Source organism: Juglans microcarpa x Juglans regia, chromosome 6D (genome assembly GCF_004785595.1).
Source record: "Juglans microcarpa x Juglans regia isolate MS1-56 chromosome 6D, Jm3101_v1.0, whole genome shotgun sequence".
Lineage (NCBI taxonomy): Eukaryota > Viridiplantae > Streptophyta > Magnoliopsida > Fagales > Juglandaceae > Juglans > Juglans microcarpa x Juglans regia.
This window is the reverse complement of record NC_054604.1, coordinates 37,057,416-37,316,758: the sequence shown is the minus strand read 5'-3', so window position 1 is coordinate 37,316,758 and position 259,343 is coordinate 37,057,416. Positions and strand designations below refer to the sequence as shown.

Below are 259,343 nucleotides of genomic sequence, written 5' to 3'. Positions count from 1 at the left end.
AAAAGGAGTTCATATCAGTTTAGGCCAAAATATCTGTTTACATGGTAGGAATATTTTGGATTATAGGCATACATATGGGAATTACCAAAACAACTGTAATAAGGAGTTAAAGCAATACAAAGAGTCTGAGAAACCCAAAGGAGAAAATTGCAATCACGAGTTGGCCCATATTTTAAGAAGGTGCCAACACTCTAGATAACAGTCCAGTTAGTGATATGGTTGGCTTTTGGCCTTTGGGAAATCGTACAAGGTGGTTGTAGTTACCAACTCCAACTCCTCACGTTTCTTGATTTTGGTATCAACCTCTACCACATGTTTAGGCCTTAAATTTCAAGTGGTCAATGAGTTTGGATTCAACCTTTTACATATGAAACTTGCACCAAATGCCATTTCTTTGTTAAGTGGCACTTAAATTTAGTAGTCTTTCTTCAACCAAAAGGCAATAGAAACTATCAAAAAGTAACTTTTAACTTAAGTTGCAGCTCAAATCAGGAGAGAAAAACAACCAAAATGAGAAACAGAGTGAAAAGACTGGCCTCCCCTCCCCTCCCCCAACAATAATAATAATAATAAATAAATCAGAAATTTAAATCTTGACTTTATTTTTTCTTTTTAGAGACAATCACACAAAAAAATGTTCTCCCTAATCAGCCGTTGCATACTAACAAAAGTAAACAAACAAACAAAATATCAACTTCAGAACATTTAAGAAACGTTAAAATTGAAGGTGACTCTATTTCTTTTTTCTTTTTTTAATTATTTTTATTTCTAAAATTATTTCGTTATCCAACAAGGCTTTTAAAAGTGTCTTATATTTAGAGATAGAGAGTTCAAAACCTTTTAATGAATATATTAGTATATGAAAATTCGTGAAAAAAAATTTTGAAATGTATTTATGGAAAGCAACATGATTAAAATTTGTATTTTTCGTATTTGTAAAAGTAGTAAGGTCCGGTTGGTATAAAACTGATAAGAGGATTTTTCTTTTAGTTTTTTTTTTTAAATGCTGGATCTATAAATTTAGAGTACTGTCCTCTTCTTTAAAAAAAATGATGGGTGATTAGATGAAAATGTATTTTATCATTATAACATGTTTGTAAATAAGAAGACGAGATTTTTTTTTTTCTTTTTACTGAAAAACATAGTTTATTGTGTTTTTTTGAATTAATGCTTTGTGTTAGTGAAGGAATAATTAATTAATTCCCTTTCATATACAGACTTTAAAATAGTCCAAGAGAATGTTAAAAGACAAAAAAATATATGTTTCTTTGCATTCCATGCGAACAATGTCATCTGCAAATGCCTGTGTTTAATTATGGTTACATCTCACAAGGCTTTATTAAAAAAAACCTGAATAATATAAATAGTTTTTTATTCTTTTTTCTTGTGAAAAAAAATATCATCAACTCCTGTCATCCATCTTGGCTGGCTCCTCCAAATATTCTTACACCAGAGGATTTTGCCACTCTCTCTCTCTCTCTCTCTCTGTCTCTCTCTCTATTTATAAATTGTGAAGCCCCATCTTCAGCTACAAATTCTATTACTTTTGATTTAATTAAGGGAAGTGGAATAACTAACAAAAAGATAAAAAAGACACACAGAGAGAGAAATATAGAGGATGAGCTAATCCTCTGTTTCCATTTCCATTATTCCTCTTCTTAGATCTTAGTTTTCTCTCATTTCCTCGTCAGATGGTAAAATTCTCTCTTTGGTTCTTTCTTTCCACCTTCTCCTCGATCTCTCGTGGAAAATTGAATCTTTGTTTTAATCTGGCTCTTTGATCCACCGAAATTTTTGTCATTCTGTGCTTAATTCTAGTTTGTTGGGTCATTAGGAATTCTTGGTTGTGTTCTGATTGCTGTGCACTAGGATCCGATGCTACCAAATCGATTGTGATAATACCCAATTCGTGTTTTGATCGGAGCACCAACCCGGATATCTGAATTTCCATTCAAGGTATGGATTTTGTTGATTGATTGTTGTTTCCGCATTTTGGTCATGTTGTTTCGATCTTGTTGACAAACACTCAATCTTTTCGGTTGTGTCAAATTGTAAGATTTTTACCCATTTACGTAATTTTATGATTTGAGACTCGTTCTGATGCCGAACGTTATTGGTTGTTTGTGAATTATGACCCTTTTTGGTGGATTGTCTAAATAGAATTCATTTAGGTGATTTTTTTAGTTGTTTAATTATTTAAGTAGCGATAAACGAGGCAATTGGCGATGGTTGTTTGTAGAACAGATGGAATCAGATCTTGGAAAGCTCTTCATTGGTGGTATTTCTTGGGACACAGATGAAGAACGTCTTAAAGACTATTTTAGGATATACGGGGAGGTGGTTGAGGCCGTGATCATGAGAGATCGTGCCACCGGGCGTGCTCGTGGCTTTGGTTTCGTAGTCTTTGCGGATCCTGTTGTTGCAGAAAGAGTCATCATGGATAAGCACGTGATTGATGGTCGCACGGTGAGTGGTTTATTTGCAAATGCATACGTTTTGCATCATGGGTTTAATTGGCATTCTGTTAAATTTCTTTTTTGATACTAGAGAATGTTTACTCCTGTATTTATAGGACCAATCCCAATTAGGTTTTGAATCCGCATTTTTCATACTGAGTTACAGGTTGGATTCATTTGTTCTCTCTCTCTCTCTCTCTCTCTCTCTCTCTCTCTCTCTCTCTCCATATCAAAGAGTTTGATATTTTCTGTAGCTTTGAGTTATCATGATCTGAATTGGATACACTTCCCACCCTCCTGCCCCGGTCTGTGAAAACGAAAATGACATGCAATTATTAATTTAGTTACTGGTTCTCTCAATTCTCAGGTTGAAGCAAAGAAGGCTGTTCCCAAGGATGATCAGCACATTTTAAATAGAAACACTGGTAGTTTTCATGGTTCTCCAGGTCCTGGACGTACGAAAAAGATTTTTGTTGGAGGTTTAGCATCTACTGTCACAGAGAGCGACTTTAAGAGATACTTTGATCAGTTTGGTACAATTACTGATGTTGTAGTTATGTATGATCACAACACCCAAAGGCCAAGAGGCTTTGGCTTCATCACCTATGATTCTGAGGATGCAGTGGATAGAGTGCTGCATAAGCAATTTCATGAACTGAATGGTAAGATGGTTGAGGTCAAGAGGGCGGTCCCCAAAGAGCAATCCCCAGGGTCCAGCCGAAGCCCTCTTATGGGATATAACCATGGTTTGAATAGGGCCAATAGTTTCCTTAACAGTTATTATAATGTGAGCCCAGTTGGAGGTTACGGAGTCAGGATGGATGGTAGGCTTAATCAAGTTGCTAGTAGTCGAAGTGGGTTTTCCCCATTTGGTACAACTGGTTATGGAATGGGTTTGAATTTGGAGCCAGGGCTGAGCCCAAGCTATGGTGGCAATTCCAACTTTGGTAATAGTCTTGGATATGCACGGATGTTGAGTCCTTATTATAGTGGCAATTCAAACAGGTATAGTACTCCTATTGGGTATAGTGGGGGTAATGGAAGAAATGATTCTCTTTTAAACTCAACCACTCGGAATGTCTGGGGAAATCGGGGTCTTAACAATGCTGCAAACCCTTCCAGCTCTGGTACTTACGTGGGCTCCGGAAGTGGGGCTTTTGGCGTTTTTGGGAATAGCAGTGCAAACTGGGGCCCTTCCCTCGTTTCCACCCATGGTGGAGGGAGTCCTCCTAGTTATACTAGTGGGAGTATTGGTTATGGCAGTGGAGATAACAGCTTTGGGTTGGGAGGGGGAACGTATGGAAGAAACAGTGGCTCGGGTGTAGCACAATCATCAACATTCACTACACCAACTGGAGTCTATGAGGGATCATATGGTGATTTGTATGGTAGTGGCTCAGTTTATGGTGATTCAACTTGGCGGTCTGCTACTCCTGAGCTAGATGGTTCTGGCTCATTTGGTTATGGGCTTGGCAATATATCTTCAGATGTCACCGCCCAAAGTTCTGAGGGTTATATTGGAAGTTACAATGTTACAAGTAGACAACCAAATAGAGGTAACACTTTTGCTTCATTAAATGACCTATGGTCAACTTCTCTGCTCTTAGTTTGGTTTATAATCAAAAGCACATTGAAAGAGAAGTAGATAACCTATAAATTGACTTTCAAGTTAAACTTTATGACTTCAGAAGAAAAGCTTTTATTGCTGGAAGTTTCACAATGCCTACTGGGCTAACTTACCTTATGCTCATGTGTATTTTCCTCCAATCAGACTAATCCAACTTGTAATAATAATTACTGAAAGGACTCTGACAGCATACTTCGACTCATTGTGCATGCTGTGCTCATATCCTGGCATATAAAGTAGCTCTTAATAGTTTCTGCAAGCTTTGTCTAGAATCCAGATAGATATCTAACCTTAATTCCCCATAATGCCCATTTTACCGCTGAAAATCCAATTCCATAAAACCAAAACTTGACTCTGATGCAAATATTAGAAGCAATCCACTATTTTAGTTGAGATTTTCTCTTATACTTATTGCGTACAGTCACCTCTCTCTCTCTCTCTCTCTAATGTTATATAGAAACTTAGAAGCTAATGCTTTGCATGACTTAGCATTGAGAGCCCTTTGTCTAGAATCCAGATAGATATCTAACCTTAATTCCTCATAATGCCCATTTTACCGCTGAAAATCCAATTCGATAAAACCAAAACTTGACTCTGATGCAAATATTAGAAGTAATCCACTATTTTAGTTGAGATTTTTTCTTACACTTAATTACATACAGTCACCTCTCTCTCTCTCTCTACTGTTATATAGGAACTTAAAAGCTAATGCTTTGCATGACTTAGCATTGAGAGCCCTTTGTCTAGAAAGTGGACTCCTTTTGTTTCTCTCCCTTTAACAGTATGCTCATGCTACATTTGTGAATGGTACATTCCCGCATGCTGCACACATTTACTGATCTTGGGCCATTTAATGCCCAGTTCTTTTTTTGTTAATAAGTTATGGAACTGAATACTCTGACTTATTCAAAACTATACACAAAGTTTAGCTTCCACAGACTATCTGATGGTTTGACGGTTGGCACTTACGTTTTGATCTCTATTTTTTCTTCAATACAAATGTAGTTGTTATATTAACAGCTAATGATATTGTATCCCTTGCTTCAGGAATTGCCACATAGGAGATTTGTTATTTGGACAGTGCATTGTAATGGTAGGTGAAGAGAATATGGTCAAACAGGTGAAGGATTGTGAATTTCATACGTCCCCCTTTTTAAGATAATTTAGCTTACAAGGAAGTTGATCGTATAAAGCTAACGAGAATCCTTGATTTGAGTATAATTCAGAGAGAAAGCAGTTGCAAGGTATTTTGTGTAAGGTTTGGGATTTCTTTCTTCTTTCTTCAGAACTTAGGTTCCTTTCATGGAATTTGGTTGAGGTGTAAAATCAGATTGCGGGATATATACTCTGGAAAATTGGTTCCAATTAATGTATCGTGCATCTCTGATGAGGCACGCCAGCGGTATTGTGTTAAGAAAAAATAGAGTATTGATTTTTATTTTTTTTTTCCTTTTTAACTGGTGTAATGCCTGGCAAAGTTGCTGGCTCTTGTCATATGTCTTCCTTTGTTGGGATTTGTTTCTCTCAGTTTGTACGTGAGGTTCAGTTTGATTTACTAGTGTGTGACATTAGAGGGATGCCTTCTAGGATCCCATCAAATAAGTTACTGAAAATTTCGATTCATTTTTTAATTGGACATTTACACAGAAGTTTATACCCGAAATGCCAATGAAATGAATGCTTGATTTCACTCATGTTTCTTGTGGTGAGAATCCTGATCACCCTACCTCACAATGAAATGCTTAAAATCTTTTACTTCTCAGTTTTTTTTCTTCATCAAAATCCCAAAACTATTTAGGCACGCCACTGCATCCTGGAATAGTCAATTTAATTGCATGTGCGCAATAACCTGACATGGTTTGAACACTTGGATCCTGGATTAGATTCGTTTTATAGCTTTTGTAGCTGTGCCTTTTCTGTTTGTGATCTTCTGAGGCGACTTTGTGTGGTCTTACTGACTGTTATCCTTACTTTCAAAGATTAGGATTTAGGATAGGCTTGGCTTTGCTTGGGCTCTGTTACAGATCTAGGGTTCTTCACGATGACTAACAAACGAACTGAACTGGGAAGATCGAAGACTTGATCCTAGAGGCTTGGAGTTACTTGAGTTGAGTTACTTGTGTCGTGGTTCATGGGCCTTGGGGCTGAGAGTAGCTTAGTCTGGGTTTATTGTATGCCCAATTTGGAGGCTCTCGGATTCCTCGAATTATCAGAATCTTCACGTTACGACCTAGTTTGGGTACTGAGAATATGTATTCTCATAGTACTCACTATTATTCATTATTTTATTATTACTTTTTACATATTTTTTATTATTATTCACTACTATTCAATATTTTATCATTAATTTTTTATTATTTTTTCACCACTATTCACAGAATAACTGAGAATACTTCATTACCCAAATGCAACCATTACATTTCATTGAAATATAACTCGTGATTCCAGTGGGATCTTATCACGCTTTTGCATCACTTTCATCTGGATTTTCTTTCTTAAATGCTTCGAAATAGATGCAACTCTAGTGCTCTCTCTCTCTCTCTCTCACACACACACACACAAACGTCAAAGAGGATTAGACTAATGTACAACGCCATGCATGCCATATTTGTTTTGAAATTTAGGGCATTTCGAAGCACATTTGGATCAACAAACAGGCTTCTGAAATCCAGGGGCCCTACTTTTGACAATGTTGAAAAGCATGCTTGAACTTGATGGATTCCAGATCGCTTATACAATTATCTATCTATTCTATTTTGAATTTTCACCATCAATAACCCAAATAACAAACTTAACAAGATAATAAAGTTGCAAGACTTTTGTTATCTTCTGCAACATAATCTCTGAAAGTGTTATATTCTTTTCTTCATGTGTGGATTTACTATTGAGGGTTTGATCATGGGGACCCATAAAGTTTTATAAAGACATAGACAGGGGTCCCATTGCACGCCAAACAGAGCCAGGAGCCTTGGATACCATTTTCTAGTTGCTGCCAGGAAATTAGAACCTTGTGGGAACATATGATTAATTTAGCTGATATCCTAGGACTTGTTTGGCAGTTTCGCAAGAATAAGTTCATTCTGATTTACGTTTGAATAGAAGTCTGATTTTTTTTCCACCTATGATTTATGTTTAATGTAATTCTATCATTTCGTCTTCTGGGCATCTGTGAGCATTTCATAGTATGCAAAATTGTTTCAAAGTTGGGTTCATAATGTGTGTAAAACAATATCAGGATCGTTACTCCAAACATGTCTTTAACAGTATGTTTGAGATCCCTTGAAGAGAGGTTAATTTGTCCAGCACAGTTTCCCTTTCTGCTTTTTATCTGATTCTCTGTTCTTTGCAATGGGAAAGGAAGATTAAAGAAAGCGTAGGATCCCCTAACATTACAAAAGGTCAATAAAGTAGACATCCCTATTTCTAGCCCCTGGCCTCCAGATTCATCCACTTATATAACCTTGGCTCATTTTGGCATATTTGGATTCATCTCATCTTATATATAATTATTACAATTTTTTTTTTAAATTTTCACGCAAAATATAATAAACAATTCAACTTTTTTAAATCTCAAAACAATAATAATATTAAAAAATAATATTCTAATAATATTTTATTTAATTTTCATCTAAATTCATCTCATCCCTACTCGCTATCCAAACTTCTAAGTGCAGACACGAGCAACACATTCACTGATGATCAATTCTCAGATGAGCAATCAGCGAGTAATCATGTGGTTCAGATACAGCTGATCATCAAATACTAATGCATTATCATGCACACATAATAACTGCAAAACATCGATGGGAAATATTGTGTGAAAAAATCATACCTTTGGAAGAAGGTTTTCGGCAGCTAAAAAGCTTTTTGGTGGCTTTGGTAGAAGGTCGCTCCAAGGAATACCCTTTTTTCTTTTTGTGGGAGAGTCTGGAAAGGAATACTTCAGAAAAAAGCTGAGAATATCACATAAAACAGCATCAGTGCGTGAGTGGCTCGATCAATTCCTTCTCTCGCGGACAACATTGTTAATACCCAACATTCAAAGCCCTTGAATATATTGATGATGAAAGGCTCTTAGAGTGCTACCAAAGGAAACCGATTTCTCTTACCTTGAACAGAGTTCTCACTGTAACCATGGCATCAAATCAGAACCTCAGAGATCTCCAGTGGGTTCTGCATGCAATCAAATCCGAAAGCCTCAACCTACACAACATCTCCTTCTACCTCTCTCAACCAACTTCAGGTTGTTACCAAGAAACAGAAAACTCTATGAATATAAACATCTCCAAGGACAGCCTTCCACACTTCTCCAACCTCCTCACAGTATTAGGAACAGCCAAAAACATCCAATCAACTCTGATAAACTTGGAGTTCCACCGAGTTGAATGGGAGTTACAGCAAGTGCTAAATGTTGGCGTGTTGCTTGAGAATAGCTCGAGCATTAAGCAAGTTGCTTTTCGAAGAAACAGATTCCGAACAGAATGTTTATCGCAGTTCTCTGAGATCCTTCAGAGAAATAAAGTGATCAAGGAGATCATGTTTTCTGAATCAGGTATCGGCCATGCTGGAGCTGGGATTCTTGCTTCAGCACTCAAGGTAAATGACGGTTTGGAAGAATTGCAGATATGGGAAGACTCAATCGGTTCGAAAGGAGCAGAGGAGCTCTCAAAGATGATCGAAGCAAACTCAACACTGAAGCTGTTAACAATATTCGACTCAAAATCCATTACAGCAACCCCACTTATTTCAGCAGTTTTAGCGAGGAACAGGGCCATGGAAGTTCATGTTTGGAATGGACAAAATGGAGAAAAAAGTTCGAAGGTCGTCGAGTTTTCACCTGAAAACAGCACACTTCGTATATACCGTCTCGACGTTTCAGGTGCTTGCAGGGTTGCTTGTGCACTTGGGTGGAACTCAACGGTCAAGTCACTTGACATGACTGGAGTCCGGCTAAAATCACGGTGGGCTAAGGAGTTTCGATGGGTTTTGGAACAGAACAATAGTCTTAAAGAGGTAAGCTTGTCAAAGACTTGCCTCAAAGACAAGGGAGTCGTATATGTTGCGGCTGGACTATTCAAGAACCGGAGTTTGGAAAGCTTATATCTAGATGGAAACTGGTTCAGCGGAATTGGTGTGGAACATCTACTCTGCCCTTTGAGCAGGTTTTCCGCACTCCAATTCCAAGCCAACATTACTCTGAAGTCTGTAACTTTCGGAGGAGGGAGAACGAAAATGGGAAGGGACGGGCTTGCGGCCATTTTGCAGATGCTTACAACCAATGAAAGTGTGACCCGGCTAGGAATATACGATGATGAGAGTTTGAGACCGGATGATATTGTCAAAATCATCAAAAGCTTGGAGAGGAATGCCACTTTGAGACACTTGTCTTTGCAAGGCTGCAAAGGGGTTCGAGGAGAGTTGGTGCTTCAGACAATTGTGGAGACATTACACGTAAATCCTTGGATTGAAGTCATTGATCTCTCAAGAACACCGCTACAGAATTCAGGGAAGACTGATGGAATTTATCAAAGACTGGGTCAGAATGGGAAGACTGAACCAGAAATGGATTTGCTAAAGGACATGCCATTTACAGTGCCCAAGAGCTGTAGAGTTTTCTTCTGTGGGCAAGAATATGCAGGTAAGGTTGTGAACTATTTAGGAGGACTGGTCTGAGTTGGTTAATGAGCTGAATTTAACACCCCCCCCCCCCCCCCCCCCCCCCCCCCCCCCCCGGTATTCTCTTCTAGAACTCAAGAAACAAAAATGAAATAATCAATCTTTTGGATTTTTTGTATTTCAGGTAAGACCACGCTATGCCATTCCATATCACAGAATTTCTCTTCAAAAGTGCCCTACATGGACCAAGTTAGAACTCTAGTCAACCCAGTTGAACAAGCTATTAGAACAAATGGAATGAAGATAAAAACTCTCAAAGATGAAGACACAAAGATTTCAGTATGGAACCTTGCAGGTCAGCATGAATTCTATTCTCTCCATGATCTCATGTTTCCAGGGCATGGGAGTGCATCGTTCTTCTTGGTCATATCCAGTTTATATAGGAAGCCCAACAACAGAGAACCAAAGACTGCAGCTGAAATAGAAGAGGACCTCCAGTATTGGCTCAGGTTCATAGTTTCGAACTCGAGAAGAGCAGTCCAACAATGCATGCTACCAAATGTGACTGTAGTCCTGACACACTATGATAAAATCAATCAAGCGTCACAAAACTTGCAGGCAACTGTAAATTCAATTCAGGGTCTGCGAGACAAGTTCCAGGGGTTTGTGGACTTCTATCCAACTGTATTCACAGTTGATGCAAGGTCATCTGCATCGGTCAGTAAACTCGCGCATCACCTTCGGAAGACCAGCAAGACAATTCTCCAGAGAGTTCCTCAAGTTTATCAACTCTGCAATGATCTGATTCAGATCTTATCAGACTGGAGATCAGAGAACTACAATAAGCCAGCAATGAAGTGGAAAGAGTTTGACGAACTTTGCCAAATTAAGGTTCCACCATTAAGAATCTCAAGACATGAAAACAAAACGAAGGTTGAAATGAGGAGGAGGACTATTGCTACTTGTCTTCATCATATGGGAGAGGTCATTTATTTTGATGATCCTGGGTTTTTAGTCTTGGATTGTGAGTGGTTCTGTGGTGAAGTGCTTGGCCAGCTGATAAGATTAGATGTTAGAAGGCAAAGCTCCATGGAGAATAATGGATTCATCAGCAGGAAAGAATTGGAGAAGATTCTGAGAGGAAATTTGCAGAGCCAGATTCCGGGAATGGGTTCAAAGGTGTTTGAGAACTTGGATACCAGTGACCTTGTGAGGATGATGCTGAAACTAGAACTCTGTTATGAACAAGATCCATCAGATCCAAATTCTCTGCTATTGATCCCCTCGATTCTTGAAGAGGGGAGAGGAAAGCCACAGAGATGGCAGTTAAGCGCACCTGACTGCCTTTATGCAGGACGGCATCTTGAGTGTGACGATTCAAGCCACATGTTTCTTACACCAGGATTCTTTCCTCGTTTACAGGCAACAATTCCTATCCTCAGTCCTCACCTCCACCCCTTCTTTTTTTCTTTTTCCTCTACGTTTTAAAGTTCTTCCTTAAACAGTCTGTTTAATTTCTTACAGTTACTGATTATGCTTGACAAAATTGATTATGAGCTTTAGTCTTTAGAGTAGAGCATACAAATCAATAGACAGATTTCCAGAGAAATCCAGAAACTCCCTTTTTCTTTTTTTTCTTTTTTATGGGAAATGACTTCTTGTAGTCCACTTCGATGTCTCATTAGGGTAAGTATATCTGGAGAATATAAGACGGTAGGCTAAAGAAGGATAACTTCTGTCGGCTCTATTTTATAATCTAACTTAGATTATTTGGAAACCCAGGTGCATCTGCATAACAGAATCGTGGGTTTAAGGAACCAACAGGGAGCAACATACAGTCTTGAGAAGTACCTCATCTCAATAAGTATCAACGGAATCTACATCAGAATAGAGCTTGGAGGACAGTTGGGTCACTACATTGATGTCCTCGCATGCTCAACCAACAACCTGACAGAGACGCTTCGACTCGTCCAGCAGCTCATAATTCCGGCAATCCAAAGCCTATGCCATGGGATAATTTTGACTGAGAATGTCATGCGGCCAGAATGTGTGCGAAATCTGACACCCCCCAGATACAGGAAAACTCAATTTGTTTCTTTGCAACAATTGAAACAAGCACTGCTTTCCGTTCCTGCTGACAGCATGTATGATTATCAACATACCTGGAGTTCAGTCTCAGACTCCGGCCGGCCTATCCTCGGAGCTGGTTTTGATTTGGCTAGAGAGCTACTATCAGATGATGACTTTCGGGAAGTACTGCATCGAAGATATCATGACCTATATGACCTTGCCGTGGAATTGCAAGTCCCACCAGAGAACAACCAAGATGGACCAGATCACCCATTATCTACAAGTGATGAAACAGACAAAGTTGAAGCAACTTTTGGCGGTATTGCCAAGGGAGTAGAAGCCGTTTTGCAGAGACTGAAGATTATTGAACAAGAAATCAGAGATTTGAAGCAGGAGATCCAAGGATTGAGATATTATGAACACAGACTCCTCATTCAGCTTCATCATAAAATGAACTACCTAGTGAACTACAATGTCCAACTGGAAGAGAGGAAAGTACCCAATATGTTCTATTTTGTCAGAACAGAAAACTACTCGAGGAGATTGGTCACAAACATGATTTCTGGGATGACTGCACTCCGGCTTCACATGCTATGCGAGTTCCGACGAGAAATGCATGTTGTTGAAGATCAGATGGGCTGTGAACTGATGCAAGTCGATAACAGGGCTGTAAAATCTTTGGCTCCATACATGAAGAAGTTCATGAAACTGTTAACGTTTGCTCTTAAGATAGGAGCCCATCTAGCAGCTGGGATGGGAGAAATGATACCGGATTTGAGCAGGGAAGTTGCCCACCTGGCTGACTCTTCCCTAATTTATGGGGCAGCAGGAGCAGTTGCGGCTGGGGCTGCAGGGACTGCCGCTATGGGGCGGGTGCAGGGGAGTAGGAACAGAGGCAGGGCCATAGAAGAAGATCAAAGAACCGCGCAGCAATGGGTCGTGGATTTTTTAAGGGAGAGGAGGTGCTCAACTGGAAAGGACATTGCAGAGAATTTTGGATTATACAGAGTGAGATACAGGGACGATGGCCAGATTGCTTGGGTCTGTAGGAGACATATGAGCATCAGAGCAAATGAAATAATGGAAGTTCCCATCTGAAATTTCGTAGAATCTTTGGAATGACAAATGAAATGGCTTAGTTTCTTCTTTATTATCTATGCAATTCTTTCTATGAAGTATTCCAGACTGTAGAAGTGTTTCAATGAATTTTAACGCTCATGGTTCTTTGTTTGTTCCTTTGGATTTTCACCTTCACAAGTTTCTCAGGCAGCACTAAAAGATGATGTGATTTTCTGTCGCTAGATGAACCTATTTACATTTTTTTTTTTTCAAATATTAATAGAGATGATCGAAATCGAACTCCCGATACAAGTTGTGGGTCAAAGTCTCAAAGATGGTATTACGGATAAAGATATGTAAAGTCAGAGGATCAGGAATCTAATTCATGCTATATGGTCGAAAGCAAAATCTTGGATGCCTTGGCCTAATAGACTTTTAGCTTTGAATCACCGTGTGAATGTGGGACCAAAGCATTGCCTATGGTCAGATGGAATTTGATTCCATAATAATTGGCAATTGACGAAAAGAGTAGCTGGAAAAATGAGAAACAAAATAGAGTAGTTCATAACTTCATATATAATAGCAGTTGCGATAGAACAAAGCTTGTAGCAGGTACAAAAGTGTCATGATTTCCTGTCATCTACAAACATCTCAACATACAAAGGAGAACATCACACTAAATCACATTATTAAACTTCACAACTAGCATTAGTCCTCATTCTAAATCTAAAGTCACTTGTCTGTCTTCCTCCAAACCAGTGAAACAAAAGCTCAGAAGAAAGCCCTACTCCCATAAAACACACGGGAACCGGAATTCTTTGATGCCTGTAATTTCTGCTCAGAGCTTGAATTTCCTGAATTGGTTGTTCCACTGTCAATGTCCAGAGGCAGCTTCATCTTTGCCAACGACTCAGTAAACTGCTGCATGCTTTTCATGTACATGTCTACTATATCCTGCTGCACCACATTCTGTTCCGGCTCAATGTTGACTGTAACAACAGGCTTGGTAGGTGAATCGCTTGGCCCCCCACCTGAGGAATCGCTCTCACCATCTTTAGCGTCCACAATATTCTCTTTTGGGGCTGAAACACGTTCCAGATTTGGAGATTTTAATGTTTCTAGAGCATCAGAAGACTCCAAGCTTGCAAGGTTTGAAGGAGAAGAAATTCCATTAGTTGACACACTGCTAAGAGGAGAATCGACCTTGGAATGTTGGATGGATTCACTTGTACCAGTTGAGAAGCTTTCCACGACATGAGCACCCCCTTCCGAACTAAGATTTTCAGCATCAGAAGCAGCCAAGCTCTCGGAGCTCTGAGAGTCCAAACTGGGACATGGTAACCCAATATACTCGGATACCATCAACTGGTCTTCATTCACAATCTTAGGATCAGGGAACTCGATCTTATCTAAATCATTGGGTAGCGACTCAGATATTTCTGTGTCCTGAACAGTTCCATTTGTGGCCAAAGCAGTTGGCATTGCCATCACTTCTGGCGAAGCCCCACTATAGGAGAGAGACAACTGAACAAACCCTGCTGGGGAATGGAACAGATCAGTTGAAGATAGAGAGAACTCTTTCTCCAACTTCCCATTCTTGACGAGGACTTCAGATAATGGCACAAAAGCAAATCCCAGTAACTGATCCTCAAGATAATTCCTCACCCTGCTCAACATCCATATCTCACATTTGAGCGAGGAAACAATCGTTCGAACGTTGAGACGGACATTATCGTTGAAAACCGGATTCCTTCCACCACCATTAATGATTTTGGTGGAGACTGTGTTTTCAGGATCGCTAGTCAGGCAAAGCTTGGCATAAACATCTTGCTTGTGGTATATGCAGATGTTATGGATGTCCCTAGCCTGGTGTACATAAACCTCAAGAACACCCATGAAGTCCTCTATGTTACACACAGAAGCATCCTTGCTGTTAACCTCATATCCCTTTGACAAGGAACCAGATTTCCGTAGGAAGAAGTCGGATTTCTGCTTCTCAGGCTCGGCTAAATGGGAGTTCTTGAATGGTGACACAACAGATTGTGGGGAGTCCATGATACCACCAAGAAGAGCAACCTGACACAGCACAAAAGGATCTATTTTTAGAAACTAAATGATTTAAAATTAGAGCCTCAAATTAGAAAATTTTCTGCTCACCCAATCAGACCCAGAGACACAAAGCAAACGAAATAGAAGACAACTTTTGATATTCTCTGAACTCAAAAAAAAAAAAAAAAAAAAAAAAAAAAAGGAACCAATCGGCAAATTCTTTTTAACAAAAAAAAACCAAATCTGGAACTCTTGACCTGTCAGAAACCTAGACCTCAGATCCAAGACATAAGCCAATTTGTTAACATCCCAGATGCTTAAATTGAAGCCCCAGACTCCAGCCTAAGCTGAAAAAAGAGCAAAATTAGCAACCCCAGAATTCAAATTCCTAAAACAAGATCTTTCACGTGAACCGGCAAACCTAGCCTGGAAGGAACACAAAATTCTCAAAGGCCAGAAGCCAAAGCCCCACGAAATGGGGCGTTCGAGACGAACAACTTCAGAGTCTAGACCCAACTCTTAAATTAGACAAAAGCCAGTTCCGAGAGACAAACCCAAAACCTTGGCTGAGCCGGAATTCAACACTATAATCTCAAAGTCTACAAAACAAAGAACCCCCAGAAGCGAACATTTTACATCAACTACTCGAAAACTAAAACCTACAAGACAAAAGCTAAGCTTAAACTGAAACGAGCCAACTTACCTAAACCCCTCAAAAGACTTTCCAGTGAGTTGCTCTAAAACCCAGACTCCCGAACTTAAGAACAGGTCAGACACATACAGCGATTCCCAGATAAGTACAGATTCCAATAAAGCGACCAACTTTTCCCTCACAGAAACACTACAGCCGGAATCCAAGGGAGTGAAACAAGGAAAGCAAAAAGAAAAGCACGGTGACCCAGATCGTGTCACAGAATTCTAAAAACAAACCCACTTGAAATCCCTCCTTCAGACCTCTCAACAGCGAAAGAAATACAAGAAAGAAACAACATGAAACAATAAAATAAGAAAGGCACGATAACAAAAAAATCCGAGGACTGTGTACGTCTTTTCCTACCTTTGCCTCCAAAGTCAAACCGATTTGTCTAGAATCCGATGCTCTGATCCAAGATCCGTTAGCGAATTAGTTCGTCAATCGAGGTGGCTTTGAAGAACTAAAATCCGCGAACTGCTTGTAAACGGAGGAATATCAAGAAACGGAATAAAAACTACCTAGCACACTGCTCAAAGCTTTGTCGGAAGGCAGCGTATTAATATGTCTATTGAATTATTGTATACCAGTATTTATGGGACATACATGTTTGTGCATGTTTTTTTTTTTTTAATATAATTTTTATATTCTGTGCATTATTTAAAAATAAGTCATTTTATATTTTTACTTTTATATTTACTTAAAAATATGTAGTAAGCGCTGTTTTTTTTTTTTTTTTTTTTTTTTGCTAAAATCAACGTTTTTTTCCCTCTCACTTTATTTTGATGTCAACATTTCATTATTTTTTTAATCCAACTTAGTAATAATGTATGTAATGTCAAAAAATAAATATATAGATAATTTGTGCGAAAAATATTTATTAATTACATTTTTGGATTTGGGTTGCAGCAATGCCGCCCCACGCGTCGGCGTCGGCGTCGGCCAGACCAATCAGACAACATGTTAGTGCGCTTTTTAGGTGGGACTTGAAACACATTGATGCAAGTTTGTCATATTCTCATCACCTTATCTTTCACCCTGGTAAATTCCGGCAATGGTGTATTTTTAAAATAAATAAATAAAAATAAAATATATATATCTTTTTAAAATAATTATTTTCTTTCTAGCAATTTTAGTTAAGATTCTAATTTTACGGTAGCAGTAAAGATCGTGTGTGTGTAGTAGCTTGAAGGAGTCAATTTTTAGATGGGTTGTGAAGACTATTCTTCAACTCTCCTCCTGAAAATAAGAGATTATCTTATCCAAGGGATCCATCCAGCTAGCCAACAAAGCTCTCAAGAGGGTATTTGGGGCTCATTTACTGTTACTGTGATATGGCAGTAGTACTATTGTACTGGTATTTGAATTTTCAAGATATCTGAAGATCCGAGACAATGTTCCAGCCCAGGTCTTTATTTTGACAATGACTTTGCACTGAAGAGTGAAGAGAAAACACAAGGTTCGCTGCAAACTTGGTACACAAAGTCTAAATACTTGACATATTTTAGCAATTTTTTATCTTTTATTTTTAAAGCTGTGTTTTTGTGTTTAAATTTGAATATAAATTGGAGATGCTAGATCTAGAAGAGACCTCCCTAAGAGTATTAGTATTAGCATCATCAAAAATCTAGCTAAATACAAAATTTGATAAATTTCATCAAAATAGGACTATATTGGATTAGTCAAATAGATAAATATAAAACTTTGAGCTACAATAAATGTAAAGGTTTCTTCAAATTTAAAGATCTATTATTCATTCATCAAATTTATTTTTTATTCACTTTTAATCTCTTAAGGTCTTTTTTATTCTCGTTTAATCTCCAACCGTCTTGTAATAATAATGTAATAATCAAATTAAATTATTAATCAACATATGATTAGTGTGATTGTAAAATATGAAAAAAAATAAAAATATTTTTATTAAAAAAATAATATTATATTATTATTTTGATGAATTCAATGGTTAATTCAATATAGAGTTATGGTTAGGGAAGTATTGAATTTATAGAAATCATGTATTTTTTATCAAATTTTAAAGATAACTTTGATGAAACTAATAACAATGCTCTAAGTGTGAACTTGCTGACTTCCCACTCCTTCGCCAATGTTCTAAAGAGTATTGGTGTGCCTACACCCACCGTTTTGCTGGTAGCTTTCGTTAGTTTATTTAATTTTTTTTTATATTACTTTTTAATACTTATAAATATTTAAAAAAATTTAAAATATTATTAAACAATACTTTCTACCTTTTTTTTTTCCTTTTTCTTTTTAATAGTCCATTATTTCTAATTATAATGGGGGCCTATTGCATGCTCCACCCATTGTCTTGCACTGTATTATTCAAATCCATGTCACTGTTCCAAAACAAAAATAGAAATGAAGTCTAATTATGGTGGGGTACTCCTTTTGCTTTTAAAAGATAGAAGTTTAAAATGACAAGAGGGAGGGTCACTCACACACCATTTCAATCATCTTTTCACATGTTTGAAATCGTACAATAATCCTCTTACCCAAAACTCAAAAGGGGTCTCTTTCCCTTTTCTCAAGGTGATGGAGGAGAGGCTCATGGCTTTTCCCAACATGATTGTTGATACAGAGATAGAGATAGAGATATAGATAGAGATGACAGCTTTATACTGCCTTTATACCATACCACCTTCAGTTCTATGTCATATTACACACATTCAGAGTATCTGGAGCCGTAATTAGCGTACACTTTTTAAGACTTCTGTTCTGTCTTGTATCAACAATCCAGCATGAAATGATAAAAAAAAGAACAAAGAATGTGAAAAAAAAAAGATATGTACACACTACCAAACTCTCCACTCAGGTACCTTTGAGTCTACAAAACTATGATGTGGTCCTTTAAATTTGTTTTTGGAAGATTGGGATTGTGGAAATTTAAAAACAGGGTATTTAATTTTTTTTCTTTTTCCATTTCATAGAGTATCAAACAATGACTTCTTACAATTTAGTAGCTTTATTATTATTTTCTAGAAATTATACTTAGAGCTCCATACCCTAATTATGCATATCAATGAGCATGTAGCACTTTGTAGAGCTTAGATAAAAAAAAAAATGTGGCACTTTGTAGAGATATTATAATAGTTTAAGAGTAATGTTAGATACCGTTATAGAATGTATAAATTTTGCACACTCTCTTTAAAAAAAATTAGAGTTTAGTATTAAAAAATTGATTTTTTTTATAAATCTTTGATTTATCTAATTATTTTAAAAGAAGTCATATTAATTGTATTTAATATTACTTGTAGTTTAATGGTTTAAGGAGACCGCTGTTGATTGGCATAGATTCAAGTCGTCTTGAAGGCTACTAGACATCAACGTGCTTTGAAATTGCGGCAATGGCCGAACCTTTTTGAGTCATTATTGGGTGTTATTTATAGGGTGCCTTTGACTTTTTAGGTTGTAAAGCCCATACCTTGTTAAATGCTGATCACCTAATCCAACATTCCCACGAGAAGCTAGTTGCTCCAAGATTAAACAAGTCATGCCAATATACAACTTGAGAAATAATTACATAAAAATAATTATATAAAAATAATTACACATACTAATTTGATTTGATATAGTTCATCAGATTGTAAAGTTATTTTTATTGTATAATATATTTAACAGATCACATAAATTTACGTCAGTTTGTTAGATTCATTTTATATATTTCTTTGTGGCCGTAAAAGTCCTAATACAACATTCCTCTATTACCTCTTTCACAATGCTAAGCTACCCATTTTGTGCATTTTGATTTAAAATACTCATTTCTCTCCACACCATAAGTGGTTCAAATGTCACTAATTAAAATTATAAACCCTTAACCACGACCAAAAAAAATAATGAAAACACCATTGGTGGTTATGGTCCATGCATGTGTTTTTGAGTTAAAAAGAGAGGAGGAGGAGGTGGAAGGGGAGTTATTTTCTAATCGTGATCTTTTCATTGTTCATTCATGTCAAAGTCAATTTATGTTACATTAAGGGATGATAAAAAGATAATCGAAACTAATATATTTTTTGAATGAGAAAAAAAAAACTTATTGTATTTGATTTATTTTGCATTGATTTAAAAACATTTTTTATATGGCATATATAAATAGTTTTTTTTTCTCAACAAGTAAAATATTCATTAATAAACTAGCAGATTACAGGATACTAATGGGGTGGGAGTCTCCTGCAGTCATTTCAAAGCCAACAAATATATCACAAAAAAAGAAAAGAAAAAATACATATGGAGTCAAAAGTTTGGCTTCCACCCATTTCTCACTAGGGGAGACCGATTGAAACGGTTTTAATATAGTCTGATAAACAGACTATAAAACTACGGCTATAAGTCGCAATGAAGGGTTGTGAGCTACATCTTGTTAATCTGGACTTGCTGGAAGAGACTTTCACGCCCACTTTCACTTGATCATTGGTTAGGGAAAACGAGAACATAGAGTATCAACTAGAAACATTGTCTAATTGCCAGCGAAGGGCCGCCACTAACTGTGGCGGCCTGTGCAAGACACGTGCCACACTTGGAATGGAATGGTAAGTCGAATATGGAAGATCCGATACCTATGATCCCGACAATGCTGCACGTGGCAGCAAGAAGCTCTCCAAGGCGCGGTGACATGTGAATCTCGCGTGTGGCTTATAGTTGCGTGTGAAACGTACACGCTACACTATTGGAAGGATTTCTTCCGTCTTCTGGTAGATTGGCGTCTGGAGAGGTTGATGGTGGGGTATGTGTCGGTCCTAGGTCGTCAAAAAGCAGCAAATCGACATATTTTGATGCTAATGGGTTAAAACTAAAAGGCAAAACGGGAAGAAATAAAGCTAAACGGAAGTTGGCAAGGAGAGGAAGTGGGTGGAGCCGAAGCTCCAACCCCCTCCCCCCGGTAAATGGAGAAGGCTCCTGAGTGAGGCGATGATAAGAGCTTTTAGCTGGGGAGAGAGCTTTTGGGTTTGCATATATAAATAGCTTATTTATGTATAATATTTATATTAAGAAATAAAAACCTCTTCGATCTAAAAAATGTGGACAACGGAGATAAAATAAGTAAATGAGCCATATTCATAAAGCTCACTGCATAAAGGACAAATATCCAATCCACATGCTGGAATAACTCACCATTAATTAGATGTTTGCAAGTTCACTACCTTTTTTCTATGAATAATTGCAACTTCACTGCTTGACAAGCATCCAATGCCAATAACTCATGAGAATCTCAATAAAAGACAAGAAATCAGGGTGCACGATACAAAAATAAATAAAGTTTCTCTTATATATGAATGAACTCTCAATTTCTTATTCGTCTTTATAAATGTTTTATTATCTTAATCATTGGAATATCTCCTAATCTTCAAGGATCGACAATTCAAATATACCTTTTGGTATAGATTAATTTTAGATAAAGTTTTAAGTTGTGTAAATTTCGTGTACACATTTAAAAAAAAAATAGGTCTATTATAATAAAAATTAATTTTTTTAATATGAATTTCATATTTCTTTAACTTTTTTGTAATGAAGTCCACAAGACTTGTACACTAAATTTCATTTAAAAAAAAAAAAAAAAAAAGAAGATAATGCTTAGTTGCCTGAATCATGTGCCCGCAAGTGCACCGATCAGTGCATCTGTGTTTTTTTTAACATTTGTGCGTCTGGTTTTTTTTTTAAATATTTAAAAAACACACAAATGCTTTTAAAAAAAATCACACAAATACACTGATTAGTACATTTGGGGACATAATTTTCGGTCGCCCTTGCAGCGTCCAAGAAAAAACCAACGCTTGCCCAAAATTTCACTAGTTGATTGTCTAAACTATTGTCAAACTTGATCAATAAAAGAGTAATTCGTTTCAATTTGATTAGGAAAAATCACTATAAATTGATGTAAAAAATAGTTATTCTCTTGGGGGCATTTTTCCAAGTTAGTTAGATCTCCCATTCTTTAGCTTTTCTCTAATGCATAAAAAAAAAAATGATACTTACAGTTTTAAGACGTATAAGTTCCCGCATACGTCTTTTTGAAAAAAGAAATGAACAAGATTTGCACAATCTATGATTACATCTAATATTACTCAATGACATAATACCTAGGTTTGATGTACCTATTTATTAAAGAGCTCTTCTATTTGCAAATTGGTATGTAGAACGCACCTTCCATATTACTTACATAACAAGATTTGAGTTGTAAAATTTAAATTTTAAAATTTATCTTCCAAATTAAATTATGCTATGCGTTATTCATACCAACTTGTTAATAAAATGTTACTTCATCAAATCACCGTGAAAATAAAATGAAGAAAGAAAATTCTATACATTACACTTATATCCTCTACTTTCATCTCACTATGATGTGGTATCATTGTTAAGTTTGAGTAAAAATTTGAAAATCCAACTCCGACAAAATAGAGTCGGAGTCGAATTTTTTTTAAAATTTTTTAGTCGGAATTGGAGATGTCGCTGGACCAACTCTGACTCCAAGCCAACTCTAACTTTATGCTTTGACTCTGATATTGTACATATGTTATAAAAATATGTATTTATTTATATATTTATCACATATACTAGTATATTTATATAGTTATATAACTATAACTTATATAGTTATAGTTATATTCATATCTCCTCAGCTGCCCAAGCTAAAAGTGTTGCTTTTCTTAGAGCTATGGATCTTTGCACAGAGCTTGGCTTCAACCAAGTTTGTTTTGAAGGAGATGCTGAGGCAATAAGGTGAAAACAACTCGTGGATTGGCCAAATGATAAAGGATATTCAACTGTTAATGAGAAGGAATCAAGCTTGGAGTCTGAGGTTTGTTCAAAGAACAGTAAACAGAGTTGTTCATATGGCAGCCAAAATTCAAATTAGCAATTAGGGATAGCTGTGAAAAGGCTTGGCTCAAGGATGGCCCTCCCGAGGTCTTGAATGTAGCAATGGGAGAGGTAGCCTTGTGTGATGTATTGTTACATGTTTAATGAATTAGTTTCTCCTTTCAAAAAAAAAAAAAATCAATAATATATTACTATGAGCTAATTATTATAATATAATATACTTATACTATAATGTAAATAAACTAATAATAGTTTAGATTATGTAAACATCATAGTATAATAGTATTTCTATCATACATAATTAAGTGTAGAAATAATTTAGACACTAATATTGAAACAAGTCTAGTATAATAAGTTAATAACACAAATACTAATTTACTAAAATATAATAATATATAATTAGACACTAGAAAGTCTAGTATATGATTAAGTTATAAATAAGTTAGACGTTAGTATAATAACGTGTAATACTAATGTATAATAATATGTAATTAGACACTATAGTATAAGTCTTGTATATAAATAAATTAAACACCAGTATAAAAATAACTAATAAGTCTAGTATAATAAGTTAATAATACATAATACTAATTTACTAAACTATAATAACATGTAATTAGACACTAAAAAAAAGTCTAGTGTAGAAATAAGTTCTAAATAAGTTAAGATATTAGTATAATATAATAACATGCAATTAAACACTATAATATAAGTCTAGTATAGAAATAAGTTATACTATAGAAATAAGTCTAATATAATAAGTTCATAACACATAATATTATAGTATAATAACATGTGATTAAACACTAGAAATAATATGTAATACTATAGTATGATCAAATATAATTAGACACTATAATATAAGTATAATATAAATTAGCAGTAAATAATTTAGTTTTAGAGAAAATATATTTGTAACCATAAATTGTGCAACCATCGCGTAATCGTTTTGAAAAAAGTGAATAAAAAATAGAACCCATATGAAAAAATTATTTTTTTAATAATAGACTATACTCTTTTTCAAAGCGATTACGCGACGTTTCGACAAATTGGAGTTGGAGTCAGAGTCGGGTTGGAGCCTACACAAGTCGGAGTTGGAGTCAAAGTTCAAATCACAAATTCGGAGTCTACTTTAGGGGAATTTGACTCCAATAATATTGGTACTCATCCTTAGTCACTGCCCATCAATTTTTTTTATTTATTATTTAAAAATATAAAGGATTATATGAAGGAGATAAAAGTTAGAGGTGTGCAATTGGATCCGAATTCGGATTCTAAAATTCCGGCAGTTATCTACTCAGATTAATCTGGAAATAATCCAGGTGGATAACCGAATTCAATCCGGTTTTTTTTTTCTTTTTTGGCTATAAATTCGGATATATGGATTGTAACCGGATTTATTAATACTTAAAAAAATTGTTTAAAATTTTAAAAATATTTTTATAGCACTTTTTTAAAAAAAAAAAATTATGATATCATGTTTAAATTGTCCAGATTTTTTTTTAAAAAATAATTTAAACACTTTTTAAAAGTTTTATTTTAAAATAAAATAAATAACAAAATAAATAAAAAATAAAAAATAAATAATATTGTTGTTACATCACAATGCAAAATATTTTTTAGAAACAGTTGAGAGACTTGAGAAAAAAGAAGAGGACTTGAGAGTAGTATGAGAGACTTGAGAAAAAATTTATGTTTCGTAAGTAAGATTTTTTTTTTTTTTAAAAGGACCTGGGTATGGATAACCTGGTCATAAAATTGAATCCGTAATCAGATCCGCGTTTCTCTCAACTGCCCAGGTGTAATCAGGGCAAATAATCGTTTGAATTCATTCTGGGTTTCAGACTGGATCGAAAAAAAATCTGACCTAGTTGTACACCCTTAATAAAAGTGTCGTATTTTATATAGTGAAATGAAAGTAAAACAGATGTAATTGTTCAAATGAAAGAATGAAACACGAAGGAATTGCTCAAATGAAAGAATGAAAGACGAAGGAAGATTTACCATGGACCAACATGAATTAGGAATATGAATAGGTTATGGTCCACGCCAATGAATTTAAATAAAGCTTACGTCATCTCAACCTCACAGGAAGTTTGCTACTTCTGGTGAACCCCTCCCCCCCGCGCCCAACAAAACACGCACAAAAAGCATTATTTTAGTCCAACGGCTAGGTTGTTTGAATCTTTTGGATTGACGAATTTGTCCCTGCCCTCTCTAACGCCTACTTTTAATTTAATTTTTGATGTTGACGTTGATCGGGAGCGCCTGCTGTGTGATCCGTTACTTATTGCTTCTTATTAAAATAGAATAGAGGTGGGTCCATAGCTATCATATGGAGTCTCGAGAGTCAAAGTAGGGGTATCTCAGTAATTGCATCAATTCAAAACAAGTTTTGATTTCAAATCTGTATTAGAAAAAAGAAAAATTCGAATATCACAACGGTCAAATCGCCATCTTCTGCTCCTTTACCACAAACAACCGTTCTTGTCCTTCCCTTGCAACCAAGCGACTAACGCCCGAATTCAAATCTTCTACTCTCTCCCTCTCTCTCACGCTCGCTCGCTCCTAGAAGCATGAAGCCCAATCAAAGCTCAGAAACCTCGGAGACTCGGTTCTTAGGGACCATATCGGCCTCGTCGATCCGAAACCTCCTTCCCAGATCCATCTCCAAGCACAAGTCCTACTCGTCAAACTCTAGACTCTCCAAATCCGACGCCGAGAATACTCCACCGAACGATCCAAATATCCGGACCGGTGATTCCCGATCCTTGCATTCGGCGACCGAATCTTTACCGTCCAAAATATTGAATTCGCGGCACCCGATCACTAGTGCAGCAGTGGCACCACTGGATCCGCAGGTAAAGATAGTGTTTTTTATATCATATTCTTTGGTTCACTATAAAAAATACTACAGTTTTTGAAGCCAGTTAAGTAAACCCTGTAGATTTACTCTTGAGAATGTTGAACTTTTAGGATGAGATTGGAGGATTGGACGGTCAGTGTGAAGTATTGGCACCTCCGGATCCACCAGTAAAGGTATCTCATCTGATAGTCCTGAAATTTCGTTTTTGTTTTCTTTTTTATAACTTCATGTTAGCGTTCGGGATGATAATTTTAATTTGAATTTTTTTATAGGTTGTGGTGAGAATTAGACCTGATAATGAAGGGCATCGGACGGTTAAGAAGGTCTCTTCGGACACATTGTTTGTTGGAGATCGGAAATTTACATTCGATTCGGTTATTGATTCGAATGCGAATCAGGTATGCAGCTTGATCCGGAGTTTATATTTCTCTATTTTTATTCAAGTTGAGCAATGATTTGGTTCTTTTAAAGAAATTTAATCTGAATCCTCGTTTATTTGTCATTTTATACCCAGTTAAACATAAAACCTGCACCTAATTGAATATTTTAGAAACAGTAGAGTTTATGTGAAATTTTCAGCCGAGTTGACTTGTGAGACATTAGAAAGTGCTAGAAAACTTTCATTTACGTGATTCCTTTTCTGATTACCAGGAAGATGTATTCCAGTTAGTTGGAGTCCCTTTGGTGAGAAATGCTTTAGCTGGTTACAATACTTCCATTTTGTCATATGGACAGGTAATTATGGATTGTATTTCATAAATAACATTTCCTTAGAGCAAACTGACTTGCATGGTTAATGGATTTATTCGATTCCATGAAGAAGAGAAGAGAGAGAAAAAAGTGTTTATTTGACAGTGTATCTAGCAATAAAGTCACCTTGTTGAATTTTCACCAGACTGGAAGTGGAAAAACATACACAATGTGGGGTCCGCCAAGCTCCATGGTTGAGGATCCTTCAGCAAGTAGTCACCGGGGCATTGTTCCTCGCATCTTCCAAATGTTGTTCTCCGAGATTCACAGGGTATGTTTTGTTCCTAAATTTTATTGCAAGCGGACATTAGCAATGTCGATGTGTTTCATGACTGTTTGACTCTAATTGTTGTATCTACAGGAGCAAGAGAACTCTGAAGGGAAGCAGACAAATTATCAGTGCCGTTGCTCTTTTCTTGAGGTATTTGCTTTGTTTGAAAATCTCGAGTGATAACTCTTCTTCTTAATTAGATATTTTTGTTTAATTGATTTATTATCACAGATATACAATGAAAGAATTGGGGATCTACTTGACCCAATGCAGCGAAACCTTGAGGTGAAGATTTGTGGTCCTTTTATATTTGTAGTTATATCATCATTATGCACTTAATAATAATGATGAGTTTGGTAAAAAAAATATTCCAGATAAAGGATGATGCGAAAAATGGATTGCATATCGAGACCTTGACCGAGGAATATGTGACTAGCTATGAGGATGTGATACAACTCCTGATCAAGGTATGCACGCATCATTTTAAGTTCTCTTGTATCAACTTTATTCCCAAAGTTTGGATTTTTAAATTTTTTTCATGCGATGAGTTTATTGGCATATTTCTGCACTTTACAACGATTTTCCTTTGGTGTATTGTTTGGTTAACTTGTGCGTATATGATGTAGGGCCTTTCAAGTAGAAAAGTTGGAGCAACTAGCTCAAATTCTAAGAGCTCGAGGTCCCATATTGTTTTTACTTTCGTCATCGAGTCATGGTGCAAGGTAACATTGGATATTTCTCTCAACTATCAGTTTGTTATTTTATTCTGCGAAAGAGGTTGTTTGGTTGTGATAGACATGTTCATGGGATGTCATTTCCCTCGGACAGAAGGTTTCATTGTAGTCTCGGAATTTAATGGAACCATAGATTCATTTGTTGACCATTGTTGCTCTTATTAGGTACTACGATCCATTTTTTTCAATCACTTCAATGTGTTATTTTATCAATTAATGATGTAGGGAACCTCGTCCAAGTGTTTTAATAATTCAAAAACGAGCAGAATCAGCCTTGTTGATCTTGCCGGACTTGATAGAAATAAAGTTGATGATGCGGGTAGACAAGGTGCAAGGGAAGGCAAACATTTAAAGAAATCCTTATCACAACTTGGGTATGATACATCAACCTCGTAAAATTTTGTTTCTCGAGATATCTTTTTTATAGATTATTGCTTAGATGATGGGTTTGATTCTACCCCTGCAGTTGGTCTATGGTCTTTTTCATATTTTTCCAAAATTGTTGTGTGACACTGGATAACACCTTACCTTTTTAGCCATGCTAAAGATATCTTTACAATAAAACAATGCAATACTCAGGGCCGGGGTAAGGCCCCACCCTATACAAGGCCCCCAAAATTAGTAGTGGGATGTTTTTAATTTATTTTATATAGAAAAAAAAATATAAAAACCATTTTATTGAAGAAAACTTTAAATAATAACTTTTATATTTTTTAATGCGTGCTAGGCCACGTGATACTATGTTTTATAATTAATACAATGAATAACTTATAATTTTAAATCAATTGTCCTGAAAGTTTGCTAAATTGAGGCACAAAATTTGCAATTGCAATACTTGGTTCGAGTTGCTAGAATTTGTCAGTTAGTTTTCTATTGCAGGCCTAAATATTGGTCATGGTTGGATTTAAAAACAGTGTTTCATAATCACTGTTCTCTTATTGGTGCAGGCACTTGGTGAATATTCTTGCAAAAGGATCTCAGTCTGGAAAATCTGAGGATGTGCCATACAGAGGTTCCTGTTTAACACATTTGCTGCAAGAATCATTCGGTGGCAATGCCAAACTCACAGTTATCTGCGCCATACACCCAGAAAACAAGTAGATGACTTGAACTACTAATAATTTTTTTTAAAGAACCTAAGTAACAATTATGAACAGTTTGCTGTTTCACACACATCATCATTAGACCAGGTCATTTTCATAAGAGAGGGATTTTAGAACAAATTTTCAAAACTATTTTGAAACAAAGCTTGAGATTTCAGACTTTCTTTCTGAAATAAAGGTTCTGCTTTTTTCATTGCAGAAATAGTAGTGATACACTGAGAACGCTCAGGTTCGGACAGAGAGTGAAATTCATTAGAAATGAGCCGGTAGTAAATGAAATAACAGAGGATGATGTTAATGGTCTGAGTGATAAAATTCGTCAGCTGAAGGTATTAAATTTTCCTGCAGAAGTTTAAATTAAAATCTTACTTTGAAGTTGATAAATTTACTTTTTATTTTCTGTTTTTTGTTTTCAGGAAGAACTTATTAGAGCTAAGTCTAATGCATGTGTACCAGTAGGGACTCGAAATGGATATTTTCAAGGACGAAATGTACGTGAAAGCTTGAATCAATTGAGAGTAAGCCTTAACCGCTCTTTGATTCTAGCCCCTATGGAAAATGATTCTGATGAAGAGATAAAAGCTGATGAAGATGATGTAAGAGAAATTCGTCAGCATCTAGATAAGCTGCATGGTTCTGAAGAGAGTATTAGAGACACATCTGTTAATGGGGATTCCATTGAATTTTATTCTATGGATGAAACTTGTGAGACAGACATGCTGGGTGCAGAAAGTAAAATTGAAGAAATCGGTATGGAAAAGCCTTGGAGTGAGCTTCCTCAAAAGGCTGATGATGCTTTAGAAGATAATTTTGTAAGTGCTTGTAACACTTTAACAGCTGTTGATCTTGCATCCATAAGGAGCATTTCAATTAGCTCATGTTGTCAGTCCCCAGTCCTCCAAGACCCAACGTTGTCTGAATCTCCGAGAATTAGAAATGCAAGGAAAAGCATGAATATGGCAAGTCTAGCAAGTCAGAACAGTGTGCCAGAAAGTTCAAAGTTAAACTTGGATGTATTAAGACAGTCACTTAAACAGGTTGAGCACATCCGATCTTCTTTGCAGTCAAGCAAGACATGTACAGGCCCCACCGACACCTTGGCTGCTAGCCTACAAAGAGGCTTACAGATCATTGACTATCACCAGCGGAACTCAGCAGTAAACAAATCTTCAGTTTCCTTCTCATTTGAGCACTTGGCATTGAAACCTTGTCCAGAAGTTGACAAGGCACTACCAGATGGGAAACCATCTTCTTCTTTCATTTGCGCATCTTGCCGACAGAAAATATTTGAGAAGAGTTCTAATGAGGTCCAGGATAGCTTGAAGACATGGATTGCAGCAGTTGATGAGGCAGAGAGTCCTACCCAACTGACAGAAGAAGTGCCAAAAGTATGGCGAAACTTAATTTCTGCCTAGTGTGCTATAATGTAATCCATTCTTCTTTGTTAAATCAGTTTGCTGCTTCTACTGTTTCAGGATGCAGGTAATGTAATGATAAAATTTGTCAAGCGAGAAGTTCTTGAAAATGTTTGTTTGGAGCAAGCTGCCAAAATAGAGCAGTTGAATGAACTGGTAATAAGAATTTTCTGTCCTCCATAAAGCCTGGAATATTTATATTGTGGAATTTATTATTGACGGTCCGAGTTTCTACAGGTAGAGCAATACAAACTTGAGAAGGAAAAAGTGCATGATCAAGAAAGCAATACACTTTGTCTCAAGGCTGCAGAGAGCAAAATGGTACCATTTAAGGATGCCATAAACAATGATTATCATGTACTGAAGGAGGACGAGGTTAGTTTTGTTATGTTTTCTATCGAACCTTGAAATTCAAATGTTGGAAAATCCGTTCCCAATTGTTCCCGTGTGGTGGTTTGTGCAGCTTCTGATGTGCAAAACTGTCGAGAATGAAAAATGTGAAGTAAAGGAAGTCATTGGAACTGGGTTTGGGAACAGATGTTTTGATCTGAATGAGAAGGAAGCACTTCTCGAGGAAATTGAGAGGTTAAAAGGCAGGCTACAGTCATATTCTGAGGCATCTCTTAACAGGTCTACAGAAAAACTGAGATCCTCTTTGTTGTCCCGATCGATTCAACTACGAAAAAGTGTTGTAGATCATCTAGATAGTGGTAAGGAAGAAGAAGAAGAACTAGAGAAGGAAAGACAGAGATGGACAGAAATGGAGAGTGAGTGGATTTCTTTAACTGATGAACTGAGAATTGACCTTGAATCACACCGGCGACGTGCAGAGAAGGTGGAGATGGAGCTGAGCGTAGAGAAGAGGTGCACTGAAGAGTTGGATGATGCACTTCACAGAGCGGTCGTTGGGCATGCTAGAATGGTCGAACACTATGCTGATCTACAAGAAAAGTATAACGACTTGACTGCTAAGCATCGTGCAATCATGGAAGGGATAGCAGAGGTGAAGAGGGCAGCTGCAAAGGCAGGAAAGAATGGTCATGGATCTCGTTTTTCCAAATCCCTTGCTGCAGAGCTTTCTGCATTGAGGGTGGAGAGGGAGAGGGAAAGAGAAATGTTGAAAAAGGAGAACAAGAGTCTTAGAATCCAACTAAGGGACACTGCAGAAGCTGTTCATGCTGCTGGAGAACTTCTTGTTAGGCTGAGAGAAGCTGAACAAGCAGCATCAATTGCAGAGGTAGCTTATCCATCACTTACGCGTGTGATATTTCTTGATGTCGTATTGGCCTGTGTATAACCGAGTTTCCATTAGGGGCCAACTCTCTTAGTAGGGTTGTTGTTGGTGGGGGGGGGGGGGGGGGGGGGGGGGGGGGGGGGGGGGGGTGGTGGGCGGTGGGGTTAAGAGTTTGAAGTTTTCTGATCAGTTATTCATTCTTATTATCTTCACGTCAATGCAGGAGAACTTTACAAAGGTTCAAGAAGACAACGAAAATTTAAAGAAGCAAATGGAGAAGCTCAAAAGAAAACACAAGATGGAGATGATCACCATGAAGCAGTATCTTGCAGAGAGCAAATTGCCAGAATCTGCATTGCAACCGCTATATCGAGAGGATTCTGACGTTGCACACAGCAACACACTCCCATATCCAGATGATGATCAGGCATGGAGAGCAGAATTTGGTGCAATATATCAAGAGCATTACTAATTCTCCATACAAAGTTAAAATCAGCTACTAAGAGAGTTGGAGGTGATTGGCATTTGTTGTGTGTTGGGTTTGCATCAGGCGACCCTACTCGGGTCCAAGCATTGTACAGATCATGCAACTCTTATTTGTTGGTTTAAAACCTTTTTGTATGTTTGGTGTGATTATGTTGAGAGGAATTTATTCTTTTTGTGACTCTTTCTGGAAAATCATGAATTATTCTTTAAAGATAGATGTGGGACTGAGCACTTTGTGGGTAAACCTTAGCAAGCTAAAAGAAATGAGCTTTTGCAGGATCCTTCATTACAAAAGATTATTAGGGCTCGTTTGAAATTGTCTTTACAAGCCTTTTTATTTGATGTTTTTCAAGTGCATTGCTCCTTCAGGTATGGAGTCTTTGAAAGAACAATGAATCTCCAACTAAATCAACTTGTTTTATACTTCCAAACCCCAAAACACAGTTTTTTTTTTTGACTTTCTATTTCTGTTGTTAGAGTAAATTTTAATTTTTTGGTATTTTGGAGACTCTTTGAAAGAACAATGAATCTCCAACCAAATCAACTTGTTTTATACTTCCAAACCCCAAAGCACAGTTTTTTTTTTTTTTTTACTTTCTATTTCTGTTGTTAGAGTAAATTTTAATTTTTTGGTATTTTTGTATCCAAAAGTCGCCTGGGATGAGACTGATGATGAGAGTGATGAGAGTTCCAGAGAGCCAAGCCCACCTTATTAAAAGATGTCAAGTCGAGAAAGTTTCGCCACCGGAAGTTTCAGCTTTAGCCTTTACAAGTATTTTGCATCACGCACGCACCATCATTCGCCTTAACAAGTGCAATAAAGTAGCCTTTACAGTTCAGGTTTGTCGAGTCTAGTGTCTATCACGACGTCGTTCCGATTCTCGGAAGATTATCTAAAAGAGACGACGTCGTTCCAAAGATATCTAAAGGAGACCCCGAGAAGTAAGATTCGATATTCGACTGCTAATAAAAAGGGTAGGTAGCGAGCGATACAGAGAGATAGATAGGGTGGCGACGATGGATTCTCCGAAGAATCAGTCTGATACCGAGCTCGAGACCAATCCAAACCCTAACTCTAATAACTCACCAGACGCGTTGGTACCCGCTCCTAATGGTCCCGCTGTCTGCCTCCTTAGGTTCGCCGGCGATTCCATCGGCGGAGCGTTCATGGGCTCCATCTTCGGATATGGTCCTCTCTCTCCATCTGTCTCTCTCTGCTATATATATGTTCATGCGTGTGTAATTGCGTAATTTTTTTTGTGTTTGTAGTTAATTTTTAATTGATAAAATTGGGAGGGTTTGTGTGTGATTGTGGATTTGTTGATTAATTTATTTGGGTAACTGGATATGCTTTGGTTGCGTTTGAAGGGGTGTTTATTTCATTTTGAATTTTTATTTGTGCTTTCTCTTAGGTCTGTTATACTCGATTATGCATTTATTTTAACAAGTAATTATGCATTTTCACACATGCCCGAGTTGTTAAACTGTGGCATTCGTTTTAGTTTTAGGTTCGTTAACATGACGAGTGAAGATATGTAATTTGGCTATTAAATTAATTATGTCATGGGTTCCACTTCCTTGAACCATCATTCCCATCCTACAAACTCTGGTTTTTATCTTTCATAGAGAAATCTCATATCTAGTATCTACGATTAAACAATATCCATATTGCATTATATCTAATGGATTCATTGGTTTGGTTCAGGCCGGAGAAGTAATTTCATGTAATTGTTCTCAAAGTGACTGCGATGGTACTTCTAATTAGATTTGAATCATTCTTATACACATACATACATACATACATACATACATATATATATATATATATATAAGTAGATTTGAATATTCTCAATGAGACCAGAAGAAGCCATCCCATTTTGTAGAGTCTAGGTGGAGAAGGTCTTAAGTGACTGATATAAGCAGAGTCAATAGTGCTCGTGACTCTTCACAAACTAAAGCCACATTGATTTTTTATTAATGGCCCACTCTGTTGATGCTACGGGGGAGAGAAATGTACAGGCTGTGTATCCTGTGAAGATAAGTTAATATGATTGAGCTCAAGTTCTTGATGTGGATCTTGAGGAAGGATTCCTCTATAGGATATCTGAAAACCTTATTGTCAATACTAATATAAAAAAAAAAAAAAAAACCTTATTGTCAATACTTATAAAAAAAAAAACCTTATTGTCAACTGAGCCTTGGTCATAACAAAATATGTCAATTAGAATTTTTTTAAAAAAAAATTCTTAACTGAAGTGAAGGATATGTTATGTTCTAGGTGCGGGATTGGTCAAGAAGAAAGGCTTTAAAGGATCCTTTGCAGAGGCAGGATCTTCCGCCAAAGTATGAAAATCCCAGAATTTTCCTCTAGTTTGATTAAATAATCAGAACCTTTGTTTGGACGCTTTTCTAATGATTTGTTATGGCTTGCAATGTATATTCCCCTTGATTTCAGAGCTATTAATTCTTCTTTTTCCTGTCCCTGTCCTTCCTCTTCAGACGTTTGCAGTTTTGTCTGGAGTACATAGTTTGGTTGTCTGCATTTTGAAGAGGCTGCGTGGAAAAGATGATGGTATAGTATCATAGAACTTGTACTTTCACATTTATACATTTTCTTGTCGTTTAATCATGCATTCTTTCTCTGCAGTTATTAATGCTGGAGTAGCAGGATGTTGCACTGGTCTTGCTTTAAGTTTTCCAGGTATCCTACATTTTGATCCATTAGGTTAAAAATAAGACGTGAATCATACTGGACTTTTTTGAAGCATAATTGGCCGTGTTTCATGTGGTATAGACATACAAGTTGGAATGTCTTAGCCGAAGGTTCAATAATCACTGTTAGTGCGTGTGAAAATGTAGAATTCCTACAGGTACAACTCTATGTTCCTTGGGCCTTATTTTCACTCTATATGATTTTGCAGGTGCTCCCCAAGCTCTTCTTCAAAGCTGCGTCACTTTTGGGGCATTCTCATTTATCCTTGAAGGGCTTAACAAGCAGCAGCCAGCACTTGCACATCCATTTTCGTTAAAAGAGAAAAGTGAGCACTATGGCGCATGTCCACCTTTGGTTCTTCCCCTTCAACTTCAGCTCCCTCTTCCAGACGAACTGAAAGGGGCCTTCTCCGCATTTTGCAAGTCCTTGAAGAACCGCAATAGGAGCGCTTTTCCCACAGCTCCCTAAGAAATTTTGGAATGGTTTTTGTTCCTTTGATCTTTTGCTGATCTCTAGCCGTCCAGTTCTTGCCTTTTGTTGGAAAGACATGGTAATGATGTACACTGTAGATTTTTAGTTGTTGCCGTAAATTGAATTATAAACTGTTGGTTGGCTCATCAGACATGGTTCTCGATTTGGTGGTTCATGACTACAGTTATAGTCTACCACAGGTCTGACGCATGAAAACCAAAACCAAAACAGAAAGAAAAGACAATTTCTTGAGAGGGATTTTTTTCTTTACATAGTAAGTTTTGTACAGATCTGGTTTGAATATAATGGCTAAAGTACACCTCTGATTGAGGGAGAAAAGCCAATATGATGCAAAAGTGCAATCGAAGAAGAAAAAAAGGAGTATCTAGATGTGATGTAATGATGCCCTTCGATTGAGGGAGAAAACTCATAAAAAGAGCCATAAACACTACGCGAGTGTCCCACGAGTAGGGCTGAGCAAAAATTCGACAATCAGACTCTGAATCTGACTTCGCACCGGCTCGACTTTGTCAAGTCGTCGGAGTCGGAGTCGGAGTTATTGATGAACCGACTTCGGCTCCGATCCAACTCCGACCCTTCAACTCAGCCTCCGCCTCCAACGTGCCCTCCGACTCCGCTTCCGCCTCCGATTTTACATATTTTATAAAAAGATGTGTTTTTCTATATATTAATTATTTAAATTTTATACAACTATATCTTATATAGTTAGTTAAACTCAATAATATACTAGTTAAATAATATATTTATACTATAATATATAGACTAAATTGACTAATAATAGTTTAGTATATGACTATATGTAAATATCATACTATTACAAATTTACAATATTACTACCAGATAACACTAAATTACTAATGTATAAATATAATAGCATGTAATACTAATGTATATATAATATACTATAAACACTAAGATGCATAATAACATCAACATGCAATATTGTAATACTAATGGTAAATACTAATCTATAAATTTATAATAACATATAATGCTAATGTATAATAACTAAAGTATTGTTCATATAAATTACTAATAGTATTAATTACTATATATAAATTAGTAAACCACTTTAAGCCTATATATAAATTACTATATAAATCACTATAGTATTAATTACTAATACTATATTACTATATGATACTATTAACTATAGTGATATACTAGTATTAGACATTAGTGTACTAATACAATCAGTGATATAGTTAGTATAATATTTATACTAATACTATAATATAGTTATACTAAATTAAAATCACTATAGCAAATAATAATATATAATTATGCTAATCACTATAACTAATACTAATACTAATATAGACTATAGTTATAACTTATAGTATTATAACTATACTAAATCACTATAACTTATACTAATATAGTTATACTAAAATTTAAATCACTATAACTAATACTAATATAGTTATAGTAATTACTATAGGGTACTATTAATTATAGTGATATACTAGTATTAGTATACTAATACTATTAGTGATATAGTTAGTATAATATTTATACTAATACTATTATATAGTTATACTAAATTAAAATCACTATAGCAAAAGTTTAATCAAAAGTTAGTATGTTACTTGTTTTATTTAGTTGTATTTTTTGTTATAATAAAAAATTTAATTAGTTTAGATTGCAATGTTGAGAAAATTGAAATTTGAAAGCCCACAAATTTTTATTTTTTAAGAAAGTGGGTCAAATATGAAGTTAAAAAAGATAAAAATAAAAAATAAAAAAATCCGACTCCGCTCCGACAAGTCGGAGTCGGAGTCGGAGCGAATTCTGTATGTATTGGAATCGGAGTCAGAGGTCGGATTCAACTTCCGACAAAGTCAGAATCGGAGTCAGAGGTTGAGCCCTCAGAGTCCGAAACAGTCGGTGCTCAGCCCTACCCACGAGCTTCTTCTGTAGGATTGACTCGAAAGTTCAACGGCGAACTTTAAAATTATTTCCTTCTTTTGGTCGCAGTTAATTAATTGATTTTCCAGGATTATCCCCATCTGCAACAGTTGGACCCGACAATGGGCCACATTGACCATGAAAGAATGATGCCGTATTCAAATATGGCCCAGAGTTGAATATCAGAGTAATCACAAACATAATTAATTAGTAGGGGAGTCCAGAGCAAACCTGATATATAGTTTCTGCTTGCATCCCAACTTTAATGGCCGAATAGACTTAAATTTTGAGCAACAAACTAATCAAAATCCGACACCGAGGCAACTTCCTATGCATCCACGTGGAAAAATCTAAAGATCTCAAAGTTCTTTCCTTTTAAACTCTATAAATACCATATTCCCATCCTCGAGTAAACTCACTCCATCAATTCAAGTTATTGAATCTTAGACGCATTGTTTGGCTGGTGAGAAAACTTATTAATAATGGCTTCCAAAACTCGCACGGTTGACGGTAATATTCAAGTTTCTTTCTTTCTTTCTTTTCTTTTTTTTTTTTTTTTTTTTTTTTTTTTTTTTTTTTTTTTGTGTGTTTTATATCTATCACTTAGTGATTTGTTTTCTTGTTCACTCGATGATCGTGAACTATGTCTTTGTAGACATGCGCCTTAAAAGTGGACATCAACTATTCCGGATGGCATAAGACTATGTTGAAAGTATTGAAGAAAATCATAGGTATATTTCTCAATGCATGATTTGCGACACTTTCTTTTTGGGTTTTTTCTTTTCTTTTGCATGATAGGGTCTGGTAATCATTTTCTTCTTCGACGAAACTTCTGCTAGGAGTTACATACCATACGACATAGACGTGAATGAAGGGATGGCATATGTTTCTGGAAAAGTAGATCCACACACGATTTTGAAGAAGCTAGTGTAAGGTGGAAAACATGCTGAACTCTGCTGGGTTGAGATTGGAGATCCTTATAGGACAAGTGACTCTTATGGTCTTGATTATCTAAGAGATCACTCTCACTGGACTGGTTACCAAGAAGACTGATCCTATTGGGATGGTTATGGATAGTCATATAGTTCCTACCTCCCCTATCAGCCTTGGACCCGCCATCACTATCTGCCACATGCATCCTACTCATATTACTATTGATCATAGATTAACATTATCTAGGGTTTGGAATGTGTCATGATGAAATATTTTAGGGTTCTTCATGACATGTGATTTCATTCTGTTATTGATGCGTAGTATCCATGATTTTTACTATATCAGATACTATATATATATATATATATATATGAGATTCAAAGTTGTAATATTTTCCCACTTTATTTGCTTTGTTTTAGGACGGATCCGTTGTTTAAGGCTGTTGAAGGAGATGATGTTATTTCTCCTTTGGGACAATTTAAGAAATTTTGTTATATTCATAGTTTTAATCAATCTTGTACATGTTCGCACGTGTTTCTGTTTTTATGAAAGATGCTTACTAGTTGCTGTTAAATGAACTATAAAATGAATTTGGCACGTGAAATCTTTACCCTTTTTTTACTTCTTTTTGTATCATAAGTTGGCTGATAAATGCAGTGCCAGTTATATGCTCCCAGCAATCAAGATGATGCTGGTTTTACTAAGCTGCAGACTCGAAAGGTACTCAATTCAATCAAAGCAAATTAACTATATGCTAGTGTTAGCACCTACACTTAAAGACATTAACAATTTGTGCTGGAGCTGTTAAGGTTGTTGAATGATTTTTGAACTAAAATAGATGGAAGGGAACCTTGTTATCGTTCTTACAAAAAGGAGCTTACTTAAATCTGGGGAAAAAAATGGAGGTTATAGAATACTGGTAAACAGAACCAACTTTTCTATGGAAAAAGGTGCCCGGTATCCCATAAGAGGAATAATATAAGATGGTCCAAGGACAATCTGTGACAACCTTCTGGATTCTGGTATGGTTGAATCGTTGAAGGGTGCACATAAAAGGTCTGGTATTAACAATAGCATATTCTGCAGAGATCGTCGGTGTCTTACGTTTGAGTTGCACAAAATTAGATTTAGACTATTGATATAACTTATATAAATTCAATGTCAATTAGATCTACTTGAGTTTGAAGTAGGTGCCTTCCTTTCGCCAACCCGGGGAGGACATGAAAGAGATTTTGGGACTAAGCCAACCCCAACCCCAAACCCCAAACCCCAAAATAGAAACAATAAAGAAGTATACCATTGGGCTACTACTTGCAGGTCTTTTATATGGAGGAGGATTGAAAATCAGTAATTGCTTGCAATTGAATGGAAACTTTTGATTGATCTTCTGTTACTGATGCATATAGCAAGAATTGTGGCAAAATCCATATCTTGGAGAAGCATAAATCAAACTCTAATTTTAGTCGGTTCGGGAGGCAGGCACCACAACTCCAAGCCAAATGCACCATTAACGCAATTGCCTAATTTAGCCAAAACCATCTAAAATTCAAAGAAGCTGATCATTAAAAAAAGAAAAAGGAAAAGGAAAATACACACACACAATTCACAAGATTCTCTTTGGACAAGTGATCCAGAAATGGAAATCCACATTTATATATATTCTTATGCTTAGATGCAATCTTTATATTGTCCTAATCCCGTGAGGCAAAACAGGAAGGATGTACCAAACCAAAAACAAAAGTCTATAATATCGCCATATAACTGATACGTTTTCTCATTTATTTAACAGTTCAAAACGGAAAATCTGAGATTTCCTCAATCGATAGTTGACAATTATATAGAAAACTATCACGGTTCGTTGAGCTAATAAAATCTTCTTTTAATCCAAAAAAAGACAATACAAAGTTTGTCCACCAACAAGAAACCTCTGATCATATCAAGATTTTATATCGAAGAACAAGACACATGCATATGTTTTATTTTAGCGGTCTCAGCAGGAATTTGATTCAATATATGGTGAGTGCATGCACCATGAAACTCATCTGAATGGTTTTAGTGTTTTTGCGTTTTGTTTTGTCTTCCTGTTACTGATCGAAGTTTTGGGTAGCATCCAAAGGTTTTTTTTTTTTTTTTTCCATGTATGTTATACTGTTATGTCAGTACTGAATATGACTTCAAATGCCGATATAATCAAATTGATATATTGGGGAACTGTTTAATTTGTGCTGTTTTTAATTACCATCAGGAGTGTCCTAAAACATCGATGCCCAACAAGGGTTGGCATATATATCGGGCAATATAGAGTTCCCAGCTATGCTTCTGAAGATGCTGGCAAAAACAGGAAAGTATGCAGAACTGTATTGGGTGGGTTCCATGCATCAGAATAGGAACAACCCACTTGTACGTACAAGGAGAAGTTTTTCACATTGAATTTGGCAATAGTAAATATGCAAGACTGAGCTATATATGGCCATGGAAACTATAATCAATATGGGATATTACTTAAGGCAATAACCAAATACATGGAAGAGTGGGTTACTATATATGGGGATGATCCTCATAGCTCATATCCTGATGAACAAAACCCACGGCGCTGCTCTGAGATGGTGTCTCAGTCCTGATCTCCGATTGCACCACCGCTTGTAGACGGCTGTTCACAAGCACTGCCGATGGCTAATAATGACAGTATTTTGTAACAAAACAGGTTTAATCTTTCCAACACATTTGGAATATATAATTTGGATTTGAAGCTGATCATAGTGTTCTTGTAAGAACTATAAAAAACTTGAGCGAAAGATAGATAGACATATACATGAAGTGAGTCATATGATATTTATATACATGTACTCTAAGGATCTAAATTCGAATAATTTCAATATTTCCCACAACTATTCAATATCACCATAAAATAAGAAATTAAATTATAGACAAGGGAAGGATGTAAGGCTCTACTTTAACAAGACTAATAATATATTGTAGAGCCTAGGTTTTTAATGTATGAATTTTTAAACATATCGAAATAATAATAATAATAATAATAATACATATGAAACAAACGAGCATTATTAGATACAAGTTGTTTGACTCACTAAATTGCGTACTGATGCTGACATGACTTTTTTTATTGAAAATAAAAATAAAAGAAAAATTTTGAGAGAATAAAGTTCTCCATCTCACAAAAATCATTTTCATTTCAATTCGCATTATTTCATTAAATATGTCTTATATATCAGCATTGATATGCGGTTTGATACACGAACTCACTTGTAAAAAGATTTTTCCAAAAAAAATTTCTCCGATTAAGTTGGTCCAAAAGTAACCGAGCATGAGCATCCTCGGAAGTTGGATAGGCCTGAAATGCTAAGCCCAGCATTCTCTTGCAGGCCTAATTTTCTAAGCACAATTACTGTACACATACGTGCGCGATGAAATCCAACGCCCTATAGTTTATCTGACTCTTTTGCCCTCCAATACCATGTAAATGTCGTGGATACTTTGGTAATTACGAAACTAGGGTTTAGAGTGAGTTAACCCTAACTCGCCTCCCTTTAAATTCTTCTTTTCCGTCTCTGACCTCAGTTGCTCTGCAGAGATTTGTGGACTTGTGGCTGACAGACACCGTAGAACAGCCACTCGGCCAAAATGGGTATCTCTTAGTTTTCTCTGATGCTTTTTAATACATCTTGAAGTTTTTATTTTTGGCTACTGTTTTATGAGGATGATGATTTGGAGTGATTATTTGGATTTATAGGTATTTCTCGTGATTCCATGCACAAGAGACGTGCCACTGGAGGCAAGAAGAAGGCTTGGAGGAAGAAGCGCAAGTAATTCTGAAAATCCATTTAGTTCCCTTAGCTGAGAAATTTAGAAGGAAAAGTGAATTGGGATTTTAATATCCTTTGGTTCATCCCATATTTGTTTGCAAAAAGAGCTTAATTTCATCATTGCAGTTGAATAATCTTGTTCTGTATATGTATGTTAGTATCATGTGTTCGTTTGGCAGTATAACTTTAGCGAAAACATTTTTTTCGCTTTAAGCACTTTTTATATGGCTCTTTAGCTTTCATTTTTTGGTATGATTCACGGCAGGCTTAAATTGGATAGTGAGTAAAACTAAAACCCCTAAAATCCACGTCTTATTAGTTTGTAATTTTCTGCTCTGGCTGATGGATTTGTTTTGTACTTGAATGAAGTGAAGCCCGATCTACCTGTATGCCACAATTTCTTGAAACTGTGATATATTACTTTGCCTGATTAATGGATCTGCCTAATTTCCTATTTGACGTGCTCAATAGCACTGTTTATCTTACTTTTGAATGAATATAACCTATTTCCCACAATTACCGAAACCTCAATCTGTGCTGCTTTGGTTTGTTGATTTCTTAATGGTTTCATTGTATTCTTGGGTTGAAACGTAAACCCATAAATTCCTGACTTCTAATAAGTCCATTTGTTTTTTGTTTTCATATTTATTTGGGTTCATCTTATTTTTTGCATTTTGCAGGAAGATAACACCCCTATTTGAAATCTTTTCAACTTTAAATAAATTAACGGTTATCTTATCCTCCTGGGAAATGGGCTTATCTTGTTTCTTTTTTCAAGGTATGAGCTCGGAAGGCAACCTGCAAACACAAAGCTTTCAAGCAACAAGACAGTTAGGAGGATTAGAGTTCGAGGTGGGAATGTGAAGTGGCGTGCTCTGAGGCTTGACACTGGAAACTACTCATGGGGGAGTGAGGCTGTGACCCGGAAAACCCGTCTTCTTGATGTGGTCTACAATGCATCCAACAATGAGCTGGTTCGTACTCAGACTCTGGTAAAAAGTGCTATTGTTCAGGTTGATGCAGCGCCATTCAAGCAGTGGTATCTTCAGCATTATGGAGTTGACATTGGTCGCAAGAAGAAAACTTTGGCTTCCACCAAGAAAGAAAGCGAGGTAGGGCAGTATTTTTCTTCTGTGTGGTTCTTGTGTATCCCAATACAGATATTGGTACAAGTATTTATTACCTTTTTCATATTATTTGGCACATATATTAACACAATTTTCAGCGATTGGTTTTAGTTATTTTGGGGAAGACGTTATTTCTGATGGATATTTTACATCTTTGGTGATAGTAATTTTGTCTTGTTGAATTACTATCTTTTGGTTCATCGATTGGTATCCTATAGAAGTTTGTAATTGGCTAGGCTTGATGCATTGGTTATATTTTGGTCAATCTCTGGGTGCGAAATGGCTGCCAAAGATGCAAAATCCATGCACAGTTGCTATGTATTTATGTTTAGTGTTATCTTTTCCTTTTCCTTTTTTTTTTTTTGGAACAAAATTTTGAATTGTCTGAGTGAATTAAGGCAGTGGTGTGTTTTCTTTTACATTGGTCCACTCCAATGCTTTATAGGAGGGTGATGCTCCTGCTGCTGCTGCTGCTCCTGCTACTGAGGAGGCGAAGAAAAGCAACCATGTCCAGAGAAAGCTGGAGAAGCGGCAGCAGAATCGTAAGCTTGATGCACACATTGAAGAGCAATTTGGTAGTGGTCGTTTGTTGGCTTGTATCTCATCAAGACCTGGTCAGTGTGGCCGTGCTGATGGGTATGTGACTTTCCTACACTTGTGTTTTTTGAGTTACCAGATGTATTGAAGGTGTATTTTGAGGTTTCTACTTGTGCCTGGTAATTTTCAATTGTCCTTAAATGTACAATGTTTATATACGACACCTTTCCCTATGCTGTGTTATCTCTGAGATGTTAGAAAACCCCATGTTTTCTATGTCCCAAAATGCCCACCCCCCCCCCCCCCCCCCCCCCCCCCAAAATGAAATTCTATGTATAGAAAAAAATAAGTATAATTTCTCATGAAAACTTGCAAAAAAAGTATTATCTCTAATGTTGGTAACTTGGTATGGGTTTTATTGTGTGATATCTTTTGTTGTATGAAATCTGATCAGAGCTTTTCATATGCCTCGTAAATTTTCAGAGATGTATTCATTTATCTACCATTAGACTTAGATATGAAATGGTTTTAGATGAAAGATGAAAGTTGAAAAAAATATTGTTAAAATATTATTTTTTAATGTTATTATTATTTTGAGATTTGAAAAAATTGAATTAGTATTATAAAAGTTAAATTGTTTATTATATTTTTTGTGGGAATTTGGGAAAGTGGTAATGATAAGATAAGATGAAACACTTTCTAAATCTAAACTTGGCTTTACTGTTAAATTATGTATTCATTATCTACTCATTTTTGTGAGACTTACTGTTAAATGAAATGAATTTGTCGCAGATACATCTTGGAAGGTAAAGAGCTTGAGTTCTACATGAAGAAGATCCAGAGAAAGAAGGGCAAGGGAGCTGGAGCTGCCTAAAGTTTTGTTACCTGAACGTCATCCTTCATATCACATAGGGCGTTGAACTTAAGCTTAGATGAAACATTTTGGGAGAAAGCTATTTCTTGTGTTACATTTGACTTTCTAATTGGAATATTATGGGTGTCTTCTACTGTCATTGATGAACTGAATATCATTGTTAGCGTTGAGTTTATTATTTACTACCAACATCAGACGTACATCCAAATTATGCTACAAGAGATCGACCACAGAATTTGGATTAGTAATTGGCAGAAAGATGGATAGGATTTCTGAATAAGATGAAAGATAATTTTAAGCTTGTTTGGGGCCTCAAAGGAGAGACAAAATTCTCATATCTGATTTCATCTCATCTTCTTTTCAAACATAATTAAAAAATAATTTTTAAACAAATCATTATAATTTTTTTAAACTTTTAAATAAAAAATATTTTCAATATTTTCAAATTTCTAAATAAAAATTATATTCTTATAATATTTTAATTATATAATATTTTTTATTTAATTTTTTCTCTCTCATTTTTCAAAATTTAAAAAATACTAAACTCAAAGTCTCAAACTATCTCGCAAAATTTTTATCTCCAAAACCAGCCCACAAGCTTTTCTACCTGTTGCCTGCATATTCTTATGCGAGTGCTGTCACTTTTCTGCCAAAATAAAAAGAAATGAGATCCCTTTTTTGTGTTTTTTTTCCCTGAAAAAGAAGAAAAAAGAAAAGAGATCTAATCATCAAAGAGTGTACTTGAAACTGGATATTTTATTCGAGCTTTATAAATCGATGAAATAATATTCAAATCGTGGAAGTTTAGCATTCCAATCTTCTATGACGTGCATTAAGATGAGAATACACCATAATCCAACGAGTTTTTGAATCTATGCTTGCAATCCAGTGAAAGCCAAATTCATTGCCTTGCTTCTACAGCCATTACAACCTTGGTACCCTAACGGCATTTGCGCCAATGAAATTTCAAAACAACGAGTCTTCACTTGCCTCAGTACACAAAGGGCAGGGATGGAGAATAATACTTTCTCGAGTGTATATAAGCCCAGAGCCATTAAGAGCAGACTCTTCATTTACCGTACTTCTTTCTTAATCTTTCTCTCACGAAATCATTGCGAGCCTGAATTCGAGCTTGTTGAGGAGCGACGTTGACATAAGAGAGATGCAAACCTACGAGAAAAAGAGCAGCACCGGAGACGAAACATCCCACGGTCATCGCCAATTTCTTGGGTGTTGAAGGAAAGCAAAACACCATTTGCTTAACTGCGTACATCCAAAAGGTAAAGGAGAAAGATTTCATCAAAGATAATTAACAAACACCACCACCATATTTCATCGGAATTTGAATAATGCCCTCCATAATTTCAAGCTTCCTGAAAAACTCAAAAAATAAGTCTGATCCAATACATGCATAAACGATATCCTTTCCACGAGTTACTCGAGTAAAGCCTTAGCTACTGAATACTATATTCGTCTCCGAAACTACAATAAACAATATGGATTCATTTGCATTACCAATACTACGAGCATGTACGCATTAATCAAGAAAGCTCAGAAGCTCACAAGTGCCCGTATATAGTTCAACCGGTTGACTCTAAGAAAACCCATATCAATGAAACACTGTATATAAGGAAAAGAAAAAGAAAAGAAACTTCTAAGAAGCTTTTCGTCAAACATGTCGAGTGCAATTTTTTTAAGAAAACCTCGAATAACTCAGTCGAATTACGAATCATAAATTGATCAGTTTAAGCTAGAAATGGAGTCAAAAGTTGTACCTTTTGAGTTGGGAACAGATGGGTGCGTGAGTGGGGGTTCACGGAAAGACTGTAGGCCGAGGGCGTCTTGAGTCGTCAATGAAGGAAAGCGAATAAAGAGATCTGGCTTCCGGAGACACGCTTCAAAATTCCAAGATGCTAAACAGAGGGAGGATGACAGTATGGCTAAACGATTTTGCACCACTGTAGGGTGTTGGGAAAGGATGTCTTCTCAACTTCACTGACCATTTGCAAATTGCGATCTTCAGAACCGCGTCTCGTTTCTCTCCTTCCATTAAATTGCATTTTTTTAATAAATTAATATATATATATATATATATATATATATATGCGCATATATTAGGAAACGGTCTGAATGCGTTAAGCACCAGATATAATAATTTAAATAAAAAAATAAAAAAATCTGTAAATTATTTGTTTAAAAAAAGAAAATACAAGGTTAAAAAAAGATAAAAATTAAAATTAAAAAAAAAAATCTAAACTTCAGTAAAATATAAGTATTGGTCTGCATTCATATTGAATTATCTATTTACTCTCTATATAATAATAAAATATTATTAATTTAATAATTTTTTTATTTTTATTTTTATCACATTTTCTAATTCTACTAATTAAAATATTAATAATAATTATATTCTAATCAAATTAATAATATTCAATATTAATATTAATAATAATTATATTCTATTAAGGATTTTTTGATAAAACATGATCTTTTATTAAATTCTACAAGAGAGTTATATGTCAAATGGTCAAGAGTCTTAATGATCTTTTAGTAAAACAAGACTTAACGAACTTAACGGAAAAATAAGAAAAATTAACAGAAAAAAAAACAAAAATTACTATTCACAATTAGATAGTTATTTATTGTAATGGAGTAGATATATAAAATATTAGCCAGCAGTTTTTCTAACATGATGCTTACTATTTTTTAATTTGTTGATTAAGACATTATTTTTTTATTCTTAATAACTTGACAACCTTTTGTAAATTTTTAATAAGGGAGTTCCGATTATGTCCTATTTGGATTTCAAGATCCTCTCATTTTAATATCTAAATACTATCATTAAAGATACATTTTAATTTCAAATTTTTAACTTTTTAACTTTTTTATCTAATTATTATCTATTTATTATAACTTTTCCAAACTTCTAAACAAAACACATAAAACAATTCAACTTTTTTAAATCTCAAAACAAAAATTATATTTTAACAATATTTTAACTTTATAATATTTTTATTTAATTTTTTTTTCTTTCATTTTTCAAAACTTCATAAAACATCTTAACGCAGATTATTTTATTACTATTTATAAATTATTTTATTATTATTTACAGATCATCTCATCTCATCCATCCAAACGAGACCTTAATGTCCTCTACTCCAATCAGATGAATTTAATAATAATATTTACATAATTATTTTACAAACAATCAAGTCAATTAGATTTATCAAGTTTTACGCAAATGTTTACTACGTGTATTCATGGTCGTCCGAACATCTGCAACTTGGGGCCGAAGTTGTAGAGCATGTGTTGTGTTGGCTGGTTACCACAACCAACTTGGGGCCCCACCTTGGTTGACGCTAGACCCCACTCGATGAGACCATAAAACCCATGTTCGCTTTAAACCAACATACACTACAGAATCACAACTAACTACTTCACAAATGAATCCTCGGATGGCTTCACAACTTGTTCAGCCAATGAATTTGAGGTATATATATGCAATGTCATCGTGTCTGCAATTAAACTTTCCATCATGATGATTCTTGATAGTTGATCAGCACGTCTCAACCAATTTATGCAATCCTTACAAGCAAAGAAACAAAATGAAATAAAATTTCTCATACAGAATAGAAGGATGGGTGCCTAACTCCATCACAATTGCTTGCAGGCCAATATTTCCATTGATCGTGAGGTAATGGCAGAGTTAATATGAGATATATGCTAAGATTGTTATACAACTCGATGCAGCAAGTTTATAGTTGACAGAAACATGATGGTCACTAAAGTCTGAAATCAAATAGAACAGTGACTGCTCTCCTTGATTCCTCCTCGCATGGATAATCTGCCACCTTCTTCTTCATGACTATGGAAACTATACTTCCCCTAAAATAAGTCTGGAAAATATTTAATCTCAATAAAAACGAGGTGAGTCCAATACCATATGCAGTACTGTAGAGAACAGAACCTATTTTGCTAAAACAAGTATATTGAAGATTCATCTCAATTTAAAACCAAGTGAGTGTATATAGATATTTCAAAGAATTTTGACTGAAATTAGATAGTGCACAAGTCTATTGTACAAGAAAAAACTCGTCTAAGTGAGAAAGAATCAGTATACAGGCAAAATTATGACTCCCATTAGCCACTTCCCCAATGGCGCTGGCAGGGAGAAAACAATTATGGATGCAAAGAGACAACATACCGGACCTGCAGTGTACAATCCATCCACCTATAAATTACAACTGTCCGCTGAATTGGAAGAAAAAAGTCCCAAATCCTTAATTTTAGGCCGAGGCTCTTATCTCTTCATGGTGATGGCATAAGCAGCCTCTTTTGAGTTGACCGCAGATAGCCTGTAACCATCTTAACTATCTCTTCAGTTTAAGAGTCCAATCGAAACTTGTAACAGTAGTAGAAGCAAGTAAAGCTCATACTCCACGAAAGGGTAATTGGATCTAATGATGACATACAAACAGACACTGAAAGCAGCGACTAATCTCTATCACTTCCACTTCCACATAACAAGATTAAGCTAATGCTTTTTAGCATCCAAGGCTCCTCAGTATGCCACTAAGTTTGTCAATAACTATTTCCGGTTTGGCATATGATCCATCAAGATTAATTGCATGATACTCCAACCCTTTCCACTTGGCTATCAATGCAAAATGCGGTCGTCGATACTGGCTGCTAATAATCTCCAGAACCACAGTTTTTGGCATTGCAGATACTAAATGAGTCAGACCTGCACCGTGTGCACCAATAATTACCGAAGCATCTTGAATGGCTCGGACTTGCTCCTTCATAGGCATGTGTGCAAACAATCCATTGACAAGGTTTATTTTGCACGAGTCATTATTATATGCCCATGTTTTCAACGAATCAAACACTTGTTCTTCATTGCTAAGCCTTGATTCAACTTTACCACCATGTCGAGGATGAGCTAAATAATCTTCCCGTCGAACAAAGAGGACATTAAGACCAGAGACTGGCTTTTCAACACGGTGTCTATGTACAGGAAACCCAAAAGCAGCTCTGATTATTTCCCCAAATTCAGATAATCGAGCAGTTTTCCGGTCATCAGGATTTTGCCATAGGTCGTGTGCAGATGCTCCATGACAATTTATTTCTTCAGTCAGCCCCTTAAATAAAGCAGTCTCATATCCCAAAGGTGAGAGAATAGCATGGCGAAAGCAAACAGGACCACTAAAATTCTTCGCATATCGAAGGCTAGAAAACAATGCTTTCCATGTTTCTTCCAAAGATGTCTGAAATATTTCCACCAAAGGAAGATAGATCAGGATATGTGGATAACTAAACATGGAATAGCACTCATCAAGAAATGCGTAAAAACGATAGAGATAAAGTCAATGCAAACTATTCATACAGGCAAACATGCACACACAAAAGACAACCCTAGGAACTAGAGACAGGGATGAAGATAATAAGCTATCATGCTTCCAATAAATTAGTGGAAGAACATTCATGTTTAAGAGGGTAACTAAAAAAAACTGAAGCTCCTCTTTCCTCCATAGGAAACCCTCATTACTTCCCCCTGCTAGAAAAACCACCACTTTAAGAAAGGTTGAGCGTTGGAATAACATTCACTGGTACATAATGGAGTACCTTGTCCCAATATGTCTCAGAACCCCACTTTTATTTCTCCTTCAGTAATCTGTATATTATAAAAACTCATTGCTTGTGACACGCCACAAAAGGTGGATTGTTAACATTCTGAGAATATGCATATGAGAAGTCTGTAGAGTTGGATCCAAGTTCTATTTTCATCTTCCTAAATTGACATCATATAAAACCTACCATCCAACACAAGATTTCTGCACTAAAATATATGGGTAAAGTCCATAATTTTTATTGTTTAAGAACCTCCTTCATGTTAACTGTCCAAAATCCTGCAAGATTCCTATAGTACGACCCTAAACTTAATGTCCAGTATTTCTCTTCCTGTCATTCTCCGTTCCATCCCTTAATCAACATCGAATAACATGATGATAAGAGTATTCACAGCAGCATTATCAAGAGTTCTTAAACAACAAACGTGCAACCGGCAGCCTACAGAATAAACAAACTATGCCAAATCAAGCATACATACCATACAGTGGCCGTCCACGAAAACCAATCGAGGTCGATTGGGCAATCCTGTAACTCTTGAAGAGACATATGCGCTGTACCAGTCTGTGACAGTGTGGAAAAGGTTCGCATACTCAAAGCGCGTCACCAGCAGCGTAGGCTCCTCAATCCACTGCAGGTAAAAACCTTCCATATAAAAAACATAAAGAGCAGAAAATAAAATAATAATTTTGATTATAGACAATGTGTGGTTGTAAACAAGGATCGGTTTTTTAGCAATTTCTATTGAACACTAATATTGGCATTAAACCCACCACTTTCAACACCAGAACATCCAAATCCCATCGAAGTTTTCACAATCAACGCCTACGCAGAACAAGAAAAATAATAAAAAGAGAGAAGAAGACTGACATATCACAACCTACCAAACCTGCACGCCCACTTAAAAATGGAAACTTCATGAGTAAACCACCCAAAACAATTACTAAATTTCCGGATTTAATCAACTTCCAGATCCATAGATAGAAAGTAAGAAACCAATGAAGTGAATAAGAAGTCAAGAAGTAATCAAATCTAATATTGGTACTCGAAATCCAACAAACAAAACACCAAACTAAACGTCTAACCTCTTGGCACTCGAACTCGCTCGCCGCGACGACACGAACAGACCCGATCAGAGCCCGCATGGTATGAATCAGGATCTCCCCTGCGGCACGTAACGATCGAGGAACTCGTCGTCGACGAGTCTCCGTGGCGGACCCTCAAACCCAACTCCTCCGTCGACCTCGAAAGCACCGTTTTGGAATTTGGGAAGCTCGTCCTCCTCACGCCTCCCGATCACCTGGTCTAACATCTCCCCTCCCTTGGAGACCCCGACCCTCGCTGGGACCATCCGAAGACTCCCTCCCTCGCACACAGAGCTGCGAAGGGTCTCGCTGTACCAGCAGCGGAACCATCCGCGGGGATCCGCCGCTGGGGAGATGAGATCGAGGCGGAGAGAGAAGCCGTTGCCGAAGTAGGCCTCGCAGGAGCCAGTGTTAGTGGGTGGGTGGGACCAGGGAAGGTAGGAGGGTAAGATGGGCCAAGACTTGAGCTTGTTGCGGAACCGGAGACGGTTAATACGAGGATTATGGTAGTTATGGCGGAGGTTGGAGATGGAGGAGGCAGAGGATTTGGAGTGGGAAGCGAAGTAAACGCAGAGTGAAATGGAGTTGAGAGCGAAGAGGAAGAGAACGATCCTCAGGAGCCAGACGTTCCTCTTGCTCGCCATTTTCGCTTTCTGTGTTTTCTGCTTGTTTTCCTATTGCATATATTTGAATGTTGAAAAATTCTACGCAGTAATTCACCGCATATCTTTTTATTTTTTTTAATATATGTGATATAGAATTACTGACTAAAAATTCTCTTTAATATTCCTCTAAAAAAAAAACACTCTTTAATATTATATAATACGAGGTATTTTTATTAGAGTAGTGAGATATATATAACATTTTCACAATATATTTCATAATAATGTTATAAATTAAGGGTATTTTTGTAAAATAATATTATTTTTATAAAATATTTTATAAAAATACCTTCCTTTAAAACATAATTGTGTAAAGTATTATGAAAAATATTGTGTAAATCATTTTCCTTTTTATTATCCTGTAATGTATGGTATAACGTGACTCTTTATTATCAAAAGAAAGTTTTATAATTATAAAGAGATCTCGTAACTCTTAATATGATACGTCTTTTTGTGTTTAATCTCCTGTTCAAGTGTTAGAAGCAGACACAAAGGTGGCTAAATTAATTGATAATGAGAGAAAGGAATGGAAGGTGGAACTCATTGCTAGGATCTTTAGTAAGGTTGAGGTTGTATGATTTGTGCTATCCCTATTAGCTGTCTTGGGGCAAATGATAGGATATTTTGGGTCTTCTCTAAGAAGGGTAATTTTTCTGTGATGAGTGTTTATTATGCCAAGTTGCAATAGAAAAGTGAGAGGAAATGGAGTACATCTATCGAGAGAAAGGATGCAGACCAGTGGAAGAATGTCTGGGCTTTGGAAGTGCCGGGAGGCTATAAGCACTTTGTTTGGAATGTTTTAAATAATGCCTTTCATACGAGGTCTAATTTGTTCAAAAGAAAGGTTTCTGAGGACTCTTGGTGTCCTATCTGTAGAAGGGAGGAAGAGGATGTGCAATATGCCCTATGGTGCTGCCCTGGGGTTGCTAATGTTTGGTCTGATGATGGGGGTCCCGTGAAGAAGTGGTTGAACCAGATCATTGATTTCTCTAACCTGTGGATGGAATTGAGTAATAGGCTCTCACCTAGATGCTTGGCAAGAATTGTTGCTATTATGAGGGGCATTTGGAGGAGGAGGAATGCCTTTGTGTTTGAAGATAAGTTTACTAGTCCTAGTTAGGTGGTGAAAACTGTTGTGGCAGGTTTAGAAGAGTTCCAGGAGGCTAATGTAAAAGTGAATGGAAGGGTATCTAAGGGAGCAGATGGGAGGGAAGGGAGAAGATGGTAAAAACCTTTAAGGGCTATATGTAAGCTTAACTTTGATGCTACAGATGATTTGATAAATATGAGGATTGGTATAGGCATTTTGGTTAGAGATTGTCATGGTAATGTTTTAGTTGTTGTTTGTTTGAGGAAGGATGATGTGGTCTCTCCTTTTATTGCTGAATGTCTTGCATTGAAGATATCTATTGAGTTTTGCTTAGAGATGGGATTCTGGTCTATCATGATGGAAGGGGATGCAAAGGGGATGATTGAGGCAGTGCTCTCGGAGGAGTTGGATGAATCTGTACATGGTCAGTTGATCGATGATACAAATAGGCTACTAGACAAGGACTACATTGGTCTTTGGGTTTTATACATAGGAAAGGAAATATAGTTACACATAATCTTGCAAAAATTTCACTACATATAGAAAGTGAACTCTGCTGGATAGAGAAAGCACCACAGAAAGTTTTACAATATATTTTAGATGATAAAAGTTGTAATGATTCAAGTTTATAAGTGAGATGAGGTACTTGATTCAAAAAAAAAAAAACTCTTAATATGATACATTAGATCTATTTTATAATAATAATAATAAATTTACAATCTAACGATCTAACATATCACATTAAATTATGTCAATTTATAGATTTATTTTTGTGAAATTTATTTATGCCTAAAGCATTTCTCTTATAAAAAATTCACTAAAATATATAAAATAGTTATTCTATTCAGTAGTCTTATACCACACACTAACATTGATTTTTATTTTTTTATTTTTTTCCCTCAACAAGTGTGATGTAGGACTACATAATAGAATTTTTCTACCTATAAATACATAATACGACGTGCAATCATATTGATTATGAGTGCTAGATTTACAAAAAAAAAAAAAAAAATTATTAAAAACAAAAATTAGAAATAAATGTACATAAATATAATACGTAAAATCTACTTACAATTAAAAAAAAAATTATAATTTAATATATTCAAAATGATAAAATGGTAGTCCATGTACTTGGTGACACATCAAACATGTAACAAATATTGATTTGACTAAATTGTAATTTTATATTTTGATCGATGACACGCCAATTGGTGGTATCTGCATCTTTAGCATTACTTCATCATTTATGTTTATTTAAAAACAATTGTTTTGACAATATTAGGTCCTAAATAAATCCTAGTTATTGATGAATAAATAATCACCTATTCACTTTTATGCATATTCAGTGGCATATATATTTACAAGAGTACGAAAAATTGGTAAAAAAAGTGTTATTGTATATTAATATCAATCAATCAATCAATAAAAATATTACTATTATTTCCGTGATATGTATTGAAGTTGACTGGTAAAGCATATGTTTCCATCCCTTAACGAAATGTTCATCATGATTTAATCACTCCTATATATAATTATAAGGACAGCGTACCGGCCATTATTTTTGTGCTGTTTTTTTTTTTTTTTTTTTTTTTTTTTTTATGATCATAATGATTATGTTTCTTTTTTTTTTTGGAAAAGATCCAATGAACCTGTGAAACAGAGAAGCTGTGACGGAAAGATAGAAAGAAAATGATCACCTTATATTAATAAATGTTGGAAAACTTGGCTGAATCGTAAGATAAATACATAGATACATACATGAGAGGTAATTTATATATCAAGACTAAGGGATCTTTCTGAACTCCAATGCCTTGCTTTCTCAAATCCATTGATGCAGTTCTCAAAGTCCTCAATGGTTTGGTCAATCTCTTCTTGGTTATTCATTACAAAGGGTCCAAACTGCAACACAGGCTCACCCAACGGTTCACCCCCAACTAAGATGAACCTGAGGGGTTTGGAGGACTTGTTCCATGCCTCCAAGCCATCCCCATCGCCCAGAAGCAGAAGGTGGTGGGCCGAGACAGGCGAAGATTTTAGACTGTCAAAGATGCCTTCGCCTTCTAAGATATATACAAATGCATTCCATGATATTGGTATTGGTTGTTGAAGATGAGCTCCTGGTTTGAGAGTGAAGTCCAAGTACATTGTTGGGGTCCTTGTGTAGATTGGTGACTTAGTTCCCAAGGCCTCTCCAGCTATGACTCTAACTTTGATTCCATCTTTGACAGCTTCTGAAACGTTTTTGCTCTGTATTTCTTGATACCTTGGTTCAATCCTGTGAGAAACAAGATCAGCACAAGACAGATGAGGTTTTGGACTTTTGGATACCTCCACATTCCCAAAAGACAATTCAATTAGGATACTACTGTACATATTGCATGATTTGCATACTGCACTTGTGTTACATTTGTTTACCAGAAAACATGTAAAGGTACTTAGGCATTTGAAAGCCGTGAAATTAAGTACCTTTAGTAATTAAAAAAGGATCATTAAAGCCAAAGTACTACTGTTGTACTTGTATGACAGAAGTTCAAAAGTAGTACTAGTGGGCACTAGCATCTATCATGCAGAAGATAGCTTATTCACCACGGGATATGAGTATAAACTTTGAAAGGCAGAATTTATGGTTGGTATGCACACGCGCATGCAATATATTGCATTCAAAAGCACCTTTAGAAAAGGTTCCATGGACCATAATGACAAATTAATGATCATAGTAGTAGATGACAAATGCATATTCCCATTACAACAAGTTTGAATATTCTTCTGGTTTATGATTACCATATAGTGACATCAAATATATGTCACGTACAGCCAATTTAATATTTAATTTGTGTAGAATTTACATACATTTTATGCTTGGAGGAGAGGTTGATCCACAACTGTAACCCCTTTTGAGTTCCCTGGGGAGCAGGCATTTCTGAGTGAACAATCCCTCTTCCTGCAGTCATCCATTGTAAGTCACCGACTCCTATGGTACCCTTATGTCCATCAAAATCTTCATGTGTGACAGATCCCTGTTCATTCAAACAATTGCATGCAACTGAGGCAACTGCTTCTCACGTCTAAACTAAAAGTTCAAATTAAGGATACTTTTCTATTTAAAAATAAAAATAAAAATGAAACAAGACAGTAGTCATATATATTACGCATGCATGAGGACATTCCCAGGCATTTTAGCACCTTTCCTGGCAAATACCTGGTGCCAAGAAAGGTAGTCATGTCAACCTTGGAGAGTTGTTAAATAGTGTGTGCCTTGTGTCTCATTGGCTGACGTCCCAATAGAGACATATTGCCAGGCTGCTGACAAATAACAACACCTTGGGAATTCCTCAGATCAGAGAAACTTCCTCTCAAGTCTCACCTAATAATTTGAACTTCCAGTCTTATTAAATTAAACGTTTTTCATTCACCTTTTTTTTTTCTTTTTTTTCTTTTTTTTTTAAAAAGAAGAAGAGCTGGAACGATTAATGCACATACCTGCAGCATATAGGTCACAGTCTCAAATCCTGCCAGGAGGAAATAGAAGAATTAATAACTACATCCATCCATAGTTAATCTCAACAGGTAGCGTTAATTCACCAAGGGAGACAAAAGGGAAATATCCATACCTCTATGGGGATGATCAGGAAATCCAGCAGGAGCAGTAACTGCAATATTTAACAACAAAATATAAGCAAAATGATATTACATGCATAAAGAAAGACCCATCACATTCATGCAGAAAGAGAGAAAAACAGATCACAGATACCCACCAGAGAATTCATCCAGAAGAAGAAAAGGATCAAAGTATTTCAACTCAAACCTGAGGAAAGAAAAAAACCATAAGACCCATTGGTCAGAAGACTCGGAACACGTTAAACTGCTCAAAGATTGAAAACAACACTATTTGGATGATCACCCTCGTAGTCTTACCTTCCTATGCTCCTTCTAACGATAGCGCCAGCTCCTTCATGTTGTGGTCTGGCCAAAAACTTCCTCTCCACAAGACGTGGTTCTTTGAGAACTCTACAACTTTCAGTACTGGTGGTCATTTTTCTATATGTATCAGCTTACAGATATAGACCGCTTTAAAGTTCAAATGTGAGCAAGAACCTAAGACCTTTGAAGCTATATAAAGGGTGGGAGGGAGAGAGAGAGAGAGATTATTTGGAAGGTCAAATGGAAACGTTGGCGGCCAAATAAGACCCACGCGGCATGGGAGATGGGAGCTTGCCTGCTTCAGCAAAAGGGCATGCGGGACCTATTTATTTCTGTGCATAGCGTCAGCATCGCGTTGTGATGATGTACCATGTTGCGTAAGTGCCACCTGTAAATTCATCATCCATGACTTTCTGCTCTGGGACAGGCATGATATAGTGTGAATTAATGCTACGTGATGGAATGCGCAAGCTCTGTTGGTTTGAAAAAGAAATGAATCTATTATCAAAAAAATTAATTTTTTTTTTATATAATTTCACATTTATTTATTTTTTTAAATAATTTGTATCAATATGATGAAAGAGAAATGAATAGATAAATTTTATACAAGTTTTTATAAAAAAATAGACTATACTTTAAAAAGGTATAAAAATAATATTTTTTATTAATGAGATCTAACTAATTTATCTCAACATGAAAAAATATATTTTTATCCTATTTTTATTTTTATTTTTAAAAGTTCAGCAACAAAATAATAATTATTTATTTTTCTTTCTTTCTAGATTAGAGATGAAAAAAAAACATATGATTCATATTGGGACAAATGTCTAATGTCAATCATCAATCATCCATCACCAACAGTTCTATTTAGCAATAAAAAAGTTGGAATGCTATATATATGAGTGACGATGCTATGTATAGTGAACCGTGATTTAAGAGCACAGATTCCTAGTCATTTCTCGGAAAATCAAAACAAACACTGATTAATTTGTTCGACCAAAATGAAAAATAGCCAACTTAAAACCAAGGAAAATTAATGGTCACTTTGACATTCATTTCCTTAAGTTATGGGTCTATAGCTTTCAAGAAAATGCATCAAATGCTAATTCCTTTTGAATCACATGTACACACGTTAACTAAATTCGTAGGAGACCATAAAAATGAGATTTGAATCTTCCTCTATATTTCCAAAGGAAAGTCTTGTAGGGTTGTTGGTAAGAGGTGGTAATATCTTGATTGTTTTTAATTAAAAAATAGTAAACTCAAAATTACAAATTTAGCTAATCTTGGTTATAAACATCGGAAGAGAAATGTTTTAACAACAAAATGCTAGTTATTTCAGTCCGAGCATGCAGTCTTTTAATAGAGATTTCATAAAATTAAATTTACAAATTAGTATGATTTGACGTAGTATGTTAGATTGTAACTCTATTTTTGTTATAAAATAAGTATTATATAAAATTATATTAATTTATAGATTAATTTTTATTAGATCTCTTTATTATTATAACGAAAATTATTTTTATACTATATTATTTGGGAGGTCACTTAGGTCGGGTACGAGACTTGGCTATGCATCTTCTTCTACCCTCTTGATGACACCGTTAATACAAAAGCATGACGTGAGAACAGCCGTTTAAGCAAGTCAAACAAAAGTTTGGTCGACTTTATCTGTAATACAATAAATAGGTAAGATTTTCTAAATCCATGATGATTTAGGGATTACGAATGATGATGTTTGCAACTTTTGCCTCTTCGATCCTAATGAAAACGATCGATCCCTCTAATTCTTTTGAATTTTAATTGCACTTTTTTTGTTTGTTCTATTATGAATTATCCTTTCGAAAATGCTTGCCTTATTAATTGGGAATTAGCAACTTTTATGTGGTAATGTTTCACGCCATACATACATAGAATTATATTTTATATATAAAAAAATGACATTTATAGTCTTACGATATATAAACTGTAAGTTTGCTGCACTCTTAACCTTTTAAAAAGGTGAATAAATTTAAAAATCATATGAAAATATTTTTTTTTAATTAATAAAGTGTGCAAATTATCTTGCACCCTTTTAAAAAGGTGGATAAATTTAGAAATGATATGAAAATATTAATTTTTTTTTAACAAATAAAGTGTGCAAATTATCTTGCACGCTATAAAACTGTATATAAAGTTACTCTTACCCAAGAATAAAGATAAAAGAAAGACAACTGTCTCAAATCTGTACGTCTAAGTGTTGAGATTATATATTAAATTAGAATTTGGGAATTGCTAGGTAGGCCTAGGATTTGAAGCACAAGGAAGTTGCTTGCTGCAAAGCCGGAGTAGTGCTAGATGCAAGAGGGAGGGCGTTGAATACCATAAGCAACACCGTTGGCATAAAAACATGAGGAAGTGGCTGGTCCACCACTGTAAAACAGATTAACGTCTCTGAGCACAATCTTCTGGCAAGGTTTACTTCTGCTGCATTTTAAAGTTACTGCCATCTTTGTGCTCGAAGTGCCTCTAATGTTTCTGTACTTCACATCTTGAATCTGAACTTGGGAATCACCCTCCTGTTCGTAAGGAAAACCAAAAAAAAAAAGGAAAAAAAAGAAAAGGATCGCCCAAGATGTTTAATTAATCAAACTGTGCATAAAGGACAGATATATGTAGCATATATGCATTGAAATGGCAAAGAGAGAAGTACCTTCTGACAATTCCCAGCTTGGCAGTATTGTTGGTCAATGATGATGGGGTTGTTGACATGCTCCATGATAATGTTCTCAAAGGTCAGACCGAAAACACTGCTTGCATAAGGAAGAGCCCATGTTTTGATCCTCAAGCCATTGGCAGTGCCAATGAAGGTGCAGTCTCTCACCTTCACTCCACGAACATCTTCTTCATTAGGCGACCTCCCGAGGCTCCCAACGCTGATTCCATGGCCGGGACCACATATAACGTTTGTAATGTTTATGTACATAGAGCCAGGGCCCAGGGAATCGCAGTCATCTCCGGTTGCTACTCGAGCATTCGGTATGTCGATGTTTCTCGACGAACCAATGTGGATTCCATCGGTGTTGGGGCTGTTTGCCGGAGCTATTAGATTGACGTGTCGTAAGTTCAGACCGTCACAGCCGAAAATGTTTATATGGACACCCTTGCTATTGATTAAAGTTAGTCCGGTAATCCATGAATTGGTGAGGAAATCGAATCTCAACGACTGAAAAAACACAAGGAAAACGAACAATTAATGAAACAAAGTTTCATAGATTCAAAGAACCCATAATCATGGGAGAGACCATTTTCCAACATGATAGGAGGGTTAAATGGAGATCATAAAGCAAGAACTTACAGGGGGAAGAGGCTTGCAGTTTGGTCTTTTGCTGCAAGAATTGTAGGGCCAAGCAGAGGAACCTCGGCCATCCAACGACCCACCTCCGCCGATTACGAGCCTGTCCATGTATTGGAAGCTGATCCAATGGTCGACATTAAGAGAAGATGCTATGTCAGTAGGAGCCAGTAGGGTCCCCACGACAAGAGACTCTACGTGGCCCTTGCATGGGCCTTTGAACACTGTTGGGCCCAGCATATATCTTCCATGTGGGATCGAAACCACATTGATTCCTTCCATTTGACAAGCTCTGTTAAATACATCTTGAAAAACCTACAAAGGTAAAACACACATTGTCAAAAAAAGAAAAGAAAATATCGTGTAATATCTTACTGTACTTGTTGAAATGATATTAATTCATGTAAAACTTGTTGAGCAAAATATCACCTTGCTGTTATCGGTTTTTCCATCGGCAATGGCACCGTATTTCACTGCATTAAAAACCATTTTTCCTGCTCCAACTTCAGCAATGCATGCTAGCAAGAAGATTATGCAGACAGCTGTGAAAAACTGCATATAAACTCATGTTTTGATCTACAGCTACTAGTTGACTGCATGTGTTGCTGAAATTGTTCTGAGTTCTGGGGTTCTTATAGTCAGCTTTCGTTGATATAAAAGGAATGCAAAAGAAGTAGAACCCTGTGATTATGGCCCTCATATGTAGTTAATACACTTGATTTACTGGATAGAATGAGAATATTTTGTTCTGACCAAAATTCCTTCTTTTAAGTAGCTGATTGAGGTAAAAAATTCAATTTCAAGAAATTTAAGAGTCGAAACTTAAGCCACACTAACCATATATATTGTGACTGACTCGATTAAGCAATCCCAAATTCTGCAGCCAAAAAAGGTAGGGGAGGAGAAGAAAAGGATTTGTCTCATTTCCTAATTTCAACAGCTCACTTACCAAACAAACAAGGACAAGCATTTTCAGTAACTGTAGATCGAACGAGAAATGTGTCAAAACTCTAATAGAAGTTCTCAAGGAGCTGCAACATGCAAGCATACGTAGTGTTAAAAGAATGCTTGGATATCTAAAATCGACCAATTCAATTTTATATATGATCTTTTTAAAATATTGTTCATTGACTACAACTTTTACCACAACAACTGAGTTGACAGTCGTAACTTGTTTATATGGGATCTATTTTGTAGCAACTCTAGGCTCTGCCGCTGACCTAGGTTTGAGAAGTGAGAATACTTTATAAGTGTTAAGAATGTTTATGAATAGTAATGAAAAAGTAATAATAAAATATTAAATAATAGTAAAAAGTAAGTGAAAAATAATGAATAATATAAAAAATAAATAAAATATAATAATAAAGTAAAAAATAGTAATGAGAGTATTTGAGAGTAGTTGAGATACTCTTGATTGTAAAGAATTGTAAACCTATCCCACTCGAAGCTCTCAAGTTCGGACAAAAGCTCGAGAAAACCTTGAACATGCACTCATTTTAGAATAATTATGCTTATCATCCATATACCATACACTTACTTTTATTTTTTATCTTTTTATTTTTTTCCCGTAACAAATATGTAGTCAAGAGATGATGAGTAGAAAAATTTAATTATTTTAGCAGGAAAAATAAAAAAAACATGTACAACATAGGCAGCTGGATAGAAAGACTCCTCATTTTAACGTTACGTGTCATGCGGTGTAAGGTGTTTGAGACGATGTATTTTTGTTACTGTTTCTGTCACAAATAAGCGACGTGCCATGTCGCTATTAATTCAATTACATGTTCATACAAACGAGCCGAAACAGATTGAGCTGCATACTGTGTTCACACTTCAGACATCATGGCTGATCAATAAACATTCATACTCATCTCATGCACAATGCACACCAAAGAATAATCTATGATGGCTACATCTTAAACAAAACAGATATGCAAATTGCAGACTACAATAATTCCATCATCACACGTACCCCTCAAGAATCTGTCATTAAATTACAAGGGAAAAGAATGAACATGCCTACAAGTTCCAAAAAAAAAAAAAAGGATGGGAGAGGATGAAAGAATTCACTGCTCTTCGGGAAAATTTGGTATTGGCCTTGTTAACGTTCCATGCAGCAAAGAGCTCCCGGTAACACAACGAAATGAGAAATACAAGAGCACAAAAATAATGTGCGAACGTGTTACATCTTTCAGGATAGAAAAAGAGCAGCAAGAAGCATTGCTAGGTATGTCAGGAAGAAGCATGAAGCTAGCTTGGGTTGCCCATTCAGCGGAGTTGGAGCTACTGCTGAAGTTCCACCACCTGGGCTGGTACTTGGGCCTTGCGGAGAAACAGAGGGCAGAGGTGGCTCCACCACATCTTCAGTTGTCAGGACAGGGTTTGGAGCCTCTGCTGGTGGCATGTAGGATTCAGTAATGACTTGCATGAGACCACCAGGTGGAACAGGTGACATGTAAGACGGTGTCTTGTTGCCCAAACCTAAGCATCGATTTCCTGCATTACACAGAAGCAACATTGTATCAGCAACTAGAGGCAAACTTGAATAGCTCTATTCGACCAAGCCAAAAACAAAAAAGTTTTATATAGCACAGCCAACTTGATTCTTAAAGGTGCCTGGAATAAATAGAGGCAAGGTGTGCAATATGTCTTAGCTGCAATACTGCATTAATATTGACATCCGCCAACAGTTCCCCATAAAAAGTCTCAAGACACTGGGCCAAACCCAACCCAATGGGTATGCCCATCAGAGGGCCAACCTAGGGGGCTGGCTCTCCTCAAGCTATCAGCAGCAGGTACTTCGAGTGGTATTTATAGCCAGGTAGTGGTGAAATGGATGTAAAGTGCTCACCCTAGAGAGTTACTTAAACAATTTTCCTTACAGCAACATCACCATTCAAAACCCAGAAGCTCAAGCTATCTCCCCATCACTCTCTGTAAATCATTGTGAAATCCTTGTCCGTAGTAGCAAATACACCACAAGTATAGGAGTATACTGTCTTGTCATATTTCAGCAGGAGATTGTGCATCCCATAGGTGGAAGTGAAGGCAGGCTCAACTTCATAAAACAGCCATCCACAGGTCATCGTGAGGTTTGGTTTGTATGAGCAAGGGAACGAACCCCAAAACCTGACCCCACTTCCACATGTATATGCTAATATACACCAACAAATAAACACAGTACACATTCTAATTTGCATACCAATGAGACCATCTATATCAAGTATACAGTTGCCAGTATGACCCAGCTTATCACTCAAAATTTCCCCAACTTGATAATGATATAGAGCATTTGGTATACAGATGTGTCAAAACAAGAAGAAATAAAGATTTTCAATATAAGTATTTCTGCATCATCTAAATAAAGAACTTCAATATAAGTATCCACTTACTTTTGTATCTAGCAGCTGTCCTAGGGAAGTCGGTGATGACACCATCAACTTTGGCAGCCATGACATATGTGTTGATCTCCACATTTGCATCCGAGTAGAAGTCATATGCTTGGGACACAAATTCATTGCTGAATGTTTCTACATAGACAGGGAGCCCAAATGATTGCAGCTTTGATATGGTATCAGTAATACTAGTGATGAACGCCTGATTTTCAGGAAACACAGAGTCCTTGCTGACAACCACAGAATGGGCGAACGTCTTTATTTTCTTAACAGTTGAGTCGAGGGCATCACGAATATTCTCGTCAACCTTATACACACACTCATAATTTTTTTTGTTCTTGAATTTCATTAGAACAGAACTATTAGCAGACTGAATCATAACTTTTGGGATGCCTGATTATCATAACCAGCTTTGCTCAAGGCATCAGTGACTGCATCGGTTACACTTAATCCCTGGCCTGCAAGATAGGCCGCATGCTGAAAGGAAATGAACAAAACGAAAATGGCATCATCAACAGGAATAGTCAGGTCAAGTCAAGGTGGGAAGAAATCTCAATTTCTCAATTGGTGCCACACAAATTGCACATCCAAACATCTTTGAACAGTATGAAACACGATACTTTCTGCACCACAGTCAATATAATTTTCTTTTTTGTTCAAAACAGATGAGGATGTACCACCACAGTGGAATAGACATCAACAATGTGAGTCCACAGGAATGTTTTTAAGCTACCCACTCTTATTTGCAAAGCTTCCCCGGAGCCCATGCTCAAGTTGTGGAAGGTGAACCAATTTCTGAATTATGTTATGCTTAAAATTTCACATTTTGATTTGAGGGGTCTGATCGGAAAGATTTTGAGAAGGAAATCATGAGGCAGGTAATATTAATATAGACCCAACGCAGATGCCAACCATGGCAATTCACATGCTTTTCGCAACTTTATTTTATTTTTTGATAAGTACACTTTTTACAACTTTATATAGACATCCATAAACATATTGGTACCACTCATCTCTCCTCCCACCTCAACCACCTTCTACAAAACAAAGAAAACACAACTTTCACCATGAAAAAAGTTCTAACTTCTTGGGGTTTCCTCAAACTCGTGATTTTTCATCATGCAGGGTTTGACCCTCCCAATTAGTATCTGGCGAACCCTTTGGTGAAACCCTCAGCCAATAACTGCCTGGTTTGTGTAGGACGGGAAATGTACGTGCCTGGGATTACTAAGGTGCTCGAAGAGTTTTGAATACCTTCTTAGTAAACAAAAGGTCGGATGCTGCAATAGGCATGAGACTCTCTCATATAAATTACTAATCATGGATTTCTGGTTTGAAATCTCCCTTAGCTTTAGGTTTTTTCTCTTTTAAATTTCTAAGTAACTATAGGGAGGTAGAGTAAATAATCACCTCTATGCTGATCAAGACACCAGTAAGGGAGCTCGCATTCTTTGCCAAGTGCAAAAACTCGGACAATGTTAGAAACTTCCCAGCATTTTTGTACTTTGGATTCCGGAACAACCTATAAGTGGAGTAAGGGTTTGCTATTGCCGCTGCAGGATTATTAGAAAATAATTAAACACAAGCACTGAAGTAACGTTCAGGACAAAGTACACAACAGAATATGAGTCAAATAACATAACCAAAAGGCAGCAGAAGATACAGAAACAGGGAAAGCGAATGCAAAATGGCAAAAGGGGGCCCTCTCCACACATAAGGATTTAGGGTGTCTCAACTTAGGCCTTATTTGTTTTCCTACTCAGTCCACAATGCTACATGGCCTCCCAAAAGGTTAAGAAATAGATTCACTTTCACAAGGTAAAACAATTTTGATTGGATGAAGTCAAAACTGTCATAGTCTTGTATATATATATATATATATATTTTTTATAAGTGAGTTCTGAAAGAGTTTTAAGTGGCTAGTTTGGAAATGCTGGCTAATTACACCTCACCACAAGTTGCATGTCAGTATGATTACCTAAAATCACTAATAACATCGATATAACAGTAAGCCACCATTTAATTCAGAATGTGTTATAAGGCTGTCAAATTTCCAGCAGCTACAATTTAGGTAGTAGAAAGGGAGGATACTTATCCCCTGGGTTAACAATAACTGCAAAACAAAATTTTGAAGTATAACATTTTCCAAAGCACAAAAGCTTTCAATGAGGTGAACCAAATTTGACTTACGTGTCAATCCTTGAATCTGACTCCATGTCATGTTAAAGGTAAATATTCCAGTCCCAGCCTTAATTTCTGGAATAGAAATTGTAAGGTTGCTATATATTGTTTGGGCAACCGTTGTGCTATCTATCAGATTTATCGAGCTTAAGCAGAATGGTGTTCCGTCCTTAGCCAATTGAACAGGGCAATCAAGGACATCTACTTTGTCTTCAATAGCTCTCTTATATGCTAAGTCTGTGCAACCAGGAAAATCTCCACTTGCTCCATTTTTGGAGATAACCAAAGGCTTTGCTGGATAGTAAACAAGGCGAAGGAACAAGGTTAACATTATCAGTCAGTTATGAGCAGGAACAAAAAGTCAAAGCTTTTATCAGAAGCAATATGAAAGAGTGATAACCTTGTGCTGAAGCATTATTGCCTAGATGAGCAAAGCAATCTGCAGTATGAGAAGAGAAATCAGCATCTTGAAGGAAATAATGATTGAAATAAATGGCCAATAATTCAATTATAAAAAACTAATGTTTGTGTCTGAGATTCAGAAAAGAACAAAAACACTGTTTGCATCAGAGTTATCCATATATTTCCGTTATGTGATTCAATGCTTCTGTTTTCAACTATACAATTGCAGCACATAGGATGGAGAAATATATGCAAGTACTCAGAGAACAAATCCATTTGACTACTATAATAACTTGATAAGGTGCTTCGCATTAAAGGTAGCTCTAGGTTTGAGAATGAAATTTAAAAGTTTCCTTAAAATCAGAGCGATTTGGTGAACTATATTGCATAATGATTTCTAGCCCCAACCACAACCCCGTCAATGGTCTGCCAAAGGCGGGTTTGTGGAAGTTTTTGAAGCTTTGCTAATGGATGGGGGCTTCATTAACTTCTCATGAAAACATAGGATGACTCGTGGATGCATCTGTAGTAAGCTACCAATTTTAAATGCAATGAAAGGAACTCAATCAAGGCGATCTGAAAATGCACACTAATATCACATGATTGCACCAAAGAATGGTCAAACATTTCACATTGGAGGTGCTTCAAGGTCAAGATACAAGCCAAGGAAAAATCAAACAAGGGGTCAAGGTAGCCAAACCCACAAGGAATTAAGACTTATTTGATTTGATCATTTCAAAAAACTAAATCTTTCATAGGGGTTCAGATAGCCAAATCAAGTTTCATTCAGGAAGTTCCAAAATCAAAACTAAAAGAAAACCTGATAATGAACCTATACTTTATGATGAAAACTATTCTTACAAAGTGAATAAAATAATTTACCTCTTGCTGCCGATGAAGTAAGCGGGAAGTCGGTCAGCAGACCATCAACGGAAAAGTCACCATAGTCAATGAAAGACAAGTGCTCAGATAATGGATCATAACTGTAATTGAAGCTAAATGGAACGTCATTTGCAAAATCTGATGCAAACACTTCTAGCCCTGCCTTATGAGCATCTACGGCAACAGTGGTATGAGGTTGTAAATAAAGACTTGCATCTACAGGCCATATGTAACCTTTGGGAATGAGAATTCCAGATGCAAATGTCTTGATAAACGTAAGATTCTTTAACAGAGAACCATATGTCTGGTTGGTTGAAGGCTCAGTCTCATCCTGTCCTAGAAACCTGAAGACCAGTTTTGTCGTTCCAGGATTAAATCGCTTCATTATACTTGTTAGGAAACCCACCTCCGGTGATGAAATATAACCAATTATCACACTTCTCGACACCGAAAGTACAAAGCTTCTCATACTTAAATTGTGTTGCGTGAAGAATGCATCATGCTGAAAAAGTGTTAGAATAACAGGGTTACTCAAAATGATAGCTGAGAAGCCATATCCTACGTGATTGGAGAAATAGTCATACAACAAAGGCAAAGAAAAATTTGATGTAAGACAGTTGATAGTCTTTATTTTACCTGAATGTTCAACCATAAGCCTGGTGGCTTCATTGTGGCCAAGTTTTGAACGGTGAGAATTTGGAAGCCAGAGCCATCAAACTTATTAGTTCGAGAATAGACTCCTTGATTTACTGGTATTAAACAGAGAAATTTGCATCAACTGCTAATGCAAAAGAGCATATTAAATAAGCAACAGCACAGTCTGATAGCAACTGTAACAGTATTTTGAAAGAGGGGAAGCATAACTACATTACTCTATAGACATTGGAAAACAATATTTGAATCCTAATCATCCATATTCATCTCATACTCGCTTACGTGCATAAGAATTTACTTGAACAATAGGCATCCAACTATATGTAATAAAAAAAAATAAAAAAGGATGGTTCAGTAGACCTCCAAGTAGCCTATACGAGAGAGAAGTAAAGAAAAAGTTGCTAAGGACTACTACTCAGACTTACAGATGACATTGGTTGCTAGCTCACTAAAGGTGAAATCCACCGAAAACCATCCTTTGGTAGAAGCCCCATTAACAAGGTAGGTCTTACTCCTGCTGCTGTAAACAGTCGAAATGTCAGTTGCATTCTCCAACTTTATGTCGGGCACACAGATCCCAGCTCCATCCTTTGTCAATTGCACATCACACCATAAGAACACATCGGATACACTAATTTGCAGCGCCAGATCATAGGCAACAGAACTAGAATCAGGAAATAGCCCTGAAAACCCACCGCGTGCAATGACTAAAGGCGGATTACCTACAAAATAATCGAATCATATCAATTAGCTCATGCAACAGGTAGCCAAAAATAATCACGAACGTTTCATGTGTGATAGAATCCCATGTCAAGTAGAAACAACAAGAGTGAGTGGTTACAATAATATTATTGGTCCTAGCCAAGGTTGGCTTAATTTAAGATTTCAGGTAGTGTCCCATTTTGTGCCACACATATAGCGGTGGAAATGTTTAAGGGAACATCTCTCCAAAAGTACTTGCCAAATGTAATCTCCGCATCATTTTTACCTTTCAGTTCCCGAAAATTATAAAGTTTGTCAATTTCTACTGTCATATATGACATAATAGAACCACAAAAGCAAGCCAAGAAGACTGCCGCTTACACGATGAGATTCTTTTAATTGAAGAAAATAAAAAGAAAAACTTGGGGATAAATCAAGCTATTCAGATCAATTTTTCGAGATTACAAGTCTTCATGTCTCTTCGTTTCACTCAATACATCTCGTCAGCTGAGTTTCCGATTTTCATTGCACGAAAAAAAAAAAAAAAAAAAAATCTCTACACGAAGCATTAAGATTCATTTGGCTGTTGAGATTAAAAGAAAAAAAAAAACATATTCGAAAAATAGAAGAACGAGACCAGATTTTGTTAGTAGGAAATGCTCCTTACTTAAGAAGCTCAACAGCCGAACAGGATAAAAATTCTTCTTTACCCAGCTTAATCAACTAAGCTCGGTGACAACCCCCCCCCCCCCCCCCAAAAAAAAAAAAAAACCAAAGGGATACAAAATCTAGTTTTCCTTTACTTCGGTTTCTCGTCAACCAGACAGAAAATAATCGAGCAGAAAAATCACATTAATTTTAAAAAGGAAGGGGAGAGAGGGGGTGGGAGCTTGAGGCAAAACACAAACCGCTAAGTGTAGGCCAGATACTTGTCTTGTTAGATCCCTGAGCAGAGACCAGAGCTACTACTACCGAGTGAAGCAGAAGAAGAAAGAAGGTTCGACCGCGTGAGTTAGACATTGCCGGAAAAACTCGCCGGCAAATCGTAGAAGCTCGGTAACTTCCGGCGATCGGATTTTCTCGGAAAATGTGGGCGATTTGCTCAGCTGACAGAGAGAGAGAGAGAGAGAGGGTGAGCTTGTGCTCTGAAGCTTTTCAGGCTGGCGATTCTGGATTTACATTTTTATATATATATATATATAAAAGTATATATTTTTGTGAAGCCTAAAATTGCCTTTATACTATAATGTTTTAATTTTCGACGACGCGTATTCAAGTTGCTTCGGAAAAGGCTGCTCCAAGTCGGCTTGCGAAGCCGAGCGGTTTCTGTTGTGATCTGAACGCGAGAGAGTGCGAGTCTGACTCTGAGGTATACAGTCACCATACAGCCTTATCTTGTCCCAAACACGACTTAACAACCGTGTTCGCGTTGAAAATCGAAATCATTGTAACTTTTGAAATCATATTGCTAAATAATGTGCACGTAATTACTGAATACAATTCTTTTATAAATAATAAAGAGTAATAGGGCATGTTTGGATACAACAAGCATTTTATTTTATTTTATTATTATAATTTTTTAAATTTTTATATAAAATATAATAAATTATTCAACTTTTTAAAATTTTAAAATAATAACAATATTAAAAAATAATATTTTATTTAATTTTTAACTTTTTTTTCAACTCATCTCATATCAATTTACTATTCAAACTGCATTTTAATCTGAATTTGGATAGAAATATGATTTCATTTTATCTTATCTCATCTCAATATCTAGGCACAACAAACACTTTTCAATTTTAATAATTCTTACAATTTTCTCAAATTTTAAAATGAAATTCAAAAGAAAAAACATATGTTTTAAATTTTAAAATAAAAATAATATTAAAAATAATATATTAACAACATTTTAATTTTATTATATTTTTATTTAATTTTTCTCTTTTATTTTCAAAATTTTATAAAATATTTTAATTTGAATCATTTTTAATTTATCTTATTTTAGGTGTAACTGGGATTCGAAATTGAATTGAGATGGATTGTGAATAGTAGTGAGATTTGTGAGTTAAAGTTGTTAAATAGTAATGAATAGTAGTGAAATGAATTGAGATGAATTGTGAATACAAACGAGACCTTAACTTAAATATCTCACTATTATTCATAAATTATATTTATTTTTTATTTAAACTAATTTTAATCAAAAGAAAATGATTTCTCTACAAAAATAATTAGAAAAATGATTTAATCATTAAAAAAAATTATAAAAGTAAATTCAAAATTAATATGATGTGATTTGTTAAAATATAAAATTATTTTGTTATAAAAAAATATAATGTACGTCTATTTATAAATTTAATATTAAAAAGTTTCTTTATTATCCTAGACTCCTTGCAATTCTCAAAAAACTTCTCACGATGTAACGTGCCCTGATTTTATTCTTACGTGGACAAATGATCAAGTCAACAGTTGCACTTGCATCCTGGCGCTCCAGCCTTCAACCGAAGCCGGCCACTATTTTTCGGGATACAGCTAAATGGAACACAGCTAGAGCGGGCCCCACAACATGGCCATCTCCAATCTGGCAAGTGTAAACGTGGTACGCAATGATTGGGCCTACCAACACATGATGCAAGCAAAACGCGCAAAAGAGTCTTGGTCTATGATAATAACAGGATTACTATACTTCTATCACCATTTTATTATTTATTTAAAAATTTTATTTTTATTATTATTACTTTTAAATATTTTTTAAATATTTTTAACTTTTTTAAAACATATATATAATTCCATTATCAAACCTACCATTATCCATACAATACATATCAAGAAAATACATGCATGCGCTTCAGACATAATAACCAAAAAGTACTTTACAAATTAGCATAAAGTTCTTTTATTATCAGATAAATTTATAAAAAATATGTATTTTTTTAAAAAAATAATATTTACAATTAGAAGATGTATAAATACAATATTTTTATTTAAAAAAGATTGAAATTTATTATTCAAAAATGATCTTTTTTATATAAATATTATATTTATTTATTTAAAAAAATACATGCCGCTTATATAATTTATTATTATATCTAACATTATTTTTTAATCAGTTTTTTTATTAGATGTGTTTATCGCAATTTTTTTTATTAATATTACCCACCTGTCATTAAAAAAAAGTGATACCGTAAAAATACAACACCAAGTCACCAACTCATTCACAATTGATTAATAAAATGATATTATTTTTAAATTAAACACATCAGATTAAAGTAAAAATAAATGATAACAAAATATTATTTTACTCAATAATTGTAAGAAAGTGACGTAGGATCTGTTTCTTTGAAGTCTTGGGACCCACCACTGTTGTAAACGTTACAGACTACAGTCACGACAGTGAAAGTTTTGGGCCATATATTGTGAAACGTCGGCGTCGGCGACTGTTCTATCGTTGAGGTAAAAAAAAAAAAAAAACAAATTGGAAATTTCAAATTAAAAGACTTGGGAGTTGAGTCAATGCGTAAAATACAAGTAAACGAGTCGTTTTTAATGTGATTTTTTTTTTTTTTGTTTTCTGTCCTTTGGAACCCTTCGATAATCTCTGTATCACCGATTACACACTTCCTATTATTCAATTTCTTTGCAATAATATTCCTATCTAAATTAATTATTAATTATTTTAATTAATTTTAAAAAATTATACAATAGTAATATTTAAAAATAAACTAAAGGTAAAAATGTCATTATATTTTTTGAGTTTAATCACATTTTGGTAGAACTAAAATTCCAGACATTATATTTTTTAAAAATAATAGTTATAGTAATAAGTGCGCAAATGTTTTTAAAAAAATTAATAAATACAAGACCTATATGAAAAATAATAATTTTTTACTAGTAGATGTCACTCTTTTTTAAAATGACTGTATATAATGCTACTCATCATCTCAATTCTCACCATCCCATGATGTGATATTAAAAGATTATAAGTTATTTATTATATTTTATTTATGAATCTATTATTTAAGATGATGAGAAAATAAATAATGGATATATTTTTTTCTTTTTTAAAATGTAAACCTAAATAAGCAATAAAGCAAATACAAGTTAATAAGTTAAAATGAGCGGAGCAAGGCGGAAAGACGGGGTGAGCAACTTTTGCGGTCAAGTGGGTGGGAGAAGGGTCCTGAAGAAAAAAAAAAAAGTATATACCTTTTGACGCAAATTAAATGCAAAGGTCATTAGGATTGGATACCCTCTTTCCCCTCCAAACCACTACTTTCGTTGAGCCTTTTTAAGAGTCTTTTTCTATTATTGTTAAACTGACTCAGCTTTCATTCCTGAAAAAATGAAAAGGTCTTCGGCTACCAACATTTTACCCCAAAGCCAAAGGTTTCATAAAGTGTGATGCGAATCATTCACACTGATTCTCTCACTTCTTTTCCAAAATCATCACTATGCCCTTCCAACAACTTACTTTATAAAAAATTTATATTTTTAAATGCTTGTATAATATAATTTGATTTAAAATTTAAATATTACAAATCAAATCTTATTATTTAACCGATGTGAATATTGCGCTTTACACACCAACATGAAAATATTATAATTTTATGAACTCGATCAAAGATTCAAATGCCAAATCTACCATTTCAAGCCAAATGTAAGTCACAAAATCTCAAACGCGTGGCATTGCATGTAAGTTTGAATTAATTTAAACAACTTGCACATAAAAAAAGAAATGATACACAACCACTAGACTTTGTGATCACTACTATTTTAAGTTATAAAGACTTGTTTGCATGATCCCTCTACCTACTCAAATATTAAACATTTTTTATTTTTTATTTTTTATTTTTTAAAAAGAAAATAAATGTGTAAAACCCAGAACCCCGTAGACAGAAAATAGAAAGAACAGTATCTGATTGACGACCGATTCAACGAAGACATTGTCGTCCTCAGATTACTCCTGCTGGGGAGGTTCTTAAGATGTGACGAAATCTGGAGACGTTTTGTCATTTACCACGAGACGGTATTAGTGGGGAAGGAAGCTTCTGTGGCAGAGAAGCCCATCTGGCAGCACGTGGGAGGACCACGATGAAAGAGAAGAGGACGAGGACTCTGATTGGTCCGTCACCTAAAACAGTTTACAGAAGTAGGTCTTCCATAATAAAAAGTAAGAGCTCACGTTGGAGGTGGGCGCCTTTGATGTTTAACTCAATTCAATTGGATGGAGCTAGCGCGTTCAAATCCGCGGCGAAGGCTTGGTCAGACTCGAAGGAAAATGGCATTTGGTTTGGGATAATTATAGGTTACTGCTTCCTATTACTAATTTATTATTATTATTTTTATTTAATAATTAAAGAAATAATTATTAATGAAATTGTATATATTTTTTAATTTTTTCTTAATGATTAATAAAGTTAAAAAAAATACTTAAAAAAAAATTACAAAAAAATTTAAAATTTCAAATACACTATAGAATAATAAATAAGTGGTAGAAGGATAGTAAACCTATCATTATCTTTTAGTTTTGGGTGACATCTTACATCTCTATTACTACGTTTTACTATTAAATTATTTTTTACTATTTAAATTTAGATTAAAAATTTCAAAACATTACTTTCTTATATAATCTAGAAGAAAATAAATTTAAACAACCAACGTAATTATGTAAATTAATTAAAAACAATTTTAATTTTTTTCTAACTTACTAAATTTAATTAAAAACAATTTTAATTTTATAAAAATTGACTTACTAAATTTAATTAATTTACATAATTACGTTAGTTAATTGAATTTATTTTCTTTTAACTTATGCAAGAAAGTCATATTCTAAAATTTTTAATCCACATTCAAATAGTAAAATGAAAGAAAAATAGTAAACAGTAATAAATGAGGTATAAGAGTATATTTTATTTTCTCACTTGAAATTGAAAGAGATTTTGATCCTATTTTTCTCTATTGAAACATAAATAAAACAGCTTATGTGGTCATTTCTAAAGGAATGTTTGTTTATTGTGCAAAAGGAAACAAGAAGTCCCCCATCCTCTCGTCCTATGTTATTTTAAATGCTCATTTACGAAAGTATGGCATTTGTTACAATAAAATAAGTACAAGGAAACAATGATCATATATATTCTTTTATATGCAACCGACATTTTTGTTTTTGATATATGGTGAGGTTGGATTCGATCCTTAATTCTCTTAGTGATAAATCAATGTATTGTCAATTATTCCAAAAGGCCTTGGCTAATCGACTTATTTTTTAGTAGTGGGAATTTGGGTCACTTGGGCGTTCATCCTCTAAAGAGTTTATACTTTCTATTCCATGCTGCATATTAAAGGAAAAAAAATAAAACATAAAAAGAAGAAATAGTTGATAGCACATCTGATGGTCCAGCCTCGGAAGAGTTGATACTGCATGCGCATTCAGAAATTTGAGGGCAAGTTCCATAAAAATAAATTAAAAAAAAAAATTTTGAAGGCAAGAGTTCAGTGTTCCCTCAATTTTATTGATAATTCTCATTTTTAACGGAGAAAAATCGTGTTTACAACCAGATACCTGTAGATTACAAATAAGCATAAAGATCAAAATTCAGATATCAAAAATCAAAAGACCCAACCACAAACTACAAATCAAATAGAAAGAATAACTCTAAGAAACCAATATGCAAGAAAAGGAACAAATCACACGTAAGAAAATAACAAAAAAACAAGAAGCAAAAACCAAGTAACTTACTTTGACAATTTCAAATAAGGAACATATCAAAGCATCTTCATTGGCTTGGTCAAAGTTGAATGATGGTTAAAATTTAGATAATCTGTGTAAAAAAATACATTGAATTAGGCATCTCTTAAACAATTTGGATTTCAGCTACAGTGCTTCACCAAATATAACTAACTACAATTGTTTCATCAAATATTAAAATATTAATTTCTCACTCCATGCAAACAAATTAAATTAATTAGAATCTAATTAACATTTAACATTTAGAATATAACTATTATTAACATTTAATAATACTTTTTTTTAATATTAATTTAATTAGAATATAATTATTATTAACATTTAATTGATAGAACTACAAAATGTGATAAAAATAAAAATAAATAATTAATTATTAAAATAATAATATTTTATTATTATATAGAGAGTAAATAGATAATCCAATGTGAGGATTGAATTTAAATAGAATAGGCAAATGTAAATCCATGTGATATTAGTTAAAATTTAAATATGCATTTGGTCAATCCAATGAGAATGTTCTCACACGCTGACATCTTTATTTACGTTAACATACACCACACACCATCATATTTGGATATGAATATTCGAAATAAAAAATTTTACTCATTATCCTCACACCACACTTCATGTGTGTGAATTCCTGAATTTTAACGTACTCAGCAGTTTATTTTTCCCCATATTTTCTACTTCCTGGGATTTTGAATCTGAAACACTAACAGAAAACCTTGTGTGAAGGCCATCTACAAATTTAGCTACATATAAATATGGTTTAAACTAGTCATTGTATGACTCGTTATCTTAGACACCGAAGCGCTTAAAGAGACTGCCAGGCTTAACAGGCTGCATGTATGAAGGTGTGTCTTTGCCCAAACCTAAGCACCGATTCCCTGCATTGCATTGAAGCACCAATGTATCATAAATTATCACAGTGGTTGGAATGGAATTGTATCAGACATGTCAGAAAGAAATATTAGAAAGATATCTCCATAAAAATGATCATAAGCCTAGCAATCGTGGTAATGCAACACTTAGCTTTGGCCATCAACAAAAATCATTTAAATATATGGAGAATCTAATATATATATATATATATATATATAAGTATCTGCTTACTTTTGTATCTGGCGGCTGTCTTAGGGAAGTCGGTGATGGCACCATCAACTTTGGTCCCCATGACAAATGTGTTGATCTCCACAGTTGCATCTGAGAAGAAGTCCCATGCTTGAGACACAAACTCATTGCTGAATGTCTCTACATAAACAGGGAGATTAACGGACTGTAGCCTCGACACAATATCAGTAGCATGAGTGAGGAATGCTTGAATCTCAGGAATGACAGATTCCTTGCTGACAACTACAGAATCGGCAAATGTCTTTATGTTCTCAATGGTTGAGTTGGGTGCATCAATAATATTATCATCTGCCTTGTAAACAAGCTCATAATTGTTCTTGTTCGCGAATCTCGTTAGGACTGAGCTATTACTGGACTGAATCATAACTTTTAAGGATGCCTGGGTATCATAACCAGCTTTGCTCAAGGCATCGATGACTGCATCGGTTATATTTAATCCCTGCTTCTTTCCAAGGTAGTCTGCATGCTGAAAGAAACAAAACAGAATAATTAAAGCATATAATCAATTAGAGATAGTAAAGTCAGGATGTGCAGAAAAAATGGTACTTTTCTGGCATTCTGCACTAATCTCATGACCAAAAGGAGGAAAGGCCAGGGACCAATTACTGAAGTACATAAATACTTTCGATTATAAGGGACTGATCAACAAGATGTTGAGAAAAAAGGGAAGTGGGAGGTAATATGGACCTAAACCAAATGCCAAACATGACAAACTTATTGACTTGCAAAATTTTCAAAGAAACACAAGTTCCCCCAAGAAGAAAGTTCAAAACCCTAAGGTACTTCCTCAAACGCATGATTTCTCATCATGGTGCCATGGGTTTCACTCAACCAACTAGCATCCAGCCAACTCTTCAGCGACATCCCCAGCTGATAAATGTCTGGTTTGTGTAAGACTGAGGGACTGTACGTGCTTTGGGATTAGTAAGGAGCTCACAGAGTATTGGATAACTCCTTAGTAAACAAAGAATGCTGCCATAGGGGTCGCACTCTCTCTTGATGGGTTACTAGTCAAGGATTTCTGGTTTAAAATCTCCTCCCTTAAAATCTTCAGTTTTTGTTGTTGTTGTTTAAATAGCAACTAACAGACCGTAGGCAGAGCAAATACTAACCTCTATGCTGATCAGGACACCAGTAAGAGAGTTCGTGTTCTTTGACAATGCCAAAAACTCAGACAATGTTAGAAACTTTCCAGCATTTTTGAACTTTGGATTCCGGAACAATTTAAAATTGGAGTAGGGGCTCGCTATTGCCGCTGCAGGAATTTATGAAAAAAACAAGTAAATACAGCGATTGAAGTAGGAATTTAGGACTAGCATGCTAATGATATTCACAAGAACACAACAGAATGTGATTCTATCTAACATTGCCACAATGCAGCAGAAGAGATCTTATAGAGAAAACAGATGAATAATGGAATGAAGGGGCTAGGATTTAGGTTGTCTCAATTGAGGGCCTTATAACTAGTGTTCCTTCTCCGAGGTCTATACAAAAGTTTTCCAAAATGTGACCTGGCATCCCGAAAGGCTAAGATTTTGATTGCCACATTCAACACTTGTAAAAAACAGTACTAACATGTACTTTCTCACTCTTCTTCAAAACTCTCCTATTTCCTATTAAATTGTATGTGCATTGGTAGTTCTGAACAAGTTTAAGGAGTAATTCTACATAAAATCATGAAGTGCGTAAACGCTTTGAAAAAAAGTAGGGTTCACTATTAAAAAATTAATTTTTTTCATGTGGATCCTATGTTTTATTCATTTTTTTCAAAACGATCACGCGAGGAATATAGATGAAAAATAAAGTCACAGTATTTTCAGCAGTTACATGCAAAACTTTTGCTAGTTACAATTTTAGGCAGATAAAAAGGAAGGATATTGATCTCTCGGTCTCAACAAAAACTGGTAAACAAATTTATTAACGTTTTCAAAGCACAAAAGGTTTCAGTGAGGAGAACGAAATTTGACTTACGTTTCAATTCTTGAATCTGACTCCATGTTAGGCTAAAAGTAAATATTCCACTCCCATCCTGAATCTCTGGAATAGAAGTTGTAAAGTTGCTATAACTTGATTCGGCAACTGTTGTGCTATCTAGGAGATTTATTGAGCTTAAGCAAAATGGTGTCCCATCCTTTGCCATTTGAACAGGGCAGTCAAGTACATCTACACCATCTGTAATAGCTTGTGTATATGCTAAGTCTGTACAACCAGGGTAATCTCCACTTGCTCCACATTTGGAGATAACCAAAGGCTTCTCTGGATAATTAGCAAGGGGAAAGAATAAGGTTAACAATGATATTCTGAAAAATAATGTTGGTATAGAGAGATCCCGGGAGACAAAATTAAAAATCACTTGTTAGCAGAACAAAATCAAAGCTTTTATTAGAAGCAATACATAACAATGATATACCTTGTGGTGAAGCACCTTTGCCAAGATGAGCAAAGCAATCTGCAGTACGAGAAGGGAAATCATCATCTTGAAGAAAGGATTACTTTAATAAGCTGCCGATAATGTAATGATAATCACAACGAAAGGTATTTTAGTGCTTCTGTTCTTAAAAAAATCACAAATGCAGCATATGTGACAGAGAACATGTACCACTGCACTTCTATAATAACCTGATAGGGTACTTTGCATCATAGGTTGCCCCACGTCCATGAATGAAATGGCAAAGTTTCCAAAAATCAGAGTAACGTTTAGTAAACAGTTTTCTACAATGATTTATCTTTAACTTCTGATGATGATGTAGGATAACTAATGAATACATGGTAGAAAGCTCGAAAGAGATCCAGTTTAGAACAAAATGAGAGAGTCGTTCAAGGTGATTTAGAAATGTGCACTGATATCAAAGGACTTTCACTAAAGAAGTGTCATTCATTTCACATTGAAGAAGGTGCTTCAAGGTCAAGATATAGCCAAGGAAAACTGCATCAAGGGATCCTGGTAGCCAAATTCTACAATTTGAAAATGGAAAATCTTAATTGATTTGATCGTTCAATTGATCCGTCAAGGAGTTCCAGTAGCCAATAGTTTATAATTGGTAATGCAAGATATGTAGGTGAATACTATTCTTATTTACCTATAGCAGCCGATGGAGTAATTGGAAAGTCGGTTAGCATGCCATCCACGGAGAAGTCACCATTGTCAATGAAAGACAAGTGCTCAGATACAGGATCATAACTGTAATTGAAGCTAAATGGAACGTCATTTGCAAAATCTGATGCGAAAACTTCTAGTCCTCCCTTGTGAGCATCCACGACAACAGTGGTATGAGGTTGTAAGTAAAGAGTTGCATCTACAGGCCATATGTAAGATTTGGGAACAAGAATTCCGGAGGCAAATGACTTGATAAATGCAAGATTCTTTAACAAAGAACCATACGTCTGGTTCGTTGAAGGCTCAAGCTCATCTTGTCCTAGAAACCGGAAGACCAGTTTTGTCGTTTTAGGATTGATTTGTGTCCTGATACTTCTTAGGAAAGCCGCCTCTGGTGATGAAATAAAACTAACTGCCACACTTCTCGACACAGAAAGTACAAAGGCTCTCATACTCAAGTTGTGCTGCGTGAAGAATGCATCATACTGCGAAAGGGCAAATGGTCAAAATTATAGCTTAGAAGCCACATTCTACATGATTAGAGTAATATCTGTCCGACCAAAAAAAAAACAAAAGGGGGGGTTGTCCAATATAAGACAGAGTCATCTTCAATTTACCTGAATGTTCAACCATAAGCCTGGTGGCTTCACTGTGGTAGCCAAATCTTGAACAGTGAAGATTCGGATGTCATTGCCATCAAATTTATTGGTTCTAGAATAGACTCCTTGAGCGACTATGACATCCCAACATATGCAAAGAAAAATGTAATTGGTTCATATATAAGACACCCAACCCAAGTGCGGAAACGTGAAGAAGAAAATGTTTAGGATAGTTCAAGACTTACGCAAGACATTATTTGCTAACTCGTTGAAGGTGAAATCCACAGAAAACCATCCTCGGGTAGGGACTCCATTAACAAAGTAAACGTTATTCCTGTCTTTGAAACTTCCAGTCGCAATGTCAGTAGCATTATCCAGCTTGATGTCCGGAATACAAATCCCGACTCCATCCTTTGTCAACTGCACATCGCACCATAAGAGCACATTGGGTACGCTAACTTGCAGTGCCAGATTATAGGCAAGTGAACTAGAATCAGGAAATAGCCCTGAAAACCCACCGCGTGCAATGACTAAAGGCGGATTGCCTACAAATTGATCCAATCATTAAAAGTAAGTTAATTCAAAGAACACTTAGCTTTATTCATGCTTTTCTAGTGATGATATGTCATTTCAAGTTGAGACAACAAGAGTGAGTTGGCATAGAAAGAGGAGGTAGCTTTTGAGGCAAAAACACAAACCGCTAAGTGTAGGCCAGGGACTGGTCTTCTTAGGTCCCTGAGCAGAGACCGGAGCCACTACCACCGAGTGAACCAGAGTGAGAAAGAGGGCCGCACGACCAAGTAAGTTACACATTGCCGGAAAAGCTCGCCGGAAATCCATAGAAACTTAGTAACTTCCCGCTATCGGGCTTCGTGTGATTTGCTTAGCGGGGAGAGGGAGAGATTTAACCAAGAAACGCGCGTAACCATCACGTTAAATGTTGGACCACTGGGACCCCCACGAAAGTCCAAAACTTTACAGCCTCACCGGAACGACAAAATTTTGGGGCATAAAACACATGCATTCGAGTTGACCATTTCGCCGATCGAACAAAGCAACAAAGCTGTAGTAACATGGCAAACTGTTGGGAGGAAGATGGGGCAAAGGACAAGTTGGTAAAGTTGACAAAGACTCCCGGACGTTAGTGGTGACTAGGAGCCTAGGACACCCACATTCACTACAGAGGCTGTGACCGAGTCTCTGTAGTGACCGAGTCAACGTGAGAAGGCGCCGATGATCTCGGCACCAATCATCATTTAGCCAATGAGTAAGAAAATTGAGATAAAAGATTAAAGTTTATATAAAATATTCTTTTAAATATTTTTTTATTTTAAAATTTTAAAAAATTAAATTCTTTATTTTATTTTGTATAAAACTTAAAAAAATTATAATATTTATATGAGATGAAATAAAATTAATTATGAAAATAAGTCACGCCTTACTCTTTTTTGACTAATCACGTTAAAATATAAATATGTTTTATGTTTAATGAAAAATTTTACTTATATGTTTAAATAAAATGATAGAAACGATAAATCACATATTAGTGTATGATGTTAGAATGATAAATAACATTTCTCTATCAAAATTAGTAGTGTTTAATAATTTAGTTGTGTCAAATATCTTCTATAGTATTTGTGGTATAATTTAATTTTAAAACTAAAATTTAAAGATTATAAATAAAATCCTACCATTTAAATTATAATGTGGATTATGTGCTGAATAAAACAATTCAATAATTCAACATGAATTTAAAAAAACATGTTTTAAACTATGATTTTGGGGGACAATTTTTTCAGATTTTTAAGACTATATATATATATATTGATTTATTAGATTTTGAAGGAATTTTTTTTTGTTTTTTAATTTTAATTTTTTTCAGATAATTTTCTTTCAAATTGTTATATATAGAAGATTCTTTTTTCGTATTTGTGAGGGTTAAAAATATATATATTCTCTCATTTGGAGTCAAAGTAGGAGTTCTTTAATTATATTATATATGTGATTATTTCTGGGTCAAGTGCATAATTGGATTTCACACCATTATTTTATTTCTCCTAAAATTTATAATTTTATCATTTTCACCCCTGATCAGATTTTTTCTTTTAAAAAAAATTAATTCCTTCGTCAGACTTTCATTAGAAAATCTAATGAAAATCTGTCTTGACATGCATACTCTATGACTATAAAATAATAATTTTTTTTTTTATCTTTTTTTAATGATGAGTATACGATCTTTATGTTCCATATTTATGTATTATCTTTCAAATTTTAATGTTCTAAATTGTTTACAAGGAACGACGTCGTACAGGGGGAAATCATGAGTTATTATTATAAGAACGCATTTACGTACGGATCTTTCTAAAATATTGAACAATATTAATTTTGATACGTCCAGATCAGAGACAATTAAGTAATAGTCTATCGATGATCAACAATTAATACAAAAGAATAAAATAATTAATAATTGGCTGCATATTCGATACATTATATTGAGTTAATTCGGATCTACAATATCATGCGCATGCTCATGATTTGGAGGGCAGGAGGACCAGCTCATGAATATATGGTACGTACTTAAAGGAGGAACTTGATCATAGTTTCTTCAACCCAGCCATCAATTACCATATCTGGATGATCTGTAAAGCAAATTTGCAAACCAAAAATTAAAAGATCAGCAGGAACTTACAGGTTTTCTTCAACTTATAACCAGCATATTTGGATCAGGAAATCAGCAGATTTTCTACTTTTTCCTTCTTGATCAATATTTTCTACCTCAAGTTTTAACTCGAGTTCATGTCCTTAATTAATTAGGTTATAGCATCTGATCATAGACGTCAGCAGATTCAGTCCTATGTGCCAGGCCTATGCCTAAGAAATTATATTATAAAACTCACATAAAAAAAAAAAATTAACTTTTTAACGATGGATGATATACTTTTATATATAGTACTAGTTAGCTAGAGTGTCGTTGCATGAGAAAATTACCTGGTCATCGATCACCAATTGCATGCTACCCTTTATTATAACACTCCATCATCTTAATTCAGAAATAACCACCGAATTCATACAAACTTCCAGGCGTAACAGGCTCCATGTACGAAGGTGTCTTTTTCCCCGCACGTACGCACCGATTTCCTGCATTTCATTGAACCACCAATGTATCAAATAGATATCATGATATGGAGCGTTTGGTATTCAACTGTATCAAGTAAACATAGCAATGCTAAGCTTAATTTTGGTGTTAGGGAAAAAAAAAAAAAAAAAGGGCCGAAATGATCTAGTTCATGATATGTTAGAATATAAAGATATAGTTCTTGAAACAAGTACTGATGATGATCATTTGATATGGTATTAAATAAAGGTTCTAAACTTGAAATCTGACTATGTTTATCTCTTTTCATCAATTTAATTTTTTTTTTTTTTGATAAATATGGATTTAAGTTTCAACATTACATTATGGATCACATGAATATAGGTTGAATATGAGTAAATCCACTTACTTTTGTATCTGGCAGCTGTCTTAGGGAAATCGGTGATGATACCATCAACTTTTGCCACCTGGACAAATGTATTGATCTCCACAGTTGCATCTGAGAGGAAGTCCCATGATTGAGTCACAAACTCATTGCTGAATGTCTCTACATAAACAAGGAGCTTCTCTGCATGAAGCTTGGGCACAATATTGGTAGTATTAGTGATAAATGCTTGAAGTTCAGGGAAGATGAAGTCCTTGCTGACAACCACAGAATCGGCAAATGTCTTTATGTTCTTAATGGTTGAGTCGGCGTTGGGGCCATCAACAATATCCCCATCAGCCTTGTATACAAGCTCGTAATTATTGCTCTTGCCCTTGAATTTCATTAGAACTGAGCTATTACTGGACTGGATCATAACTTTTAAGGATGTCTGTTTATCAAAACCAGCTTTGACCAAGGCTTCGTTGACTGCATCGGCTACTCTCACTCCCTGTGCATTCTGAAAGGAACAGATGAACAGAATCAAACGGGGATGATCAAGAAAAATATTCAAATCAGGAGGCATGAGAAGAAACACACCTCTGATAAATTGCAAATCATGTATTTCAGCAACAAAAAGACAGTAAGCAGCAGAGCAAATACTCACCTCTATGTTGATCAGGACACCAGTAAGAGATTTCGCGTTCTTTGACAAGGCCAAGAAATCGGACAATGTTACAAACTTTCCAGCATTTTGGAACTTGGGGTTCCGGTACATTCTATACTTGGTGGAGGGGTTTGCTATTGCCGCTGCCGGAATTTATGCAAAATACAAGTATATAAGTAGATAATAACGGAAATCCTCATTTAATGCAGAGAATTAATTAAAACCGAAGTAAAGTTCAATCACGCTTATCTCAGAGTCTCGAAAAACGCTTTTAAACAAATTTAAGAGGATGAATTTTTCCAAAGCATGAAAGTTTTCAGTGAATGTTTTCTTCGTTTGCTGTCTGGTTGGGAAGGAGGGGTTGTGGTTTAAAGGGTATCACTGCACAGAGTGAGTATGTAAAGGAGAACCCAATTCGACTTACGTGTCAAGGTTTGAATCTGATTCCATGCCAGGTTAAAGGAAAATATTCCACCCACAGCCTTTGAATCAACTATTGCGCTTTGTGTCAAATTTTCTGAGCTCAGGCAAAATAGTGTCCCATCCTTGGCCAGTTGAACTGGGCAGTCAATTACTTCTGCGCCACCCGCAATAGCTTTCTTATATGCCAAGTCTGTGCAACCTGGGTAATCTCCACTTGCTCCATATTTAGAGATAACCAATGGTTTCGCTGCATAATGAGCAAGGTGAAGGAGTGTCAACAATGAATATATGTCGAGAATAATGTTGTATATAAGCATTTGCGACTGTGGTGTATATATATATATATATATATATATATATATATATATATTATATATATATATATATACCTTGTGATGAAGCTTTTCTGCCGAGATGAGCAAAGCAAGCTGCAGTACGAGAAGAGAAAAATTCAGGATTGTGACGAAAATACTTAAGAGTAAATACCTAGTAGAAGAAAAAAGACTTACCTATAGCCTCTGATGGAGTAATTGGGAAATCGCTCAGCACTCCATCAACAGAGAAGTCAGCATTGTTAACGAAAGACAAGTACTCAGATATGGGATCATGACTGTAATTGTAGCTTAAGGGAACGTCATTTACAAAATCCGAGGCGAAAACTTCAAGCCCTGCTTTATGAGCATCCGCGACAACAGAGGTATGAGGTTGTAAATAAAGAGTTGCATCTACAGGCCATATGTAAGATTTGGGAACAAGGATTCCGGAGGCAAATGTCTTGACAAAATTAAGATTCTTCAACAGAGAGCCATATGTCTGCCTCGTTGAAGGCTCAATCTCATCTCGTCCTAGAAACCGGAAGACCAGTTTTGTCGTTGTAGGTTGAAATCCCGACGCAATACGTTTTAGGAAAGCCACCTCTGGTGATGAAATGTAATCAATTTTCACTCTTCTCGAAACAGAGAGCACAAATCTTGTCATACTCAATTTGTGTTGCGTGAAGAATGCATCGTACTGCAAATTAAAGTGTTCGGTGTTGGAGCAAAAGGGTTAGTCAGAATGCATGATAGCTGAGAAGCCAAGCCAAATCCAACATTATCAGAGGAAAATTAAAACAACAAACGATCAAGGAGACCAATTCAATGTTAAGGCGCACAGACACAGCAAAGTTCATAATCTTTCATTTATTACCTGAATGTTCAACCATATGCCTGGTGGTTTTAGTTTTTTAGCCAAATGATCAACCGTGATAATTGCGAAGCCATGGTTATCAAACCGGTTAGTACGAGAATAGACTCCTTGCGTTACTGATAATTAGAAACAGAGAAATTCGCATCAGCTAGCGGTGAAAAATCTCATATAAAAAAAGAAGAAACCTTGACTGACAGCAACTATAAACAGATCGAGTACGTCGACGGTAACAAAAAAAAAAAAAAAATGTAAAGAAAATAAGGTTTGCGAGCGAAAAATCAGACATACTGGAGACATTATTTGCTAGCTCCTTGTAGGTGAAATCCAGAGAAAACCATCCTCGGGTAGGGACCTTATTAACTTGGTAAACCCTACTTCTGTTTTTGTAAATAGTAGCAATGTCAGTAGCATTCTCCAACTTGACACTCGGCGAACAAATCCCAGCTCCATCCTTTGTTAATTGCACGTCACACCATAAGTGGACATTGGGTAGACTAACTGCCTGTGCCAGATCATAGGCAATTGAACTAGAATCTGGAAACAGCCCTGAAAACCCTCCTCGTGCAATCACTAGAGGCGGTTTACCTACAAAATATTAATTCCAGTCATTGTATGTATCAGTTTATTAGCATGCGATATTGTAAACCATGTAAGACTCAAGTAGAAACAACATAAATGAATGAATTACAACATTGTTGTGTAGGAATATATGTTTGTGACGTCGTCGTACGTGTAATGTTTCACAAAGATATCGAAGGTACGTACGTACGTAAATCCGGCGTAAGAACAATATTCACACTGCGATTTTCATTTTTCAAGAAAGCAGAAAACTACTTTTTCGTTTTGTTCCAACGTTATATTTTTCTCGGCAGTACAGGTACTAGCTAGAGGCTTGGAGGCAAAACACAAACCCGAAAGCGTAGGCCAGCGAGCAGTCTTGCTAGGTTCCTGAGCAGATACCAGAGTCAATACCGCGGAGCACTGAAGCAGGAGAAGAAAGAACGCCCAACCGCGTGGGTTGCACGTTGCTGGAAAAGCTTGCTGGCAAACCATTGAAGCTGAGAACGTACGTAACTTCCGACGATAAGGTTTTCTCTCGGGAGATTTGTGAGATTTTCTTATCTTTGTAAAACACACACACACATATATATAGAGAGAAAGAGAGAGAGAGGGAGAGAGGTAGAGCGCTCGATTTGCAAGCGAACGGGAGGTGAGGGGATCGCTTACCGCGCAATTCCTACTGCATGTTTGACGCGAGTCGTTCCAAGTTGGCATGCATGCAAATCTAGCTCTAAATACTCTAAATTCAGCAGATCGGTTGGCATGGGAAAAAGGTCTTTTAATCGTATTGGTGAAAAGGGATAACAGTTCGGATAATTAGAAGCTATAATTAGTATTTGGACATGAGTGATCATAACTAATGATGGCATAATTAACGAATTAGAGAAGCACATGATCAGTACGTACGAGGAAATCGTTGGTGAATTGTATTCTTATCGGCTAGCTAGGTTGCAGCTTGCCTCGCAATATTAAGACTGTGTTTGTTTGAATGTTGAAATCATCTTCGATGTTTCGAGATGGTTTGTAAATAATAATATTTTATAAATTCTATTGAGATATGTTTAAATGTAAATAAGTTGAGATAAATTTAATTTTTTTTATAAAAAATTGAAAAAATAATAGATTTCGTTAATAATTTATTTAAGATAAATTAAAATGAGTTTATCTTCTAAATATAACTGAATGATATGGCAAGCCAAGTCATGAATTAATGAATTTGTCCCGGGGGAATGATATTGGTGATAAACGGCCAAATCAAGCCCTGACCCCACATTTTTTCCACCAATAATCTTGCTAATTTTTTTGAACACCGAGTTTCGCCATGTACGTTCTTTTTATTAAAAAAGAAAATTAATTTAGTTATTATTATTAACATTAATGTTGCCATTGATTGATCTCCAAAATGAGTCAAAACGACATTAGAATCCAAAGTTAGTCAAAACGACATCAGAATTGGAGTACGCACTAGCTACACGGGCCGATGATAAATGAGGCCGACTGGTAGGTAGTCATGTAGTAATCCCCATTGAACAAGGCCCAACCCATATCCTATTATTTATCGCATGGAGTAAGACCAAAATGACCTTTAGGAAGATGGACGTTTTTTTTAAAAAAAAAAAAAAATAATGAAGATAAATGAATATGCTTGTTATTTTTTTTTTTTTAAATAAGTACGTCAAAGTTTGTGCATCTAACATTATTATATATATATATATATATATATATATATATATATATATATCAACATGGGGTATTTTAGAAAAAGCTCGAAGGCCAACATGGGGGTATCAACATGGGGTATTCTCCATTTCAACTCCAAAATTAGTATTTTTTTCTCTTGAGTTATTCATATAAATTACTTGTTTTTTTTTTTTATGTAACATTTCTCTTCACTTTTAGAGATGATTCTTATTCCTATTTGAACAATATTTTAAGCAATAATTTTATTTTATTATGAATTCAATTTGTGGGCAATAATTGAGATTTTGACTTTTCGAACAAAATTCTCATAATCTCAATATTTTTTTAGCTATTAGAGGCAGGTTGGTGAAGTTGAGAATCAATTTTCGAATTTTATCAATAAATAAATTTTATATTTGTATTACGTATTTTCTCTCTCAATCATTAATTTTGGATTAACTAGCCGCCATGATATTTCTTATTACATCCGTCGTAGATATTACGCGGAAGCTGCTCATAAATGAAGGCATTGCAAATGCAGTAGCAAATTTAGACATCGTCATGTATTTCCGCCTGTCGTTTCTGGGAAACTAGGCGGAAGCTGCCCCAAAACGCATGAATGACGCGTCATATATACGTCGAATCATGACAGACGTTTGGTATTCGTCTTTGACTCTTTATCCGTTCGGTTTGAGAGTAAACGCAATTGGTCGGTGGGGGCAATCAAACGCAATCGTCTGCCACACAGATTATTGCCAACTCTCAACTGTATAAGAAGAAAAGCCGCCGGGAAATCTAGAAGACAACAGCAGTCGAGTCAAACCCGAGGAAGACGTTACAGGAGTAAAAATAAAAGTTGTCGTCTTTCATTTTCAAAAGCTCGGTAACAGAAGCCAAGGTCCTTTGGACGTGAGTTCGTCTAGGTACAGGTGAGAAAGGGTTTGTTGATTTGGGATTGGGTAGGACGCACCGCTTTGGGATCAGGGTGTTTTTGAGATAAATGAAACTCACCGTTTCATTTTCTACGTGGCTTAGGACACGTCAGGCGTGCGCAATGAGTCCTTTCATTTTCAATTAGAATTATTCAAAGTGAGTTGTTGCCTTTCATTTTCAAAAGCTCGGAGGTAACGTATCGAATCTCCTCCCCATGTAAAAAAAAAATAACAACTCCAGAACAGAAAGATCGATGAAGCAGATCTGAGATCCATAAACGTCCATTACCTTCAAGATACCAAATATATAGAAATTGAGCTTTGAAACCCGAATTTCATAAACGTCCCCACCTTTCTACTTCTCCCTTCTCGCCACCACCCATGGGTCAGCACGAAGACAAGGGCCCAACCAACGCTGCGGGGAGAGGCTTGAAGCGAAAGCTGGAGCCTGAATAAGAAGACCGGAAGGAGGATGCCAAGGTTGTCGCTCTCGAAGCCCGCGAGCATCGCCAACCTAACAACCTTCATTCCGTTATGGAACTTCCCGGAGAAGGTACCGTTTCCGCCATGCTTACCCATTTAGTAGACAATTCTTTATTTTCTACTATCCATTGTACTCGGGCTCTTTCTTAAATAACTGTGAGATAAATGGATCTATAATTTCATGCAGTTCTACGTTTTCCACCGACAGCATATAATGTTGTAAGATACTCGTATTTTATTAATCTTTTCCTAGAACTAGTCTTATCATCTATTGCAACTGGATGACTCTGCAAAAAGGCTACCCAAAATTGATATTCAGGGATGAAGGTCAAGTTCTTGAGTAACAGATACCGGGTGATATTTTTTGTGTCTATCTCTCCCATGCTAACTTTTCAAAATCGAACAAGAACTTGAGCTAATATTTTTCCAAGACAATTCGTTTGGTAATTGTTTTTGCCAATTATTTCTTCTTCTGTTTTTCCAATTCCTATATTTTTTTTTCGATTTTTTTGGTTTTTCCTTTTCTTTTAAAGAAGAAAACGTTGGTGTTTTTCTTTTTATCTTTTAGCTTTTAATTGGTTTATTTTTACCTTTATTTGTTTTTTTCAAATTTCTATAGGCTAGACCGTTTTCTGGGGTCCAATATTATTTTAGAACTGAGTTGATTTCACGCAGTTGTACACTGTTATATATTAACTCGCACACTTTGTCTACTCTTTGTCAGTCCATTCAAATCCAGCCATAACAAGCACCTCCTTTTCCATGGCTTCTCAAACTCTTCCTTCACCTTGCCCAAGTGTTTGCAATTATGACGTCTTTCTAAGTTTTAGAGGTGAAGACACTCGCAAGAATTTCACTGATCACTTGTACTCCGCCTTAATGCGAGTTGGAATTCATACATTTCGAGATGAAGGAGAGCTCCCCAGGGGGGAGAACATCTCTACTGAACTGCACAACGCGATTCATGGATCAAAGATTTCCATTGTGGTTTTCTCAAAAGGCTATGCTTATTCTAAGTGGTGCCTTAATGAGCTTGTCGAGATTATGCACTGTGCAGAAATTAGAGGCCAAAATCTTCTTCCTATATTTTATCATGTGGACCCCTCGGATATCCGAAAACAAACTGGAACTTTTGCAGATGCATTTGCTAGGCATGAAGAGCAATTTCAAAATGATATGGAACAGGTGAAGGGGTGGCGAGCAGCACTTAGAGAAGCTTCTTCTCGTTCCGGCTGGGATATTAAGGAAGTGGCAAATGGGTATTATGCTTCTTTCTCATGGTTTTTTCCTTGCATTTTCTTAGGGTATATATATGTTTAAATGCAATGGTATATGTTTGGACACTTAGAATATTTTAGAAGTTTGTGAACGATAGTAAAATGGTTTGAATGAAGATGCTTTACTAGGTTTTGAAAAAGATCAGAAAAAGAAAATGAGGGAGAAAATTTAAATAAAAATATTACAAAGTTAATTTTTTAATATAATTTTTATTTTAAAGTTCATAAAAGTTGTATTGGTTTTTGTATTTGAATAATGATAGATTAAAAAAAAAGTTAAAATTCGTAATTGAAATGTGTTTTGTGTTTGAGCGATGTTCGGAAATAAAATTATGATAAGTTTTAAGGATTCTGATAATTCTTAGTGTCTCCAAATAAGCTCTTAGTTTCTTGAGTTTCAAACTTTAGTCTAGAATTTATAAAATTGAAAGAACAAAAAATGGATTGACAAAACAAATTGCTTTTGGCTGAATTAGTATTTCATCATGATCATCTGCTGCGTGGCCCCTCCTTATGATCAGTACCGATAATATATATATATTATATAATATAATATATATATATATATATATATATATATATTCCACTTAAGAGAGATCTTGTAATCCTAGGATGGCCTTTTAGATAGAATATCGCACACTTGAGATGGATGATATTGTAACCATACTTGTTCTGATGATTTTATCCACGAAGGTAGCGAGACATATTTTATGTCATGTCACATGGGTACTTTTTTTATTGCTCTGGTCCTACATTAAATGATGTGTTTACACATTGACTCGTAAATGTATAGTAGTACTCTTTTTATAAATGAAAAATTCTACTCATCATTCCTACATCATATAATTCTTTTATTTATTTATCTTTTTATTTTTTTCCTTAGTAATTGTGTGATGTAGGGATGATGAGTAGAAGAACTCAATTTTTTTTTATATATATTTTTATCTTGGGAAATGTAATGATCAGATATGAATCAAGACTCATAGACCAAATTGTGAAAGAAGTTTCAAGTAAATTGAAGCCAACAGAGTATTTGGATGTTGCCCGTCACCCAGTAGGAGTCAATTCACGTGTCGAAGAGATGAAAGCTTTATTAAATCTTGAAACAAGTGACGTTCGCATTGTTGGCATCCATGGGATGGGCGGGATTGGTAAAACCACGATAGCAAAAGCTGTCTATAACCAAATACATGATACATTTGAGGGAAGCAGTTGTCTTTTCAATATCAAAGAAACGTCTGAACAGTTCAATGGCTTGGTTGGTTTACAAAAACAACTTCTTTGTGATATCTTGAAAATGAAGAAATTTAAAATTGACAGTGTTGATAGAGGGATCAGATTGATCGAAGAAAGAATTCAAGGCAGAAGAGTTCTTGTTGTTTTTGATGACGTGGATGATTGGGAACAAATATATGCCTTTGTTGGACGACGCAAATGGTTTGGTCCAGGAAGTAGAGTCATTATAACAACTAGAAATGAACATTTGCTGACACAAGCACAAGTGAATGGACAGTATGAGGTTAGAGAATATGAGGTTAGAAAATTGGATACGTCTGAATCTCTTCAACTTTTCAGCTGGCATGCCTTTGGAGTGGCCCATCCAAAGGAAGATTACCTGAACCTTTCGGATAGTGCTGTGAATTATGCTGGAGGACTTCCATTAGCTCTTGAGGTTCTGGGTTGCTTTCTATCAGGAAGAAGTGTCATTGAATGGGAAAGTGAATTGGAAATATTACAAAAAACGCCTCACAACAAGATTCAGAAAATACTTAAAAGAAGCTTTGATTCCCTAGATCATAATCGAAAGATCATATTCCTCGATATTGCATGTTTCTTTGTCGGTTCAGACAAAGAATATGTCATTACAATACTTGATGGTTGTGGCTTCTCCTCCATAAGCGGTATAAACATTCTTGTTCGAAGGGCCCTGTTGAGAATTGACGATCAACATAATAAGTTGGGAATGCATGATTTGATTCGAGATATGGGAAGAGAAATTGTTCGTGAAGAATCACACAAATATCCAGAAAAGCGTAGTAGATTGTGGTTTCACAAGGAAGTGTTGAGTGTATTGCACAAACATACGGTGAGAGACATGATTTGCATTTATATAAAATAACATGTGCATACGCATAGATGTATAATATGTTGTTTTGTGGGTAGCATAAGTGTTCGTCACTTTTCCAAACATAAATTAGGTATGTACAAGATTATTTATTATTACTTCAGTAGCATATATATAAATATATATATATATATATATATATATTTATTATTTATTATTACTTCAGTAGCATATATATAACTTAGGTCTACTACTGGTTCTGATAATGCCTAAATTAGTTTTAGCCTTTTATTCTCAGAAAAGAGTATCTTGGCCTACACCAATTAAGAGGCCCATTCTAATTTTGTAAAAAGAACTAAATTTATATCTTGCCAGCAGGGATCGGAAGCAGTGGAGGGTCTCACCCTAAATCCATTTGATGAGCTTAGAGATGAAGAACGTTCGATGACCGAAGCATCTGTTGGAAAGGGTCACTTCCTAAATTCACCAGAGCTTAAAGTAGAAAACTTGAAACCCGAAGCATTCGAAGCGAATGGTTTCATCTTACATTTGCCTGGGCTTGATGTAGAACATTTGAAAACAGAAGCATTTGCCAATATGCAGAATTTGAGACTGCTACAAATCAATGCTGTACATCTCACAGGAAGCTTCGAATATCTTTCCAAAGAGCTAAGATGGCTTTGTTGGCATTTCTGCCCTCTGAAATTTCTACCTCAAAATTTTCATCTAGAGAACCTTGTTGTTCTTGAAATGCAGTACAACAATCTCACCCAAATCTGGAAAGGGAACAGGGTATACTGCATTTTACTATACCTCTATTTCTTTCTTTATGTTGAGTGAATGACTAACGATAATTTATTTATTTATTTATTTTTTTACAGATACTCAACAATTTAAAAGTTCTTAATCTCAGCTATTCCAGAACTCTCATAAAATCGCCAGACTTCTTACACGTCCCACATCTGGAGATACTATTACTTGACAAATGCATAGAGTTGGTTGAACTACATGAGTCTATTAAACATCTGAAAGGGCTGGTCAGACTGAGTTTAAAAGACTGCAAGAAAGTTAGAAATCTTCCAGAAAGCATTTCTAACTTAAAATCTCTTGAAATTCTTAACTTGTCTGGCTGCTCACAACTTGACAAGTTGCCAGAGGAATTGGGGAATTTGGCGACTTTAAAAAAGTTGCTTGCAGACGGAACTGCTATCAAGCAATTACCATCCTCCTTTAGTCTTATGAAGAATCTCAAAGAAATATCATTATTTGGACATGAAGGAACTTCTTTAGAATCTTGGTTGTCATGTTTCTCAACGTGGATTTCATCACCAAAATGCTTGAACCCCATGAATTTGGTACGAGCTTCAGTTTTTCGATTTTGTTCTTGGGGAAAACTAGTTCTCAATGACTGCAAGTTGTCTAAAGCTGCGAATGCCATTGATCTCGGAGGTTTATCTTCACTCCAAGAATTGGATCTATCACGAAACAACTTTTTTAGCCTACCTCAAGGCATCGGTCGCCTCTCTAAATTACAAATTTTGCGTTTGAAGCATTGTGAGTCTCTTCACTCAATTTCAGAACTCCCTGCAAATTTACGGATCCTGTTTGCAAATGATTGCTCATCAATGGATAGGCTCTCACTTTCACCGAGTTCACAATTATTTGGTCTTTCCCTCAATAACTGTAGCAAACTGCTTGAGATTCAGGGCTTGAATTTGGAACAAATTTTATTCATTGAAATGATTGGGTGCTACAATCTATCATCCGATTTTACGACTAGTCTTCTCCAGGTTCTCTCTCTCTCTCTCTCTCTCTCTCTCTCTCTCTCTCTCTCTCTCTCTTCTCTCTCTCTGTGTCTCTCAAAATGATGCGAACATTTTCTTGAAACAGTTTCCGTCAACCCAGAGTGCTGCTCAAAGACTATTTTGCGTCCCTGGCAGTGAGGTTCCAAATTGGTTTAGCCATCAAAGAATTGGATCTTCGATTTCCTTTCGTGTACCTTCACTTTCAGAAGGTGAGATTCGCAGCCTACTTATTTGCGCTGTTTGTACATACCTGCAAATAGGGAATACGCCAGATCTGGACGTGATAATCCATAATAAAACCAGAGGCTTCCAGCATGCTCTTGTGCGAATACCGGTTGAACATTGTGCAGAAATTTCACATAATTTATTCTTATTCGAAGCCCCTGTTATAAGAAATAAGTTGAAGACGGTAGATTGGCCAGAAAAGGAAATGGAAATGGTTAGTGGAGAGGAAATCGAGGTGTCTTTCAGTAATTGGGGCTGGATCGGCGCTGAGGTGAGAAAGTGTGGTGTTCATCTTCTGCTGGAGAAGCCAAATGTAATCGATAACAATGGAAGTATGGTGCAATATCTCAGATATGATACTGCTAAAGATGATGAAATGTCTGATGCAGCAGATGATAATGACTAATGAGGTCTCTTTCCCTTAGGAAGTTGAGAACTGATGCCTACAAAGATCGTTCATCGGTGAAATGAGGGCTTATTCCTCTTATGAAAGGTGGGAAATGGTGGCCGGAAGAATGGATAAAAACATATTGCCTGACTGATCATTTCCTTTTATGGTCTGTTATCATTCATTCAAGCTCTTAAAAGAGAATCATGTTCACATACTCTTCCTAGTTATGTTGATTTGTGATATTATATTTAGGCTTGATTTGGATAATAAAAGTCATCATCTTATCTCAATATCTAAACATAAATATTTTTAATTTTTAATTTTTCATCTAATTATTATCTAATCATTATAAAATTTTTAAACTTGTAAATAAAATATAAAAAATAATTCAATCTTTCCAATTAAAAATAAAAATTATGTTAAAAAATTATATTTTAATAATATTTTTATTCGAATTTTAGCACTGCCTCGACTTCAAAATACGGGATGAACAGTTTGCAGCAATTTCCGGTCTTTACTAATCTCTGAACGTGATCAAAGGAGGGTCTTGTAAATAAGATTTAAATCTCATCCCAACCGTGCTTGGGGTTGACAGAAAGGTGAAATGAAAAGTGCGATTATTAGTTGGCAACCTTGACGGAAATTAACATATAATCAGCGATCGATGCCAAGACTATCAAGAGGTATAAAAATGGGTCATAAATTCTAATGATTCCTCAATAGGACACCTCAACACCAATATACTATTTTTATTTCTATTTCGTTTGGATGTTAAGAATATTTTAAATTATTTATAAATAATAATAATAAATTGTATGTAAATAATTATAAATTATTTATAAATGAGAAAATAATCTAAAAAAAATATGAGAAGGGCTTCATGATTTTATCAAAAAATAAAAATAAAGAAGGGCTTCATGATAAAGATTTGGCATATGAGCAGCACATTCGAGAATGGAAAGTGGAAACTCCAAGGTCCATTGGCCTTTGTTTTCAAAATTTGTCATGATGCGGCAGCTTCCCTAAAGCCTTTGTTTGGATGGTAAATTTAAATAAGATGAGATAAAAGTTGAATAAAATATTATTAGAATATTATTATTTAAATTTATTATTATTTTAATATTTAAAAAAATTGAATTGTTTATTATATTTTATGTGAGAATTTAAAAAAATTATAATAATGAGATGAGATGAAATATTTTTATTATCTAAATGAGACCTAATAACTATAACTCAACCATTTCTAACTAATCTCAACTTAAATATCTTATTACTATTAACAAATCATGAATAAAATATTTGTCAAAATTATCAGTCAATAGTTCAATAATGATGAAACAAACTAATAATGCAAAGCCGACTATGACATTAATAGCTCTTCAGTACACAACTTCTACATACCATCGTCTGAGAGACAGTACAACTCTTTTCAAGATAGAGTTTAAAAATTTCATACTCTGTCTAAGAGGGAGTTGAAGACAAATTCTATAGATAAAAGTCTAAGAAACTGTGTATTTATTGTTTTTATTTCTCTAAAACAAAAGACATAGCAGAAATTAAAGCCCGCGCAGCCTTTAGATATGAAACGGAATTAAGCAGAGAATGTTAGACTTCGCAATATTGGTGAGAAATTAATTAATGCCTCCAAAAGCTTGAAGCTCCCCCGCTTCGCTTCAAATGGGCTGCCTTTGTACGTATTTTTGCTCATAAAGCCCAAACCAAACTCATGTGGTGCAGAGACCGGGCTTGATCAGTTTATATATTTTAACCATGGAGAAATGAGTTTACCTAAATCTTTGTTCTAGTATTGTTCTCGTATTTCCACTAAATAAAAAGGATTCTGAAATTACAAAGGGACGTTTGGATAGTAAATTGAGTTAAGATGAGATGTGAGATAAAAATTTAATAAAATATTAATAGAATATTATTTTTTAATATTATTTTTATTTTAAAATTAAAAAATTAAATTATTTATTATATTTTGTGTGAGAAAATTATAATAATTATACGAAATTAGATGAGTTGAGAGACTCTCAATCCAAACAATTATTTAGGCTGTGTTTAGTTGTTAGACCCAATTCAACTTATATCAAACCAAACTAATCATTGCTGAGATTCATTACTTTTTTAATTTCTCATAAAAAAGTTAAACTCATCTTAATCTATTTCATATATTTCAATTTAAAAAGTTAAATTCATCCTAATCTAAAAAGTTAAACCCATTTTAATGAGATTTATAAAATATTACTATTCACAACTCAATTCTTCCTAACATCTTAACGCAACTATGGGGTCTTCTACTTTGTTGGTGATAATATCAAATTAAAATTCTTAATTTCATTTTATTTACTATTGGGTTTCATAATTATCGAATAAATAATTTGATATTATCTTGATAAAAGTAATAAATTAACAGTTGAAAAAAAAAATATAGTCTTCAAAATACCCACCTTCTTTCTCTCTTACCCATTTCTCTTCTATTTTATTTTATTTTACATATTTATTTTGAGTCTTACCATCGGTATCGAGAGTTTAGACCGACAAGTAAATGTACTTTTTTATTTTATTTTTATTTCAATTATTTTTTATAATTTTTAAACATTTTAAAAAAATAAAAAATATAAATTCATTAATAATTACGTTTGTCGGTAAGCATTCTCGTTCAAATAGCTTTTTCCATATATTTTCTTTCTATATAGTTGTTATTTTTATGTCGGCAGTGACTCAGTGACTATAGTGAAACCGTGTGCCACTTGACTTGAAAAACGAAGTCAATTGTTTGCTTTACGTCTGTTGTTAATGGTTTTTGGGTTAGATTTTTTTGAGCTCCGAAATTAATAAAGAAGAATTAAAATGAGATAAAAGTTAAATAAAATATTGTTAAAATATTTTTTTAATATTTTTTTTATTTTAAGATTCTAAAAAAGTTAAATTATTTATTATATTTTATATGAGAATTTAAAAAAATTATAATAATTATATGAAATGAGTTGAAAGACTTTCTCAATTCAAGCACAACCTAACTCAATCCAAACAATCTCTTAGGCTATGTTTGGCTATTAGACCCAACTCAACTCATTTTAACTCATTTCAAATCAATCATTGATGATATTTATTACTTTTTCAATATCTTATAAAAAAATTTAAATTCATCGATCCTTAACTTATTTCATATATTTCAATCTAAAAAGTTAAATTCATTTCAACTTAAAAAAATTAAACTCATCTAAATGAAATCCACAAAATATCACTATTCACAACTCAATTTAACTTATCTCAATATCTAAATGCAACTCTCGCGTCTTAATTTCATTTTATTTATTATTGAGTTTCATAATTATCAAATAAATAATTTGATATTGATTAGAAAAAAAAATTGATATTATCTTAATTGGATAAAAGTAATAAATTCAACAATTGAAAAAAAAATAGTCTTTAAAAGTCTCTCTTCTTTCTCTCTTACCCACCTTCTTTCTCCCTTACCAATTTCTCTTCAATTTTATTTTATTTTACATATTTATTTTGAGTCCTATTACCGGTATCGATAATTTGGATTGACAAATATAAATGTATTATTTTTTTTTATTTTAACTATTTTTTATATATTTTTAAAGATTTTTAAAAAATAAAAATATAAATTCATTAATAATCATTTCTTTAATCATTATAAAAAAATTAAAAAAAAAAAAAAAAAAAAAAACAATCACTTTGGTCGGTGAGGTTCTCGTTCAAAATTCAAATAGCTTTTTCCATTTATTCTCTATTCTATGTACTTGTTTTTTTTATATTTTTTAATAAAGGCGTGCAGTGCTGTGTAGTGACTCAGTGACTGTAGTGGACCCATTTGTCACTGTGCCACTTGACTTGAAAAACGAAGTCAATTGTTTGCTCTACCTCTGTTGTTTCTGGGAAGGTACGCGGTAGCTGCCAGAAAACTCATAAATCACCCCCCCATATATTCGTTGGATCATGACGTTTGGGTCCTTGGGATGTCAATAAGAGTCTTTCTCCGTTCGGTTTTGAGAGTAAACGCAATTGGTCGGGTGAGGCAATCAAACTCAATCGTCCGCCACAGATTATCGCCAACTCTGATCTGTGAATATCTTACGCAGCCGCTGGTCAATCATACATAACAACTTGCTCACTGATCAGCCTGTCACAGATACAGACATATGGATTTGAAGTTTTTTGCTTCCTAAGAAGAAAAGCCTCCAGGAAATCTAGCAGACAAAGACAGTCGAGTCGAAACCCAAGTAAGACGTTACAGGACTCAAAACAAAGGTGCTGTCTTTCATTTTCAAAAGTTCGGTAACTTGGAAAGAACGATGGAGAAGCAGATCAGAGACCCATAACCCATTCCATTAAATTCGAGATACCAAATTATATATAGAACGTCCTCACCTTTCTTCTCACTTCTCACCACCACCCATGGGTCAGCACGAAGACAATGGCCGAACCACCGCTGCGAGGAGAGGCTTGAAGCGAAAGCTGGAGCCTGAATTCGAAGACCGGAAGGAGGATGCAAAAGTTCTCGCTCTCGAAGCCCGCGTGCATCGCAACGTTAACATCCGCCATTCCGTTGTGGAACTACCCGGAGAAGGTACCGTTCTCTCCCAACTTACTTTTTGAGAGTATTTTCGATGCTTTTTTGAACTGATACGTACACAAATTAAATTATATAAAAGTAAATTTATAAATAGATGTAATTTTAAATAATTTGTTATATTTATTTTATAATAAAAATAATTTTATAATCTTCCGCATCAATTTATGAATTTATTTTTATATAATTTATTTATAATTATAGTATTTTTTATTTTATTTTGTTGAATATTTATTTTAAATAACAATTTTTACAATACTTTCGTACATTAGCTCATTTTTTTAAATTATTTAAATATTTTTTCCTTATTTCTTTATTCATTTTAAATAACTCTTTATTCATTTTATATAACTCTGTTTATTATCAAAATATTATGAGATCTTTCAATATTTCATAGGGTTCCTTTTAAAAAAAAAAAATGAGATTCATCGTTTTTTTTAATATGAGATTCAAATTTATTCATCTTTTTAAAGAAAGTACGCATGGCTACACATGATATTTTAAAATTATAAATATCATTTCTTTTTTCATAATATCTCTATTTCCAAAATTAAATCAATAGTCCAATAAAAAATTAAAAAGAAAATAAAGATGGAAAAACTCATTCATCTTTTTTCTTTCAACTTTTTATCATTTTATCATGTTTTGAAAAAAAAATTAATATGATTTTTTTCTTCTTATTAAAATAAAATGTTCTAACAATATCATAACTTTTTTATGTTGTCTAAATAAATGTGTAAATATGAGAAATATAAAGAAAGATTAGGAAAAAGAAAGAAATAATAAAAAAGTTTACATAGATGAATGATGTATGTTAAATGTCGAGAAGCACTTGATTAGCTTATATATATTTTACATTGATTTTACATACTCCCCTGAAAGTTTTATTTTGACATATTATTCTCTATTTTACAATTTTTTGTAAAATTATAAAATATATTTTATTTTTTGTAAAGTTTTATTTTTTGTAAAATAGAGAAGCCATTGAGAGGGCTTTTACCCATTTAGTAGACAATTTTCATGTATTTTTTATCGATGAATGCTATGCATCAACTATTATTTACTCTTATAATCTATATCTATAATTTTTTTTATAGGATATTGAGGTGCTTTTCCTAAGATGTTAGATTTTTTATAATGAGATGTGAGGTGATAAATAATAGATAATGAGAATAATTATTTTCTTTTCTACTACTCATTGTACTCGGGGCACTTTCTTAAAAAACGTCTGTGCGGTAAATGGATCTATTTCATGCAGTTCTACATTCTCCACCAACATGTAATTTTGTAAGATACACGTAATATTTTATGCACTTTTCCTAGAAACTAGTACTCTTATCATATTTGTTTATAAAATAAAAAAAAAATGTACTCTTATCATATTTTGCGACTCGATGACTCTATATACGTTTGAGCGGTGCTACATTACCGCTAGTTGTAAAAATAAATTTTATTTTATTATTTTATTTATATTTTTTAATGTATTTAAATATTTTTAAAAAATAAAAAAATACAGTAATACATTTAAAATCACTTTCTTCATTATTCAGTAAAAAAAAAAAAAAATTCCAAGCGGTCAAACCGAGCGGTGTGTTTGAGGCGGCATAGTAGACTTTTTCTATATGTACAGGCTGGTGTGAGGAGTGAGATGAGATGAAAATTTTGTGAATAGTAGTAAGATAATTTGTGAATAGTAGTGAGATAGTTTGAATTGAATATTTTTTAGATTTTGAAAAATGAGAGAAAAAAGTTGAATAAAAAATATTATAAAATTAAAATATTGTAAGAATATAGTTTTATAATATTATTTTTGTTTGGGATTTGAAAAATTGGATTTTTTTTATTTTTTTATTTGAAAAATTTGTAATGATTAGTTTAAAAATTTTGTATTTGAATTATATTTGGGAATAAGATGAGATGAGATAAAATGTGATGAGATCAGTGTTTCAAATACTGTACTGTACCGGCCTGTACGGCTAAAATATGTTGTACCGGCCACTGGTCTAGTACAGGTATTGCATATATTTTGACTTGTACCGGTCTATATTTTGATCTGTACCGGCCTGTATTTCGGTCCGTACTTATCGATATTTTGGCCTTTAATTTTTATTTTTATTTTTTCATTTTTTTAAACTACAATCTTATTTTTTGACTCTTAATTTAGACTAGATTATTTATAATTTATATATATGTATTTATATATAATTTAGTCATATATAGATTAGTATTTTAGAATATAATTTTTATATATAATTTATTTATTTATTAATTATTTCGAAATAATATATAAAATGATATCAATATTGAAATATTTTATTTTAATATTTTGACTTGATACGATATCCGGTACGATATTGAAAATATTGGATGAGATGTCTCATCCTATGCCCCGTACCTGCCACCTTCGAGTTCTTAAGTAATAGACACTTCACGAGATATTTCATGTGCTTATCTCTCCCGCACATCTCTCCCGCACAAGCTTTTCAAAATCGAACAAGAGCTCGAGCTAATATTTTTCCAAGACAATTCGTTTGGTAATTGTTTTTGCCAAGTATTTTTTTTTCGCAATTCCTATGTTTTTTCTATTTTTTGACTTTTCTTTTAAAGGATTTTTTTTTCCCTTTTGATTTTTAAGCTTTTAATTGGTTTGTTTTTACCTTTATTTGTTTTCTCAAATTTCTAAAGGGTAGACAGTTTTTTGGGGTCCAATATATATATAATTATGGTCTGAATTAACGGATGATCGAGGTAGGTAAGTGGCCAAAAACCAGCTCTGTTGACTTTAAATTTTAGACATACATGAAGAGAATTATAGAAGAGTTTGGGGATGGCCATGGATGTGTTGGCTTATTCGTATACTCTTCTTTCTCTAGGGTTAAGAACAGAAACGCATGATACAATTCTCATCTGATCGAGCTCCAAAGACACGCATGAAGCCAGATGCCATGCACTGTAAATTATCATTTGCCATGCTATAATACTTAAAAAAAAAATGCCAAATTCCATATTTACTCATGAGCTTTTTATTTCAAAATAATTTTTGACAAGAATATAACCAGCTTTATGTCCCAAGACTATGGTGTCTTGATCAGCCATAACCTTAGCAGTTAGCATAGGCGCATGCAATTATTCTTTGGGCGTAGGGGATGCCATGCTTCACACATTTATTGAGACGTGTACTGGAATTTCTCATTTGTTGTCGTGTTGTCAATGATACAGCATATTATATGTATTAAAATGCATCCCACGTAATGTGGAAATATGAATAGGATTTTTTTATCACCTATCTCATGATAGTTTGGACACCTGAAAACTTTTCTTACAGAATCCTCAAGTCCTTTTTTTAGTCTTAAGAAAATTGAAGAGGAAATAGATCAGTGTATCATTTATGAAAAAGAATTGGGACTTGCGGGATGTTCAGATGTTTGCAAGTTATTATTTTAGAACTGAGTACATCATGAGTAGATCTTTCTTCTTTTATCCATGTACTTATGAAAAAGAATGTTGATTTCACGCATTTTCCTGGCGCACACTCTTATATATTAACTCGCACACTTTGTCTATTCTTTGTCAGTCCATTCAAATCCAGCCATAACAAGCACCTCCTTTTCCATGGCTTCTCAAACTCTTCCTTCACCCTGCCCAAGTGTTTGCAATTATGACGTCTTTCTAAGTTTTAGAGGTGAAGACACTCGCAAGAATTTCACTGATCACTTGTACTCCGCCTTAATGCGAGTTTGAATACATACATTTCGAGATGAAGGAGAGCTCCGCAGTGGGGAGGACATCTCTACCGAGCTGCACAACGCGATTCATGGATCAAAGATTTCCATTGTGGTTTTCTCAAAAGGCTATGCTTATTCTAAGTGGTGCCTGAATGAACTTGTTGAGATTATGCACTGTGCAAAAATTAGAGGCCAAACTCTTCTTCCTATATTTTATCATGTGGTCCCCTCGGATATCCGAAATCAAACTGGAACTTTTGCAGATGCATTTGCTAGGCATGACGAGCTATTTCAGAATGATATGGAAAGGGTGAAGCGGTGGAGAGCAGCACCTAGAGAAGCTGCTTCTCGAAAAGGCTGGGATATCGAGCAAGTGGAAAATGGGTATTATGCTTCTTTCTCATGTTTTTTTCCTTGCTTTTTCTCAGTTTTTCTCAGTATGTTTAAATGCAAGGTATATGTTTGGTCACTTAGAATATTTTAGAATTTTGTGAATGATACTGAAATGGTTTGAATTAAGATGCTTTACTAGGTTTTGAAAAAGATCAGAAAAAGAAAATGAGGGAGAAAATTTGAATAAAAATATTATAAAGTTAAAAAATTATTTAAATGTAATTTTATTTTGAAGTTCATAAAAGTTGTATTAGTTTTTGTATTTGAATAATGATTAGGTAATAATTAGATAAAAAAAGTTGAAAAAGAAATGTGTTTTGTGTTTGAGCGATATTCGGAAATAAAATTATGATAAGTTTTGACAATTCTGATGATTCTTAGTGTGTCGAAACAAGCCCTTAGTTTCTTTATTTTCAAACTTTAGTCTAAAATTTATAAAATTGAAAGAACAAAAAATGGATGGACAAAACAAATTGCTTTTGGCTGAATTAGTACTTCATCATCATGATCATCTGCTGCATGACCCCTCCTTATGATCACCGATAATATATATATATATATATATGCCACTTAGAGAGATCTTGTAATCCTAGGATGGCCTTTTAGATAGAATTAATATCGCGCGCACACTTGAGAATCTGAGATGGATGATATTGTAACCATACTTGTTGTGATGATTTTATCCACGAAGGTAGCGAGACATGTTTTATGTCATGTCACATGGGTACTCTTTTTATTTGTACTTTTTTAATTGCTCTGGTTCTATAATAAATTATGTATTTACACGTTGACTCGTAAATATATAGCACTACTCTTTTTATAAATGAGAAATTCTGCTTGTCATTCTTATACTATATATTTATTTTTATTTTTATCTTTTTTATTTTTTTTCCTTACTAAGTGTCACGTGGTCATGTAAGGATGATGAGTAGGAGAACTCAATTTTTTTTATATATATATATATTTATCTTGTGAAATATAATGATCAGGTATGAATCAACATTCATAGACAAAATTGTGGACGAAGTTTCAAGTAAATTGAAGCCAGCTGAGTATTTGGATGTTGCCAAACACCCAGTAGGAGTCAATTCACGCGTTGAAGAGATGAAAGCTTTATTACATCTTGAAACAAGTGACGTTCGCATTGTTGGCATCTATGGGATGGGCGGGATTGGTAAAACCACAATAGCAAAAGCTGTCTATAACCAAATACGTGATACATTTGAGGGAAGCAGTTGTCTTTTCAATATCAAAGAAAAGTCTGAACGGTTCAATGGCTTGGTTGATTTACAAAAACAACTTCTTTGTGAAATCTTGAAAATGAAGAAATTTAAGATTTACAGTGTTGATAGAGGGATCAAATTGATTGAAGAAAGAATTAAAGGCAAAAGAGTTCTTGTTGTTTTTGATGACGTGGATGACTGGGAACAAATATATGCCTTTGTTGGAAAATTCAAATGTTTTGGTCCAGGAAGCAGAGTCATTATAACAACTAGAAATGAGCAGTTGCTGAAACAGGCACAGGTGAATGAAAAGTATGAGGTTAGAATATTGGATAAATTTGAATCTCTTCAACTTTTCAGCTGGCATGCCTTTAGAATGGCCCATCCAATAAAAGATTACCTTGACCTTTCGGATAGTGCTGTGAATTATGCTGGAGGACTTCCATTAGCTCTTGAGGTTCTGGGTTGTTTTCTATTTGGAAGAAGTGTCATTGATTGGAAACGTGAATTGGAAATATTACAAAAAACCCCTCACAACAAGATTCAGAAAATACTTCAAAGAAGCTTTGATTCCCTAGATCGTTATAGAAAGATCATATTCCTTGATATTGCATGTTTCTTTGTCGGTGCAGAGAAAGAATATGTCAGTACAATACTTGATGCTTGTGGCTTCTCGTCCATAAGCGGGATGAACATTCTTGTTCAAAGGGCCCTCTTGAGAATTGACAATCGACATAAATTGGGGATGCATGATTTGATTCGAGATATGGGAAGAGAAATTGTTCGTGAAGAATCACACCAATATCCAGGAAAGCGTAGTCGATTGTGGTTTCACAAGGACGTCTTGAGTGTATTGCACAAACATACGGTGAGAGACATTATTTGCATTTATATAAAATAACACGTACATATGTAAAAGATTTTGCCAAACATATGTGTTCGTCATTGTGCCAAACATAACTTAGGTAAGTAAAAGATTTTGTCTTTTTACCAATCATTTATTATTATCAGTTAAGCATTAATTTATTATTATCATTTAGTTAAGTATCGAACTTAACTAAATTTAGATCTTGCCAGGGATCGGAAGCAGTGGAGGGTCTCATCTTAAGTTTACCCGAGCATCTGAAAACGGAAGCATTTGTAAATATGCAGAATTTGAGACTGCTACAAATCAATCATGTACATCTCACAGGAAGCTTCGAATATCTTTCCAATGAGCTAAGATGGCTTTGCTGGCGTTTCTGCCCTCTGGAATTTCTTCCTCAAAATTTTCATCCGGACAACCTTGTTGTTCTTGACATGCAGTACAGCAATCTCAAACAAATCTGGAAAGAGAACAGGGTATAATTAATTTTACTATACCTTTATTTCTTTCTTTATGTCAAGTGTGTGACTAACGATATATACATATATATTTTCTTTTACAGATACTCAACAATTTAAAAGTTCTTAATCTCAGCTATTCCAGAACTCTCATAAAATCGCCAGACTTCTTACAACTCCCACATCTGGAGATACTATTAGTTGAAGAATGCAAAAACTTGGTTGAACTACATGAGTCTATTAAACATCTGAAATGGCTGGTCAGACTGAGTTTAAAAGACTGCAAGAAAGTTAGAAATCTTCCAGAAAGTATTTCTAACTTACAATCTCTTGAAATTCTTAACTTGTCTGGCTGCATACAACTTGACAAGTTGCCAGAGAAATTGGGGAATTTGGCGACTTTAAAAAAGTTGCTTGCAGACAGAACTGCTATCAAGCAATTACCATCCTCCTTTAGTCTTTTGAAGAATCTCAAAGCCATATCATTATTTGGACGTGAAGGAACTTCTTTAGAATCTTGGTTGTCTTGCTTCTCATCGTTGATTTCATCACCAAAATGCTTGAACCCCATGAATTTGGTACGAGCTTCAGTTGTTGGATTTTGTTCTTTGGGAAAACTAGTTCTCAATAACTGCAACTTGTCAGAAGCCGAGAATCGCATTGATCTCGGAGGTTTATCTTCACTCCAAGAACTGTATCTATCACGAAACAAATTTTGTAGGCTACCTCAAGGCATCGGTCGCCTCTCTAAATTACAAATTTTGCGTTTGGAATATTGTGCGTCTCTTCACTCAATTTCAGAACTCCCTGCAAATTTACAGATTCTGTTTGCAAATGGTTGCTTATCAATGGAAAGGCTCTCACTTCCACCGAGTTCACAATTAGTCGGTCTTTCCCTCAATCACTGCAGCAAACTGCTTGAGATTCAGGGCTTGAATTTGGAACCAATTTCATTCATTGAAATGATTGGGTGCCACAATCTACTATCCAATTTTAGGAAAAATCTTCTCCAGGTTCTCTCTCTCTCTCTCTCTCTCTCTCCCCCCCCCCCCCCCCCCCCCCCCCCCCCCCCCCCCCCCCCCCCCCCCCCCCCCCCCCCCCCCCCCCCCCCCCCCCCCCCCCCCCCTCTCTCTCCAATGATGTGAATATTTTCTTGAAACAGTATCCGTCAACCCAGAGTGCTGCTCAAAGACTATTTTGCGTCCCTGGCAGTAAGGTTCCAGATTGGTTTAGCCATCAAACAATTGGATCTTCCATTTCCTTTCGTGTACCTTCACTTTCAGAAGGTGAGATTCGCATGCTACTTATCTGCGCTGTTTGTACATTTCAGAAAAAAGCAAATACGTCATATCTATACGTGATGATCCATAATAAAACCAGAAACTACCGGCATGTTCTTGTTCGAATATGGTTTGACCATTTTGCAAACACTTCACATAATCTATTATTCTTATTCCAAGCACATGTTATAAGAAATAAGTTGAAGACGGTAGATTTTCCAGAACAAGAAATGGAAATGGTTAGTGGAGAGGAAATCGAGGTGTCTTTCAGTCATTTGAGCTTGCACAACATTGAGGTGAGCAAGTGTGGCGTTCATCTTCTGCTGGAGGAGCCAAATGTAATAGATAACTATAGAAGTACGGTCCAATATCTCAGCTATGATACTGCTAAAGATGATGAAATGTCTGCTGCAGCAGATGATAATGAGATCTCTTTCCCTTCTGAAGGTGAGGACTAATGCCTACAAAGACAATTCATCGGTAAACTGAGGGCTTAATCCTTTTATGAAAGGTGGAAAATGGTGGCTGGAAGAATGGATAAAGATATTGCTTGACTGATCATTTCCTTTTATGGTGTGTTAATTATATATTTATTCAATTCACGTCACTCTTAAAGAGAATCATGTTCACATACTCTTCCTCCTTGTACATTATCAGGTGCTAAGTTACGTTGATTTGTGATATTATATTTAGGCCCGGTTTGTATAATGAAAGCCTTCCATCCATCTATTCCATTTCGTTTCATCTCATTTTATTTTATTTCATCTCAATATTCAAACACCACAAACACAAAACACTTTTCAAATATAAATCTTAAACTTTTTCATCTAATTTCTCTAAAAAAAAAAAAAACTTTTTCATTCAATCATTATCAAATTAGTACAAGTTTTTCAAACTTCCAAACAAAACACAAAAAACAATTCAACATTTTTAAATCTCAAAATAAAAATTATATTAAAAAACTTATTATAATAATATTTTTATTCAACTTTTTTCTCTTATTTTTCAAAACTTCATAAAATATTTTAATTCAAATCATTTCTAACTCATCTTATCTAAATTCAAATATCTCACTAATATTCGAAATCATCTTAATTTTTATCATCTCAACTCACTATTCAAACAAACTCTAAAAGTCCTTGCGTTTAATCTATTCTCTTGTTTACCCCTTGAGAGCTAGTGTACCTGGGATATTTTTTTGAGAAATACTTTGGCCATAAAAGAATTTTATAGAAGTAAATCTACAGACGGATATGATTTAAATAGAATCACATGAAAACTATGTTATTTGTAAGGTTTTTTTTTTTTTTTTTTTAATTTTAAATCTCTTTATCACTATAGTAATTGTTTATTTTGAGAAATTCGCTCGAAAGAGAGTTTTTTCACGTTGTTGAGACGATCGCTTCCTGCTGACGGATATTTCTTTTACCTTTTATTGACGAGCAGTCATATTGCTAACTTCTCGTGTGTTCACTCTTTACGAGCATATTACTGCAAATACCGTTAGGTTTGTAATAATATTATGCCATTCTGTATCTACCTGAGTTAACAATGTTGTTCTCAAATGAACAGCACTGACAACCTTATTGGGTTGACTTGTGACAGCATGTGTTCTAATTAAAACGTTAGATCATGTTTGACAATTAAAAAAAATTTCTCATTTTTGTTCAACTTTTTTAAATAAACATGAGTTAAAACCCAAAATAATTTTCATCCATCCAACATAGTTATCAGCTAATCATAGCATCTCCCATCACTTTTATAAAAAGCTCAAAAATCAAATCACTTTTTACAAGAACCACTTTCACGAACACTAAAACCATACGTCTCAACATTTTTTCTCTCTTTCCAAACAGATTTATAATCTGCCTAGTCATTTTCAAGTGATCATCTCCAGCTTCTCACTGTTTTCTCTCGTGGGTTTCTGGCGCATGATTTTACTAATAGTGAAGAATCCCGATCGGGCATGTATCTAAGCATTATTTGAGATAGTGGTGACTTAAAAAATCATACTTCATGATGCCAAGTACTTGTTTTAATGTCTCCCAACTGCTGGCATATGCATTCGCGACAGTGTCATTTATAGCAGAAACGTTCATCTTTATGTGGGAATGGGAACATTGAAACGTGGAGGGTGACGAGATTAAAGTTGATAGTTATCTCATCCTATGACTCGGTTCAGTCATATTACAGTAATTTATTTATCCAGCTCATCAAATCATCCCATTTACTTGACTTGATAATGCTACTAGATCCACCACCTGGCCTGGAAGCTGCGGCTCTGGCTGAAACAGAGGGCAAAGGTGGCTCTGCCACGTCAGCAATTGTCAGGACAGGATATGGAGCCTCAGCTGTTGGCATATAGGCTTGACTAATGATTTGCATGAGTTGGCGAGGCTGAACAGAGGTCATGTAAGAAGGTGTTTCATTGCCCAAACCTAAGCAGCGATTCCCTGAATTCCATTGAAACCATTATATCAGCAACAAGGGGCAAACTTGAATAGCTCTACAGGATCAAGCGGAATATCAAAACAAGCTTCATATATATAAATGCTTATGCTGTAATCTATATTTATACATCTATATGATTTTCAAAGCATAATATATATATATATATATAAAGTTAATTTTGTGATTGACTAAAGACTAGCTATATTTCTGCATCATTTAAAATAAAGAGTTTCAATATAAGTAAATCCACTTACTTTTGTATCTGGCAGCTGTCTTAGGGAAGTCAGTGATCACACCATCAACGTTTGCCCCCATGACAAATGAGTTGATCTCCATGTTTGCATCTGAGAAGAAGTCCCATGCTTGAGACACAAACTCATTGCTGAAGGTTTCTACATACACCGGGAGCCTAAATGATTGTAGCTTTGACACAGTATCAGTAGCACCAGTGAGGAATGCCTGTCTTTCAGGAAAGACAGACATCTTGCTGACAACCACAGAATCAGCAAACGTCTTTATGTTCTTAATGGTTGAGTTGAGAGCATTACGAATATTCTTGTCAACCTTGTACACCCGCTCATAATTTTTTTGGTCCTTGATTTTCATTAGAACTGAGCTATCACTGGACTGAATCATAACTTTCAAGCATGTCTGGTTATCATAACCAGCTTTGCTCAAGGCATCGATGACTGCATCAGTTACACTCAATCTTTGCTCCTCTGCAAGGTAGGCCGCATGCTGAAGGAACAGAACAGAATAAAATGGCGTTATCAACAGAAATAATCAAGTCGTGTTGAGGAAAATCTTTCATTTTTCAATTGATGCTGCACATAATGCGCATCCAAACATCCTCAGTGTTGAGAAGTCCTACAGGACTTAGGAACAAACTCATCCTGGTCTTTATAAAGAGTTACCCCACTCCTCCTATTAGGCCTTTTATGGGGAGAAATGAGTGTTTCTATATGGTATCAGAGTCAGGTTAACCTATGACTGATAATAGGCTCCTGCGACCTACCCACGATGATGGTACAGGAAATACCGGCCCACACGTGAGGGGGCATTTAGAGAAGTTCCACACGGCTTAGGAACAAACTCATCATGGCCTTTTATCAAAACTTGGCTCTGATACCATATAAAATCACCACTTGTCCCAAAAGTTTAAGCTGAAGAAAGAGCTAGATTTTATTATTTTATATCTTAACACTCAGAACATTATAAAACACAATAATTTCAGCATTGGCGTCATGGCGCAATATATAAACTATATAGGTTTCTTTTTGTTGCAAAACAAATGAGGATTTGGTTACATAGCCAGATAAGACCATCAACAATTTGAGTCCACATGAATATCCCTCTCTCTGATAAATTACTAGCCATGGATTTATGGTGTGAAATCTCCTCGTAACATAATTTTTTGTAACATTCTTAGTAATTTAAAGAATGTAGGAAAAGCAAATACTTACTTCTATGCTGATCAAGACACCAGTAAGAGAGCTTGCATTCTTTGACATGGCCAAAAATTCAGACAATTTAAGAAACTTTCCAGCCTTTCTGAACTTTGGATTCCGGAACAATCTATAATTGTTGTAAGGGTTTGCTATTGCCGCTGCAGGAATTTGCAAATAAGGTATATACAGGGATTGAATTACGCATTCAGAACTAGCTTGCGAATAATATTTACAAAAATACAACAGAATGTGATTCAAATAACATAACTAAAATGCAGCAGAAGACCAGCGAAAGCATGTGAATAATCATGAGAAGGGGCCCTCACAACTCAAGGGCTTAAAGTCTGCAGAAGCTAAAACCTAAATCTCATAAAAATCATGCCTTAGTAGTTGTCATTTTCAAGTTGTAAAAAAACAATAGTTACATGTAATTTTTTATTCTTCTTCCAAACTCCCATATTTCCTACATACATTTGCAAGCATTGGTCATTCTAAAGGAGTTTAAGTGGTTGGTTCATCGTGTTGGATAATTACACCTCTCCCCATAGTTTTCTTTTTTTCTCTTCCCATAGTTATGCATGTGTGATTAGCAACAATCACAAGAAATCTCTATGACAGTAGTCCTCCATGTAATGCAGACAGAAGTGATCTAAATAAAGTAATAGGATTTTCATCAGTCATTAGTAGACCCCATATATTATAAGTGTAATAGAAGGTAATAAGTTTCCACCAGTCACAGTTTAGGTCTAAAAAGGACGTTGATCCTCCAGACTTAACAAAAGCTGTTTTTGTGAAGTAAAACATTTTCCACAAGACGTGAAAGGTTCCAGTGAACTTTTTCTTTGATTGGTGTTTTTTCCTCTGTTCCGGGGAGGGAGAATGGGAGGTGAGGTTAAAGAGTATTACACCACAGAGTAAGTAAAGGAGAACCAAAGTTGACTTACGTGTTAAGGTTTGAATCTGACTCCATGTCAGGCTGAAGGTAAATATTCCACTGCCAGTCTTAATCTTTGGGATACTTGTTAAAAGGTTCATGAAACTTGATTGAGCAACTAGTGTACTATCAATCAGATTTATTGAGCTTAAGCAAAATGGTGTCCCATCCTTCGACAATTGAACAGGGCAGTCAAGTACATCTACGCCATCTGCAATAGCTTGCATAAATGCCAAGTCTGTACAACCAGGGTAATCTCCACTTGCTCCACATTTAGAGATAACCAAAGGCTTTGCTGGAGAATGAGCATTGTGAAGGAAAAAGGTTACCAATGATATTATGAAAATTATGTTGGCATAGAAACATTCATTTAGACAACAATATCAATCAGCTATGAGCAGAAAAACTTTTATCAAAAGCAATATGCAGCAGAATTTACCTTGCGCTGAAGCATTTTTGCCTTGATGAGCAAAGCAATCTACAGTATGGGAAGAGAAATCAGCAACATGAACAAAATATTTGCTGAAATAAGCAGTCAATAATTCAATTATAAAACAGACTAATAATGCCATACAAGGTCAAGATACAGAGTCAGGTAAAACTCAACCAAGGAAAGCCAAGTTGTCATCCCAAGTGGGGCTAATATTTGGGATACTCCCATCTTTGATCTCTTGGTTCTTGTGGCTTAGAAGGTGTAAAGCACACATGGAGAAGTTTGCTGTATGTTTTTAAGATTAAATCTGTTCTACCAGATGTATAGTCAAAAGTTTCCAAGGCTGGTGTACTAGGCTGGATACTATTATAATTCAGCAACTGGGACTAGTTACTGTTCCTGTGAAGGGTCCGAAGTTGCAGATGTTGAGTTGGCACACACCAAATCCAGGTTGGTATAAACTAAATGTGGATGGAAGTAGTTATGGTCATCCTGGTGAATGTGGTTGTGGTGGTGTTATACGAAATTCAGAAGTACGATTTGTGGCTTTTGCTTCTTCTTATGGTTTTGGAACTACTAAATTGGCTGAGGTTCAGGCAGTCATGGATGGACTTCAGTTGCATAACATAGAGATTGAACTGGATTCTTTGATAGTAGTTAATTGGTCGAGGGGCAAGGGCCTCATTCACTGGTCATTGATTGGCTTTTTGGAAGAATTTTATTTGTACCGTTAAAAGTTAACAGAGTCCAACCAAATTGCAGATTTTCTTTCTAAGCAGGGTGCAAATGTCGAGTCCAAAACTTTTCTGGCCTCCAATGAGTTTCCATGGGAGCTTAAATGGAAATTAGTACTTGATAGAGCTGGTTTGCCGTACTTGAGATGTAAATAAACTGTGTTGATTTGTTTGTTTCTGTAATTTTCTTTGTTGTTTGATTGAATGTTGAACAGTATATATATTGTGGTAGGTAGTCTGGTAGAGGTTCTTTTTTCCACTTTGTGGATCCCCCAAAATGAGGTTTATATCTACAATATTCCTCCGCAACAAATGAGGGCTTTTTAATAAATTTACGGGATATCGGCCTCTTCGAAAAAAATGCTCCTAGTAGCTGAATCCAATAAGTTCAAAGTTTAAGCTTATTCATTTGATCATTACAAATCTTACAGATCTGTCAAGGAATCCAGATAGCCAAATCAAGTTTTATTCAGAAATTACAGAAATCAAAACGGCTAGGAAAGCTCAATAACAAACCATTACTTCAAAATTTGTAAATATGCATGATATTTAGGTGACCCCTATTCCTATCATGTGGAAGGAAATAATTTACCTCTAGCTTGCGATGGAGTAATTGGGAAGTCGGTCAGCATGCCATCAACAGAGAAGTCACCATTGTCAATGAAAGACAACGACTCAGATACTGGATCATAACTGTAATTGAAGCTAAAAGGAACATCATTTGCAAAATCAGATGCAAAAACTTCTAGCCCTGCCTTATGAGCATCCACGACAACAGAGGTATGAGGTTGCAAATAAAGACTGCCATCTACAGGCCATATGTAAGCCTTGGGAACAAGAATTCCAGAGGCAAATGTCTTGATAAACGTAAGATTCTTTAACAGAGAACCATACGTCTGGTTAGTTGAAGGCTCAAGCTCATCTTGTCCTAGAAACCTGAAGACCAGTTTTGTGGTTCTTGGATTTAATCGTGTCGTAATACTTCTTAGGAAACCCACCTCTGGTGATGAAATATAGCCTACTACCACACTTCTCGACACAGAAAGAACAAAGCTTCGCATGCTCAAATTGTGTTGCTTGAAGAATGCATCATACTGCAAAAAATGATAGAACAGAAGGGTTAGTGAAAATGATAGCTGAGAAGCCAGATCCTACATGATTAGAGAAGCATCTGTACAACATAAGAGGAGATAATTTTAATGTAAGACAGTTTATAATCAACTATTTACCTGAATGTTCAACCATATGCCTGGTTGTGGTTTTGTTGTTTTAGCCAAATCTTGAACGGTGAGAATTTGCAAGCTATTTCCATCAAACTTATTAGTTCGAGAATAGACTCCTTGTGTTACTGCTTAGAGACAGAAATTTGCATCAATTTCTAATGCAAAATGTTAGGATAAGCAACCACAGGGCCTGATAGCCTTACTTCCATAAGAATAGCTTTTAAACAAATATGACATCTAACCATATGTAAAGAAAAATGTTGGATGACTAGACATCCAAGTAACCGTTATGAAATACAAGGAAAAAAAATGTTTAAGACAACTCGGCCTTACGGGAGACATTTGCTAGCTCATTGAGGGTGAAATCCACAGAAAACCATCCTCGGGTTGGAACTCCATTGAAAAGGTAAACCTTATTCTTGTTTCTGAGAACTTCCGCAATGTTCGTGGCATTTTCCAGCCTGGTATCCGGCACACAAATCCCGGCTCCATCCTTTGTCAATTGCACATCACACCATAAGAGTACATCGGGTACACTAACTTGAAGTGCCAGGGCATAGGCAATTGAACTAGAATCAGGAAATAGCCCTGAAAACCCACCGCGTGCAATGACCAAAGGCGGATTACCTACATATTAATCCGATCATATCGGTTAGCTAACAGAACATGAGTTTCTCGTGTGATGGAATCCCATGTCAAGTATAAACAACAAGACAGAGTGGTTACTGTAACATACTAACAATGTTGAGGCTAAACTGATTGGGTTAGCATTTTCCATCGATGGCTCTAGCAGCTATTCAGTACAAAATTTTCAATATTAGAAAAAATTTCGCTACAATTAGTTAACTCTTTTGCTGAGTGAACAAGTTTTCAATTTTCACTGCACCCAGCAAAAAAAAACCAAGGCTAAATGAAGATTCAAAATGGTTCTCTATCTTCATTTAGTTCTCTGATCAGCAATCAAACAGACATAAATTTGCTGAGTTTGAGAGACGGAAAAAAGAGTCAAGCTACTGTAGATTAGCTTCCATCTTCCAATGAAGATTCAAAAGATCTCTCAGCAATATTAAACAGACATAATTTTTTTTTGTTTGAAAGACGGAAAAAAAAGTCAAGCAACTGGAGATCAGTTTTTCATCTTCCCAAAGTTAAAACAACGCCAATTATATAGGTACAAATTACACACACATAAATCCTTCTTTTCCTTCCCTTCATTTTATTGACAATCAGACAGAAAATAACGGAGCAGAAAGAGAGATTGAGCAACACACAGACCGCTAAGTGTAGGCCAGAGAGTGGTCTTGTTAGATCCCTGAGCAGAGACCAGAGTCATGACCACCAACGAGTGAAGCAGAAGAAGAAGAAGAAAGAACGTGCGACCAAGTGAATTACGCATGGCCGGCAAGTAATCGAAGTAAATAAATTCCGGCGATCAGGTTTTGCTGGAGAATTCGTGAGATAGAGCTTCTAAGCTTTTAGAGAGAAAGAGAGGCAACCGGGTTTGGTTGACGAAGATCAGTCTGATGATTAAATAATCTTCCATTTGGGTCAACTGTAGAGTCAATGCGTAAAAAACAAACAGGTAAAAATGCTTGTTTGACGAAGACTCATCATGATGTGATGTAAGAGCGAATAATATGGCCTTTAGGTTGCCCATTACAGCTAATCGACGACTACACCGGGAAAGTGGGAAAACTCATGATCAGCATGGGAATTGCATGCATCAGCCGCCTCCGCTAGCTTTTATTTTCCTACTTTTACAAATTCAACTTGGATGCATGCGAACTGGAGTACTCGCAGTACCCCCTCCACACAATTAACATGCAAAATACGAACAATCCTCATCTCGTTGGACGTTTAACTGCGCCCCAATTCATTAGTATCATAGAACATGGATCAGGAACGCTTGTGGCCGGCGAGATCATTACTATGTATGTAACTTAGTCAATATGATATATATAAGTTCTAAACGTACAAATTGATATCTTAAAAAAAAAAAAAAAAAAAAAAAAAAAAAAAACAAGAAAGTTCATTTTTTTCGTGGAGTTTTTTTTTTATAAAAAATTTTTGCGAGATTTGTGCATTTAGGACTTTGACTTAATATTACTCATTATATAAAAAACTCTGAATATATATGGTTTTGATCTCTCGTCATGCCTTAGTTTCATTGGCACAAGTATGAAGCCTCATTCTTTTTTCTTATTTTCCCATCTAAATTCAAGGAAGATGCAGTGATACATCAACAGCAGAGTCAGGGTCAGATGTTGATGATCCTTGCTCTCAAGTAGTACGAAAGAGCTCCAAATTACCTGATTTGGCTCCAGTTCCTGAAGAAGTGAGTTGTAAAACATGTAGCTCATATTGATTGTGATGGTTATAATTTGTACGTGGGAGAATGTATTGTGTTTGTTTTCTAGTATTGATATGCAGGTTAAGGCTGCAGATCCAATTGCCTAGTATAATTGTGGCGAGTAATGATACTCACACAATACTCTTCACGATATTTTTCATAACATATCATTGTAAAGTAAGGTAGAATGAAGAATTTTTTAAATTAACGTTACTTTTATAAGATATTCTATAATAATATATTCATTTTAAAATATGATTGTGAAATATATTACTAAAAGTATCGTGCGTTTATCTTATATGTGTATTTATCTATTATTTTATATGTGCTGAAATATTTCTGATGTGTGATTAAAAAAGAAAAAAAATCCTTTTTACTCCCGCCACGTGTTATTTTCCCATGCAGCCTTTCACACGTGTCAACACCAACTACAAAGTATATATTCACGAGGCGCCGTTTCCCGGGCAAATTCTCTCTCTCTCTCCACTTCGAACTGCTGCAGAGCTAGCGGAAACGGCAACGATGGTGGTGTCTGAATATGTAAGAAACCTCGGGAGCGACCATGAACAGGTGGTTCCAGTAACGGTGTTCGTGGCTGTTCTTTGTTTGTGCTTAGTCATCGGTCACTTGCTCGAAGAAAACCGCTGCGTTAACGAGTCTATAATTGCCATTTTTATTGTAACCTCTCTCTCTCTCTCTCTCTCTCTCTCTCTCTCTCTCTCATGTGTGTGTATGATGTTTACTTGATTCTTTAATTTAGCATATATATAAATATATAATAGTGGCAGTAAAGGATTTGTTTTTTTCAAGGAAAGTGTGGCTGTAGAGAATGTTTTGTTCTTTTAGGTGTGTGGATAACTTGATATAGCTTTTCTATGAAAGATTGCTTAAGCTTGTTTACTTTAGTCCTGTAATCAGTAATGTCCGTAAATGTTCTTTTTGAATGACCAGGGATGCATAGCCGGAACTATAATCTTACTTCTGAGCAAGGGGAAGAGCTCTCACATCCTTACATTCAACGAAGAATTGTTCTTCATATATCTCCTTCCACCAATCATTTTCAATGCTGGGTAAGGACGTCTTTATAAACCAGATTCTTGAATTGGTCATATATTGAATTACTCTACGGATACTAACATGTATCTGCTGTGCAATTCTCTGCTTTGTATACCTACTACAGATTCCAGGTGAAGAAAAAACAGTTCTTCCAAAATTTCCTAACCATCATGTCGTTTGGGGTGATTGGCGTTTTTATTGCAGCAATAATTATTACAGCTGGTAACTTTTAAATCAATTTCTTGTTCTTCTTTTCTTTTTCTTGAGCGTATTTTCCATGAGTTCACTTCTAAATTGGTACATGACGTTATTGTTGGCGTAGGCAGCTGGTGGCTGTTTCCTAAGCTGGGCTTTGTTGGTCTGACCGCACGAGACTATGTTGGTGAGATTCTTCCCTTCATGACCTTTTTCATATATAAGACACTTGGAAGATCTATTTAGGCATTTAGTTGTTTCTAGTTCACAACCATTATTTGCGAATGAATTTTGGTTGTTTTGATTCAGCTGTAGGTACTATATTTTCATCAACTGATACAGTGTGTACACTGCAGGTTGGTTGGGTTTGTAATTATTCACTTTCTTTTAATTGCGGTGAGCTGCTTTGAATCTTGGATGTTCTATGTACATATACATATATATATATATATATATATATCTACATGTAGGTTCTCCATCAAGACGAAACTCCTTTGCTGTACAGCCTAGTTTTTGGGGAAGGAGTTGTGAATGATGCGACGACAGTTGTTCTCTTCAATGCAGTTCAGAAGCTTGATATTTCAAGAATTGATAGTAGGACGGCACTTCACGTTATTGGAGATTTCTTTTACCTTTTCTTGGCAAGTACTGCTCTTGGAATCATGGTAAGCATTGATAGTTAACATTTTATGCAGCTTATGATCTCTATGACTTATGGGGTTAGTAACAATATTATGCCATGTCATATTGTGCAGCTAATTATGCTCTCCTTTGCCGTACACATAGAATACATTCTACATTCTGTGTCTACCTGTGACTTATTAATGTCCCTGTCAATTGAATAAAGTGACAACCTTTTTCTGTTGAATTTCGCCTTCAAAACTTAAGCAGCCGGCCTTTACATGGCACCTGAAGATATGCTCTTATCTTCAAACTCATTTCTGGCTTATTGCATATCTGAATATTTCCTGCCTGCCAATCATGCTCATCCAACATCCAAAACACACTATCTGGAACTACGTTGTGTAAACTTTTTTAAATAGTCTTTGGTGGTGTAGTTGTTGCACGATACTAGATACTGCGTTCTTAATTTTCTCTGTATCAATGAATATGCCAGTAATAAGTTGTGCATATATCGGTAGGAAAATCATGCCTCACAATTTCATTGCAGGCTGGACTTGTGACATCGTATGTTCTTAAGACCTTAACTTTTGGAAGGTAAGCTCTTTTTTGAATAAAAGGTGCAGATTAATTTCTGTGATATGAAGGTCAGATTTCATACCTTATTTATATCTGGAGAGTAACAAGGTGTGACACCGTTATGAATCTGCCCTTCTATGTGCTTTCAGACATTCCAGTGTTCGTGAAATTGCTTTGATGATTTTAATGGCATATCTCTCCTACATTTTGGCAGAGGTAATGATGTGCGCAGATGTCCATTCACTTTATGCGTAATTATAACAATACTTGATACGAAGTGCTAGATTTTTTATTCTCACATCCAATCTCAAATATATATATATATATATATATTGGACTATATCATTGAAGTAGATGTCTCTTTCCAACATGTAAGTAATTTGCGATTAACATCTGAGAAATTGAAGTAACTAGGAGCCAAACCCTCTTTATGGAGATTTCTTTTTTTATTTAACTCCTTGAGGATAGAGAAAAGAGAGTGAGATGAAGGAAACCACAAATCTATATCGTGCACTTGATGATCTTGAGCTGCTTTAAGATGTACACACCGAACCTTTTTTAAAACTACTGTTTTTGTAGCATCAAATTGTAAGCCAATATTTTGTATACTACAGTTTGTTTGTGCAAGTGCATAGTTTGGATACTGCTGTTTGTTTGTGCAGCTGCTGCAACTTAGTGGAATTCTCACTGTTTTCTTCTGTGGAATTCTGATGTCACACTATGCATGGCATAATCTTTCTGAGAATTCAAGAATCACGACCAGGTATGTATGAAGGGATTATTTGGAAGTGTTGTGACTGTAAAAGTCTGTAATTAGTGATGCCTGGTGCTTGGTTTATTGCCTCTTCTCTGCAGGCATCTATTTGCAACAATGTCATTTATTGCAGAAACATTCATATTTCTCTTTGTGGGAATGGATGCTCTTGACATTGAAATGTGGAGGATGACCAAATTAAGGTGCTAATTCTCTTCTGCTACAATTCAGATCATTCATATCACATATTACAGTTAGTTTATATTCAGATCGTCCAATTAAGTTTTAAGTTGATTTATATTGATACGAGTTTAGTGAAAGCTTGTATGTTATATATACTACACTTTCATATGGTATACCTTCACATACATTGTATGTGCTTCAAAAAAATCTCTCAAGACTTTTGTATACACCGTATGTGCTTCAAACAAAGATCTAAGTCTTTTGATTTAATCAAGTTCAAGCCGGAAAAATGTGACTCGTAGTGGAGTTCACAGCATTTAAATCAGACCCATCAGTATTTGCAGTTATGACATAAGGATCAGAATTTCGAGGATAATGAAAATGATTGGGAACAGAAATTGAGCTCGTGTCTTCCTCTCTTCCAAATTTGTATCATAGCTCTAGGGAGACTCTCTCTCTCTCTCTCTCTCTCTGTCTCTCTCTCTCTGAGTTCGAATTTTTTACTTCTGTTCTAAGAAAAATTTTGTGTACTTGGTCCTAAGTTTGAGGTACAAAGGGTTTGGTCTTAAGTTAACCTAAATTTTAGGAATATGAATTTGAACCTCTCACATGACATCATTGTTCTCTGGAACAACTGCAGGTATCTTTATCTAAATGATGTTCTTTAAACTTTTTGTTGGTTGCAGCTTTGGGACTTCAATGAGCATCTATAGTACCTTAATCTTACTAGTATTGCTTGGCCGTGCTGCATTTGTTTTTCCTCTCTCTGTTCTTTCCAATTACATGAATAGAAGAGCCAAGAGAACATCAGTAATCACATTTAAACACCAGGTTGGTATTGCCTTGTTTGCCTTGGTAGATTTGTTCCATACTTAAAGAAAAGGCGGTCACGCTTTGATGGCCTCTCATTATTGAAATTTCTATCCATGTAGATAATCATTTGGTGGGCCGGGCTAATGAGAGGGGCAGTCTCTATTGCATTGGCTTTCAAACAGGTATCTCTTTTTCTGTTCATTACAGTTCAAAACAGTTGCAAATAATATTCTGTGTAGGATTTTGAATTTTATAATTGTTCGAAATCCTGTCTTCATCTATTCTCTCCTCGATTGTGAAGTTCACATATTCTGGTGTCACATCGGATCCGATCAATGCTACAATGATTACCAACACCATTGTCATAGTCCTCTTCAGTACGCTAGTATGTTCGTCTATCTCTCCAATTGATTTCAGTTAACAATGATGTTAGAAGATTCAGAATCTCAAAATTAGAACCATTATACATCCATGCAAGTGTCAGGTTCTCTCTCTGTCTTCCTGGCAGTTAGGAGCATCAAAACATTGTTTCACACCACAAAATGTGGACATTCCCAACTATACGTGCCCTTTTTGTTTGATCCAAAAAAAAAAAAAAACACTAATGGAGTAGTTGTTGAGAGTTGATACATCGAACAAGTTTTTAACCTCGTTAGATTTGAAAGATTTCGTAATGTCTACCATACTGGTTGCAGGTGTTCGGTTTTCTAACCAAACCACTTATAAGCTATCTGATTCCCCACTATGAAACTATCAAAATTGGGCATCAAGAATCATCCTCTCCGAGAGAGGACTTGAACACGCCTTTGATCTCCTTGGAAGAACCTGCCACAAGCAACATAACCCGTGCAAAGGATAGTTTATCCATGCTGATAGAAAGGCCTGTGTGCACCATACATTTCTATTGGAGGAAATTTGATGATGCCTACATGAGACCCATATTTGGAGGACCTGTTACAAGCCAGTCGGAGTGTTAAGCGAACTACAGTAAATCACCCAGATCAAAGTAAGGTACTAGAATTGCGTAACAGTTATTCATTATAGTCCAGTGTTACGAATGGACATGCTTGCTTGATGCGCGGCCAACATATTCATGGGATTCTGTGGGATACATACTTTCTTGACATTAACAGCTCTGGGCATAGTTATAACCAAACTATGCGGCTTTAAAGGTCAAGACTTACAAGCGTGAGCATACTTCTGGAGCAAAAGGAGTTGAAAGTTTTTGAGGCAGCAGTATGTTTATCTGTTAGGTGAGTAAGGTTTAACCTTCCTCATGACTATGCAAAATCTGTTAGTAGAGTTCAAACTTTCTGCGAGACTTACTGAGACATTTCCTGTGTATAAAGCTTTTATCTTTTTTGGTTTTTGGTTTTCAAGCTTTTTTCTTGTATTAGGGTAATGAGAGATTAAGCTACAATCTTTGTAATATTGTAGATAATTCAATAGAATAAGGATCTGTGGAGGAAAGAAAACAGAGAAAAAGGTACAAATTTAGCACTGGTTTTTGTTGGGGAAAAAAAGTAATGTTTTTGGTTCATAGAAAATTCTCTTTATGGTTCAAATGAATAAATATGCAAATCATTTTTTTCCTGATTTAATTGACAATTTAGATCTATAAATCCAATTGCTTAGCGTAAAACAATGAAATTCATTGAATCTCGATGAATCTAGACCAATAATTGACCATTCTATCCAAAAGGTTACTAGCATAATGGAGGAGAAAGAATAACGCGACCCATACCTAAAAATGTTCGCTTTCTTTGCTAGCTTTTGGAAAATGGTTCCTTTATAACTTGCTTTTGGAATACACCTGTTGGACAGCTCGTGCAAAAGTACAGCTTTCGAGAAAGCTGATGACAACTACACTAGACTACAGAAGACACGAGAAATTTTCCTCTAGTAAAGTGATTAACATCTCTTAATATTCAATTTGGGTAATGATGGGGAATACAAAGTTTTTTTTTTTTTTTTCCCTAAGCAAGCATATTATAGATATATTTAATAGTTATAAAATACAATAATCAACAAGATGAGAGGCTCCAATATTCATTTTAAACCAACAAATACAAATAAAAAAAAGATAGATCAGGAGTCAATAACTTAACTCTCACCCATTTCCCACAAGAGGAAGCTGCTTAAAACGATTTTGATACAGTTCGAATCTTAGAGGTGCAAATGGTTTGGTCCTGTCCGATTTGGCGATGGATCGAATATTTTTGATCCATCATTTTTCCGGACTAAACCGGACCAAACACCCCATAGGGATCAAACCAGACTGGTAGTTATCGGTCCGGTCTGTCCATTCAGTCCGGCTTAATTTTTTTTTCTTTTTTTATTTTTTTAAATCAATTAATAAAAAAAAAATTTTAAAATACTAAATTAAATTAAGTAACTTATTAATGTAGATTATGTAACAAACTCAATACAAAAATATTTTATATGGTCAATGATAATAAATTAGATGAAAATTACATTATTAATTTATATAATTACTATATAATTAACTAATTGATATTATATATTAGTTAATTTATAGAATATTAACAAGAATTAATAACAGATTTAAAATTTTATATTGTTAATTGTACAATTATTATATAAATAATATATATAATTTTTTTTTTTATTCGGTCGGTTCGGTCCGGTCCGAGAAATCTCCACCCCGAGAGCGGACCGAAGACTAAAATTTTCCTACTTATTGGACCGAAACCGACCATGCATTTTTTGGGTCCGGTCCGGACCAACCGTTTTACACCGTTAAGTTCGATAAACGGATTATAATACTACAACTGAGAGTTGCAGTGAAGAGAGTCGTGCTGCATTTCGCTGGTCCAAACTGGCTGAATGAGACTTCTACTACCTATTTCCTACGATCCTTAGTTAGGAGAAGGAAGCGGAAACATAGGATGATAGCAAATAGGAGATACGTTGAATTGTCGGATAACGAACGCCAGGGACTATGGAGGCACTTGAAGGCCACGCACCACTCTATGAAAGTGGAGTTTAGTCAAATCTGAAGGATTAGAGGTTGCTGGTCCAAAATATGCCGCAAGTGGCAGCGACAGGTACACCCCGGAGTGGCGGCTCCTTTCGACAATCTTCTTCGACCATTTGAAGCATAGGCAACAGGGGAGTCTTGCGGTGGGGCAGGTGGCGTTCATGAGGGGCCTAGAAAGCAGTAGATCGGCGCTTTTCCTTACTATGAATGAAAAACACAATAAGAATAAAAAATAATAATAATAAAAACTGAAAAAGTTTTTATTAAATAAAAACTTTATTTAATAAAGTTTCATAAAGTATATCGGCATTTTTTCTTGCTATTAAATAAAATGTTATTTTTAATATTATTATTATTTTAAAATTTGAAAAATTTAAATTGTTTATTATGTTTTATGTAGAAATTTATAAAAGTTGTAATGATGAGATGAAATGAAATGAGATGGGTTAAGAGTGTTTCTCAATCTAAACTGAGCAGGTACGGTTTGGATAGTGAAATGAGATCAGATAGTTTTAGATGAAAGTTGAATGTTGAATAAAATATTATTTTTTTAATATTATTATGATTTTGATATTTGAAAAAATTAAATTATTTATTATATTTTATATAAAAATTTAATAAAATTATAATTATGACATGAATTAGATAATACTTTTACTATTTGGGGCATAGTATGTCTACGCCTTGCTTTTGACCGACTCCTTTCGACTCGACAGTGCAATTAAAGCCAGGCTGAAGAATTATCAAGGCCACCCTTCATGGGACTTGCTAAAAAGTGAAACGAGAGTCAATAAAATAACTAAAATCTAGCCACAGTAGCCAAGCGGTGTCTTAGTCGTACTCATAAGGTTTGACTATCATGGACAAGAGAAAATGTTTGAATTTTGAAGTTCCCTTCACCTAAATAATGTCAATCAATCACAGCAAAATACAAAAACGTGGTTGGTAAGTTTATATTACGTGAAATGGAGGACGTAAAATTTCATTAATTAATTCCATTGCTTTTGCAAAAACGTGAGTTGAATGGGCAAAAACACTTTGTTCTTTTGAACTTTATATGAGCCTTGTTGAACTCTTACGTCTCCTTAGTCCAAGAATATACCCTACTTCTGCAAAGAGCAACCGCAGCTTCCTTATCCAAATATGAGCCGTAGAATCTCTCCTTTTATTCCCCCCCTCCTGCTTTTATTCTGTCTTGGTTTGCAGCTTGCCAATGGTAGGGTCACTGATACTCTCCGACCAGGCCAATCACTAACAACCTCGGAGACTATTGTCTCTGCTAAGGGGAAGTTTGAACTTGGTTTCTTCTCCCCGGGAAATTCGACAAGGTATTACGTGGGAATATGGTACAAGAAAGATCCTAACCGCACCGTAGTTTGGGTTGCAAATAGAGAGCGGCCATTCCCAGATTCCTCTGCCGTTCTAACCCTAAATCCAAATGGGACCCTTGTAATATCTGGCGGCATAATGCAGTACACGGTGGCCAACACTTCAGCTGGGAACGATACGGCCTATGCCATGCTATTGGATACAGGCAATTTTAGAGTTGCAAAGAAGGTCTCAGGTGTTGTTTTGTGGCAAAGCTTTGAGCATCCTACAGATACTCTTTTGCCCGGAATGAACATTAGTGATTTCACCACAGGATGGTCATTAACATCATGGAAAAGCACAGAAGACCCTGCTCCTGGTCTTTTCTCTCTGCATCTCGGTTCTTGGAACGAACTGCTTCGGGGTTCTTGGAAAGAATTAATCGTAATGAAGGGGTCTGAAACATACTGGACTAGTGCACTCATTGGTCGTCTGGCTGATATATTAGTGATTGATGGGGAGTCCGTTACTTGGCGTAGCAAGTACACCAATGAAATGTTAAGAATAGTTTTAGATGTATCAGGGCAGCTTAGACTGCTCTCGCGGGCAGAAGTTAACCAATCTTGGCATTTGTTACCCTCACCTAAGTGCGGGGCTTATGCATTATGTGGTGATTACAGCATATGCAGTGAGACAACGGATAGAGGATGTGACTGTTTGCCAGGATTTAAACAGCTGGTAGCTGAAGGGAATAAGTCGAGTGGCCGAGGGTGTGTGCGGAAAATTAATCTGAAGTGCGGAAATGATACACAATTTTCCCCCTTGTCTCAGGTAGATTGGCCCAGTAATCCGAATAAATTGGACATTAGCGACTCTGTAGAGTGCATGTCAGCTTGCTCGACCAACTGTTCCTGTATTGCTTATGCTTATGATCATCGAAAGCATGACTGCTTAGTATGGGAAGGTCCTCTGCTAAATGTGAAGCAGCTCTCAAAAGACGATGGATATGGAAATGATTTTTATCTGAAGCTCGATCGTTCGGAATTGATTACCAAAGGTCAGAAAAACACAAGGACTTGTCAGCTATTGCTGACTATTATTGCCGTTGTTTGTCTCTTCTACTTCTTCTTCTTCCTTCAATTATTTACTTCTCTGTTTGCAATTTTTTTTGAGGAGGTGCCTCTAGGCACTGACAATGGTAAATCCAGTCTGAACACAAGTACAACGCATGTATAATTCTATTTCTCTGATATCCTTCCATGGGATGAAACTGTAACATCTTCAGGACATAAGAACACGAAGGTTGCAGGGCTATTGTGGGCAGTCATCATACCGACCACATCTCTTGCATTGGTATTCAGTCTTTTTGTTTATTGTGCGAGGAGAAAGAAAGAGCGCAGAAGAAAGGGTGAGCTAAGAAGTGTTCGAAATGTATTTCCGCAATCAAAATGTATATTCTCAAGCAAAGCCTTAATCATATGTTGTTCACCGTGCAGGGGACGATTTGTTACTGTTAGATTTGAGCATGACTATAGAGTCTAATAGTTCGGAGCTTACTGAGTCAAGTAGGCATGGGGATAGTAGAAGAGGCGAAGTCAAAATGCCATTATTCAGTTTTGCAAGTGTTTCTGCGGCTACTGATAATTTCTCGGCTGCAAATAAGCTAGGCGAGGGCGGTTTTGGACCCGTTTACAAGGTATGTTTAAGTATCCCTAAACTTATTAGGATGCGGGCTACACATACAGGGTAAACACTTTGCCCGTAACTAACCTATCATGTTAACAGACACATGCCTCTTTTGTTGCTGTATATACTATAAAGCCACTCTGTACCCATTTAAATAAGAAGTGGGCTGACTTTGGGTTAATGAAACTAAGTTTAAATTAAACTGTTGCATGCACGTACCAGGTGTGTTATATTTGGAAGTGGTGTGTTAATGTCGTTGTGGTCTCGAGTTTGAAAGTTTCCAGACTAGTTAGTTTTAGAGATGAAAGTGCCTAGTGCTTATCATTGATAGTGGATTTCTTGCGGATCTAGTTTACTATTCTATTGTTTTCTATCTTTTTCAAAACAAAAACAAATCCAGGGAATATTACTGAGAGGGGACGAGGTAGCAGTAAAAAGACTTTCGAGAAGGTCTGGGCAAGGTTGGGAGGAGCTAAAAAACGAAGCAATGCTCATAGCCACACTCCAACACAAGAATCTTGTTAGACTTTTGGGCTGCTGCATTGAAGGAGATGAAAAGATACTTGTTTATGAGTATATGCCAAATAAAAGCTTGGATTTCTTCTTGTTCGGTTTGTAATTTCTCAAGAATACACTTCATTCCTCTTTTTAGGATTTTATTTTGTCCTTCGAATTTGGCACTGTATTGTCAATCTAATCATATTTTTAAAACAGATCCAGAAAAGCGCAAGATGCTAGATTGGGGGAAACGGATTCAAATCATTCAAGGGGTTGCTCAAGGACTTCTTTATCTTCATCAGTATTCCAGGTTAAGGATTATACATAGGGACTTGAAGGCTAGCAACATTTTGTTGGACACCGACATGAATCCCAAAATTTCAGATTTTGGAATGGCAAGAATATTTGGAGGAAACGAGTCAGAAGCAAATACTAATAGGATCGTGGGCACGCAGTAAGTGACATAAAGGAAACTACTGAATCATACAAACAAATTCATCAGTATAGCATACACATGCATGGGCATGCACATAAAAGATTCTGCTACTAATATTTTTAACTTGATGATTGTGAACAGCGGTTACATGTCACCTGAATATGCTCTGGAAGGTGTCTTCTCCATCAAATCTGACGTCTTTAGCTTTGGCGTCTTATTGTTAGAGATTTTGAGTGGCCGGAAGAACACTGGTTTTTATCAACTTGACTCTCTCCATCTTTTGGGATATGTGAGTATCTTACTTGTACCTTCTAGTGGAGAAATTTAAACAGTTTTGACTTCTGATTAATACTCAGGATTTACATTGTTAATGCAAAAGAAACTAGAAATGGTTAAGAAACAAATGGAAGAATTCCAGAACTGCAAAGAAAGTTAATCTTATTACTCCTCTCCTCTTATACACCTGGCCCTCTCCTATTACTATGATATGATGATGAATTGCCAGTCTCTCAAAAGCTCAAATGATAGGAAAAAAGGAATTCAATCGCTTAACCATTTTGTTCTTTGATTTGAAGGCGTGGGAATTATGGAGTAGTGACAAGGGATCAGACTTAGTGGATCCGTTGCTCCTTGATGATATGTCCTCCATGTATATGGTGTTGAGATATATTAACATTGCTCTTCTCTGTGTACAAGAAAGTGCAGCGGATAGACCTACCATGTCCGACGTTGTCGCAATGCTTAGCAATGATAGTACAGTTCTACCTTATCCCAACCAACCTGGTTTCTTGTTTGTGAGAAGTAACATGAAGGCAAACCCAATCAGTGGCGTGTCAGACTTCTCTTATATGAAGAATGCAACAGTTTCAATAGTTGAAGGCCGTTAAGCTTTGAAAGACCGGCCATAAGCGACATACCATCTGTGTAAATCATCACAAAAACATTCTGTTTGGTTGCCAACGGTTTGTACTTCCCCTTTTTCCTGTTTTATGTCAAAGTCCACTCAACAGAGTGAGCAGTGTGTACGGGATTTTTTTGTCTTTAGCCGTAGAACCTGTTAATATGGTTATGGCATTATAGTCAGTCCTGTTATATAGTCGATAAATATGATCTTCCATCTCTGATAAGGAGAGATCAAGCATGCCTGAAACATTGCAAGACTCACTGCACATCTCTTCATAACATTCTCACAGTCCAATATGGGCATCACAAAACTAAACTGGCATTTATGTTTATCAGTGATGACCCTGATTCCTTGATACAAAGCTTTAACCCGATGGAATGCTCTCTTCTGAGGATCTGAACTTGCCAAAGAGCTTTGGTGTTTCACTTTTCAACCAGATAGACAGAACGTGAGTGAGAATTGGATCTCAAAATGGTAGTTCTTTGATCTCCAAGATTTTTGAACTCTATTGATGTTCGGGAATGTGGACGATTGTCTAAGATTATGGGAGACAAGATGATGTGAATGAACATGGACACAACTTCCTAGATGCTAATGCTTCCAATATCCTATATTGTACTCAGATGTCTGTCTAATATTAACAATATTTTACGTGTTTGGTCGTAGCGTGTAGGACAAAAGACCAAAACATGAATGTTGAATGAAAAAAACTGAACTTTTTCAAACATGTCAAGAGCCATCAAATTCTTATCATAGCTCTAGAGAGAGTAACTCACATTTAAACACCAGGTTAGTATTGCCTTGTTTGCCATGATAGATTTGTTCCATACTTACAGAAAAGGCAGTCACGCTTCGACGGCCTCTCATTATTGAAATTTCTATCCATGTAGATAATCGGCTTATGAGAGGGGCAGTCTCTATTGCATTGGCTTTCAAACAGGTTTCTGTTTTTCTGTTCATTACAGTTCAAAACAGTTGCAAATAATATTCTGTGTAGGATTTTGAATTTTATAATTGTTCGAAATCCTGTCCTAATCTATTCTCCCCTTGTTTGTGAAGTTCACATATTCTCTCTCTTTCTTCCTGGCAATTAAGAGCATATATAAAACACTGTTTCACACCACAAAATGTGGACATAATTCCCAACTATACGTGCCCTTTTTGTTTGATCCAAAAATAAACATGACTGACGGAGTAGTTGTAGAGAGTTGATACATTGATCAACAAGTTTTTAACCTCGAAGATTTGATAATATCTACTATACTGGTTGCAGGTGTTTGGTTTTCTAACTAAACCACTTATATATAAACTATCTTATTCCCCCCACCATGAAAATATCAAAACTCGGCATCGAGAATCACCCTCTCCGAGAGATCAGGACTTTATTTTTTATTTTATTTTTAAAAAGAAAAAAGAAAAAAGAGTTCAACGTCACATGTCCAAAAGTGACCCCCTCCCAAATATTATAAAAGAACCTTCACTTGTGGCGGAGGAATACCGTGGTGACAAAAAACTCATAAATAAACCAACCACTAGTATCTAACATAAGGTATACTCATCCTGTCTGTGCGTATAAGCCCCTTTAGTCTACCCAAAACAAAGTCCTCCCCAAAAAAATTCCAATTTCTGCCACTCGACCCATATTTAGCTAAGAAATCTGCTACCATGTTAACTTCTCTAAACATGAGCTTAAATTGGACATCCATAGAAGACAAAAGAGAAGTCGCTTCATCCCAAAAATTCCACAAATACAAATATTTATAAGTCCTCGAGATAAATCATCTTATCACCACACTCGAGTCCGATTCCACTAAAACAGTTCATAGACCCAGCTGTTGACGCAAATAAAATCCATCAAGCACTGCTCTACACTCAGCAATATTATTTGTAGCCTGACCATACGAATGAGCAAAACTCCCAAGAACCCACCCATTCACATCCCGAACAACACCTTCCCCACCGGCCATCCCAAGATTCCCAAGGGAGCTACCATCTACATTGACCTTAGAGAAGACCCTTGTCGGCGGGGCCCAAGCAATCAACTTCAGATTTTTAACTATAGGCGGCACCATGGGACAGTTGAGTTCCCTCAACACTCCCAAGTCATGCTCCCTCATCACTTTAAACATTTTCATAGACCCCGAAATATTTGCAAGCAGCCCTTTCACCATCCTAATAATGACTTTTGATTCAAATTTTGTATTTTCCATCCGTGCCATACATCGGACTTTCCAAAAAGTCAAAGAAATCAATATAGGAATAATACCACGAAACCAACGAACTTGCAAGACTAGAGAAGCCTGACACCACCATATGTTCAAAACATCTATCCATACTTGAGTCTGAGGTAATCGGATAGCAAAAACAGCAACAACAAAAATCCCAGACCTTCCTCGGTCCCTCCCCATCACAAAGCACATGATCCACTGTCTCAATCTTATTATCCGTACAGCAATGGCATTTAAAAACAACCGGAATCTCAAGCTGTTGAATAATGGTATCAACAGAAATAACATTTTGGCGTGCCTGCCTACATAAAAAAGACATTTTCTTCTGGACATGATCTTGTCAAAGCCACTTCTTCCAAAGATCAAGACTTGAACATGCCTTTGATCTCCTTGGAATTAGAATCTGCCGCAAGCAACATAACCCGTACAAAGGATAGATTTATCCCTGCTGATAGAAAGGCCTGTGTGCACCAGACATTTCTATTGGAGGAAATTTGATGATGCCTACATGAGACCCATATTTGGAGGGCCTGTTACCAATCACTCGGAATGTTAAGCGAACTACGTACAGCAAATCATCAGTAAATCAGTCGTAGCAGTTATTCATTATAGTCCAGTGTTACGATTAATGGACATGTTTGCTTGCTGTGCGGCCAACATGCTCATGGGATTCTGCGGGATACATACTTTCTTGGCGTTAACATCTCTGTCGTGGTTAGAACCAGACTATGCGGAGCCTTTAAAGGTCACAAGCATATATGACTACTGGAGCAAAAGGAGTTGAAGTTTTTGAGGCAGCAGTATGTTTATCTGTTAAGGTAACCTTCCTCGTGACTATGCAAAATCTGTTAGCAGAGTTCAAACTTTATGCGAGGCTGGGAGATTTCTGACACACTTCCTGTGTACTATAGGCTTTTATCTTTTTTGGTTTTTGGTTTTTGGTTTTCAAGCTTTTTTTTTTTGTTTTTTTTCTTTTTTTTTTTTTTTTTCAATAAGCGTGTGTAGGCTTTATGTATTAGGATAAGGAAAATGTTACTTAACTTCTTTAATGTTATTGTTCGAATATTTTAATTTTTTTTATTTTTTTACTTAGTGGTTAAAAAAATGACTATTAATGAAATTGTATCTTTTTTTTTTAATTTTTTTTTAATGATTAAAGATGTTAAAAAAAATAAAAATAACTACAAATTTGAACTAGCAGTAAACGCTGGACGGGCTGCTAGCACCATCCTTAGGGTAATGAGAAAGAATAATGTGATTTGTGATTTTTATCTTTTGATGTATCTTAATATTTAAATATGTACGTGTTTTAAATAAAAAAATAAAAATAATAAATCATATGTTAGTTATTTTTCTTCGTTTCAGAAGACTTTTAGGCCATGAAGCTGGCAAGGTTGTTTTCCGTATGAGCGTGTTCGGTGGGTGATTGAGACAACGAGAGTCAACTAAAGTTTGAGTCTTTGAGAGCATAAATAATAGAGGAGAAATAATAACACGACCTTGACCTAAAAATAAATGATGCAAGCGAGGCACTGGCCACGGCCCACAGAGTAAAGTCTATTCGGATGAGCATTGAGAAAGAAAAAAATCCCTTGAAGACGGCAACTTTGAATTACATGCACATATTTTCCATTCAACAGCACATGATTGATTAATGATTCGTATCTTATTTTTTCATCTAGAATCTCCTTTTTTTTTTTTTTTTTTTAAAGGAAAAATACTATTTGAACTTAGAATTCTATCAATAAAAGTTATCAATTGTTATTTTTTTTTTTTTTTATTTAAGAAAGTGAAGTGTTTTTTTTTATTTTTTAAAAATGTATAAAAATTAGTTGAAAAAAAGAAAAGAAAAGTGCGTACAATACGGGACACCTTTCTCGGTCTTTCTAGCATTGTCTTTTATTTTTTAAATCCTCCCAGTAGTGTAATGGTAACTATGACTAATATTTTTTGATGATATAATAGAAGTGTGTGTTTCCCTTTTTTTTTTATTGATGATGAGACAGATCTTCCAAAACGTTTGCTTTTGTTTGCTAGCTTCTGGAAAATGGTACCTTTTTATAAGTTGCTTTTGGAATACAGCTGTAGGGCTGGGAAGCTCATGCGAAAGTATAGCTTCCGAGAAAGCTGATGACAACTCCACAAGACTACATGCAGAAGAAGACTGCAAAAGACCTTTTCCTCTTTACATCTCTTTTGATTCAATTTGAGTAACGATGGGGTATACAAACCGTTTTGATTCAAAAAACCGTTCTAACCGAAACGAATTTGAATCTGTGAAAATGTGTAAACAACTGCATGATCGTTACTCATTGGAATTATGCTACGATGTTGCCTTTCTTGTGTAGTGTCTGTGCTTTATGGTGACTTCGTCCTTGTCACGAGGTTTTGTATCATAGACAAGAAAGGAAATGTTTGAATTTTGAACTACCCTTTTATCTAAATAATGTCAATCAATCACAGCAAAATACTAAAAGAAAAATAATTTAGCTATAAAAAAATTATATAAAAGTAAATTCACAAATTGATATAACTTGATACACTACGTCAAATTGTACATTAGCAATACAAAAATGTGATTGGTAAGTTTATTATGGTGTCATATGAAAATTTTCTTCTAATCCCATCTAAAATTTTTGAATCTTCTTAAAAGTATGAAAAAAAATAGTATATATATTTTCTTAAAGTTCATAATTTTTTATCACTAAACATAATTTTATTGATCAAAAGAATAGTTTTTGCATCCAAAATATAAAAAATGAGTATACATACATAAAAAAATACCAAAAATATAATACCGAAAATTTAGAAACTTGAAAACATTAGTTAAAAAATAAAAAGAAATTTGTTATAAATTGAATGAATATGAAATTAAATTGTCTATAATGTATTTTCTTATAATTATAAACAACAAAGTGTATAATATATACACACACACACACACACATACACATAGGCATGTATGCAAGCATCATCGTCATTGCATAGATCAATATGGCCCCCAACGTAGAATTTCTGGTTACTGCTTCTGGTCTATGTTGGTTGAGGACATTAAAAAAAAAATTCCAATTCTTCTGCAAAAACGTGAATTGAATGGTCAAAAAAACTTTGTTCTTTTGAAGTTTATATAATGCAGCCTTGTTGAACTCAAAGTCTCCTTATAAGTCCAAGAATATACCGTAGTTCTGCAGAGAGCAACCTGTGCTGCAAGCTTTCTTATCCAAATATGAGCCGTAGAATCTCTCCTTTTATTCCCGCCCTTCTGCTTTTATTCTGTCTTGGTTTGCAGTTCGCCAATGGTAGTGTCACTGATACTATCCGACCAGGCCAATCACTAACAACCTCGGAGACTATTGTCTCTACTACGGGGAAGTTTGAATTTGGTTTCTTCTCCCAGGGAAATTCGACAAGGTATTACGTGGGAATATGGTACAAGAAAGATCCTAACCGCACCGTAGTTTGGGTTGCAAATAGAGAGCGGCCATTCCCAAATTCCTCTGCCGTTCTAACCCTTAATCCGGATGGGACCCTTGTGATATCTGGCGGCAGAATGCAGTACACGGTGTCCAACACTTCTGCTGGGAACGATACGGCCCATGCCATGCTATTGGATACAGGCAATCTTAGAGTTATAAAGAGGGTCTCAGATGTTGTTTTGTGGCAAAGCTTTGAGCATCCTACTGATACTCTTTTGCCCGGAATGAACATTAGTGATGTCACCACAGGATGGTCATTAAAATCATGGAAAAGTACTGAAGACCCTGCTCCTGGTCTTTTCTCTCTGCATCTCGGTTCTTGGAACGAACTGCTTCGGGGTTCTTGGAAAGAATTAATAGTAATGAAGGGATCTGAAACATACTGGTCTAGCGCACTCATTGGTCTTCTGGCTGATATATTTGTGATTGTTGGGGAGTCCGTTACTTGGCGTAGTAAGTACACCGATGATATGTTAAGAATAGTTTTAGATGTAACAGGGCAGTTTAGACTATTCTCATGGACAGAAGTTAACCAATCTTGGCAATTGTTATCCTCGCCCAAGTGCGGGGCTTATGCATTTTGTGGTGCTTTCAGCATATGCAGTGAGACAACCGATAGAGGATGTGACTGTTTGCCAGGATTTAAACAGTTGGTTGCTGAAGGAAACAAGTCGAGTGGCGGAGGGTGTGTGAGGAAAATTGATCTGAAGTGCCGCAATGATACAAAATTTTACCCCTTGTCTCAGGTAGATTGGCCAAGTAATCCGAATAAATTGGACATTAGCGAATCTGCAGAGTGCATGTCAGCTTGCTCGACCAACTGTTCCTGTATTGCTTATGCTTATGATCATCGAAAGCATGACTGCTTAGTATGGGAAACTCCTCTGCTAAATGTGAAGCAGCTCTCAGAAGATGATGGATATGGAAATGATTTTTATCTGAAGCTTGATCGTTCGGAATCGATTACCAAAGGTCAGAAAAACACAAGGACTTGTTAGCTATTGGTGACTATTATTGCTGTTGTTGTCTCTTATTCTTCTTCTTCTTCCTTCAATTATATATTTTTCTGTTTGAGATTTTTTTGAGGAGGTACCTCTAGGCACTGCCAATCGTAAATCCAGTCGTAACACAAGTACAACGCATGTATAATTCTATTTCTCTGATTTCCTTCCATGGAATGGTGTAACATCTCCAGGACATAAGAACACGAAGGTTGCGGGGCTATTGTGGGCAATCATCATACCGACCATATCTTTTGCACTGGTATTCAGTCTTTTTGTTTATTGTGTGAGGAGAAAGAAAGAGCTCAAAAGAAAGAAAGAGTTCAAAAGAAAGGGTGAGCAAAGAAGTGTTCAAAATGTATTTCGGAAATCAAAATGTATATTCTTAAGCAAAGCCATAATAATATGTCGTTCACCATGCAGGGGACAATTTGTTACTGTTAGATTTGACCATAGAGTCTAATAGTTCGGAGCTTACTGAATCAAGTAGGCATGGGGATAGCAAAAGAGGCAAAGTCAAAATGCCATTATTCAGTTTTGCAAGTGTTTCTGCTGCAACTGGTAATTTCTCGCCTGGAAATAAGCTTGGCGAGGGCGGTTTTGGACCTGTTTACAAGGTATGTTTAAGTATCCCTAAACTTACTTGCTAAGATGCGGGCTACACATACAAGGTAAACACTTTGCCAGTAACTAACTCACCATGTCAACAGACAGTGACACATGCCTCCTTTGTTGCTGCATATGCTGTAAAGCCACTCTGTACCCATTTAAATAAGAAGTGGGCTGACTTTGGGTTAATGAAACTTAGTTTAAACTAAACTGTTGTATGCACGCCATGGGGAGCTAGTTTAGAGTTTTTTTTTGTCAGGTTGATTATCATATGCAATAATTCTTATATAAGAATGGTAATATCGCATTGAGAAGAAGAGAAAAAGGGAGAGACTGGTAATGTCACAGTCCTTATAAGTAAACTGATAGTATAACTTTTAGTGTGTGATATTTGGGTATTGTGGTCCCGAGCTTGAATGTTTCCAAACTTGTTGGTTTTAGAGATGAAAGTTTCGTAATGCTTATCATTGATAGTGAATTTCTAGTGGATGCAGTTTACTATTTTATTGTTTTCTATCTTTTTCAAAACAAAAACAAATCCAGGGAACATTACAGAGAGGGGATGTAGCTGTAAAAAGACTTTCAAGAAAATCTGGGCAAGGTTGGGAGGAGCTAAAAAACGAAGCAATGCTCATAGCCACGCTCCAACACAAGAATCTTGTTAGACTTTTGGGCTGCTGCATTGAAGGAGATGAAAAGATACTAGTTTACGAGTATATGCCAAATAAAAGCTTGGATTTCTTTATTTTTGGTTTGTAGTTTGTCGCACTTAGAAATACATTTCATTCCTCTTTGTGGGATTTTATTTTGTCCTTCAAATTTGGCCCAGATTGTCAATTTCATCATATTTTTAAAACAGATTCAGAAAAGCGCAAGATACTAGATTGGGGGAAACGGATTCAAATCATTCAAGGGGTTGCTCAAGGACTTCTTTATCTTCATCAGTATTCCAGGTTAAGGATTATACATAGGGACTTGAAGGCTAGCAACATTTTGTTGGACACCGACATGAATCCCAAAATATCAGATTTTGGAATGGCAAGAATATTTGGAGGAAACGAGTCAGAAGCAAATACTAGTAGGATCGTGGGCACACAGTAAGTGAAATAAAGGACACTACTGAATCATAAAAACCGACCCAACAGTATAGCATACACATAAAACATTCTGCTAATTAATATTTTTAACTTGATGATGGTGAACAGGGGTTACATGTCACCTGAATATCTTATGCAAGGTGTCTTCTCCGTCAAATCTGATGTCTTTAGCTTTGGTGTCTTGTTGTTAGAGATTTTGAGTGGCCGGAAGAACACTGGCCATCTTTTGGGATATGTGAGTATCTTACTTGTACCTTTGGTGGATAACTTCAAACACATTTGACTTCTTAGGTGCGTTTTGGATTGTGAGTTGAAATGAAAGTTGAAAGTTGAATAAAATATTGTTAAAATATTAATTTTTAATATTATTATTATTTTAGAATTTAAAAAATGTTGAATTGTTTATTATATTTTGTGTGAGAATTTGAGAAAGTTGTAATAATGAAATGAGATGAAACACTTCTTGTATCCAAATGGGACCCTATTGATACTCAGGATTTACACATTGTTAATGCAAAAGAAACTAGAAATAGTTAGGAAGCAAATGGAAGAATTCCAGAACTGCAAAGAAAGTTAATCCCATTACTCATCTCCTCTTATACTTCTGGCCCTCTCCTCTTGAGTACTCTGATATGATGATGAATTGCCACACTCTCAAAAGATCAAATGATAGGAAATCACTCACTTAACCATTTTGTTTTTTTATTTGAAGGCGTGGGAATTATGGAGTAGTGGCAAGGGATCAGACTTGGTGGATCTGTTGCTCCTTGATGATATGTCCTCCATGTCTATGGTGTTGAGATATATTAACATTGCTCTCCTCTGTGTACAAGAAAGTGCAGCGGATAGACCTACAATGTCCGACGTTGTCGCAATGCTTAGCAATGATAGTACAGTTCTACCTTATCCCAACCAACCTGGTTTCTTGTTTGTGAGAAGTAACATGAAGGCAAACCCAATCGGTGGCGTGTCAGACTTCTCTTATATGAAGAATGCAACAGTTTCAATAGTTGAAGGCCGTTAAGCTTTGAAAGACCGGCCATAAGCGACATACCATCTGTGTAAATCATCATAAAAACATTCTGTTTGGTTGCCTACTTACTTACGGTTTGTACTTCCCCTTTTTCCTGTTTTATGTCAAAGTCCACTCAACAGAGTGAGCAGTGTGTATGGGATTTTTGAGTCTTTAGCCATAGAACCTGTTTGAAAAGGGTTTGTAAATCCACCACACTGTAAAAGGTGGAGGTAGTTTTCTATTTATAGAGATAAATGTACATGTACAGCTATACAACATAAAAGGAAAACAATCATAAAAATAAATACAGCATCTCTACAATCATGGGTCAACTCCTACAATTGTGGTAACGGCTAGAGGATTGCGGAGAATCCTCAACACCCCCCCGCAAGCTGAGCGTGGGATTAGAGCAGACACGAAGCTTGGAGCGAAAAAACACAAAGAGAGACCGAGAGACACTCTTGGTGAAGATATCTGCAACTTGTAGATTAGACGGGACATGTTGAGTGTTGATAGTACCAGACACCACAAGTTCCCGAAGAAAATGATAGTCAAGATCAATGTGTTTGGAACGCTTGTGAGAAACCGGATTAGAGCTTAAGAACACAGCACTCTTATTATCACAGAGAAGAAGAGGGCGATGTGTAGTAGGAACATGGAGATCACGAAGGAGATGCGTTAACCAAAGGACCTCAGCAGCAGTAACGGCAAGAGCACGATACTCAGACTCACAACTGGAGCGAGAGACGGTGGGTTGCTTCTTAGCACTCCAAGAGACAAGATTGTCACCAAGGTAAATGGAATAACCTGTAGTGGAGCGACGAGTGTCAGGACAGCCTGCCCAGTCAGCATCTGAGTAAGCAACAATACCAGTGGAGGATGAGGCAGTAAACGTCAAGCCAAAATGAAGTGTTCCTTTGATGTAACGAAGGATACGTTTGACAGCTTGAAAATGGTCATTGGTGGGTGCATGCAAATATTGACTGACTGAATTAACAGAATGAGTAATGTCAGGCCGAGTGATAGTCAAATATTGCAAGGCACCGACAAGAGAGCGGTAGAGAGTGACGTCGGGAAAGGGGGAGCCATCAGAAGAGAGCCGCTGAGCCACGACCATAGGGGTAGTAACAGGTTTGCAATCAAGGAGTTGGGCCCGAACAAGAATATCTCGAGCATACTTGGTCTGACTAAGGAAAAGACCACCGGAAGTGGGAGTCGCTTCGAGACCAATAAAGTAGCTAAGCGAGCCCAAATCTTTAGTAGCAAACTCGGAGTGAAGCTGTCGAACAAAGTTGCTGAGGAGAGAAGAGTTATTGCCGGTCATGATAATGTCATCCACATAGAGAAGTAAACAGATAAGATTCTTCTGACGATGAAAGACAAATAGAGAAGTGTCAGCACGACTGCAAGAGAAACCAAGCTTCAGAAGAAACGAGCTAAACCGGTGAAACCAAGCACGAGGGGCTTGCTTTAGGCCATAGAGTGCCTTTTTGAGTTTGCAGACATGAGTAGGGAAGCGAGGATCAATATAGCCAGGAGGCTGCTCCATATAGACATCTTCGTTAAGAAGGCCGTTAAGAAAGGCATTCTTGACATCAAGTTGACGCAGGGGCCAGCCATTGGTGACAGCGATAGAGAGAACAACACGAACGGTGGAGGCCTTAACAACAGGACTGAAAGTGTTTGTATAATCAAGACCAGGAAGCTGAGTATATCCTTTAGCAACGAGGCGTGCTTTGAGACGATCAATGGAGCCATCAGACATATATTTAGTTCTAAAAACCCATTTGGAGCCCACAATATTGGTGTTAGGAGGACATGGAACAAGATCCCAAGTATGATTGGCACAGAGAGCCTGAACTTCTTCATCCATAGCTGCAAGCCAAGCAGGATTTTTAGCAGCAGATTTGAAACCTTTGGGCTCAGAAGAGGTGAGCAGAGCATGCAGAAGACCAGAGGTGTGATGACTTAGATAGGCTGGATGACGAGGCCGAAAAAAACCTGCTTTGGCTCTGGTGATCATAGAATGAGAAGGAAGGGTCTGGAGCTGGGCAGAAGAACCATCATGGGCAGGAGCAGAAGGTTCAGATCCAGCTGGTGGTGCAGAAGGCGGTGCAGGAGGGGGCTCGACTGGAACCTGCATGGACTCAGAAAAATCATCAGGGCATAATCTGCATGTAGTGGTATGGGTCCGAGAATTAGATGGATCGGATAGTGACATTGTAGGCATAGTGGGCTGGGTGGGGGTAGGTGAGGAAACAATATTTGGCTCAAAAAAATTGGAAAAATCAAGAGAGGACATGGGCTTGGCTTGGGAGGTTTTTAAGTAAGGAAAATAAGTTTCATCAAATTGTGCATGTCTAGTGATGTAAATCCTAGAGGTAAACGGGTCAAGACAACGAAAACCTTTGTAGGAGGGACTAAAGCCAAGAAAAATACAGGGAATACTACGAGGAGAAAATTTATGAGGCGAATAGTCACGTAAACATGGATAGACACGACAACCAAAATGATGAAAATTGATGTAATTAGGAGTCTTACCATGCAAAAGTTCAAAGGGAGAGATACCTCCAAGGACAGGTGCGGGCAACCGGTTGATGATATAGGTGGCCGTACTGAAAGAGTCAACCCAAAACTGAGTAGGAACATGCGAATGAAAGAGAAGGGCAAGGCCCATTTCAATCACATGGCGATGTTTGCGTTCGGCGCGACCATTTTGTGAAGGGGTGTAGGGGCAAGACATTTGATGATGAATGCCCGAAGAACGAAGTTGGGATTGAAAGTGAGTGCTACGAAATTCAGCGCCACCATCACTCTGAAAAATTTTAATCTTGCAAGAGTATTGATTTTCCACAAATGTTTGAAATTGATTAAAGATGGCAAAAAAATCAGATTTTAATTTCATAGGATAAAGCCATGTAAATCGTGAGTGATCATCAATAAATAAGACATAATAAGCAAAACTCATATTAGACTTTACCGGGGATGGGCCCCAAATATCACAATGAACAAGGCCCAAAATAGAAGAGGCTCGACTATCATTTGTGGAAAAAGGAAGTCTATGACTCTTAGCAAGTTGGCAAGTGGAACAAATAGATGGGGAAGGCAATAAAGAAGTAAGGGAAAGCTGTCCTTTTTAATTTAATAAAGAAATAATAGATGGGTTTACATGGCCAAGGCGTGCATGCCATAATTCATACGAAGCACGTAGAGAGGAATTATTAAGGACAGAAACGAAAGCTGTAGTGCCACGATCCAGTACATAGAGACCACCCTCACGTCGTCCGGTTGCCACCACCTTTCCTGTTGCTTTGTTCTGAATGGTAAAACAAGAATCAGTAAATGTAACAGAGAGGGAATAATTGGAAGTCAACTTACTGATGGACAAAAGATTTTTGGTTAGACGTGAGACCACTAAAACATCAAGTAATTGAATATTGGGAGAGGGAGAGAGAGAACCCGTGTGGATAATAAGTAGAGAAGCCCCATTGCCTACAATAACACTGTCCTTACCAACATACGTCTCGGAGGAGTCAAGTGCAGACAAGTCTGGCGTCATGTGGGCAGAGGCGCCGGTGTCAAGGTACCAGTCGGATGGGGAGCCTTCAGAAAGAGAACAGCCAGTCTGAAAAGCTTCAGCAAGCTGCGCGGATGGCTCACTTCGATCATAGCGATTGCGGCACTTATCAGCCGTATGACCCTCAGTTTTGCAAATTTGACACCGTGGGGTGTAGGGGCGACGACCACATCCAGTTCCCATGTTCTGACCATGATTTCTGCCATGTGAATGCCCTTGAGAACGGCGAGTGCCATTGTTACGGAAATGGCCATTAGCACATCCACGAGTTGCTGTAAAAGCTGCAGAAGACATAGAAGGAGATTCAAGTGATTTTTGAAATAAGTCATAACTTTCAGCTTTGGGAACAAGATCATGAAAGGAGGGCAATGGGGTGAGAGCCATTTGCGCGGAAGAGAAGCCTGAGAACTCAGTGCCGAGACCACGTAAGAACCAGTGAGATTTGTCAACGTCGTCGACTGGGCGTCCGATAGCCATTAGCTGATCACAGAGAGCTTTGAAGGCCCGAGAATATTCAGCAACAGTTTTGGTTCCTTTCTTCATCAATTGGAGTTCATCCTTGATCCGTATCTCTCGGGTTTTGGAAGCGTGGCTGAAGGCACGTTCCAATGCAACCCAGACATCCCGAGAGGTGGTTAAACCAACAGCTTCGGCCATGGCTTCTTCAGAGAGAGAAGAAAGAAGAAGACTGAGGATGCGTTGGTCTTTGAGTTTTCATTCAAGAAAACTGGGGTTAGGAGTGGCAGAACCATCGGTGGTGGTAGGAGAAGGCTTAGGGAGAGAGCCATCCACAAAACCGAGATAGTCTTGGCACGCAAGTAGCGGAATCAACTGGCTCTTCCAAAGCAAGTAGTTGCTGGATGACAGTTTGATAGTTACCATGTGGACCATGGTATTGAAGGAAAGGGATTCGGCCATAAGGGAAGAGAAAGAAAGGAAAAAAAAAAACTGACATCGGGTGTTAATCCAAATGGGCTCTTGATACCATGAAAAGGGTTTGTAAATCCACCACACTGTAAAAGGTGGAGGTAGTTTTCTATTTATAGAGATAAACGTACATGTACAGCTATACAACATAAAAGGAAAACAATCATAAAAATAAATACAGCATCTCTACAATCATGGATCAACTCCTACAATTGTGGTAACGGCTAGAGGATTGCGGAGAATCCTCAACACTGTTAATATGGATATGGTATTATAGTCAGTCCTGTTACATAGTCGATAAATATGAGCTTTCGTCTCTGATAAGGAGAGATCAAGCATGCCTGAAACATGGCAAGACTCACTGCACATCTCTTCATAACATTCTCACGGTCCAATATGGGCATCACAAAACTAAACTGCCATTTATGTTTATCAGTGATGACCCTGATTCCTTGATAGAAAGCTTTAACCCGATGGAATGCTCTCTTCTGAGGATCTGAACTTAGCCAAAGAGCTTTGGTGTTTCACAGCTCTCAATAAATAATAAAAAAATTATTATTTTTATTATTTTGGTAAAATGTAGATGAAATTGGATTATAAATTGGATTATAGCTGCACAAGGCCACTAATCGTTTCTGCTTTGGTAGATGCTCTACCGCCCTCTGCATTTCATCTCTTGATTAGGTTTGATTTTTTTTTTTTTTTCCCTGGTATTGCTTTATCTTCTTCTCTATTTTTCACTTTTCAACCAAATATACAGAACGAGACTGAGAATTGGATCTCAAAATGAGAGGAATTACCGATTAACAACAGGGAATAAAAGAAATGAACGACGCATTTATAAATACAGTGACAAAAAGTGCCTTCAGAACAAAACCATTTCAGTTTTCTTGACAGGAAGTGAAGTTTATATCAAAATACTAAAAGCTTCAACAGATACTGGAAAGAAATACATCAAGGCGAGCTCAGAATACTTGAGGCAGATGCTACCATAAATTCTTCAACCCACTGCAACAATAACAACAAAAAATGATATAAATATTATTACATGGCTAGAAAACTTATCTTTCTCAACATGGCAAATTCTCAAACCTATGTTATAAACTGGAATATTAAGTTCTTAAATAGAAAACAATGTGTGTGATTAAGTTAAACTATCTTGAACCATTATGCAATGGATATAACTTTCGAGAGAGAGTCAATGTTGGTACTTCGATCTCCAAGATTTTTGAACTCTATTGATGTTCGGGAATGTACAATCATCAACTAATATTATGGAAGACTAGATGGTGTGAATGAACATGGACAAAACTTCCTAGATGCTAATGCTTCAAAAATCCTCTATCGTACCCAGATGTCTGTCTAATATTAACATTTTACGTGTTTGGTCCTAGCGTGTAGGACAAAAGACCAAAACATGAATGTTCAGTGAAAAAAACTGAACTTGTTCAAACATGTCAAGAGCCAACAAAGCTAGAAATGCTTACCTCGGCATTCTGGTGGAGCTTTCAGGCCACATTTCTTAGGCAATGCCAAGGCATACACGGGATTAATCCCAAGTGCAGGGAGAACAGACTTGTAGCTGCAAAGGCAGGGCAAGTTGGCACGGCGTACAATACTGCAGCATCGCTTAGTTGGTGGTGGAGGTGACTGCCCGCTAACCGCTGGGAGGCATTGGTTGAGCTTGGTGGAGTCTATGTTACATATGGCTGTGGCCTTGGCTCCACCCACCAATGCAATGAGCAATATGACTGCGACCCCTTCATATGGGACCAAAGCTTTGCCACCAATCCTAGCCATTTTCTCCCACTGTTATTCTTCAACACTATATTGCATACATAGCTTTCTGCCTAAGGGTCGTTTTATAGAATAAAGTTTAGGAAACAGTTTGGAATGTGATTCTTTGTTTATGTATATTTCTTTGTATTTTTAGTGTATTTGTCATATGGTTCCAGTCTGGAGGAGTTCACGGGATGGATGAAAAATAGTATAAAGAAAAGCATGGTCCCGGTATGAGAATATTAATTTTCCTTTTTTTTAATCCACACGAGATTGCTTGGAAGATATGCCAATAAAGTATATGGATCTGGGGACATGGGATCACGGTTTACAGTATGACGAAATAGAAAATGCACGGGGGGGTTACAGTTTATGAGGCCATAAACTAAAATATAGTCGTTTTTGTTAAATAGCACTACAACCAATTAAGTCGTATAGTGTTCAAGATTAGGACCAAGATTGTGTTACGATACCTGTCAAGAACCAAGATTGTGTTACGATACCTGAGGTATTCTCAGTACCCAAACTAGAAAGTATTCACTTCTACGTCTTTATGAAGAGAAAAATCACAATATGCATCCTTCATTAAGATCAACTGTCAAGAACCAAGATTGTGTTACGATACCTGTTGTCATCATTTTTTTGTAGTTAAGGAGTGTAACAAATCAATAATTTTGATAATTTATAATTCAAAGTGTACATTGCCTTCAATAGTCCTTCGGCTACCCACCAAATCTAGCCAAAATATTGAATTCAAAGAACAGTATACTCTGGGAATCGAAAGAGAACAAACCCTTAGAAGATGTATACATATACTTATATCAACAACTAAAATTTGCTTTACATCAACAATACATGAGATGCAGTTCATAAAAATCTAAACAAACATCATTTTTCACGTATAAATAAGTGCTATAAACTATTCTTACAAACGATCTAGGATTCCTACTGATTGCACTTTACAGTGTTAGAAACTCCCAAATGTTGTTCTAACCTAATAATTACCATTCCGAGTCAGACGAATTTCTAAATCCACAGCCCCGTATGCGAAATACAACTTGCCATGAGCCCCATAGTTTTTTTTCCTTTTTTTCCTTACCAGTACTTGCCACAAGCCCATGGTACATCCTCATCGCGATGTTCATTGGCAAGAGAAGACAATAACTAAGTGATCAACATACAGAAACCATATCAGCCTTCCCAAGCATCATGTTGCGCACTGGCTTCAGCACTACGTATTAATATTGCAAGCAATAATTAACATTTCATTACTTCTACTGGAGATGGAAAGAAAAGCAAAATCAATGGAGACAAAAGGTTCAACTGAAAGTGAGTGATTCTTTATTCTCAATGAGATGGTGATGAAACAGAAATGAAAAAAAAAAAAAGGACGAATCCCCGTCCAAATAAAGTTTAAGTTTTTTGAAACTTGAAGTTACTTTGTTAGCCTAATGAGCCCAAATATTTTTTTCTTAATCTAAGCAGTCCAGCCCAAATATTTGGTTAAATGCACTTACTCCCCGAGCAAGTTATACCGATAAAGTAAACCATTAACCACTAGCACTCCTGGGTCCACTCTTCAAAATTTTTATTCAGTGCTTGTTTGAAGGCATTGGATTTAATGGGAAAGGTAGGAACTAACAAATAGCTACAAATTGCATTTTCTATCTGTTATTTCAATTCACATCTGGGAAATATAATGGAATATTAAGGCAAAAATTAGTTGACTACGGTGGAATTACTCCTAGCAGACTATTAAGTTTGAGTGATAAGAAAACACTACATTTTTAGCATATACTTACCAGTCAACAAGATCCCCTGAATATATGATGGCGCACCAAGAATTCTGTTATACCCAATGCAGAAATACTTTCACAACCAAATACCTTTTGTAGTTTTGTGTCACAATGTATTGCCATTGGACTTGAAGGATCCTATAAAAATATTTAAACCAGAGATAATTAAATCAATTTAAATCGATGGCCAACATTTTCCTTCTGTAATTTTATCAAGTACTTGTATGTTTCCGATTGAACAAAAAACTAATTAAATAAAGATGATAATAAGTTGCACAAGCTTGTCATTACATAACCTATTTCCAACACAAAAATCCTGCAAAAAGTTTCACCCATTATGACTATTACAAGCCATGAACCTATTTATAACTCCTAGTTGATTGTTCCATTGACGAAAATTATAGATGCTCTCATGGTTATATACTCGACCTAAAAACTTAAACAAGAACATTAGAATTGTGAGCCTTACGCTTGCAGCTATCTTTTGTACTTTGGAAACTAAACTAAAAAATCTCTACGGTAAAACTTACAAAAATTGACACTTCAGAAACCACCAGTGATGGTACAGTCCAGTATAGAAAACTATCCAACCTATGCCAGACTAACTGAAGACACCATACTAAAACAATCAACAACATGATATTTGATCGCCATACCAAGCTGAACTACAACTAAAAAGATACAGTCAAATCTATGCAATCTAAGGAGAATCTTCTGAGAAATGGAGAATCCATGTAACCTTCAATGTCCATTTTTTTCTGTTGAAATAGACTGAAAAAAAAAATCATCTGGATAGGAGTCAGGATCTACCTCTAGATTGTTGAGGTTTATGTACTCCCAGATTCGTCTTAAAACCTCTGACTGAAGCATCTCCCTTTCACCAACACCAAAGAAGTTTGCAAGTGCTTCAGATATTATCACAGAAGGTCCAGATTCACTACTTTTTGTTGCAGAGTCCACATCTACCTTCGCTTTCTTAGAACCTGACTGTTCTGAAAGCACCAAACTGTGAGTCCATAATCTAAATACTAACTCCACACACACACACAAGGATACTATTAGACCAGATACATACTAGAGGGGTCAAGAGGAATAATATGTTTTGCTAGCAACTTGTTCATCTTGAACATGTCTGTACCGTCCGTCTCAAATACCAGCTGCAGCTCATCATTGCAGATTATTTTCCTTTTGTTGTTTGGATCTTGGAGATTGTGTTTTCTAATGTAAGCCCACAGTTGCTTCACTATCTAAATTCAAGAGTATGAAAATTAAAAAACCTCTGGGAGAAAAAGTTAACAAGAAAAATCAACAAGAAACAATGAATAAAGCAATAAGATCTATGAGCCTCAACCTCAGTCAGTCCTTGGCAATGCTGGCTGGCCAACAATAGCCTGAAGTTCAGGTGAAACACCACAAAGTTTGTTTAGACCCCCGGGGCCACCTTTTCTCTTAGTTGCTTTTGTTGGAGCACTGAAATAAAATATGAAGAGAAAATAATGGTCCAAACTTGAAATTGCAGATTATCATAACAAAATAAGCATGAAATTTCTATGATAAATAAATAATAGGAACTCAAAAGTGAATCAGGAAGTCAAGGACCTTGCCGTGGAGACCAGTAAATTCATCGCACTTAAATAACATAGAATAGACTACCACTATGATCGACATATACAAAACATACCTTCACGTAGCAGAATTCTTCAATTAATTAGCTAATTGTATGATTTCATAGACTATAATAACTGAATTTCATTGTCTCTAATCTCCATATAAATTTTCTCGACGGCCAAACAGAAGGCAAGAGAATTAAAATTCATTTAGAAACTCTTTTCTAAGGCACTGCCAAGTTTTAAAAGGCGAGTTCACAACATGTCCAAAATTGAAATCTCCGCAAAACAGAATTCTCGAAATTTCGGTTTCCAATATTTTTCCCCAGAGTCTGGGCCGAGCCACCTCCATTTTCTCGACAAGAGAACATAAAGCTACAGAAGGGAAAAAAGGATTAAAATAGAAAAAGAAACAAACAAACCTAAGCGTCGGCAGCGGGGGCTCCGAGCTTAGTCGGCTGGGGAAGGGGCTGGGACGAGAAGCTCTGAATGGCGGAGGACAAGGGGGAGGGATGGAAATTCGGGTTTGGGTGGAGGACAAAGTGGTCATTTGGGGGAGGAGGTGGTGGTACTGGTTGGGATCGAAAGAGGAAGTGGATCTGGGAGCGGATGAAGTCGAGCTTGTGGGAGAGGTCGAGTCCGAGCTTGGACTCGAGCTCCTGTAGGATGGCATTTAGGTTTGTGAAGGCCTTGCCGCTGTTGTTAGGGTTCGAGCCGTTGAAGACAGACGCTATTGCTTGCGCTAGTTCTTCATCTGTAACCATCTCGTGTTTGTTGCGCTCTTCCCGTTTGTGTGCTTCCCTCTCTTTGTGAGTGGGATCTGGCCAAATGGCTATCCACTCCATGGCGAAAATTTCGAGCGATAGTCTGATAGTTTTTGTTCAGGATGGGATTTGACGGCCTACAATTGGCACCATCTGTTTTAGCTCGACTTCATTAAAGTCACCTTCTTCGTACCGTATTCACCATCGATATCCCGCCCCCGCCCCCGCCCCCGCTCCACAATTATAAAAAAATATTTTTTTATTTATATATAAATATATATAATTTATTAAAAACTTTAAATTATATTTAAATTATTAAAATGTATCGGTTTTAAGTCAATTTTTATATAGGAGATCAATACAATATAATAAACATATTTAAATAATATGAGACTTATATAAAAAAAAATTCCACCCCTTACATGGTACGAGACGGAATGCAAGAAAGGATCCCTCCCTCACCGCACCATGCGGGTAGCAGCCTTAGTACTCTCTACACACTGCTCAATCCTCACCTTCGTTAACTCCCTTTATTATTTGCCCAGAGCCGACTTGGGCTTTTTGCTCTGGGTGGGCCTTATCCAACTCCTAACAAGATTGATAAAATATATACATACAATAGGTGTCTTTTTTAGTTACATATTAACTCGAGATTGCACAGAAATTCATACTAGATAGGGCTGCTAGGCGGGCATATTTGGCCCGCCCTGCATGGCCCCCAAGTGGGCAATTTGCTTGGCCCAAGCGCACGGGCTTTTTAAGAAAATAAAAGGGTGGGTGGGCCCCCCCCCTCATAGGGCCTGGAGTATAAGAGTTTCATCTAACCCTCATCTCTCAATTTCTTCTCTTCTTCATTTCTTCCTTCGTCTCCGACCCTAATCTCGTAGCAATGCAACATGTTTTACCATCCTCTTCTTATTCTTCATTTTCTTCTCTCATCCTCTTCCACTTTTTGGTTTTTTTTTTCTTTTTCAAGGTGGTAAGATACCAACAGGCCACTACGTGGTCGTGGTTTTATGCCCCAAGCCACAGGCCACGACATGGCCATGTGTTTGTTCAAAGAACCACGACTAATCGTTGCCATGGTTATTTGCTTAGACTCACAGCCACGCCGTGGTCTACACTGCGATATTTTTTTGTTGAATATGGTTTTTGTTGTCGGATCTGTGTATTTGAGGTTTGATTTGTAGATTTGGTAGATAGATCTATTGATTTGGTGAGCGAGTTTATGGAATTTGAGTTATTTGGGAAATTTCGAACAATTTTTAAGACCATCCATATACCTAACAGCCAGGTGGGGTCATCCACCCATTCGAAATGGCCGAATGCCAAGATCAATATACGAGAGCGCGAAGGGTAGGGTGGCCCCTGCTACCGGCAGGAAGCAATCCTAAATTACTATATATGTATAAAGGTTCAAAAGTTGTGGATTGATGCATTTGATTGATAATATTAATATATGTATTTATATTATATAGAGGATGTCTTGCTGGACGTGCATGGAATTTGGAACTAGACGAAGAAGGGTCGTTTGGTCGGCGACGAGGGATGAGTTTGAGAACAATACATGTGAAATTTCATTAAAAGTAGAGTTAAATCTATTAATATAATAATGTCAATCAAATTTGAACATGTCTTGTTGATGCATTTTACTGGTGTGTGGGAAATCTGGTTAACCATTAATGTTATGAGACGTTTTCTACTATCTTAATTATAAGTTGCCCCAAAAATTGGTTCATATATAGTTTTGACTTTTAATCTCAAAACCATTGTTTCATACAAAGTATGCAACAAAAAAAAAAAAAAAAAAAAGGAAATGCCTTGTGACAATACATTATGCAACGATATATGTGTTAGAAATACTAGATCAATATATAGTGGAAGCGATATTATCTCGTTGGTAAATCGTAAATCTAGTGTGGTTGTTCTACAGATTTTTCGTCATCATTTTCATCCAAAATCTTCACATATCGATGGTAGAGTGTACTACATGGTAAGACTATAGTAATACTTACATATTCCACAGCCAGAATATCGAAACTAGAGAGAACTATAATAGAGAGAGATTTTCTACTTTTGTGCCATACATCCATGTTTTTTTCACTAAGCGAGGAATGGCTCTATAATAGCCCCTCTATTTTTTAACCCACGGCGGCTTAAATGCCCAGCCATAATACATAAATAAATATGCCAAGCATAACTGATAGGCATATGAATAGCAAGGGGTTTTTATTATGGGTGCCATTTTATTACATCTTCCACTCACATATAGTGGGCAAGATCCCAAGTCTGCTTCTCTCAATATATTATCAATCTTGTTCATACTGGCAAATAGATTGTGCGGCCATCAAGCTCACATATAAGAAAAAAAATGAGCAATATATCAAATCTCTCCAAGAGAAGATTAGCATAGCAACATTTTTAAAAGTGTTTCATTATGTCCCGACTTATTTGGTCACATGAGACTAAGTATCCATAATTTATCGAGTCTGAATGACTTAAAAAGATGCACAGTCTCCATAAAACTTGATGTACTCACAGCTATGTCACAACTCCCAAGAAGCAACATAACTTACCGGCAGTGAGTACACATCATTATTGATGTATTACCAAATAGTCTTCACTTTGCCTTCATGTCATTCAGTTTCAGTCCAATCTCTTTCCCAATATTGTCTCTTTAGATCATATCATTCATGGCTATAGATAACATGTCAAAGTAGCAGATACTAAAATATCAATCTCGTGACATAGTCAAAGGTCTTCTAAGGGTATAAATAAATTAAGGTCGTCAATTATGACATACATGACTCACACGGTGAGGAAGCAAAGATTCATTCACTCACCTCTACTATTGTCGCAAAAGCACATGTAGTATGATATGAAAGACATGTTATGGTGGTGTTCTCTTTCTAAAAAAATAGCGTATATCTAATCTCAATACATCGTACAGATCTTAGTATAGTCGTTATCTCAGCACCTAACCCAAGTCACTCCATTTATTCACTATCCAAAGCGCCAAAGAGGATCTCGCATCTGATTAAACCACAAGTGACATGGATTATGGGTAACCATGCACAATTATTTTAAATATAATGGACCTCATCTTAACTCCCACTAAAGTGACATATCTTTTGTGTCTTACAACTTATCCCTCTCTGGACAAGTACTAGATGACGCATTGTCTCATCTTTGCTCACTGCCTCTTTGTAGTATCAAAGGCAATCACTTGTGTGAGTGAGCCGATCTAAGCCTATCGATATACATTTTTCACCATAACTTCCAAATTTATGGTGAATGTGTGTGCTTATAAAAAATGCTTCTAGTAATAGTCATGCCACATGATTATAGAATGCATCAGTATCATGTGCATCGATATACATGGTCAACTACAAATTATTAAACCACAACTCTCAAGTGATGTTTAATGATCATTTATCTCCATGCGCATTCTAATGTGTATTAATTTTCCAAAACTTACTCCTACCAATGGACTCTGTTTTTACTTATAAAAGTCATTTGCACAACCATGAAGTCAGCGACGACTCATCGTGAATCTCATTTAGGTCAAATTCACAATATAAACCTTAGATTCTAGTCAGCAAGTCCAACTGTGACTTTTAAGAATCTACAAAGTGGCCACAAATAGCATTCAACAAACTTAATTTATGACTTTAAGGTTTCATATGAATCTCTTGTACTTAACAAAAGTATATGAGATAACTATCATTTATTTTTCTTTAAGAGTAAAGCGATTAAGGTCTTTGCCTCCAAGGACAATCACAACAGTCTAGCCATTACTCTTAATAATTTGTCTAAATCGCATCACAAACTCACTTAAACAAGTAAGCCATATTTATCCCTAACAAAGTCTCAATCTTTAATTTCAATGAGCAAACCATAACGGAAACACCAAATAGTATTGGCAAAACTATATTTTTTTATATTTGTCATCTCATTAATTGTCTATAGATTTTGAACAAGAACTCTTAAAAACTATTTTTCTTGTAATCAATCTCACAAGACATGAAGCTTAAACTACTTTTCATAAACTCATGTCCACTATCTCATAGTATGGAAAACCACTCATTCAGCAACAATTAATTATCTAAGACAACCAGATCATCACCTCTCTTAAAAGGACATTTTTTTAATATTATCAATAGCATTCAAAGAACCTCATTTTATTCAATAAGTTGTTAATAAAAAATAAATAGGCACATTGGGTGTCTTTGAATAAAGGGTTTGTTTAGACCGCATGTAAACAATACCAGCAACATTCATTTACTTTTTATGCCAAAACAATACAAATAAAAATCATGCACTCGCAGTACTTTGTGCCTAAACATCACAAAAGTTATCCATCTAATTCTTCTATGAGAATCAACCATTTGACTCATTCAAGAAAAGTTCTAGTAAATATGTGATCAATGTCTATGTAAATGCAATTCAATTAATGCCAAGAGATGGATCTATACCTTTATTAATTCTACTTTCCTTTGTCACTCAGATCAACAACCACAAGTTAGATCATATAAGTGAAGTGAATCTAATATTCTATGTCGGGATTCATACTATATGAATTCAGTCAAAGTTTTGAATATCGCATCGTACAGATCAATACGACCTATATTTATCATGCCGAAATAGTAACCGGTAAGGGAAAGATAGGTGTTTCGTACCAGGTCAAATATTGGCTATTTTGGTATGTTTCGGTCAATACCGGCCAAAATTTTATATTTTTATATTTTTAGTGTATTTTCATAATTTTCACTCAAATTTTCACATCTGAATACTAGACTTTTAACTTTTTTTAATCTCATTTTCTTGAGAACTGAAAATCAAGTTCCTATTCCCATTTTTATGATGAACATGAGTGATTTTTTTTTTAATAATTGGATTGAGAATTTAGAAGTATTATTGAGTTTTATAAATATGTGTTTTAATTTTTAAGACTTGAATTGATATTATTTTGAAATATAATTTATACATATATAATTAATTTATCTATATATAGACTATCCCAAAACGGTACCTGAAACGATACCTGTACCAAAATATTTTATTTCAGTGTTTTAACTGAAACGATCATCGGAGCGATATTCAAACCTTTAATTAGTACCTTTAGCGGAGTCATATTATAAATATTCTCTTATAATCTCTAAACGACGAGAGATTATTGATATATAGCTACTACGTTATTTATTAGGGTATTTATATTCTATAAATTTTGAGAGTCACTATCACTAGTCCATCACTCAAAAGTACACTCACATTAATTGTTGAATTACTCTAACTATTTTCCACTACCTTATAAAAAAGTGATACAAAAATCCACAATACCCCACTCTCGCCGAAAATACAAGTAATTTTCTTGACTCAATATAAAATATTCAAGCTTAGATTCTCCATATTTTCATTTTAATTGAATCCACGTATACAAAAAATAATTACTCGGCCTTACTTAAAGACGAATGAACTTGATCTAAGGATGACAAGTCTTAATTAAGGCCACAACCCCGTATTCTATCAACTCAAGCATGATGCAACAACTGTTTTGCGTCATAATTCACTTATAATTCCATTCCCAGCAAGTTATAAAATTGTGAGATAGATTGCTCTCATCATATAACTCATATAATTGCGAATTAGAAAAAAAATTTTATTTTCCTTCTGTTAAAAAAAAAAAAATTGGAATTGCATTTATATGATAAGACAATATTTTTTATTTCATGTCCTTAATGTGCACGTATAAGAACATTAATATAGAAAATGCTCATATTACATTTTCTCGTTGACTATCATTATTTTCAATTAGTCTTAAATCAAATTAGGTATAGATTTCACTAATATCGCATTAAAAATGCTAAAAAAATCATTTTGTGCAACAAATACTGTATGTGACGTTTTAGCCGTTAATTAGCGATATATTCATATTTCTTGTTTACTCAATATTTTTCATATTCTCCAATCCATTATATGAGAGAAAATAAAAATTTTGCGAGAAATTATCTTAACCTAAAATCTATCTTGCAACAGTGCAACCACAGTCAAGATTTTTAAGCTTATTTAAGTCGTGCCCAATTATTCAGACTTTTACCACAGTTACCATGCAAACATCCAAAGTGCTTGGTATTACATTACTCTCAAGGCTTGAGTTCATATATTTATAAGAGCCTATTTGTTCTCGCCAGAGAGAAATAAAATTTGAGCAAGATTATCAGTACTAATACCATTGAGAGATGCACTGATAAAACCTTTAAAATGAATATACCAATTAAGAATGTCCTCAACACTCTCTCACATTCAAATTTTAATGTCCTTACTTGCTAGATATACTAGCAAATTTTAGAGAGTATGTGCTTATCTGTAAGTTAATCTAAGTTGCTTCAAGATTATAATATCCAACCTCAAATATAAGAGCAATTAATCTTTGAGTTATAAAATATAATGCGCAACTTATGTTATTACCCACAATATTCTCAAAGGCAAAATAATGACTTAGCTCTATTTTATAGTTGATCATTTCAACTTCTATGAAAATTATTGTGCATGCGTCACATGCACACTTCCAAATTTACTTTAGACCTTTCAGAGGTTTATACAATAATGATGGTATAAAACTATCTGACACTCATAATAATCTTCATTTGTTTTCAACTATATTCATGGAGGAGATTAATGTGACAAAAAAGTTGCATACACAATCTTTAGATTTTCTTTTCGGTTATCTCAAAGTTATTAATCTATACGCATTTAATTGCACACACCTCTAAGAAATTTGTTGCGTCAATTTAAGTCAGAACAAAAATAATTAATACACATCTCAAGATCGAAAATTTGCTAAACCTAATCATCTATTGTGTCACAATGCCTAATTATTAATTTATACTTTAATTTTCACACAAATTTATATCGTATAGGAAATTAATTCCAAATCAAATTCAACTATACTCCCACTAAGATAAGCAATCTATCGAGTCAATCACATGCAAAAAAAACTTCTTCCTAAATCGAAGAAATCAGTTCAAGCCAATGATAAGCATGGACTAGTCAAACTCAGGCTACTTAATAATTTATTTTATCACATTCTTAAAAAACTCTAAACACTAATTTCTAAAATTAGCCTAACAAATACAAGTGATAAAAATAAGCTCACATAATTACATGTAATCATAGTACATGAACACACAAAAAAAATATCACATTTCATCCAAATAATTAATTTTCACAAAAAATAATAATCTAGGCAATTTTTAACTTAAAATAAAATGCCTAACAAATATGACAAAAAAATATCTCATAATATCATGACATGCATATATTCAATAACCATATGCACAAAATATTTCAAAATAATATTCATGTGGCACAATGACATGCTAAATTAATAAATAATCTAAAAATAATTCAGCAAATACACTTGCAATAAGCTCAAACTTGCAATAAGCTCTAGTCTAAAGATTGAGCTTATTGCCCTTACGTGTGAGATATTTGGTTCAAAACACCACAAAATCCGTTAAAAAAATATTTTTGAGCTTGGCCACAATCAGTGGGCCTCGCCTTCTTGATTTGCCAAATCCATAGCAGGGCTTTGCCAGCTGGGCTCACGAGCCAATTTGCCTGGATGCTTTTTTATTTTTTATTTTGTAATTTTTAATTTTTTTTTATAGAAAATGGATGATTTTTAAATACAAGAACATAATAGCATCATATTTAAATCAAATTTGTTTATTGTCCTCAAGAAAATAAAAAAAATTGTTCACAGCTCAAAGGTGATTTTAAAACAAGCCTTAGCCCAAGCCCGTATACTTTTAAACACAAATAAACCATACAATGAATTTTCTTCTTCTTTAAACACATTATGGCTACTATTCTTGTAACAGAAAAACAATTTCAATCATTGCAACCCAAGAGTTCTATGCCACCTTTCAAGCCTGTGGAGCTTAATGTGCTCCTATGCTGCAACATAGCTTATAATACGATGCGCGTAGCAGAGGTCAATGCCTCCATTGGACATAACTTCTGGTGTACACTACTTCATGGCAGCTCTATAGAACATACTTGGTGCATGGGATAGCCATGCAATCTTGCAAAGAAAATCGGCACACGTCACGCCATAAGTCACCTTGCATGACAAAAATTCTCGCCAGGCCTAGTGCACTAGGCAGTGGTTGCCGTTGCACCTTGGGCATAAGCGAGCTACATTTCAAACATTTGACACGAAGCTTTGAGGAAGGCAGAGACTGTCGCACCACCCATGTGCTCAGCTTCGCGAGCAGCGGAGTTTGCTGCACCGGCCATGTGCGCAGCTTTGCCGACTGCAGAGCATGCCGCATAGGCCAAGTGAGCAGCTCCGCCCATGGCAGCAGATGCACCACATTAAGGTGCTTATTGCACCTCCATGTGTGTTCATGTAATGGAAGAAAATAAATATCTCAACAACCACAATTTCCTATAACTGCCTGTTGCTGCCTCCATCTTGGCATGATGATACTTGAATGACCACTGGTACTTAACTAGCAGCATCGCGCGATCCAACTAGCAGCACCGTGCGATCCATCTGTGTGGTGCGCGAGACAGTGGTTGTCGCAGCAACTTAAGCAGCGTAGCCTCCTTTGTAGTGATTCATAGCAATCACTTTGGGCGTGCAGTGCACTGCGCTCATCACCCATGCGGTGCGCGCTATAGTTCAAGTAACATCATTTGGCACCTTCGAAGCACTATGCGTAGCAGCTAAAATGCCTATAGCATCCATGCGGGCACACAGTGCCTGTGCAGTCCACGCTATTGTGGAAACGATAGCCCATGGGTTATCTGGCAACACTGCTCACGGTGGTAGCATTGTTCTTGAGCTGGTTGTGCAGCGCCGCACTCCGTTGTGGACAAAACAGAGCTTGTTGTGTTGAGCGCAACCCTCTTGTAGTGTCCATGTAACACCTTGCATGCTTTGCTAGTTTGTGTACTAAGGGGTTTTTTGCCGCTTGCAATGTGCCGACTTGCACAACACTTTAAAATGGCGCAAATCTCCTCTGGCTGTGGTGACTCACAGGCAGTCATCGTAATAGAAAAAAGATTTCTGTATAGAAAATTACAAGCACGTCAAAACTTAAATCGGGAACAATCGATCTGTCTCTGATATCAATGTTAAAAATACTAGATTAGAATATACAGCAAAAGTGATATTACCTCATTGGCAAATCGAAGATCTAGTATGGTTGTTTCACGATTTTTCTATTGTCGTTGTTCGTCTGAAATCTTCACGTATCGATGGTGAAGTGTGCTACGTGGTAATAGCAGATCAACATTCACATATTTCACAACTTAAATGTGGACCAGAGAGAACTATACTAGAGAGAAATTTTCTACTTTTGTGCCTCACGTCCATATTTTTTCACTAAGGGGCAGGGGCTCCTCCATTTAGTAACCCATGGTTGGACTTAAATGCTTATTCATAATGCATTAATAAATATGTCGAGCATAATTGCTTAGCCAAGAGGGTTCATTATGGGTGCTCTTTTATTACAATATGGTTTTACACACGCATATATGCTTATATATCTTAAAGTCAAGAACAATTAATTATATATTCTTTGCTTTAAAAAAAATGAAGTTGGAGTAACTTAAAATGTTGAAGACGAGAAAGAGAATCTGGTGGTGGTGGTTGTATTTTGTTATTATTTTTCGGATAAGTTGATGTGGGTGATACCGGTGAAATTTAAGAATTTTGAGCGAAAAAAACAAAAGAAAGAAGAAAGAAGAAAAAGTGACCGAGAACAGAATGATTTGTAAGATGAAATGAGATAATTTTAAATGAATTAAATAAAATATTATTAAAATATTATTTTTAATATTATTATTATTTTGAAATTTAAAAAAATTAAATTATTTATTATATTTTAAATAAAGAATTAAAAAAATTATAATAATAAAATGAGATGAGATGAAATGTAATTATAGAAGAATTGTTTATCCAAACGCGACCTACACGCTTCAACACAGGAACAAAATCGCTTGCAGAAGAGACCAAATAGGTGTACACCAACGCGATGACTTGTATACCTAAGCGAGCGAGTACATATATCTCACCATACACTTGCGAGTACGGGAACCACAAACCGTATGGGCCTTAAACACAAGACAGTAGTAGTACCCCTCTCGGCTGTCCTCCTCTCTGGTCTTAAGCGCGTCTGAAAGCCAATACTGTTTCATCCCTTTGCTCTCCCACGAAGGAAATTCGATCCCCCCCCCCCCCTCTCTCTCTCTCTCTCTCTCTCTCTCTCTCTCTGTTTATACATTCGGTGTTATACAAATTGAAGCAACGAGGAGCGGTCAAAAAGTTTGAAGGACACATCCGTTCTCAAGGATTTTTCACAGGTATAGGCTTCTGGCTTTTCTTTGCTTCTATGTTTTACTATACTTGATTTTGATTCATTTTGTCGTATTATTCATGAAAAGCCACTACAACGAAATTCGCAGACACTTTTCCCGTGTCTTATGTCATTGGAATTGTCTTTGATTTTACTCCTGGCGTGGACATGTGTGTTTGCCTTGATTTTACGTTTTCTTTGTTGGATTCTGGTTCATTCATCATAGCATTATTCATGAGAAAGCACCAGAACAAGATACGCATACGCATAGTATGTCTCGTGTTACTGGGTTTTCCTTTAAGACTTTTACATGCATGGAATTCTGTGTTTATTTCATGTGCACGAACTTTTGATTTAAGTAATATATTAGAGAACTTTTTTCATTGTTCATATAATCTGAAAACTAACTGACAAGTCTTGTTTTCTCTTGGTCTTGCAACTTTTTCCACCCTGAATTTTGCTTTTTTTTTTGGATGCTATCTGTCTGGACACGGTTGGGCAGGCTGGTAATTAGTAGAAGCTAGCTGCTGCATTACCTAGAGAATGGATCCAATTTTGTGCTCCTGAATTTACTTCTAAAAAAAATTGTCTCTCTTTCCGGATTTTACCGACTTTATGTAATTTGGGGAAGAATTTAAGGTTAATTAGCTCACATCTTCCCCTTGCCAATTTGTAGAGATGACAAGTTTCGTGGGTGTTTTCGTTTCGGATCAATGGCTTCAAAGCCAGTTCACACAGGTCGAGCTTCGCAGCCTCAAAACCAAAGTAAGTTCATTTTTTTCTGAATTTGCTAGCAAATTAGATTTGAGAATGCATCGAGATGGTTCTTTTGACTCTAGTTTAAATAATTTATTCTTTGGTGTGTCCTTAGTTTATTTCAGTAAAGAATCAGAATGGTAAAGTTACAGCCGGAGATTTGCCACCTTTAATGGTGAAGCTAAAGGCTTTGAAGGAGTTTTCTGAGGAGGAGATTAGGGGGATTTTGGGCGAATCAGGTTGTGATTTGAGCGATGAAATTGATTTTGAAGCCTTCCTTAGGGTGAGCATCCTATGTCTCTGATCTCTCTCTCTGATAATTGATAAATGAATATTTGTTGCATCAAAAGACGTAATAAAATTAGAACTTATAGTATTTGTTTGTTACTTTTCTAGATTTAGAACTTAGAAGTATAGGTTTAAGTTGCATTGAATTCGGAATTTGTTTTGCTCCAAGGTTACTTGCATATTAACGCGTTGCATGGTATATGCAGGCATATTTGAATTTGCAAGGTCGAGCTACAGCAAAAGTGGGTGGTTCAAAAAACTCTTGGTCATTCCTGAAGGCCACCACAACTACTCTTCTTCACACAATCAGTGAATCAGAGAAAGCCTCTTATGTGGCTCACATAAACAGCTATCTTGGGGATGACCCATTTCTGGGGCAATATCTTCCATTAGATCCAGCTACGAATAGTCTATTTGATCTTGCAAAAGATGGAGTTCTTCTATGGTATTTAAGAAGGGTCTGCTTGATTATATTCTACTTTTTTAAGGCAACTTTAAAGCTGATACAGCTTACGGGTAGTGATTTATCTTATGGCTTATTGCAGTAAGCTTATCAATGTTGCTGTGCCTAATACAATTGATGAAAGGGCTATCAACACCAAAAGGATACTCAACCCATGGGAGAGGAATGAGAATCATACTCTTTGCCTCAACTCTGCAAAGGCTATTGGCTGCACAGTAGTTAACATTGGCACACAGGACTTGGTTGAAGGAAGAGTGAGTTTAGCCAAACCAGCTTCCCATATTAGATTAATTGATAAGTCTCTTAGTCTGAAGTCTGTATTCTGGTTGTTTTTGCAGCCTCATCTGGTTCTAGGGTTAATCTCCCAAGTTATAAAGGTATCTATACTCCCAGAGTTTGATTTATAGGATGACAGCATAGACATCGTGCTTCTGGTTATGGAGATTAATAAGTTAATGACCATTCATCCCTTTGTCCTTCTCTGTGGCATGAACTTACTGTGTCAATTTCAGATACAATTGTTGGCAGATCTTAACCTTAAGAAGACACCTCAGCTTGTGGAACTGGTGGATGACAGCAATGTATGAAATTTCACAATTATCATGTTTTCAATCTTCAATGAAATCAAGTCTGTCAAATTCTATATTTTCCTTGTCCATGTTAGGAATAATGCTGAGATTATGCTTGGATTTGTTTGACAGGATGTTGAAGAGCTTATGAGTTTACCCCCTGACAAGGTTTTATTGAAATGGATGAATTTTCATCTCCAGAAAGCAGGCTATAAGAAACCGGTTACAAATTTTTCTTCTGACTTGAAGGTATTTAAGAGATTATAGGAAGCATTTATGGACTTGGAAAAGTGAGGTCATATTTTTGGAACAGGTCATGTAGGATGGGGTAAGATGGCCTATATTGCAACATTGTCGAAAGGAAAGTGGGATCTGGAGCTTTTAAAGTAACAACTCCTTGTCTAGATATTCTTCTTGCTCCAAAATCACATTCTTCTCCTACTTCTCCCCTTCTTTTAACTTGGGGCTTGCTTTCTCCCACAAGAAATTATGGCAGAGTTGTTGCCTCCTTACAAAGTGAAGTTGAATTTACTTATCAGTAAGGCCTCGTTTGTTTTTGCAAATGAGATGAGATGAGTTGAAATTAAAGTTAAAAATTGAATAAAATATTGTTAGAATATATTTTTTTAATATTATTTTTCTTTTGGGATTTGAAAATTTTGAATTGTTTATTTTATTTTGTGTGAGAATTTGAAAAAGTTGTAATGACTAGATGAGATGAGTTGAGAGGATTTGTGAAAACAAACGAAACCTAAATGATTACATTTTTCATGACTCGTATATTAATGTGTGTACTTTTTTCTCACGAGTATAGGATGGAGAAGCTTATGCCTACCTTCTAAATGTTTTGGCTCCGGAACACTGCAGTCCTACCACTTTGGATGCCAAGGATCCCACTGAAAGGGCAAAACTGATACTTGATCATGCAGAGAGAATGGATTGTAAAAGATACTTAGCTCCAAATGACATTGTGGAGGGCTCACCAAATTTGAACCTTGCATTTGTGGCACAAATTTTTCATCAAAGGTACAAAATTAAGTTCAATATCTCATCATATCAAAGTGTTAAGAATTCTCTATTCTCTTCAACTTTCCAAGTTGGATAGTAACTGTGGGGAACAGTTTCTTATATAAACTGGATAGAATCACACTTGAGCCAAAGTTATTTGAATAATTTGTGCTCATATATTGCATGCTGCATACAAGATGATGCCAAAGTAAGATGGGATGATGATCTTCCAGAAATCAAGTTCCATGTATTTGACTTCTTGCTTTTACTTTTTCTTCTCCCTCAATGTCGATCCTTTAATTGAGACTAAGAACTTATTTTTTCCTGTCAATATGTGTACATATGTTTTGGTATGTTGTATGGGGTCTTACCGGTAATCTGGACTCCCTACTTGTGTTTCATCATATTGATTAAGAGTATACCCTGACAGGAATGGGCTCTCTACAGACAGCAAAAAGATTTCCTATGCCGAGATGATGACAGATGATGTACAAACTTCTAGAGAAGAAAGATGCTTTCGGCTGTGGATCAACAGTCTTGGAATTGCTACTTATGTCAATAATGTATTTGAAGATGTCAGAAATGGGTGGGTTTTCCTATTTTAAAGGAAGAGTTACTAGAGTGGCCTCAATTTTTTTATTTTTTATAAGTAGAGTGGCCTCATTTTTAGGAAGTCTTTTTATGAGCGAATGCTTATCTTTCTGTAGAACAAGAAATACAAGCCATGTGCCAAATACTCATCTAGTTATTCTGATCACCTTCTAAATGAGGTGCGGATTTTTGTTTTATCTAAACATAAAATGCATTGCTTTTTTCTTTTCAAAGCATTCTTGAAAAAGTTTGTTTTTTTCCCTCTGGGGTCTATATCTCTGTTTCCTGCTTGGAATATCTTCCTTAATATCCAAATGATGTGCAAATGATGTAAAATTCTTTCACAAGGGCTTAACTACGTGACATTTAAGCTTTCAAAAAAAAAAAAAACACTACCTAACATTTACAAGTTACCTCTGATATGCTTGATGTGCATTGTTCATGTACGCAGGTGGATACTTCTAGAAGTGCTTGACAAGGTTTCTCCTGGATCTGTTAACTGGAGGCAGGCATCGAAGCCTCCAATTAAGATGCCATTTAGAAAAGTAGAGAACTGCAATCAAGTTATTAGGATTGGGAAGCAGATGAAATTCTCGCTGGTGAATTTAGCTGGAAATGATATTGTACAAGGAAATAAGAAGCTCATACTTGGTAATCTTCTATGTCAAGTGGATTTGGTTGGAAGAGTTGCTGACTTATATAAGCTATTAAACATTTTCTAAACAACGAAGTGAACTCAAGTTTTAATGACGTTGGGACTTCTGACAATATGTTGTTAATTCAAATTACATTTGACTGCTAAAGCACCTTTGGAAGGAAAATAACGTCAAAGAATAACAATCTGTTGAGTATCTTGCTTAGAAGGCATCATACTCCTATATAACACATTTCCTCATGCCTTTCAGCATATCAAAAGCTAGTGTTACAGTCCACTATGCCTTTTTTTTTTTTTTTTTTGGTAGCAGAAGTATTATATGAACCATAGCTTTCTCGATACCGATTCTATATTTGTTAATATTGTTATGTTCGATTACTTGCACAAAACAAAAACAAAAAGTTTCATGGCATTCTCAATGGGGATTCAATATCTACTTATTTCACAACTCCTGATTGAGTTCAAAATTATTTTCTTTTCTTTTGTTTCCTGTAAAAGCTTGTTATTTGGTCATACGGTTTTCGGTTTCATTTCATTACTTACTAACAAATTGGTTTATACTTTTAATTATATATGTGGCAAAAATTTGTTGTCCCAATGCTCAAACTTACTTTGAATCTGTTTCAGCTTTCCTGTGGCAGTTGATGAGGTTTAATATGCTTCAACTTTTGAAGAATTTAAGATCTCACTCTCAAGGAAAGGATATTACTGATGCTGATATCCTAAATTGGGCAAACGACAAAGTGAAAAGGACAGCCAGATCTTCTCAAGTACAGAGTTTTAAGGTTTGGAAGAATTCCTTAGCCCCCCCCCCCAAAACACACTCTAATTTTGACGAATTTTCCATATATGATAAATCTTAAAATTTTATTTCTATATGATTTGTTGGAACTTTGGGAAAGTTCTTAACTGGGTGACTGGGTCTGAAACTATATGCGTATGTGTTAACATCATATCTATATGGAGATTTTTTTTTTGGTAATATGGATTTTTTTTTCCTTCAGGATAAGAGTTTGTCAAATGGGATATTCTTCCTTGAGCTTCTTAGTTCTGTGGAGCCTAGGGTTGTCAATTGGAACCTTGTTACTAAGGGTGAAAGTGGTATGATTGCTGCGACTCTACTTTGGATAGGAAATTAACAGGATAATTCTCTTTTATCAATTATCATTTGCTCTTGGATTACTACTTAACTCAACTCATTATAAAAACTGAGGAAAATGCTATGGAAGAGGTGGGCTGACTGTTTTTGTTGTTGGAGTGGTAGATGAAGAAAAGAGGTTGAATGCTACATATATAATCAGTGTTGCCCGAAAGCTTGGTTGTTCCATTTTCTTGTTGCCTGAGGACATCATGGAGGTAAGATTGCAGCTGGGGTTCTGTAACTTTCTGGTCTATTTAACTTTAATTGCAATCCCTAAGGGTTGGCTAAGGCTTGGGGGTATGCTCCCCAAGTCTAAGGTTCAAATCCTCTTGGATGCAAACAATCTCTAGAGGTCATTGAACTGGGGGATTTTCCCCTTGAATTACCGAGAGTCTAGAACTCCTGAGATTATTCGGGATGCTGTTTCCAAACATCCAGTACCAATAAAAAAAATTAACCTTAATTGCACAGACAAACTCTGAGTTGACACTTTCCTCCTCTCCTTGTGACTTTACCGAGCTTCGTGGGAATGATAATGTTGACCATTTGTCAGGAAATAACCAGATTACTTGCAAATTTGCAATTTGGCTTCCCCCCCCCCCCCCCCCCCCCCCCCCCCCCCCCCCACATCTAGAGTTGCCTGAAAAACAGAAACAAGATCAAAACACACACACACAGAGACAGAGATTATAAGTAGATGAACAAGCAAGACTGTTGCTCTATGGCAATACACGCAATAGGAATGCTCGCTTGAGGTAGAAACAGTTACCTTTTATTAACATCTATTAATACATCAGTGAATCATAATCCCTCTTTGAAGTATGAAGTTTTAGAAATTGGAGCAATGACTCGTATTTTAAATTTACCAATCATGGCCATCTATTTTGTGGAACCGCAGGTGAACCAGAAGATGCTTCTCACGCTTACGGCCAGCATTATGTACTGGAGTCTGCAAAAAGCAGTTGAAGAGGCAGAGTCCTCTCCATCCCCTGCCGATACATCTTCTTGTTCAACTATAACTGATGCATCCCCGGCACCATCTATTAACGGCGAGGATGAAATCTCGTCCCTTTGTGGTGAAGTTTCAATCTTAAGTTTTGATGATGCTGCCTCTGACTCTACCGTCTCCTCACTGGTCGAGAATGAGGTGAATTCGATGGGGGAATGAACTATGAATGCCTATAATGTTTACCTCCATAACACCAGCTCAGGTAGAAATGAAAAAAAGGTGAATACATGCAAGCTTAAGTGGGCAGATTTCAGCACCTGTCCGTGCCATGACTAGAAAATGCGCTACAGATGTTGAATATTTGCTTGTAAACAACATCAAAAGCAAATGAATGGAAAAGGAGAGGGAAGAATTTTGTAGAGAACAGAAAGACAGGAAAAGATGTTGGTTTTCCTTTTGTTTTCTTTAATCTTACTCCAGTCATACTCAAAGTCGAGTAGGTTCTCCAATTTTAGCTGCATTCTTTCTAGTTTGTTACACTGATCATGAATTAAATAATTCAACACTTGGTGTTGAGTCACTCACTTTGTGACATTGTTTGTTTACATATGTTATTTCAAAAGTCAAACCATCATCTTCAATACACGTCTATTACATGATCAATAATGTTACCTATATGTTAATGATTTATTTATTTTTAGTTAAAATACTGCTTGATAGATTATATATTTTGACACATCAAAATACACTAGTGATGTGAAGCATGTAAGGTCTTTTCACATTAACTAATAAATATTATTTTAACTTTTTTATAAGTTTGAAATAAGTAGCGTGTTTTGTACATATGATTTCAAGTCTCGGATAGTTTCACAGATGATCTCAACTAATCTTATTTTATCTCAACATCTAAACACCATTCAAATATACATTTTTTTAATTTTTAATTTTTAAATTCTTAACTTTTTTATTTAATTATTGTCTAATAATTACAACTTTTCCAAACTTCACAATAAAACATGAAAAATAATTCAACTTTTTAAATCTTAGAATAAAATTTATATTATAACAATATTTTAATTTTTATTTATCTTCTTTTCCAAATTTCATCAAATATCTTAAGTCAAACAATTTTATTACTATTCACAAAATTTTCATCATGTAACCAAACGAGATTTCAATCTTTAATAATTTACTTTTACACAAATTTTTATAATTAGATCACACAAATTTTTATAATTAGATCACTTTCTCTATCTCCTTTAATTTATCTATAACGGCTTAGCTCGATTTGTATTCGCAAGTAATCTCAACTCATTTCAACTTATCTCAACTAATCTCATTACTATTTATTACTATTCATCAATTTTAACTCATAAATTTTATTACTATTCACAATCTATTTCACTATTATTTCTAACTTATCTTAACTCCTCTTCGAATCTAAAAGACAGTGACATGCGGGCAAGCGGCAGAAGATTTTTTTTCTTTTTTTCCGCCTAAAGCTTGAAAGGTGGCACTTCTATTAAAAAAATATAAAAAATCAAAATTAAAACTAAAAAAATAGATACAAAAAATTAAAAATTTGAAAACAAGAAATAATTAATTTCTTAAAAAAAAATAAATAACAACATTTATGAGAAGGGGATAGATTCTTTCGTTTTGTAAAACAATTAATTATTTTATGTCTTCAAATTTGTAATCGTGATGTTAATGATTTAAAATAGCTTCACCCTTTTTTTCACCTGAAAAAAGGTGTTGTATTTCCCAGCCAAGGTTTTTGATTCCGCTCCACATAATTACAAGAAAATGATATTATGTTGTTTTAGTTTGTCTTGTTAATTTGATCACTCATGTATTTTATTTTATTTTTTAATTTTTTTCTCAATGATTAAGGAATTAATTATTAGTGTTTTGATTTTTTTAAATATTTAAAAATGTTTAAAAACATTTAAAAGAAAAAAGTACAATTTATACTAGAGACACACCTAGAAGTCAAAGCTGGCAATATATTAATATCACCTCAACCACAAAGTTGAAAAAAGTGAGTAAATACGGGATCAATAAGAAACAATTAATTTTTTAATAGTAGACTATACTATTTTTTAAAATGATTGTATGATACTTACATTTTTAATTGTATGTAGCATTACTATTAAAAAAAAAATCAGCGGTCATTTGAGATGAAATTCAACCCCTGTTAAGTATAATCGTAACAGCAGTTATTTTCATTTGGATAATAATTAGTCATAGGTTATCATACTATTATATAATTATTATTAAAGTTATGCACTCTATCTCGCAATAAATTCGATTTAAGATGAAATTCAACCCCTGTTTAAAAAAAAAAAAAAGGAAATTCAAAGCGTTATTACTTCTTAATAAAGTAATAAACCGTTTAAATTTAGGTCAAAATTAATTGGCGTAAATAACTTCAAAGAAATTTATTCAAATATGAATAAAGATACGACGTTGGCTATTATATCCTGAATTTTTCGTTGGCTATTAGAAAATAGATTTCCAATGGACGGTCTTGATTGAGATTAGAGTCCAGAGCTTTCCCGCTTCCAGAGAAAGTATAATCACCTGCGTGACAGTCCAGCCTTCCCAAATACACAACAAAATTTTAGAATTTGCGGCAATATAAAGCCCTAACCCCTGTTTCAAAAATTCAAAAACTAATTTCGATTCCTAGAAAAGAAAAAAAAAACCCTACTCTTCGATCGGTACTTGACCAGATGCTCAAACTTAGGGTTTCGCAGTGGCTCTGATTGTGTAAGCATTATCGTATATATTCGTTGAGTTTTGGAGTCATAAGTTGAGTTTTTTTCATTAACGGTAACCCTAGGCTGATGTTTGGTTTACGATAAAGCGAAGAGCATACATAGACATTGGATTTTTGGATCATTCGAGGAAGGTGTTTTGTTTTCTCATGTTGTGGGGATTGTTTTGTTTTCTCATTTAGTGTTTCAACTGCTTTTTATTGGTTGATTTAGTTTGGCCATTTTTTTCTTTGCTTTGCCTTACTAATTCAATGTCACGTTAAAACACGACATGCACAGATATTGTTGCTTTTCCCTCTCAACAGTTGTCTCAGCAAGCAAAGAAGATGTAACATTTACGAGTTTCCACCAACAGATGAAGAAACGACGAAAAATCTGCTTGGTTAGGGAGAAAGGATGAAGTAAAATTTAATATATTTTTTTTTTTTAAAGAAGAAACTGAAGAAGGTTTGGACAAGCTTCGTTTATATGCCGGCTAGTAGTGTCACAGTTTGGAATTTTACTTTCAGAATTTGATTTTTGTACCTCTCTTAGCCACAACCCAGAGCATTTCATGAGAATTCGTACGCTGGATGTATATTTAGAGTGTGTTTGGATGTTGAAGTGAGTTGAGTTGAGATGATAAAATATTGTTGGAATATTATTTTTTAATATTATTATTATTTTAGAATTTGAAAAAGTTAAATTGTTTATTATATTTTGTGTTGGAATTTGAAAAAGTTGTAATAATGAATTGAGATGAGTTGAGAGTAATTCAAGATCCAAACAAAGCTTTATTGTTTAGGCACTTTTTAACTTTTTCTGAGAATATGTCGTCTTAACTTTCCGTCATCCTTTGGTTGTGTTGGTAGGCTTAAACTTTTAATTTAGAAATATGATAGTCTAAGGCCCAAAAAGAGGAGGATAAAAAGATGCGCATGGAAGCCCTATAAAGGAACCCGTCTTTTATGGATTCCCTTAACATGCTCTGTAGTCTGTATCGTTTTCTCAATTCTTTACGTTATTTATTTTTTGAATGTCTTATTCAGGTGCAGGTGACTCAAAGAAGGGCAATGGCATCATCTGATGATGAGGCTGATGTCTTGCCACAATGGGTGTCAAATTACTATTTTGAAGACGACGAGGATGAACCAATTTCATTTTCTGTTTTGCCAATTCAATGGAAAGAGGGTGACATTCAAGATTGCGTCAAAGAACAGATATTCCTACATGGAGTGACTGACAATGGGCTTCAAAAAATATATAAGCATGTGGTTGCATGGAGGTTTGATCTTTCCAATATGAATCCTGAGATATCGGTGCTCTCTAAGGAAAATAATTGGATCAAGCTTCAGAAGCCAAGAAAAAGCTTTGAGGATATAATTAGGACAATTATGGTAACAGTGCGGTGCCTTCATTTCTTAAAAAAAAATCCTGAAGCATCTGGAAAATCTTTGTGGGATCACTTGTCTAAAGTCTTCAGGTATTTCCCATCTTCTGAACCTTTTTGACTTTCTTTTTGTTTGTATTCTTTGTTCAAATTTTGACAGTTATTTAATTTGAAGCTTGTATGAGGTTAGACCTTCTCAGAATGATCTGGTGGACCACATGCCTCTCATCAGTGAAGCTGTTAACAGGGATGAAACCTTAGCAAAGTCCAAGGTTTGTAACTTTGTATAGCTTATTTCTCTTGGATTGTTAATTATAACTCAGAAAGTGCATATTACTTTTTTTTAGAATTATGTAAATCGTTAATTCTTCTCAAGATGACCCATTCTAATATGACCCTGATAATGAAGGAGGAGAGCCCGTACATGGTGATCCAATTTTGCCCATTAAGTCTTTGCAATGTGGTGTATGAGATACTATCCAAGATTCTCTGCAATATTAAATTGATAAATCATTAAGGTCTCGTGTGGATAGTCGGATGAAATGAGAATATGTGAATAATAGTGAGATTGTTTGTGAATAATAATAAAAATAATTTGAGTTAAGATTTTTTTTTTTTTTTTATAGGTAAAAGTAAGTTTTATTGAAATAAGAATAGAAACAAAGTACTCCAAGAGTATACAAATAGATCATGAAACCTAATTACATCTAGGTACTAGTGAGAGATACAAGCAGGTCATGGAAAGTATCCGTATTACAAATAATGGCCGAAGTCCAAGAAAATAAAGTATTGTAAAAGAATCACTTCAGCTCCTCCAAAGAACGCTTCATGTCTTCAAAACATCTTTTATTTATCTCTAGCCACAAGCACCACATAATGCAATGAGGAATTATTCTCCACACATCAGTTATACGTGAATTCCCCCTAATTCTTGTCCAGCATCCCAGAATATCTCTAACTGTTTTGGGCATAGCCCAAGCCACCCCTATCCTATTAAGGATCTCATTCTATAAACACCTTGCCACCTCACTATGTAACATAAGATGATCCATTGATTCCCCATCACTCTTGCACAAGAAGCACCAATCTATTATGATAAGATCATATTTTCTCAAATTATCCGACTTGAGGATCCACCCACGTGATGCAGTCCATACGAAGAAAGCGATCTTAGACGGTATTTTACATTGCTAAATGGTTTTCCATGGAAGGTTATGATCATTAGAAACTCCCAAGAGGGCCTTGTAGAAAGAGCGTACCAAAAATTTGTTATTGTCATTCAATATACGTGGTTTGGCAAATTGCCTATGTCTACAAAGTTACAAAAATTTTATTAACCAGAGGAGATTACAATCATTCAAACTCAACTCACACTCTTTATGGCTTTTTTGCTCTCACACAATATGCACTCACTTGACAATTGTTCTTTCTCAAAGTATGCTGAAAAGTCGTACAAAACAACTCAAATATAATATATTTATAGTAAACGTTGGAAACTTTAATTTGACAAAAATTATATTATTTGCTTGAGTGGCGGGTTGAGCGCGCCTTGAGTGAATAACTAATGAATATTGGTTCGAGTGAAGTGTTGAGCGTGGCTCGAGCGAACACTAGGATTTGTGTCTCGCTCGAGTTCACTGTCGAGTGCATGTCGAGCGAATTTACTGTTTCTTAATTTTCTACTCACAAACTAGTTTTCACATGCAACTCAACAACCCTCCCCTTCTTAATGGTATCTCCACAGCCATTTCTCCAATAGTGCTTTATTGAAAGCACTTTAATTTGACAAAAATTATATTATTTGCTTGAGTGGCGGGTTGAGCGCGCCTTGAGTGAATAACTAATGAATATTGGTTCGAGTGAAGTGTTGAGCGTGGCTCGAGCGAACACTAGGATTTGTGTCTCGCTCGAGTTCACTGTCGAGTGCATGTCGAGCGAATTTACTGTTTCTTAATTTTCTGCTCACAAACTAGTTTTCACATGCAACTCAACAACCCTCCCCTTCCTAATGGTATCTCCACAGCCATTTCTCCAATAGTGCTTTATTGAAAGCCTTCACGTTACACACCCCCAACCCTCCACATTGAATGGGTAAGCAATTTTATCCCAACTTGTAAAATGGAACTTCATTTCTTCCCCTATACCTCCTCATAGAAATAAGGTTGTAATTGAGCCGAGTCGAGCCAGTCTTTGGCTTGTCAAACTCGACTCAAAATGCTTAAGTTAGAGCTCGAGATTTTTTTTATTCTTTATTCAAACTCGACTTGATAAGTTAAATTCTCAATTCAAGTTCAATTTCGAATTGTTTATTTTTTTTTATTTTTTGAATAAGATTTAATAATTAATAAATTAAATAATTACAAAAATGAAAAATCTAATATTGAATTTATACAATTAACACGCTGAACTTTTATTGAATTATAAAATTTTAAAAAATTTATAAATAATTAATATCTAATTAATATCTAACTAGTTGATATTTATTCAAAATAACAATATATTATATGCATACATATATTATTAATACATACACTTAATATGATAGTATATATCTATTTCATATATGATTCTCATATACTAGTATATGAAATTATTAAATTTTATCAATTAATTATTATATTATTATAAAATATATCTATGAAGTGTATTTACTATATAGACAAGTGGTATGCTTATATTATTAGCTAATACATATATGTATATATATATATAAGTGTATGTATATATTTATTAATATATGAATGAGTTTTAATCAATTCGAGCTAACGAGTCGACTCGAGCATAAGCGAGCGGGCCTAAACAAGCTTTAGTTGAGTTGAGTCAAGTTTTGTCGAGTATGTGTCATTTACAAATCGAGCATGTATTTATTTTTATGAACAAGCTTTTTTTTTTCTTTTTTTTTTTTTTTCAGGAGTTGAGTTTGATTTGAGTTTTACCGATCGAGTACTAAGCTAGCTATCGAACAAATTGGTTCATTTACAGCCCTACACAGAAAGTTGCGATAGACTTTCTCTATACAAGAGGCCACACTTGCCGGTAATAGAAAAAGGGATAAGAAATAAGTAGGGATATTAGAAAGAGTGCTCTTGATAAGGGTCAAACAACCACCTTTGGATAACTATATCCATTTCCACCTAGCTAATCGTCTTTCAATTCTTTCTAACACCATCCCAGATGGTTTTTGTCTCCAGAAGGAAAGTATCCTTTGGGCAATGTTTGAAATGCAAAAGCAGTTGGGGACCTTCTGTTTAATTTATTTAATTGTTGGAACAATGCATTGAAGAGGGTTAGGGGGGTAGGGGTGGGCTTGGGTTTGGAAGTTGGGCCTTTCAAAGATAAAAGGGATGTAGCTGTTAAGGAAATTGAGGTTGGGCCACGTGCAATTGGGCCCTATGGGCAGCCTTGCAAAGGAAAAGAGCCCATGTTCGTAAGGGACATCCAGTGGGCTCAGGAACCTAGCAAGCCCGTTTGGAGGAAACAAAACATAGTTGCGCTGGGCATCGTCAACAAATTTAGGTGGCAGCCATCTGCGTCGACGGGATAGAGGATGCCGATGAAGGTTGCGGAGCCATTGTTGGCAACTTCGATGTCAAAGGTTGCACTCATAGAGCCACTTTTTGAGATTTCCTGTGCCACCTCTAATCCTGTCGTAATGGGCTCAACACAGACTAGTTTGAGGGTGGTTGTTAGGGCTCGTAATGTAACCATAACAACAGGAGTTCGCCAAGGGACCCTTCGAGAAGCTCAATGATGGTGAAGGAGGATTTGGGAGTTGGAGATGTAGAAGTCGAGGGGTTTCAAGGGTCTAAAGAGAATGGGTTATTGATGGTGGGGGTGCGAAGGGTTGAGGAACCTCAAAGGTGGTTCAAAAGGAGTTCTCTGTGGTTTCGTTGGGTGACTCAACGATGGGTCTTCGTGTTTTCTCACCAGCGGCAATAGATATTTAGTCTCAACAGCCATAGACAGAGTCGATGGGTAGTGGGGCCTCAGGCTACTTTTTCATTGTTAGTGGTAGAACCTTTTGGTTTGAGGGGTTGTGGGGAAGTGTTTTCCACTCCAAGGAAGGACTCTACAGTGGGTGCGCTTTCAGAGTGGGTGATTCAAAAAGTGAAGGATCTCCAAGATGTTGGGTTGCATATGGAGACTGGTTTGTGAGCAAAAAATTGCCGAACAATGAGTTCATTTGACATGCGTTCGATAGTGGGTTCGAATGAGACATAAATCCTAATGTCTGCTCAAGTCACACTCGACATGTCGCTTGAGCGAAGAACATAATTTTTGACAGATTAGGGTTTCCAACGCTGTTTACTATAAATATGTTATATTTGATTTGTTTTGTATGACTTTTAGCATATTTTGAGAGAGAACAATTGTCTAGTGAGTGCATATTGTGTAATAAAGTTAAAAATTTTAGAGAGTGTGAATTGAGATTGAGTGATTGTAATTTCCTTTGGTTAATAAGATTTCTGCAGCTCTGTGGACGTAAACAATTTGCCAAACCATGTATATTATGTGTCGTGTGATTGATTATGCTTGCTTTTATTTTAGTTTGTCATTGTTGGTGTGTGTATATTTTGCACAACACAGGAATATGTGGGGATTTTTTTTTACAGATTTAAGGAGCAATTTAGGGCATTACTCATTGTTATTGAAGGTTGGGTTCAATCTCCTAAATATGTCTTTAGGAAAAATAGGGAACTAAGGCCTCGTTTGTTTTTACAGATGAAATAAGTTGAGATAAAAGTTAAAAATTGAATAAAATATTGTTAGAATATATTTTTTTAATGTTATTTTTATTTTAAGATTTAAAAAAGTTGAATTGTTTATTTTATTTTGTACGAGAATTTGAAAAAATTATAATGATTAGATTAAATGAGATGGAAATGGTTGTAAAAACAAACGAGGCCTAAAGCGACTCACTTGCTCCATTAATTGTGATGGAAGGGAGGGGAGTATCAACAAGAGTAGAATCAAGGGAAAGGCTATGTCGATCCATGAAGCCTATAATTTTTTCTTGGAATATTTGGGGTCTTAATGATCCCAATAAGCGGCTACGGGTGAAGAATCTTCTACAACATTGGAAGTTGGATATTGTGTATTTGTAGGAAACCAAAATGGAGTTCATAGATCGTAGCATCATCGTTAGTGTTTGGGGCTGTCCATTTGTGAGATGGGTGTACTTGTCATCTAAGGGATTAGAAGGTATCCTTGTCATGTGGGATTCAAGGGTGATTGAATCCATTGAGGAGTGTGTTGGGAATTATACAGTGGTGCGTTTGTTAAAAAATGTAGAGGATGGTTTTTGTTGGGCCTTTGCTGGTGTATATGGGCCAAATGTGGATACACTTAGGAAGTTGTTATGAGAGGAACTAGTGGGATTGGGCAGTTGGTGGAATTTACAGTGGTGCATTGGGGGCGATTTCAACATTACTCGGTTCCTTAGTGAAAGATCAGGTAAAGTTTGGTTTAGTCAAGCAATGGAGGAGTTTGTTGATTTTATTTTCAAGATGGACTTGGTGGACTTGCCTCTTATAGGTGGTGTGCATACTTGGTCCAATAACTAGGCGTGGTCTCGCTTGGATAGATTTTGGTGTCCCCTGCATGGGAGGCACATTATTCTACCTTGCTTGAAAAAAGATTAGATAAACGGATCACTTTCCTATTGTTCTGGATTGTGGAGGTATTTGTGAAGGAAAAAAAATATTTTAAGTTCGAGAACATGTGGCTGAAAATCAAGGTGGAATATTGAAGTCTTTGGTCACATTAATAATAAAAAATTGTCCCTCTTGGAGGCTCTAAGGGGTTTGGAGGAAAGGGAGATGTACCTCCCTCTTTCAATTGAGGACTCATGTAGGAAATCAGCCATCACTTCGGAATTGGAGAAGGTGCTTCTTATGGAGGAAATCTCTTGGGGACAAAAATCACGAGCTCTATGGCTGAAGGAAGGAGACAAATGCACATGTCTTGAAAGCAGCCCCCAATGGTGTCACCATCCCATATGGTTTTTGTCTTGAAAGCAACCCCCACCAAGTCCATTTGAGTTAAGATTTTTATTGGATTTTAGGAAAAGAGAGAGAAAAAAAAAGTTGAATAAAAATATTATAAAGTTAAAATATTATTAGAATATAATTTTTTAATATAATTTTTATTTTGAGATTTGAAAAAGTTGAATAATTTTTTGTGTTTTATATGGAATTTTGGAAAAATTGTAATGATTAGATAAAAGAATATAAAAGAGAAATTGAAAAATGTTTGTGTTTGAGTAGTGTTTAGATGTTGAAATGAGATGAGATGAGACCAACTATTTATCCAAACGGGGCCTAATTCTTTGCAAGATGTTGAGAAAAATTAACATATGTTAATATTAAATGTTGTGATAATTCTTATGTATAAAACATGTCAGTGTGGGCTTTGTGGAATCTTGCTGGAGGATCTATTTATTTTCTTTTGAACTTTATGGTTATGGTTTAGTGAACATAGAGGAAGCACTGAAGCAGAAGTACTTATGGATGGATTTGGTGGGAGCAAGGCTCTAGATGCTGAAAAATTATTCTGTGGATTACACTTATACTTTTAATGTGATCTGGTTTTACTTATTTCTTTGATTACCTATCTCTTATATTTGAATATCATCTTTTTGCTTCATTGGAGAATATATGATCTTCACTTAAACCTTAGGTTTTTATGTTTAAAAGTATATATTCTAGGTTTTTTAATTCGCTAGAATCAAGGAATCATTCCATTTTTGTATTTTGATGAATTTTATTGAACAGTTTTTATACACATTTCTCAAGGAGAAGCCCGGGAAGAGGAAACTATCTGATGAGGTTATTACTCTTGCTTGTGAGCTCAATTTTTTTTCTCCAATTATCTTCTGTAACTTCCCTTCTTTTTTCTCTTATATGTTTTTCTAAATTGTTTTTTTAAGTCTGTGAACTTATTGGTGTTCCAGGATTGTAAAAAAACAGCAATGTCTGGATTTATAGTTTATGATAAGTCTGTGAACTTATTGGTGTTCCAGGATTGTAAAAAAACAGCAATGTCTGGATTTATAGTTTATGACTTGGATGAAGAAGAAGAAGAAGACGTGCCCAATAAAGTTAAGGGTGTATATGATCATGTTTGTGCATTTTGTGACAATGGTGGCAATATTTTAAGGTACGCGCTTTTTTGTTGGTTACTTGGTACAATCTTTTTTTATAGCTTGTAATTCTTTTGTTCGTCTGTATACGTCATGTGTACTTGGACTGTGCCTATTCTTGGTAATAAAATTTCTTATTAATTATTAAAAACAAAAAACTTTTGTCCATCATCTAGCTTCTTCCTAACTAGGTGTTTGCTCTTGTATACGTCCCATCTACTTGGGTTTGCCTAGATTTCTTTTTTTGGTTGTTATTTATTCTTTTGAGAAAATATAATGGTGTAGGGCTAGTACATGTGAAACATACAAGATTTATGCTAGTTGAAAGGGGGAAAAAACTAAGATCTAAACTTACTAAGAACTGAGGAATCCAAGGCGGAAAGAGCAAATCCCTGTGATTACTCTTATCCAATGGAAAAGTGTTTTCAGAATGATTTCAATTTGATCAATGAGATTTCAGTTCCATTAGAAATCTTACTCTCCTTACAAATACTCCATATATAGGTGTAACATTTTGTTCCCCACAATGTTTCTTTGATGTGCTTTGAAGCCGCTTCTCGAACGTGCAAAAATCTGCCTCACTGACTGAGGCAACAGTAAGGAGAAAACTAATGACCAAGCCTAATATATTTTTGCATTCATCTACGATTTTGTACAATTATTTAGAATATTGTAAAAAATTAAATATTGATCATGCACATACTTTTTTTATGCATACTTTTGAGGACCTCCAGAAGGTCCTAATTCATGGTCTGCTGTTTTGTGGATTCTGCATCTTTTGTTTAAATTCATGTGAGTTCCCGGTATGATTTTATTTGTGTTCTTATGCAGTTGTGAGGGAAGGTGCATCAGGTCATTTCATGCAACTAAAGAGGCTGGTGCAGAATCTAATTGTGTGTCTTTGGGTTTTGCTTCAAAAAAAGAAGTAGATGTATGTGCTGGTTCATATCTTCTTTGAAATATCTATCTCGTTTGTACCTTTTTAGTATCACCGTTTATTTATTTTCTTTTTAAGTTCATAGGAGTTGCCAGTATTCATCTGTAAGAATTGCAAGTATAAACAGCATCAGTGCTTTGCTTGTGGGAAGTTGGGCTCTTCTGATAAGTTTTCGGGTGCTGAGGTATGGTTTTAGCTCTAAGAAATTGAACAAATGTTTATTTTTCTGTTTATAACCCCGCTCCCCCCCCCCCCCCCCAAAAAAAAAAAAAACAAGAAAAAAAAAGAAAGAAAAAGAGATACAAAGGTTCATTTCATATTATTTCTGTCGTTGCTTTTATGAAGTGACACTTAATTTTCAGAGCCAATGGATTTTTAGCTTCTTGCGTTTTCCCTTGTTTTAAAGAAGCAAGATATGGGAAGACTCTCTCCCACCCCCACCCCCTTCCCCTTCTTCTCCCCTAAAAGCAGTTATTTCTAATTAGGCCTTACTCATCTTTACTATATCTTTCATCTTATGTAGGGGTGTTCATCCGGGTTCCAACCCGGGAATCCGGGTATACCCGGACCAGAACCCGGGTTTAAAACCAAGCCGAAACCCGGACAGGGTTGATCTGGGTCAGATCTGGGCCGGAACCCGGGTTAATCCGGGTTCCGGGTTGTACCCGGTTTTTTTTTTTTATAAAAGCCTATAATTAAAATGTTGAAAAGTATAATTCTTCTATAATTGTTAAAAAAATTTAAAAAAAGTTTTGAAAATCATAATTTTTTTATAAAAGCATAATATTTTATGAAAGCAATTTCTGAGTCTTCATTAAAAAGCATAATACTAACATTTTCCAGAATAATAAAAATATATAAAAATGATAAACAAAAATACATGCAATCCACTACATATTACACTATTTTGTTATTTACACGTTACATTACATTGCAAAATACAAAACTACAATGATTTATATTAGTACAATCAGGATATTAATTCTTCTGTAGAAAGAGCGCGTTACCTAGCCATTTTACTAGCAAAATAACAAAAAAAACCCAGATCTTTCAAACTTACAGCATATACTTTATACCCATGTTTAACAAAAAAAAAAAACCAGATCTAAGGTCTTAGATCTTTTTTCACCAATAATGTACAGACCAGAAACTTGAACATTGGTGGACATAATGGATGAAAACTCTTGCATCAGGTGCATGAATTTCACTGCTTTGAAAGCTTTTGTTGCCAACAGAACTTACAGAAGATAAACATCTCTCTTTCCAATTCCTTTTCCGAAGTCAATATTGAGCATCCCACTATAAGGCTTCAGCTTGATCATTTCTCCTGATTGAATAGTCAACCATCATAGTTAGCATCAAGTGCAAAATCGTGAGCTATCTAAAGAGAAAAGGAATTCTTTATTTGTATAGTGCTTTTGAAACTGACCTTTATTATATGCAGCCACTTCCTCTCCAAGAAGTAAAAAACTAGTAGCTAAGATAGTTGGATTATAGATGTTGCATTTGCATGTCATAATTGTATTTCTACATAGTTAATTCTATTTTTTTTCCTTTGAGCATGAAGTAGTCAATCAAAAATCATGTTAGGATTATAGATGCATACGTTTGGTGTGACTGAGATGAGGATACCAGGCTGCAAACGTCAGAATGCTAGAATTAAGAAAAATAGAACTCATATAAACACAACCAAACTTAGCCTTAATTTGCAAATAATCAGAGACAACCACATGCATCTTTTTCTGTCATTTTATCCTATCTAAGGTATGCTGTCGCTCACCTCCTAATTGGGTGCTTGGTGGGCTGCTCTGTTATGTTTGCAGGCCCATGCACAGAGCAGAGTTAGTGTACTTCCACAGAGATTGTATTTTTGGCTCAAGATAAATTAACCATTTTACACACTCTTTCTGCAAGGATTACTAATCTTAACAGTTTTTTCTCACCCTCACTTTTTGATGTCCCTGGTTCTTTGCATCCTGATTGTACTCCGATATATATGATTTTCTTAACACGACTTTTGTACATGCTTAGGGAAAAGAAATGTACATTGGTTTCCTCTCAACTCTATCTATAGTTCTATGTGTCAGCTACAGTGCCAAACAAAAGAAATAAACATATAAAATTTATTATCAATAAAAATAACATGTAAAATAAAATGGAAGCAATTACTGTAGTCTCTCTAGCTCACCATTACTTTCACTTCTTGAAGCACGAACTAGTTCTGCTGCCATCATTGTCATATAAATGATGAGAAGAATTAATATTTGGCATGCAGGACCCCAGTAGCATGTTCATTGTAGAAAAAGACCTAAGGCCAAATGAGAAACTATAGTCTTCTGTAGAAAGGGCGCGTTATCTAAGCCATTTTACTAGCAAAATAACAAAAAAAACCCAGATCTATCAAACTTACAGCATATACTTTATACCCATGTTAAAAAAAAAAAAAACCCAGATCTTTCCTGAACAAAAGCTACACAAGCCGTAGCATTTCATCGTCGTCATTCCAAGGAAATAAAACAGACCCAAATCGGAATAAAACGGACCCAAATTGCAGAGAACAAACCTTGGGTCATGACGATGAGGCGAGTCGGCAACGACGATGATGGGGTCACGAGGATGACGGGGTTTCTTCGATCGGCACTGAGGGGGAAGGCTAGGGTTTTTTCGGATTGAGTGAGAGAGAGAGAGGGCGAGCGAGAGAGTGAAAGTACCGGAACAACGACCTACAGGCAAAGGTCTACGGCGACAGAGATGCAACGACGACAAAGGAGATGCGGTGACAGGGTCACGATAGCGGCGGGTAGGGACCTAGGGTTTCTGCTTCTGCAACGAGAGAGAGAGGTGAGTCGGGGGGGGGGGGGGGAATCACACGAAATTCCTTTTAAAAAGACCCAGGTACCCGGGTCCCCAACCCGTACCCGGACCAACACAGTCCGGGTTTTGCAATCTGGGTTCCGGATCAGTTTTGATCCGGCCAGAACCCGGAACCGGAATCCAATTTTCCGGGTTCCGGACCGGGCCGGGAAAAAATCCGGCCCGGATGAACAGTGCTAATCTTATGAGCTTGCTTTTCTTCGTCTAAATAACTTTTATAATGCACCTTGATTTTTCTGTTTCTAATTTGTTATATATATATATATTGCTGTGTAGATCTGATTTTACCAAGAAAAATGCATGCATCTGTTTTCATCATTTAATTTATGTATTTTATCACTTGGGAACCTGGCAGACTGAGTTGTATATTCCAGTTTAATAAACTGTTCTCTTCTCTCACACTCAAAACACTTTTTCCTCCGGCTTTTGAATTTCCATTTTTTATTTAATTCCTAGTTTGAAATTAGTTTTGCCTAGTAAATTGATTTCTTTCGTATTAAGTGCTCTCCTCCCCCTCTCTCCCATCCCTCTCTTTTGCTTCTTCTGTAGTTTCTGTCATCCTGAAATCACATTCAGGAAGCATTTATCTTTCTTTGTTTCATCTGTTATTTTTTGTTTGGTGTACTTCTAGTTTCCATGTAAGAAAACTTGATCTTCCCTGCTTTAGCTTCTTTTAGCTTGCTCAGTTAGGTGTTCAGCAGAGATTTGATTATGTGTGATGTAATTGCTCCTGATGGCAAGTTGTTACAAATTTCATGCTTGGTTCTCTTGTTTTGGTAGGCATGGTTGTTCATTTAGGACAGCTATCGTGATTCTCTGCCCCTTTTTTTTAATTTTCTTCATTGTGCGTGGAGATATCAATGCATTTGTTTACCATTCAGATTGCTTAATTGCAATCGGTTGCTGTTGTTGAATCTTCTGTTAACTTGCTGGGAAGTCCAATGCCCATTTTGATAGATTGCAATGAATGTTGTTCCAAATTTCTTTGCCATTATTCACTTCAATGTGTATGTCAATGGTTCTAAATGTTTATACCGATTGCGTTTTTAGGTCTTTATGTGCGTTAGTGCAACATGTGGCTATTTTTATCATCCACATTGTGTGACGAAACTGCTCCATCAGGAGAATAAAGTTGCTGCAGAAGAGCTTGAGAAAAAGATTGCTGCTGGGGGGTCTTTTACATGCCCAATCCATAAGTGCTGTGTTTGTAAACGAGGAGAGAATAAGAAGGATCACGAATTGCAGTTTGCTGTATGTAGGCGTTGTCCTAAGTCATACCACAGGAAATGCTTGCCAAGGTACTAATTGTTGTATCTTTCTTTTTTTCAATACCCAGTTACGAGAGCTGCCTCTTTGTAAGTACAGTCTAGACGCTTTATGCTTGAATTGCCTGTATCAGGAAGATTTCTTTTGGAGAGGGTAAAGGCATTGTTACAAGGGCTTGGGAAGATCTATTACCAAACCGTATTCTAATATATTGCTTGTAAGTGGTTGCACTTTTTTACCTTCAGTTTGTTGGTGCTACTTGCTAATTGTTTTTGTCTAATTGACCAGAAAACATGAGATTGATGAAGAACTTCGAACTCCAGTTAGAGACCACATAAAATTCCCTGGTGTTATGACTATAACTGAAAAAAAGAAGGTAACCGTGAAAGAAAAGAAAAAACAAGCATCAGAGTCCTCTGGATACAAAGATAAAGATTTGTCAAAAACGGAAAAGCTTGCCTTAGATGACTCCTGCAGAGAAACTGCTTTGCAAGTAGCTAAACAGAATCAGAAGTCATCCTCACTTGTGAAGGTGGGGAATGCAAAAAATTCTAAGAAAATAGTATCTGTATCAGATATATCTAGGAAGGGGAAAGTAAATGATTCGGCAAGGAAGCTTTCAAAGGAAAATGCAAATTTGGTCTTGACGGGGGCAGATAGGTCCTCCGCCACTGACGAGAACAAATATTCTCTTGGTGATAGGTTATTTGACTTAATGATGAGGTCTGGGCAAGTTAAGCACACAAAGCAGGATGCACTAGATGGTAACATTAATAAATCTGTGGCAGTTAAGCCGCACACAAAAAAGCTGAAGAGTGCGCTGTCTTCATTAGATGCTGATACAGAGAGGAGGTGAAACTATTTAATTTATAGTTTGGAATACTTAAATCCTTTATTTTAACTATATAATATTTGAAGGGAGCTGCCATGGTCGCTGGCCATGTATTTGAAGTCTTAATTGTATGTTGATTATGTCTTATTCCCAGATATATTTCTCTTAATGCAGGTTGTTGACATTGATGAGAGATGCTGCATCATCAATAACTTTAGAAGAAATCAAAGAAAAGCACACAGTACCCTTTAGTCATTTGTACTCGTCAAAAAATAACGTGGAGAAGAACATTACCATAGGGAAGTTGGAGGGGTCAGTTGAGGTACATAACATTTTAGGTGTTATTGCTGAAATGGGTGTTACCTGTAGTTATTTTATATTTTCAGAAAAATGAATGAGTTGAGGTTTTGTAGTTACTCTTTTGTACACAGGCAATTCGAACTGCTTTCATGAAACTAGAGGAAGGCTGCAGTCTTGAGGATGCAGAAGCTGTCTGCGAACCTGACGTTTTGAGACAGATATTCAGGTGGAAGGTGGGTTACCTATACATTTTTGTCCTAGAATCAGTCATTTTATGAGGTTCTATCTTTTTGGTTGTCTCAAGCCAGTGATGGAGGAACTACCTTTCCTTTTGATATTCTGTGTTTATTTATGCTCACTGCTCACATCTATAAACTTGTTGAGCTTTGTGCCCGAATATTTTCAATTGAATCCGGATATCCATTGAAAGAATCATGAGAAGTGGTACTGAAGATGCAAAGGTGCTTGTGCTTAATGTGTTCGTTTTTCTTCTTTAAATTAAATAGAAACGTAGAAGTTTTGGCTTTTGGTACATTTTGTGGCTGTAAACCAGAATATTTTGGCAGTATATGGGTTTACTTCTTTCCATCAGCTTAAGATTTTAGAACAGTAGGGTATACTTCTTGTGTACTTGGGCTATGCCTAATTAAGAGATTTAATAAATTTCTTACTTATCAAAGAAGAAAAAAAGTTTTAGAACAGTTAGTAACTAACTGGGTGTTATCCATGTATACTTCCTGTGTATGTGGGTTTTGCCTATTTACTTGATCGATAGAATCTTATTTTACCAATAAAAAAAAATGATTTTAGACCAGTTAAGTGTTCTAACTGTTATTGTTGTTCCAATAGTTTATGTAAAATTGTGCAATTCTCAAGAATGGAAAAGCTTTACTAGCTGTATGTAATTTTATATTATTAGCTTCCCTTTTTATGGCGAATAAGTTGGTTTGAGAAGGCAAAATCACGTTTCTGGTGCCTCCTTTTCATCCATATTCACTAGTATTTTTTTTGGGCGTTTGCTCTCTGATGTTAGGTATATTTTTTGGATACAGTAACTTATCAAAATATATATATATATATATATTTGTTGGATATAGTATATTGACACTTCTGGTCAACGTCAAAATAAAGTTTTGTCATAAATTCATTGGCTTCATTGATTCTTTCATTTGCAGAACATGCTTCGAGTATATCTTGCACCTTTTCTTAATGGTAATCGTTACACATCCTATGGTCGCCATTTTACAAAAATGGAGAAAATTGAAGAGGTGATTTCCTTGTGTTTGTGTCAATGTTATTCCAATAGCTTTTCATACTCTGTTTCTCTTCTATTATTTTTGTTTGTTATGCCATTTTTGTTCTGCCTTGTGATACCCTCCATGTTACACATCCTATGGTCGCCATTTTACAAAAATGGAGAAAATTGAAGAGGTGATTTCCTTGTGTTTGCGTCAATGTTATTCCAATAGCTTTTCATACTCTGTTTCTCTTCTATTATTTTTGTTTGTTATGCCATTTTTGTTCTGCCTTGTGATACCCTCCATATTGCTATATAAATAAAAAGACTTTCTCTTACTTTAATGCATATCTAAATCCCATGTTGTTATTTGGTCTGATTGTTGATACATAGTTCTCCAATGCATAAATTTACTACTATTTGCTGTGTGGTCATTTACTTGCTTTGAAATCTGGGATGATAAAAGAACGATGAGCTAATGTGTAATGAATTTTGTGCTTTTGGTTTGAGTTGGGTAGAGGCTAGTTTGAGAAACCAAGGAAATAGATAAACATTATGGGGAACAAGAGAAAAGGAGGATAATTATTGCAAGCCAGTGATATTGTGTATATTAACTGTTTATGTTTTTGCTTGCTGTTGGAATCCATGTCCAAAAAATGTCACATTGCTTCCTCGCGTATGAAAATTATTTTTTTCCTTGATTTTAACTTATGTCAAGAACTGTACTTCACGATCAATTTAATTATATCTGCATGTTTTGCCTCTTCTGTATATATGTTGAGTGTGTAGAATTACTTCATAATGCCTTGGGGCTTGGAGTGGCTAAAAGCATGATCTTTTAATGTGCAGATTGTGGATAAGCTCCATTGGTATGTACAAAACAACGACATGGTAAGAATTTGTGTGCTCAGTGTATTTTAACTTCCTTTGAATATTTTTTATGGGTAAAAATATTTTAATTTTGCATCTTAACTTCCTTTGAATATTCACAATATACCTTAATTTTTTTATTTTGCTTGATGGTTCGAATATATTTTTCACTGAGTTAGATGGTTGAAATAGTTTGGGTAGTTGTGATGTTATTCACACTTAATACTTTTTTTTCTTTAAAATTTTTTTCCTAAATATTGTGATTTTTTTTTTCTACTTTGGTCTACTCTACTGGTCAACTTAGCTAAAGGATTGCAACTTGGTTGGCTTTGATGAGAACATGATTAAAAGAGGAATCAATCTTGTTATCAAAGATGTAGAGTCTTGTTGGAGGTCTCATGTGCTGTCCAAAGTTGCTTTTTTTTATTTGGACAACATCGGTTGGGAACATGTTGACGATCGATAATTTGAGGAAGCGTGGCTTGGTTATTATGGAGTGGTGCTTCTTGTGTAAGAAACATGGTGAATCTGTGGATCATTTACTTTTACATTGTGAGGTGGCAAAAGCTTTATGGGATGGTGTTTTTTGTAGAGTTGGGATGGCCTGGGTAATGCCTATGAAAGTAGTGGAGTTACTTGCACGTTGGAATGGAATTCATAGTTGTTCTCAAGTGGCTGCTGTGTGGAAGATGGTTCCTTTGTGCCTTATGCGGTGTATTTGGTGAGAAAGGAATGAGCAGTGCTTTAACAATAAGGAGCATACTGTAGAGGAAATCTGGAATTTTTTGTGTTCTCTTTACTTCATTGGTTTTCCACTATTGTACCTAATGGAGGGTCTGCTTCTGAATTTTTGTTTTTGTTTTCTGCTTCTAGAATGTAATTAGGTGTTTCTTTTGTATACTTCCTGTGTACATGAGCTTCGCCTATTTCATTCGATGAATAAAATTGTCTTTCTTATTTATCAAAAAAAAAAAAAAAAGTCTTGTTGGATATAAAGCTTGACCATGATTTATTGAAAACTACTCCAAGACTGGATTTTATTCTTTATAATGAAACTGAAACATATATATTTCTGATAGAGAAAATGAGTTCATAAGTTTCCTAGTACCTTTTGGCTTTTAAGAATTACCTTTGACAAAAACCACCATCCATTAACTAACAAAAACTTGATTAGGCCTTCTCCCATTAGAAACTAGGAAACAGATTTTCCCCAGACATGGTTTATTTGGGAGTGGAGAAGTACAAGAATACACTGCTTGGAAACTTCTATGACATACACAAATGATGGTGTTGTAATTCGCTACGTCATGAACTGTGAGAAAGTAAAATTAAACCTTATTATTTCTATCAAATGGTCTGGTTATTGTAAAGGGGTTGCTTACATGTCGGATTAATTTGGCTGGTAATCTTATTGTGTGAATATGGAGAGCTCAACCTTGATTGACAATTCTAGACAATGAACCTTGTCCAGGAAAGTTTTTTGGTCTATCTACAATCCAAGAAAATTTATGGTTATTGTGTTGATGCATTTATCTTGGGTGCTACCAAGTGAAGATGGTGGTAGGTGGGTTGAAGTTCAGAGGCACATAAATCTCTCTTTTGAAACTGAAGTGACTGTTCAAATAACAGAGGGCTATTTTTCTCTTTGCTTGTGTTTTCCTTCTTTTGATTTATACAAGTATTGTACGTTCTATCGATCTCCAATCCTTGAACTTTTTGCCTTTTGTCTATGTTTGGAATGTCTTTTGATTTATTGGTACTTGTTAGCAACATCATCTTTCTCAGACAGGAGAACTTGTATATTTCCTCTCTATATGAAGTTATAGGCTTCTAGAAACTCTTTAAAAGGGTTCTTTTTTAGATTAGTTGTCAGGTGTCATTGCAAGCATTGTTATACTGATCGATTATGATTTGCTCCCGTGAGCAGATAGTGGATTTCTGTTGTGGTGCTAATGATTTTAGCATCCTAATGAAGAAAAAGCTAGAAGAGACGGGGAAGATTTGCTCATACAAAAACTATGATATCTTTCAACCAAAGGTAATCTTCACCCTTTCTTATACTGATCAGTTATGAACTAGATTGTGCCTTTTTGATGACTTGTAAACAGGGCATTATAGTTGAACACAGTTCAATTTTAGCTGTTAAGATGGCTGAAAAATAGGTAGCGTTGTTGACCATCAGGCCGTAATTAAGGGTGCAATGTGTTAGTTTTGGTAATTTGGTGTGCAAAACCCATGATAGTTTGGGAGTGCAGAGTATCCATCCCTTCTATATTTCATATAAAAATAGAACTTTAGAATAATTGTACTAGATATATTTGTAAATGTTTGCGCTCACATGTATGGTTTTATCTTTTGGAATTCTCTTGTTTTCTTTTCTTCATGGGTGAACAACATCTCGAAACGGTAAGTATGGGTGCATATCTAAGGATGCATTGTTGAGTGCATAATACAATCAGCTCTATTCTTGATTAATAGAACATTATAGAATGTTCAGTGAATATCTTCCCCAAGAGTTGGAAATTAGTACCATGAATAGGGCTAAATCAATCTCCATCTAATTAACCCGTGACTTATAAAAAAAAGAAAAGGAAAATGGCTTCCTAAAATTGACTAAAAAACAATACTTATAAAAAAATACCGACTAAAGAATTTGACCTCTGGATAGGTACCAAAAGCATTAAAGATATAATCAGTCACTTTTCCCCCTTATACTGTATCAACTGAAAATTTTGAAGGGGGACTTCAAGGTTCTAGTATTTGACTCTTCAGGTAAATCGGCTAAAAAATTATTGGTTAGAGTCTATATGATTTATAGGAGAATGAAAGACAGTAAATTTGACTGTCACTTGTAGAAATGGAACGTATTACTTAATTCTATGGTCTACCATCGTGTGTATGAAGTCTAAGTAAAGAGGCAGCTGGTATTTACTCGGTTCTTTATTCTGACCACTGATGTTTGCTTGATGTTTGCTCTGCTTTTGATTTTGCAATGTATGTTTATGCCTCCCCCCCCCCCCCCCCCCCCCCCCCCCCCCCCCCCCCCCCAAAAAAAAAAGTACAACCCACCCCCAAAACAAATGTGTGCTTGTGTACCAACTTGTGCTTATTTTTGTTATCTGATTGTGTTATGAAACTTTGTCAGAATGATTTCAATTTTGAGAAGAGGGATTGGATGACTGTCCAACCAAAAGAGTTACCTGCAGGATCACGATTGGTAAGTAATGATGACTTTGTTCCTATCTAAAAGATTTTAATGAAAGTTTGTAGGCATAACTTGTTCCTATCTAAAAAATCCTAATGAAAGTTTGTAGGCATGTGGAAAATGATTCACTTATCTCTTCTTAGCAGATTATGGGTCTAAATCCTCCTTTTGGAGTAAGAGCAAGTTTGGCAAACAAGTTTATTGATAAGGCTCTTGAGTTTAACCCAAAGCTCCTTATTCTTATTGTTCCTCCAGAAACACAGAAGTACTTGCTCTCTCTCTCTCTCTCTCTCTCTCTCTCTCTCTCGCTCTCTCTCACCCAGCACATAACACATTGACACCTCTATATTTGGTTCATTTAGCCAGGTTAGGTAAAAGGAAATTACCTCATTAACTGCTTTCTCACATTCGTTGCCTTTCACCAGGTTAGATGAAAAGAAAAGACCTTATGATCTTATTTGGGAGGATAATCAGTCTTTATCAGGAAAGGTAACGATAGAACTTTTTGGATAGTTCACCTATAAAAAAGAAGATAGTTTTTGGATAATTCTGCTGTGATTGAATCTATGTTATATTTTCTAAATTGCATGGTTAATGGTGTTTTTTACTGGTATCTCTGTCTTTAGTCATTTTATCTGCCTGGCTCGGTTGATGAGAATGACAAACAAATGGATCAGTGGAATTTGATCACACCTCCACTGTCCCTTTGGAGTCGTCGCGACTGGACTGCTAAACACAAAAGCATAGCTGGCAAACATGGCCACATCTTCGAGCAAAAAGAAGGATCTGATATGGAAAAGAACCCTCTTGAGAATAGAATTCATGATCACCTAGCAGATGGTCATGATCGTTATGGTGATACTTCCATGCTGATGGATGATCTTTCCATGCAAAGTGAGTCAGAAAAATTTAGTGGGGCAGTTGTCGGCAAATGTCATGTAGAAAGATCCCTTAGCAGCAAAGGTTATAAAGAGAACCTTGAGAATGATGACCATGGGAAGAACCAGCCCGATAAGACATCTACAAGAAAGAGGAAACGTGATAAAGGAAAGCAAAGAAAACGCATGGGTCAGGTATCATCAGAGATAAAAAGAGATACTGGAAAGCTTCACCATTCTTTGTCCAGTGTAGTTGAAAGCAGATTCTTATCTGAAAGTCAGCATTCCAAATCTCGTGAGATGCCTTCGCATGCTGAGACAGGCGAGAACGGCGATCAGCATTTAGAGCCCCGCACAGCTGCTTCTAGAATGCAGTTTGCAACAGGTTATGGTGGAAGCCAGGCTAGCATTCCCAAGGAGATGGGAAGAATGAAATACATAAGTGGAAATGAGCCCTACTCGAGTGGGACCCATAGGGGTTAGTGGACGGTAGTCCTGGGCGCATGAGAGACAACTCAGATCGTCTTAGTTACAGATCATATGACAAAAGGGTGGAAGAGAGATTCACGAGGGACACAGATTTCAGGTTGCAAGGTCACCATTACAGGTTGCATGACCCTCATCCACCAAGAAATAACTATTTTACAGGCCATGATGCTCGATATGGCAATGTTAGATCAATGCCATGGACATATGGGCGCCCAGGTCCGGCAGTTGACTTCTCTTACCAGATGAATACATCAACAATGCAGCGATATGCACCTCAACTGGATGAATTGAACCACACAAGACCAATGAATACCCTCACGTCGGAGCTCCCTATGATGCATGCGACCGACTTTTATAATCATCGAACATCCCAACCTGGGTATCAAAGTAGCCAAATGGATTTTGCTCCTGGTCCTCGCCGTCTCTATTCACACCAGAGTTCAGCAGGTTGGCTGAACGAATAGGTACGTAGCCACATACCTTTTTGGCGAAGTTTTTGAGTCACAAGGCTTTGTATGTACATAGATGAATTAGGAGTTAGGCTGTGCAGCACTTTAGTTGAAGCTGGTTTTAGTTTGGGAATCTTTGTTCTTAAATTTATCGGCCCCTTATGGGATTCGTATGCCATCTCCTTTCTGTTTAATTATCTGTATTAGCTGAAAAATTGCTGTAAATGAGATGCACACAATTAAGTTAATAATCTCATTTAGCCGCTTATGGGAAAAAAAGCGCGTATTTAGCCATTTTAGTAATATAATGTATATAGAGAAAATTTTCAAACCGGATGCCGTCTTTTGTGAGTTTTACACCCACTATAGGAGGGTGACATATCATTAGTCTATTATACACACTGTAGACGCACGTACAAGTTACAAAATGTTTTTTCCTTTATCCAAGTTGTCGCTTTTCTTTTCCCCTTTCAAGCTTGTTGCCCTCTCTCTGTCCTTACCACCCCTTCTCTCTCTCTGGCCCTCATAGCTGTCTTTGTCCTCAAGCCCCCTGTCGCTCTCACACCCAACTGATCTCCATTGCTCAATTTTATTTGTTTGGCTTTTCTTCAATGGCTTCCTAATTTGATGGCTATGAGTTTTTCGAAAGAAGATGTCGTCGGCTGAAGTCGCTGAAGAACTCGAAGAAATTTGGCGCCTCAGAGCGCAATCGTGGGGTGTGGTTGGAAGAAGAGTGTATGGGCTTTGTTGTCTTCATTTTCGTTGCTGGGGAGTGGAAGGTTGCATAGATAAAATGCCTCTTTTGCTTCTTCACGTCCTTTTTTTTTTAAACAAATTTTTGTTAAAGCTATATATTGTGAAGAGGTCAGAGGGAATGTATAAAAAAAGAAAAACTAAACTCGGAGAGAGTGAGAGATTGGGGAGGCATATATGTGTGGTTTGTCTGGAGAGGGATGAACTTATTTTGAAAAATCCTTGTTTGCAAGCTTTTCACAGATTTTGATTTTCTTTATGCACGTCTTCGGAGTTTATGTATGCTTTGGAGAGAGACCCACGGGTTGGGCTGAAGAGAGAGAGAGCTTCAAACTTTCAATGGGCTTGGCAGAGGCTTTAGAGGGGTGAGCGTGACATTCTTCTGCATTTGCGTCCATCGTATCAAAGAAAGAAATGTGATGGGGTTGTATCCTATTGCTGTGTAAAACTTAAAAGCTCCATTTATTTTCTCAACTATTCTCAACTTATATCATTTAATCATTATAATTTTTTTAAATTTTTACATAAAATAAAATAAACAATTCAACTTTTTTCAAATCTCAAAACAAAAATAATATTAAAAAAAAATATTTTAACAATATTTTATTTAATTTTTAACTTTAATCTCAATCTTATCTCATCTGCGAAAATAAACGATGATAGTTTCATTTGGATAGTGAAATAAGATGAGATGATTTTAGATAAAAATTGAAAGTTGAATAAAATATTATTTTTTAATATTATTATTGTTTTGAGATTTGAAAAAATTGAATTTTTTATTATATTTTATATGAAAATCTAAAAAAATTGTAACGAAGTAAAAATTCACTTTACTCATTTGCGCAACATCCCGTCAATGAGGTAAAAAGTCAATATTGCGTTTATTTGTTTTCTATCATTATACCAGGGCAACATATTCTTTTAACTTTTAGGAGTTGGCTCAAGTGATAAGCCACTGGTCTTAATGGTATGCTTTCTCTAGATCTAAGGTTTGAATTCTCATAGAGTGTAAATACTTTATACGGGCCATCGGACTTAGGAAACTTTTTCTTGAATTACTTGAGATGTATTTACAGGAAATTTTTTGTTGAGTGCTTGTGCACTCTAGGATTAGTTGGTACTTTGTTACTGGACACCTGGTGACAATCAAAAGAAAAAAAAAATCAGGACAACATGTTCTTTTAAGAAATCAAAAGAAATAAATAAAAGATAGCCTATATGCTAAAGGTTTACAAGTTCTTTTCAATATTTTTGTACTGTGATATGGGAATTCTGAAGAAGTGGTGACAACGTGTGGTGCACAACAAAGTAGCAATCTTTTTGGCCTTTATGCACAAACACTAGACTCGCCATTTTCTCGAGGGGCCGAAAATAAACAAAACAAAGTAATCCTCCTCATTTCGAATCATGGATTCCTTATTATAGATATCCACAAATCACGAATTACATCAAATTCCTTCTTATCCAGTTTGTCTAATATAAAAATGATGGCATGCGAATATAAGATGTTTTCCATAACAGAGCGCTGGAATAATTAAATTCAAGTAACATTGCACAAAAATAATGGGTTATGGACAAACGCGTTGCCTCCCTTATAAACCATCAAATATTTCATTAAAGAATCTCTCATAATGGGTCAAAAATGGCAACTTTTGAATCCAATATTGGGCGAATAAAGTTGAGATTTCCAACGATAAGTCAAACAAAAGCATCACACCCCGCACCCACCCCCCCCCCTCGTGGTTCAGATTCTCAAACGCAGAGAACCATTTTCAGACCCAAATTAAGGATGAAGTGAGCAATGTAGCATCAACCAAGAAATTAAGCATAAACAGAAGCCAAGATGGAGGGTGAAATCAAGAGTTTGATCAAGGTTGGGCTGTCAGTCATAGTCTCTCTATCTTACTGCTATTTCGTAGCCTCAAGAATCCCCAAAGGCAAACTCAGGCTCCTCTCCCTTGTCCCAATCTTCTGCCTTTTCACCACCCTCCCTCTCTCTCTCACCAGTGTCCTCCCCACGGGCATCACTGCCTTATTCATCGCCTGGCTTGCCAACTTCAAGCTCCTCCTCTTCTCCTTTGATTTGGGCCCACTTTCCACTGACCCACCAAAGTCCCTCCCCTCTTCATCTTCATCGCTTGTTTCCCCATCATAATCAAGCAAAATGAGAAACACCCATCTCACCAAAACCACCAAAAACTCACAAAATCTTCTAAGTCGCCTCTTAAATTGCCTCAGAATTTGCCAACCAAAGCCTTCCTCTTTACCATATTAATGGTTGCTGCCACTAGCTATAAAGAACATGGGCACCCAAAGATGGTCATAGCCATATACTGCTGCATGGTGTGTCTTCTCGTGGACATAGTTTTGGGTTCGTGCAATACCATAGTCCGTGCCATCCTCGGGATCGAGCTCGAGCTACCGTCCAATGATCCCTACTTGTCCACATCTCTGCAAGATTTCTGGGGCCGGAGGTGGAACCTCGTGGTCACCAATATTCTGCGCCACACCGTGTACAAACCCGTGCGGTCGGTCTTGGAGACCGTGTTTGGTCCACAAAAGTGGGCCCCACTGCCGGCCGTTGCAGCGGCTTTCTTAATCTCCGGTCTAATGCATGAGCTACTATTCTTCTACGTCACACGGGTGGCACCCACGTGGGAGGTGACGATGTTTTTCGTGCTTCATGGGCATGTCTGGTTTTGGAGTTTTGGGTGAAGAACACATTGTTGAGCCAGCGATGCCGGTTGCATTGGGCGATGTCGGGACCACTGACCATTGGGTTCGTGATGGTCACTGCCGGCTGGTTGTTTTTTCCTCCCTTGGTCAGGAACGGCGTGGATGCTAGGGCTATTCAGGAATGCGTCTCTGCGCTCAACTTTATGAAGGCAAAGATAGATTGGGCTTAGGAAATCCCCGAATGTAGGTGCAACAGATGGATTACTTTCTCCTTTTTTTTTTTGCGATTCATTTCAGTCGTTTGCCTCCAATTGTTATTCGGCTTTGTAATACACATTTGGCCAATACGTATGAGTGATCGAACTTTCACTCAGGTATACCAAAGAAAAAATGTTGCATGTAGTCGGGACATTGTCAAGTCTTCAACTTTAAGCTAATCTATTAATATATATATAAAAGTGGAATTATAAGATTCTTACGTGTCATTCTATTCATAAAAATATGCATTCTATTCATTAAATTTGAAGTGTTATATTTATAAAGTGGTAAATCTTTTAAAAGTAATATTTTATTATGAACTATTGTAATTTTTAAATTTCATTTATTATATATAAAAATATAAACCGATTCAAAACTCTACCCAAAAGTACTAATTCAATATTTATATTATTTTATATTTTAAGCAGAGTCATATGACTCTGATGTGGCATTCTACCTATAAAAGTAGACATTTTACCTATTAAGCTTGAAGTGTTATGTTTATGGAACGATAATCCTTTTAAAAGTAATGTTTCATTATGAACTGTTGTAACTTTTAAATTTTATTTCTTTTCTTATATATAAAGATATAAACCGATTCAATTCTCCACTTAAATGTACTATTTTAACCTTTATATTATTTCGTCAAATAAACTGTCCTATAAACCGTTTCGTATTTCTCCATTATAAAACCCAATCTCTCTCTAAATTTATCTCCTTCATACACAACATACATAACAATCCGCACAATATGCAGGTTATAGGATCGTTTTTATAAACCCCAACAAATAATTTAAGGTCAAGATATTAATAATTTTATTGGGTCTAAATTATATTTAATGGGTCATATTGGATAAACCAACAAACGATAAATTATTGAAATTAATTAGTAGTTTTAATTAGGTTAAATCTCATTTATTATTTATTAAACGAATTAAACTCCTTTTAGAATTTAAATATCAATTATTATAAATTTATTTCAATTTAAATTCATCACTAATTGAAATCTCTTACGCAGTTTCAGTCGCTGCTAATCCTATATTAAATAAACTATCGGATCATGTTTATAAATTCAAACTCTCTTTTTGAATGATCGTCACCAAGTGTAACTCAAACTCGTCGGCATCCTATTTCAATGGGGATACAACTCTACAAGTCATCTTCATTTTAAAACTCTTTAATTGAGTCCAACTCAAACTGATAGTTACCCTCTCCCAAATCTTTCTATAAATATTTTCCTTCCACGTATTATTTGGAAAAACTTCCAAGTCCAGCACCGTGATTGATTTTGTATCTGAAATTTTAGGAATCAACACTAAAAGCTAAGTAGTTTGGTCATAAATTAAGATTAACATACGTTAGTTAGTTATATATTATTATTATTATTATTAAAGCAAATTTTTTGAAAGTCAGTATTGTACCACGCATGTCATGATATTTGCAAGCACGTCATTCATCATATTTTATTCCGCATATTATAGTTATGTATGTATTATGCATCTCATACATCTCACATTGCATAAAACACGTAAGTTATTTTTAAGTTTAAGTGTAAGATAAACTCATAGCAGTTAATAAGATGATCATTTATATGTATGGTATCAATGTGATTTATAGGTGGATGTGTAAGCCACGAAGCTAAGTGTGGTCCACGATAGTATGTTATAATACTATTAGCGGCTTCCCCTACGGCTGCAAGATGTGGAGCCGGTGCACAACCTTATACGCAGAGTTAAGTGTGTGGGCCAGTAAGATAAGTATGATGAGTAAGATAATTCAAGATAAGTCATGCATAACATAATTATACGTATGAATGATCATGATTTTAAGTTTTCAATATAAAATCTTTTATGAAAAATCTTATGTTAAGTATATTTACATTATGATGGGTTTCTTGTTGACTTATCGACTCATTTTAGTTTATTTTTATGTTTTTAAACCACCACAAGTTAGGATAATTATGATGATAGAGTTGCAAAATAATACTAGTCTAGGGAATGATAGTGGCCTAGATCATATACAGAGATTTTAAATTATGATTTTTATGACACAGATTTTAAAAATTTTTAATAAATACTTCTACACACTCTCTTTTATGATCTTAGTATTTTAATAAATAATTATTCTACTTATATAATCTTTGTACCTGATGCTTCTGAATGGTTTTTTAAAATGACTTTATTATTAATCGTGAGGAGCAGAGTATTACGTTATATAACCCACCTATCAATGGGAAATGAATCTTAGTTAATCTAAATGTCTGGGCAGGTTAAAAATAAAAATAGGGAAGAAAGTAGACAATTAAGGGAGAAATTTGATTCCCTGAGTGCATCAATCTCCACATTAGTTTTCTCTATTCACTCTTAAAGATTAGTATCATAAAAATTGGCACTCTTCTATTTATGTTTTCCCATCTTCAATTATATTTATTGACGTAACACATTTTAAATAAAAGAAATTGTAACTGTCGCGTAATCACTTTGAAAAAAATGAATAAATATGAGACCTACATGAAAAATATAAATTTTTTAACAGTGAACCATACTATTTTTTAAAGCGACTATACAATATTTGTATATTTTACAACTATTCATAAAATTACTCTTTAAATAATTATTGGATAATATTGGATAATTTATATTCTAGATATGTGAAGCAAATCAAAATTTGTTTCATTAGCAAGTGTCGATGAGGAGGATAAAATTTGAGATACAATGTAATATTTAGAACGGTGTTACTCACACAAAAGATTCGGTATTGAATGGGTACCCAATAGTGTAATTTTTTTTTCTTCAAATATTTTTTAAATCACCTTAAACATTTTTAAAAAATAAAATTTACAAATTTATTAAAAAATACTTTTTTAATAATTAAGTAAAAAATAATTCTACGCAAAATATGTGTACAAAAATTCGCATTTTCCTAACATTTATCCTTTAGTAATCATCTTTCTAACCATTATGCGCCACGTCAAATAATTAGTAGATAGGTTAAATATAATAAATAATTTTTTAAATATTTAATATCATGTCACGAGATAATTAGATGATAATGAATAAAAGAGTGATGATACTCATGTTAAAATATATAACTAAGCACTTGCATAAAAAAAAGACATCGTTAAGAATATTTGACCACAGTATCAAGATGTACAAAAACAAAAGCCTAGCTAGATCTCGGCCGAATGCCCGGCTAAGAGCAAGGGAAGGATGTATATCTCGTAAATAAAAGGCCCATCTAAGATTATAAAATGTAACGCCTCTACTAACGTGTTTCGAATCTAGGCCGTTGCTTCTTTCGCATTGGTATTGGACGAGGAAGACTGACGTGGACCGCTGCCACATTCACAATTTCCTCAAAACTCAGGGCTGATTTTTGAATTATCTATTTTTTTTATTTGAGCCACAAGCCCACGAGGGCAAGCAATTTCACCTGCACATCAGAGAAACAGAACCTCTCTCTCTCTCCGAGGAAGGCACCCGACTGCGAGAGACCCTCTTTCTTTTTCCTCTCTCCCAATATTTATTTCCAATCAGCTCCTTCAGCTTTCAGATTTTCAAGGAACCCAGAAAGTTCTTGATCAGTGAACATTTTTTTTTAATTTTTTTTTTTAGTTTCCGACAAGTATGTCAAAATCTCTCTGCTGTATATTTCTTCTTATGTCCATTCCGGAATTGATCTTATTGAATGTTATTTTACGTTTGTCTCTGATTGCTGCTTAAGAAAATATTGAGGAAAAAAAATTTTAAATTAGGGTTTCTGTTTCAGCTTCTGTGACTTAGATTTTCCCGTAGTATATGTATTTTATCTGGCGTTTGGATATAATCATTCTGTTTGGTTGCTGAGAAACTGGAGGAACACAGGAATTTGCTAGTCTCGTAATTTCTTTTGCAGGTCTGATTAAGTATGAATATTGGGTCTGCTAAGTTAATGCTTGTACGCTTAATTCTCTGAATTCTATTGGGGTTTTACGGTTTCTAAGGAACTGGCAGCTGAAAAACGTAAGATATGATTTGTATTACTTTTCTGGTTAATAAGGGGTCTAAGAAATTTTAATAAAAACCATTGGGAATTGAGCTGTTTGTGGGAAGGTCGTGCCCGGCTTGTTATGAATCAATGATCAAAGTTTAAAATTCCATTTACAGTTTGCTTTTGTCACGGGTCTAGCTTGAGCAGTGATGGGCCTGGCGTGTATAGCTTTATGGATGGTTAAGACAGGCTTTTGTTGACAACCCAAATTTAAAAATTTCACGTAAAAAAACTGGCTTCTGGATTGTAAGGAATTATTTAGACTATGGGATTTGTAGAGGTGCTTATCTTTGTGAGTAACATTATTAGGCTAATGAAGAAGATAAGTTGGAGATGTTGAATGGCCTAGTCTTAGGTAACTATGTCTCAAAATTGAGCTTGATGGGGCTATATGAGTTTTAAAATGCTCTTTTGAAAGGATATATCTATTTCTTTCGGCAGGTAGTTTAATGATTTGGAGATTTTTATGTCGTTTTGTGTTTGCTTTTGGTTTTTGGTATCTCTCTCCTGTTGTGGAATAGCAGAGGCTAGGTTAAAACTGTGACCAAAATTCGAATTTCTCATGAATAGGTTGAGAAATTCATTGAACTTATTTCAACAAGAAGATTGCTTTGGCATGTGCATGTATTGGTTTTGTTAATGTAAAGTTTGGTTTCTAGTTGGTTGAGTTCATTTATGTTAGGAAACATGGTTATAAAAAAAATTCAGAAAACATATCATTTTAGATTGGGATTCTTGGACAAATCTTGTTATGCTACTTTAGGTATTGGGTTGATTTTGACTTGTTGATTTTGTGGTATTGATATCTAATATAATCTAGTGCATCTATCGCCTGCCGAAGAACTCATTCTAACTGATCTTCGATTGTAATCCTAATTCAATGTTTTAATTTAATCTTATGAACTTATCATTAATCTTATGATACCATTTCTCTGTATCTTTATTCATAATTAATATTCATGCCTTTGAACTTTGAATCTTCAATGTTTGAGGTCCTATCCCTTCTTTTCTCTCTTATTATTATTTTTTTCCCGTGTACATGGGTATGCCTATTCCTCATCAATAAAACCTTTATTTACTGATCATTTTTTTTTTCCCAGAGACTAATGCAACAGTGCATATTGGACAATGGCTGTTCAAACTTCTGGTAATTCAGTATATGATGACTTTGATGAGGAAGATGGGCCTACAATTTTCAAAAGGAGTAAACCAACAGCTAAGCAAAGTCCATTAAATTCAGAAGTAAAGAAGTTACCGTCTCAAAGGCATGATGGACAATCCGGGAGGCAGGTATCTGATCTACCTGCTGCCAATGGTCAGAACTCCTGTTTGCAGAAGGGTAAGATGGTTACATCTAACAAGGCATCACCAGTTAAATCTCCTGCGGCTGTCCCAAAAGCATCAACTTCATCTGTCAAGGCATCAGCTGAGAAGTCACCCATAGCAAATCCAAAGACATCAAATATGTTGGATGGTAAGGCAAAGCATTCAGCTGAACACAACACACCAGCACCTGTTAAGGAGGAAAAGAAATCGTTTGCAGAAAATGGTGATTCTGAGGATTCGGAAGATGATAAACCATTGAGTACAAGACTCAAGGGGAACTCCAACCATACCCACAAAGGGCTCAGCAAACCTGCTTTTACAACATCACTGCCATCTGTATCAAAAAGTACCGTCAAAACATGTTCTGAAGAGTCTGATGATGAAGTTCCATTGTCTTCAAGGTTCCCATTGAAATCCAATGTGGGTACTTCCAGTAGTAAACCATATAATTCCGGTGATAAAAAGCCTCTGGGTTCAACAATTCATCGAAATGGTTCCACCTTGAGGGATAAACAACAGAAATCTTCCATGCTAACGGGTAAGAGACCTCTAGATAAGGCCAATTCCTCAGAACAATCTTCAGTTAAAAAGACGAAGCTCTCAGATACACAAACACCTATGAAGACTAAGCAAGCGTTGGTCAAAGCAGAACAAAAGACCGATGATGATGACCATCTTCCAATTGCCCAAAGAATAAAGTCATCAACATCACTTAATAAATCTTCTTTCACAAAGCAAAAACCATTGAAAGTGGGTTCAGCATCATTCAAGAAAACAACTAAAATGTCAAAGAATGCAGCAAAAAACTCAAAATATATAAAGTCGACAAAAATGACACCCAGCTCTGGTGATGGACAGAAGAAATGGACTACCCTGGTTCACAATGGCATCATTTTTCCTCCTCCATACAAGCCTCATAGAGTGAAGATGCTTTATAATGGAAAGCCAGTTGATTTGACTGCAGATCAAGAGGAGGTGGGTATCTCTCTCTCTCCCTCGTTGATGTACTCTAATCTTTATTCCTGTAGTTCATAATTTTGCTTGCAAATTCAATTGACTCTGACTTCACCGTATATCAGATTTTCTTTAGTCTCTGACCTTCGTTTGATGTGCTAATGAAAATTTCTAATTGCAGGTTGCCACTATGTATGCAGTGATGAAAGATACAGATTACATGCAGAAAGATAAGTTCAAAGAAAATTTCTGGACTGATTGGCGGAAGTTACTTGGGAAAAACCATGTGATTCAGAGCTTAGAGAAATGTGATTTCACGCCAATATATGACTGGTGCCAACAGGAAAAAGAGAAGAAGAAACAAATGAGCACAGAAGTAAGTGATGGCTCTTATATACTTTCTGGGTTTGATAAGTAAAGAATGTGCACCCCCAGGATTAGTCAGGACGCTGTTCTCGGACACCCGGTGCCAATAAAAATAAATAAAAATAAGCAAATAAAGTTACATGATGAGCTTGATTATGAATTCACATCGTCCCTTCTTATTGTTTAGTTGGTTTGCTTCCAAATGAGTTGTTCTACCTTGTATTGACTAGTTCTCATAAGCACAATGTGAATGTGATCAATTGCTTCTCATATGATTGCTCATCTTTGTATATGTCCTGTGTAGTCGGGCTTCACAGATTGCCCATTTTTGCTTCCATTGTGAAGCCAATATGTCAATTTGGGTTACATACTCTGGGTCTAATTAATATGTTTCTGCTTCAAAACTGTTGACTTGCGTGTTTCTCTTCATGTAGGAGAAGAAGGCCTTGAAGGAAGAGAAATTGGAACAGGAGGAGAAGTATATGTGGGCCATCGTTGATGGTGTTAAAGAGAAGGTTACTTTTTATCTTTGATTTTTTTCCTTTTACTTTTTGTTTAGGGGTGGGGGTTAACTTTTCGCAATTTAGGATGTTATGCCTTATTTCCAATCCAATAATCTATCTTATAATCTGGTTGTTTTTATTATTTTATATAGGTCCATTGGTGATTGAATTCTGAATTTATATTGTTGGTTGGCCTGTTAAAGCTATTTGATAGATCTAGTGTTAATTTATTCCCCCCCGTGAAAAACCTTGAGGGGGTTGGCTCAAGTGGTGCCTTGGCTTGGGGATATGCTCGCTCACCCAGGTTTAAGGTTAGAGCCCTTAGGTGCAAACAATTTCTTGGGGCTGTGTCCAATCAGTGAAAAACTGATGTTTTACCAAACTCGTGTAATGTGGGCACTTTACATGAGTTTGCGGTTTAACTGGGTAAAAGGACATGTTGCGGTTGTACTTTGTACAGTATTTGCCATTAAAGTCATTTTGCTCCTATTTGAGACTTTTCTCGAAACATGAGATATGGGTTTGATTTTGATTCTCCACATTTATTCAAGGTGTCTACCTCGCAAAAGATATTTTCGTGAGGTTGAAGTGAACCATTTGAGCACTGAGACTTTCCATATATTTTCAGGTTTTGGAGGATGTGGGGATTGTATGAATTAAGAAGGCAAGAATGATATTTTCGAAATTGAACCAAAATGATTAAACCATCTCAAATTTTGACTTTTGAGGAAATTCTGATAGTGTATATATAGTTCACCTTTGGCAATGGTTAGATATTGCTTGTCTGCTCTCTTATACTGTTATTTACGTGGTTGTCGATCTTCACTATATAGATCTGGTGGAAATTGCACATTTTACTCACAAATTACCACCTGTTTTTTACTTTGCATCCCAACTACTAAAAGTTATAATTTTCTCTGTGACCTATCTATATCTTAACAGTCATATCCAAACCAAGGGTGCAAATAGAAACTTTTGGTAGTTTGGGGTGTAAAGTGAAAAAGTGGTAGTTTTTGGGTGGAAGTGTAATTCTCCTATAGATCTATTTCTATTTCCATTTTTCTTCCTGTGATAATGTAGATGATAAATATGGTCTATTCTTCTTTCCTCAGACCTTATTGCATATTGTTCTTATCCTTAAAATTTGCATCTAATTGTTATTACAATTTCAATCCTAGGTTGGAAACTTCAGAGTTGAGCCACCTGGATTATTTCGAGGCCGTGGAGAGCACCCAAAGGTTCTATTGATATTTTTTATCCGTGAAAATTAGTTGTGTGCAATTGAGTATTAGGATTCCCATGGCTATATGTGGAAGCAATTTCTTTAATGATAAGTTTTTATATTGGATTGACAGTGATTGCTTTTATATGATGTCAGATGGGAAAGCTAAAAAAACGCATTTGCCCTAGCGATATTACAATCAATATTGGAAAGGATGCTCCAATTCCAGAGTGCCCCATCCCTGGTGAAAGGTTTTGTTCTTCATGATCTCCTTATAAAGAAAAAAAGTCGTGAGGAACTTTTTAAGGACGAGATGTAGTAGTACTAAAATTTTATCTTTATATACAACATATACGATATTTTTATGTATGTCAGTATATGTATGCATCCATTTATGCATCTATGTATGTATGTGATTTGAAAATAAATGGGTCATAAAGGAAAAATTTATTTTGTTTTATTTGTGGTGGGAAGGTTTTAAGTTTTTGATTTTTTGATCTTTGGCAGCTGGAAGGAAGTAAGACACGATAATACTGTTACATGGTTAGCTTTCTGGAATGATCCAATCAATCCAAAGGAATTCAAGTATGTGTTCCTAGCAGCTAGTAGTACCTTGAAGGGGCAAAGTGACAAGGAAAAATATGAGAAAGCAAGGATGCTTAAGGTTCTTTATGAGAAATAAATTACTGAGCATGATGCTTAAGTCTCTTTTCATCCATTTTCCCCCCAAAGCTTTTAATTGTTGTCATTTTGGTAGTTTGGGATGAAATTGAATGATCTTGTTCTTATTGCTAAAACATTATGATCTTGAGCACAGGACTACATAGAAAACATCCGGGCTGCATACACGAAGAATTTTACAAGTAAAGATGTCATGAAACGGCAAATTGCAGTTGCTACCTATCTTATTGATAAACTAGCTCTGAGGGCTGGCAATGAGAAGGTATATTTTGTGTAGATATACTTGAGCTGCCTATCTATATTTCCTTAAGCATACCCTGTGCGCCCACAAGTTGATGAATAAGGCTTTTTGTATGTTTGTTCGTAAGTACTACGTAGAACAGAGTTACCATGACAGAAAAATAACCATGTATCTGCCTGAAAGATGACTGGAATGTTGTAGTTTCCCTTTGCGCTAGTTATTTCTATTGATTTTCTATGTTTCTAAAAGGTCTGGAAAGGTCACTGTATTTGCTTGCATTTTTCTTCTTTATTTGCTTTTAGCAGCTTAGAATTCCAATTATCTTGGTTTTTGTTCATATTAGTGGTTGCCTTCCTGCAGGATGATGATGAGGCCGATACTGTTGGTTGCTGCACATTGAAAGTAGAGAATGTAAAAGCAGTAGCCCCAAACACATTGGAGGTATCTTGGAATTAGTTTTAGAAGTTCTAAACCATCTCAAATAGTTCCTTGCTTATAGTTTCTTGCTAGTGATAACGAGGGAACACTGTTTTTGATGAATTCAGTTTAACTTCCTTGGTAAAGATTCAATTAGATACGAAAATAAAGTTGAAGTTGAGCTTCCTGTTTACAAGGCAATTATACAGTTCCAAGCTGGTGAGTAATTTGGATTATCATTTGAGGATATCTGTGTGTTTGACTGTATGTATGCGAATGAAGACGATGTGTCTATTTACATATTTTCTGTCTGCTCCAGGAAAATGTGGCTCTGATGATCTTTTTGACCAGCTGGACACCAGTAAATTAAATGCTCATCTGAAAGAACTCATGCCTGGCCTTACAGCAAAAGTCTTCCGTACATATAATGCATCCATTACATTGGATGAGATGGTAAGATAACATACAGACCTCACATCTTGAGTCTCTATTTTTTTCACCTTTGATGTGAAAGGCCAGTAGGGCATTTGCATAGGTGCTGAAGCAAGGCATGAGGACCCTCAACTTTATTCTTTTGCATTAGCAGTGTTAACGAGATAATTCCTTTGCTTGTTATGAGTTTTGAATTCCTTATCTAGTTCTTCTGTCTTGTTCTGTTGAGAGTGCTCTTGTATTAACAAATGTTTTTGCTCAATTTTGTCCTGTTTCCTGGTTAAGATATTCCCACCCCCCCCCCCCCCCCCCCCCCCCCCCCCCCCCCCCCCCCCCGCGGGGGTTCTAACTTCGTTCATTTCTTGTGACAGTTGAATAGGGAAACTAGGAATGGAGATGTTGCAGAGAAAATTGTAGTTTACCAGCACGCCAACAAGGAGGTAAATACGGTTCCTCCCTATTGAAGTCTTGGTTCATTATTTTTACTTCTGAAAAAAAAGATTATTTCATGATCTTGTTCCTTTTTTCTGACTTGTGGCATCTACAATTCTGGCTTTCTGGTTACAGGTCGCAATCATTTGTAATCATCAGCGGAGTGTTTCAAAATCTCACAGTCAACAAATGTCAAAATTAAATGAGAAGATTAGCCAGCTGCAGGTAACGTCCTTATGTTTAGTGAAAGGAATGTTGTAGGTGAAGTATAAGATTAACAATCTACTTTGGGCTTGCCTTTAAAAAAAAAACCTACTTTGCGCTTGGGAGAGAGGTTCCTGGTGGGTGGACCAATCTGTGTTGCTCTGTGTGAGAGATAGAGAGTGTGCGTTTGTAAAAGAATAAAATATTAATACTGACCATTGCATCGATGGCCCCACAGTTAAAAATAAAAATAAAGTAATATTCACATCAAATATCAAAAGTCGTTTGCCAAAATGGTCAAAACTTAAAGTAGAAATGGAAATTTTAAGATTTTATGGTTATCCTCAGTAAAGAAACTTGAAAATGTTGAAGGACCTGATCCTTGTATTAATTGGCATCTCCTCACCCAATTAGCAAGGGACGGAGCGCGTGGTCATGAGCGGGTTATATTTTACCTATATTTACTTATCAGGAGGTAATTGCTACTAGAAGAGAAGTTTCTTTTTTCTTTTTTTTTTTTTCTTTTTTTTTTTATGCTTTTTTTTTGGGGGGGGGGGGGGGGGGATACAGAGTACGTGGGTGTTCTTGCATGTGCCTTGTGGTGTTGTTAAGTCCATGATTAGCTGACCTTTTCATTTTTATTTATTTATTTATTTATTTTTTTGTTGTGGGGGTTGTGTGCGTAGAGCTTGCTGAAAGAGTTGAAGACAGATTTGGACAGGGCAAGGAAAGGGAAGCCCCCATTAAAGAATGCTGATGGAAAACGAAGGAACTTGGCTCCTGAAGCGTAATATTACATGTTTCCTTTCTAAACCAATTATTTGTCCTGTTTGGTCTTTTGTCTTTTGCTATTTCACTGCAGTATGAATTTATGTTACACAGGATAGAGAAAAAGATTGCTCAAACCAATGTAAAGATCGAGAAAATGGAACGGGATATGAAGACCAAAGAAGATCTGAAAACCGTGGCATTAGGCACATCAAAAATTAACTACCTTGACCCTCGGATCACAGTCGCATGGTGCAAGCGGCATGAAGTTCCCATTGAGAAGGTGAATAGCTTCTACAATAATTTTTTTGGATTAAATATCTTACAAACAAGCTTGCTTCAATTTCACGGAATCAACACTAAAAAGTACTGCACATTCTTCCAGCGATGACAATAGGTAGAACTCGTGTCTTTGCATAGTGCTATGTAGTGACAGCATGGCCTTGACTCGCTGGGTTCAGTTCTGCCTACTGTATTGGGGGAAAAAAAAGTTGAAGTTGTTTCAAGTAACTGCATTCATTAATCGGTTAATTGCTTCTTATTTTTTCGAACTTCCGCAGATATTTAACAAGTCTCTTCTAGCGAAGTTCGCCTGGGCAATGGACGTAGATCCTGATTTCAGGTTCTGATATTTGGAAACGATGCTTGCTTGGCCTCTCCCTCACCGCTCCTTCACCCACCCAAATCACAAGTCCTCTTTGTTTTATCCTTCCCATTGAAGCCACTCACAATTTTTTATTTCTTTTTTCTTTTCTTTTTTTAATTCTAAATATCCAGCGGAAAATTTGATGTAGTATGTTCATCTAATCTAATTATGGGTTGAGTTGCCCTTTTACCTCTTTTTTTTTTACCTTTTTCAGTTTAGAAGTTAAAGCAACGGTTGTTTGTTGAAGTTTCAAACGTCTTATTTCAATGGTATAAATGTTCGGAGTACAAGAAAATGTTAGAAAATAAGTAAATTTCATTGTTTATATCACTTGTTTGCATTCCGAATTTTGTTGGATTCCTTGGTGCCTCATTGCAAACTTGTTCATGCTTCCTGTCTTTATTCTCGAAACTCGAGCTTCAAAGAGGAGCCTTTAAATTTTCTTGAAGGAAAATGATGAATAATACTAGTGTTTACAAGACCCTTTTCGCATCTTTAAGGGTACATTGGATCCTCAACTTATTATTATAATTTTTTAAATTTCAATATAAAATATAATAAATAATTTAATTTTTTTAAATTTTTAAATAATAATAATATTAAAAAATAATATTTTATTATTTTAACTCAATTCATTTAACCTCTAAATGCAATCTAAAAGAGAGGGTACTTATATAACCTTGGTGCCCCACTCGCATAATTTTTCACACCAATGAAGGAACAAGACAAGTTGGAACATCAAGCCCCTCCAAACTCGGAAACTCCGAAGAAATTGTACGCGTTCTCAAGTATTCCCTCTTTTAAATCATTACTAAAATACGTCAGACATACATTGTACCCATTAACAGCTCCATCTGCAATTTGCTAATATAAATCCAACTGATCAAAACAATTCGGGCTCTTTAAACATGGCCGTGCAAGGCTCAAGTTTATATATATATATATATATATATATATATATATATGTATTACAAAAGTGCCATCTTTTGTATATTGGAGAACAAAACTTGGGCCATATATTATATTAGTCAGTGGTTGGCCAGGAGGAATTAATTTAAATTTATAAAATAATCATTTAAAGAAAGTAAAATAAAACTAAGCAAAAGAAATCTTGATAGATAAGGTGGGTGAATGGAGGAATGAATGAAGGAGAGAAAGGAGGAGGAAGCTGATAGCCTCCTCCCTTTAGACAAAAATCAGATCTGAAGTCCTTAATTTTTTACGGGAGAGGGGGGGAGTAGACAATAGTCGATCTTAAACCTACCGCGCACCATGGTTGAGATCAATACGAGAGAACTTTACATCCAATACATACAACCTTATTCATGCATGCACCAGTACCTTTCATTTGTTGCATATAATTCGTTAATCATGTTTTTAGCACGTTTCTATGAAGCTAATTGCACTATCATATATAATCTCCCGAATATTTTGTACTCGATCTAGACATGCAACAACGTGAAACCTATTCTACGAATTATGTCTTTCTTATCAAACTAATTTCCAGATAAAAATATTAGTACTGGCGAAGCGGCTCATTCTGGTACTGGAGATCATAGAAATAAGATGGAAAAAATTGATTAAGATATTTGTTTTAATTGTGACGAAATAATATATGCCGACATAGATCAGGAAAATGAGGGACCGGCCTGCTGTTAATCCACACACATATGATTCATGTTTCTCAAACCTCTCGAGCTTCGCGGATTCAAAGACCTTCTGATCGTATGATGTTTAATTATAAAATGCAATATAATTTGCAGTTGAGGACAACGACGTACAATCTTTCACTTGGGAAAGAATGTTACAGATGAACCCTTGGCTCATGAAGGCTAGCTAGGAGTCCTACTGGCAGGTATTTTAGTCAATGTATGGCTCGCATTTCCTATAGTTTATATAGGAGTTTAATTGGCTTCCTATTGATGGAAGGTGCTTTGTTTATTGGATTCCTATCTAGTTTTTATGAGTTGCTAATGTATTATTATTTATAGTCTTGGGTCTCATATTTTGCACTAATTAACTGTAACAGAATGAAGAAAATGAAAAATTGCAGAAAGGACGCAGAGAAAGGGACGCAGAGAAAGGGAGAGAAAATTGTTCTCTTAAGAATATATTTGTCTTATGTGCAAGCTTTACATGGACCATATATATACAATTGTAAAATAAAATCTTCTAACAACCGATTAAAAGACACATACATAAATACCCTTATGTACAGTACAGTACAACAATGATTGATGATAAACAGACTACCTAAATCAATATATGGCTCCTTTCCTTTATTTAAAAATTAAACTTATTCTGTATCATGCTCCAATATTTACTAATATTGGGATCTACTTTTTATTTATTTATTTATTTAAATCTATGTTTCTTAATAATAAAAAGAAAAAGAAAAGGAAAATCAGCCATCGAGAGAATCAAATGGCAATCGAAACGATAGGTCGAAGAAAAACAAGACATTCTGACACCAATTAGGATTAGGATTAAGCACGTTACGATTAATAATAAAAAGCAGAGAGAAACACGACAAAAGTACAAAGATAAAGCTTATACATGACCCACAGACATCCAGCGACCTTATTGGCATACAAGCTTAGATTACTAGTACATCTTATTACTAAACCCATCCATGCAGACACCATATGTAAGGGATTTGTCTAGTTTTGGTCGGTTTCAGTTTCGCCAGCAGCACCATGTCCTGGGTGACCACCATGACCTGGTTTACCGTGTCCGTGACCGTGGCCGTGTCCGTAGCCGTGGCCATACCCATGGCCACCATACTTGGCATCCTCCACAGAGTCAGTTTGTACAGCCTCCTCTGCAAAATAGATCGTTTAAATCATGTTTATTACAAACATGGCTAATTTATAATAAGGTGCTAATACTTGGGATGCCGAGGTTACAAGAATTCCATGCAAAGACATTTCTTGAAGTCATGTTCCTATGAAACGTAAATGAAAATGATTGTTCCCTAATATTATATAACAAATCTATCATGCAAATGCACATCCGTTTTTGTTTTTTATTGATTAGAAGATGATGGATATATCCTAGCTAGGTTCAAAGTCTTAGTTAATTCTACACGTGATGAAAAGTATAACACAATGATTACATGATTAAATTTAAGCATCTCTCTAAATTTTAAATCGGGTTATACTTTTCATGAAGTCTTAAGAGATGAGCCTTACCCACGATTGCGAACAAGAAAAGCATTTCAACTGAAAAACAGAACACACATACGTACGCAGTTGTGTATGTGTGTGTGTATTAATTCCCTAGGGAAGTAAGAAACTCACGGGTTTGAGTAGTCTCAGCGAGCTCACGAGCTGAGACCAGGAGAACAACGGCAAAGGCAAGACCGAGAAGAAGAAAAACCTTGGAGGAAGCCATTTTCCTTAACAACTTAGAGAATCGGACAATGAACCTGGGAAAGACTCTTTAATTGGAAGATAACTCTGTTGAGTGAAGGATATTGAGTCTGTAGTGTGGCTCTCCCCATTTATAGAAATGAAAGGGAGGGAGGGAGGGACCGACGGGACCATAACTTTTGTTTGGTTTTGATGATAAGATCAGTGTATAAAGTAAACATTGGAGTACTCCATGAGTAAAAAAGAACGATTTAGGTGACGTTTATTTTAACCATTCTTCTCTATTCATTTTATTTTAACTAATTATTATAATTTTTAAAATTTTTTATATAAAATAAAATAAAAAATTTATTATTTTCAAATATTAAAATAAAAATAATTTTAAAAATATATATTCTAACAAAATTTTATTTTATTTTTAATTTTAATATTAATTCACCTCAATAAAAATAAATTAGATCTAAAGTTGCGTGTCTATGTAATAGGGTAATCTTAAATATCCTGTAAATAATAATAACAAATAATTAAAATATAATAATTGAATATTAAATGATAAAAAATAATAAAAAATTTTATTTGGAGGTGGAGTGGGGCTCATAAGTTTTGGAAAAGTAAAAGTTTCTATCTCGTTTTAGACCAGGAAAAATGGAAAATCATCGTTATACAAAATGAGAAAAAAAAAAAAAAACGAAAAATGAGTTAGGAGTCGGGAGTCGGGACTGTAGTACATGCCGACAATGAGTTGTCAAGTGAGGTTGAAAAGAAATGGGACGTGGCAAATTGTTACTTTTGAAAGTCATGAACCATATACGTACCTACCACACTGATTTGCGGTCCCTGATTATTATCAACGTCTCAGTTTAAATATTATTAGAGACACGAATCATTTTTTTATAACACACTATATAATTATGTTTTAAAATGAATAATAATTTAATAAAATATTTTATAAAAATATCATCATTTTAAAATATATATTATGAAATATATATTACGTGAATATCATTGCTCATTAGATAAATTATTTTTGATAATCACACTTATATTTTTTGTTTTTACATTTTACTTGAAAAAAATATATATAGTAATACTCGACAAAAAATGAGTAATGACTCGATGCTAGAATAAGGTAAAAAACGATCATTGAGTAGCGATGAGGGAGAAAATGAGGAAAACGGGAGAGATATCAGTAAAGATGGAAAAAATTGATTAAGATATTTGTTTTAATTGTGACGAAATAATATATGCCGACATAGATCAGGAAAATGAGGGACCGGCCTGCTGTTAATCCACACACATATGATTCATGTTTCTCAAACCTCTCGAGCTTCGCGGATTCAAAGACTTCTGATCGTATGATGTTTAATTATATGATGCAATATAATTTGCAGTTGAGGACAACGACGTACAATCTTTCACTTGGGATAGAATGTTACAGATGAACCCTTGCTCATGAAGGCTAGCTAGGAGTCCTACTGGCAGGTATTTTAGTCAATGTATGGCTCGCATTTCCTATAGTTTATATAGGAGTTTAATTGGCTTCCTATTGACGGGAGGTGCTTTGTTTATTGGATTCCTATCTAGTTTTTATGAGTTGCTAATGTATTATTTATATATCTGTTGTGTGGTGTGATCCTGTGCAACACTAAGGAGGAGAAAAAGGACTAAATAATATTTTGATATCAACACAGCAATAAATGATGATAAACAGACTAACTAAATTATTCTGATATCAATATATGACTCCTTTCTTTTATTTAAAAATTAAATTTGTTCTGTCTGATACTCCAACATTTACCAATATCCGGGTCTACCTTTTATTTATTTATTTAAATCTGTGTTTTTAAATAATAAAAAGAAAAAGAAAAGGAAAATCAGCCATCGAGAGAATCAAATGGCAATCGAAACGATAGGTCGAAGAAAAACAAGACATTCTGACACCAATTAGGATTAGGATTAAGCACGTTGCGATTAATATTAAAAAGCAGAAAGAAATACGACAAAAGTACAAAGATAAAGCTTATACATGACCCACAGACATCCAGCGACCTTATTGGCATACAAGCTTAGAGTACTAGTACATCTTATTACTAAACCCATCCATGCAGACACCATATATAAGGGATTTGTCTAGTTTTGGTCGGTTTCAGTTTCGCCAGCAGCACCATGTCCTGGGTGACCACCATGGCCTGGTTTACCGTGTCCGTAGGTTTCAGTTTCGCCAGCAGCACCATGTCCTGGGTGACCACCATGACCTGGTTTACCGTGTCCGTGACCGTGGCCGTGTCCGTAGCCGTGGCCATACCCGTGGCCACCATACTTGGCATCCTCCACAGAGTCAGTTTGTACAGCCTCCTCTGCAAAATAGATCGTTTAAATCATGTTTATTTCAAACATGGCTAATTTATAATAAGGTGCTAATACTTGTGATGTCGAGGTTACAAGAATTCCATGCAAAGACATTTCTTGAAGTCATGTTCCTATGAAACGAAAATGAAAATGATTGTTCCCTAATATTATATAACAAATCTATCATGCAAACGCACATCCGTTTTTGTTTTTTTATTGATTAGAAGATGATGGATATATCCTAGCTAGGTTCAAAGTCTTAGTTAATTCTACACGTGATGAAAAGTATAACACAATGATTACATGATTAAATTTAAGCATCTCTCTAAATTTTAAATCGGGTTATACTTTGCATGAAGTCTTAAGAGATGAGCCTTACCCACGATTGCGAACAAGAAAAGCATTTCAACTGAAAAACAGAACACACATACGTACGCAGTTGTGTATGTGTGTGTATTAATTCCCTAGGGAAGTAAGAAACTCACGGGTTTGAGTAGTCTCAGCGAGCTCACGAGCTGAGACCAGAAGAACAACGGCAAAGGCAAGACCGAGAAGAAGAAAAACCTTGGAGGAAGCCATTTTCCTTAACAACTTAGAGAATCGGACAATGCACTTGGGAAAGACTCTTTAATTGGAAGATAACTCTGTTGAGTGAAGGATAATGAGTCTGTAGTGTGGCTCTCCCCATTTATAGAAATGAAAGAGAGGAGGGACCGACGGGACCATAACTTTTGTTTGGTTTTGACGATAAGATCAGTGTATAAAGTAAACATTGGAGTACTCCATGAGTAAAAAAGAACGATTTAGGTAACGTTTATTTTAACCATTCTTCTCCGTTTATTTTATTTTATCTAATTATTATAATTTTTTAAAATTTTATATAAAATAAAATAAATAATTTACTCTTTTTAAATCTTAAAATAAAAATAATATTAAAAATATATATTCTAACAATATTTTATTTTATTTTTAATTTTAATATCAATTTACCTCAATAAAAATAAATTAGATCTAAAGTTGCGTGTCTATGTAACAGGGTAATCTTAAATATCTTGTAAATAATAATAACAAATAATTAAAATATAATAATTGAATATTAAATGATAAAAAATAAATAAAATTTTATTTGGAGGTGGAGTGGGGCCTCATAAGTTTCGGAAAAGTAAAAGTTTCTATCTCATTTTAGAGCAGGAAAAATGGAAAATCATCGTTATCCAAAATGAAAAAAAAAAAAAACGAAAAATGAGTTAGGAGTCGGGAGTCGGGACTGTAGTACGTGCCGACAATGAGTTGTCAAGTGAGGTTGAAAAGAAATGGGACGTGGCAAATGGTTACTTTTGATAGTCATGAACCATATACGTACCTACCACACTAATTTGCGGTCCCTGATTATTATCAACGTCTCAGTTTAAATATTATTAGAGACACGTATCATTTTTTTATAACACACTATATAAAAATATCATCATTTTAAAATATATATTATGAAATATATATTACGTGAATATCATTGCTCATTAGATAAATTATTTTTGATAATCACACTTATATTTTTTGTTTTTACTTTTTACTTGAAAAAAATATATATAGTAATACTCGACAAAAAATGAGTAATGACTCGATGCTAGAATAAGGTAAAAAACGATCATTGAGTAGCGATGAGGGAGAAAATGAGGAAAGCGGGAGAGATATCAGTAAAGATCAATCGATTGAAGAATATTCGTAACTCTGATCGATAATGATCGGCTTATCGAATGATGTGTAAACATTAATTAATGTTTAGAGTTGGTTAGACTCCTAAAAAACGATAATATTCGGTGATCTATTAATTAAGCCATGATTGCAACTTATCACACCTGTATTTTTCTTTTCTAGGCATAGGGTTTTGCCGCCTATCATCAACTTCTTGTTAAAGATGATATACTCCTCAAACTGGCCGAATCAAGACGAGCCGAGCCAATCAACCCTCAAGTTAGGGATATCAATTACTATGACTATGTGTAACGAGATATATACAGTACTATTCTTGCACTCCACCGTTAAGGTCCCATTTAATTACAAGATTCAATTAAGATCAATTTAATTTAATCTTAAATTTAACATTTAAGTACTTAATTTTTAAATTATTAAATTCATATCAGCTCAAAACTTTATTATACATAAAATCTATAATATTTTTTAATTCAACACATCTTTATATGTAAAATTTATAATTTTTTTTTATTTTTCATAAATAATATTAAATTTATTTTAATATCTAAATATATTTAAATTTATTTTAAATACATCTCATCTCATATCACGTAACTCTTTCTATCTATTCTGATTACTATTTATAAAAATACTTAACATTCAAACCCACAGATCGTAACTCTCAGCCAGAAACATAAATTATGTGCTCACCTAACTTTCTGACTATGCGACAAATTGATCAAAGTCCGGTACTAGTAGCAATATTAATTGTAATTAATTGGAGCCGATAGAGAGTAGTTGACAGTGGAGTGCGCGCGCTAGTGTAGGCCATGATGTACGTACCTCTATATATATATATATATTGAATAAAGTTTTAATAGAATACATTTGTTTTTATCATTTATTATTTACCACCTATGGCACATACCCTACATCTTTCTATAAAAATATTATAAATTTAAAGTGTAAAAATAATAATAACAAATGCGTAGCATTTCTCTTAATCAAAACCATGAACCATATCAGCTTTGCCTGATTTTTTAACCATATGATCTGCTATATATGTTAATTTGGTTTCTCGTGGGTCTTGTATTTGAAGTAAAGCAAATGTAAACATGCTCAGCCGCAATTAAAGAAAGTTGGGGAGAGAAGCAGTATAAGCATGCAGCTAGTGTTACCCTTTTTCTTTGTGACCAATCTTTTTGTTCTTTTGGGACTTGTATTATTTGTGGGCAATACTAATCATGTACCGAATCGATCTGCAAAACCGCTACAGGCCACGGGAAAAATAAATATTGTGGTAATATTGAGTTCCGTCTGCTGGACTTCTCTTGCATAGTACTATTTTAATGGCCACAATTAGTACTGAGGGGCCGGACCTCTATCGTGCTAAGAAGGAAAAAGATACACTTCAAAGCATACGGCGCGCGCATGCATTTCTTTATAATTAGCTTTCATCTCTACTTTTTTGGGTGCGTAAATGAAATCTTTTTAAAGGATCTTTAATTTGACAATGTCATTTCATGTGTAATCTCGTCATAAGAAAGGCTCCTCAACGTTTTGTCTCGAGAGTTTTTTATGAATTTGCCTATGTTTTGATTCTGATATCATGCATGCAGCAAGGTGGTTTCCGTATGATATAAGTTTGTGCGTGCATGCATGTTCAATGGTGGAAAAATCTATCGGATTCCGTTTAGATAGTGAAAATATTTCATTTTATCTTATCATTCTAATTTTTTTAAATTTTAATATAAAATATAATAAATAATTTAAAATTTTAAAATAATAATAATATTAAAAATAATATTATATCAATATATATTTTTTTAAAATTTTTAACTTTTATTTAAAACTATCTCATCTCACCTCACTATTTAAACCGATTTTTTAAAAATATGCATAATTGCATGATAAGCCCACGGATCTCCTTACCAAAGCTCATCGATCGTTTACGTAGTACTTCAAGCTGCCACATGTGTTGCATGTGTTATAGCCATGCATCTTAATTAATTTCCTTGTTTGCTGGGTAGTTGATCATTTCTCCCTTTATATATTAGGTTTTTAAGTAACGTGTAATAAGCGAAACCAATATTCAAATTAATTCTAGAAACGGAGTTGAGAGATAAAATATACATGGTCGAAAATAACCGACATATTAAGGCCTTGTTTGGCAACGAAGAGGTCCCACTATGAAAAAATAAAAGAAGAGAAATGAATATGAGATAAGACGGGTATCAGGATAAGAGAAACAAGAAAAATAAAATAATAGAAAGGAAGATGTGTGATGACAACGCAAGAGATTGCGACAAAGCTCCTAGAGGCACGTGAAAAGATGTGCATATAGAAAGAAAAGGTAAGATGATTTCAAGGAAAATTTTGACTTCTTCTTTCGAAAAAGAAAAAGAGATCTAACGACAAGATTTATACCAAAAAATATCCATTATGTAGTAAAATCAAGGGATTATGATAAACTGTAAATAAATTTATTATAATAGATATTTTCTCTTCAAAAATATGTGGATGTAAATTTTATATTAAATTATATAATTTTATGTGTCTATCTCTTTTTTATATTTTTAATATTTATTTTATATTCACTACTATAAACGTACGCGACAACGATCTTGAATTATGCCGGGACTCCAAAGTACACCGGTTGAAGTCCAAATCGTCGTAGCAAGTCGGAAATGATTATTCCTCTCCGTTTAGACTGTTGTGTGATTTTCAGCATTAACAGAGCCAATAATTATATTATAAGTTCACTCGTTTCTTTAATTTGCTAATTGTATTCGATCGTTGAAGTCTAGCGGTGAAAAGAAAAAAGATAAAGATAAAAAGATAAATTTTACCAGTGGCATACTGGCGATTACTACTATCGGCATCACTCTAGTCCAAAATCGAATAGTACGTATAATGATCAATATCTTGCATGCATACGTCCCCCCTTGCGTCATTGGGTCACAAGAGAAATGGAAACTGCCCTAAAACTTTGACCTTTCAACAACGTTCGTACGTGGGCCTAGCTAGCTAGATTCAGTGCTACCGTGATCTCTTAAGCTGCGTTCAGATATTAAGGTAATAAAATATTATTTTTATTTTAAAATAAAAAAATTATTTATTTATTATATTTTATATTTATGAGTTGAAATAAAATATTAATCTTATTTATTTTTATAAATAAAATGAAATGAGTTTAAATTAAAATTAAATAAAATATTATTAGAATATATTTTTAATATTATTTTTATTTTATATTAAAATTTAAAAAAATTATAATAATTCTATTAAATGAGTTGAAATTTTTTTTAAAAATAAACTAAATCTTAATTCTTGCTCCCTTCCATTGAATATAATTTTTAGGTCTCATTTAGTTAATTAATTTTAATAAGATGAGATGATATATTTTATTAAAAATTAAATAAAATATTATAATATTATTTTTATTTTAAATTTAAAAATTTAAATTATTTATTATATATTTATGTAAAAATTTAAAAAAATTATAATAAACCCCTCTATTAAGAATGGTCCAAAAGAATTTTAAAAAAATAATTTATAAGTTGATATAATTTTATGTGATTTGTTTTTCTAATTTATAATAAAAATAATTTTATAATATATAAAATCAGGTAAATTTTTAAGATTAATTTTTTATAATTTATTTGAGATTAGAATATTTTTTATCTTGATTTGACTCTTTACATGGATTACTACGTCACCTCTTACGTCAGGTTTTGGATGGGACATTCTTGTAATTAAAATGTTCTGGATAGATCTGTTATATAGATTAAGAAAATGCTTACCGTTGAGGGCTCCGCCAGTAATTTTTTATTTTATCATTAAGAAAGTATTATTTAATAATATTATGAATATTTTTATTTTTTTAAAAATATTAAAAAATTCATAAAAAAAGGGTAAAATAATGAAAAAAATAAAATGTATTAGCGGGCCCCAGCGGTGGGCGTAGATCCATCCTATAGATTAATTGATTGATTTGTAAATAATAATAATAATAATAATTATAAGAAATTTATAAATAATAACGAAAAACTCGCATCTTTAACTCACAATTCAAATATAAATTAAATCTATATACGTAAAAGTATTAAATTTTAATAAAAATATATATAATAAAAAATAATCAGCTGCTGATCGGTACGGGTAATTTAACACGTTAACTAGGAGGTGTGTTTATACAGTAAATTGAGAAGGATTGAATAAAAGGAAATTTAAATAAAATATTATTTGAATATTATTTTTTAATAATAATATTATTTTAATATTTAAAAAATTAAATTATTTATAAAATTTTATATAAAAATTTAAAAAAATTATAATAATTTGATAAAATGAATTTAGATCACTCTTCTATCCAGATTCCAAACTGGCCTACAACGTGTTTGGTATGAGTAAAAGAGTGATGCAAAGAATCGTGCACTAGTTGTTGACAATGTGTCAATGACATTACTCGACAATCAATTTCCTGTCGGAGTGGACCCTTATCTGCAGGATCAGATCATCGATATCTATAGGAATTAATTATGCGCACTCACTAGCTCGCGGCGAAAAGTCTTACACATCAGTGCGATATGGATAAGTTGAGATTAGATTGATTCAAAACAAAAAAAAGTTGAGTTTAGATAATTTTAAATAAATTAAATAAAATATTATTAAATTATTATTATTATTATTTTTAGATTAAATAATGATAATATTACCAATCTTCTATTATTTTTTTAATTTTTTTAATTTTGTTGTTTAATGGTTAAAAAGGTAAATATTAGTGAAATTTTATATTTTTTTAATCTTTTTTAATAATTAAGGTTATTAAAAAAATACTTAAAAAATTAAAAAACAAATATATTAAGAGTAGTAAAGTGGTGGTAAAAGGGTTATAAGTTTATTATTATCTGATGTAATTTTAAAAAGTTAAATTATTTATTATATTTTATATAAAAATTTAAAAAAATTATAATAAGATAAAATAAAAAAGAGTTAAAATTACTTTTTAATCTAATGGTGCCTAATTCAGTTTATATTTCTCACCAGAATTTATCTTCTCCATATTTTTTGCCCTTTTGGTAATTATAGATATAGGAACCAGCGCCAGAAAAAAAAAAAAAAAAAATTGATTCATGTCGTCTACAAAAATAAGCACACCACTTAAGGTGTTTGGATGTCTATATATATATATATATATATATAAAATTATTCTTATTAATTATTATTTATTATTTTACACTTCACATTTTATAAAAAATACTCATATATTTTATAAAAAAAATAAAAAAAAACTGTAAATATAAGATATAGAAGTGAAAGTAATTGATTATAAACATTCATATATATATATAAAATGTCGGTACTAGAACTGTCGTGTATGCAATGAACATTCGCTGTCATGTCTGACTGCAGTGCACAACTTTAATGGTAGATACTTATTTCAAAGATGATAAGAAGTGGGTAAAACTTGGCTGGCTTCATGCAATTGAATGCAGTGATCTATCATTATCTTGCACTTATTTTATCTACCTTGCATCGTTTGATCTCATTATACTTTAACTTGTAGTAGCAGAGTCTTTTTTTTTTTTTGAGAAATTGTAGTAGCAGAGTTGGACTAATATCAACGTTTTTTTTTTAATATTTCAGATTTAAATGATTATATATACGAAGTTTCTGTTTATCAACTATCTGTTGAAATATTATTTTAATAAAAAAATGTTGTAGCCGTCTATGATCGTTCAATCACTAAGATAGTTTGGTCCATTATCTATTTCCCTGTTTTGGGCCAATGCCCAACATAGCAAGTGGATTTATGTTCCTATAATGGGCTCGGCCGAGAGTTTGCGGTCTCAAAATTCTAGAAGGCAGCCCCTCGGGTTCCGGGGCTTCATACCAGGCTGGGCCTAGATTAGGCTCGATCTCCTTTGCACAATTCAGGCCCATTAAGCTTGGGCCAATTGCAATCACGGCATTGGACGAGTTCGTTCGCGTTTATATAATTCGAGGTTCAAATTATCAAACGGGTCACCCAACTATTCTGTATTCTGTGTCTCTCGGTAACCAAACATAATCCTTTCCCTCTCGACGAGATCTTATATTCGGTTCATTTCTGATTTTGATTTTGTGCCTCAATCAAATTTTAGATCCGATTTGAATTCCTCTTCATTGCAGGAATTGGTTTTTCTCTCCAGCATCGAAGAGAAATCGACATGGGTTTCCTTGTGACAACCCTAATTTTCATGGTGATTGGGATCATTGCATCTCTGTGCACAAGAATTTGCTGCAATAGAGGACCCTCTACTAATTTGTACATCTCTCATATTCCAATTCATTTCCAATTTTAAAATTTTTTTCTCATTTCATTATCTTCCTAAAATCTGCTGGTTGTCTATTTGATTATATCAATCTGCTGCTTCCGTAATTCAAGGTTGTGTTTGAACTTATACAGTATTAGGCTAGCTAAAATTCGCAACTTTTCTGCATTTGGCTTAGGCTTGTTGTACGATTTCGGCTGAAACTGCATAGATGAGTTAGTTCATAGTTTAAAAAGGATGTGAGAAATAATCTCAGCATTTAAAATGAAGGTTCTTAGCGTGGCAGTTGTCATCGAGTCTTTCTTGGTGTTCAGAAACACCCACCAACAATTTTGAATCCCATCCACATTATCAAAGAAAATAGAGGTATCTCAAAGTGTCTGTGCAATAGTCTGATGTTATGCATACAAGGTGTGCTAATGAAATTCCATTTTCATCTTCAGATTGTGATTTGAGTAAATGTGGTTACGGGACTTCTAAATAGGTCTGTAATGTTCAACCATCTATCGAAGACAATATATGTCAACTAAAAACAATAAAGATAGATTGTTTTTTTAGTTGCCTGTGTTATTCTTCATTTCTTCTAGAGCGCCTGTGTATCTGCTTTCCATCATCTGTAATAAGAAAAATGGACTAATCTGTTTCTCTTATCAGGTTCCGCCTAACATTGATTATTACAGCAACAGTCTGCTGTTGGATGATGTAAGTTCACGTTTAATCTGCATTTTTTTAGTTTCAGCTATTACTTGGCAAGAAATTCAAAAATCCATTCAATTAGATGTTGTCGGTTAAAGCTAGTTCATCTGTTACATCTTTTTGGCGAAGACTTATCCTTTCTTGTGTTTAGGCAGCACTTCATGTATTATAACTCAGTACGATAAAAATAGGGTACATGATCAAGGCAATGACACAGTCTTAGATTCAGCATGTTAAATCATTTATCCACCTTCATACAACAGATTCTTTCAAAGGTTACACACTGTGGGTCTAAAATTCAAGTATTATGACTTTATTTTCTTTTCTTTTCTTTTCTTGCTGGGTGCAACTATAATTTGAGAAATGTACATGCTTTTTTCTACATATAACTGTTTCTTCGTTATCATGCCATGCTCTTTTGCTCTGTTAGGTGGGCGATTGTATATCTTGCACAGATGAAACCACTTATTGTACCAATTCTGAGTGAAGGTTGATGAAGTTCTGTGAACATGCGTTTACAATATGGGTTATGGAGCGTCTAACCGAGTATCGGATTTTGGTTTTTATGGATCCCTCAGTATCTTCTTGTATATGTAATTCTTGTATGAGCATAATCCTTGAATTTATTTTGTATTGTTGCTTAATGTGAGGACTTAGGTGCTATGAAGTTGCTATTTTTACTGTTCATTCACTTCAGAAATCATTCTATCAGACATTGAAATTACAAATATGTAGTTTAAATGAAATAAATGATGCTAGAGTTTTTTTTCTTTAATTTTACGGAGGCTATAAAGAGAACCTCATATTACCCATGCTACATATAAGCTACACCACCTGTGTTTCTGCTATAATAGATGAACTATAGCAGAAAGCATTTCGCAAGAAAACATGGAACAGGAGATTACAATTTGGGGGTTGCACAGAGACAGAGAGAGAGAGAGAGAGAGAGAGAGAGAGAGAGCAATGATGTAGACATAGGAAAGAGAGGGGAGACAGAAAAGAAGACGTTAAGAATGTGGAAGTATATAGAATACTAGAGAGAGGTGCGTACTGTTTTGGGTTCAAGTGTGCTGTTGTGACTTGTGAGGTTGTGAAGTTTGAACTAAATGCCAAATGGGATGTATCTGCGGGAGAAAACAAAAGACGATAATTATATATTTATAATCGAACTAGTTAAAAAAATTTCTTTTTTCTTTTATTTTTCTTGGTTCTTTCTTAATTATGTTTCTTTGCTTGGTTCATGAACGTGGAGAGCAAAGAGGAAAGAGCATAGGAAATGTCTCGAATCTTTAACTTATGTATGCCCACAAAACATTTCATCTAACGAGTGAGAGGGCATCAGCTTGCTTACAAAAGAAAAAACAGAGTAAAAAACGTCGCAAGAATTTCTCACAATAATTTTGGAAAAATGTTTAGTATGTACAACAATTTTATATAAAAAGTTTTATATACTGACGTGATTTAATACAAAGATAATATTGTAAAAATCTTTTGAGTAAAGATAGGACAACAATCCATTCACAATTCCACAACTTTAAAATAAAATAATATATTTTCTTTTAATCTAGACTCATCAAATCAAAAGAAAAAAGTTAAAAATAATTCAAAATAATCTTATTTTATTTTATAGTTGTAATCAAGTTGGGGTTGGGTTGTCACTTCACCATTTCTCAACTCTTATTTTTTTTAGAAATTATTTTTATTGTAAATTAATTTTTAAGTATTATATTAAATTATATCAATATATAAATTATGTTTATAAAAAAAATTATATCAATATATAAATTTTTTACGTATTAGATCGAGCATAGATCTAAATATCTAATACTTGTTAAATTTTTTAAAGAACTTAAGGCCTTATTTGTTTTCAGGAAACTTCTCAACTCATCTAATCATTACAATTTTCTCAAATTCTTATATAAAATAAAATAAAAAATTTATTTTTTCAAATATCAAAATAAAAATAATATTAAAAAAATATTTTATTAAATTTTTAATTTTTATCTTATTTTATCTCATTTATATATAAAAACAAACTAGGCCTGAGAATCTAACAGGCCGCTAGTAAAAGGGCGTGATGAAGGCGATGTTTTATAGAGGAGGAAGCCCGTCAAATCGGCACAATGGGCCCATCCAGTCTTTCCCAACTATCCACCCCAGATAAGACTATCCAAAATTCCAAATGGGCTTTTGTTTTTTTTCGCTTTTCATTGTTTAATTTGTTCCGTTTAAAACCCTAAAAACCCATTTCTCTCCACATCCCTCACTTCTTGTAGAAATGGCGACGCTTCAGCTCACAAACCCAAACGAGCTGATCTCAACCTCTTCAATTCCCACATCATTTCCCCACAAGATATTCCCTTTTAGAGAATGCGTTTCTCAAAGAAGAAGCACTTTCCGGAAACGACGCCATTTTGGGGTTGTCAGATGCTCCTTTCACCCAGTGGAATCAGCCAAGATTAAGGTGGTCGGGGTCGGCGGGGGTGGCAACAATGCCGTTAATCGCATGATTGGCAGCGGTTTACACGTGGGTTTCCCCTCACATTTTCCGGGCCTGGGCTCAAACTACGAAATTCCTCGTCCTTCTTTCTATCCGCGTTCCTCATTTTGTTAGTGACCGTGTGTTTGAATTTCCTTTTAACACCCATTGCGGTTGTACTTCAGTTATATCCGTTTTTCGTGTTGTCATTTGTCTTGTAAAATAATTATAAGCTGTCGCCATTTTATAAAAAAATTGAGAAAATCTACTTAGCATCCAATCCATGATACAGGGAAAGATATAGGGATGGTGCAATTTGTACTGTTCATGATACAGTGCATGAACAGAGCGAATTGCACCATCCCGTGCATCTTCCGTGTGTACCCCCTGAACAACAATGATAGTTGTTCTATCATTGTCCTTTCCATATTGCTTTGTTAACTCTATAGTAAAATGCCTATGTTGCGTAATACTTTTTGCGGGTATGTGATGTGCTTGAGTTGATATGGTTAAAAGACCTTACCTTACTGATTCATATATTTCATGCATGACCTCGAATCGGGTTCTTATGACCTTTTGTTGTTTGAAGTATGCGTGGGATACGGTTAAGAAGTATAAGAGGTTGTTAATCTTGTTGTTTTACAATTTTCATATTTCAGGGCGTCGATTTCTATGCTATAAACACGGATGCACAATCACTATTACAGTCCGCTGCTGAGAACCCACTTCAAATTGGAGAGCTTTTGACTCGTGGACTAGGTCTTGCGCTCTCACTCTGATTTGTTTAGTTCCCTCTTTTGAAGCTTTAGGCAATACGCACACAAGCAAGGCCAGTGGTCTTATATATTATTGCTATCGAGCTCTCATCTACGTTTTGGTAGTAGTACTGTGTCTATTGATTGGCTTATTTGATGGCGATGCAGGTACGGGCGGGAATCCACTTTTGGGGGAACAAGCTGCGGAGGAATCGAAAGAAGCCATTGCAAATGCTCTTAAGGGGTCAGATCTTGTGTTTATAACTGCTGGTATGGGTGGAGGAACGGGGTCTGGTGCTGCCCCAGTTGTTGCCCAGATATCCAAGGAGGCAGGTTATTTGACTGTTGGTGTGGTTACCTATCCTTTCAGCTTTGAAGGACGTAAGAGGTCCTTGCAGGCAGGTGCCCTTTTGATCTACTCAGGAAATCGTGGAAAACTTAAATTGTTGTCACTAATTTCCTAACCAAATATTTTAAGAGTAATGATATCCACACAACACATTTCACAACACAAGTTTTAAAATAAAGGTATTTTGGTAAAATGATGTTACTTTTACAAGTTAGTTTACAAAAATAACCTTCTTTTTAAAACATTGTTGTGTAAAATGTTGTGAAAAGTGATGTGTGTTTATCATTTTTCATATTTTAAAATGCTTTGATGCGTCATCCATAGATCTTGAGTTCAATAGGCACAGATGTCCTATGTTTTAAAAAAAAAAAAAAAAAAAATTAACGGGCTGAGGTTCTATTATTTCCTTTTTCTGTTTCTAGCAAGGCATTACTCTCTTATACATCCTATGAACTTGGATGCCTTTTTAAATGTTTTTTTCCCGTTTCAAATAGGAGAAATGTATGCATGGCTTTGGACTCTCCTATTTTGCTTTGGATGTTCAGAATATGTAATGCCCCAATAGAAAGTCCAAATCACATGGTCTATACTCCAAAAGGACTAGTGAATGATACAATTGGAGCCCCACTGGAACCTTATAAAGAGTAAGAACATTTCATTTCCAAACAATGTTGGATCTCATTCACCACCGACTCTTATCCTTATCATATGGGTTATCATATGGGCATTTCCAATGTCCTTGTCAAGCTTGTCCGTCGTAAGTAGCATGGCTTAAGTCCCACATTTCTGATTGGGATAGGCTATGATACCATTTGTAATGCCCTAATAGAAGGTCCAAACCACATGACTTATACTTCCAAAGGACTAGTCAATAATACAATTGGAGCCTCATTGAAACCTTATAAAGAGCAAGAACTTCTCATTCCCAAGCAATGTGGGATCTCATTCACCACCTGCCCTTATCCTTATTATATGGGATATCACAGAATATCATGCTTCAAACTGTAGTTTCATCATTTGTAAACTATTATATACATCCTGTGTACTTGGGGTATGCTTATTGCCATCAATAAAATGTTTTTTTTTTCCATTTGTTAAATGGAATTGCTTTATTTATTGATGATTTTTTCTATTTCGTTTAGTTGCACACACACAGAGCTATATATAAAGTAATTGACGGCTTCTTCCATCCACTTTGACCGGGTTTGGGATGACAGGATGTCTTAAGATGCTCTTTAAAAACAACTCTAGCTTGCTGTTTACGATTATTAATTACTGTAGATGAGTTGCTTTGCTTAGCTATAATATGCTTGCTAATGGTAGTGTAGAGACTAGACACACTGAAGGAAGCTGATAATTTATAATATTGCGGCGATATGTACGGTGCTAACAAATTTCTATAGTTTCTGAAGTTACAAATTATATTGTATTAAAATCTCTTCAGGCATTGGAGGCTATTGAAAAGTTGCAAAAGAATGTTGACACTCTTATAGTCATTCCCAATGACCGTCTCCTGGATATTGCTGATGAGCAGACACCCCTTCAGGATGCTTTCCTTCTTGCTGATGATGTTCTACGTCAGGGAGTGCAAGGAATTTCAGACATAATCACGGTGGGTGTTTTGTGAAATCTGAACTGTATGTTCACACTTCATTTCTAATCCAGTTAATTTAAGAAGTCTAGCCCATGGCTACTCATTAAACATAGAATGAATTCATTATTAGTTACCTAATAATCAAAGAAATACACACCAATATTTTTAATTATTATTCTGCTCCTTGAAGATAGTATGAAGATTGAAATGTTCGTTTGCAGATACCTGGACTGGTAAATGTGGATTTTGCAGATGTCAAGGCAGTCATGAAAGACTCAGGAACTGCAATGCTTGGAGTAGGAGTTTCCTCCAGCAAAAACCGTGCAGTTGAAGCTGCTGAACAAGCTACTTTAGCTCCCCTCATTGGATCCTCAATTGAATCAGCTACAGGGGTAGTGTACAATATTACAGGAGGGAAGGACATAACCCTGCAGGAAGTGAACAGAGTGTCTCAGGTACTTGAAATATATGAGCTACTGATTTCTATTGTTATATTAGAAGGCACACTTCACCATCATTTTGCATTGAGTTTGGATGAGTAATATTGAATTTAATGAGTGAATTTTCTCGTATAGAACCACGCCTGAAATCCCTAGAAATCAGCAAGTTGATTTTGGCCTTTTCTTTTTTCTTTTTGGTTTTATTTGGTAAATGGAAATGAGATTTTCCCTATGCCCCCTGAAGTAATTTATATTTAAGTTCATTCTGTTCTTTGGTATTCCATGTGCTATGACATCACAAAATGTGAATAATCTTCTTGTTGCTACCTGTTGAGCCAGTTGAGAGAGCTTCCTCTCTCTGATAACCAGTACTATTTGCATAATTTAGAGATTCAGAGAAGGCATAGAAATGCCGCTTCAATTTTCATAATTGATTTATTCTAAATTGTCCCAAAAAGGTTTATGTAGAGTGGAGGGCACATCAGCCACCAGCATCTTTTAGCCTTCTCACCAAATATTTAAAAAAAAAAACAACCTAGGATCTCTCTTTGCAGGTTTTTTTGCTTCTTTTCCCCATATGCAATGGATTAATATCTGCACATATGTTGATTTAATGACCTCTTTCAGGTTGTGACGAGTTTGGCAGATCCTTCTGCTAACATCATATTTGGGGCTGTTGTGGATGATCGCTACAACGGAGAGATTCATGTTACCATTATTGCGACTGGGTTCTCGCAGTCTTTTCAGAAGACACTGTTGACAGACCCCAAGGCAGCAAGGCTGATTGAAAAAGTTACAGGGGGCCAAGAAAGTAAGGGAATGCCCTTCTCCCTCAACTCCTCAACCTTGCCGTCAACTGTTCCATCCAGACCACCTCCGCGAAAGCTCTTCTTTTAACTCCGTCCATTTTTTTTTGGTTCAACCACTTTTTCCATTTAACCCTGTAATGATCTTGAAGCTTAGGGTATGGGAATGTCACTTTCTTTTAGGGTTTACTCGTATTTATGTAGTTAGGGTTCTTGGAGTACTCATTCTTTTATCATGTTCTCTACTAGTCCTCAATTAGAAAGTTGTTAAAAAATTCAAGTCTGGAAAGCATTACTCTGATCAAAACTATTGATCGTTATGTGATAGAATCGGGCTTCAATGGAAATGATTCAATGTTAGTTAAAATTGTTTGCTTTCTTTACGTCTGTTTTTCCAATTCCAGCTTGCGTGGCGGCACGGATAGAAAAACTCTTGTGATTTCTTATGGAGTGGGATGGGGGATGATTTCAAGTTTCACCTAGTCAGCTAAGACAAGGTATGCAGGTCAATTCCGTCAGGTGGGTTTGGGATAAAGAACTCGAGAACTTTTAATCAGGCACTTCTTGGTAAATGGCTTTGGAGATACAATATGGAACCGGAAGTTCTGAAAATTAGTGGTAGATTGCAAACATGGCAGTCTATGGGGAGTTGGGGTACTAGAGAGGGGAATGAGTCCTATGGTGTGGGGGTTTGGAAGCAAATAAGAAGAGGGTGAGTGGTCTTTACTTACCCTAAGAAATTGATGGTGGGGAGGGTACTGTATAAAATTTTGGAGGGATATTGGTGTGGAGAGGTGGCAATAAATGACTATTTTCCATCCATTTTTTGAGTGACATGTGATCAAGAAGTTTCGGTGGTGGATCTCATGGTTCATTCAGGAGACCAAATCTAATGGAATGTCACTTTTAGTAGAGCAACCTAAGATTGGGAAATAGAAAGTTTTGAGGCTTTCTTCAGCTCTGTTTATTCTATGAAGTTGAATGAATTGGGGAAAGATAAGTTATGGTGGACACCTGGAGGCAAGGGTACTTGCTTGGTTCGCTACTTTAATAAGTCTCTTACATTTCTACCAAACACTCATTTCCCATGGAAAAGTTTGTGAATGAATAAGGTGCCTCCCAAAGCACTCTTCTTCTCTTGAACAACAGCACTAGGTAAGATCATGATTATTGATAATTTGCACAAGCACTAAATAATTATCTCAGATTGGTGTTGTATGTGCAAGAAAACTGGCGAAACAGTGAATCATCTCCTGCTACATTGTGAGACAATGAGAGCCATGTGGAGCGAAATGTTTAGTCGAATAGAGCTAAACTGGTTGATGCCTAACAAAGTAGTTGAGTTATTAGTCAGTTGGGTGATGTCGAGTGGTGCTCCACAAATCAAAGCTGTGTGGAAGATGATCCCTACTTGCATTATATGGTGCATATGGCGAGAGCGTAATGAGCGGACATTCGAAGACAAGGAGTGGACTTTAGAGGAGATTCGAGCTTTATTTTTTCGCACTTTATTTCTTTGGGTTATAGCTAAAGATTGTAATGGCCTAAATGTACATGATTTTCTTTCTTCTATAGTGACCTAGATAAGTTTTATCTCTTGTATATCTTCTATTTACTTGAACTATGCCTATCCATATTAATATTGCCGTTTACCTATAAAATAAAATAAAATAAAAAATTCTCAGCTTTCTGATAGAAGTTGAACAGCACGTTCATTGTAGAATTCCAACGAGAAACAAAAAGCGTACTACTAATTACACTATTGGACCGTGTAACGGCCGAAGGCACCCAACAAGATTCGAGTTAAAAAGGCAAGCCCAAGTAGAATACCTTGAGGAAATAGATATGTTCCAATTAGCGTTAGGGTCTGCTTGCCCCCCAATCTTGGCTTTCCAGCTCCATGAATTGCCATAACTCATAACCCTTTGTTCCAGAGTAATGAACTGTTTTTCTAACTGTCAATCAAGGTCTATGAGAGTAGAATTCAGTCAATAAGTGCAAAGAACCCCCTCTTGGCTTGCTCGTAAGATAAATGTAAAGAATCACTTTTGTAGGCAAATTTTCATACACAAGAATTATAAATTGCATACGACTTCCTATTTTGGACCTACATGTCATTTACTAGCAGATGACTTTCATATTTGCTTGGCAGCAATGTCCTCATGTAAATTTACACATTCTTGAGAACAAGTACTCCTATCGATTATGAATTCATCACAAGAAGAAGGCAAGCTCGGGTTTTGGGGTAAAAGAAAACAAGCTTTCACCAAAAAATTCAAACAAAGACCCCAACATATGTCCTGCATCCATGTCCTCCTTCCAAGCCTGAGAGAGAACGGTAGAAACTTTTACCGCCCTACCACCAATCTCCCTTCCAGAAATGTTTTCAGCTGGTAACTGCCGAGACATTGATGACAAACCAGTGCTGGAACCTCCTACAGCAGTGGAATACCCACCTGTTATCCCTTGCATGGAGTTCATTGGTACTACACCCATTGTGCTGTCAGTTGCTATTTTCTTGAGTGGTTGTTGCTGCATTAAGTTGTCCGTGCTAGCCTTGCGTTTATCTAGGTTAACAAGGATGCAGAGTGGATAATGAAGATTAAATAGGTGGCAGAACATTGTTGTAAGAATCATATGACACAGTGGTTACATGTCAATGAAGATTCCAAACAAAACAAAAGGCTTCTAATCAATCTATGAGTCACTATTATCCTCGCCCAAATGAATTTCATCTCAAAAGGTTCAAGTAACACACACACACACACACAACAGAGACACTGTAAGAAGTTCCATTCATAAGAAATTTTCTATTTTTTATTTTTTTGATAAGTAAGAAACTTTCTATTTATTCCACGTTACCTTTCAAAACAACATACATAACACCCTTTTTTCCTCTTAATCATTTACTGGGAGGAATATCAAAACTAATTCCTACAAACTTCTACCGGCCATTAAACATTCTTCCAAGCACACCCCAAGACTTGAACTTATGACATTTAGGTTGTCTAAGCACCGTTTTCATATGAGCACACACAAGATATGCCTACATCCACACACATTTGTCAAGATCCCCTCACAATGATATTTAGAACCAACCATTAAATCCACGTTTACTTGTTGCATGTTGTATTGCATAAATTCTCCCATCACCCCAAAACCACTGTCAACATCCCATCCCATCCCATTCCCCCCCCCCCCCCCCCCAAAAAAAAAAAAAGAAAAAGAAACAGAAGTAACTATTTTCTCGGGAGGGGGGAGTTTGAGATCTCGAGTTCAAGTCCCCTGGAGTGTGAGTTGTTTAGAACAATCAACCATAAACCATTACACTTCCCTTTAAAATCAATCTTATAAATTTCTTTTGCATTCTACCCTAACAGTCAGCCTTATGGCATCCAAAAAGTTTTGAACTTACTAGATAGGGTCCATAGGGATGTTCTGACTGAACATACAAATATGCATGAAATACGAATGGATTGCATACTTATTTATGCCAGCTTGACAATATAAATCATACTTCGCATTGTAGTCACAACTTTTCCATTGATCTTCCAGACTGCACGAGTTGGTGGTAAGAGCAGAGTGTGAAACATCTTGAGCCGATCGTACATGCATTGGCCAGCTGCACACTAGAAGGTTGATGGTTTTATCAGGTCCACGTAACATCCAAGACAAACAGAAAATACACCACATTCAAGAAAAATAAAACGAAAAACAGTGTCATATTGCAATATGTATTCACCAGCAAGGCACCATAAACACGCCAAGCTTCGCGCCTCTTCATCTCATTCTTTTGCTTCTCAAGCAGCATTTCTGGAACCAGAAGTTGCAAATATGGCTCAAGATTTGGTAATATAAGCATACGAACCTGTTCAGAGTTTACAAGTATAAAAAATTGCTCAAAACCAACATAAACAGATGGTGTTCAAAGCAAAGCATAAGAAATTAAATACACAAATATGGCAGCAACTGCAACCAAATGTATAACATGCTGTTGGCGGTCCAATGCAGACACACACCACAGGAAAAAGTTAAAACATCAAATAGTCAATGGTTGTTACAAAACTAACTTTCCCTTAGTTAAAGATTGATTTAAAAGGACCATACAATACTTCCAATCTCAAAAACTGCAACTTTATCCCACAATCCTCCTTTTGCCATAGAAAAGCATTGAGATATGAGGTTACCACGCCGGGTCCAAGGGCTGCTAGCCCTTGAATTGCACCAAAGTGTTGGGGCAATGCTTTGGTTGGGTCCAAGAAAGCATGGAGCAGAGTCCTTGTGACACGTGGCTGAAGGTTGTGATAAACGTGCCCAAATCTGCAAAAGTTTAACTAACAAGGAATATAAAAATTATCTCAAATGAGAAGAAAAAATAAAGTGGATCAATATCTGCTAGTACTCTTTATCTCACCAAATAGAGCTTACATGTGAAACAAACTAAAACAGAAAGGTAAACTGAGTAGTCATTATAATTTCAGTACATGCACCCATAATTCTAAGTCCCATGGACAAAGAAGGCTAGGCTAGTTAAAAGGTACCCTTGCTTATATTCTATGCACACAAGCACAAGAATAAGGCACCATGGATATCATCTTTATGAGGAGAGAAAATTCTAAAGCAAAGTTCAACTAAAATGTTTTTTTTTTTTTCTTTATTGGCACCAGGTGTCTAGGAACAATGTCCTAACTAATCCCGGCGGTGCATAGACCCTCGGCAAGGAGTTTCCTACAAGTGCACATCGGGTAATTCAAGGGGAAAATCCCCCATCCAATGGGCCCTAGAGATTGTTTGCATCCAAGAGGATTTGAACCTTAGACCTGGGGGAGCATACCCCCAAGCCCAAGGCCTTTACCACTTGAGCCAACCCCTGAGTAACTTTCAAACAACTAAGTTGTAGAAAATGATAGAAGTTTATTGTGCACTTGTGTAATTGTACTGAAAGATGTATCATTGAAGCGGAATGCTAATAATCTCGGTCATGTTAATTCCACATCAAGTTTTGTATTGTTAATATAAACAGCAAGAAAATTTTCACCTTTGGCATATTGAAGCAACCAGGTTTGCTGTAAAGTCCCTAAGCTCCCAATGATTGTCAGAAGATCTATTCCCTAATCTTTTCGCAACAAGGCATGTAATAACAGATGGCATCAATTGGTGTAGCTGAATAAAATTAGCACAATATTAGATAGACAATAAACAAACCCTAGAAATGAAATAATCAGAATTAAGTACTTCTCACAAATGCCACCAGTGCCAAGCCTGGGGGTTAGCACCTACAAGCCCTAATTAATAATGGGATAATTGATCAAACAACAATCATTGACAAGTTCCTTGCCATGCCATTTTTTACATCCCGTTGTGCATTCAAGAGTAAGGGTCTACATGTTTGGGAGTTTTTTTTTTAATAAAACAGTTTTCACGAAGATCCACAAATCCAGATATCATCATCCAAATATACCTCTTTTTCCTATCTCTTTGTTAAACTTTTCTAGCGGTAAAACAACAGCTTTATATTAACATTTAAGATGTGACAGCCACTACTAAATCCTTCTGATAGTTATCTTGAGGACAGTTCAGCATCAAAGCTCAAAATGGTTATACATGTGCATGGATTAATAATTGGCCCAAATAAAACGACTATTATACTTACATAAGGTTCTATATGAATGTGTGGATTTTGAAGAAGGCTTCGAACAACACGCATCAAAGCAAACAGGACAGAATAATTGTTCAAATTACGTGTAACCTGAGATGAATTGGAATTATATGAGTTCAAAATGTGCAAAATTACAACCAAAAGTAAACTAAGAATGGGCAGTAAAAAAATGATTCAGCCTTGAGATCACCTCATCAGCAATGAAGTATGTGAAGTACGGGAGTAAAGGATGCAGTCCTGCATCTGTTGCCAAGCTCAACAATGCTTGTTTGAAGAGGACAGAGCCAGACTTATTCACAGTCAGTTCTGTGACTTTTTCAAAGTACAGCTATAGCAAAAGAATTTGGCACAAAATGTCACATGTTTGAAATACAAAAAGAAATGCATATATTAGGAGATATGGAAGCTACCTGAAGCTCCCTTGATAGAACATGCTTAACAGGTAATTTAATGTCAATGGGAAGTCTATCTTCTGTGTACTCAGATTTTTTTCCATCAGAAGTTGCCGCAAGTGCTGAAAACAAACCATAATACAGGTCTAAAGCACCAACGATGGGCAAATCAAACTTTTAAACTAAAGAAGTTTGGATTAATTAAACAAGGCCATAAATATTAGAGCTTGTAATGAATTTAAAAATTACAACAATTTGAAAGAGATCAAACCATGTGAGTCATGAAACAGAAAATTTGCCAGTAGAAAACCCTTTCCAGTCAGAAGTTACAAAAATGAACTAGCAGTCTAGCACAGCGTGTGATTAGCAGGTTTAATATGAAAGAAAATGAGACGCTCATTCAGTGCTTTTGTGAAATGACTAGGAGATTCTAGGATTATACAATAACCAAGCAATGGATCCCTCATTTCATCACTTATATTGCACCTAAGTTTAGCTAAATACCTTCAACTGGAGCATTTTCTGGAATTGCAGGTTGAACACCTTCAATTGCCAGCCAGTGAGCGGTAACTGATGTATCAAGTGGTGCTTTTGGTAAGGGTGCCTCAATAACCTGTATAATTTAGGAAAAATAAGGGAACAATAGGAAGTAATTTACATAATTTAGTTATAACAGTACAGTCAATGTCATTTTTGAATACTTACATCTTTAAATTCCACATCCTTGTCATCAATATAGAATAAATCCTTGTGTCCAACAGCCCTTTTGAACCTCAGGGGATCTCCAGGTGTAAAGCCATATATTGGCTGCAGCAGGTAGAGAAGATGCAAGTAAAAAAAATTGAAGCCAAAGAGAAAATTGCAGATAAACCTTTTCAAATTTAATCAAAGCATACCCTTTTTTTGGGAGGTCAATATGTATTATAGGCTCTCTTATTACTTATAATATACATATATTTATATAGGTGGCAGCCAAAGTGTATACCCACAAGTTCACAATTTGTTTTATTAAATTTCATTAAAGAAAGAAAAGCAAGGGGCACCACAACTCAAGTAAATGAGTTTTTTACAAGATAAATACCTTAAAACAGATATTCACACGCAAAATTCGAATTACCCACATGTTCAATAGATCAATCAAATGTAAGCTATCACCTACGTGGTACGCAGAGATTTCTGGGCCACATCAACAACGTAGCCCAAAAAGCCTTGGCTCAAACTTGTGGCACCAGAAATCAAACATTTAAAAAAAATATAAAATACAACAGAACAAGAAAGAGTAAATCATGTAGAAAGCACGTCTTTATATCTTTAAAAGGGTAAAAAGAAACAAGACGACAATCAAAACAATACGAGCAAAGAAGACCTCAACTTAATAATAATGCTCTAACTTACCTCCACATTTCTTAACTTAAGTGCACTATCCACATCATCAGCCGTCAGACTAGTCCGCTTTGAGTGGCGCATGCATTTAATCGCCTCCTGCATTTTCAGATAACGAAAGACCTATTTAGTTTCCTTCTCTCTCTCAAAACCCTCCATTGTAACTTCTTTACCTTCATCATCATGTAAGCTACATCGACTATAAAATCTTCCCCAATATCTATGTTCTCTCAAAACTAAAACCATCCCATCTACTGTTCATCCCTCTTTGACGATAGAATGTACTTCAGTTGCTCACTGGCATTCTTATCCATTTCTTCTACTAATCAATCGGGTAGATATTGGTATTGGTATTGGTATTGGTATGAAAGAATCCAATGTTTTAACACGGGTTTGTACAGCTCCAATTAATCCCAGAACCAGAGGGTGAACTAAAGCTAGCTCTTGCAATTTCTGATTACCACAATGTCCAAGTAGTATCAACACGGTACATACTATAACTCTCACATATCTACTAATATATATACATATAATACCTGCATGATCTCTCGAACGCGGTACTCGACGTCGGGAGCGAGAGCGAGGGCAACATCGGGGGACAAATTGGTAATTCCAATGCTCTGTGCAACGACCTCAATTGCCTCCTTTGGGACAACGCTCATCTTTCCTTTCTTCTTTATTCTTCCCTATATAAACATATGCGTTCGTGTGTGTGGATATATTAAGATCAGAAATTATGAACAGGGTAATTTGAAAAGATTAGAACCTGAGAGCCGGAGAGTGAATTTTTGATCTTAGGGTTAACTGCAGAAATTGTATGAGATGTCCGGGCGAAGAAGAAAAGCCACGGGTGTCACTAATACGAGGTTTACCGGGCCTACTTTACTGGGCATGGGAAATTAATGAGGGTGAGGCCCAAACTTCGGCCCAATGGCGTATTGGGCTAGAAATTTTTTTTTTTCCTCTCTTCAGGAAACCGTGAATAAAGGCTAGTTTGGATAGTGGAAAATGCTCTTATTCATTATTTTATTATTATTTTTTATCTACTTTTTACAAAATATCCGAAATCACCTCATTACTTAAACGCAACCTAAAAGAGTTGATGCAATCAGACTTGGGAGTATAATAAATTAATTGAAATTTGAAAATTGAGAAGAAATTTGAATCTATTTATTTCATTTTTGGATATAAATAGATGTGAAAGAGTCTCTAATTTTAACAGTTGGCTAACATTATATCATTATCTATGAAAATTCATGAGATTAGATTTCAAGGCCAAAATATTTGGAAGAAGTTGAGAACTTCATTGGGAAGTGTCCAACGAAATGGCTTTTAGTTTCTCTCTCTCTCTCTCTCTCTCTGCTAAACTTGGGGACAGTATAAAATATCTTTGGAAAATTATATGTAACCCTGAACAATATGAAAATACAAAACCTGCATAGGCAATTTGGTTGATTGTAGCTTAAACGTCTATTGTTAAGACTGGCAAACAGACAGAAGAAAATAAATATATACTTTACCATGTCGTTTAAAATTGCAATTTACAATTCCGTTTCACAAACAAAGCACCACAGGAAAACAATAAAGTCAAATATTTTGTTAGAATCATCATACGAACAATACAAGCCAATTCTCACCAAAACATTACACAGAGAGAGAAGATGGCGAGGTTGGCCGTTGTTGTTATTACAAATATTTGATCAGCAACCACATGACAGCAACCAGAACGGCGATCCCAATAACTGAAAAGAGCATGCACATGCAAGAGCAACTAACTACCCTTGGTGCGCTTATTCAAAATTGCCAAATGCTTCAGAACCACCTGTTTTGACAATAGCAGAGACCACAAAAGAAACATCTTTAAAAATTCAACCACATTAAAGAATTATATATATATATATATATAGAGAGAGAGAGAGAGAGAGAGAGAGAGTATAAAAAAATTGTATTGAGTGATGACTTTAAACCTCAGTTTATGACGAGCCGTTACAGAAGTTATTTTGTTCTATTTTGCATTCTGCAATCGCATCACTTTGCTAAACAAGAGTTTGTGGTGCTAGTTAATAAAAGTGGCAGCTGAGTGTATTACCCGTAACCTGTTGTCTGTAACATCCACATGTTGGCCCAAGTCATCCTGCAAATGGAAGAGCAAGGAATGGTAATACTCACAGCAACACAGTTTGTATCACTAAGTAATTAATTTTAAATGGCACTCAAAGATATAAAGGGAAAAATAGAGAAGGCACTAACAAAACGAATCAATAAGACAGGATAAAATACATACAATCAGCCTAGTGTGTAGGTCAAGCTCTTCATTAACTGCCAATGCAATATGTTTTGTACTTACAACAGTCTCCTCCAACTTTCCAAGACCCTCATCTTGCTCTGCTTCAAAAGCATATCACATAAAGGTCAATATTGCAAAAACATAAGCAATACCATCTAACAAAGAGAAACATTATCTCTGTTAGGAATCACTGTAGCTAAGACTAACTCGAAGTATTGTAGCGGAACTAAACGAAAGAAATTGATGACAATCACACAGAAAGAACAACAAGAATTAAGTGGTTCGACTCAAAATGAGCCTACGTCCACTGGTGGGGTCGGTATCGAAGATTTCACTATCAACAGAGATGGAGTACAGATTAATACAACAAAACTTCACAAGGAAGTTATCTCTCAAACTCACTCTAGACTTCTCTCTCAAGAAAACACTTAAAAAACAAGCCAAATGAATTCTGAAGTCCTTGGGCAAGAAGTGGGCGCCGTTTGATATTTATAGGAAAAGTGAGAATTCACTTTTGTGAACATTGGCTCGAGCGAACGTCGAGCGAGTGTCGAGCGAACGTAGATATTCTGCACTTCGCTCAAGCCAACAGTTGTGCGAGAGTCGAGAGAAGCTCTCTGCCTGAACTCGCTCGAGCTGGGTGTCGAGCGAGGGTCGAGCGAAGCTCTTTGACTTGGATATTGCTCGAGCTGAATGTCGAGCGATACTTGAGCGAAGCTCTCTGTCTGAATTCGCTCAAGCTGAGTGTCGAGCGAATGTCGAGTGAAGCTCTCTGTCCGAATTCGCTCGAGCTGAGTGTCGAGCGAATGTCGAGTGAAGCTCTCTGTCTGACTTCGCTCGAGCTGAGTGAACCTCCGCTCGAGCGAACCTACGACACATGCACTGTTCAATCTGAATTCAAGCCACCTCATAACAATCTCAATACTTGATTATCAACTTGCCTTTCATAATTTGTCGTTGAAGCCCAATAAGACCAGAGTTTTCTAAGCCAACTGTTCTTCTCACAGCATCAGTTGGCTTCATTCCAGAACCAGGCAAGCTGTCCCTGCTTGCAAAGTTTGACATGTTCAATGTCGAAGCCATCTGGTTAACTTTTGATCTCAAATTTGCAAGCATGTCCTTACGACGAGTCATCTCCTTCTCCGATCTGTGTATCAACACGAGCAAACCAATAAACTTCAGCAACAAACAATTAGGAAGTTTATTTGGAATGTCAATTCAAGAAACTGATAAGCAAGTATTGCCAACTTGATCAAAGAGGAAGTATACTTTTCACTGTGACGGTGAAGAACTGGGGTACCAACAAGATACGGAATTTTCTTACTTAATAGCTAAATCAGCAACCTCAAGGCTTTTGGGATTACACAACATGGAATTGAGATACTTAACATAAGCTTTAATTATCACAGATACACACTGCAGGTGATTGATAGAAAAAGGATATTACGTAAACTAATAAAAGAGAACCCAGACATTTGAAGCAACCTTTTCCAATTCCTCATTATCCTTTTCTTTTCTAGTTTACAATCCAACATGCATTAGACTTCATGGAAGAGCATGGCAACTGGCAGTTTTAAGTCATGAACTTTCCCGACAGCACATAATATCGCACCCAGAGTTTAAGAGGTGAGACTTCTATGGTACAACAGAAAAATATCAACCAGTTAGCATTTTCACTCACACTTGACTTCTTTTATTTCTTTCACATCGATATGATATCCGAGTAAGTAAAACAGTTGAGATTTGGAAGAATATCAACTTGCTATATTTGGCTATAGGTTTTCCAAAGCAAGAACATGAGATAAGTAGATCAAATCCTTCTTAAAATAACAATGCATAATATTTAAGGCCAAAAAAAAAACCCATCAAAGCAATGAACTCCTCATCACCAGAGAATCATATGAATCACCAGCACACCATAACTATTAACACGGGCACCTTCCTCGTGGCAACATATGCAAAAGAATAGCACATTACTGTATCAGAAAAATATTGTAAATATAGAAACAATATGAGCATAAGAAAAAGGAAGGCGTGGTTTGGTTAAATCTATTTTGTAGTGAAAGCCACTTCTTTACTTAAAAGATCAATTGCAGCTAAAAGAAGAAAACTTACATTGGCAGCTTTCCAGGGAGCTTCAACAAAAGGGACTGTAAGCTATCAAGTCTAGTCCTTAAAATTGTGATCTTCCTCCGTAAAGCAGATGCATAACGCTGAGCATCCACTCCCAATGCAGGAAACGAACTTCGTTCAGAAATCATGCCATTGATATCATCAGCAAGTTTTAATGCTTCATTATATTCCTTCATCCATGAGTTTGCAGACGAAGCCATTGGCCCTGAAAGATAAAAGATAACTTAATCGAGTAAAACTTACTCACACAAATACATGGTAAAAGAATTTCAGCAAATGATAACCACAAACACACTACAAAACCATCTTAACATTTAAGACTCATATAAAATGACGAAATAGAGTGCATATGAATATATGTTTAGGCACTGACATGTAAAGTAGAAGGATAATAGCATAATAAATGTTAGATTGGGTTCATAAAACTTTAACAAATCTTACAGAAGTGGTCAGCCTAAGACCCGTAAAGGCACAAAAATATTAGAGCCTAACATTGCCTATTTAGTTGTTTATAGCTAGTTATTAACTCGTCACCAACTAATAAGCGGTTTTGTCAATGTAAGGCCACCTTCAGCCAGCAGCCACAAGCAACTTTTCAAGAAGATGCATATTCATTCCAATTCATAGCACCATTACTGGCACAAGTAAAAGTTAAAGTTCAAGACACGCATAAAGGGCACTACCGTGTTGTGGCAGAATTAACGAATCCCACTGTTGGTAAACTATTATCACAAAAACTTAAGCAACCAAGAAACAAGTAGACAATATATTATGCAACACCAGCTATGCTACCCGCTTGATAGTCCTGGAAACAGACACCACTAGCTTAGCTCTGGCAAAAACGCAAGGAAATTTGACAAAACAAAGCATGTCGTTTCATAAAACAGTCACATCCCTCTTGTTTGCCAAAAGAGGAGGTATCGATTGAACCAACCTTTATCCATTGCCGTTGGGCAATACACAATTACATGAATGGTATAGATGAATCCTCAACCAGTGTGTAAGAATATACATATTCATATCTATGCACGTTGATACATGATATACATACATACATATATATATATATATATATATATAAGTAAACCAAAAGGGAAAGAAAAAAAGTTAAAATTTAAGTTAGTACAAGGGAAATGATTCGAGTCAAGATAATTGCCAATTGTCGAGATTTTTTTTGTTTGTAAGTGTTGCCAATTATCTAAAGAATTATGGAAAACCACAGATTAAACTCCAACTGCAGAAATCTCTGAAGCTAAGTTTTACCTCGATAATCTAAAATTACAGGCTAGAAAACTAAAGCATGAGCAAACTCAGTATTAAACATGACAAGTTCATAATTCTCAATCGATAACATTGAAGAGCGAAACTTGGTCGAAGCCCTAAAAAAGTTGGAACAAAAGTACCCCGATATTACAGAGAGAAGAAGAAGAATGGCAAGTTTAGGAGAACATAGTCATGAATGGGTAAGGCATATGAGAATTACACGATCTTGATGGGATGAGGTTGGGGATCGAATTGAATTGAAAGCGAATCAATGAACATAGAAATAACTGTATCGAGAAAACAAATTATAGGTAAGGAAGAAATGATTCCAAAAGATGTCACACTAGAATGGGAGGCGAGGCATGACACCACAAAACAACCTGAACCGGCGACGTTTCTCCGGCAATGTTGGCAATTTATTATCTCTCAAAGTAAATAAATATATTTATTTAGAATATAGCGAAGTATGTGTACTAGTGATATAGTAAATATATAGTTTATGAATTAGAAAAATTATCATTTCAAAAAAAAAAAAAAATGAATCAAAAAAATTCTAATAGTCATTCATCTACCATACACTTAATTTTATTTTATTTTTTGATGCAAAAAAAATCTTTTTTTTTTCTTAACAGGTGTGTGGCATAGGAATAATGAGTAAAAAAATTATATGGGTTATTATATTTTCTAAAATATTTTTCAAATCAAATTATGTCATATGAAAATATAATTTTTTATAACTTATCTAAAATTTAAAATTTATAAATTAAATTATATCATATAAATTTTTTATTAAATATGTACTATACACCAACTTATAATAGAAATTTTTTATTATTTATTTATGAGCATAAACCAAATGTAGTTTTTTTGTTCTCAGCAAAGTAGAACATTCATAGATAAACTAGCAGTTATAAGATACAATATTTAATAGGGTGAGAGTCCCCTACAGTCTTCCTAAACTAATATATCATAACACGAAAAAGAAAAAGATAGATCTGGAGCCAAAAGTATGGCTCCCACCTATTTCCTACAAGGAGAGACCACTTTGTGACGGTTTTTATATAGTCTAATAAACAGACTATAGAATTGTGACTAGAAGCCTCAGTAAAGGGCTGTGTGCTGCAACTTGTTAGTCTAGACTAGCTGGAAGAAACTTTCACGTTCACTTTCACTCGATCATTAGTTTGGGAAAGCAGGAACATAACATAGCAAATGAAAATTGTGACAAATCACCGGCAAAGTGCCGTTATTGGCAGTGGCGGCGTGTGCAGGTCATGTGCCACATTTGGAGTGAAGAGAACAGTCGGATCTAGAAAATCCGATACTGCTGGTCCTGAAATTGCTGCACGAAGCGACAAAGAGCTCTCCAAGGTGTGGCAGCGTGTGAATCTCACGCGCGGCATGAGGTATATGCGTTACACATATGAGCCGACTTCTTCCATCATCTGGATGATCGACACCTAGAGAAGCTGTTGGAGGGGCGCGTGTCAACCCTTTGTTGTCGAAAAGCAGCAGATTGATAAAGTTGAACGATGCGAACTGGAAAAAACTAGAAAACTAATCAGAAATAGACAAAGTTAAATAGAAATAAATAAGGCCGTGGCCGACGAGGAGGGGAGGTGGGTGGAGCCGAAGCACCAAGCCCATCCCTCAGTGAACAGAAACTTTTTCTGGATGGGATAATAGGGAGTCTGGAGAGAAAATAAACAATGGGAGCTAGGTTTACTTAGAGTATTTTACTGAAGCAAATGTAGTTAAATTGGAATGATTCATTTAGTTTTAAAATTCATTGCAATCAATATCATTAAAAAACTGAAAAATGATGGTAAAGAAAGTCTACAAAATTAGCCATCACTTGGTTTGACGGGTCTAATGAAATTCTCTTAAATTCATTTTGGATTCGAGGATGATTACCGAAAGAAAAATGATAAATACATAATAATTTTTCATAATATATTGTACAATCATGTTTTACAATGAATGATATTATTGTAAAATATCATATAAAAATAATATTATTTTATAAAAATTTCTTTATTTTAATCATTGATTATAAAAAATATTGTGAAAAATATTGTGTTTATTTTTCAAAAATAATCAAACAGACATTAATTAAGGTTGCGTTTAAATGTTGAATTGAGTTGAATTAAGTTAAGTTGAGATAATAAAATATTGTTAGAATATTATTTTTTAATTTTATTATTATTTTAAAATTTGAAAAAATTAAATTATTTATTATATTTTATGTTAAAATTTAAAAAATAATAATAATAAGTTGAGATAAATTAACTAATCAAACGAAACCTAAGAAGATACGTGTGATAAAGCTACGTATTTCTTTTCAATTTTACCGTTACTGAATCCAAAATTTACCAGTTCCCCCGTTGGTGGACTTTGGAGTTGTTACAAAAGCTTCATCGGATGCGAATATTACGCGAGGATGCTTGCCTTTGCGGATTTGCCAAGTTGAAGATGAGATGCGCCCGAGAAGACCCCTTTGATTGTAACGATGATGCTTCAGAACGCTACGTGAATATGTGTGGGTCTTGTTGTTAGCAGCCAAGATAATCTTTTACAAAGCCCTGAGCAACTATTTGGGGACTTTAATGAAGAAAATTCCAAAACTTCAACGAGCTAGCTAGCTGACTTCTTCTCCACGACCTCTAATGATGTCGACCTGTTGTTTTCGGGGATTATTCACAAGCAGATCGGGAAAATTCGTTGTTGTGATGACTTTCATCCAAAAACTCGGCAAGCATGATGTTCTTTGTTATCTATGACCAACGTCTCTTCCGAGTTTACTCAATTTGTAATTCTATCCTATAGTTTGAATATTTATCTTTCTCATATGGGTCTCTCCTCAAAATTAATGGCACCAACTACTCTGTTCATTGTTTTATCACTTTCGCTCTTGCTTACAATCACCCATATTCAATCCAATGAGGAAGGCTTCATTTATGTGCAAATATTCGAGAAGGGTCTTGATTTTGCAAAGGATTTGCTAATAGACAAGGTTGTTTCCTCTATTATTCCACTTCAACTGCCTGATATTGAAAAGATTGTGAAAATCTGACTTATTGGCAAAGTCCATATTTGCTTTCAAATATTACAATTAATCAGGTCGATATTGCTTCTTCATACGTTAGTACCGGAGAGAGTGGTATTGTCTTAAAACAAAACTGCTTGTTGAGAAAGTAAATTCAACACAAAAAATCTCTCGACACTTTTGCTAAAAATAGTGCACTCTTTTGAATGTGGGCCAGTGAACATATTTGTTTCAATTGTTCACCATTACATATCTGACCATTTTCTTTTATACTTGAAATCATGAAATCATGTCCTCGTATGACACTATGAATTTTTTTTCGTTTTATTTAGCCCATCCACCTAATTCTATGATTGCTAAAGATGCTTTTGTTTAGGATTTCTGTTATATAACATAATTTTGATTATGTTGTGAATCGAGATAAATTTTTTTTCACATTGTCGCAATAAGATATCGAGGATATTGATCATGGGACCATTGTCTTCCATATATTTTTTGTAACCTAACAGAAATCCTAGACGAGTTTATGATTTCATTCGGGGGAAACAGACTATTTTTTGCTGGAACTCGAAGTGCAGTAAGCACCTTTCTAGTGCCCCCACACATTTGGGTTTTCCTTTGTTTGTTTTTTTGCAGAGTATCTAAAGTTACGCTTGAGATAAGGGCGGTTGGCCCCTTTGGCTCAACATTGTAGCTCATAGAGTTTCGGCGGCGCGACTTCAGAGTTTCGCCAACGCCCGACCAAGTCTTGAGCCTTCGCGCTGACCTTTGGCTTTCTCAGAAGCAATAGTAAACAGGAAGTTTCTTTGGTAACCATGATTCAGCTATAAATATATTTTTGTTTACAGTAATGAGAGCAAAACCAAAGCAAAAGAGACCTAATTATATACCTGAACAGATGCATCCCCTTTATCCGTAATTGCAATTGGAATCAACCAAGTAGTGTAAGAATACTGCCACCTCATGCTCAAATTTGCAGTGGCACCTGAAGCATTGAAGGTATGGTGGTGGGGTTAACTGCAACCCTTGAGAACCAAGAAAGAAAGCTTAAGCTCCATTTGCTGGAATGTGGGTGTCATGTGAAAGATATCTCAATAAAGTTGGATGGTGGTGCATCTTGGCTTTATCAAGGGTATGCAATCATTTCATATAATTGCAGTCCGCTGATAAACATTTAATTTCCTATATATTCTAGTTGAGAAGGAGTTAGTTTTAGCTGTGGTTTGTGACTTGCGTTGAAATCTACTAACTGTATAGAGTTTAGCAGGATTTACACCTCATTGGAAAACAAATTTTTATGTGTCCAAACTGAGGGGAAATGGTTTCCCTTAACTTGTTTAGGAATTGAGTTTGCAAAATGCATACCTATAACACAGTTGTTTGCTACCGTTCATCTAAAAATGTTTTCTTTGACTAAAAATGCCAAAAGGAATATTCAAAAGAGTTTCAATGGTCTTTACTTCAATCCCTGATTCGATCCAAGAAGGAACAAAAAAATCATTTGGATACTAGCAACTTATCAGCATTCATGCAATTCCCAAGCTTGTTCCATATGTAATTGTAGACTTGCTAAATTAACAACTTTTTTTTTTTTTTGTGCTTAAAATCTCTGCTAAATTAGTTTCATAGTGTTATGTGCATTTATCATTAGTTGAACTTAACGAAGAGCTTACTTTTTAAGTTTTAAGGAAGCTCAAGGTCTATATGTCATAGAAGTAGGAATGTTTCCCACTTTAATCACGGTAACTTTTAAAGACATCAGTCGGTAACTTTTAAAGATATCAGTTGGTCGATATTATTTATCTTCTTTTATTGTTCAGGGCATATAAGTCCTCTACTTTCATGGTCCTTATGCATTTTTCCAATTGGCGGACAAACCATTTATGCACTCAAGTCTCCTACTTTTATCCCAGGGCAGTGGATGCATTTGAACCGAAAATAGCATCTGCAGTTGAAAGTTCTGTTTCCAATAAAATCAGAGAAGGGATAATAAAGCTTGACTCCTTTTTGCAATCATTTCCAGAACATATCCCAGTATATAGCATTGCTGTTTTGAGCGTTACTTTTGTGGACAACCCCGTGTTGAGTAATTCTTCCATTGAATTTGACATTAATGGTGTAGTCACATCAAAGGATGCAGTTTTAGTTTCAAACCATAACCATAAAGGTTGGAAGGATTCTTTTTCCTGCAGCAGTCTAGCCAAGATGGTCCAGATCTCTTTACAAGATGATGTTTTTAATTCGGCATCATTGGTTTACTTTGATGTAAGTTATTTCATTGTCAACTCTTTGCTTTCCACATTTTTCTTCAAGTACAGTTAAAAATAACAAGTTTTAAGCCATGTGTTGCATTTTCTACATTGTCGAATTGGACAATGTCAAAGTGGGACATTGTAACAGTGGCTTTGCTTGACGCTTGATTGAAACTGAGTTGGGGCTCAGGACCTGAACTGTTGCTTGAGTTGTTCCAATCCTGAGCCCCAATTCACCTTGAGCACGCCTTAGTTACACCTTTATATTTTATGAAGCTGGGCACCAGAACTAATGCTCCTTTTTGTGGTCAGGAAGATACATTGCCCCTCGGTTGTACAAGCAGTACCCAAATGATGACATGAATCTTAATATATCTGTATCTTCTCCACCAATAATAAAAGTTGCAAAGGATGACATTGATGCTGTTATTAACTTAGATATGACAATTTATGTCATGGATCTTGCATCTCATTGGTAAACTTAATTGGAAATTATGTATCTAGAAGTTTTAGTTTTTATTTGCCACGCCGTTACCCATTTATTTCCTCTTCCTCTTTTTTTTTCTTCTCTCGTTATATCTAAGTCTTTATCTATATGACAAGTTCATGCCATCCTATTATAATTTTTCACATGCCATTGTAAAATATAATGAATGAAGCTTGGTATGACTGTCAGGTCTTTTTTTTAATCACCATATCAAGTATATACAAAAACATCATTTCACATACTAGGCGAAAGTATAAAGTTGGAAAGATTCAAAGATCATTGTGCTCTTCATGAGAATCAGTATAGGTGCTATTTGTTGGTGCAGGAGATAAGTACCTCCGGCTCTGCATAAATCTTGGGGAATAATCTAGCTGGTAGTATCAGATTGAAAGATTTCACCACATATTTGAAATGGAGTGAGATTGGTGACCTGCAAATACATCTTCTTCAGGTTAGTGTCTTCTTGGACAGTGTCCGTCTCTGGCAATTATTGGTGTTGGAGAATTTAATGGAACTGAAATGTGACAAAAATTTTTGCCATTGATTTTCTGAAATACTTAATAGGATTTTATATGGTCTTCTTATCATGAGATTCAGCCATACGTTCACATGGTGGCATAGAAACTTGGACTAGTTATATCAAACAATCGTACATGCTGAGAAGTTACGGAACATGGTGGCCTGGGGGTCTAACCCAACAACTCTCCGTTTGGATACTAATTTCAGCTGATCTGTGAATAGTAGTGAAATAATTTATGAATAATAATGAAATAGTAGTGAATAGTTTGTGAATAGTAGTGAACTAATATAAGAATATTTGAGAACAATTTAGTTCCCAAATAGTTTAGTTCTGGATCTTCCTAGTCTTAGTTGCTCATTCACTAATAAGATATTTTTTGGATTGTGCTTTGTGGAACTTTGACTTGTTCTCTTTTCATTAACTTCATTGTGGTCTAATAAAAGCATTTAACAATCGCAGTTTTTTTTCTTGTTTATTGTACCCTCTAACCAAAATAGAGGGACCTTACTTTCTCTAATTGCTATATATTTCATGAATTGTTGATCTTTTCAGCCTGTAATGTCAACTCTCATCAAAACCGTATTGTTGCCGTATGTGAACTTACACCTGAGGCGAGGAATTCCTTTGCCTCTCCCTCATGGTTTTACACTTGAGAATGCTGAAATTGTCTGCACATGTTCAAGGGTTATAGTTTGCAGCGATCTAGCCTTACCAGGACAGTACCATCTTAGCAGCAGCCACTTTGCTACGACCAAGCATTCTAATGTTACGTGAACAGAGTAGACACTGATATATTATTATATTGTTAGTGTATTTTCTTTTAACGAGCTTGTTAGTGTAATATTTGCTCAAGATTTGTGAGTTTGTTCAATCATATAGCATAAAAGATAGCTTGTACAAAATTTGTAACGTCTAGTGGCTGAGGCAACAAGAAGATGGAAGGGGAAATATACTTCTTGCAGAAACGACACACAAATTGGAAAAACCTTTTTATGGTGCACTTGGATGGATGGATGGATCTGGGGAGGAGGATTTGGAATCCCTTATTTTGATCATATATTAAAATCTGGGTTTGAATTTGTACCTAATTCAAACAAGCTTTTAAGCTTTTCAAAGTTTTAGATTTGAACTCTACATCTAAATTCAAATTTTTAATCTAAATTTTTGAGTTCTGTTACGTATAGTTATTTTTGTATATTCTTTATGCACTCTACTAATGTGATTGGCCAAAACAATTATTAAAAAAAAATAATGCAACTAATCACATTAGAAAAGGACGCAAAAATAATCGCACATAAAATTTTTGTGTTATATGTTATGGTACGGACAGGACGAGCACAAATCACCTGGATGGGCTTTCAACTCAACCATTTTTTTCTTATTTCATATATAAGATCCAATTGGGCTACAAATGTTTGTTGGGGAAGTTTGGGCCTTGGACACCAATATAATTACTGTTCTCTCAGCATCGGCCCACTACTAAATAGAGGGTGACCGCGGGCGGATCCCCGAAACAAAACTCACACGTCACGGGACGCTCCGCCCTTGTACTCTCGGTTCTTCCCATAAACCCGGTTTTGTAACTGGGAACCGGGTTTTATATACAACGTAACTGGTACTTCCCAAATAACCCTTCTGTCTTTCTCTCTCAATATCGGTCTGCTCAGCCACCCGCGCCTCTTCTCTCTCACAAAACTCTTACCTCTTCGCACTATTTCTCACTCACATACACAATAATAGCTCTCTATCTCTTTCTGTCTGCGTTCCTAAATTACCCGCCAAAAAGGTTTCTAATTAACGTACCTTAATTACAACAAAATACAAAAACAAATTCAAAATCCCCCTAAAACCCTTCTTTTTCTCTTTCTCTTTCTTTCTCCCTCGCTCTCGCTCTCCCTTTCTTCCCCCGCATGTCTAACCCCTCCCCTCCGACCCCTCTCTTGCAGGTCTCTTGGAATATATCCACTGGAACGGCGTCGTCTTGGGCTTTTCCTCTCTAAACAATGGATCAGACGGCGGGTGTTGAACCGATGGAATTAACCGAAGCGTCGGCGGTTTTGACTGGGGACAACGGGATGATTGAGGACGGCGGGGGAGACGGGGATTTGGGGTCCCGGTCGACCAAGAGGGCCAAGATTGAGCCTGGCCCGGGCCACGAGCTGAAGAGAGTGGCGGAGATCGTACTTGTGCTCTCCACGATGGCGAGGATGCGAGGCGGGAAGAGCCCACCGAGGCTGAGGTGGATTTGATGGCGGAGGCCAGGGCCAAGCTGGTGGAGGCTTGTGCGGCCTTGGCGCCCAAGGATGTGGTGGGTAGGGAAGCGATTGGAACGGTCATTGAGGATTTGGGGCTTAATGGGAAGGTGAAGGATCAAAGGCTAGGGTTTCGAGCTCCCAAATTGACGATCAAGGAGAAGCTTGACAATGCCAAGAGAAAGGTAAGGATTCCGATTTTATCTCTTGGATGCGGTTTCGTTTAATCTGGATTGGTGTTCAGTTCTCCTTTTAAGTGATATCGTAATTTGATAACACTATTGTGTTATAACTGTTTAGTTGTTAGAGAAATGTAGTGGAGTTTATGAAATTGATGTTTTAAGTCTTGGGTTTGTTTTTTACGTTTTAGAATCCTGAATTTGCATGTTTGTTTCAATTATTAGAATCCAAAAAACTACGCTCAAAAAAATATAAGATTAGAATCCAAAAAAATAAAAATTCTAAAACCTTCGTTCGGGTGTTGCTATTGAGAATGTTTTACTTAGTTTGAGGATCTTGTCCTCGGCGATAACTCCAAGAACGAATATAGCAGAGATAGATGTTGCGTATGAAGTAAAGGTGGTGTTTTGAGCCCTGGATTATTTCAAAGAGACGTATCCTTGTTCAGATGGGTATTGTAGAAAAGAGGTTATTTGTAAATCGGCATGCAATCAGAAGAGTGTTCTTATACTGTAGTATACCTCTATTGGTCTCATGGTTTATATTTATACTGTCTTTGATATTGAAATACAAACACAAAGCTAGTTCAGTGCTGCCAAATAGGCATACTGCTTTGTAGGCTTTGGTATTTAGTGAAGATAATTATACAGCAGAAAATGATGGATTGCCATGATGCTTGTTTTCCCCCCAGATGGATGAATCTAAGAATTTTGCTGCTCATACTTCTACATATACTTCTCACCCCGTGCAACCAAGCTCTAGTACATTAGCTGAAAACCGCGGGGCTTCACATACTCTGCGGAGTTTTCCATCAGATAAACCAAGTCATCCGGCAATTTCTTCAGGAGGCATCTCAGCTTCACCTTTAGGTCATGCTTCTACAACAACAACTTCTTCATCCCTACAGTATCAAATGCCCACCAACGAAGTTAGACCAGCTATGATGTCTAGAGGATCATCTAGCAGTCATTTAGGAAGAGATCCTACTTCCGTACCATTACCTAAAGTTGAAAGAGTACAGTTCAAATTGGATGGAGGATCAAATGGATCTTCTTATGCATCGCAATTACAAGGTAACGTTCCCCTGTTTTGAAATATGGAGAAATATGGAGATACACTTCATCTGCATAATAATATTAAGATTTCTGAGTTTTAATGTTTGTTATTCTATAAAAGAACTGAAAAACATTATCCTGGAAAGCCTGCCTGGAGAATTCTTGCACATATAATATACATGACATGTCGTTGGCATGATATCCCCATTTTATCTTTTTAGCTAGTAATTCGTTAGAACTACCCTGATGTCACTTTCCTGATGCTCATGTTACAAGTATTTGTATTTCTTATATTTTCTGTTTGCAGCAAATTCTTCCGCAAATCATTCACTGGTGAATGCACCTACATGGTCCATACAAACCCAATCTGCCTCTACAGCTAAAAGTGGACAAGAATACAAGGTTCCAAATCACACTTATGCAAAGGTCGAGGGAACTGTCGATGTGAGCATGTCACGAGTTGCTCCTCAAGCAGCAAGAGATCAGAGCTTTAGGCCATTTATAACACAAACAGCACCTGGGAATTCACCTACCATGCATCCGCCTCTGCAGGGCATGAGCTTTGTCCAAGGCCCTTCAACTAGTAATAATCACAATGAAGTTGCTAAGCTTGTTCAGAAGTTATTACAGCCACAGCGTCCTGAACATCCTAAATGGACTCCTCCATCGAGGGATTACATGAACAAGGCTATAACATGCCAAACGTGCCAGCTAACAATCAATGAGGTGGATAATGTACTTCTTTGTGATGCTTGTGAGAAAGGATATCACTTAAAGTGTCTGCAGCCTAATCAAAAAGGAATTCCCAGAGGTGAGTGGCATTGCATGAGGTGCTTGGCATTAACCCAAGGGAAACCTTTGCCCCCAAAATATGGTCGCGTCATGAGAAGTAGTACAAATCAACCAAACGTAACTTCTGACATGGCCATAAAGGTGTCATCTTCAGAGAAGAAAGTGGGAACTGTAGATCCAAAGGTCAATCAGCAAAAGATGGCAGCAAATGGAAGTTCAGGTCTACAGAGTCCTGCACATACTGGTACTGCAGGCACCAATCATGCTGAGTCAGCATCTGATGTAAAGATTCCCAATGCTAGAGAAACTCATGGAAATAACATTGCATCCAAAAGTACAATTGTGGATGAAAAACCTTTTTCTGAAGAGCCCCCAAATATCCCATCGACAATCTTTGGGGCAGCCTGTGTTTCTCCTTCTGTTGGCACACCAAGCGTAAATTCTTCTCAACAGATCAAAGATTGTGAATTATCTACACGTGAAGAGAGATCCTTAGAAGAAAAAACAGAGCCTCCTGCTAAATCTGACCATCCCCAACCCTTGCACAACTCACAAGTTGTTGATTGGACATACCCGTTGAACTGTGCTGAGTTTCCATCAAAGTATTGTTCTGACAGTGATCTCACTATCAAAGAACCAGAAAGTTCTCAAATCAGACAAAATAGTGGGCATATTTCTGGAGATGATACCAAGCAATATGACCAACTTGTTGCACAGGCAAATCCTTCTGCAGGTTTGCCAAATTTTAGTGGGGCTAGTGAACATTCGGGATCTCCTTCAGATGGTTTGCATGGTGTTGAATGGATTGGCGATGTTGTGCATGTTTTAGACGGGAAATCATTCTACCAATCTTGTAGGGTCAGTGGAGTAATTTACAAACTGCAGGATCATGCTCTTTTTCGTTCCAATCACGGCGAACTGATTCCCTCCAAGCTTCAGGCAAGCACATTTTGGGCATTCTATGATGGTTCAAGCTGTAATACTTGTGCACCTACACCCATCATTAAATTTAGTTTATGTCTGATACAATCCATTTTTCTTGGTTACAACTTTGTATTGAATAGTTGTAGATTGTTCTCTTTTGGAGCTCCTTATCATTTATTGCATCTTTTAAATGCATTTTTGCTATAGGGTATAATGTGGAGTAAGTCTTGATTTTTGTTTTTGACTGCAGTCCATGTGGGAGGATGGTAGAACTGGATCAAAGTGGGTTATTGTCACAAGATGCTACTTTCCTGGTGACTTGCCTGAGAATGTTGGACGCCCCTGTAGCCCTGAGAGCAATGAGGTGAACAGTTTTCTTGTTTATCTATTCTTTTTTGTTCTTACCTATCAAAAAAATTATATATTCTTTCTTGTTCTTAACTTATTCATCAACATATATTGGTTTTGCTTGTCTACCATTGTTTTTTCCTAGGATATGGCTGTTCTTCCTTACAAGGATAGTCTACTGTTGTTTAGTCTGTATTTGCAGCCGCTGGTCATGAAATCTCTTGTAGTTGGATTGTTGGCTCTCTGCACTCTATACACTCTCTGCATGCATGCACGCAACCTCCTCTCCAGCGCTCCTCGCCGGAGTTGACCCTTTACCCTTTACCATTTCCTCTCTCCTCTACCCTTTATCTCGTTTTTAGTTTTTATTTTCTCGCAAAATATGATGGAAGAAGTTTGTCGGTTTACGGTAGAATCGAAAACGTTTATTTTCTCGAAGACGGGTGCAAATAACTTTAGAATTACTGAGAGAAATCATCGCATGGCCCTATTTCTCCTCATTAACGGGGGTGTTGCCTCATGGATAGTTAGAATGGTGGAGGAAGCCATTGACTCCCATCGGCGCGAAGGTTTCTTCAGAAAGCTGAGGGTGGGTAATGGGGTACTCACTCTGCAGCATCTCAGAAATGCAAGAGGCTGTTACCTGCTTTTGAAGGAGCTCAATAATGGCAAGAGAAGGGGCTCGTTGATTGTCCCCGAAGGTGCTAAGGGGTGTGGCTGGGAGGGTTTTGCCCATCATCTCAGAAAGGTGGTCGAACGTGTGGTTTCGCAACCAGAGGGTGGTATGCGTAGGGAGGGGAGCTCTGGCTTTGTTTCGGATTCAAGGCCCCCAGCTTCCTACGCCTCTATCTTGGCTGCTTCCATGGTGCCGAGAGGAAACAAACCCAGCGGAGGTGAGTTGAATGGTCCTTGCCCAGCAGTTCTAGAGGGGCATTCTGACGGACGTAAAAAGGTGGGTGAAGTTGAAGGCATTCTTTGGGCTGTCAGAGCTAGACTTTCGGGAGTGCAAGAAGAAGTTTCCTTTTTAATGAATAAAATCGACCTGGGATTGAGCATGGTGATGGGACTCGGCAGAGAGGCGTCGGGTCCTTCAAATCACACTGACAATGAAAGAAGGGAGGATGAAAAGGCACGGATATGTGGATTTAAAGGGCCCTCTGGTATGGATGGGTTGGGTTGGGCGCACTCTCAAGGAGGCCTGAGAGCCCCAGTCTGCTCCTTAATCCACAGAAAGACAACGGGCCTCAACCCAAGACATAACAAATTGCCTCACAGGCTCAAACTCGAGTCTCAAGCCCAATCCCTAGCCCTCGGGTGGAATGGCAGGAAAGGGTCCTCGAGCCCTTTCCTTGCGGCCTGCGAATCTCCTTGCCAGTGGTTTCTCCGACCAGCCCACCGCCACAGAACCCGTCGACGGTTGCCGGTGGCTTCTTTGGCTTGGGAAAGGAACATCAGTTGGCCCATAACGCTTCATCTCCTCCTGCGAATGCCGTTTTTGACGTCGCCTGTTGTTCCCGGGCTAATGACACCTCACCGCAGTCACAGAGTGGGCCGATGGTCATCTTCGACCCTACGGCTTCCATTTTCGAGCAACCCCTGTCCTCAGTTGGTAGGGCTATCGATGCGGGGCTGGTGGCCTTATCTGGACCAGCCTCGGGGGAGTTTCCAGAAGCTTCCTTGTGGCTAACTAAAATTGTAGGCCTCTCAGAGACCCTCTCTAAGGTCTTGTGCACAGAGGATGATTCTTCTTATAATGGGAGGGTCTTGGACGCAGGTTCCTCCCATGGGTCAGAATTTCAACTAGCGTGTAAGGAGCTAGGGGCTGATGTGCAGCTGTGTGAACTCGGCGATGTGCCTAGTCCTCTGTGTTCGTTGCCACCAGCAACTCTTTTGGATGATCTGCAACATGATTGGCTCCTTCAGAAGGTTAACGATATGCGCCATTTCTTAGGTATGACCTGTGAGGGTTATGAGGACCAGTTGCAAGCTCTTTTCATCGCAATAAAGGCAAACCAGCCTCTGCTGGCCAGATCTGCAGTGAAGATGGATAGGGAGCTTAAGAAACTTGCCTGCTCCATAAACTATGATGCACGGGAGGGTAGTGCGAGCAGGGGGCGTCACAAGGAAAGGGTGAATCTTGGCGATCCATGAAGCCCAAGATTCTATCATGGAATGTTTGTGGCTTGAATGACCCGAACAAGCGCCTTAAAGTGAAGAATTTATTACGGGATTGGAAGGCGGACGTTATTTGCTTGCAGGAGACGAAACTAAAATTGATTGATAGGCACATCATCAGAAGTTTGTGGAATTGCTCTTATGCAGGATGGACTTCCCTTGCTTCTAAGGGTGCCTCAGGGGGTATCTTGGTGTTGTGGGATAAGATACTTTCTCGAATGTGGATGATGGTTTCGATTGGGGTTTTGCAGGTATTTACGGGCCGAATGAAGAAAGTAGCAGAAAACTCCTCTGGGATGAGATAGCTGGCCTCTGTAGTTGGTGGGATCTTCCGTGGTGTATCGGGGGTGATTTCAACATCACTCGGTTTTCGAGCGAGCGATCAGGGGACTCTAGCACGGGTTCAGCTATGGCTGATTTCTCAGCTCTTCTATTTGAGTTAGACTTGGTGGATCTCCCTCTAGCAAGGGGGGATTTCACCTGGTCAAATGGAAGGGCCTAGTCGAGATTGGATAGGTTCGTTGTTTCTCCGACATGGGAGGCCCATTTTCCCACTTTATGCCAAAAACGGCTTCCTCGACTGTGTTCGGATCATTTCCCCATTCTACTTGATAGTGGGGGAACATGTGGTTGAAGGTGGATGGTTTCATAGAAAAAGTTAAATCATGGTGGGCCTCATATCAGCTCACGGGCACTCCTAGTTTTGTTTTAGCCGGGAAGCTTAAAGCATTAAAGAATGACCTAAGAATATGGAATCGGGAAGTTTTTGGGAACATCAATGACCAATGAGACAAACTTTTTAAGGAACTACAACAACTGGATGAGAAAGAGGTGGATAAGGCTCTATCGGTTGATGACAGGGCAAGAAAAATGACAGTAGTCGTTGAGCTAGAAAAATACCCTTTTGGAGGAAATCTCGTGGAGGCAAAAATCTCGGGCACTTTGGTTGAAGGAAGGGGATAGGTGTACAAAATTTTTTCATAGAATTGCAAACTCTCATCGAAGAAACAATGCCATAGAGTTTCTGCATGAGGAGGGCAGGGTTTTATTGGGTAGAGACGCTATTAAGGATCATATTGTCCACTTCTATGATAAGCTGCTGACAGAACAGTACTCTTGGAGGCCCAAGGTAGACGGGCTTGTTTTCGACACCATCGATCACACAAGTGCGGCTTCGTTGGAGAGGCCTTCGAAGAAGATGAGGTGCTTGGTGTACTTAAAGGTATGAACAAAGATAAAGCACCGGGACCAGATGGCTTTCCAATGGCTTTTTTCCACGCTTATTGGGATATTGTTAAGGAGGACCTAATGAGGGTTTTTAGTGAATTTCACTCTTTTATGAAATTCGAGAAGAGCCTTAATGCCTCTTTCATCGCTCTCATTCCCAAGAAGGTGAGGTCGGTGAAAGTGAATGATTTCCGTCCCATAAGCCTGATAAGTGGGGTTTATAAGATCATCTTTAAAGTTCTAGCGAAGCGGCTGAGTGTAGTCATGGAGAAGATCATCTCGAAGTCTCAAAATGCTTTTGTGAAAGGAAGACAAATACTAGATTCGGTCCTCATTGCCAATGAATGCCTGGAGAGCAGAGTTAGAACCGGCATTCCAGGTATATTGTGTAAATTGGATATGGAAAAGGCATTTGATCATATGAACTGTGATTTCTTGTTGTATATCCTTGGTAGGTATGGCTTCGGGGAAAGATGGTGTCAGTGGATAAAGCATTGTATTACAACTGTCAGATTCTCTGTATTGGTTAATGGCACTCTTGAAGGCTTCTTCAACAGTTCTCGGGGATTGCGACAAGGGGATCCACTATCCCTACTATTATTTATCCTAGTTATGGATGTATTGAGCAGAATGTTGGAAGGGGCGGTGGATGGGGGCTTCATCTCGGGTTTCTCGATGGGTGGCTCTACGCATGGAAGACTGACAGTCTCTCATCTTCTTTTCGCCGATGACACACTGATCTTTTGCGACCCGGATCTGGATCAGATACGCTCTTTAAGGGCACTTCTACTTTGCTTCGAAGCTGTATTTGGCCTTAAAGTGAATTTTTCTAAGTCAGAAGTAGTTCCTATTGGCTCGGTCAACAACTTATATGAATTAGCTGCCATATTGGGATGCAAAGTCTCATCCTTACCTATGAAGTATCTCAGACTCCCCTTGTGGGCCCCTCACAAATCTAAGGTAATGTGAGACGGATTATTGAGAAAATCGAAGGCAAACTGGTGGGATGGAAGAGACTTTACTTGTCTAAGGGCGGGAGAATCACCTTCATTAAGAGTAGGTTATCCAATCTTCCAATGTACTTCCTTTCGTTATTCCCTATTCTTGCAGGGGTGGTGAATAGACTGGAGAAGATTTTTCGTGATTTCTTATGGGGAGGGCTAGAGGATGCAAAGAAATTTCATCTGATCAAATGGGATAAAATTTGCACTCCGTTGTCTTGCGGTGGGTTGGGTTTAAGAAATTTGAGAATCTTTAACAAGGCACTCCTTGGGAAATGGCTATGGCGTTATCATCAGGAGGGGGACACTCTTTGGAGGAATATCTTAGATGTTAAATATGGGAGCGTCTGGGGAGGGTGGTGCTCTAAAGATGTTAGAGGGGCCTATGGAGTGGGAGTTTGGAAACTGATCCGGAATAGTTGGGATGATTTCCTCGGTAACTGTAGGTTTATGGTGGGAAGGGGCACGCGAATCAGGTTTTGGCATGATATATGGTGCGGGGATGTTGCTTTGAAAATTGCTTTCTCCTCTCTGTATAGGATTGCGTCCGACCACGACTCCTCAGTGGCTGATAATATGTGTAGAACCGCTGATTCCATTCATTGGTCCGTGAGATTCACCAGAGCTGTTCAGGATTGGGAGGTGGGAGCCATCACTGATTTCTACAGATTATTGTATGCGATGAAGCCTAGGGCTGGAGGGGAGGATAGACTAATATGGGCATGCACAAGGAACAAGAAATTTTCAGTTCGTTCATACTGTAGGCCTTGACGAACCATTCCCCTAATGCTTTCCCGTGGAAGAGCATTTGGAAGAGCAATGCCCCACTCAAGGTTGCTTTCTTTGGTTGGTTGGCCTCCCATGGTAAAATCTTAACAATTGACAAATTAAGAAAGCGTGGACTCTACATAATGGATTGGTGCTACATGTGCAAACATAACGGGGAATCAGCGGATCACCTCCTTCTTCATTGCGAAGTAGTTAAGGTATTGTGGGATGCAATCTTCTTGAGGCTTGGTATCGCATGGGTCATGCCTAAGAGAGTGATAGATCTATTGTCTTTTTGGCGAGGGATTAGGGCCAATCGCCAAATCGCTGTTGTATGGAAGATGGTACCTTTATGTTTAATGTGGTGTACATGGAACGAACGAAATGGCCACTGCTTTGAGGATATGGAACGCTCTCCGGACAGTTTTAGGGATTTCTTCTTTCATACTTTGTTGCTCTGGGCCTCTACCATTGTATGGGATGGAACGAGTCTTAATGTTTTGTATGCTACTATTAGTAGCACGTAGTTTGTAATTAGGCTTTTTCTTGTATACTTCCTGTGTACTTGGGCTTTGCCTATTTACGTGAATCAATAAAACTTCTTTTTACCTATCAAAAAAAAAAAAAAACTTATTCATCAACGTGGAATTGTGTGGTGACCTTATGAGATTTTGGTCCTAGGGATGCACCCAGAGCAACATCGAACTTGATTAAAAAGTAGTATACTCCTCCATCATTGCATCTAGTGTAGTGTGTTATGGTCCAATATTGCTCTCTTTCCTTTCCATGAAATCTCATATGAATCATTATGCTGCTATAGGTATATGAATCAAACCATGAAAGCACAATAATGGCTGGTTTAATCCAAGGCCCGTGTGAAGTTCTCCCTCCTATTATGTTTAGTGAAGAAAGAGAAAGAAGAAGTCAGGCAGGAATGGATGCAAAAATTGGACTACAGCCAGTTTTCTTGTGCAAGTATGTCTCATCACTTTTTACTCTTTTTTTTTTTTTTTTCAGTGGTTGATACCCCGTAAATTTCATTAATGCACCCGCACTTGTGGCAGAGAAGTCACTTCTTACTCTTCATACAATCGCTTCATTACTTATCACAGTTTCATTTTAAAGGAGAAAATAAAAATATTTCTATGGCATGGTTTTGCATGTGTGCATACACGCATGGAAAATTTGACAACTTTTTGTGTAATGAAAGTTGCTGAAAGTATGCTATGTTAATCCCCTGTTGAGTATTAGTGATGATGTGGATTAGTTTACTCCACTCAAAGCAAAAGTTTGATGCTATCCACCTATAAAGGTTATGGGTTTATTTGAACAGTTCGGGTCTTTTAACTTATCTCACTATCAACAGGAAAAAAAGATGAGATAATTAAAGTATTATTGTTTAGAGTGAGATGATGCTTATCGTGAGTCTCTTCTTCAGACAACTTCTTGTTACATGTTTCTAAGGAGAATATTCTTTTTTTTTTTTTTAAAGGTTTTCTATTTGAATTCTGGTTGTAAGCATTTTACCACCTCTCGTGCATAGTTAATTCTATTCAGGGTTTGATGGGGCAGAGTAGATTGAAACCTGTCCCTGGCCCAAACCCACATTTGGGAAAGTCGAACTCCAAACCTGAATGGATCTATAACCTGCTCCACTGGCGATGGGGCAGGGCACAGACCTAATGAAATCTGCCCCATCACAATCCCTCTGTCTGATTGGGTCCTGTCCTTGATGTGCTGTGTCTGCAAATCCATGCTGAATGAAGATGATCCAGTGCTTGTTTATTAGTACTATGGTATTAAATAAAGGCAATTTATTATTATTATTAACTTTTTCTAGCTAAGAATGAATTGGCTGATCTTGGCTCTTGTTAATGGGAGAACAATTTCGTTCTGCAGATGGTTTTATGATGAGTTTAAAGGGGTGTTTCAACCGGTTCCCAGTTAATCTCGTCATGCACATATTTTGGCGATGGATGTAGTCTAGGTTGTTGCACCTTTTTGGTGCTCTCTTTAATCAGGTATCTCATATGTGACCCAGTACTTTTAAGTTTTTTTTTTTTTTCCCTTCACTTTTTATTGAAATCTTAGGTGTGGACTTATATGATAAAGGATGGCGATAGTTTCAGTTATTTATATATTGTTCTTTGCTGAGTTTCTGTGGTGGATCTTTAATAAATTATTTGTCAGTACAGGTAGGCTATAGCGGTTGGGGCATTCAGAGTAAGGAAGTTCCAATATTCATTCATGTACAATATGTAGCTGTGATTTTAGTCTGTATTATCTCAAATAGCAATCCAATTTGTATTTTTTTTTTTTATGGCCTCTTTGTTGTCTCGTGCTTATTATTGACATTTTCTCTCCCCCTAAAAAAAGATGTTTTTGTGTAATTTGATTACTTCTACTGGTACCCTTTGCATAAGGAGCAGGGAGTCGGAAGTGGGCATGTGCAAAAATCTATTATAGCTCATGATTGTGTTTTGGGGGTGAGACAAAACACAAAATTCTCATCTTATCTTATCATTGCATTTTTTTCAAATTTCTATACAAAATATAATAAACAATTGAGTGGTACTACAGTCACAGAAATTTTGTCCCGAATAGTGCATTTCAGTTTTTCATTTTTTTTTCATGTATTTTTTTAATTATCATAAACATTTTTTTTAAAAA

The 259,343-nt window shown here is 35.8% G+C and overlaps 28 protein-coding genes, 3 long non-coding RNA genes and 5 pseudogenes across 41 annotated transcripts; 20 read left to right on the top strand and 16 right to left on the bottom strand.

Annotated features, from left to right (window-relative positions):
• Positions 1-1,445: 1,445 nt before the first annotated feature.
• Positions 1,446-5,777, top strand: LOC121235729 (heterogeneous nuclear ribonucleoprotein 1). 2 transcript variants are annotated; one of them, XM_041132110.1, is made up of 5 exons: positions 1,446-1,694; positions 1,835-1,956; positions 2,240-2,466; positions 2,824-4,012; positions 5,131-5,777. In XM_041132110.1, exons 3-5 carry the CDS (start codon positions 2,245-2,247, stop codon positions 5,142-5,144), a joined length of 1,425 nt encoding a protein of 474 aa, XP_040988044.1. In that variant the 5' UTR covers positions 1,446-1,694; positions 1,835-1,956; positions 2,240-2,244; the 3' UTR covers positions 5,145-5,777. The 2 variants fall into 2 exon arrangements, with proteins under 2 accessions (XP_040988044.1, XP_040988043.1); XM_041132109.1 differs by having other exon boundaries at positions 1,446-1,956.
• Positions 5,778-7,982: 2,205 nt separating this feature from the next.
• On the top strand, positions 7,983-12,999 carry LOC121235290 (protein TORNADO 1). The gene is made up of 3 exons (XM_041131622.1): positions 7,983-9,721; positions 9,884-11,121; positions 11,482-12,999. The coding sequence occupies exons 1-3, from the start codon at positions 8,218-8,220 to the stop codon at positions 12,865-12,867; spliced, it is 4,128 nt and encodes a 1,375-aa protein (XP_040987556.1). The 5' UTR covers positions 7,983-8,217; the 3' UTR covers positions 12,868-12,999.
• A 372-nt stretch (positions 13,000-13,371) lies between these two features.
• LOC121234731 lies at positions 13,372-16,148 on the bottom strand. Of its 2 annotated transcripts, none has more exons than XM_041130807.1 (2): positions 15,935-16,148; positions 13,372-14,904 (listed from the first exon to the last, which is right to left on the bottom strand). In XM_041130807.1, the coding sequence occupies exon 2, from the start codon at positions 14,881-14,883 to the stop codon at positions 13,600-13,602; it is 1,284 nt and encodes a 427-aa protein (XP_040986741.1). In that variant the 5' UTR covers positions 14,884-14,904; positions 15,935-16,148; the 3' UTR covers positions 13,372-13,599. The 2 variants fall into 2 exon arrangements, with proteins under 2 accessions (XP_040986741.1, XP_040986742.1); XM_041130808.1 differs by lacking the exon at positions 15,935-16,148 and adding an exon at positions 15,581-15,894.
• An 8,695-nt stretch (positions 16,149-24,843) lies between these two features.
• Positions 24,844-31,600, top strand: LOC121234571 (kinesin-like protein KIN-12F). The gene is made up of 17 exons (XM_041130540.1): positions 24,844-25,260; positions 25,376-25,438; positions 25,538-25,663; positions 25,917-26,000; positions 26,161-26,286; positions 26,377-26,436; positions 26,518-26,571; positions 26,661-26,753; positions 26,913-27,008; positions 27,246-27,394; positions 27,968-28,117; positions 28,323-28,452; positions 28,540-29,511; positions 29,599-29,694; positions 29,776-29,913; positions 30,002-30,775; positions 30,996-31,600. The coding sequence occupies exons 1-17, from the start codon at positions 24,976-24,978 to the stop codon at positions 31,242-31,244; spliced, it is 3,645 nt and encodes a 1,214-aa protein (XP_040986474.1). The 5' UTR covers positions 24,844-24,975; the 3' UTR covers positions 31,245-31,600.
• A 585-nt stretch (positions 31,601-32,185) lies between these two features.
• LOC121234572 (chloroplastic import inner membrane translocase subunit TIM22-2) lies at positions 32,186-34,588 on the top strand (the record flags this gene model as incomplete). The annotated part of the gene is made up of 5 exons (XM_041130541.1): positions 32,186-32,447; positions 33,537-33,601; positions 33,758-33,830; positions 33,906-33,959; positions 34,180-34,588. Coding segments are annotated over 5 exons (714 nt in total), but the record flags the coding sequence as incomplete, so codon positions are not given.
• A 6-nt stretch (positions 34,589-34,594) lies between these two features.
• Positions 34,595-40,140, top strand: LOC121235605. Its single transcript, XM_041131939.1, has 5 exons — positions 34,595-34,642; positions 37,027-37,104; positions 37,218-37,760; positions 37,962-38,024; positions 39,550-40,140. The coding sequence occupies exons 1-3, from the start codon at positions 34,595-34,597 to the stop codon at positions 37,302-37,304; spliced, it is 213 nt and encodes a 70-aa protein (XP_040987873.1). The 3' UTR covers positions 37,305-37,760; positions 37,962-38,024; positions 39,550-40,140.
• Positions 40,141-40,797: 657 nt separating this feature from the next.
• LOC121234993 (40S ribosomal protein S8-like) lies at positions 40,798-43,805 on the top strand. Its single transcript, XM_041131168.1, has 5 exons — positions 40,798-40,950; positions 41,056-41,128; positions 41,907-42,240; positions 42,701-42,891; positions 43,585-43,805. The coding sequence occupies exons 1-5, from the start codon at positions 40,947-40,949 to the stop codon at positions 43,664-43,666; spliced, it is 684 nt and encodes a 227-aa protein (XP_040987102.1). The 5' UTR covers positions 40,798-40,946; the 3' UTR covers positions 43,667-43,805.
• A 3,863-nt stretch (positions 43,806-47,668) lies between these two features.
• Positions 47,669-51,074, bottom strand: LOC121235058 (beta-1,2-xylosyltransferase). The gene is given in 4 exon segments (XM_041131274.1): positions 47,669-48,933; positions 49,776-49,925; positions 50,380-50,462; positions 50,465-51,074. Coding segments are annotated over 4 exon segments (1,515 nt in total). The 5' UTR covers positions 51,024-51,074; the 3' UTR covers positions 47,669-48,210.
• Positions 51,075-51,405: 331 nt separating this feature from the next.
• Positions 51,406-52,638, top strand: LOC121235603. The gene is made up of 4 exons (XM_041131938.1): positions 51,406-51,412; positions 51,516-51,610; positions 51,730-52,156; positions 52,313-52,638. Exons 1-4 carry the CDS (start codon positions 51,406-51,408, stop codon positions 52,636-52,638), a joined length of 855 nt encoding a protein of 284 aa, XP_040987872.1.
• A 1,172-nt stretch (positions 52,639-53,810) lies between these two features.
• Positions 53,811-56,296, bottom strand: LOC121268798 (pirin-like protein). The gene is made up of 6 exons (XM_041173060.1): positions 56,047-56,296; positions 55,887-55,936; positions 55,743-55,781; positions 55,612-55,640; positions 54,982-55,148; positions 53,811-54,406 (listed from the first exon to the last, which is right to left on the bottom strand). The coding sequence occupies exons 1-6, from the start codon at positions 56,163-56,165 to the stop codon at positions 53,902-53,904; spliced, it is 909 nt and encodes a 302-aa protein (XP_041028994.1). The 5' UTR covers positions 56,166-56,296; the 3' UTR covers positions 53,811-53,901.
• A 2,089-nt stretch (positions 56,297-58,385) lies between these two features.
• On the bottom strand, positions 58,386-59,944 carry LOC121235602 (exopolygalacturonase-like). Its single transcript, XM_041131937.1, has 4 exons — positions 59,816-59,944; positions 59,390-59,701; positions 58,745-59,257; positions 58,386-58,610 (listed from the first exon to the last, which is right to left on the bottom strand). Exons 1-4 carry the CDS (start codon positions 59,942-59,944, stop codon positions 58,386-58,388), a joined length of 1,179 nt encoding a protein of 392 aa, XP_040987871.1.
• A 1,289-nt stretch (positions 59,945-61,233) lies between these two features.
• LOC121236191 (glycerophosphodiester phosphodiesterase GDPDL3-like) lies at positions 61,234-68,779 on the bottom strand. The gene is given in 10 exon segments (XM_041132723.1): positions 61,234-61,882; positions 62,779-63,168; positions 63,171-63,258; positions 64,192-64,334; positions 64,972-65,256; positions 65,363-65,401; positions 66,247-66,748; positions 66,883-66,995; positions 67,326-67,622; positions 68,511-68,779. Coding segments are annotated over 10 exon segments (2,274 nt in total). The 5' UTR covers positions 68,623-68,779; the 3' UTR covers positions 61,234-61,577.
• Positions 68,780-74,314: 5,535 nt separating this feature from the next.
• LOC121236195 lies at positions 74,315-74,982 on the bottom strand. The gene is made up of 2 exons (XR_005934666.1): positions 74,873-74,982; positions 74,315-74,373 (listed from the first exon to the last, which is right to left on the bottom strand). It is a non-coding gene; the product is annotated as an uncharacterized LOC121236195 (long non-coding RNA).
• Positions 74,983-75,128: 146 nt separating this feature from the next.
• LOC121236193 (glycerophosphodiester phosphodiesterase GDPDL3-like) lies at positions 75,129-80,305 on the bottom strand. Its single transcript, XM_041132725.1, has 9 exons — positions 79,873-80,305; positions 79,420-79,719; positions 79,193-79,308; positions 78,559-79,060; positions 77,889-77,927; positions 77,450-77,734; positions 76,591-76,733; positions 75,461-75,944; positions 75,129-75,234 (listed from the first exon to the last, which is right to left on the bottom strand). The coding sequence occupies exons 1-9, from the start codon at positions 80,012-80,014 to the stop codon at positions 75,146-75,148; spliced, it is 2,100 nt and encodes a 699-aa protein (XP_040988659.1). The 5' UTR covers positions 80,015-80,305; the 3' UTR covers positions 75,129-75,145.
• A 2,277-nt stretch (positions 80,306-82,582) lies between these two features.
• LOC121235601 (glycerophosphodiester phosphodiesterase GDPDL3-like) lies at positions 82,583-85,963 on the bottom strand. Its single transcript, XM_041131936.1, has 8 exons — positions 85,822-85,963; positions 85,199-85,495; positions 84,911-85,026; positions 84,232-84,733; positions 84,112-84,150; positions 83,724-83,969; positions 83,300-83,442; positions 82,583-83,152 (listed from the first exon to the last, which is right to left on the bottom strand). The coding sequence occupies exons 1-8, from the start codon at positions 85,961-85,963 to the stop codon at positions 82,583-82,585; spliced, it is 2,055 nt and encodes a 684-aa protein (XP_040987870.1).
• A 2,378-nt stretch (positions 85,964-88,341) lies between these two features.
• Positions 88,342-107,550, top strand: LOC121236190 (disease resistance protein RUN1-like). 2 transcript variants are annotated; one of them, XM_041132721.1, is made up of 7 exons: positions 88,342-88,636; positions 89,291-89,825; positions 90,810-91,929; positions 92,287-92,700; positions 92,790-93,698; positions 93,799-94,340; positions 107,322-107,550. In XM_041132721.1, exons 1-7 carry the CDS (start codon positions 88,618-88,620, stop codon positions 107,332-107,334), a joined length of 3,552 nt encoding a protein of 1,183 aa, XP_040988655.1. In that variant the 5' UTR covers positions 88,342-88,617; the 3' UTR covers positions 107,335-107,550. The 2 variants fall into 2 exon arrangements, with proteins under 2 accessions (XP_040988655.1, XP_040988656.1); XM_041132722.1 differs by lacking the exon at positions 107,322-107,550 and having other exon boundaries at positions 92,790-93,718; positions 93,764-93,946.
• LOC121236189 lies at positions 98,218-107,550 on the top strand (annotated as a pseudogene).
• A 1,411-nt stretch (positions 107,551-108,961) lies between these two features.
• LOC121236192 (glycerophosphodiester phosphodiesterase GDPDL3-like) lies at positions 108,962-115,648 on the bottom strand. The gene is made up of 10 exons (XM_041132724.1): positions 115,375-115,648; positions 114,433-114,726; positions 114,106-114,224; positions 113,469-113,970; positions 112,149-112,187; positions 111,720-112,004; positions 110,791-110,933; positions 109,582-110,065; positions 109,024-109,329; positions 108,962-108,987 (listed from the first exon to the last, which is right to left on the bottom strand). Exons 1-9 carry the CDS (start codon positions 115,493-115,495, stop codon positions 109,064-109,066), a joined length of 2,253 nt encoding a protein of 750 aa, XP_040988658.1. The 5' UTR covers positions 115,496-115,648; the 3' UTR covers positions 108,962-108,987; positions 109,024-109,063.
• Positions 115,649-116,833: 1,185 nt separating this feature from the next.
• LOC121236194 (sodium/hydrogen exchanger 4) lies at positions 116,834-122,150 on the top strand. Of its 4 annotated transcripts, none has more exons than XM_041132726.1 (14): positions 116,834-117,127; positions 117,401-117,519; positions 117,630-117,727; positions 117,828-117,887; positions 118,010-118,056; positions 118,171-118,365; positions 118,872-118,918; positions 119,050-119,116; positions 119,563-119,663; positions 119,756-119,857; positions 120,524-120,668; positions 120,770-120,832; positions 120,952-121,035; positions 121,346-122,150. In XM_041132726.1, exons 1-14 carry the CDS (start codon positions 116,849-116,851, stop codon positions 121,625-121,627), a joined length of 1,689 nt encoding a protein of 562 aa, XP_040988660.1. In that variant the 5' UTR covers positions 116,834-116,848; the 3' UTR covers positions 121,628-122,150. The 4 variants fall into 4 exon arrangements, with proteins under 4 accessions (XP_040988660.1, XP_040988661.1, XP_040988663.1 ...); XM_041132727.1 differs by having other exon boundaries at positions 116,906-117,127; positions 118,010-118,096; positions 118,265-118,365; XM_041132729.1 differs by lacking the exon at positions 118,010-118,056 and adding an exon at positions 118,057-118,065 and having other exon boundaries at positions 116,907-117,127; positions 118,265-118,365.
• Positions 122,151-124,752: 2,602 nt separating this feature from the next.
• Positions 124,753-138,098, top strand: LOC121235600. Its single transcript, XM_041131935.1, has 14 exons — positions 124,753-126,016; positions 126,245-126,367; positions 126,456-126,655; positions 127,046-127,256; positions 127,360-127,597; positions 127,721-127,868; positions 128,155-128,465; positions 133,865-135,151; positions 135,360-135,523; positions 135,612-135,805; positions 136,341-136,548; positions 136,657-136,894; positions 137,003-137,129; positions 137,607-138,098. Exons 1-14 carry the CDS (start codon positions 124,795-124,797, stop codon positions 137,916-137,918), a joined length of 4,983 nt encoding a protein of 1,660 aa, XP_040987869.1. The 5' UTR covers positions 124,753-124,794; the 3' UTR covers positions 137,919-138,098.
• Positions 138,099-143,329: 5,231 nt separating this feature from the next.
• LOC121236187 (putative lipid-transfer protein DIR1) lies at positions 143,330-144,274 on the bottom strand. The gene is made up of 2 exons (XM_041132718.1): positions 143,901-144,274; positions 143,330-143,421 (listed from the first exon to the last, which is right to left on the bottom strand). Exons 1-2 carry the CDS (start codon positions 144,211-144,213, stop codon positions 143,414-143,416), a joined length of 321 nt encoding a protein of 106 aa, XP_040988652.1. The 5' UTR covers positions 144,214-144,274; the 3' UTR covers positions 143,330-143,413.
• A 1,723-nt stretch (positions 144,275-145,997) lies between these two features.
• On the bottom strand, positions 145,998-147,613 carry LOC121235599 (annotated as a pseudogene).
• A 10,899-nt stretch (positions 147,614-158,512) lies between these two features.
• LOC121236186 (fimbrin-1-like) lies at positions 158,513-165,738 on the top strand. Of its 2 annotated transcripts, none has more exons than XM_041132716.1 (15): positions 158,513-158,733; positions 159,403-159,491; positions 159,598-159,765; positions 159,977-160,215; positions 160,316-160,487; positions 160,572-160,610; positions 160,746-160,814; positions 160,935-161,051; positions 161,617-161,828; positions 162,241-162,396; positions 162,853-163,052; positions 163,684-163,841; positions 164,061-164,157; positions 164,321-164,412; positions 165,096-165,738. In XM_041132716.1, the coding sequence occupies exons 2-15, from the start codon at positions 159,405-159,407 to the stop codon at positions 165,363-165,365; spliced, it is 2,076 nt and encodes a 691-aa protein (XP_040988650.1). In that variant the 5' UTR covers positions 158,513-158,733; positions 159,403-159,404; the 3' UTR covers positions 165,366-165,738. The 2 variants fall into 2 exon arrangements, with proteins under 2 accessions (XP_040988650.1, XP_040988651.1); XM_041132717.1 differs by lacking the exon at positions 158,513-158,733 and adding an exon at positions 159,213-159,232.
• Positions 165,739-167,748: 2,010 nt separating this feature from the next.
• LOC121236183 (protein ENHANCED DOWNY MILDEW 2-like) lies at positions 167,749-189,951 on the top strand. 2 transcript variants are annotated; one of them, XM_041132711.1, is made up of 19 exons: positions 167,750-167,918; positions 168,955-169,388; positions 169,471-169,567; positions 176,069-176,122; positions 176,317-176,453; positions 177,268-177,367; positions 177,459-177,557; positions 181,298-181,545; positions 181,647-181,730; positions 181,802-182,365; positions 182,520-182,667; positions 182,777-182,878; positions 183,821-183,913; positions 184,732-184,773; positions 186,680-186,790; positions 187,898-187,969; positions 188,104-188,222; positions 188,383-188,446; positions 188,584-189,951. In XM_041132711.1, the coding sequence occupies exons 2-19, from the start codon at positions 168,979-168,981 to the stop codon at positions 189,316-189,318; spliced, it is 3,279 nt and encodes a 1,092-aa protein (XP_040988645.1). In that variant the 5' UTR covers positions 167,750-167,918; positions 168,955-168,978; the 3' UTR covers positions 189,319-189,951. The 2 variants fall into 2 exon arrangements, with proteins under 2 accessions (XP_040988646.1, XP_040988645.1); XM_041132712.1 differs by lacking the exon at positions 181,802-182,365 and having other exon boundaries at positions 167,749-167,918.
• A 2,296-nt stretch (positions 189,952-192,247) lies between these two features.
• LOC121236185 lies at positions 192,248-193,541 on the top strand (annotated as a pseudogene).
• Positions 193,542-196,881: 3,340 nt separating this feature from the next.
• LOC121236184 (DNA topoisomerase 1-like) lies at positions 196,882-205,872 on the top strand. 2 transcript variants are annotated; one of them, XM_041132714.1, is made up of 16 exons: positions 196,882-197,084; positions 198,590-199,790; positions 199,951-200,145; positions 200,570-200,650; positions 201,817-201,876; positions 202,017-202,111; positions 202,368-202,524; positions 202,678-202,803; positions 203,143-203,223; positions 203,328-203,418; positions 203,519-203,652; positions 204,003-204,071; positions 204,199-204,288; positions 204,954-205,054; positions 205,150-205,318; positions 205,596-205,872. In XM_041132714.1, the coding sequence occupies exons 2-16, from the start codon at positions 198,618-198,620 to the stop codon at positions 205,662-205,664; spliced, it is 2,691 nt and encodes an 896-aa protein (XP_040988648.1). In that variant the 5' UTR covers positions 196,882-197,084; positions 198,590-198,617; the 3' UTR covers positions 205,665-205,872. The 2 variants fall into 2 exon arrangements, with proteins under 2 accessions (XP_040988648.1, XP_040988649.1); XM_041132715.1 differs by lacking the exons at positions 196,882-197,084; positions 198,590-199,790; positions 199,951-200,145; ... (1 more) ...; positions 201,817-201,876; positions 202,017-202,111 and having other exon boundaries at positions 202,393-202,445.
• A 1,808-nt stretch (positions 205,873-207,680) lies between these two features.
• LOC121236181 (dormancy-associated protein 2-like) lies at positions 207,681-209,210 on the bottom strand. 2 transcript variants are annotated; one of them, XR_005934664.1, is made up of 3 exons: positions 208,981-209,210; positions 208,006-208,502; positions 207,681-207,701 (listed from the first exon to the last, which is right to left on the bottom strand). XR_005934664.1 is itself a non-coding variant. In XM_041132710.1 (2 exons), exons 1-2 carry the CDS (start codon positions 209,072-209,074, stop codon positions 208,342-208,344), a joined length of 255 nt encoding a protein of 84 aa, XP_040988644.1. In that variant the 5' UTR covers positions 209,075-209,210; the 3' UTR covers positions 208,162-208,341. The 2 variants fall into 2 exon arrangements, 1 of the variants encoding a protein (XP_040988644.1); XM_041132710.1 differs by lacking the exon at positions 207,681-207,701 and having other exon boundaries at positions 208,162-208,502.
• On the top strand, positions 208,310-211,387 carry LOC121236182. The gene is made up of 2 exons (XR_005934665.1): positions 208,310-208,354; positions 211,262-211,387. It is a non-coding gene; the product is annotated as an uncharacterized LOC121236182 (long non-coding RNA).
• On the bottom strand, positions 211,003-212,076 carry LOC121236180 (cold and drought-regulated protein CORA-like). The gene is made up of 2 exons (XM_041132709.1): positions 211,887-212,076; positions 211,003-211,409 (listed from the first exon to the last, which is right to left on the bottom strand). Exons 1-2 carry the CDS (start codon positions 211,978-211,980, stop codon positions 211,183-211,185), a joined length of 321 nt encoding a protein of 106 aa, XP_040988643.1. The 5' UTR covers positions 211,981-212,076; the 3' UTR covers positions 211,003-211,182.
• Positions 212,077-219,081: 7,005 nt separating this feature from the next.
• LOC121236178 (V-type proton ATPase subunit e1-like) lies at positions 219,082-220,875 on the top strand. Its single transcript, XM_041132708.1, has 4 exons — positions 219,082-219,152; positions 219,268-219,403; positions 220,065-220,112; positions 220,537-220,875. Exons 2-4 carry the CDS (start codon positions 219,306-219,308, stop codon positions 220,598-220,600), a joined length of 210 nt encoding a protein of 69 aa, XP_040988642.1. The 5' UTR covers positions 219,082-219,152; positions 219,268-219,305; the 3' UTR covers positions 220,601-220,875.
• Positions 220,876-222,311: 1,436 nt separating this feature from the next.
• On the top strand, positions 222,312-226,795 carry LOC121236175 (cell division protein FtsZ homolog 1, chloroplastic-like). The gene is made up of 6 exons (XM_041132705.1): positions 222,312-222,633; positions 223,245-223,344; positions 223,509-223,738; positions 225,134-225,301; positions 225,505-225,738; positions 226,351-226,795. Exons 1-6 carry the CDS (start codon positions 222,385-222,387, stop codon positions 226,618-226,620), a joined length of 1,251 nt encoding a protein of 416 aa, XP_040988639.1. The 5' UTR covers positions 222,312-222,384; the 3' UTR covers positions 226,621-226,795.
• LOC121236179 lies at positions 224,239-224,684 on the bottom strand. Its single transcript, XR_005934663.1, has 2 exons — positions 224,588-224,684; positions 224,239-224,323 (listed from the first exon to the last, which is right to left on the bottom strand). It is a non-coding gene; the product is annotated as an uncharacterized LOC121236179 (long non-coding RNA).
• Positions 226,796-228,525: 1,730 nt separating the features above from the next.
• LOC121236173 (transcription initiation factor TFIID subunit 6-like) lies at positions 228,526-234,813 on the bottom strand. Its single transcript, XM_041132703.1, has 12 exons — positions 234,500-234,813; positions 233,976-234,062; positions 233,286-233,387; positions 233,085-233,193; positions 232,599-232,702; positions 232,379-232,516; positions 232,183-232,278; positions 231,568-231,692; positions 230,717-230,849; positions 230,272-230,397; positions 230,047-230,158; positions 228,526-229,096 (listed from the first exon to the last, which is right to left on the bottom strand). The coding sequence occupies exons 1-12, from the start codon at positions 234,623-234,625 to the stop codon at positions 228,744-228,746; spliced, it is 1,611 nt and encodes a 536-aa protein (XP_040988637.1). The 5' UTR covers positions 234,626-234,813; the 3' UTR covers positions 228,526-228,743.
• Positions 234,814-235,649: 836 nt separating this feature from the next.
• Positions 235,650-238,621, bottom strand: LOC121236177 (annotated as a pseudogene).
• Positions 238,622-242,019: 3,398 nt separating this feature from the next.
• On the top strand, positions 242,020-247,132 carry LOC121235598 (annotated as a pseudogene).
• Positions 247,133-247,582: 450 nt separating this feature from the next.
• LOC121236171 lies at positions 247,583-259,143 on the top strand. Its single transcript, XM_041132701.1, is given in 9 exon segments — positions 247,583-247,737; positions 247,898-248,171; positions 248,174-248,388; positions 249,075-249,456; positions 249,746-251,169; positions 251,405-251,518; positions 257,494-257,648; positions 258,573-258,694; positions 258,869-259,143. Coding segments are annotated over 7 exon segments (2,556 nt in total). The 5' UTR covers positions 247,583-247,737; positions 247,898-247,954; the 3' UTR covers positions 258,622-258,694; positions 258,869-259,143.
• The last annotated feature ends 200 nt before the right edge of the window (positions 259,144-259,343 follow it).

Excerpts from the sequence above, each read along its gene's own strand:
- LOC121235729 (XM_041132110.1), top strand. The coding sequence starts at position 2,245 with ATGGAATCAGATCTTGGAAAGCTCTTCATTGGTGGTATTTCTTGGGAC. Across the intron at positions 2,467-2,823 it reads ACGTGATTGATGGTCGCACG|GTTGAAGCAAAGAAGGCTGT; the intron begins GTGAGTGGTTTA and ends CTCAATTCTCAG.
- LOC121235290 (XM_041131622.1), top strand. The coding sequence starts at position 8,218 with ATGGCATCAAATCAGAACCTCAGAGATCTCCAGTGGGTTCTGCATGCA. Across the intron at positions 9,722-9,883 it reads CTGTGGGCAAGAATATGCAG|GTAAGACCACGCTATGCCAT; the intron begins GTAAGGTTGTGA and ends TTTGTATTTCAG. Across the intron at positions 11,122-11,481 it reads GATTCTTTCCTCGTTTACAG|GTGCATCTGCATAACAGAAT; the intron begins GCAACAATTCCT and ends TTGGAAACCCAG.
- LOC121234731 (XM_041130807.1), bottom strand. The coding sequence starts at position 14,883 with ATGGACTCCCCACAATCTGTTGTGTCACCATTCAAGAACTCCCATTTA.
- LOC121234571 (XM_041130540.1), top strand. The coding sequence starts at position 24,976 with ATGAAGCCCAATCAAAGCTCAGAAACCTCGGAGACTCGGTTCTTAGGG. Across the intron at positions 26,572-26,660 it reads CAATGCAGCGAAACCTTGAG|ATAAAGGATGATGCGAAAAA; the intron begins GTGAAGATTTGT and ends AAAATATTCCAG. Across the intron at positions 27,009-27,245 it reads TCATCGAGTCATGGTGCAAG|GGAACCTCGTCCAAGTGTTT; the intron begins GTAACATTGGAT and ends TTAATGATGTAG.
- LOC121235605 (XM_041131939.1), top strand. The coding sequence starts at position 34,595 with ATGGTTCTCGATTTGGTGGTTCATGACTACAGTTATAGTCTACCACAG. Across the intron at positions 34,643-37,026 it reads ACAGTTATAGTCTACCACAG|ACATGCGCCTTAAAAGTGGA; the intron begins GTCTGACGCATG and ends ATGTCTTTGTAG. Across the intron at positions 37,105-37,217 it reads TATTGAAGAAAATCATAGGT|ATACCATACGACATAGACGT; the intron begins ATATTTCTCAAT and ends GCTAGGAGTTAC.
- LOC121234993 (XM_041131168.1), top strand. Across the intron at positions 41,129-41,906 it reads GCTTGGAGGAAGAAGCGCAA|GTATGAGCTCGGAAGGCAAC; the intron begins GTAATTCTGAAA and ends TCTTTTTTCAAG. Across the intron at positions 42,892-43,584 it reads CAGTGTGGCCGTGCTGATGG|ATACATCTTGGAAGGTAAAG; the intron begins GTATGTGACTTT and ends AATTTGTCGCAG.
- LOC121235603 (XM_041131938.1), top strand. Across the intron at positions 51,611-51,729 it reads GGATCTTTAGTAAGGTTGAG|AAAAGTGAGAGGAAATGGAG; the intron begins GTTGTATGATTT and ends AAGTTGCAATAG. Across the intron at positions 52,157-52,312 it reads AGATAAGTTTACTAGTCCTA|ATGATTTGATAAATATGAGG; the intron begins GTTAGGTGGTGA and ends TTGATGCTACAG.
- LOC121268798 (XM_041173060.1), bottom strand. The coding sequence starts at position 56,165 with ATGACCACCAGTACTGAAAGTTGTAGAGTTCTCAAAGAACCACGTCTT. Across the intron at positions 55,641-55,742 it reads TCCTGATCATCCCCATAGAG|GATTTGAGACTGTGACCTAT; the intron begins GTATGGATATTT and ends TCCTCCTGGCAG. Across the intron at positions 54,407-54,981 it reads CTCTCCTCCAAGCATAAAAT|GATTGAACCAAGGTATCAAG; the intron begins GTATGTAAATTC and ends TGTTTCTCACAG.
- LOC121235602 (XM_041131937.1), bottom strand. The coding sequence starts at position 59,944 with ATGCAGTTTTTCACAGCTGTCTGCATAATCTTCTTGCTAGCATGCATT. Across the intron at positions 59,702-59,815 it reads GAAAAACCGATAACAGCAAG|GTTTTTCAAGATGTATTTAA; the intron begins GTGATATTTTGC and ends TTACCTTTGTAG. Across the intron at positions 58,611-58,744 it reads AAGCTGGGAATTGTCAGAAG|GAGGGTGATTCCCAAGTTCA; the intron begins GTACTTCTCTCT and ends CCTTACGAACAG.
- LOC121236193 (XM_041132725.1), bottom strand. The coding sequence starts at position 80,014 with ATGGATTTCCGGCGAGCTTTTCCGGCAATGTGTAACTTACTTGGTCGT. Across the intron at positions 79,309-79,419 it reads GTTAGCAAATAATGTCTTGC|TCGCTCAAGGAGTCTATTCT; the intron begins GTAAGTCTTGAA and ends GGGATGTCATAG. Across the intron at positions 79,061-79,192 it reads GCTTATGGTTGAACATTCAG|TATGATGCATTCTTCACGCA; the intron begins GTAAATTGAAGA and ends GCCCTTTCGCAG.
- LOC121235601 (XM_041131936.1), bottom strand. The coding sequence starts at position 85,963 with ATGGTTTGCCAGCAAGCTTTTCCAGCAACGTGCAACCCACGCGGTTGG. Across the intron at positions 85,496-85,821 it reads TCGCTGGCCTACGCTTTCGG|GTAAACCGCCTCTAGTGATT; the intron begins GTTTGTGTTTTG and ends AATATTTTGTAG. Across the intron at positions 83,970-84,111 it reads CAGAAAAGCTTCATCACAAG|CGAAACCATTGGTTATCTCT; the intron begins GTATATATATAT and ends CTCATTATGCAG.
- LOC121236190 (XM_041132721.1), top strand. Across the intron at positions 89,826-90,809 it reads ATTAAGGAAGTGGCAAATGG|ATATGAATCAAGACTCATAG; the intron begins GTATTATGCTTC and ends TGTAATGATCAG. Across the intron at positions 92,701-92,789 it reads AAATCTGGAAAGGGAACAGG|ATACTCAACAATTTAAAAGT; the intron begins GTATACTGCATT and ends ATTTTTTTACAG.
- LOC121236192 (XM_041132724.1), bottom strand. The coding sequence starts at position 115,495 with ATGCGTAATTCACTTGGTCGCACGTTCTTTCTTCTTCTTCTTCTGCTT. Across the intron at positions 110,934-111,719 it reads TCAGATTCAAACCTTAACAC|CGGCAATAGCAAACCCTTAC; the intron begins GTAAGTCAACTT and ends AAATTCCTGCAG. Across the intron at positions 110,066-110,790 it reads GTGTCTTGATCAGCATAGAA|CATGCGGCCTACCTTGCAGA; the intron begins GTAAGTATTTGC and ends CTGTTCCTTCAG.
- LOC121236194 (XM_041132726.1), top strand. The coding sequence starts at position 116,849 with ATGCAGCCTTTCACACGTGTCAACACCAACTACAAAGTATATATTCAC. Across the intron at positions 117,520-117,629 it reads CCAATCATTTTCAATGCTGG|ATTCCAGGTGAAGAAAAAAC; the intron begins GTAAGGACGTCT and ends TACCTACTACAG. Across the intron at positions 118,057-118,170 it reads ATACAGTGTGTACACTGCAG|GTTCTCCATCAAGACGAAAC; the intron begins GTTGGTTGGGTT and ends ATCTACATGTAG.
- LOC121235600 (XM_041131935.1), top strand. The coding sequence starts at position 124,795 with ATGAGCCGTAGAATCTCTCCTTTTATTCCCCCCCTCCTGCTTTTATTC. Across the intron at positions 126,017-126,244 it reads TTCGGAATTGATTACCAAAG|GACATAAGAACACGAAGGTT; the intron begins GTCAGAAAAACA and ends TAACATCTTCAG. Across the intron at positions 128,466-133,864 it reads TCAATAGTTGAAGGCCGTTA|TCTCCTTATAAGTCCAAGAA; the intron begins AGCTTTGAAAGA and ends TTGAACTCAAAG.
- LOC121236187 (XM_041132718.1), bottom strand. The coding sequence starts at position 144,213 with ATGGCTAGGATTGGTGGCAAAGCTTTGGTCCCATATGAAGGGGTCGCA.
- LOC121236186 (XM_041132716.1), top strand. The coding sequence starts at position 159,405 with ATGACAAGTTTCGTGGGTGTTTTCGTTTCGGATCAATGGCTTCAAAGC. Across the intron at positions 159,766-159,976 it reads ATTTTGAAGCCTTCCTTAGG|GCATATTTGAATTTGCAAGG; the intron begins GTGAGCATCCTA and ends TGGTATATGCAG. Across the intron at positions 163,842-164,060 it reads CTCAAGTACAGAGTTTTAAG|GATAAGAGTTTGTCAAATGG; the intron begins GTTTGGAAGAAT and ends TTTTTCCTTCAG.
- LOC121236183 (XM_041132711.1), top strand. The coding sequence starts at position 168,979 with ATGGCATCATCTGATGATGAGGCTGATGTCTTGCCACAATGGGTGTCA. Across the intron at positions 177,558-181,297 it reads ATAAGTTTTCGGGTGCTGAG|GTCTTTATGTGCGTTAGTGC; the intron begins GTATGGTTTTAG and ends TTGCGTTTTTAG. Across the intron at positions 186,791-187,897 it reads ATGATATCTTTCAACCAAAG|AATGATTTCAATTTTGAGAA; the intron begins GTAATCTTCACC and ends AAACTTTGTCAG.
- LOC121236184 (XM_041132714.1), top strand. The coding sequence starts at position 198,618 with ATGGCTGTTCAAACTTCTGGTAATTCAGTATATGATGACTTTGATGAG. Across the intron at positions 201,877-202,016 it reads GCCGTGGAGAGCACCCAAAG|ATGGGAAAGCTAAAAAAACG; the intron begins GTTCTATTGATA and ends ATATGATGTCAG. Across the intron at positions 202,525-202,677 it reads AGAAAGCAAGGATGCTTAAG|GACTACATAGAAAACATCCG; the intron begins GTTCTTTATGAG and ends TCTTGAGCACAG.
- LOC121236181 (XM_041132710.1), bottom strand. The coding sequence starts at position 209,074 with ATGGCTTCCTCCAAGGTTTTTCTTCTTCTCGGTCTTGCCTTTGCCGTT. Across the intron at positions 208,503-208,980 it reads CGCTGAGACTACTCAAACCC|AGGAGGCTGTACAAACTGAC; the intron begins GTGAGTTTCTTA and ends TCTATTTTGCAG.
- LOC121236180 (XM_041132709.1), bottom strand. The coding sequence starts at position 211,980 with ATGGCTTCCTCCAAGGTTTTTCTTCTTCTCGGTCTTGCCTTTGCCGTT. Across the intron at positions 211,410-211,886 it reads CGCTGAGACTACTCAAACCC|AGGAGGCTGTACAAACTGAC; the intron begins GTGAGTTTCTTA and ends TCTATTTTGCAG.
- LOC121236178 (XM_041132708.1), top strand. The coding sequence starts at position 219,306 with ATGGGTTTCCTTGTGACAACCCTAATTTTCATGGTGATTGGGATCATT. Across the intron at positions 219,404-220,064 it reads AGAGGACCCTCTACTAATTT|GTTCCGCCTAACATTGATTA; the intron begins GTACATCTCTCA and ends TTCTCTTATCAG. Across the intron at positions 220,113-220,536 it reads ACAGTCTGCTGTTGGATGAT|GTGGGCGATTGTATATCTTG; the intron begins GTAAGTTCACGT and ends TTGCTCTGTTAG.
- LOC121236175 (XM_041132705.1), top strand. The coding sequence starts at position 222,385 with ATGGCGACGCTTCAGCTCACAAACCCAAACGAGCTGATCTCAACCTCT. Across the intron at positions 222,634-223,244 it reads TGATTGGCAGCGGTTTACAC|GGCGTCGATTTCTATGCTAT; the intron begins GTGGGTTTCCCC and ends TTCATATTTCAG. Across the intron at positions 223,739-225,133 it reads GACGTAAGAGGTCCTTGCAG|GCATTGGAGGCTATTGAAAA; the intron begins GCAGGTGCCCTT and ends AAATCTCTTCAG.
- LOC121236173 (XM_041132703.1), bottom strand. The coding sequence starts at position 234,625 with ATGAGCGTTGTCCCAAAGGAGGCAATTGAGGTCGTTGCACAGAGCATT. Across the intron at positions 232,703-233,084 it reads AGAAAATGCTCCAGTTGAAG|CACTTGCGGCAACTTCTGAT; the intron begins GTATTTAGCTAA and ends GTTTGTTTTCAG. Across the intron at positions 231,693-232,182 it reads ACATTCATATAGAACCTTAT|CTACACCAATTGATGCCATC; the intron begins GTAAGTATAATA and ends AATTTTATTCAG.